General features: G+C 46.8%; 3 protein-coding genes across 6 annotated transcripts; 1 reads left to right on the top strand and 2 right to left on the bottom strand.

Annotated features, from left to right (window-relative positions):
* The first annotated feature begins 84434 nt into the window (after positions 1-84434).
* Positions 84435-193213, top strand: GAS2 (growth arrest specific 2). 3 transcript variants are annotated; one of them, XM_073604019.1, is made up of 8 exons: positions 84435-84546; positions 119382-119542; positions 123800-123927; positions 136014-136155; positions 148991-149054; positions 155904-156051; positions 157851-157958; positions 189420-193213. In XM_073604019.1, the coding sequence occupies exons 2-8, from the start codon at positions 119398-119400 to the stop codon at positions 189636-189638; spliced, it is 954 nt and encodes a 317-aa protein (XP_073460120.1). In that variant the 5' UTR covers positions 84435-84546; positions 119382-119397; the 3' UTR covers positions 189639-193213. The 3 variants fall into 3 exon arrangements, with proteins under 3 accessions (XP_073460120.1, XP_073460121.1, XP_073460119.1); XM_073604020.1 differs by lacking the exon at positions 84435-84546 and adding an exon at positions 108163-108780 and having other exon boundaries at positions 123803-123927; XM_073604018.1 differs by lacking the exon at positions 84435-84546 and adding an exon at positions 108172-108780.
* A 786-nt stretch (positions 193214-193999) lies between these two features.
* SVIP (small VCP interacting protein) lies at positions 194000-215584 on the bottom strand. 2 transcript variants are annotated; one of them, XM_073604016.1, is made up of 5 exons: positions 215414-215584; positions 210665-210724; positions 206914-206964; positions 204573-204695; positions 194000-200199 (listed from the first exon to the last, which is right to left on the bottom strand). In XM_073604016.1, the coding sequence occupies exons 1-5, from the start codon at positions 215474-215476 to the stop codon at positions 200185-200187; spliced, it is 312 nt and encodes a 103-aa protein (XP_073460117.1). In that variant the 5' UTR covers positions 215477-215584; the 3' UTR covers positions 194000-200184. The 2 variants fall into 2 exon arrangements, with proteins under 2 accessions (XP_073460117.1, XP_073460118.1); XM_073604017.1 differs by lacking the exon at positions 210665-210724 and having other exon boundaries at positions 215414-215573.
* An 11494-nt stretch (positions 215585-227078) lies between these two features.
* On the bottom strand, positions 227079-231925 carry NDUFB7 (NADH:ubiquinone oxidoreductase subunit B7). Its single transcript, XM_073604015.1, has 3 exons — positions 231727-231925; positions 229609-229777; positions 227079-227241 (listed from the first exon to the last, which is right to left on the bottom strand). The coding sequence occupies exons 1-3, from the start codon at positions 231821-231823 to the stop codon at positions 227157-227159; spliced, it is 351 nt and encodes a 116-aa protein (XP_073460116.1). The 5' UTR covers positions 231824-231925; the 3' UTR covers positions 227079-227156.
* Between the last annotated feature and the right edge of the window lie 3549 nt (positions 231926-235474).

Here is a 235474-nt window from a genome sequence, read left to right as displayed (position 1 = left end):
TCAGGAGTTTGTTGTACAGAGTGCAAGGTTCAGGAGTGTGTTGTACAGGGTGCAAGGTTCAGGAGTGTGTTGTACAATGTGCAAGGTTCAGGACTGTGTTGCACAGAGTGCAAGGTTCAGGAGTGTGTTGTACAGGGTGCAGGGTTTAGGAGTGTGTTGCACAGAGTGCAAGGTTCAGGAGTGTGTTGTACAGGGTGCAGCGTTTAGGAGTGTGTTGTACAGAGTGCTGTACCCCCCCCAGATTTTAGTTGAGTCACCCAACAGCATAGGCATCTAATTTGTGAACTCTGCTGCCTCTCTGCAAAGAAGCAGCTGCATCCATCTCCATATCGGCTAGTTGCTGCTGTTCTGTCTGGCAATCCTCTCTTTTCTTCAAGCCAAACCCGATTTTTTTTAAAGGGTGAATGCTGTAGACTGTGGTGTAAAGGATAAAGGAGAACTCTGATGTAAGGGTGTTTCTGCTCACCAAAGCTCCCACTTACTTTAGAGTTCCCAGCATTCCCTCTTAAATCAAGGTTCCCAAGGCCCCCCTACATCAGAGTCCACAGGGCACCCCTTACATCTGAGTCCCCCTTACTTTGGTGTACTCACAGACATTGGATGGTGGCTCAGGCATCCACAATGTTTCTGCTGGCTGCTGAGCTTCAAATTTCTAGCCCCCCCCCCATCCCTTTCTTGAGGCACAGAATACCAGGAATTGGAGTGTTGGTGGGCAGACAGAGGGGTAAGGGTGGGAGGAGGAGGAGCAGATTGAGCCATCTCTCCTCTCCTGTCCATTTATGGGGGTGGGGCCCATGCGTACACCTATGTACTTGACAGTTGTGGTACTCGGTTACATGGGGAACTGCAGTCCATTCTGAATAATGTGTCCGGGTTTCAGGCGGACACATTATTCAAAACCTGGACTGTCTGGGTCAATCCTGGACAGGTGGCAACCCTAATCCTCTCCCTGTCACAGCAGTGTGCTCTCCAGCAAGCAGCAGTGAGTATGCCGTGTTCTCACCCGATCTCCTGAGCTGACAGCACATCTACTGGCCTGAGGACCATTGTACTACTGTTCCCCAGACTCTTCACACTCTCCCTGCATAGGCTGCCAACCCACCACTCTCCCTCCCGGTCCTGCCAACCCACCACTCTCCCTCCCAGTCCTGCCAACCCACCACTCTCCCTCCCAGTCCTGCCGACCCGCCACTCCCCCTCCCAGTCCTGCTGACCTGCCACTCCCCCTCCCAGTCCTACTGACCCGCCACTCCCCCTCCCAGTCCTGCTGACCCGCCACTCCCCCTCCTAGTCCTGCTGACCCGCCACTCCCCCTCCCAGTCCTGCTGACCCGCCACTTTCCCTTCTGATCCTGCTGATCCACCATTCTCCCTCCCAGTCCAGCCGACCCGCCACTCTCCCTCCCGTTCCTGCCGACCCGCCACTCTCCCTCCCAGTCCTGCCGACCCGCCACTCCCCCCCCGTTCCTGCTGACCCGCCACTCTCCCTCCCAGTCCTGCCGACCCGCCACTCTCCCTCCCGTTCCTGCCGACCCGCCACTCTCCCTCCCAGTCCTGCCGACCCACCATTCTCCCCCTGTTCCTGCCAACCCACCATTCTCCCTCCCATTCCTGCCAACCCGCCACTCTCCTTCCCGTTCCTGCCGACCCGCCACTCTCCCTCTTTATCCTGCTGACCCGCCACTCTCCCTCCCTGTCCTGTTGATCCGCCATTCTCCCTCCCGGTCCCGCCAATCCACAACTCTCCCTCCTGGTCCTGTCGACCCACCACTCTCCCTCCCATTCCTGCTGACCCACCACTCTCCCTCCCATTCCTGCCGACCCGCCACTCTCCCTCCCATTCCTGCCGACCCGCCACTCTCCCTCCCATTCCTGCCGACCCGCCACTCTCCCTCCCATTCCTGCCGACCCGCCATTCTCCCTCCCGTTCCTGCCGACCCGCCAATCTCCCTCCCGGTCCTGCTGACCCACCACTCTCCCTCCCATTCCTGCCGACCCGCCACTCTCCCTCCTGGTCCTGCCAATCCACCACTCTCCCTCCCGGTCCCGCCAATCCACCACTCTCCCTCTCAGTCCTGGTGACCCACCACTCTCCCTCCCGTTCCTGCCGACCCACCATTCTCCCTCGCGGTCCTGCCGACCCACCATTCTCCCTCGTGGTCCTGCCAACCCACCATTCTCCCTCCAGTTCCTGCCGACCCGCCACTCTCCCTCCCATTCCTGCCGACCCGCCACTCTCCCTCCCGTTCCTGCCGGCCCACCACTCTCCCTCCCGGTCCTGCCGACCCGCCACTCTCCCTCCCGTTCCTGCCGACCCGCCACTCTCCCTCCCGTTCCTGCCGGCCCGCCACTCTCCCTCCCGGTCCTGCCGACCCGCCACTCTCCCTCCCGTTCCTGCCGACCCGCCACTCTCCCTCCCGTTCCTGCCGACTCACCACTCTCCCTCCCGTTCCTGCCGACCCGCCACTCTCCCTCCCGTTCCTGCCGACCCGCCACTCTCCCTCCCGTTCCTGCCGACCCGCCACTCTCCCTCCCGTTCCTGCCGACCCGCCACTCTCCCTCCCGGTCCTGCCGACCCGCCACTCTCCCCCCGTTCCTGCCGACCCGCCACTCTCCCTCCCGTTCCTGCCGACCCACCACTCTCCCTTCCGTTCCTGCCGACCCGCCACTCTCCCTCCCGTTCCTGCCGACCCGCCACTCTCCCTCCCGTTTCTGCCGACCCGCCACTCTCCCTCCCGTTCCTGCCGACCCGCCACTCTCCCCCGTTCCTGCCGACCCACCACTCTCCCTCCCGGTCCTGCCAACCCACCATTCTCCCTCCCGTTCCTGCCGACCCGCCATTCTCCCTCCCGTTCCTGCCGACCCGCCACTCTCCCTTCCGGTCCTGCCGACCCGCCACTCTCCCTCCTGTTCCTGCCAATCTGCCACTCTCCCTTCCGGTCCTGCCGACCCGCCGCTCTCCCTTCCGGTCCTGCCGCCCCTGTTTCGCTACTTCTGAGGTGGCTCTGCCCCACTAAACTGGCAGTCCTCTCCACTTTACTCTGCCATGTTTTTAGAAGCTAAGGACCTGTGCATACCTCTCCTTCATCTCCACTCTCCAGAACTGCTGCTACATCTCCTGGCACAGGAGTCCCTGCACTGTGCTCCTCCACACTCCTCTCACTCCCTCCAGGATTAAAGGATACGTTTACCTCTATGGAAAAATTAATACATGCACAGATTTCTGCAGAAAAATTGGGCATTTATTTTTTCCTGCAGGTGCCTGGAAAGCATTGCACCCATCAGTATATCAACCATGCAATGGGGGCAGCTGCAACATGTCCTCCGACTTTCAGCCCATACCACCGATTGAAAGCCGGAATACCCCAGAAACATGAGACAGGCTAGATCTGGCCCTTCTCCCTCCTTCTGCCACCTGCCATGTAATGGCAGGTGAGGCAAATGTCCATATTGTGCCTGGGAGGAGAGAGGGTGCAGCGTTAGGGTATGAAAGACCGGTACACAACAAGTGGCTGAGGATTTGGATTTTAAAGAAGAAATCCAGGAATTAAAAAAAAACCTTACATACGTGGGTGGATGTGGCATCACTCTGATACTGCATCTGTCCCCTGCTGGCTCCTCACTGAGAACTGAGTGATCAAACACCGGTGATCACTCAGTTCTCCCCTCCGCTCTGAGCAGAGAGCTGTGACTGTCAGTCACTCTGATTGTCAGTCACGCATGGGGAAGCCCCCATGGCTTTAGAGGGGGCGGGGTCACCCATTTATGTCACCGGGTGGCCCCGCCCTCAGCTATATAAGAATTGTCACCCAGAAGCAGGGCCGTCTTTATTATTGATTGGACCCTGGGCAAAACATTTCTTGCCCCCCCATGCAATTTCACTCTCCACCTGCTCTGAGACATACAATAAATAGCAGCTAGACTTAAAATCAGTTTACTGTATCAGATCAGGCAGCAATTGCGATTGGTTGCCAGCAGTTATAGCATATCATTACTGCTTACTGACTGGTTTCTAGAGGTTACAGTGTATCATTACTGCTTACTGACTGGTTTCTAGAGGTTACAGTGTATCATTACTGCTTACTGACTGGTTGCCAGAGGTTACAGCTCACATTACGGCTCACTGATTAGTTGCTAGAGGTTACAGCAAATGATTTCTGCTTGTTAATTGGTTGCAAGAGATTACTGTACAGTAATACTGCTCACTGATTGGTTCCTAGAGGTTACAGCACATCATCTCCTCACTGCAGGGGGGGCATGATATACATGTGAATGCCACCTTTATTTACATATCAATGCCAACGGCCACAGCTATTTACTTATGAATACCACCTCTATTTACATATAAATGCTGGTTATTCACATGAACAATAGGGGAGAGCTGAGCAGCATTAGTACCAGCACTTCACACTGAGATATCGGGACACAGCACGGGACCAAAACTTCAAGGGACAAGGGAATTTAAACTGGGATAGTTGGCAAGTATGGGGCAGCTGCTTTGGGCCCCACAACAATCACAGGGCCCAGGGCAGCTGCCCCTTTTGCCCTGCCTTAAAGATGGCCCTGCCCAGAAGTAGCATCATTCAGCGGGAGCCTCCCATTGAGGCGGAACTGTTGCAGCTTTTTTTTCTTTTTCGTGAGTGGAGCTGTCAAATTGGAGCTCTGATGTCGGAGATGGGCGGGGCCGATATGCAGAACCCTGCCCCCTTTTGTCAAACATCCTGTGTATAGACAAAAAGCTGGCGTTTATAAATTGGTGGGCGAGGAGGAAGGTGGCAGGAGGCGGGACCAATTGTAAGTACTGTATGTGTACAAGTGTATAATTCAGGTTTATTATACACCCACCATTTCACAAAAAAAAGGTAAAAAAGACAAGAGACAGCTTGAACACAGGGCAATCTTAGAAGAAAACATGTTATGCCGTGTACACACGGTCGGACTTTTCAGCTACAAAAGTCCGACAGCCTGTCCGACAGACTTTCAACGGACTTTCTAACGACTGGACTTGCCTACACACGATCACACCAAAGTCTGACGGATTCGTACGTGATGACGCACACCGGACTAAAATAAGGAAGTTGATAGCCAGTAGCCAATAGCTGCCCTAGCGTGGGTTTTTGTCCGTTGGACTAGCATACAGACGAGCGGATTTCTGGGACCGGCGGGGTTACGACGTAAAGATTTGAAGCAAGTTCCAAATCTAAAGTCCGTCAGATTTGCGTCTGGAAAAGTCCGCTGAAGGTCCGGTGAAGCCCACACACGATCGGATTGTCTGCCGGATTTGTTCCGTCGGTGTCCATCGGACAAGTCTGGTCGAAAAATCTGACCGTGTGTACGTCCCAAATGTACCCCCCACACTTTTCACATATTTATTTGTAAAAAAATGTTGAAAAACATTTATCATTTTCCATCCACTTCACAATTATGTCGTAAATCGTAAATGTATTTTATTGGGGATTTTAACATCACAAAATGTGGAAATTTTCACGGGGTATGAATACTTTTTCAGGGCACTGTATTGTCAGTTGATAATATGTAAAACATATAATAATTCTTTCCCTTTATCAGTACTGACTGAAAAGATATAATTTTCCTGTAAATGATTGAGTGATGGTTCTGCGGCGGACGCGGGGGCTTTGGCGATGGATCGCAGTCTCTCGGTCATTGCCACGTTGCTTCTTTGTATCCAGAGATGCTAAAATTCTTTTTTCATGAATCACTTTTTTTTATTATTATTATTTTTTTCTATTTATTTTTTTGTGAAATACTTCACTTCCCGCACAGGTGCATCGGGGGGAGAGAAAGCTTTTTTCTGAAAGAGGATGAAGATAAAGGAACGATTGTAAAGGTGGTGGTGGGGGGGGGGATGTCAAGGCTGAATGACAGGCGGGAGGAAAACACAAAGCGCCAACAAAGGTCCCTGGATACGGAGAGAGATGGGGCTGCGCTCCACATCAAGGCTGCGCGGTGAAGAGCTTCTGCCGATCGCTTTGTTCTCTATTGATTTATCTGAGGGGGCGAGGAAGGACGGGCGTCTGCGGCATTGAAACATTCAGCAATAGATCCTCCATTGCTAATGAAAAAAGTTTTACTTGAAGGTGCAACATTGTATCATAGATAATTAGAAATAACTATTATGTCTCTCCTTATACCTGACCCCATCCAAAATTACACAGCTGTGGCCCAGGATAAGTGTGGCTCTTGACGTTGCATAAGGGCCACACATAATATTCAGGGCTCCTTCACACCGGGAGCGCACTTTTTCCACGCGTCGTGTTTTTTGGTAAGGTTCAGATCTATGCGGCTGCGTGCAGAGCCGGTACCAGACTATTTTGCGTCCTAGGCAAGACCGGCTACTTGCAACCCCCACCCCCAAAAAAAAAAAAAAAAAAACTGAATTTTTAAAGTAAAACAACATGGTTGTTACCAGCATCAGCCCCGGAAGATTTTACCCCCTTCCTGGCCAGAGCACTTTTTGCAATTCGGCACTGCGTCGCTTTAACTGACAATTGCGCGGTCGTGCGGCGCTGCACCCAAACAAAATTGACGTCCTTTTTTTTCCCACAAATAGAGCTTTCTTTTGGTGGTATTTGATCACCTCTGCGGTTTTTATTTTTTGCGCTATAAACATAAAAAGAGCGATAATTTTGGAAAAAAAACGCATTGTTTTTTACTTTTTGCAATAATAATATATATATATATATATATATATATATATATATATATATATATATATATATATATATATATATATATATATATATATATATATATATATATATACATATGTGTATATATATATTGTATATATATATATATATGTATATATGTATATGTATATAGAAGAATACATATCAGCCTAAACTGAGAAAAAAAAAATAGTTTTTTTATATATTTTTGGGGGATATTTTATATATATATATATATATATATATATATATATATATATATATATATATATATATATATATATATATATAAAATATCCCCCAAAAATATATAAAAAAACTATTTTTTTTTCTCAGTTTAGGCTGATATGTATTCCTCTACATATTTTTGGTAAAAAAAAAAATGTCAATAAGCGTATATTGATTGGTTTGCGCAAAAGTTATAGCGTCTGCCAAATAGGGGATAGTTTTGTGGCATTTTCATTATTTATTTATTTTCTTACTAGTAATGGCGGCGATCTGCGATTTTTATCGGGACTGCGACATTAGGGCGGAAACACGTCGGACAGTTTTGACACATTTTTGGGACCATTGGCATTCATACAGCGATCAATGCTATAAAAATGCACTGATTACTGTAAAAATGCCACTGGCAGTGAAGGGGTTAACCACCAGGGGGCGATCAAGGGGGTTAATGTGTTCCCTAGTTTGTGTTCTAACTGAAGGGGGGAGGGGACTGTGTAGGGGAGATGACAGATCGCTGTTCATGCTTTGTATGAACAGACAATCTGTCTGTTCTCCCCTCAGAGAACCGGAAGCTGTGTGTTTACACACACAGATCCCGGTTCTCCATGAGTCAGCGGTGATCGCGGGAGCCCGGTGGTGATCGTGACCGCCGGGCACTCGCATCAGCTCAGGGGGTGAGCAGGGGGCTAGTGGCCACAGGGCGAAGCGACATTATATAACGTCGTTTCGCCCAGCCGTGCTATTCCCAAGTCCCGCTACAAATCGAAGGGAGACCGAAGATTCGCAGTCCAAGGGCTACGGCTATGGAACGCTCTACCAACTAACATCCGCTTGGAAGAAAACCATCGGGCCTTCAGAAAAAAACTTAAGACCTACCTCTTCTAAGGAGGAGGACGACACAGGACGGATAAGCGCCTTGAGGCAATTCAGTTCGCATTTGCAGCGCTATACAAGTCTTTCATTCATTCATTCTGCTGTAGTACAACTGCGGCAGCTGGTCGGCAAGTGGTTAAGGAGCAGGTGGCTGCCGGGTCCTTAATAACTGATGAATCATCAGCTGTCAGCGAGGTTCCCCCGCTGACAGCTAAATGTACAGAAAAGAATTGCCAACATTAAAAAAATCACGGGAAAAAATGGAGTGGGGTCCCCCCATCCATACCAGGCCCTTCAGGTCTGGTATGGATTTTGAGGGGAACCCCCCACTCCAAATTTTTCTTTAAAAATGGCGTGAGATCCCCCCTAAATCAATACCAGACCCTTATCCAAGAATGCAGCCCAGTCAGAGTTGATGGGAAGATGGATGGAGCCAAATACAGGGCAATCTTAGAAGAAAACCTGTGAGAGTCTGCAAAAGACTTGAGACTGGGGCGGAGGTTCACCTTCCAGCAGGACAACGACCCGAAACATACAGCCAGAGCTACAATGGAATGGTTTAGATCAAAGCATATTCATGTGTTAGAATGGCCCAGTCACAGTCCAGACCTAAATCACATTGAGAATCTGTGGCAAGACTTGTAAATTGCTGTTCACAGACGCTCTCCATCCAATCTGACAGAGCTTGAGATATTTTGCGAAGAAGAATGGGCAAAAATGTCCCTCTCTAGATGTGCAAAGCTGGTAGAGACATCCCCAAAAAAACTGGCAGCTGTAATTGCAGAGAAAGGGGGTTCTACAAAGTATTGACTCCGGGGGGCGCCATACAAATGCCCCCTCATACTTTTCACATATTTATTTATATAATTTATCATTTTCCTTCCACTTCACAATTATGTGCCACTTTGTGTTGGTCTATCGCATAAAATCCCAATAAAATGCATTTATGTTTTTGGTCACAAAATGTTGAAAATTTCAAGGGGTATGAATACTTTTTCAAGGCACTGTATTTGCTTTGACATATCATGTTTTCTATTTTACCAGAAAATCCGGTATTATATTGCGTTTCTGTGCGCTAAAATTTATTTTTGTAGTTTTTTTCTGAAAATATGAGTTTGATATACAGCTGTGCAAATATTGCGTAACATAAAAAAAATTGCAACAGCCACCATTTTTTTCTCCAGGGCCTCTGCTTTCAGAAAATATATAATGTTTGGGAGTTCTAAACTTCTAGAAAAAATGCTGATTTTAACTTTTTTTTTTTAAATTGCCTTGGACAGCAAGTGGCTACAAAGGGCCTCTATTGTGCCACTGCAGCTAAGAACAGCCAGGTGCACATAACCTGATATTATAAAAGTTTACCGATCTGTAAAGATAGGCCTTGCTGCAGCTCTTGGTTATTTTTTCCAGCTGCCATGATAAAGATGTGTCGGGTTTTGTGATGGAATATGACTGGGAATGCCTGAGCAGTCTGGGAGGGAGGGGGGGGGAGCGTTGGATGTAATTCGGGTCGCAGATAACCGGGGACCTTTGTGTAGAAGCAGATTGGACAATTGTCTGCCTAAGTGGGATAAATAGCGCTTATCTCTGGGTAATGCCGCCTTCTTTTGTCTGCTAATATATCTTGATTGCGGCTCCACCGTTGTGTCTCCAACAACACAGATTGACTTAATAGCAGAAAATTATAGTCAATGGCTGTTATCCCCGTCACCAGATCACACCACGAGGAGAGAACCTTCCGGATGGATGAGGACTCACCCCGAGGAGAGCCAGACGAAGGACTTCTAGAGACAATGACCATTCACCAACACTAGGGACCCACATTTCCACGGAACATTCCAGAGAAAATACATAAAAAATTAATCTTCTGTAAAGATTTCCACATTCTTCAGACAATGTCCCTCCGATACCGACCCAGAACCAACCAGACATCGCACACAATGGAGTTCTCTCCAACTCTGAATTATTCTATCCATCAATATCTATCTATCTATCTATCTATCTATCTATCTATCTATCTATCTATCTATCTATCTATCTATCTATCTATCTATCTATCTATCTATCTATCTATCTATCTTAGTTCATGTGCAGACACCATTGATATAGTACATAATAACAAGTACAAAGATAAAGGCGTTGTTGCCCTGTGACAGCCAATGATACGTTAGCTTTCGCTTGCACTAGGGGAATGACAGGTGCAGTCTGACTAGTTTATCTAGCTCTAGGACGGTTCCTCTTTCTGTCATATATCAGATGTAGATGTCAGGTGGAGGATGTACTCCGGTGACGCCATTAAAGCCTCCTCCTCCTTGGTGCTCTTAGTCCTCCTCCTTGGTGCTCTTAGTCCTACTTGATGCTCTTAGTCCTCCTCCTTTTGCTCTTAGTCCTCCTTGGTGCTCTTAGTCCTCCTCCTTGGTGCTCTTAGTCCTCCTCGGTGCTCTTAGTCTTCCTCGGTGCTCTTAGTCCTCTTCGGTGCTCTTAGTCCTCCTTGGTGCTCTTAGTCTTCCTTGGTGCTCTTAGTCCTCCTCGTTGCTCTTAGTCCTCCTCGGTGCTCTTAGTCTTCCTCGGTGCTCTTAGTCTTCATCGGTGCTCTTAGTCCTCTTTGGTGCTCTTAGTCCTCCTTGGTGCTCTTAGTCTTCCTTGGTGCTCTTAGTCCTCCTCGGTGCTCTTAGTCTTCCTCGGTGCTCTTAGTCCTCCTTGGTGCTCTTAGTCCTCCTTAGTGCTCTTAGTCCTCCTCGGTGTTCTTAGTCCTCCTTGGTGCTCTTAGTCCTCTTTGGTGCTCTTAGTCCTCCTCAGTGCTCTTAGTCCTCCTCGGTGCTTTTAGTTCTCCTCTGTGCTCTTAGTCCTCCTTGGTGCTCTTAGTCTTCCTCTGTGCTCTTAGTCTTCCTCGGTGCTCTTAGTCCTCTTCGGTGCTCTTAGTCTTCCTCGGTGCTCTTAGTCTTCCTCGGTGCTCTTAGTCCTCTTCGGTGCTCTTAGTCTTCCTTGATGCTCTTAGTCTTCCTTGGTGCTCTTAGTCCTCCTCGGTGCTCTTAGTCCTCCTCGGTGCTCTTAGCCTTCCTCTGTGCTCTTAGTCTTCCTTGGTGTTCTTAGTCTTCATCTGTGCTCTTAGTCCTCTTTGGTGCTCTTAGTCCTTCTTGGTTCTCTTAGTCTTCCTTGGTGCTCTTAGTCTTCCTCGGTGCTCTTAGTCCTCCTCAGTGCTCTTAGTCTTCCTCTGTGCTCTTAGTCCTCCTCGGTGCTCTTAGTCTTCCTCGGTGCTCTTAGTCCTCCTTGATGCTCTTAGTCCTCCTCGGTGCTCTTAGTACTCCTTGGTGTTCTTAGTCCTCCTTGGTGCTCTTGGTCCTCCTTGGTGCTCTTAGTCCTCCTCGGTGCTCTTAGTCCTCCTTGGTGTTCTTAGTCCTCCTTGGTGCTCTTAGTCCTCTTTGGTGCTCTTAGTCCTCCTCAGTGCTCTTAGTCCTCCTCTGTGCTCTTAGTCCTCATCCTTGGTGCTCTTAGTCCTCCTTGGTGTTCTTAGTCCTCCTTGGTGCTCTTAGTCCTCTTTGGTGCTCTTAGTCCTCCTCAGTGCTCTTAGTCCTCCTCGGTGCTTTTAGTTCTCCTCTGTGCTCTTAGTCCTCCTTGGTGCTCTTAGTCTTCCTCGGTGCTCTTAGTCTTCCTCTGTGCTCTTAGTCCTCTTCGGTGCTCTTAGTCCTCCTCGGTGCTCTTAGTCTTCCTTGGTGCTCTTAGTCCTCCTCGGTGCTCTTAGTCTTCCTTGGTGTTCTTAGTCTTCATCTGTGCTCTTAGTCCTCTTTGGTGCTCTTAGTCCTCCTTGGTTCTCTTAGTCTTCCTTGGTGCTCTTAGTCTTTCTCGGTGCTCTTAGTCCTCCTCGGTGCTCTTAGTCTTCCTCGGTGCTCTTAGTCCTCCTCGGTGCTCTTAGTCTTCCTCGGTGCTCTTAGTCCTCCTCGGTGCTCTTAGTCCTCCTCGGTGCTCTTAGTCCTCCTTGGTGTTCTTAGTCCTCCTTGGTGCTCTTAGTCCTCCTTGGTGCTCTTAGTCCTCCTCGGTGCTTTTAGTCCTCCTTGGTGTTCTTAGTCCTCCTTGGTGCTCTTAGTCCTCTTTGGTGCTCTTAGTCCTCCTCAGTGCTCTTAGTCCTCCTCTGTGCTCTTAGTCCTCATCCTTGGTGCTCTTAGTCCTCCTTGGTGCTCCTAGTCCTCCTCCTTGGTGCTCTTAGTCCTCCTCCTCTGTGCTCTTAGTTCTCCTTGGTGCTCTTAGTCCTTCTCTGTGCTCTTAGTCCTCTTTGGTGCTCTTAGTCCCCCTCGGTGCTCTTAGGCCTCCTTGGTGCTCTTAGTCCTCCTCGGTGCTCTTAGTCCTTCTTGATGCTCTTAGTCCTCCTCGGTGCTCTTAGTCCTCCTCTGGGCTCTTAGTCCTCCTTGGTGCTCTTAGTCCTCCTCAGTGCTCTTAGTCCTCCTTGGTGCTCTTAGTCCTCCTCTGTGCTCTTAGTCCTCCTTGGTGCTCTTAGTCTTCCTCGGTGCTCTTAGTCTTCCTCGGTGCTCTTAGTCCTCTTCGGTGCTCTTAGTCCTCCTCGGTGCTCTTAGTCTTCCTTGGTGCTCTTAGTCCTCCTCGGTGCTCTTAGTCTTCCTTGGTGTTCTTAGTCTTCATCTGTGCTCTTAGTCCTCTTTGGTGCTCTTAGTCCTCCTTGGTTCTCTTAGTCTTCCTTGGTGCTCTTAGTCTTTCTCGGTGCTCTTAGTCCTCCTCGGTGCTCTTAGTCTTCCTCGGTGCTCTTAGTCTTCCTCGGTGCTCTTAGTCCTCCTCGGTGCTCTTAGTCCTCCTCGGTGCTCTTAGTCCTCCTTGGTGTTCTTAGTCCTCCTTGGTGCTCTTAGTCCTCCTTGGTGCTCTTAGTCCTCCTCGGTGCTTTTAGTCCTCCTTGGTGTTCTTAGTCCTCCTTGGTGCTCTTAGTCCTCTTTGGTGCTCTTAGTCCTCCTCTGTGCTCTTAGTCCTCATCCTTGGTGCTCTTAGTCCTCCTTGGTGCTCCTAGTCCTCCTCCTTGGTGCTCTTAGTCCTCCTCCTCTGTGCTCTTAGTTCTCCTTGGTGCTCTTAGTCCTTCTCTGTGCTCTTAGTCCTCTTCGGTGCTCTTAGTCCCCCTCGGTGCTCTTAGGCCTCCTTGGTGCTCTTAGTCCTCCTCGGTGCTCTTAGTCCTTCTTGATGCTCTTAGTCCTCCTCGGTGCTCTTAGTCCTCCTCTGGGCTCTTAGTCCTCCTTGGTGCTCTTAGTCCTCCTCAGTGCTCTTAGTCCTCCTTGGTGCTCTTAGTCCTCCTTGGTGCTCTTAGACCTCCTCGGTGGTTTTAGCGCTCCTCGGTGCTCTTATCCCTCCAGTCTATTATGGAGCTTGGCACCTTGAACCAGGATTCAGCGTATTCCTAACAAAAGACGGCGGCTGTTATTGTATCTCTGTTTCTCTGGTAACCATTTCTATGGTATAAGCAGCAGATCTGGTTTTTATAGACTGCCATCCTGCCGGTTAAGTGCCCATCCTTCATTTGCAGGTCAAAGAGAGAAGGGCACTTCATATTCCAAGTCTCTGCAATCCTCCCGCTTCCTGGGGCGCCCATCGCCTCCTTCTCTTTGTTTTTCTAACATTTATTAGAGATATTCTGAGTTAGTGAGACCTGAAGAAAGAAACCTGTGTTTAACCCCTCGCTGACCGCCAATTTCCAAACCATAGCCCAGTTTTCTTACGTACTTCAATGTAAGACCGGATCACTAAAACCTCATCTGTAACAGGATCATTCCAAAAGTCATTTTTTTAATCTTTTTAAATCCTCAGCTTTTTATAATCCCCGGTGATTCTGCCATGGAGATCTTTGTTCAAGAACTTCCCTTTTATAGGGTGACAACGCTCTGTCCCTATTTTTTAATCATGCTTCCTTGTTTTCACCCTCTCAAATGGTTCACGGTTGTCACCTGGGGCATGGATATAGGAAGATAAGGGGTCCCAACTCCACCGGAGCTTCTGTGACATGAGCATTGCTAGTGCTGGGCATCTACCCAGTTTTGTGTATATTGTATACAGTGTGTGTGATTACAGGGTGTGTGCATAGGTGGTACTGCTGTGCCATGTATAAAGGGGTGATGGTGAAATGAATCACAGGGGGCGCTGTGCACTGGGCTGTATATACAGTATCTCACAAAAGTAAGTACACCCCTCTCATTTTTGTAAATATTTTCTTCTATCTTTTCATGTGACAACACTGAAGAAATGACACTTGTCTACAATGTAAAGTAGTGAGTGTACAGCTTGTATAATAGTGTAAATTTGCTGTCCCCTCAAAATAACTCAACACACAGCCATTAATGTCTAAACCGCTGGCAACAAAAGTGAGTACACCCCTAAGTGAAAATGTCCAAATTGGGCCCAAAGTGTCAATATTTTGTGTGGCCACCATTATTTTCCAGCACTGCCTTAACCCTCTTGGGCATGGAGTTCACCAGAGCTTCACAGGTTGTCCCTGGAGTCCTCTTCTACTCCTCCATGATGACATCACGGAGCTGGTGGATGTTAGAGACCTTGCGCTCCTCCACCTTCTGTTTGAGGATGTCCCATAGATGATCAATAGGGTTTAGGTCTGGAGACATGCTTGGCCAGTTCATCACCTTTACCCTCAGCTTCTTTTGCAAGGCAGTGGTCATCTTGGAGGTGTGTTTGGGGTGGTTATCATGTTGGAATACTGCCCTGTGGCCCAGTCTCTGAAGGGAGGGGATCATGCTCTGCTTCAGTATGTCACAGTACATGTTGGCATTCATGATTCCTTCAATGATCTGTAGCTCCCCAGTGCCAGCAGCACTCATGCAGCCCCAGACCATGACACTCCCACCACCATGCTTGACTGTAGACAAGACACACTTGTCTTTGTACTCCTCACCTGGTTGCTGCCACACATGCTTGTCACCATCTGAACCATCAAGTTTATCTTGGTCTCATCAGACCACAGGACATGGTTCCAGTAATCCATGTCCTTAGTCTGCTTGTCTTCAGCAAATTGTTTTCAGGCTTTCTTGTGCATCATCTTTAGAAGAGGCTTCCTTCGGGGACGACAGCCATGCAGACCAATTTGATGCAGTATGCAGCGTATGGTCTGAGCACTGACAGGCTGACCCCCCACCCCTACAACCTCTGCAGCAATGCTGGCAGCACTCATACGTCTATTTCCCAAAGACATGTGCGCTCAACTTATTTGGTGGACCATGGTGAGGTCTGTTCTGAGTGGAACCTGTCCTGTTAAACCGCTGTATGGTCTTGGCCACCATGCTGCAGCTCAGTTTCAGGGTCCTGGCAATCTTCTTATATCGGAGGCCATCTTTATGTAGAGCAACAATTCTTTTTTTCAGATCCTCAGAGAGTTATTTGCCATGAGGTGCCATGTTGAACTTCCAGTGACCAGTATGAGAGAGTGAGAGTGATAACACCAAATTTAACACACCTGCTCCCCATTCACACCTGAGACCTTGTAACTAGACATGTGCATTCATTTTCGTCCGAATGCATTTTCGTCCGAATTTCAGGTATTTTCGTTATCGTTTTAACAAACGATAACGAAAGTGCAGAGTCTGAAAAACGAAAGATCCGACATAAACAAATGCTTAATTTTCGTTTTCGTTGCTACAACAGTTCGATATAGATAGGAGATTCGACATGATGATGACAATAACAATCTGTGTCCATCAAACCTGTGGTCGAATGTGCCTAACCTTAACTCTATTAGTCCAAGATTATTCTACATAGAGAGAAAAGATTCGACTTAGGGGAGAAAAGATTTGACGTAGGGGAGAAAAGATAAATAAAAATAATGATGATTATGAATGTTATTGACTGATTGTAACCAAAGAGGAGGAGCAGTAAAATAGCTAGAACTAAGTACACACGTACTTTGGCTTACGGTGTCTGTTGAAAGTTCTAAGAAGATTCGACGGAGCAGGTAAACTATACGGCGTCGTACAGTTTAGCTGCTCCGTCGAATCTTCTTTGAACATTCGACAGACACCATAAGCCTTCAATGACAGATTCGACCTTAATTTGGATTTTCGGACGAATGCAATTTTTAACGAAAAACAAAATAAATAAAAACGAATTTCGGGATTAACTAAATAACTTTATTTTTAGGACGAAAACAAAATTCCGAAACGAAATATTTCAGTGCGCACATGTCTACTTGTAACACTAACGAGTCACATGACACCAGGGAGGGAAAATAGCTAATTGGGCCCAATTTGGACATTTTCACTTAGGGGTCTTGTGGAAATTTTATTAATTTGTATTCAATATGTATTGTCACAGTGTTATACAAGCTGTACACTCACTACTTTACATTGTAGAAAAGTGTCATTTCTTCAGTGTTGTCACATGACAAAGATAGAACTATTTACGTTACATACTCCTGACCAGTGGTGGCCGGTGGTTTTTTGGGGGCGCAGCAGGCAGCAAACATTTAACCCATCTATGGAGGGCAGCGCTTCACCGGTGACTTCCCTTGCCCAGCGGCGGTGGCGATGGCTTTCCCTTTCCCTGCTCTCTACAAGCATCGTGGCTAGTTCCGTTTCCTCCCTCCTCCTAGGAAGCCAATTGGGACTCTTCTCTTTTCGCCCTCAGACCTACTTCCGATTGGTCGGGTTGAGGATTAGTGTTTCAATATTGAATATTTATTCGCTGTTGTAACACCTGGGTGGGCTCCTAGCGCAATGCTCTGCGCCACGAGCCCACCCAATTTTGAAGCCTATTAGAGCCCCTGGCTCTTATCAGGTTCTTCAAAAAAACACCCCCGCCGCTGTAATTTATGCGCCCGACAACCTGAAAGGGGCTGGACGCATGAATAGGGGTGGATGGTGTTCTGTCAAAATAGCGGCCGTGGATAGAGCATGGGGCCGTGGATAGAGGGGGCGGCGCTGGAGTGCCCCTAATGGACAGGCCACCACTGCTCCCGACCCCTGCATTATGCACATTACATACTCCTGACCCCAGCACTATGTATAATACATGCAACTGACACTATGTACATTACATACTCCTGAACTCTGCCCTCTGCACAAAACATAAACCTAAACCACTACACTCTATACATTACATACACTTGACCCTGCTCTATATACATTACATACTCCTGACCCCTGCCCTATGTACATTACATACTCCTGACCCCTGCTCTATGTACATTACATACTCCTGACCCCTGCCCTATGTACATTACATACTCCTGACCCCTGCTCTATGTACATTACATACTCCTGACCCCTGCTCTATGTACATTACATACTCCTGACCCCTGCTCTATGTACATTACATACTCCTGACCCCTGCTCCATGTACATTACATACTTCTGATCCCTGCTCTATGTACATTACATACTCCTGACCCCTGCTCTATGTACATTACATACTCCTGACCCGTGCTTTGTGTACATTACATACTCCTGACCCGTGCTTTGTGTACATTACATACACCTGATCCCTACACTCTGCACATTACATAAAACTGAACCTTGCACTATGTAAATTAAAGTAAAGTGCAGTCAGTGATTATTTCTCCTGACAATAGACCACAAGCAAAAGCCGACACATTTCGGGGCTTAACACTCCCCTTTATCAGGGCATAGACGCTGTAAGTGAATATGAAATACTGAACAACAAATTGTACAAAAAGGATAAACTGATATTCAGTTGGTTCAGTCAGCTGATAAAGAGCTTCCTCTGACAGATCAATGGACCTTATCCCACCTGTTTTTACGTCCAGCGCTTACACACCTTTAGTCACGCTCCTGTCTATTGTTATCTGTCTCCCCCCTCCCCCCTCGCACAATTTTCAGCAGAATCTGCACTTCTAAAGAGCAGAACGTATCTGACCCATAAATCACGCACTCTGGTATTGATCCCAGTCTGAGTCATTACACCAGCCGGAGAGAAGGCCGAGCTGATTACTAATTATGTTTTTTGGGACTGTAGCACTTTTTTTCTTTGCAATTCGTAAATCAGCGACTCCCAGAAACAAATTTAAAGTCTTGAATAAGAACAACCAAATTTCAATCACTTGAAAAACGTCATCTTTGCTTATTAAACAACAATAAGTCCAACACAAGAGAACACATAGAAACCTACGTGTAGCCCCAAATGAAATCAAATAACATCCATCAATAGAGAAGGTCCATGTATAGGGCTGTGATTGATCCAGGGTGATCAGAACTGGCAGAAAATAAGAGAGAGACAAAGGCGCGGGATCCAAATAATAATAATAATAATAATTATCCTCCTGCTGGTGACCCCTCTACATAGTTACATAGTAGGTGAGGTTGAAAAAAGACACAAGTCCATCAAGTCCAACCTATGTGTGTGATTATGTGTCAGTATTACATTGTATATCCCTGTATGTTGCATTCATTCAGGTGCTTATCTAATAGTTTCTTGAAACTATCGATGCCCCCCGCTGAGACCACCGCCTGTGGAAGGGAATTCCACATCCTTGTCGCTCTTACAGTAAAGAACCCTCTACGTAGTTTAAGGTTAAGCCTCTTTTCTTCTAATTTTAATGAGTGGCCAGGAGTCTTATTAAACTCTCTTCTGCGAAAAAGTTTTATCCCTATTATGGGGTCACCAGTACAGTATTTGTAAATTGAAATCATATCCCCTCTCAAGCGTCTCTTCTCCAGAGAGAATAAGTTCAGTGCTCGCAACCTTTCCTCATAACTAAGATCATCCAGACCCTTTATTAGCTTTGCTGCCCTTCTTTGTACTCGCTCCATTTCCAGTACATCCTTCCTGAGGACTGGTGCCCAGAACTGGACAGCATACTCCAGGTGCGGCCGGACCAGAGTCGGGAGAATTATCGTTTTATCTCTGGAGTTGATCCCCTTTTTAATGCCAATATTCTGTTTGCTTTGTTAGCAGCAGCTTGTCATTGCATGCCATTGCTGAGCCTATCATCTACTAGGACCCCCAGGTCCTTTTTCATCCTAGATTCCCCCAGAGGTTCTCCCCCCAGTGTATAGATTGCATTCATATTTTTGCCACCCAAATGCATTATTTTACATTTTTCTACATTGAACCTCATTTGCCATGTAGTCACCCACCCCATTAATTTGTTCAGATCTTCTTGCAAGGTTTCCACATCCTGCGGAGAAGTTATTGCCCTGCTTAGCTTAGTATCGTCTGCAAATACAGAGATTGAACTGTTTATCCCATCCTCCAGGTCATTTATGAACAAATTAAATAGGATTGGTCCCAGCACAGAACCCTGGGGAACCCCACTACCCACCCCTGACCATTCTGAGTACTCCCCATTTATCACCACCCTCTGAACTCGCATTGTAGCCAGTCTTCAATCCATGTGCTTACCCTATGGTCCATGCCAACGGACCTTATTTTGTACAGTAAACGTTTATGGGGAACTGTGTCAAATGCCTTTGCTAAATCCCGATACTCCCTGTCTACGGCCTTCCTTTATCTAGATGGCAACTCACCTCCTCATAGAAGGTTAGTAGATTGGTTTGGCAAGAACAATTCTTCATGAATCCATGCTGATTACTGCTAATGATACCATTCTCATTACTAAAATCTTGTATATAGTCCCTTATCATCCCCTCCAAGAGTTTACATACTATTGATGTTAGGCTAACTGGTCTGTAATTCCCAGGGATGTATTTTGGGCCCTTTTTAAATATTGGTGCTACATTGGCTTTTTTCCAATCAGCTGGTACCATTCCAGTCAGTAGACTATCTGTAAAAATTAGGAACAACGGTCTGGCAATCACTTGACTGAGTTCCATAAGTACCCTCGGATGCAAGCCATCTGGTCCCGGTGATTTATTAATGTTAAGTTTCTCAAGTTTAATTTTAATTCTGTCCTCTGTTAACCATGTAGGTGCTTCCTGTGTTGTGTCATGAGGATAAACACTGCAATTTTGGTTACTGAAGCCCCCCGATTCACTCGTGAAGACTGAGGAGAAGAATAAATTCAATACCTTCGCCATCTCCCCATCCTTTGTAACCAGATGTCCTTCCTCATTCTTTATGGGGCCAATATGGTCTGTCCTCCCTTTTTTACTGTTTATATACTTAAAGAATTTCTTGGGATTTTTTTTGCTCTCCTCCGCTATGTGTCTTTCATGTTTTATCTTAGCCGTCCTAATTGCACCCTTACGTTTCTTGTTGCATTCTTTATAAAGTCTGAATGCTGAGGATGATCCCTCAACCTTGTATTTTTTGAAGGCCTTCTCCTTTGCTTTTATATGAATTTTTACATTGGAGTTAAGCCAGCCAGGACTTTTGTTCGCTCTTTTAAATTTATTTCCCAATGGGATGCATTGGCTAATGCCCTTATTTAATATGCTCTTAAAGCAAACCCATCTCTCCTCCGTGTTCTTTGTTCCTAATATTTTATCACAATTTATGCCTTTTAGCAAGGTTTGTAGTTTAGGGAAGTTGGCTCTTTTGAAATTAAGTGTCTTTGTATTCCCTTTATGTTTCCTATTTGTGTGATTTATACTGAAACTAATTGACCTGTGATCGCTGTTACCTAAATTGCCCCGTATTTCCACATCCGTGATCAGGTCTCTAGTGATATAAAGATCTATAGAGAGAAATCGGGACCTCCTTCCTCCTGCTGGTGATCCCTCTAGTGATATAAAGATCTGTATAAAGGAATCAGAACCTCCTTCCTCCTGCTGGTGACCTTGCAAATGATAAAAAGATCTATATAGGGGAATCAGGATCTCCATTCACCTGCTGGTGATCCCTCTAGTGATATAAAGATCTATATTGGGGAATCAGGACCTCCTTCCTCCTGCTGGTGACCTCGCTAGTGATATAAAGATCTATATAGAGAAATTAGGACCTCCTTCCTCCTGCTGGTTGCTGATGATCCCTCTAGTGATATAAAGATCTATATAGAGGAATCAGGATCTCCATTCACCTGCTGGTGATCCCTCTAGTGATATAAAGATCTATATAGAGGAATCAGGACCTCCTTTCTCCTGCTGGTGATCCCTCTAGTGATATAAAGATCTATATAGAGGAATCGGGACCTCCTTCCTCCTGTTGGTGACCTCACTAGTGATATAAAGATCTCTATAGAGGAATCAGGACCTCCTTCCTCCTGCTGGTGATCCCTCTAGTGCTATAAAGATCTATATAGAGGAATCAAGACCTCCTTCCTCCTACTGGTGACCCCTCTAGTGATATAAAGATCTATATAGAGGAATCAGGACCTCCTTTCTCCTGCTGGTGATCCCTCTAGTGATATAAAGATCTATATAGAGGAATCAGGACCTCCTTCCTCCTGCTGGTGACCTCACTAGTGATATAAAGATCTATATAGAGGAATCAGGACCTCCTTCCTCCTGCTGGTGACCCCTCTAGTGATATAAAGATCTATATAGAGGAATCAGGACCTCCTTCCTCTTGCTGGTGACCCCTCTAGTGATATAAAGATCTATATAGAGCAATTGGGACCTCCTTCCTCCTGCTGGTGATCCCTCTAGTGATATAGAGATCTATATAGAGAAATCTGGACCTCCTTCCTCCTGTTTTTGACCCCTCTAGTGATATAAAGATCTATATAGAGGAATTAGGACCTCCTTCCTCCTGCTGGCGACCTTGCAAATGATATAAAGATCTATATAGATGAATCAGGATCTCTTTCCTCCTGCTGGTGATCTCTCTAGTGATATAAAGATCTATATAGGGGAATCAGGATCTCCGGGGGGAACCCACATCCAATGCGCCATGGTCTGAACCCAGCCTCAGGCTTCATGCTCATGGCAATAACTGGCTGCAAATTATTGCGAATTCCAGAAAATGAAAATAAAAGCCACAAGGAGTCAGCAGAGGCCGGGACACGTCCGCCCAGCCTCGCTCCTCGCTCCCTCACTCTTTCCCTCTCTCTTTTCCTTTCTTTGCAATTTCATTTCAATAAAAGTGAAAATGCCAAAAACAACCGGTGGAAAAATGAATGAAGTGTGACATGAATTAAGCAGAGGCCATAAAACTCTGTAACATTTGCAGTAAGCCGACCCCAAGTGCTGCGCCATAACCGGCAGATCAGGATTGCAGATTGGAATCCCAGATTTAAAGTAAAACTCCAGATTGATTAAGAAAGAGACCGGCTCCATCAGCTGTAGAAAAACACAATGATTTTATAAGACTTTATTGAAGATTGCTGCCTGCTCTGATTCTGTGCAGACCACGGTGGAGCAGCTGCTGACATTTTTCCAAGTGAGTGCCAAGTGGGAGGGTCTGTAGAAATACGCGCTGAGTTTTGCAGCTCTGTAGATGTGAGGATGCGCTGCATGGATCACCTAAGAGCTTCAGTTGCTCTATTTTAATGAGCTCTGTCTCTTGCAGTAGACATAACAGGGTCAATCTCCAGGTGACTCAGTTTTTATATATAACCAGGAGCAGTACCAGACCATTAGGATCTCTCCCTACCCAAGAACAAAAATGTGATATACTGCAGTTTATCAGTCCTTAGATGTGGTTGCTGCTTTAGTCTTCTTTATTTCCGGCTAAGTTTTTCCATTTATTTTCCTCTGGTACATACATGCCAGCTCTCCTGGAATTTCCAGGACAGTCCTTCACCTTGATGACGCTGTGTCTGGGGTCATATCCTTGGATCACAGCACCACCCTTATTCAAATTATTGCACCAGGATCACAGTGTTACTTTACTGTGCGTGCCTAGTAACTCAATAAGGCAATAAGACATCATTACGCTGATCAAGGTGCTGCAAGTGGGTGGCCCCTGCATAAATAGAGGCAGAGTTTACTCCAGTAAATGGGCAAGGTCTGGGTGGACTGCATGGTCACTAGGTGGGCCTTACGTGGACTGTGATTTGGGTTAACTGTGTCCTGGGGAGCAGGACTGAAATGTGGGTACGTTTTAAGCAACACCCCCTGGAGGGTGACTTGGGCTCACCTGGGGTGCTGATACCAGCCCGCAGCAAAGGACTCCAGGGGTTATTTAGGCTTCTGGTTCATCTCCACCATCACAAGCTCTGGTAAAGACCAGCTGGTGCTTCGACTGGCCTATCTCCACCATCACAAGCTCTGGTGAAGACCAGATGGTGGAGATATGCTAGTCTAAGCACCAGCTGGTCTTCACCTGAAGCAGAGTGAAAATGGGCCAGTCACCCCTTGGTGGACCGATCCTGAGGGCCACAGCCTGATACCACCCTGCAGCAAAGAGCTCCAGAAGCCATTTAGGCTCCTGGCCTATCCCCACCATCACAGGCTCTGGTGGAGACCAGATAGTACTTAAACTGGCCGATCTTCACAATCACAAGCTCTGATGAAGAGCAACTGGTGCTTAGACCGGCACATCTCCAAGGTGCTAATACCAGCCCATAGCAAAGAGCTCCAGGGGCCATCTAGGCTCCTGGCCCATCTTCACCATCACAGGCTCTGGTGAAGACCAGCTGGTGCTTAGACTGGCCCATCTTCACCATCACAAGCTTTGATGAAAAATAACTGGTGCTTAGACTGGCATATCCCCACCATCATAAGCTCTGGTGAACAGCAGCTTGTGCTTAGACTGGCATATCTCCACCATTACACCAGCTGGTGCTTAGACTAGCATATCTTCACCATCACAAGCTCTGATGAAGCCCAACTGCTGCTTAGACAGGCACGTCTCCAAGGTGCTGATACCAGCCTGCAGCAAAGAGCTCCAGGGGCCATTTAGGCTCCTGGCCCATCTTCACTATCACAGGCTCTAGTGAAGACCAGCTGGTGCTTAGACTGGCCCATCTTCACCATCACAAGCTTTAATGAAGTAAAACTAGTGGTTAGATAGGCAGATCTCCACCATCACAAGCTTTGGTGAAGATCAGCTGGTGCTTAGACTGGCATATCTCCACGATCACAAGCTCTGGTGAAGACCAGCAGATGCTTACACTGGCCCACCTAAACCAAAGGAAGCTCTGGTGAAGACCAGCTGGTGCTTGGAATGGCCCATCTCAAGCTCTGGTGAAGACCATCTGAATTTTACCAGAGCTTGTGATGGTGAAGATGGGCCAATCTAAGTACCAGCTGGTCTTCACCAGAGCCTGTGATGGTGCAGATGGGCCAGGAGGGCCCCTGGAGCTCTTTCAAGGCTGGTATCAGGTTGCGGCCCTCAGGATTGCTCCACTAAAGGTTGAGCGAGGACAGGAGGGCTATGGTGTGGAGACTGCACATAGGGGATCGGCAAGAGATTAATTAGGGGTTGAGGCAACAATCAAGGGAGTAGCCAGGTCCAAGCAATAGTCAAGGAAGGCAGCAATCAAGAGAAGGGGCAAACAAAAGAATAATCAGGTCAGTCTGGGTCTGCATTGGTCAGGCAATCTCACTGGTGTGTAATGTAGATCATTGTAGCAAGGGGAGCTGGTTTCCATGGATGATGCTTAAACACTCTTATTAGGATCACAGGACATGCCCAGCGCCGTTAGAGACAATAGATACACATGAACGATAATGATACACGATAGAGATATATAAATAATATTGATACATGATAGAGATATATAAATAATATTAATACACGATAGAGATATATAAATAATATTGATACATAATAGAGATATATAAATAATATTAATACATGATAGAGATATATAAATAATAATGATTACATGATAGAGGAGATAAATGATTACCGTAATATTGATACATGATAGAGATACATGAATAATAATGAAACTTTGGACTCATTCTGGTTTGTTAGCTTTAAGGTTGAATCGTCACCAGAGAGCCGGGCTGTGCTATAATATCTCTGTATATATCTGAAATGTCAATCCTTCTATCTGTCCTGTCATCTTCACCCCCCTCCATCCTTTCTTTATTGTGAATAGTAGAATGTCGGCCTCCTCCATAGAGCTGCAATCAGAAAACCATTCCCCGGATTTCACAAATTCCCCGGAGATGCCGCAGCTCATTCCCCTCCATCCTGAATATATGGAGCCGCTCCGCCGTGATCCTTCATGAATTCTTAATTCCAACTTCTCCCTGTTATTCCACAACCTCTCCATCCATCCGTGACCTGCAGAGCACAGCCCGGAATATCACATCAGACAAACAAAGATCTATCTATCTATCTATCTATCTATCTATCTATCTATCTATCTATCTATCTATCTATCTATCTATCTATCTATCTATCTATCTATCTATCTATCTATCTTCTGTATTTCTATAAACAATCTCTGGTCAGGATGTGTAAATCTCTAACGAGGAGGCTCAGGTGCGCCCAGCTCTATGACACCCCCCCGGTGGCGGATCGGGGGGGAGAAGCAATTGGAATCAATATGGAGTTGTTAGAGTAACAGGCGTGTCGGTTCAGGATGGCTGGCTGGGTGAAGACATGTTTGTTCTATTTAATGTGACTCCGCTCTGTCAAATTAACGCGCACCTGACAGCGTAGGTCCGGTTTAATGAATGGATGACATCTTTACAACCGATTGATAATCAAATGCTTAACTCCTTCCCAGCCGGACAGGTCTGAGTGACTTACGTTCGCCTTCCCTGACCGAACAATAAAAAAAAAAAAAATATCGATCACATTTTATAAAACACGCAGACTCACGTTCACCTTCCCTGACCGAACAATAAAAAAATATATATATATATATCGATCACATTTTATAAAACACACAATAGAAAGTGACGATGAAATGGCGAGAAATGGAAATTGATGATAAAAGCTGTGAAATCCACCTAATCACCTTTACAAGACTCCTTCTCTATCTTTACTGCATGAAAATGGGGCAATATGACCACTTTGGTACCCCAAAAAATCTTGGCACGCCTTTCAGAGGAAGAAAAACATGAGATAAAGTCTTCATATGTGAAGCATTCTACAGAGCATTCTACAGAAGAGAAGATTGCTGCTTTGCTTTTACTGCCACCAAAATAGGACAAAAAAGCTGCAAAAAATTTTAACCATAAAATAAAATAAAAATATTATTTTACAAAAAAAATATATTATTTTACAAACATGTCCCAGGTAAGGTAAATTGTTCATTTCCAGCACTGACATCTCGGCACAGAAACTGAGAGTTTTTGGAACAGATCTTTCCTAGAAACACTTATCCAAACCCTAAAATTTAAAGTAACCCCCAAAATTTATTTTTAACCTTTTCCTAAGAACTAACCTTGAAATTTTACTCTGCAGTAGAGATGGGTGGACCTGCCTCTGGGTTCAAATCGGCAAAGGTTCCCTGAAATTCGGCAAACCCCAACTTAGCGCTAAATCCCATTAAAGCAGGGGTCTCAAACTGGCGGTCCCTCCAGCTGCTAAACGACAAGTCCCATGAGGCATTGCAAGGCTGACAGTTACAAGCATGACTCCCACAGGCAGGGGCATGATGGGACTTGTAGTTTTGCAACAGCTGGAGGGCCGCCAGTTTGAGACCCCTGCATTAAAGTCTTTAGCGGGGCAAATACTGTTAGAAAATGTTGGCCATTTTTCGGGGGCTAATAGGAAGCCTTTGTAGAAAAAATGGCACGGTGAACCTGTGCAAATGCAAGAGTTAAAAAAAAAAAATAATTACTGTGTGGTCCAGTGCATGCCAAGGTGCTCTGCCCATCCTTCAGGACCTAGCAGAGCCCTGTGTATGATCTGCTCATGTGTGGGTGCGCGAACGTGGCGCAATGAGGGAGGTAAAGGAAGTTATGTTTGAGCTGCACGTGCACCGATTCTTCGAGGGTTGTGCGCAGACCGAACACAAACTCCTGTACCTTCCTAATTGCATCATGTTCCTGCACCCGTGTATGCGCAGGTGTGCTGAGGGTCTCTGACATATGGAAGGCGCATGTACGAATGTGTGGGTGCACGAATGCAAAACTAGAAGGCTACAAGAAATTATATAGGATTAAAGAATTGGTGCGTTTGCAGACCAAACACACTGTACATTCTTTTTTTTTTTCATGTATTTATTTATTTTTTATTCAAAACATTTTTTATTGAGACAATGCATGAAGTGACGTTACAACAGTACAAAATATGCATCCAACATCTGCAGGTCACCACTCATGTAAGAGAGTCAACATTGTCCAAACAACTTGTGAACTAGTACTCGGTGCTATATCTGATAGAATAGTAGGAAACACTCTGTTTTAGCTTTCGGATTTAATTAGTCCAAGCACCTTTAAACACACACAAAAAAACAAACAAACAAACAAAAAAAAGCTCTCTTCCCAACTCCTGACTCTAGGTGTTTCAAAAGCTCGGTCACCTATCCATCGCCAACTGCGGTGGGGCCAGGCTAGGATTATCTACACTGTACATTCTTAATCGCTCACCCCCCAAGTTCGCAAGTGTGCTCAAGGTCTCTGCTGGGCATGGAAAGCTGGGCAGAGCCCTTCAGCACATCTGCACACACATGGATTGAGAGCAACGTAATTCCCGCCTAGGCAAATAATAATAAAAAATTTTTTTATAAAAAAAATAAAAAATAGAAACACACAGCCACGCAACTATTTTATTTTAAAGTCATTTATTTTGCACAGCACATTTATTGTCCTATTTGCACAGGGCTAGACCTAATATTTAACTGTTAAAACAAAACAAAAAAAGTAAAAAGATATAAAAAAAATATCCAATTGTGGATAAACAAACAATATGTTTTTGGGGGGTGAAGATTCACTTTAAGAGACAGTAAATAATACAGTAGTGTAAAACTGGCCAGCAGCAGGACATTTTTAATCACAGAGAATAGGCCGAAATGTACTAGGGAAAAAGAAAACAAGCAGACATTTTACTATAAGAATTAAGAGACCACAGATGATACAACAGTGTAAAACTGACCAGGAACAGGATCTTTTTAATGAGGGAGAATAATCCAAAATGTACTAGAGAAAAAGATTACAGGCAGGCGCTTTTATATTGAAATTAATAGACAGCAGTGTAAAACTGGCCTGCAACAAGACAGTTTAAAACCGCAAGGCTAGGCCAAGATTTACTAGAGACAACAAGCAGAGGCTGGGGCTTTACTATAAGATGATACAGCAGTGTAAGGGCTCATGCATGCTGCAGCTCAAAGAAGCGGCTTTTACAGGCTTTTTTCTGCCTGGAAACTCCCCTCCATAATAGCCAATGTGCCCATGCACACTATGGCTTTTTCAGGCTTTTACAGGCATAAAAAACCCCCACCAAACTCTTTGATAGGAGCTTTCGAGCAGAAAAGATGCTTAAGTGCCAAAAAATGTGCAAAAAGTGCAAAAGAGGATGAAAAACACACAAAAAATGGAAAAATAAGCTGAGGGGGGCGTTTGTGAAAGAAAAAACACTAATGCTCAAAGGAGCTCAATAAAAACATGCAAAAGAGCTCAAAAAAGTACAAGCTTCTTCGAGCTGAAATACAAGTTTAAATGCCTATAAAAGCTGCTTTTTTTAGCCCTAAAACTGGCCAGCAGCAGGACATTTTTAATTACGGAGAATAGGCTGAAATGTACCAGAGAAAAGGAATACAGGCAGATGTTTTACTAGGAGAGTTAAGAGACCGCAGATAATACAACAGTGTAAAACTGGCCTGCAATAGGACAGTTTTAACCCACAAGGCTAGGCCAACATTTATTACAGACAATATATGTGTAAAGGATTGTGAATATGGGATTGTATGATTTAAAATAACAAACATTTTGGTTAAACTAGATGGACTTGTGTCGTTTCTCAACCTAACTATGTAACTATGTAACAAAAATCAGAGGCTGGGGCTTTACTACAGCAGCAGGACAATTTTAATGAGGGAGAATAGGCCAAAATGTACTGGAGAAAAAGAACACATGCAGATGTTTTACTGTAAGAAATAACAGACAGCAGATGATACAGCAGTGTAACATTGGCCAGCAACTGGATATTTTTAATGAGGGAGAATTGGCTTTACTACAAGATGATACAGCAGTGTAAAACTGGCCAGCAACAGAACAGTTTTAAATAGCAACGCAAGGACTAAATTTGCTAAAAACAAAAAACACAAGCTGGAGCTCTACTACAAAAATGAAGACACTGCAGAAGATACAGAAGTGTGAAACTGGCCAGCAGCAAGACAATTTTATTCAGGGATAATAGGCCTAACTGGTGTATGCCTAACTTTTATCTATAGGGATAGGGTGAATGCAAGTGATATATTGAGAGATGGTTTAGGTTCACGCTGTTCTTGCACTTGGCTTTTATTTATTAATTTTCAAAGGATGCAGTGGCATGTTTGGAACAAAAAGTAGCCCCAAGAACAAGTAACAAGACTCTACTTTAAGCACCCAAAACCTAAAAAAAGGTCCTATATATAGTAACTAAAAATCGAGAAACCCCCAAAGAAATGTGAAATGCAAAAATAAACAAATACATAAAATAATGGTCCTATAAACATGAAATTAAAATGAATCAATTAATAAAAAAATAATACATAAAAACAGTTTAACCTACAATACAGGTCCTATGAACATGAAATTAAAATCAATACCCTCCCCTAAATAAACAGCGGTGACATTTCAGCACTGATGTGTTGTTGTGAGATCCTCCGTACCGACACGGGCTCTTTGAAGAATTTCATGTTTTCTGACCTTCATCCCACCCTGACCGCCAGCGTTATGATAAACAGCCTGTCGAAGTGAGATGTACTCATTGTAGCTTGTAACGTCCTTCGCCAGGGTCAGATGTGGAGGAAAGTTACCCGTTCTGCGTAATTTACCCGTCTGCCGGAGTTCTGTGTAATTTATAGCTCTGATATGTTTTCTGCTATCATTACCATGGAGCTTCATTTATGGTGGAAGTGAAGATCACAGGTACTCACCTCGGCCCCGCCATGCAATGTCTACAAGCTGTCTTGCCAGAGTCAAAACCTTTTCCGCGGTTTATTTCCAGTTATGATGTCTTCGGCCGTTATGATTGGCTGGCAGGGGATGATATGAATCCTGCACATGGAAGTTAATTCATCTTGGCACCTGGCAGATAAGTGTGGAGGGTATGATAGGGGACAGTATGTGTAAGAAAGGAGTGTGGAGGATATGAGAGGGGGCAGTATATGCTGATGAGGAGCACAAAGGGTATAAGAGTGGGCAGTATGTGTAGGAGAGGAGTGTGGTGGGTATGACAGTGAGCTGTGTGTGTAGGAGATCGCAGCGCTGTGTCTTGGCCTAGGCCGACAGGGCCCAGGCCTAGGGCGGCACTTTCAGGGGGGCGGCAAAAAAAGCACAAAAAAAAAGCCCCAATGGCAGGGGCGGTCTCCAGTCAGCTGGGCTTGGCTGGGCTGTACTCGGCTGTGCTCGGCGGGGGGGCGGGCGGTCTTCATTCACCTCGGCTTGGCTGGGCTCGGGTGGAGGGGACAGTCACAGTGATATAAGTAATGATAACCAGCAAATGTAGAAAGATGGTGATCATGTTAGAGAAGATGCTGATCATGTCCCTAACCTCTGATCATGTCCCCAACCTCTGATCATGTCCCCAGCCTTTGATCTTGTACCCAGCCTCTGACCATGTCCCCAGCCTCTGATCATGTCCGCAGCCTCTGATCATGTCCCCAGCTTCTGACCATGTCCCCAGCCTCTGATCATGTCCCCAGCCTCTGATCATTTCCCCAGCCTCTGATCATTTCCCCAGCTTCTGACCATGTCCCCAGCCTCTGACCATGTCCCCAGCCTCTGATTATTTCCCCAGCCTCTGACCATGTCCCCAGCCTCCCAGCCTCTAATCATGTCCCCAGCCTCTGACCATGTCCCCACCAGCCTCTCATCATGTCCCCAGCCTCTGACCGTGTCCCCAGCTTATGACCGTGTCCCCAGCTTGTGATCGTGTCCCCAGCCTCTGATCATATCCCCAGCCTCTGACCATGTCCTCAGCCTCTGATCATGTCCCCAGCCTCTGACCATGTCCCCAACCTCTGATCATGTCCACGGCCTCTGATCATGTCCCCAGCCTCTGATCATATCCGTAGCCTCTTATCATGTCCCCAGCCTCTGACCATGTCCCCACCCTCTGATGATGTCCCCAGCCTCTGATCATGTCCCCAGCCTCTGACCATATCCCCAACCTCTGATCATGTCCGTGGCCTCTGACCATGTCCCCAGCCTCTGATCATGTCCCCGGCCTCTGATCATGAACCAAGCCTCTGATCATGTCCGTAGCCTCTGATCATGTCCCCAGCCTCTGATCATGTCCCCAGCTTCTGACCATGTCCCCAGTCTCTGATCATGTCCCCAGCCTCTGATTATTTCCCCAGTCTCTGATCATTTCCCCAGCTTCTGACCATGTCCCCAGCCTCTGACCATGTCCCCAACCTCTGATTATTTCCCCAGCCTCTGATCATGTCTCCAGCCTCTGACCATGTGCCCAGCCTCTGATCATGACCCCAGCCTCTGATAATGTCCCCAGCCTCTGATCATGTCCACAGCCTCTGATCATGTCCTCAGGCTCTGATCATGTCCTTAGCCTCTGACCATATCCCCAGCCTCTGATCATTTCCCCAGCCTCTGACCATGTCCCCAGCCTCTGACCATGTCCTCAGCCTCTGACCATGTCCCTGGCCTCTGATCATGAACCAAGCCTCTGATCATGTCCGCAGCCTCTGACCATGTCCGCAGCCTCTGATCATGTCCGCAGCCTCTGATCATGTCTCCAGCCTCTGATCATGTCCCCAGCTTCTGACCATGTCCCCAGTCTCTGATCATGTCCCTAGCCTCTGATCATGTCCTGTATCATGTCCGCAGCCTCTGATCGTGTCCGCAGTCTCTGATCGTCTCCATTATCATGTCCGCAGTCTCTAAACATCTCCTGTATCATCTCCGCAGCCTCTAATCATGTCCGCAGTCTCTAACCATCTCCTGTATCATGTCCGCAGTCTCTGACCGTCTCTTGAATCATGTCCTCAGTCTCTGACCATCTTTTGTATCATGTCTGCAGTCTCTGACCATCTCCTGTATCATGTCCGCAGTCTCTGACCATCTCTTGAATCATGTCCTCAGTCTCTGACCATCTCCTGTATCATGTCCGCAGCCTTTGATCATGTCGGCAGTCTCTGACCAACTCCTGAGGTGGAGCTCTAATAGGACGAGGTGGATCTTAAACAGGAAGGGGTGTTGCAAATTCAGATGGGGGAGCGCCCCCCCCCCCTCCCCCGATTTTAGTCTTGTCTAGGGCAGCACAAAACCAAAATACACTGAGGAGATGATCGTGAAGGGTGTGATGTTGGGCAGTATTTGTAGGAGAGGAGTGTGGAGGGTATGGCAGGGCCAATACATGCAGGAATGGAGTGCGAAGATTATGACAGTGGGCAGTATATGCTGGAGTGGAGTGTGAGGGCATGGCAGAGACAGTATGTACAGGAAAGGAGTGTGGAGGATTGGACAGTGGGCAGTGTGCATAGAGGTGTCTGGAGGGTATGATGGGAGTAGTTAGTGGAGGAGAGGAGCATGGAGCATATGACAGTGGCAAGTGTATGTAAGAGTGTATGTAAGAGAAGGGTATGACAGTGTGCATAGGAGAGGAGGGCAGGGGGTATGATGGGGGTAGTGTGTGTAAGAGAGGAGAATGGAGTGTATGACAGTGGGCAGTGTATGTAGGAGAGGAGTGCAAGGGATATGACAGTGGGCAGTATATACAGGAGCTCATCCATTACATTTATCTTGTTTTACTTAGATTTATTAGACCTTTAATATTATCTGATTTTTAATTTTTTTTCCAGGAGTGCAGAATCCATCTAATTCCTGGAGGTAATACATCAGATGATCACAGTGTGTCTGATCGGGGTGTGAAGGCCGTGTTCAGTCTTCGGCTCTGCGCAGACCAAGTTCTCTAATTGGGAGTGTGAGTGACGGCTGCCTGTGACCCCCCCGACCTCCCAGAGCCTCAGGTGCTAAAACATCAGATTGGATTCATTTCACACAAAGGATTCTGGGACTTTAATCCGCATTCTTTACTGCCGTATGCAAAGAGGAGGAAATCCCATGACAGTCATCTCCCTTCACCACTTCTGTTCTCTTAAAGTGGAACTATCATCTATATATCTTTACATCAATATATACAATATCTATCTATCTATCTATCTATCTATCTATCTATCTATCTATCTATCTATCTATCTATCTATCTATCTATCTATCTATCTATCTATCTATCTATCTATCTATCTATCTATCTAATTGCCTTGAAAAAGTATTCATACCCCTTGAAAACCTCTGAGGGCTTCACAGAACAGCTGTATTTATACTGAGATTAAATGACACACAGGTGGACTCTATTCACTAATTAGGTGACTTCTGAAGGCAATTGGTTCCACTAGATTTTAGTTAGGGGTATCAGAGTAAAGGCGGCTGAATACAAATCCCCCCCCCACACTTTTCACATATTTATTTGTAAACATTTGGAAAGCCATTTATCATTTTCCTTCCACTACACAATTATGTGCCACTTTGCGTTGGTCTATCACATAAAATCCCAATAAAATACATTTACGTTTTTGGTTGTAACATGACAAAATGTGGGAAATGTCAAGGGGTATGAATACTTTTTCAAGGCACTGTACTATGGTCCTGGTGTCATTTTTTTTCTCTGCCAGCAATTCTCTATTTTGTAAAAGTGATCAAGCGGCTGTACAGCCTGCTGATCCCTTTTACAGGGGTGCGGAAGGGGGCTCTTGTTTCTGGGTTCTACCGCCCCACTGTGGACCCCAGTCCATGTGGGAAGACATGCCGGCTGACCTGAAGAAGGAGGAACAACATGCATTCCCTGATCTCCTCAATCGTAACTGAAACCAGTAGCAACCAGGATTTCATCACTTTGGGTTACATAGTTACATTTATTCTGGTTAAAAAAAAAAGACAAAAGTTCATCCAGTTGTGGAGAAAAGAAACCGGCCATCACCGACTAGTAAAGCAGCCAATCAAACCGATCTTGGTTTGATTGGCTGCTTTGGAAGGCATAGGAGAGATCATCAGTCTAATAGACTCCAGATCTCTCAATAAAGAAAACCTGTCACTGCTCATGCCATCACATTGGATACCTTTTTATGCCACGTAACGTACGGGGATGACTACATCTGACACAGTAGCATCAAGTTTTGTATATTTAACCTACCTTTGGAGTCTTAGAGTCACTTATCAATGCCCATCAGTGCCACCTGTCAGTGCCCATCAGTGCCACCTCATCAGCGCACATCAGTGAAAGAGAAAAATGACCTGTTTGCAAAATTTTAAAACAAATGATGAAAACGTTTTTCTTATTTTTCAAAATTCTCGATCTTTATTTGTTTATTCAGCAAAAAATAAAAACCCCAGCGGTGATGAAATACCACTAAAAGAAAGCTCTATCTGTGTGAAAAAAATTATAACAATTTAGTTTGGGTAAAGTGCTGCATAACCGCGTAACTGTCATTCAAAGTGTGACAGCGCTGAAAGCTGAAAATTGGCCTGGGCAGGGAGGGTGTAAAAGTGTCCGGGAGGCAAGTGGTTAAACATGGTTTAAATAAAGTACATTTTCTGTAAACTGTTGTGCTTCAAAAGTCCCATTTCCCACTAGTTGATCAATTAGATTTCTATTCTATATGATGCTTAGTCCATAGCGATGTGGCACTATATCTTTTTTCCCAAAAATTTGACACTATCACAAGGAATGTTGTTCATCCTTAGTGATAGCAATAAAGTTGATCCTCCAAAAAATAAAGAGACAGTGTAAAAAAAAAAAAAAAAAAAAAAGTAAATAAAATAAATTATAAAATTAAAAGAAAAAAAGCCCCCATCCCATCGCATATGTAAACGGCGATCGCACCACACATGTGAGATATCGTCATAAACGTCAGAGTGAGAGCAATAATTCTAGCACCAGATCTCCTATGCAACTCTAAACTTGTAACCTGTAAATGCTTGTAAAGCTTAGCCTGTGAATAATTTAATGTACCTAATTTTGTCACCATTACGCCGGCGTGTCCAATTTTAAAGCGTGACGTGTTTAGTATCTATTTACTCGGCGTAACATATTCTTTTATATTTTAACAAAAGATTTGGTATTATTATTGTTGCTTTAAAATTAATTTTTCGTGTATTTTTCCTGGAATTTTGTATTTGACAAACTGCTGCACAGCTATGGCGTGGCATAAAAATATGCAACAGCCAACATTTTATTCTCCAGGGCCTCTGCTTTCAAAAAAAAATATATAATGTTTGGGGGGGGGGGGGGGGGGATGGGGGGGGGTCCGAGTAATTTTCTAGAAAAATAACAAAATTGCAAAATTGAACATGTATGTGAGAAATGTCAGAATTGGCCTGGGCAGCTAGTGGGTAAAAAAACGGTAGCAGGCTCGAAGCTGTAGCACTTGCCTGCCATGCCGTTTATAAACGCACCTTGGTAAACAAGCGGTTAAGATACTTCATCTCACATCCTGTACTGTCTTCAGGAAAGGTAACTGCGTTTATAGCGTTATCTGTTTTATTTTTTATCTCTTTTATTTTAATTTTATATATATATATATATATATATATATATATATATATATATATATATATATATATAATTATTTTTTATTTTTTTCATTTTTTTGCCTCCCCTTTGCCCTGTAAATGGCTTTTTCCTACATACGGTCCTGAGTATATGAGTGCATGGACTTCTACTGAGCCTCGGAAATCCAACGCGTCTGAACAGAGTAAAGTTAGGAAACTTTCTCTTTTATTTCATCATACGTTAAACTTTTTAATTCCAAGAAGTGCTTGGAAATTGTTGACCTTTTTTTATGGCTGAATTTCGCTCTCTCCCGCAGACGAAATAATGTTCTTTGTTTTCTTCTTCTTGCTGACAAACATTCTCTGCCTTGCGTCCTCCGAGGAGTTCAATTCAGAGAATTTCTGCTCGGCTCCTGCGTTCTGTTTCCACGGCAACAGGCGTCCGCAGCAGAATGGCATATTGTGGTGAGACCTGAACAGCTACTGGATGCATGGCGGTGCGCTAATCACGCAGGTGTCATTCTGCCGCAACTAGGAGACCTGAAGAGAATTAAAAATAATATGTCAGGTTTTTGGTCAACTTTATTTTATATTTTTAAGTTAGCAAGTTCATAAAATGTACATTGTATCTTTCTTTCTCATTATATTTATACAGTACATACTGTGCAAGAAAGCCCAGCATTAACAAGCTTATTAGGAGACCTGCAAAAAGATTAAATAAAAATAAATGTCAGGTTTTTGGTCAATTTTATTTTAACTTTCTAAGTGAACAAATTCATAAATGTACATTGTATCTTTTTTTTTTCATTATTTTTATATAATGTATACCGTACAAGAAAGCCCAGCATTAGCATGATTACTAGGAGACCTGCAAAAAAAAAACCCTTATGTAAGGGGAGGCTTTCTGGGGACCCTAATGTAAGGAAGGGGCTCTCTGGGGATCCTGATGTAATGAGGGGGCTCTGGGGACCCTGATGTAATGAGGGGTTCTGGGGACCCCAATGTAAGTAGGGGGGCTCTCTGGGAACCCTGATTTAAGGGGAGGCTCTCTGGGGACCCTGATGTAAGGGGAGGCTCTCTGAGGACCCTGATGTAAGGGGAGGCTTTCTGGGGACCCTGATGTAAGGAGGGGAGGCTCTCTGGGGACCCTGATGTAAGGGGAAGCTCTCTGGGGACCCTGATGTAAGGGGAAGCTCTCTGGGGACCCTGATGTAAGGGGAGGCTCTCTGGGGACCCTGATGTAAGGGGAGGCTCTCTGGGGACCCTGATGTAAGGGGAGGCTCTCTGGGGACCCTGATGTAAGGGGAAGCTCTCTGGGGACCCTGATGTAAGGGGGGGGGGCTCTCTGGGGACCCTGATGTAAGGGGAAGCTCTCTGGGGACCCTGATGTAAGGGGAGGCTCTCTGGGGACCCTGATGTAAGGAGGAGGCTCTCTGAGGACCCTGATGTAAGGAGGGGCTCTCTGGGGACCCTGATGTCAAGGGAAGGCTCTCTGGGCATCCTGATGTAAGGGGGGCTCTCTGAGGACCCTTATATAAAGGGGAGGCTTTCTGGGGACCCTGATGTAAGGAGGGGCTTTCTGGGGACCATGATGTAATAAGGGGGCTCTGGGGACCCTTATGTAAGTGGGGGATCTCTGGGGACCCTGATGTAAGGGGGTAGGCTCTCTGGGGACCCTGATGTAAGTAGGGAGACTCTCTGGGGACCCTTACCTAAGTGGGGGATCTCTGGGGATCCTGATGTAAGTGGGGGATCTGCACTCAGATATGTAACGATAATTATATATATATATTATATATACACACACACATGTATATTATATACATGTGTATGCCCGCCCAAGTGTATAACTTTCTTTACTTCGCTGCTATGGGATCTGGCCCGAGATCTTTTGTAGACCCAGCAACGCCGCTGGTGGGGGCCCTTCATGGTTTCTTGCACCGGGGCCCTGAAGATTCTAGTTACGCCTCTGATGTATACTGTACAAGAAAGCCCAGCATTAGTATGCTTACTAGGAGACCTGCAAAAAAATGAAAAAAATAAAATAAATGTTTTGATTTTTGGTCAATTTTCTTTTAACTTTTTACGTGAACAAGTTCATAAATGTACATCCTTCCTTTTATTTCTCATTGTATTTATACAAAGTATACCATACAAGAAAGCCCAGCATTATCATGCTTACTGGGAGACCTGCAAAAAATTAAATACAAATAAAATGTCATGTTTTTGTGGAATTTTATTTTAACTTTCTAAGTTAGCAAGTTCATAAATCGTACATTGTATCTTTTTTTTCATTATTTTTATACAACGTATATGGTACAAGAAAGCCCAGCATTAGCATGCTTACTAAGAAACCTGAAAAAAATGTAATAAAATATAGGTCAGGTTTTTGGTCAATTTTATTTTAACTTTCTAAGCTAACAAGTTCATAAATGTACATTATATCTTTTTGTTTTCTCTTATTATATTTATACAATATATACCATACAAGAAAGCCCATCATTAGCATGCCTACCTAGTGCCAGTCTCTTGGGAACTGTCACCACCCACCCGCAGCCCACTTGACATGCCCACCTACTGGGTTGTCCCGCCCAGACTACACCCACTTTCGGGTGCCCCCCCATATTCTGCATTCTCGTCAGCTACTACCCTTTTTAACCTACTGTACATTCTCAGCAACTCAAACAAGAGCAATGACCCCGGGACAGAGCCCGGAACCCAGCATCATCAGGATGTCCAAGATGAGGGACTGACCCAGTAAATCCGGGACTGTTGGCATCTTTTCATTAGCTCTGTACCTGTTACCTGCACATTGAAAATTTGGAGCGGTCCCTTTTAAGTTCACTGAGCTAAAAAGAAAGCCAACAAGACAAATCTAGAGAGACGCGTTTTGTCCTAATTAGCCAACAAATTAGGACACAGCACATTACCAGCCAGAGAATCAATGGCATCAATATTTAACTCTTCAGCGTGTTCAAAGACGGCTGATCGTGAAAGAAGATTGCAGATCTTTAGAGTTTACAGCTGTCTCCAGGAGACAAAGATTCCAATTTACTTCCATAATGTCGGTTTCTGGAAATGCCCTATTAATGTCCCTGTAATTTGTATGGATGGAGGAGCGCCCATTGCTCTATCCTTTCACATTGATGGCAAATTGGCAATGGCCGTACAGAAGAAGCCGCCGGTGCCGTTTAGAAGCCCAAAAGTTGGGTCACCCTCCTGGAAAACAGGGAGCCAAAAGCCAGGAAGGGGCTTGTCCTAAGTCCTGGAAACCAAAGAGCTGGTGGTACCAGTGCGGGGACAAGGTCATCTAGAGCCCAGGACTAACATGCCAAATTGTGCACCCCCCCCAAGATGAATGAGCATTATGTGTCAGGAATCCCCCCCCCCCAAAAATAAAATGTTAGCATGTATCTGCATGCTTACCCTCTAAACATAAATCCCTCCTCCTCCCAAAACAAATCCACCCCCTACTGAAATCCCCTTCCCAGCACGAATCTTCTCATTCCCCATATGACCCAGTACAAATGCACCCCCCTCCCCCAGGACAATTCCCCCCTCCTAGTACAAATCCTCTACCTCTCAAAGTTCCCTCTGATCATAAATCCTCTCCACCCACTGCAAATCCCCCCCCAGAACAAATTCTCCCCAATACCCCATCCTAGCACAAATCCACCCAAATGTCCCCTCCTAGCACAAATACCTCCAATCATCCCTGCTAGCCCAATCCCCCCCCCCCCAAAAAAAAATGCTCCTCCTAGCACACACCCACAATCCCCCACTCCTAGCACAAATACCTCCAATCATCCCTGCTAGCCCAATTCCCCCCCCCCCCCAAAAAAAAATTCCCCTCCTAGCACAAATCCCCCCCCCAAAAAAAATCCCCTCCTAGCACAAATCCCCCCTAAAAAAATCCCCTCCTAGCACAAATCCCCCCCTAAACAAAATCCCCTTCTAGCACAGATCCCCCCTAAAAAAATCCCCTCCTAGCACAATCCCCTGCCTCAAAAAAAAAACTAATTCCCCTCCTAGCACAAATCTCCTTCACCCCACCATATTACATTTTCTAGCACAAACACCCCAAAATTCCCCCCCCACTACAAATCTTCTTCAAGCCCCCCCCCCCAACACAAATCACCACTCCTAGTACAAATCCTCTACCCCTCAAATTTCCCCACTGATCATAAATTCCCTTCACCTACTTCAACCCCCCCAGAACAAATTCTCCCCAATACCCCATCCTAGCACAAATCCCCCCAAATGTCCCCTCCTAGCACAAATACCTCCAATCACCCCTGCTAGCACAACCCCCCCCCCCCAAAAAAAATGCCCCTCCTAGCACAACCCCCCCAAAAAATCCCCTCCTAGCACAAATTGCCCCCCAAAAAAAACCCTCCTAGCACAACCACCCCCCCCCAAAAAAAAACTAATTCCCCTCCTAGCACAAATTTCCTTCACCCCACCATATTACCTTTTCTAGCACACACCCCCAAAATTCCCCCTTCCACCACAAATCTTCTTCAAGCCCCCCCCAATGCAAATCATCACTCCTAGCACCCCCCAAATTTCCCCTCCTAGAACAATGCTTATCCCCGCCATCTCCCAAACCCCCCTCCCCACCCAACACAACTCCCTCCCAACTCTTTTGATACCACAATGCCCAGGGCAGCCCACCCCTCCCAGCGCTGGGTGGCACTATGTTAAAATTCAATTGCTGGCAACTTTATTGATCCATACAAGCAAACAAGGAGTCCCCACTGGGACCTCCTCAGCTGACGCATTTCACCCACAATGCTAGGCTTAATTGTAGAGCTGCAAAGAACCTTTCTAGTTTTCATTAACTTTCATCCAATATTTGGAAAAGTTTTCTTGTGTATGGTAAGGCAAAGATTTGGGGTGTAAGTGTGTTGTTTGAGGGAATATTTGATTTAGCTTAGGAACTCTGACTTCAGTTTAAGTTCACTGGCTGCATGCTTGTTCCAGCTGTTTACAGTTTTTTGGCATTCACAAATGTCTGGCACAAATCAGCCCCTGATGCAGACTCTCACCTTGTGACTTTCTACCCTGGTGCATAGTGAGGAGAGATGGGGGGATCCTGGTGCTTACTGGGGAGAAATAGGGGGTCTTGCTGCTTAGTGATGGGAGATGAGGGATCCTGGTGCTTAGAGGGGGAGATGGGGGGGTCCTAGTGCATAATGGAGATGAGGGGTCCTAGTGCTTAGTGGGGAGAGATGAGGGGTCCTGGTGCTTAGTGGGGAGAGATGGGGGGTCCTGGTGGAGAGAGATGGGGGGTCCTAGTGCTTAGTGGGGAGAGATGAGGGATCCTGGTACTTAGTTGGGTCGATGGGGGTCTTGGTGCTTAGTGGGGGGAGATGGGGGTCTGGTGCTTAGTGGGGGGAGATGGGGGTCTTGGTGCTTAGTGGGGAGAGATGGCGGTCCAGGTGCTTAGTGGGGAGAGATAGGGGGTCTTGGTGCTTAGTGGGGAGAGATAGGGGGTCTTGGTGCTTAGTGGGGATAGATGGGGGTCTTGGTGCTTAGTGGAGGAAGATGGGGGTCTTGGTGCTTAGTCGGGAGTGATGGGGTCCTGGTGCTTAGTGGGGGGGTCCTGGTGCTTAGTGGGGAGAGATGGGGGGTTTTGGTGCTTAGTGGGGATCGATGGGGGGTCCTGTGCTTAGTGGGGAGAGATGGGGTCCTGGTGCTTAGTTGGGATAGAGGTGGGTCCTGGTGTTTAGTGGGGAGAGATGGGGGTCCTGGTGCTTAGTGGGGAGAGATGGGGGGTCTTGGTGCTTAGTGGGGAGAGATGGGGGGTCTTGCTGCTTAGTGGGGATAGATGGGAGGTCCTGGTGTTTAATGGGGAGAGATGGGTATCTTGGCGCTTAGTGGGGATAGATGGGGGTCTTGGTGCTTAGTGGAGGGAGATGGGGGTCTTGGTGCTTAGTCAGGAGAGATGGGGTCCTGGTGCTTAGTGGGGGGGTCTTGGTGCTTAGTGGGGAGAGATGGGGGTCTTGGTGCTTAGTGGGGAGAGATGGGGGCTCTTGGTGCTTAGTGGGGGGAAATGGGGGAGCTTGGTGCTTAGTGGGGATAGGTGGGGGGTCCTGGTGCTTAGTGGGGATAGGTGGGGGTTCCTGGTGCTTAGTGGGGATAGATGGGGGTCTTGGTGCTTTGTGGGCATAGATGGGGGTCTTAGTGGGGATAGATGGGGTCCTGGTGTTTAATGGGGAGAGATGGGGTCTTGGTGCTTAGTGGGGATAGATGGGAGGTCCTGGTGTTTAATGGGGAGAGATGGGTATCTTGGCGCTTAGTGGGGATAGATGGGGGTCTTGGTGCTTAGTGGAGGGAGATGGGGGTCTTGGTGCTTAGTCAGGAGAGATGGGGTCCTGGTGCTTAGTGGGGGGGTCTTGGTGCTTAGTGGGGAGAGATGGGGGTCTTGGTGCTTAGTGGGGAGAGATGGGGGCTCTTGGTGCTTAGTGGGGGGAAATGGGGGAGCTTGGTGCTTAGTGGGGATAGGTGGGGGGTCCTGGTGCTTAGTGGGGATAGGTGGGGGTTCCTGGTGCTTAGTGGGGATAGATGGGGGTCCTGGTGCTTAGTGGGGAGAGATGGGGTCCTGGTGCTTAGTTGGGATAGAGGTGGGTCCTGGTGTTTAGTGGGGAGAGATGGGGGTCCTGGTGCTTAGTGGGGAGAGATGGGGGGTCTTGGTGCTTAGTGGGGAGAGATGGGGGGTCTTGCTGCTTAGTGGGGATAGATGGGAGGTCCTGGTATTTAATGGGGAGAGATGGGTATCTTGGCGCTTAGTGGGGATAGATGGGGGTCTTGGTGCTTAGTGGAGGGAGATGGGGGTCTTGGTGCTTAGTCAGGAGAGATGGGGTCCTGGTGCTTAGTGGGGGGGTCTTGGTGCTTAGTGGGGAGAGATGGGGGTCTTGGTGCTTAGTGGGGAGAGATGGGGGCTCTTGGTGCTTAGTGGGGGGAAATGGGGGAGCTTGGTGCTTAGTGGGGATAGGTGGGGGGTCCTGGTGCTTAGTGGGGATAGGTGGGGGTTCCTGGTGCTTAGTGGGGATAGATGGGGGTCTTGGTGCTTTGTGGGCATAGATGGGGGTCTTAGTGGGGATAGATGGGGTCCTGGTGTTTAATGGGGAGAGATGGGGTCTTGGTGCTTAGTGGGGATAGATGGGGGTCTTGGTGCTTAGTGGAGGGAGAAATGGGGGTCTTGGTGCTTAGTGGGGAGAGATGGGGGTCTTGGTGCTAAGTGGGGAGAGATGGGGGTCCTGGTGCTTAGTGGAGGAGAGATGGTGGTCTTGGTGCTTAGTCGGGGAAATGGGGGGGTCTTGGTGCTTAGTGGGGATAGATGGGGGGTCTTGATGCTTAGTGGGGATAGGTGGGGGGTCCTGGTGCTTAGTGGGGATAGGTGGGGGGTCCTGGTGCTTAGTGGGGATAGATGGGGGTCCCGGTGTTTAGTGGGGATAGATGGGGATCTTGTTGCTTAGTGAGGATAGATGGGGGGTCCTGGTGCTTAGTGGGGATAGATGGGGGTCTTGGTGCTTAGTGGGGATAGATGGGGGTCTTGGTGCTTAGTGGAGATAGATGGGGGTCTTGGTGCTTAGTGGGGATAGAGGGGGGTCCTGGTGCTTAGTGAGGATAGATGGGGGGTCTTGGTGCTCAGTGGGGATAGATGGGGGGTCTTGGTGCTTAGTGGGGATAGAGGGGGGTCTTGGTGCTTAGTGGGGATAGAGGGGGGTCCTGGTGCTTAGTGGGGATAGATGGGGGGTCCTGGTGCTTAGTGGTGATAGATGGGGGGTCTTGGTGCTCAGTGGGGATAGATGGGGGGTCTTGGTGCTTAGTGGGGAGAGATGGGGGTCTTGGTGCTTAGTGGGGATAGATGGGGGTCTTGGTGCTTAGTGAGGGATATAGGGGGTCTTGGTGCTTAGTGGGGAGAGATGGGGGTCTTGGTGCTTAGTGGGTATAGATGGGGGGTCTTGGTGCCTAGTGGGGAGAGATAGGGGGTCTTGGTGCTTAGTGGGTATAGATGGGGAGTCTTGGTGCTCAGTGGGGATAGATGAGGGGTCTTGGTGCTTAGTGGGGAGAGATGGGGTCCTGGTGCTTAGTGAGGATAGATGGGGGGTCTTGGTGCTCAGTGGGGATAGATGGGGGGTCTTGGTGCTTAGTGGGGATAGATGGGGTCTTGGTGCTTAGTGGGGATAGATGGGGGGTCCCGGTGCTTAGTGGGGATAGATGGGGGTCTTGGTGCTTAGTGGGGATAGATGGGAGGTCCCGGTGCTTAGTGGGGATAGATGGGGGTCCCGGTGCTTAGTGGGGATAGATGGGGGTCCCGGTGCTTAGTGGGGATAGATGGGGGTCCCGGTGCTTAGTGGGGATAGATGGGGTCTTGGTGCTTAGTGGGGATATAGGGGGGTCTTGGTGCTTAGTGGGGAGAGATGGGGGTCTTGGTGCTTAGTGGGTATAGATGGGGGGGTCTTGGTGCCTAGTGGGGAGAGATAGGGGGTCTTGGTGCTTAGTGGGTATAGATGGGGGGTCTTGGTGCCTAGTGGGGAGAAATGAGGGGTCTTAGTGCTTAGTGGGGATAGAGGGGGGTCTTGGTGCTTAGTGGGGATAGAGGGGGGTCTTGGTGCTTAGTGGGCATAGATGAGGGGTCTTGGTGCTTAGTGGGGAGAGATGGGGGTCTTGGTGCTTAGTGGGGATAGAGGGGGGTCTTGGTGCTTAGTGGGGATAGATGGGGGGTCTTGGTGCCTAGTGGGTAGAGATAGGGGGTCTTGGTGCTTAGTGGGCATAGATGAGGGGTCTTGGTGCTTAGTGGGGAGAGATGGGGGTCTTGGTGCTTAGTGGGGAGAGATGGGGGTCTTGGTGCCTAGTGGGAAGAGATAGGGGGTCTTGGTGCTTAGTGGGCATAGATGAGGGGTCTTGGTGCTTAGTGGGGAGAGATGGGGGTCTTGGTGCTTAGTGGGGAGAGATAGGGGGTCTTGGTGCTTAGTGGGCATAGATGAGGGGTCTTGGTGCTTAGTGGGGAGAGATGGGGGTCTTGGTGCTTAGTGGGGAGAGATGGGGGTCTTGGTGCCTAGTGGGAAGAGATAGGGGGTCTTGGTGCTTAGTGGGCATAGATGAGGGGTCTTGGTGCTTAGTGGGGAGAGATGGGGGTCTTGGTGCTTAGTGGGGAGAGATGGGGGTCTTGGTGCTTAGTGGGGAGAGATGGGGGGTCTAGGGTAACAATACTGAAGGTGTAGGATTATGGCAGCCCTGGGGTGGTTTTTCTTCGCTCCTCTCCGGTCTGTGTCACCCCGACCATAAATGTCTTTCCTCTCCCACTCGCTAACTAATTCCATAAATTGATGCGGAGTCATGCACAGCTGCTTTGGAGACGGAGCAGGGAAAGACCGGCATGTTAATTGATCTCGGGGCGTCCTGCAGTCTTGCTGCATCCGAACCTGCGACAGGCAGCGGAGGAGAGCGTTGCCTAGCAGCCGGCCACCTGAACCCAGCTAATCCAAGAACAAACCCGGCAACTCTAAATAGCAATCTCCTTCCCGATGTCTCTATGAAAACAATAATTAGTCGGCACAGAAATACGGCACACATCGCCCCTCGTGCCGTAATGGAATAATCGCTAAGCAGATGAATCTGCAGAATCCCCCAGGTCACCGCATCGTCATCGTAGGCAGATTTTCATTCTCACTTTGCTTTCTGCGTACTCCGTCATTTGTCACCGCCATCTGTTCCAATTAAAGGGGAACTCTGGGTGGACAGGCGGAGACTCCGGTCACTCCGTCTCCTCGTCTATCCTTAAAGTGGAATTCCAGCCTAAACTTAACTAGTCCTCAAATGTCCCCCCCCCCCTCCTAACACCTATGGGGACTAACCTATGTAAGAAAGACATGTCTACTTACCTATACTCAGCCCGCTCTGGTCCGGATATGAATTTATTCCAATAAAGATCAGGGGGGACAATTGAAAGGGGAGCCAACGCGTTTCGGAGGTCCAAAAACCCGGATAGAAAAAAAAGGACAACTCCATAAGAATACAATATCAGTACAATCTCCCCTCCTCGGAGTCATAGTTAAAACCTAATGCCTCATAGCAAATAGTATTGGATGTATAAAAATGAATACATCAGATAAGATTGGATATTCGGTATTTATTCAATGGTACCCGATATATTCATTATTATACATCCAATACCATTGGCTTCTGAGTGTTTGGTTTTAACTATGACTCCGAGGAAGGGAGATCGTATTTATATTGTATTGATATAGAGATGTCCCTTTTTCTAGCCATGGTGAAGAGACATTTTTGAAGCACTGAAAAGCATTGGCTACTCTTTCAATTGTCCCCCCGACCTTTACTGATGTTCTACTCCATTAGAACGGATTTTTTTCCTGCATTGAATGGCAACAGGTTACCAGTTTTTGTGGTATGCTGACATCTAGGGGTAGTTTTAGGCCACTGCAACTTGCTTACTAATGTGATGTTGGTATCTTCCTCTGTCCTCACCTCCTGTTTAGTGCTAGTTGGTTTAGTCCTAGCTAAACCACTGTGATTGGTTGTTGCAGACAGGAGATAGAGAAATACAAAGCAACATTGTTTATAAACATATTTCAGATGAAGGGTAAAAGAGATACAAAGTAACATTGTTTATAAAATTTAATCAGACAGGAGACAGAAAATTACAAAGGACATTGTTTACAAACATTGTTCAGGTGGGAGATGAAGAGATACAAAGAACATTGATTATAAACATTGTCCAGACAGGAGATAGAGAGATACAAAATAACATTGTTTATAATCATTGTTTAGGTGGGAGATAGAGAGATACAAAGTAACATTGTTTATAAACATTGATCAAATGAGAAATAGAGAGGTACAAAGTACCATTGTTTATAAACATTGATCAGACAGGAGATAGATACAAAGTAACATTGTTTATAAACATATTTCAGATGGGGATAGAGAGATACAAAGAACATTGATTATAAACATTGTTCAGACAGGAGATAGAGAGATACAAAGTAACATTGTTTATAAACATTGATCAGACAGGAGATAGAGAGATACAAAGTAACATTGTTTACAAACATAGTTCAGGTGGGAGATGAAGAGATACAAAGAACATTGATTATAAACATTGTTCAGACAGGAGATAGCAAGATACAAAGTAACATTGTTTATAAACATTGATCAGACTGGAGATAGGGAGATACAAAGTAACATTATATATAAACATTGACCAGACAGGAGATAGAGTGATACAAAGTAACATTGTTTATAAACATTGATCAGATGGGAGATAGAGAGATACAAAGTAACATTGTTTGTTAGCTTTTGTATTTTGGTGTTGTATTTATATTTACTTATTTTGAATGATTATTACTTGTATTTTCTTTTGTATTTATTTATTGTTTTGCATTTATTTGGGTTGGTCGGTCCTCTCATTGGAGAGCAGACCAGGCCGGAGTCTCCGCACCTGCGCAGCGCGCCATCTAGACTTCGGCCGCCGCTCCCCGACTGAGACGGTTAAATATTTCTCACCTAATTCGGTGCTCCGCTATAAATCCACCACGTTTTAAAAATATCTGGGAAAGTTTCCAGACCCCTCCGAGGTGAGCGCGGTAATGTGATGCCTTCAGCAGAGGAGTGCGGTCTCACAGAGACGGAGAATTACATTTTATTATGCAGCCAACTTAGCATGTGGGATGGACTGCAATATACAGATCTATGATGTGATCAAATCAGTTCATGGGGCACGTTGCTGTTCAGTTGGTGTTGTGATCCTCTGTGTTTATACCGACTGAACAGCTAAGTGATCGATTTTATTTTATTAAGTTGTACAGCTCTATATTGTGGCAGGTAGGGTGGTGACAGGTAGGGTGGTGACAGGTAGGATGGTGACAGGTAGGATGGTGACAGGTAGGATGGTGACAGGTAGGGTGGTGACAGGTAGGATGGTGACAGGTTGGATGGTGACAGGTAGGATGGTGACAGGTAGGATGGTGACAGGTTGGATGGTGACAGGTTGGATGGTGACAGGTAAGATGGTGACAGGTAAGATGGTGACAGGTTGGATGGTGACAGGTAGGGTGGTGACAGGTAAGATGGTGACAGGTAGGATGGTGACAGGTAGGGTGGTGACAGGTAGGATGGTGACAGGTTGGATGGTGACAGGTAGGATGGTGACAGGTAGGATGGTGACAGGTTGGATGGTGACAGGTTGGATGGTGACAGGTAAGATGGTGACAGGTAAGATGGTGACAGGTAGGATGGTGACAGGTAGGATGGTGACAGGTAAGATGGTGACAGGTAGGATGGTGACAGGTAGGATGGTGACAGGTTGGATGGTGACAGGTAGGATGGTGACAGGTAAGATGGTGACAGGTAAGATGGTGACAGGTAGGATGGTGACAGGTAGGATGGTGACAGGTTGGATGGTGACAGGTAGGATGGTGACAGGTAAGATGGTGACAGGTAGGGTGGTGACAGGTTGGATGGTGACAGGTAAGATGGTGACAGGTTGGATGGTGACAGGTTGGATGGTGACAGGTAGGATGGTGACAGGTAGGATGATGACAGGTTGGATGGTGACAGGTAAGATGGTGACAGGTAAGATGGTGACAGGTAGGATGATGACAGGTAGGATGGTGACAGGTAGGATGATGACAGGTTGGATGGTGACAGGTAGGATGGTGACAGGTTGGATGGTGACAGGTAGGATGATGACAGGTTGGATGGTGACAGGTAGAGTGGTGACAGGTAAGATGGTGGCAGGTAGGGTGACAGGTAAGATGGTGACAGGTGGGGTGGTGACAGGTAGAATGGTGACAGGTAAGATGGTGACAGGTAGGGTGGTGACAAGTTTGGATGGTGACAGGTAATATGGTGACAGGTAGGGTGGTGACAGGTAAAATGGTGGCAGGTAGGGTGACAGGTAGGTTGGTGACAGGTAGGGTGGTGACAGGTAGAATGGTGACAGGTAGGGGGGTGACAGGTAAGATGGTGACAGGTAGGGTGGTGACAGGTAAAATGGTGACAGGTAGGGGGGTGACAGGTAAGATGGTGACAGGTAGGGTGGTGACAGGTAAAATGGTGACAGGTTGGATGCTGACAGGTAAGATGGTGACAGGTTGGATGCTGACAGGTAAGATGGTGACAGGTAAGGTGGTGACAGGTAAGGTGGTGACAGGTAAGATGGTGACAGGTAAGATGGTGACAGGTAAGGTGGTGACAGGTAAGGTGGTGACAGGTAAGATGGTGACAGGTAAGGTGGTGACAGGTAAGGTGGTGACAGGTAAGGTGGTGACAGGTAGGGTGGTGACAGGTAGGGTGGTGACAGGTAGGGTGGTGACAGGTAGGGTGTATACAGGTAGGGTGGTGACAAATTGGATGGTGACAGATAGGAAGGGGACAGGACAGAGGTAATGACTAACCAAATTTTTTAGTGGAGTTAGCAAAGGGGGCCATTTTTTGCTATTCAGCTACTTTAACCGCTTGCCGACCAGCTGCCGCAGTTGTACTTTGTTTTGCGTTTTTTTGCGATATACAGAGTTGATAGAATCATCTAAATCCTGGATGCTTGTGCAGTTCTTGTTCTTGTGCTTCTGCCAGTGTTCACAAATGTCTGACACAGATCAGCCCCTGCTGCCGCTTCTCACTTTGTGACTTGCTACAAAGTTACAATGTACAGTCTGGTCACTGGGGGGAGGGGAGACTGAGGAAATGACTTCTCCTCCTTCTACAAAGTTACAATGTATAGTCTGATCACTGAGGGAGGGGAGACTGAGGAAATGACTTCTCCTCCTTCTACAGAGTTACAATGTACAGTCTGATCACTGGGGGAGGGGAGACTGAGGAAATGACTTCTCCTTCTACAAAGTTATGATGTACAGTCTGATCCCTGGGGGTGGGGGAGGGGAGACTATTGTGTATTTTGGTATTTGGTTGTTCCTTATCGCACACATTTTAATAGAGCCTATAAGCACCCTCGATCGCCCTTCACATTGCTTCGAGTCGATGGAACGCGATGATTGATTTCCCATAAAGGAAACATCTTAATATTCGCTCGGAATGGGAATAGCAGAAACGGCATAAAAGAGGGAAGAATAGACGCTGAGCTGTCATTGGTGGAATGACGTTCTGACCGTCTGGCAAATCTCACCGTCGCCGAGACCCACAGATGGACGTCTGGTAGCGCAAAACATTTTATTATATTAGGACCGGCGGCCCGAGCCAAACTCCGAGCCTGAATATTAGTCCGGCCCCTCCCCCCCCACCGCCAAATGCTTCTGTTTGGTTAGAAAAACAGATTGAAATGAATTATTATAATAGAAACAGGAATTTGGCATTGGGACGCTTCCGCCTGTCTTTTTTTCTTCTTTTTTTCTTCTTTTTTTTTCTTTTTGCTCGAGTTGAATATTTGACATCCTAATCCAAGATGATTTGTTTTTGTCCTAGACAGGGACTCTGTGCTTCTCTATGCAATGCAGGCAGATCATGGCGGGTGGGAGGGGCCGGCAGGGGGCTGGACATAACTTCCTGAAACCATCACAGCACCCGGCCTCAGTACTCCTATCAAGAGCCCTCAATGCTAATACAAGCAGTGGGCGGGCACATGGGAGGAGTTATGCAAATATCAAAATGCCTTGATAGGTGGGTGTCAGTCTGGAGGAGTGGGCGTTCCTAGGCAGGCTGTATTTGCATAGGTAACGCCCACATGTGATGGTGAGCCCCTATGATTGGAGGACAGAAATCCAATTACTGAAAGGGGTGGGCCAGGGGCAATCAGGCTGGGTGGGGAAAGGGCTAGATAAGGGGCCTCCAAGCTATGGCCCTTGGGCTAAATCGGACCCCTTGATGTAAGAGGGGGACTCTGTTCAGGGACCCCTATAAGAGGGACTTTGATGGGGACTCTGATGTAATGCGGACCCTGATGTAAAGGGGGGACTCTGATGTAAGGAGGACTCTAATGGGGATTCTGATGGGGACCCTGATGTATGGGGGACTCTGATGTAAGGGGGATTCTGATGGGGACCCTGAAGTAAGGAGGGACTCTGATGTAAGGGAGGACTCTGATGGGGACCCTGAAGTAAGGAGGGACTCTGGTGTAAGGAAGGACTCTAATGGGGACTCTGATGTTAATGGGGACTCTAATGTAAGGAAGGACTCTGATGGGGACCCTGAAGTAAGGAGGGACTCTGATGTAAGGAAGGACTCTGATGTAAGGGGGACTCTGATGTAAGGGGGGACTCTGATTGGGACCCTGAAGTAAGGAGGGACTCTGATGTAAGTTGGATTCTGATTGGGACCCTGATGTAAGGAAGGACTCTGATGTAAGGGGGACTCTGGCGGGAACCCTGAAGTAAGGAGGGACTCTGATGTAAGCAGAATTCTGTTGGGGACTCTGATGTAAGGGGGACTTTGATGGGGACCCTGATGTAAGGAGGGACTCTGATGTAGAGAAGGACTCTGATGTCAGGAGGGACTCTGATGCATGGGGGGACTCTGATGGGGACCCTGAAGTAAGGAGGGACTCTGATGTAAGCAGAATTCCGTTGGGGACTCTGATGTAAGGGGGACTCTGATGTAAGGGGGACTCTGATGTAAGGGGGGACCTCGCTGCTCTAATTCATATCATGGTAATTGAAAAACTCCAAGTGCATTGCAGGTGAATCATTCACTGTTATGTAAAACACATGCTTGGGAAATACACACCTGCGGTGAATGTCAGGTGAATGTCACATTCACTGCTTTATAAATATCCCCCATATGTGATTTCCATGAAATTTCCATGGAGGGCGCAGTAAATCCTCGCTGTCTATTGGCTGCGATCTTCCCACCATTCAGGTACTCACAAGGCTGAGCGCTAAAAATGGCGGCACTCTTGCGATTATGCAAACTGCGCCATCCGCTCTCCCAAAACGTGATTTTGCGGAGTATATTATATAAATAATCGCACACCGAAGACGCCGATCGTTTGGCCTTTGTTTGTTTTTTAGCAGAAATGAGACGCCCTCGAGCTGCGCCGAGCCTGAGATCGCCGCGAATCCCCTCGCCAATCGGCGATGTAATTACTGGGAAATAACGTTCACTTCATCACGTCCAAATTAGATTTTTCTCCATCGCTCGCTTTATTCTCACTTTAATCTCATTAGCGCTGTGCGATCGCCCCCTCCGCTCATAAATTACTGGCTGGATGGGAAGGGAGTCCAGCGCTGCATTAAAGGGGCTCTCCGGTTTTTCACACCCCCCCCCCCGAAAAGAAAAATACCTCCCACAGACCCCCACCTTGTGATTGTAGATGTATTTTTTTCTGTACCTTATTTTAAAGTGTTAGTAAACCCAGGACTCTGCATTCACTATATCTGGTCTCCCCAGGAGCCTGCATTCACTATATCTGGTCTCCCCAGGACCCTGCATTCGCTATATTTGATCTCCCCAGGACCCTGCATTCACTGTATCTGGTCTCCCCAGGACCCTGTATTCACTATATCTGGTCTCCTCAGGACTCTGCATTCACTGTATCTGGTCTCCCCAGGACTCTGCATTCACTATATCTGGTCTCCCCAGGACCCTGTATTCACTATATCTGGTCTCCTCAGGACTCTGCATTCACTGTATCTGGTCTCCCCAGGACTCTGCATTCACTATATCTGGTCTCCCCAGGACCCTGCATTCACTATATCTGGTCTCCCCAGGACTCTGCATTCACTATATCTGGTCTCCCCAGGACTCTGCATTCACTATATCTGATCTCCCCAGGAGCCTGCATTCACTATATCTGGTCTCCCCAGGACTCTGTATTCACTATATCTGGTCTCCTCAGGACTCTGCATTCACTGTATCTGGTCTCCCCAGGACTCTGCATTCACTATATCTGGTCTCCCCAGGACTCTGCATTCACTGTATCTGGTCTCCCCAGGACCCTGCATTCACTATATCTGGTCTCCCCAGGACTCTGCATTCACTATATCTGGTCTCCCCAGGACTCTGCATTCACTATATCTGGTCTCCCCAGGACTCTGCATTCACTATATCTGGTCTGCAGAACCCCCGACCCTCTGTCTGGACGGTGCTGATTGGCCCTGTGCTGATCACATGTACTCTCTTTGGAGCACGACTTTAATGCGACTTTGCTCTGACTTTACACTCAATGGGTCAAAGGCTCCATTCACACTGGTGCGGTTTGTCAGGCAACTTAGGACATCAAAGTCACATGACAAGCCGCACCTCATTCTCTTCCATGCCAGCTGTTCCAATGGGTGTGACTTAGCCCACCCCTTCACACTGGTGCGATTTGCCATGCGATTTGACATTTCCAAATCACACCCCGTTGTTGGCAATGCAACACTTCAAATTGCCACAACTCATTCCGCATCGACTTTGAAAAAGGCTCCTGCGCAACTTTTTGTCAATTTTATTGCGACGTACATAGACTTCTGTTAAATAAAGTCGTCAGCCGCAATGAAACTGAAGGTGCGAATCGCGTTGATCTGCGGCTTTGAAAGCACGCTGAAGTCGAGCGATTTCAAAGCTGCACCGGTGTGAGCCGGGGCTTAAAGTCGCAGCGACTTTGAAAAGGTTGTCTGAGCTGCTTTGGTTGCGACTTTTCACACAAGTGTGAATGGAGCCTAAGAGAGTGAAGGAAACAGAGACAGAGAGGGCATGTGATTTGACAGTTCCAAATCGCATGAAAAGTCGCACCCCATTGGCGGCTTGTGTTTCAGCAATTTTGAAAAATGTTCCTGCACTACTTTTTTGCTGATTTTATTGCGACTTGCATAAACGTCTGTTGTATGACGTTGCAAGCCGCAATCAAACGGCAGTGTAAAACGCACTTATGTGCGACTTTGAAAATCTCGCTGAAGTAGTGCAATTTCAAAGCTGCACCAGTGTGAAGGGGGCTTACATCCATTTGAAGACGGATGTCTTCAAAGTCGCACTCCAAGTCGCACTGAGATGCGGCTTTGAAATTGTGCGATTTCAGATGAAGTTGCACAATTTCAAAGCCGCAATCAATGTAAACAGTGAAAAGTCGCACCAAAGTAATGCAGGCCCCTTCACATCAATTTGAACAGGTGCAATTGAAAAGAGTGGGGGGTGCGACTTGTCATGAGACTTTAATGTCTGAAGTCGCACGTCAAGTCGCACAAGTGTAAATTGAGCTTAGCCCCCGTTCACACTGAGGGTCAGTTTTTCCACCAGTGGGTGTTGTCATGCGACTTTGGACAGATAAAGTTGCATGACAAGTCACAGTCCATTGATTTTAATGGCACCCGTTTCCATCTATGCGACTTAAAGGTGCAGCGTCTTTGAAAAGGTTCCTGCAACTACTTTGATGCGACTTTTGGCACAACTTTGGTCCAGAGACTGAAAAGTTGTATCAAAGCACACACTCTAAATTGGGTCGACTTTGAGGTCGCAATAGTGGAAAGGTAGCCTGAATGAGACTTCAAGTGAAGCGCAGGTCATTGCGACTTGGCTGACATTTGTGCGACTTCATGCACTGATGTCGATGCAAGTCGCACCTGAAATCGCAAAAAATAAAATAAAAAAATAGCGCAGGGACCTTTTTTTTCATTTCAAATCGTCACGGCACCGCAATTGGAGTCGCACCGATTTGACCAGTTCCATTGCCGACAACAGGGTGAGACTTGTCATGCGATTCGGAACTGTCAAATCGCATGACAAGTCAGGAAGACAGGAAGTGAAGGAAACAGAGACAGAGATGGCAAAGAAAATGATAAACATTTGAACCATTTCCTATTATGGGGGGGGGGCTTTAGATATACTCAAACCTTAGCCCCGCCCCCTTCCCCCCCACCCAGGCAGAGCCCCCCCCACCTCCCAGGAACTCTATTGGTGGGATCCGGACACATCCTGACATTATAGACATTCTCCTCCTCCTGGGGTCCTCTAACCTTCATCTCCCCCCCTCCCCCGCCCCATCCATATTACTAATTGTCGTTCGATGGACACGTGATGGCGCTCCCCCCCCCCCCCCGGGCTGCCCATCAATTACCCAGGGAGGAGAAGATCGAGGATTGGAGAACAATTAGCGGGACGATGAATGAGTTTGTCAGATGAATGAAATTCTGAACCCGAATCACACAAAGCGATGGCGATTTCTAGGCATTTCGATGGTTTTGGGGCTTCTAGTATAAAGCCTGTATTATATTATATGATTTATATTACAGTTGCTTGTGTAGAAGGGCTCATGTAGACGCGCAAAGACATTGGAACGCCCATTAATGCACCTAATGCGACTTTAATGCGTTTGCATCACGCTAAAAAAAACGCTTCCCAGGCCCCCCCCACCGACGTGCCTCTACATCTCCCTTTGCCTCTGAAAAACGATCTGCCTTAGGATCGCGCTCCAGAGGCTACGCAAGTGACGTGACGCCTCCTGTTTTAACCGCATTCGTGCCAAAACAATTGCGCGGGGCATTAATGGAGCTTCCCCTGTTGACTTGCATGTGTAGCGTTTGGTGGACTTGCCGCCCAATGAACGACACGCGTTAGGTCAACTCTGCCGCGGGCGTGAAGAATCTCCGCCCTGGAATGAAAATGTCCCTGTCTGTTGTCTATTACAGCTTAAGAAGGGGAGGGGGGCGGGTTAGCGGGCGTCATGAACACGGCTCAGCTGCATATTGTTGCTGCCGTCCAACCGCTCGGCTAAACGAGGCCGAAGAATTTTTGTACTAACACTTTCTAAACGCATCTCAAACGGGCTGAACACGCCATAGAGGCGTTTGAGATGCGCTTGCAGCACATGACTACTGACATCAATGGAAACGTTTGGAGAGTAGCAAAGCCTGGTAAATGGCAACATGATGCGACACGACCTGCCATGATGGAACATTCTGTGACGCAACCTGCCAAGATGCAATGTGCAGTGACGCAATGTAACATGCCAAGACACAATGTGCCATGACATAACCTGCCAAGACGCAATATGCCGTGCTGCAACCTACCAAGATGCAGTGTGCAGTGACGCAACATAATCTACCAAGACGCAATGTGCCGAGACACAATCTGCCAAGACGCAATGTGCCATGACTCAACCTCTGAGATGCAACCTGCCACGACACAACATGCCATGTTGCAATCTACCAAGATGCAATGGGCAGTGACGCAACATAACCTACCAAGACGCAATGTGCTGTGACGCAATCTACCAAGATGCAATGTGCAGTGACATAACGTAACCTGCCAAGATGCAATGGGCAGTGACGCAACATAACCTGCCAAGATGCAATGGGCAGTGACGCAACATAACCTACCAAGACGCAATGTGCAGTGACATAACGTAACCTGCCAAGATGCAATGGGCAGTGACGCAACATAACCTGCCAAGATGCAATGGGCAGTGACGCAACGTAACCTACCAAGACGCAATGTGATGTGATGCAACCTACCAAGATGCAATGTGCAATGATGCAACGTAACCTTCCAAGACGGAATGTGCTGTGATGCAACCTACCAAGATGCAATGTGCAGTGACGCAACATAACCTACCAAGACGCAATGTGCTGTGACGCAACCTGCTGAGACACAATGTTCCATGATGCAACCTGCCGAGACGCAACCTACCAAGACACAACATGCCATGATGCACCCTACCAAAATGCAATGTGCAGTGACGTAATGTAACCTGCCAAGATGCAATGTGCCGTGACGCAACCTGCCATGACGCAACCTGCTGAGACACAATGTGCCATGCCGCAACCTGCCGAGATGCAACCTGCCAAGATGTAATGTGCAGTGACGCAACGTAACCTACCAAGATGTAATGTGCAGTGACGCAACGTAACCTACCAAGATGTAATGTGCAGTGACGCAACATAACCTGCCAAGATGCAACGTGCCATGATGCAACCTACCTAGACACAACCTGCCAAGACGCAAAGTGACACAACCTGCTGAGACACAATGTGTCGTGACGCAACATGCCAAAACACAACAGGCCGTGATGCAACCTGCCAGTTTGCTGAGACGCAATGTGCCGAGACAGAGGAGGGAGCTCCAGCACACAGCCTGTGATTGACAACCTCAGCTTTGTTCCTGTATGCTGTGTGAAAGGGGGTGTGTCCCTTCCCTCCAATCAGCTCTAACTGAGCTCTGCAGAGTGTAATTTTAGCTCACTGCCCCCTGCTTTCTAAAAGCTCAGACAAGCTTTTATAAAATCTGGACTTCGAATGGATATAGAGAAGAGAAGATTTCAGATAAACAGGTACATCTTATGTAGGAGGATTTGTTTCATCTCTGTGTATCACCTGAGGCCGGTTACCTCACTGGGTATATGAAGGGTTTCAAACCACATTAATACCACTTTAAGGTAAACTTGTGATAAAAGACGACCTCTGAACCACTTGACCTCCCTTTACCCCCCTTTCAGGGCCAGGCCATTTTTTGTGATACAGCACTGCGTTACTTTAACTGAGAATTGCGCGGTCGTGTACCCAAAGAAAATTGATGTCCTTTTTTCCCCACAAATAGAGCTTTCTTTTGGTGTTTTTTTTATTTTTTGCGCTATAAACAAAAAAAGACAATTTTGAAAAAATAGTTTTCTTTCTGCTATAAAACATCCAATAAAAAAATTTAAAAAATCGAATTTATTCATCAATTCTGCTACATATTTTTGGTAAAAAAATTCTCAATAAGCGTATATTGATTGGTTTACGCAAAAGTTATCACATCTACAAACTATGGGTTAGATTTATGGAATTTTTATTTTTTCATTTTTATACTGGTAATGGTGGCGATCAGCGACTTATAGTGGGACTGCAACCTTGCAGCGGACACCTAACTGACTTTTAACACTTTTTGGGGACCAGTGACACCAATACAGTAATCATTGCTAAAAAAAAATGCACTGTCACTATACTAATGACACTGGAAAGGGGTTAACATCAGGGGCAATCAAAGGGTTAAATGTGTGCCTAGCCAGTGTTTTTGTGTACTGTGGGGGAGGTGCTTGTACTAGGGGAAGGTGTGGACTCATGTTACTGCTTTGCAGGATCCCCGGATCCACACCTTCCCTACCGACAGAACGGCCATCTGCCTTGTTTACATCGGAGGAGGATGTCGGCGGACATTGAATTCCCACAGATCAGCTCCCGCTATGTATAATCCCAGCAGGAGCGGGCCGCCACGCACCGTGCATGCGCACCCCAGACCCGGAAATGCAGGATCATATATGAGGTATGTGATCCTGCACAGCAGAGACACCTTGCTTCTCTATATGTGAGTTATACAGTCGCCAAGTGGATAAAATACTTGTTGCCTGGCTGTCATGTCCATCCTCTGACTTCAACACTTTCCATTAGACATGTGCGGTTCATTTTGTTCCGAATTAAAATTCGGACAATTTTTTTTTATTCGGAAATTGGGATGTATTCGAATTTCTGAATTAGAAAAGCACCGAATTTAAACGAATCCGAAATAACGAAAAAAACATTTTGGGATGAAATTCGAGTTTGAATAGTTTTCAAATACTTTTCGAATTCGAAATTTTCCAATTTCCAAAGGCAATTAAATAGAATACAAAATAAAGGGAAAGGAAGGGGGTGCAGGGAATGTAGGAAGGGAAGGGGTGCAGGGAATGTAGGAAGGGAAGGGGGTGCAGGGAATGTAGGAAGGGAAGGGGGTGCAGGGAATGTAGGAAGGGAAGGGGGTGCAGGGAATGTAGGAAAGGAAGGGGGTGCAGGGAATGTAGGAAGGGAAGGGGGTGCAGGAAATGTAGGAAGGGAAGGGGGTGCAGGGAATGTAGGAAGGAAAGGGGTGCAGGGAATGTAGGAAGGGAAGGGGGTGCAGGGAATGTAGGAAAGGAAGGGGGTGCAGGGAATGTAGGAAGGGAAGGGGGTGCAGGAAATGTAGGAAGGAAAGGGGTGCAGGGAATGTAGGAAGGGAAGGGGGTGCAGGGAATGTAGGAAAGGAAGGGGGTGCAGGGAATGTAGGAAGGGAAGGGGGTGCAGGGAATGTAGGAAGGGAAGGGGGTGCAGGGAATGTTGGAAAGGAAGGGGGTGCAGGGAATGTAGGAAAGGAAGGGGTGCAGGGAATGTAGGAAGGGAAAGGGGTACAGGGAATGTAGGAAGGGAAGGGGGTGCAGGGAATGTAGGAAGGGAAAGGGGTGCAGGGAATGTTGGAAAGGAAGGGGGTGCAGGGAATGTAGGAAGGGAAGAGGGTGCAGGGAATGTAGGAAGGGAAGGGGGTGCAGGGAATGTTGGAAAGGAAGGGGGTGCAGGGAATGTAGGAAGGGAAGAGGGTGCAGGGAATGTAGGAAGGGAAGGGGGTGCAGGGAATGTAGGAAGGGAAGGGGGTGCAGGGAATGTAGGAAGGGAAGGGGGTGCCGGGAATGTAGGAAGGGAAGGGGGTGCAGGGAATGTAGGAAGGAAAGGGGTGCAGGGAATGTAGGAAGGAAGGGGGTGCAGGGAATGTAGGAAGGGAAAGGGGTGCAGGGAATGTAGGAAGGGAAGGGGGTGCAGGGAATGTAGGAAGGGAAAGGGGTGCAGGGAATGTTGGAAAGGAAGGGGGTGCAGGGAATGTAGGAAGGGAAAGGGGTACAGGGAATGTAGGAAGGGAAGGGGGTGCAGGGAATGTAGGAAGGGAAGGGGGTGCAGGGAATGTAGGAAGGGAAGGGGGTGCCGGGAATGTAGGAAGGGAAGGGGGTGCAGGGAATGTAGGAAGGGAAGGGGGTGCAGGGAATGTAGGAAGGGAAGGGGGTGCCGGGAATGTAGGAAGGGAAGGGGGTGCAGGGAATGTAGGAAGGAAAGGGGTGCAGGGAATGTAGGAAGGAAGGGGGTGCAGGGAATGTAGGAAGGGAAAGGGGTGCAGGGAATGTAGGAAGGGAAAGGGGTGCCGGGAATGTTGGAAAGGAAGGGGTGCAGGGAATGTAGGAAAGGAAGGGGTGCAGGGAATGTAGGAAGGGAAGGGGGTGCAGGGAATGTAGGAAGGGAAAGGGGTACAGGGAATGTAGGAAGGGAAAGGGGTGCAGGGAATGTTGGAAAGGAAGGGGGTGCAGGGAATGTAGGAAGGGAAGGGGGTGCAGGGAATGTAGGAAGGGAAGGGGGTGCAGGGAATGTAGGAAGGGAAGGGGGTGCAGGGAATGTAGGAAGGGAAAGGGGTACAGGGAATGTAGGAAGGGAAGGGGGTGCAGGGAATGTAGGAAGGGAAAGGGGTACAGGGAATGTAGGAAGGGAAAGGGGTGCAGGGAATGTTGGAAAGGAAGGGGGTGCAGGGAATGTAGGAAGGGAAGGGGGTGCAGGGAATGTAGGAAAGGAAGGGGGTGCAGGGAATGTAGGAAGGGAAGGGGGTGCAGGGAATGTAGGAAGGGAAAGGGGTGCAGGGAATGAAGGAAGGGAAAGGGGAGCAGGGAATGTAGGAAAGGAAAGGGGCGCATGGAATGAAGGAAGTGAAAGGGGTGCAGGCAATGCAGGAAGGGAAAGGGGTGCAGGGAATGTAGGGAAGGAAGGGGGAGCAGGGAATGAAGGAAGTGAAAGGGGTGCAGGCAATGCAGGAAGGGAAGGGGGTGCCGGGAATGTAGGAAGGGAAAGGGGTGCAGGGAATGTAGGAAAGGAAGGGGGTGCAGGGAATGTAGGAAGGGAAGGGGGTGCAGGGAATGTAGGAAAGGAAGGGGGTGCAGGGAATGTAGGAAGGGAAGGGGGTGCAGGGAATGTAGGAAGGGAAAGGGGTGCAGGGAATGTAGGAAAGGAAGGGGTGCAGGGAATGTAGGAAGGGAAAGGGGTGCAGGGAATGTAGGAAAGGAAGGGAGTGCAGGGAATGTAGGGAAGGAAGGGGTGCAGGGAATGTAGGAAAGGAAGGGGTGCAGGGAATGTAGGGAAGGAAGGGGTGCAGGGAATGTAGGGAAGGAAGGGGTGCAGGGAATGTAGGAAGGGAAGGGGTGCAGGGAATGTAGGGAAGGAAGGGGTGTAGGGAATGTAGGAAAGGAAAGGGGTGCCGGGAATGTTGGAAAGGAAGGGGGTGCCGGGAATGTAGGAAGGGAAAGGGGTGCAGGGAATGTAGGAAGGGAAGGGGGTGCCGGGAATGTAGGAAGGGAAGGGGGTGCAGGGAATGTAGGAAGGGAAGGGGGTGCAGGGAATGTAGGAAGGGAAGGGGGTGCAGGGAATGTAGGAAGGGAAGGGGGTGCAGGGAATGTAGGAAGGGAAGGGGGTGCCGGGAATGTAGGAAGGGAAAGGGGTGCAGGGAATGTAGGAAAGGAAGGGGGAGCAGCGAATGTATGGAGGGGTCCAGGAGGGAAAGGTGGTGCAGGGAATGTAGGAAGGGAAGGGGGTGCAGGGAATGTAGGAAGGGAAAGGGGTGTAGATGTTGAGAGGAGTCAGAAGACTCTTTAAATCTTATGCAGCAATGTGTATTCTATAAGCCCCACAGAGAATCTTTCAGGTACTTCACCTCCCTCTCTGTCACTCTCCTCATTTGAGGGGCATTGCATTCCTCTCTTCTCCTGGGCCTCTCCAATCCTATGGAACTCCTCACCCCTAATCTGTCCGATAATCTCCTACTCTATTCGATTTTAAACGATCCCTTAAAAATCTCTTCAGAAAAGCCCAACCTACCTCCCCCCACCTAACAACTGGATTTTCATTTTCTCCATCTGATCATCCTCTACAGTTATTACCTATTAAGGGATTTTAATAAGACTCATGGCCACTCATTAAAATGAGAAGAAAAGAGGTTTAACCTTAAACTACGTAGAGGGTTCTTTACTGTAAGAGCGGCAAGGATGTGGAATTCCCTTCCACAGGCGGTGGTCTCAGCGGGGGGCATTGATAGCTTCAAGAAACTATTAGATAATCACCTGAATGACCGCAACATACAGAGATATGTAATGTAATACTGACATATAATCACACAGATAGGTTGGACTTGATGGACTTGTGTCTTTTTTCAACCTCAACTACTATGTAACTTTTTGTTCCACTTGACCCTCCCTTCTAGATTGTAAGCTCCAATGATCAGTGTGCTGATCCCTCCTGTATTGATTTGTGTACTGTCTGCCCTCACATTGTAAAGCGCTGTGCAAACTGTTGGCACCATATAAATCCTGTATAATAATAATAATAATAATAATAATAATAATAATAATATATTAATAATAATAATAATAATAATAATAATAATAATAATGTGTCTCTTTCCCTGTTGATTGGCTCACCTGCGGTGACACTCAGTAATACATTATAATGCCCCAAATGATAAAGCAAATGTTGGTATTTGTGTGCGCAGCGGGTTTGCGCTCCCCCTCCCCCGCACCCTGTACGTTTCATATTGTATATAGGATTGGGGGGGGGGGGGAGATTGGAAAGGCGAGGGCCATTAGTAACTATAACAGATGGTCTCCCTTTCTTCGCTGCAGGCAAAGCGCCAAATGACATGACTAAATAGAAGCCAGCCGTCCCGCCGCTGCGGCCCTTTCTATTCCTCGTGAGCTCGCGGCCTTCGAGACGCCGGACCCCCATTTTTAATAACCTTTCCTCCTGACGGAGCTTAGAGGTATTGTGACCCTGAAGAGTGTCAGGGAGGATTCCCGCCAGGAGCCTGACGCAGCCCGCCGCGCCGTGCCCCCCCCCCCCGAAAATACATTCATCTCCAGCTACTACAAACCCCCCAACTTCACAGATTTACTTCTCTGGGGTCAGAGGATGCAGAAAAGAAATTACAAATCTCTACAAATCCGCCGTCTTCTGTAAACGGACGCAAAGTAGAAAATAGAAAATTGTAACAAAAGAGCAAGAGAGGAAAAGGTCTGCTCCGGTTTAGACATTAATGGCTGTGTGTTGAGTTATTTTGAGGGGACAGCAAATTTACACTGTTATACAAGCTGTACACTCACTACTTTACATTGTAGACAAGTGTCATTTCTTCAGTGTTGTCACATGAAAAGATAGAAGAAAAGATTTACAAAAATGTGAGGGGTGTACTTACTTTTGTGAGATCCAGTATATATGAGAGGGAAGACAGCACCTGCTTAGCCCCGCCCCCCATGACGCGTCTCCATTGTTCTCACACAATAATCTCACATCAGGGCTGCTGTAAACAGTTACAAAGTCCCCATAGACAGAACTGGACAGTCGATGGGTCTCGCTCAGTCCACAGATCTGCATCAGAAGGGAACAGCAAAGCATAACCTTTGTGCAGCACTACTAAGCAGTACCTGTGTATGTGCAGAGGGTGCAGGGGATGGGGTTGTAGGGGGAAGGAAGCGAGGGGAGGTTTAGGGGGGTGCAGGTCATGTGGGTGAAATGGGGTACAGTGGACCAAAGAATGTAGAGAGGGAAGAGGGTGTATAGGATGTAGATGTAAGGGGTGCAAAGGATGCAGGGAGGGAGGGGTGATGGGGGTGCGGGGGATGTGTGGAGGGCAGAGGGGTGAAGAGATAAGGGGTGCAGGAAATTTCAGGAGAGAAGAGGGTGAAAAGGATGCAGGAAGAAAATAATGGGAGGGGGAGGGGGTGTGTAAGGGGATGCAGGGGGTGTAGAGGGACAGGGATGCAGGGGGTGTAGAGGGACAGGGGTGCAGGGGGTGTAGAGGGACAGGGATGCAGGGGGTGTAGAGGGACAGGGATGCAGGGGGCGTAGAGGGACAGGGATGCAGGGGATGTAGAGGGACAGGGATACAGGGGGTGTAGAGGGACAGGGATGCAGGGGATGTAGAGGGACTGGGATGCAGGGGGTGTAGAGGGACAGGGATGAAGGGGGTGTAGGGGGACAGAGATGCAGGGGTGTAGAGGGACAGGGATGCAGGGGGTGTAGAGGGACAGGGATGAAGGGGGTGTAGGGGGACAGAGATGCAGGGGTGTAGAGGGACAGGGATGCAGGGGGTGTAGAGGGACAGAGATGCAGGGGGTGTAGAGGGACAGGGATGCAGGGGGTGTAGAGGGACAGGGATGCAGGGGATGTAGAGGGATTGGGATGCAGGGGGTGTAGAGGGACAGGGATGCAGGGGGTGTAGAGGGACAGGGATGCAGGGGGTGTAGAGGGACAGGGAAGCAGGGGGTGTAGAGGGACAGGGATGCAGGGGGTGTAGAGGGACTGGGATGCAGGGGGTGTAGAGGGACAGGGATGCAGGGGGTGTAGAGGGACTGGGATGCAGGGGGTGTAGAGGGACAGGGGTGCAGGAGGTGTAGAGGGACTGGGATGCAGGGGATGTAGAGGGACAGGGATGCAGGGGGTGTAGAGGGACAGGGATGCAGGGGGTGTAGAGGGACAGGGGTGCAGGGGGTGTAGAGGGACAGGGGTGCAGGGGGTGTAGAGGGACAGGGATGCAGGGGGTGTAGAGGGACAGGGATGCAGGGGGTGTAGAGGGACAGGGGTGCAGGGGGTGTAGAGGGACAGGGGTGCAGGGGGTGTAGAGGGACAGGGGTGCAGGGGGTGTAGAGGGACAGGGGTGCAGGGGGTGTAGAGGGACAGGGAAGCAGGGGGTGTAGAGGGACAGGGATGCAGGGGGTGTAGAGGGACAGGGATGAAGGGGGTGTAGGGGGACAGGAATGCAGGGGGTGTAGAGGGACAGGGATGCAGGGGGTGTAGAGAGACAGGAATGCAGGGGGTGTAGAGGGACAGGGATGCAGGGGGTGTAGAGAGACAGGGATGCAGGGGATGTAGAGGGACAGGGATGCAGGGGGTGTAGAGGGACAGGGATGCAGGGGGTGTAGAGAGACAGGAATGCAGGGGGTGTAGAGGGACAGGGATGCAGGGGGTGTAGAGAGACAGGGATGCAGGGGATGTAGAGGGACAGGGATGCAGGGGGTGTAGAGGGACAGGGATGCAGGGGGTGTAGAGAGACAGGAATGCAGGGGGTTTAGAGGGACAGGGATGCAGGGGGTGTAGAGGGACAGGGATGCAGGGGGTGTAGAGGGACAGGGATGCAGGGGGTGTAGAGGGACAGGGATGCAGGGGGTGTAGAGGGACAGGGATGCAGGGGGTGTAGAGGGACAGGGATGCAGGGGGTGTAGAGAGACAGGAATGCAGGGGGTGTAGAGGGACAGGAATGCAGGGGGTGTAGAGGGACAGGGATGCAGGGGGTGTAGAGGGACAGGGATGCAGGGGGTGTAGAGGGACAGGGATGAAGGGGGTGTAGAGGGACAGGGATGAAGGGGGTGTAGGGGGACAGAGATGCAGGGGTGTAGAGAGACAGGAATGCAGGGGGTGTAGAGGGACAGGGATGCAGGGGGTGTAGAGGGACAGGGATGAAGGGGGTGTAGGGGGACAGAGATGCAGGGGTGTAGAAGGACAGGGATGCAGGGGGTGTAGAGGGACAGGGATGCAGGGGGTGTAGAGGAACAGGGATGCAGGGGGTGTAGAGGGACAGGGATGCAGGGGGTGTAGAGGAACAGGGATGCAGGGGGTGTAGAGAGACAGGGATACAGTGATGTATGGAGGAAGGACAGGAGATCTTCAGAGGAGTCACAAGACTCTTTATCATTCTGAAAACATGAAGTGATCTCTCCGTTCTCTTCTTTCCTTCTCTATACAATTGAAAAAGTATTATTGTATATGAAGTGACAGGGGGGAGTGCCATAAGGTGAGAACAGACACTACTGAGTGCTATAAGGTGAGTACACACAATACTGAGTGCTGTAAGGTGAGTACAGACACTACTGAGTGCTATAAGGTGAGTACAGACACTACTGAGTGCTATAAGGTGAGTACAGACAATACTGAGTGCTATAAGGTGAGTACAGACAATACTGAGTGCTATAAGGTGAGTACAGACAATACTGAGTGCTATAAGGTGAGTACAGACAATACTGAGTGCTATAAGGTGAGTACAGACACTACTGAGTGCTATAAGGTGAGTACAGACAATACTGAGTGCTATAAGGTGAGTACAGACACTACTGAGTGCTATAAGGTGAGTACAGACAATACTGAGTGCTATAAGGTGAGAACAGACACTACTGAGTGCTATAAGGTGAGAACAGACAATACTGAGTGCTATAAGGTGAGAACAGACACTACTGAGTGCTATAAGGTGAGTACAGACACTACTGAGTGCTATAAGGTGAGTACAGACACTACTGAGTGCTATAAGGTGAGTACAGACACTACTGAGTGCTATAAGGTGAGTACAGACACTACTGAGTGCTATAAGGTGAGTACAGACACTACTGAGTGCTATAAGGTGAGTACAGACAATACTGAGTGCTATAAGGTGAGTACAGACACTACTGAGTGCTATAAGGTGAGTACAGACAATACTGAGTGCTATAAGGTGAGTACAGACACTACTGAGTGCTATAAGGTGAGTACAGACAATACTGAGTGCTATAAGGTGAGTACAGACACTACTGAGTGCTATAAGGTGAGTACAGACACTACATAAAGGAAATGACCTCTTATGATTCGGCCATCTGGCTGGGAGTGGTGTCGGTTCCCCGGCTCGTGTCACACAACCTGCTAAACAAAACTCTGCAGCAATGAAATCCCCGATCACAAATATTTGGATGGAGTCGATCTGGACATGAATGGCTGTTTATGTGAAGGTTGGGAGCGGGCAACGCCTCGGTCGAGTGTCAGTCACATGAAGGCGTCTCTCAATGGAGCCTCTGTTCAATGCCTTCAATGCCCTCATAAAATACTGAAGACAGCATTCCACAGAACAGCCGTCTCATCAGAGGCTCATCGGAGGCTCCTCGGAGGCTCATTATCTGGCTGATGAAGAGCTTCATAGTACAAGTTCCCTCCATCACCACAAGGGAGACGTCCACCTCCTGCCCGCTCCTCCATGTACCCAATGTATCCTTCCGTTGTACAATGATGGGTCACCTGTCAAGTACAACCAACCTCTGAGCTGCTAATCAGCAAGTCCTGAAGTTCTGCTAAAGTCAGAAAGTTCTCTCAGATCTATCTTCTACCTGCAGCTTTGTCACATGTCTTGTGTAACCTCCCTCTCAAGCTGCGTTAGATGTGGGCCGACTGTCCAAGATTTGCAGCTGCACCCTGGCCCGCCGTCCCTCAGATGATGCGTCCCAGGCCGTGTCCTGGGATCACAGCAGCAGCATTATCTATTACTGGACATGTACAGGGCAAGGGCATTCATTTTGGGGGCTTCAAGTGGGCAGTCCCTGCTTATTTAGAGGCGGAGTCTGGGCAGTACCAACCTGTAATGTGGGTAAATTTTATGTGAGCCCACCTGGAAAGTGGGCGGGTGAAATGCAGATCATGGGCGGGGTTAACATTGTCCTGAGATCCATAAGTCCCATTAAGTCATTGACCAAATATGGTCATGTCACCGGGAGACCCGCCCCTTTGTTTATATCACCTGTCATCTACTGTCATTCCGGCGTGAGCCATTGGATCCGACATTCAAATGAGTAGGGATACTATGTACCCCTTACTTATTTACATGGGGGGGGGTTAGAATCTGGGTGCCCCCCTATTGTCAAGAGGGGCGTTTTCCAAATTCAGATAAGCCCGCCATCCGCAGACCCCCAAAACCACCAGGTCAGGGTTGTGGGGAAGAGGCCCTTGCCCTCATCAACATGGGGACAAGATGTTTTGGTAAGAGGGTCCCCCCAATGCCCTATAGACACGTGCTATTCGTTTCGTTCGAATTTCCAAAAATTCGTACATTCGGAAGCATCCGAAATACGAATTGCTATGCTTCTGAATTTTATACAAAATACGAAATTTTGTTGACGAATTTCGGATCCAAATTCCGTTACAATGGAAACGTGACTGGTGTTTTGTTGTCCAATCAGAGGTTTTCTTCTGCTGCTGCTGAGTGGGGGTTGGGAAAATGACCTTCTTTAATATGAGAGTGGGAGAGGTACGGGTAGTCTATGGGAGATTCAGAATCGGACAAAATAAGAATGTTCGTTAATATCGTTTCATTATTGTCATAATAATTACGATTATTCGTTATGATGAAGTTAAAAACCCAGAAGTTCCTCCTGGGGCTGTACCCCTACTGTGCTCATTATGAGGGGCTCCCACCATCCCTGTACTGTGCTCATTATGAGGGGCTCCCACCATCCCTGTGCTGTGCTCATTATGAGGGGCTCCTCCCATCCCTGTACTGTGCTCATTATGAGGGGCTCCCACCATCCCTGTGCTCATTATGAGGGGCTCCTCCCATCCCTGTACTGTGCTCATTATGAGGGGCTCCTCCCATCCCTGTGCTGTGCTCATTATGAGGGGCTCCTCCCATCCCTGTGCTGTGCTCATTATGAGGGGCTCCTCCCATCCCTGTACTGTGCTCATTATGAGGGGCTCCTCCCATCCCTGTGCTGTGCTCATTATGAGGGGCTCCCACCATCCCTGTGCTGTGCTCATTATGAGGGGCTCCTCCCATCCCTGTGCTGTGCTGTGCTCATTATGAGGGGCTCCTCCCATCCCTGTGCTGTGCTCATTATGAGGGGCTCCTCCCATCCCTGTGCTGTGCTCATTATGAGGGGCTCCCACCATCCCTGTGCTGTGCTCATTATGAGGGGCTCCTCCCATCCCTGTGCTGTGCTCATTATGAGGGGCTCCCGCTGTGCTCATTATGAGGGGCTCCCCCCATCCCTGTGCTCATTATGAGGGGCTCCCACCATCCCTGTGCTGTGCTCATTATGAGGGGCTCCCCCCATCCCTGTGATGTGGTGAAGTCAGCACAGCACAGGGATGGTGGGAGCCCCTCATAATGAGCATAATGAGTCCGACGATTGCCATATTGAGAAAGGTATTTTATTGCTTTTTAAATTCATCTTAACGAACGTTCGTAATTGTTACAAAAAGTTAACGAACCTAATAAAAAATTGGTATTTCGGACACGAATTACGAAATACGAATTAACGGCTAATACGTAACGTAACGGAACGAAATTAAACAAATTTATTGACGGCACACATGTCCTCTGCCCTACTGACACCATCCACTGCCCTACTGACACCATCCACTGCACTACTGACACCATCCACTGCTCTATTGACACCGTCCACTGCTCTACTGACACCATCCACTGCTCTACTGACACCATCCACTGCTCTACTGACACCATCCACTGCTCTACTGACACCATCCACTGCTCTACTGACACCATCCACTGCTCTACTGACACCGTCCACTGCTCTACTGACTGACACTGTCCACTGCTCTACTGACACCGTCCACTGCTCTACTGACACCGTCCTCTGCTCTACTGACACCGTCCTCTGCTCTACTGACACCGTCCACTGCACTACTGACACCGTCCACTGCTCTACTGACACCGTCCACTGCTCTACTGACACCGTCCACTGCTCTACTGACACCGTCCACTGCTCTACTGACACCGTGCACTGCCCTACTGACAGCGTCCACTGCCCTACTGACACCATCCACTGCTCTACTGACACCATCCACTGCTCTACTGACACTGTCCTCTGCTCTACTGACACCGTCCACTGCTCTACTGACACCGTCCACTGCTCTACTGACACCGTCTACTGCCCTACCAACAACATCCACTGCTCTACTGACACCGTCCACTGCTCTACTGACACCTTCCACTGCTCTACTGACATCGTCCACTGCTCTACTGACACCTTCCACTGCTCTACTGACACCGTCCACTGCTCTACTGACATCGTCCACTGCTCTACTGACACCTTCCACTGCTCTACTGACACCATCCACTGCTCTACTGACATCGTCCACTGCTCTATTGACATCGTCCACTGCTTTACTGACACCGTCCACTGCTCTATTGACATCGTCCACTGCTTTACTGACACCGTCCACTGCTCTATTGACATCGTCCACTGCTTTACTGACACCGTCCACTGCTCTACTGACACCGTCCACTGCTCTATTGACATCGTCCACTGCTTTACTGACACCGTCCACTGCTCTACTGACACTGTCCACTTCTCTACTGACACCGTCCACTGCTCTACTGACACCGTCCTCTGCTCTACTGACACCGTCCACTGCTCTACTGACACTGTCCACTTCTCTACTGACACCGTCCACTGCTCTACTGACACCGTCCTCTGCTCTACTGACACCGTCCACTGCTCTACTGACACCGTCCACTGCCCTACTGACACCATCCACTGCTCTACTGACACCATCCACTGCTCTACTGACACCGTCCACTGCTCTACTGACACCATCCACTGCCCTACCAACAACATCCACTGCTCTACTGACACCATCCACTGCTTTACTGACACCGTCCACTGCCCTACTGACACCGTCCACTGCCCTACTGACACCATCCACTGCTCTACTGACACCATCCACTGCTTTACTGACACCGTCCACTGCTCTACTGACACCATCCACTGCTCTACTGACACCATCCACTGCCCTACTGACACCATCCACTGCTCTACTGACACCATCCACTGCTCTACTGACACCGTCCACTGCTCTACTGACACCGTCCACTGCTCTACTGACACTGTCCACTGCTCTACTGACACCGTCCACTGCTCTACTGACACCGTCCACTGCTCTACTGACACCGTCCACTGCTCTACTGACACCATCCACTGCTTTACTGACACCGTCCACTGCTCTACTGACACCATCCACTGCTCTACTGACACCATCCACTGCCCTACTGACACCATCCACTGCCCTACTGACACCATCCACTGCTCTACTGACACCATCCACTGCTCTACTGACACCGTCCACTGCTCTACTGACACCGTCCTCTGCTCTACTGACACCATCCACTGCTCTATTGACATCGTCCACTGCTTTACTGACACCGTCCACTACTCTATTGACATCGTCCACTGCTTTACTGACACCGTCCACTGCTCTACTGACATCGTCCACTGCTCTACTGACACCGTCCACTGCTCTACTGACACTGTCCACTGCTCTACTGACACCAACTTCTGCCCTACTGATATGTACAGATATATATAGATTGTACTGTATATACACACACACATTGTGTTTGAGCTTTAGGGTTTTATTATTATATTATGTTTTATACAGGATTTATATAGCGCAGAGAGCTCGTGCAGCCCTTTACAATACAAAGTGCAGTTAAAATAAAATACATGAGGGTTAAAAGGGCCCTGCTCGAAAGAGCTTACAATCTAGTTGGGCTCATCCCTATTTGTCAGTCCCCCTCTCTGTATACCGTAGGATGTTACAAGAGACTGATAGGAAGTCAATATGTAATATAAAGTATTAGTAATATACACAGAATGGGATCCATTTATATATATATATATATATATATATATATATATATATACTGTATATATATATATATATATATATATATATATATAAACTTTAAAGAATTTTTATTAACATTTCCATACAAATAACAAAAATAACAAAGACATCTATTTTAAGTATAACGTAATAAAATGTAGCAAATATGAAGGTTACATTTACTTGATCCCTATAGTGGGTCCTACACATGAGAATGGACAAATGTTACAAACGTAACAAACAAAAAGGTGAGCTTTTTTATAATTGGTTTTTAAATATCAGTCTTTGTGCGGTGATCTGTGTCGCGTTGGGAGACCCCGTAGAGAGAAGGGGGGAGGGGGGCGCTGGCTGTGAATGGGAAGAAGAGGCGGATTCCTGGGGGACTAATTAGCGGCGGCGTGGTGACCCTGAGCGGTGTTATTGCGCACTCACACACCAGTCAGTGCCGCCATTTATCTGCTGCCTGCTGGATGGTTTTTTATGTAGCTCCTGTTAGTGACTTGTAAAACATTTCATCGTTCCAGAGGCAGAACAAGTGACAGCTCGCCGAGCACAATTAGCGGGAGGAGGAGCTGCTTGTTTTCTGCCTTCTGCTACCATCGGTGCTACGGAGATCAGAAATAGATGAATGCGCTGCACAAAGCGCAATACATCGATTGGGCCTCATTCACACTACTGCGCTTTGGCGCATTCATTCCTAATGAAAAGGAGAACCAACACTGTACACCCCGGTACTTACCTCTATGGGTGATGACCCGTCAGTGTCTAAACGGTCTGGGGATTAAAAATCCCCACACTTCTCCCTCTTCATCCTCTAGGGCATTCTTCCTCAACCAGGGTTCCATGGAACCCTTGGTTTCCTCCAGAGGTTCCTAGGGGTCCCTTGAGCAATTTCTGCCTTTCAGATAAGTTCCCACTGACACCATTGATCTTTTTAGCTATATGTAAGGGGGTAACACTTCCCAATGACCACAAGTGTAAGGAACATTCTTCCTCAAACAGGGCTCCATGGAACCCTTGGGTTCCTCCAGAGGTTCCTAGGGGGTTCCTTGAGCTATGAGCAATTTCTGCCTCTCAGATAAGTTCCCACTGACACCATTGATCTTTTTAGCTATCTGTAAGGGGGTAAAACTTCCCAATGACCACAAATGTAAGGAACATTCTTCCTCAACCAGGGTTCCATGGGGGTTCCTAGGGGTTCCTTGAGCTATGAGCAATTTCTTCCTCTCAAATAAGTTCCCACTGACACCATTGATCTATCTGTAAGGGGGTAACACTTCACAATGACCATAAGTGTAAGGAACATTCTTCCTCAACCAGGGCTCCATGGAACCCTTGGGTTCCTCCAGGGGTTCCTAGAGCTATGAGCAATTTCTGCCTCTCAGATAAGTTCCCACTGACACAATTGATCTTTTTAGCTATCTGTAAGGGGGTAACACTTCCCAATAACCACAAATGTAAGGAACATTCTTCCTCAACCAGGGTTCCATGGGGGTTCCTAGGGGTTCCTTGAGCTATGAGCAATTTCTTCCTCTCAGATAAGTTCCCACTGACACCATTGATCTTTTTAGCTATCTGTAAGGGGGTAATTCTTCCCAATAACCACAAGTGTAAGGAGAATTCTTCTCACTGACCATCACACTAACGTATCAAGAGTTGTAGATATAATCTTTTTTAGCAGGGGTTCCCTGAAACCGGAATGCTATTACAAGGGTTCCTCCATATTGAAAGGGTTAAGAAAGGCTGCCCTAGGGCTTCTGGGAAGGATCAGAGCCCTTCTGATTGGTCAACACCGGCACATGCTATGACAGAAAATGATGGACTTTTCAGCAAAAATTTTGCTACATGAGCAAAATGTCAATTGAAAAGATTTAAATGGCTACAGAGGACATTTTTTTCTTCTTACTTTTATAAACAGAAAGAATAAATGTGGTTAAAAAGCAAACTAAAAATGTTTACTGTTTCATTAAACATTTTGTTCAGAACGTTTACTATATTTTTTTCTTTCCATGGAAAAAGTAAAATAGCAACAAAATATATATAAAAAAAGAAATAGAATGTGTCTGTCCTTGCACTTTTTTTTCTTTTTTTTCTATGTAATTTCTTTTTACAGACAGAAATAAATATTAAAAAAAATTAAATCAAAAGTAAAAAAAAAACAGCAAACACTTTTTATTTAATTTAGCTTTTTTTAATCTTGTGTGTAAAAGTGTGGAAGAGCCCTGGGGCCATAATCTTATTATTTATTTTTTTTATAGAATTCTGAGTTTAAAAAAAAAAAAAAATCTCAAAATCCAGATTTTTTATCTCAGAATTGTGTTTAATAAATTTTAGCATGGTGCCCAAACTTGTAATCTCAGAATTCTGACTTTCAAACTCAGAATTCTGTTAAAAAAAAAAAAAAAAACTTTGATGACCCCAGGGCTCTTCCATATAATCTTATTAAGTAACAGCACACAAATATGATTGGTTCTCCAATCATGTGTATTGTTCAACTCTTTTTAAGGGCCAGTTCATAGAAATGAAGGGCCAGGTCACACCACATGCAGTCCAGTACGCTTTTTTTTTCCTGCATCAAAAACGCATGGAAAGTAGGTTATATGGTTTCTAATGGCATAGTTCACACCAGTGCTTGCAGTTCCAGAGAAAAAAAGTAGAACATGCTGCATTGTTCCTGTACTGGACGGTACTGGAACGCACCTAAAAGCACCAAAAACGCACTGGAACACACATGTCCTTAATTAAAGCGGAGTTCCGCTTTAAAAAAAAATATATAAAAGTCAGCTACAAATACTGCAGGTTCTGACTTTTAATAATCGGACACTTACCTGTCCCGGGGTCCAGCGATGCGGAGGAACGAAGCCCCACTCGTCTCCCCCTCCTCTCTGCGGTACCGGCATTGTCACTGTGGGCACCCGGCTGTGGCTTCACAGCTGGGCACCCACTGCGCATGTGCGAGCCGCACCATGCGCCGTAACTGGCCGGGCAATCATCTGGAACCTGTGATGTGTCCCAGATGATTGCCAAGAGGGGGGGGAGAGGTGATCTCCCTTCTGGCGCCACGGGTGCACCGGGAGGAAGTGCGAGCTGGGACCCTCTGAAAAGAGGGTATCCGCCCTCCCCTCCAAAAAGAAATGACATGCCAAATGTAGCATGTCAGGGGGGGGTCACCTTCCCTTAAACTGGAAGTTCCATTTTTTGTGGAACTCCACTTTAAGCTTAAGAAAAAAGAGGGGGGGATAAAATGCACTGGACTGCATCAAAAACGCACGAAAAATTATTCAAAAACGCGTCAAAAACGCGTATGCAGAAAAGCATCTGGAACACACCCGGACTGCGTTTCTGTGGTGTGAACTGGCCCTGAATGTCAGAATATTTACTGTGATTGTCATTTTATTACATTGTATCTTAAGGCGAACCCAAAAAAATTATATAAATAAAAAAATTTTTTTTAAAGTGACAGTACATATTATTATCCATTGTCAATTCACAAATACGATTGGTTCTCAAATCACGTGAATTCATCCACTCTTTGAATGTCAGAATATTTACTAATAGAATGAAAAATGAATTGACAATCAATAGTATTTATTCTATTAGTAAATATTCTAACATTCAAAGAGTGGATGAATTCACGTGATTTGAGAACCAATCTTATTTGTGAATTGACTATAGATAATAATGTGTACTGTCACTTTTAATTTTTTTTTTAATTATAAATTTTTTTTTTTGGGTTCGCCTTAAGATACAATGTAATAAAATCACATTAATAGTAAGTACATTGAAAAATGAATTGACAATCAATTAGTATTTAATGTACTTACTATTAATGTGATTTTATTACATTGTATCTTATTATGGTGATCCCAGACAGGCCTGTGTCCTCCTGTTATATTGATTCGATAGTGCTGTAGTGCGCGTGGGCGGGGCTGCGGAGCCAGAAGAAGAGGGGGCGGAGTCAGAACCAGGCTATATTTTCCCCCAGGTGTGACTTTAGAAGATGAGGATACCAGCGATCACAATTAGCGATCTGGTACAACCCGAGCATCAGGGTGGCATTTAGCGCCAATTAGCAGGTAGAAGGTTTCCTCTAAGTAGATGGGAAATGTTTGACTTTGGGTCTATTTTTAGCCGGCGCTGACCCTCGCGGACCCGCAGAGCGCCATCCGCAGGAAGAGTAATGAGACACACAGACAGGCTGAGCGCACATTAATTGTCACCTGTGTAATGATCTCCCCCCTCCCCCCCCTCCCCCGGGGGCGCTCAATCTCTCCCGCGCTGAAAGGCCACGCCGGGCGCGAATGACATTAAGGATCTGATGAACGACCTCGCCGGCACGCTTCTGATGCGGTGATTGATCGCGTCCAATTAATTCCCGGGAGAATCAATGGACTCGACCTCCCTCATTTACATTAATTACACAACACGATCCTCCAGGCAGGGGCCCGGGGGAGACGCGGTAATTAAATCTGGGCGAAGTCATTTTTATTCCACGTCCCGGCCACTTTTCATGAATCTCATTATCGGGGGGCCTTTGTTTTTCTTTTAGAATTCGTTATCCCTTCATAATCAGCTCTATCACGAATCTCGGAAGTGAGAACGCGCTCACAGCCCACGCAACTTTTCCGTTTATATATAACGTTTATTATAACATGGACCCCTCATCAGATATAGGTCTTCATGTCATACGTACTAATGGTTTGGTACGGATTTACTGGGATGGTCCTCCATCTTGGACCTCTGTCTGATGTGTCCCGTGTCCTGTCCTGGAATCACAGTACCAACCCTACTGGAGTTACTGCAAATGCCTTGAAAAGCTGCAATTAATTGTAGGGATTGAGGCTGCAAGTGAGAAGACCACTTTAGAGATGGGGTCTAGGTGGGGGCCAATCCATGTATTGAGTGTGGTAGGTGGTCCTTATTATTAGGAGGTGTGGTCTGGATGGGGCCAGCCTATGTATTGAGTATGATAGGTGGTCCTACGTATTTATAGGTGGCGTCTGGGTGGGGCAAGCCCATATTTTGGGCATGAAGGGCGGTTCCACATATTTAGAGCTGGGGGTCTGGATGGGGCCAGCCCACTTATTGGGCATAATGGCTGGCGGTCATATATATTTAGAGGTCGGGTCTGAGTGAGGCCAGCCCATGTATTGAGTGTGATAGGTGGTCCTACATATTTAGGAGCTGGGGTCCGGGTAGAGCCAGACCATGTGTTGAGTGTGATAGGTGGTCCTACATATTTATGGGTGGGGTCTGGGCAGGGCCAGCCCATGTATTAAGTGTAATAGTTGGTCCTACATATTTAGAGGTGGGGTCTGGGCGGGGCCAGCCCATGTATTGAGTGTGATAGGTGGTCCGACATATTTAGAGTTGGGGTCTGGGTAAGAACACCCCATGTATTTAGTGTGATAGGTGGTTTTACATATTTAAAGGTGGGGTCTGGGCAGGGCCAGCCCATGTATTGAGTTTGAGAGGTGGAGTCTGGGCGGGGCCAGTTATTTATTGAGTGTAAGTGGTGGTCCTACATATTTAGAGGTGGGTTCTGGGTGGGGCCAGCCAATGTATTGAGTGTGATAGCTGGTCCTACATATTTAAAGGGCGGGTCTGGGCGGGGCCAGCCAATGTATTGAGTGCGATAGGTGGTCCTATATATTTGAAGGGGTGGTCCGGGCGTGGCCAGCCAATGTATTGAGTTTGAGAGGTGGGGTCTGGGCGGGGCCAGTCATTTATTGAGTGTAAGTGGTGGTCCTACATATTTAGAGGTGGGTTCTGGGCGCGGCCAGCCCATGTATTGAGTGTGATAGGTGGTCCTACATATTTAGAGGTGGGTTCTGGGCGGGGCCAGCCCATGTTCTGAGTGTGATAGGTGGTTCCACATATTTAGAGATGGGGTCTGGGCGGGGCCAGCCCATGTATTGAGTGTGATAGGTGGTCCTACATATTTAGAGGTGACGTCTGTATGGAGTCAGCCCATGTTTTGGGCATGATGGGCAGTCCTACATATTTTGAGGTGGGGTCTGGATCTGCCTTTTCTCTCCAGAAGGACAGCGCCATCTTTGTTCGGGAGTCACTTAGGGTCACCATCTACAGAATTGAGATGCCGACTCAGAGATCCTTTAAATCCTGGTGCCAGTTCTTGGCCGTGTTCACAAATGTCTGACTCAGGTGAGCCCCCTGCTGCTCCAGGCTCTCATCTTGTGACTTGCTACTAGGTTACAATGTTGCAGTCTGATCGCAAGGGGGGGGGGGGGGGGGGCGAGGAAATGCTTCCTCCTGCCTGCAATGAGGAACAGTATAGCACAGTCACTGGGAATGACGATTTTGCTATTTTGGAAGGAAGCAGATCATTGTGCCCTCTTGTGTAGATACAGTGCCTTGAAAAAGTATTCATACCCCTTGAAATTTCCCACATTTTGTCATGTTACAACCAAAAACGTAAATGTATTTTATTGGGATTTTATGTGATAGACCAACACAAAGTGGCACATAATTGTGAAGTGGAAGGAAAATTATACAATACGACATTTGTATGGCGCCCCCCCTGTGTCAATACTTTGTAGAACCCTCTTTCTCTACAAGACTTTTTGGGGATGTCTCTACCAGCTTTGCACATCTAGAGAGGGACATTTCTGCCCATTCTTCTTTCCAAAATATCTCAAGCTCTGTCAGATTGGATGGAGAGCGTCTGTGAACAGCAATTTTCAAGTCTTGCCACAGATTCTCAATGTGATTTAGGTCTGGACTGTGACTGGGCCATTCTAACACATGAATATGCTTTGATCTAAACCATTCCATTGTAGCTCTGGCTGTATGTTTCGGGTCGTTGTCCTGCTGGAAGGTGAACCTCCGCCCCAGTCTCAAGTCTTTTACAGACTCTCACAGATTTTCTTCTAAGATTGTCCTGTATTTGGCTCCATCCATCTTCCCATCAACTCTGACCAGCTTCCCTGTCCCTGCTGAAGAAAAGCATCCCCACCACATGATGCTGCCACCACCATGTTTCACGGTGGGGATGGTGTGTTCAGGGTGATGTGCAGTGTTAGTTTTCCTCCACACTACACACTAACCCTGCTTTATACTTCTCCACAGCTTTATCCCTGACCTGTCTGGTGTGTTCCTTGGCCTTCATGATGCTATTTGTTCACTAAGGTTCTCTAACAAACCTCTGAGGGCTTCACAGAACAGCTGTATTTATACTGAGAATATATGACACACAGGTGGACAATATTTACTAATTAGGTGACTTCTGAAGGCAATTGGCTCCACTAGATTTTAATTAGGGGTATCAGAGTAAAGGGGGCTGAATACAAATGTCCCCCCCCCACACTTTTCACATATTTATCATTTTCCTTCCACTTCACAATTATGGGCCACTTTGTGTTGGTCTATCACATAAAATCCCAATAAAATACATGTACGTTTTTGGTTGTAACATCACAAAATGTGGGAAATGTCAAGGGGTATGAATACTTTTTCAAGGCACTGTATAAACATATACATAAAGTACACAACAATAAGAACATATCAATATTTAGACGATTACATTTCCTTGGATGTATAAAATGTAAAACAATAGTCCTGTGTTTTATATTCCAGGATTTCTTTTACAGCCCTCTGATGTAAAGGGGGACTCTGAAGGGAATCCTGATTTAAGGGGGGCTTTAATATATACAATGTTGTCCTCCTACTAATAAGTTTGGTGACCCCCAATGTAGTGTACGGCCAGCTTGGGTTTTGTTCTAATCTGCCACATTGAAAGGAACAAACGCAACATTGTATAGAGATCATTCAGGGGGCCATTGCTGAGTAATCAGCAGTGTAAAATCTGCTAATGACTGAGCAATCAAACAAACATGTAATCTATGAGAGCGGAAGAGCCCATCCCCCGAGCCACACGCTTGTTCCAGGACTCCCAGAGTCCCCCCTTACATCAGGATCCCTATCAGAGTCCCCCTTACATCAGGATTCCTATCAGAGTCCCCCCTTACATCAGGATCCCTATCAGAGTCCCCCCTTACATCAGGATCCCTATCAGAGTCCCCCTTACATCAGGATCCCTATCAGAGTCCCCCCTTACATCAGGATCCCTATCAGAATCCCCCCTATACATCCAAGTCTTAATCAGAACCCCCTTACATCAGGGTCCCCATCAGAGTCCCCCCTTACATTAGGATCCCTATTAGAGTCCCCTCTTACATCCAAGTCTTCATTAAAGTCACCTCTTACTTTAGGTTCCCTTTCAGAGTCCCCCTTACATCCAAGTCTTAATCAGAGTCACCTCCTACATCAGAGTCCCTTCTTACAGGCTGCGGGAAAGTGAAGAGTTTGCTGACCTTAATCCTCAATCTGCGCACATTTAGGACACAACACTGACCTTATCTGCAGGTCGGATCGGATCCTGTAGGGGGCCGGAAGTGACCCTAATCTAACGACCTAAATGACCCATCCCTGTATAATAATGGGGGGCCTCCATCCCTGTATAATAATGGGGGGCCTCCATCCCTGTATAATAATGGGGGGCCTCCATCCCTGTATAATAATGGGGGGCCTCCATCCCTGTATAATAATGGGGGCCTCTATCCCTGTATAATAATGGGGGGCCTCCATCCCTGTATAATAATGAGGGGCCTCCATCCCTGTATAATAATGGGGGGCCTCCATCCCTGTATAATAATGGGGGGCCTCCATCCCTGTATAATAATGGCCGGCCTCTATCCCTGTATAATAATGAGGGGCCTCCATCCCTGTATAATAATGGGGGGCCTCCATCCCTGTATAATAATGGGGGGCCTCCGTCCCTGTATAATAATGGGGGCCTCTATCCCTGTATAATAATGGGGGGCCTCCATCCCTGTATAATAATGGGGCCTCCGTCCCTGTATAATAATGGCCGGCCTCTATCCCTGTATAATAATGGGGGGCCTCTATCCCTGTATAATAATGGGGGCCTCTATCCCTGTATAATAATGGGGGGCCTCCGTCCCTGTATAATAATGGGGGGCCTCCGTCCCTGTATAATAATGGGGGCCTCCATCCCTGTATAATAATGGGGGGCCTCCATCCCTGTATAATAATGGGGGGCCTCCATCCCTGTATAATAATGGGGGGCCTCCGTCCCTGTATAATAATGGGGGGCCTCCGTCCCTGTATAATAATGGGGGGCCTCCGTCCCTGTATAATAATGAGGGGCCTCCATCCCTGTATAATAATGGGGGGCCTCCGTCCCTGTATAATAATGAGGGGCCTCCATCCCTGTATAATAATGGGGGGCCTCCGTCCCTGTATAATAATGGCCGGCCTCTATCCCTGTATAATAATGGGGGCCTCCATCCCTGTATAATAATGGGGGGCCTCCGTCCCTGTATAATAATGGGGGACTCTATCTCTGTATAATAATGGGGGGCCTCCATCCCTGTATAATAATGGGGCCTCCGTCCCTGTATAATAATGGCCGGCCTCTATCCCTGTATAATAATGGGGGGCCTCCATCCCTGTATAATAATGGGGGGCCTCCATCCCTGTATAATAATGGGGGCCTCTATCCCTGTATAATAATGGGGGGCCTCCGTCCCTGTATAATAATGGGGGCCTCCATCCCTGTATAATAATGGGGGGCCTCCATCCCTGTATAATAATGTCCGGCCTCCATCCCTGTATAATAATGAGGGGCCTCCATCCCTGTATAATAATGGGGGCCTCCATCCCTGTATAATAATGGGGGCCTCTATCCCTGTATAATAATGGCCGGCCTCCATCCCAGATATACACGCAGAGAAGAAGAGGAAAGGTCGGGACTATAAATGAAGCCGGTCATTATACATTTTTGAAAATAATATATTTTATTGAGATCCTATTTGAGCGTCACAAATCATGAAAACCATCTACAGCGATCCATAATAATATATTTGTAGTCAACAAGACTTACGTACAAAATAACACTTATATTTTACCTTCTCTGGTTCCTCCTCATCAACATGGCATGGCTAAAACCTCTGTGCTTCTCTATGACATCACTGGGTCTCTGTGCTTCTCTATGACATCACTGGGTCTCTGTGCTTCACTATGACATCACTGGGTCTCTGTATTTCTCTATGACATCACTGGGTCTCTGTGCTTCTCTATGACATCACTGGGTCTCTGTACTTCTCTATGACATCACAGGGTCTTTTCGCTTCTCTATGTCATCACTGGGTCTCTGTACTTCTCTATGTCATCACTGGGTCTCTGTACTTCTCTATGACATCACTGGGTCTCTGTGCTTCTCTATGACATCACTGGGTCTCTGTACTTCTCTATGTCATCACTGGGTCTCTGTACTTCTCTATGACATCACTGGGTCTCTGTGCTTCTCTATGACATCACTGGGTCTCTGTACTTCTCTATGACATCACAGGGTCTTTTCGCTTCTCTATGTCATCACTGGGTCTCTGTACTTCTCTATGTCATCACTGGGTCTCTGTACTTCTCTATGACATCACTGGGTCTCTGTGCTTCTCTATGACATCACTGGGTCTCTGTACTTCTCTATGACATCACAGGGTCTTTTCACTTCTCTATGTCATCACTGGGTCTCTGTATTTCTCTATGACATCACTGGGTCTCTGTGCTTCTCTATGACATCATTGGGTCTCTGTGCTTCTCTATGTCATCACTAGGTCTCTGTGCTTCTCTATGACATCACTGGGTCTCTGTGCTTCTCTATGACATCACTGGGTCTCTGTACTTCTCTATGTCATCACTGTGTCTCTGTACTTCTCTATGACATCACTGGGTCTCTGTACTTCTCTATATCATCACTGGGTCTCTGTACTTCTCTATATCATCACTGGGTCTCTGTACTTCTCTATATCATCACTGGGTCTCTGTGCTTCTCTATGTCATCACTGGGTCTCTGTGCTTCTCTATGACATCACTGGGTCTCTGTGCTTCTCTATGACATCACTGGGTCTCTGTGCTTCTCTATGTCATTAATGGGTCTCTGTGCTTCTCTATATCATCACTGGGTTTCTGTGCTTCTCTATGTCATTACTAGGTCTCTGTGCTTCTCTATGACATCACTGGGTCTCTGTGCTTCTCTATGACATCACTGGGTCTCTGTGCTTCTCTATGACATCACTGGGTCTCTGACAGGACAACTGTGCAAGACTGGAGGGAAGGCCAAAGTTCTACTTTAAACGGTCGGCGGTCTCATCGTTTGGTCCGTTGAGGGTCACTCGTTCTCTTTCCTCGCTCTTGGAGTGTTTGCTGTCAGTGGCTCGTGTGATTCTCCCATCACCCAGATAATGGAGGCGATGAGAAGTTCTCTGCCAGGTCCGGGCGGCACATGCCACACAGTAGGCAGAACTCCGACGAGGCGATTCCCCGGACATCAGAGAAGGCGACGCGTTTCGCCTCTGAGTTCTTCCAGTGACATGTCAAGGATCGCTCCGCCCACAAGTGATTTTTTCAGTTTTATGAGGAGTCTGATTGGCTGCTGACCCGGCCTTTTCTTGGCACTTATTGTTTACAAGTTTAAATATATATATATATTTTTTTAGCAGAGACCCTAGGGAATAAAATGGCGATTGTTGCAATTTTTTATGTCACACGGTATTTGCGCAAAAGTTTTGCTAATCCAAATGTTTTGAATTTTAATGCAAAAAAACACAATACGTAATCCAATTTCTTTGTAAAGTATAAAAGATGATGTTACACCGAATAAATAGATACCCAACATGTCATGCTTTCAAATTGCGCACGCTCGTGGAATGGCGACAAACTACAATACTTAAAAATCTCAATAGGCGGCGCTTTAAACATTTTTACAGATTACATGTTTAGAGTTACAGAGGAGTTCTAGGGCTAGAATTATTGTTCTCGCTCTAACGATCGTGGCGATACCTCACATGTGTGGTTTGAACACAGGTTACATATGTGTGCGCGACTTACGTGTGCGATTTCTTCTGTGTGTGAGCACAGAGGGATGGGGGAGCTTTACATTTAAAAAAAAAAAAAAATTATTTTTTATTTTTACACTGTCCCTTTAATTATTTATTTTTTTATCTCTTTTATTCCTATTACAAGGAATGTAAACATCTCTTGTACTATAAATAAGGGGTGACAGGTCCTCTTTATGGGGAGATATGGAGTCTATAAGACCCCCAAATCTCTCCTCTACCTTTAAAAGCAAAACATTAAAAAAAAAAAAATGGATCTTTTGCTTAAAAAATAGGAAAAAATATATATAGTTTACTTCCATCCTAGCCCGGAAGTGAGGTTATGAAGTCCCTCCGATCCTCCTAGATCATAGAGGTGATCGGAGACAATCTGGTCTCTGGCAACCTCTATGACCAGCTGATAAAAATGGTGAGCCCAAGAAACACCAGTAAGCGACGGCGGGAAGGGACAACGTCTCCCACTGCTTCTGAAAGTGATCCAGCAGGTGATTAGACACTTGGATCGCTTTAATGAGAAAGCCAATCAAAAAATACCGGGGTTATGGATGACATCTTCAACTGTAACCCCTGTAAGCCACTTGCCAGCTATATATATATCTCTGGCTGTATGTTTCGGGTCGTTGTCCTGCTGGAAGGTGAACCTCCGCCCCAGTCTCAAGTCTTTTGCAGACTCTCACAGGTTTTCTTCTAAGATTGTCCTGTATTTGTCTCCATCCATCTTCTCATCAACTCTGACCAGCTTCCCTGTCCCTGCTGAAGAAAAGCATCCCCACCACATGATGTTGCCACCACCATGTTTCACGGTGGGGATGGTGTGTTCAGGGTGATGTGCAGTGTTAGTTTTCTGCCACACATAGTGTTTTGCTTTTAGGTCAAAAAGTTGAATTTTGGTCTCATCTGAGCAGATCACCTTCTTCCACATGTTTGCTGTGTCCTCCACATGGCTTCTCACAAACTACAAACAGAACTTTATGACTTTCTTTCACCAATGTCTTTCTTCTTGTCACTCTTCCATAAAGGTCAGATTTGTGGAGAACACGACTAATAGTTGTCCTGTGGACAGATTCTCCCACCTGAGCTGTGGATCTCTGCAGCTCCTCCAGAGTTACCATGGACCTCTTGGCTCTTCTCTGATGAATGCTCTCCTTGCCCGGCCGGTCAGTTTAGGTGGACGGCCATGTCTTGGTAGGTTTGCAGTTGTGCCCATACTCTTTCCATTTTCCGATGATGGATTGAACAGAGCTCCATGAGATGTTCAAAGCTTGGGATATTTTTATAACCTAACCCTGCTTTATACTTCTCCACAACTTTATCCCTGACCTGTCTGGTGTGTTCCTTGGCCTTCATGATGCTGTTTGTTCACTAAGGTTCTCTAACAAACCTCTGAGGGCTTCACAGAACAGCTTTATTTATACTGAGATTAAATTACACACAGGTGGACTCTATTTACTAATTAGGTGACTTCTGAAGGCAATTGGTTCCTCTAGATTTTAGTTAGGGGTATCAGAGTAAAGGGGGCTGAATACAAATGCCCCCCACACTTTTCACATATTTATTTGTATAACATTTTGAAAACCATTTATCATTTTCCTTCCACTTCACAATTATGTGCCACTTTGTGTTGGTCTATCACATAAAATCCCAATAAAATACATTTATGTTTTTGGTTGTCACATAACAAAATGTTGAAAATGTTAAGGGGTATGAATACTTTTTCCAGGCACTGTATTGTGGATGTAAATTGACTAAGGACTAACGTCCGAAACGCGTAGGCTGTTTTACAGCTTTGTACATGTATTTAATAAAGAAATACCATCCTGAGTGCCGACCATCCCTCTCCTCATTCCGGTAGGTTGGGGGTGTCGGCAGCCTCGGGGTCGGCGCAGTGGGCGGGGTTTCTCTATGGGAAGGTCGCGGCTCCTGTACACCTGAATTTCTGTGGATGTAATAATTCCGCCTTCACAATGAGAGACAATAGAAATCAGATGGAGAAGATTCCTCCTTCTCTATAGACACAGAAGGTTGTACAATCTCCTCCATTCACATTGATACATTGTGTCCTCAGGTGGGAGCGGCAGATCTATTGTTCCGCCAGTTGCTTAGCAACGTATCTAACAGACTCCTGTGTACCGTCTGTGATCTCCCCGCCCACTTTGGCGTCGTGGCCGCCGTTGAGTTGTGTTTGCTCAGCCTGTCTCTGTGTAATACAACATGTTCCACTCTCATTACTTTCCCTATTAGAGACATGAGCTGACGGCAAAGTAAGTAATCGATCGAGTGTGTGTGTGTGAGGGCGCCGAGCGATCGGCAAACTGGTGATTTATACCTATCCTTCCATAAACACTGATTATCTGATCACCAGAACATATCAGTCCGGATCTGTTATCTATAGCAGTGATCTCCAAGGGCTTCGCACTAACACCAATGATGGGGCACTATTCACACCACTGACACCAATGATGGGGCACTATTCATACCACTGACACCAATGATGGGGCACTATTCATACCACTGACACCAATGATGGGGCACTATTCATACCACTGACACCAATGATGGGGCATTATTCATACTACTGATACTAATGATGGGGCACTATTCATACTACTGATACTAATGATGGGGCACTATTCCTTCCACTGATACAATGATGGGGCACTATTCCTCCCACTGACACCAATGATGGGGCACTATTCCTCCCACTGACACCAATGATGGGGCACTATTCCTCCCACTGACACCAATGATGGGGCACTATTCCTCTCACTGACACCAATGATGGGGACACTATTCCTCCCACTGATACCAATGATGGGGCACTATTCCTCCCACTGATACCAATGATGGGGCACTATTCCTCCCACTGACACCAATGATGGGGCACTATTCCTCCCACTGACACCAATGATGGGGCACTATTCCTCCCACTGACACCAATGATGGGGCACTATTCCTCCCACTGACACCAATGATGGGCCACTATTCCTCCCACTGACACCAATGATGGGGCACTATTCCTCTCACTGACACCAATGATGGGGCACTATTCCTCCCACTGATACCAATGATGGGGCACTATTCCTCACACTGACACCAATGATGGGGCACTATTCCTTCCACTGATACAATGATGGGGCACTATTCCTCACACTGATACCAATGATGGGGCACTATTCCTCACACTGACACCAATGATGGGGCACTATTCCTTCCACTGATACAATGATGGGGCACTATTCCTCCCACTGACACCAATGATGAGGCATCCCACCCCATCAACATCATATTAAAATTAAAATAAAATGTTTCCATATTCTTTACATATCTTATTTGAGACCCAGTGATGACTGGAGATCCTTAAATAGAATGTGGAGGGGTTTATTTTAAAAAAAAAAATATTCATGGAATTATTAATGTTCAGTAAAAACTATTCATTTACATTTTATTTTATCAATTTAATACAAATAAATATTTCGTATTTACTGCTGTCCCCCAGCTGGTGGCGACTCGACTCTGAAAAAGAATTGCAGCTTTCAAAGATGCTAGAGCTCCAAAAACTGTTACCAGAAAAATCAGTAGAGATCAGATTACACAGACTGCATAGAGAGCCACATAACCTTTGTCTACATTTATTGAAATATAACTGATCAATTCTCCCCCCCCCTCCCCCCCTCTCTTCCTGTGTCCCCCTCTACCTCTTTCTTCTTTCTCTATCTCCCTCTCTCTTTTTCTTTCTTTCTGTCTCCTCTTCACCCTCTCTTTCTTTTTTTCCTCTTTCTTTCTCCCTCCATCCTTCTCTTCTCTTTCCATGATTCTCTTTCTTTCTTTCCTTCCCCCTCTCTAGTTTTCTTTCTTTTATTTTTCCTTCTCTTCTCTTCTCTTCTCTTCTCTTCTCTTCTCTTCTCTTCTCTTCTCTTCTCTTCTCTTCTCTTCTCTTTCTTTCTCTTCTCTTCTCTTCTCTTCCTCCTCTTTCTTTCTCTTCTCTTCTCTTCCTCCTCTTTCTTTCTCTTCTCTTCCTTTATTTCTCCCTTCCACTATGTCTCTGCCCCCCTTTTCTTTTTTCCTTTCTTGCTCTCTCTTTACCCCTCTTTCTCTTGTTTTTCTCTTTTTTACTTCTCTTCTCTTTTCCCCTGATTCTTTTTCTTTTGTATCTCTGCCCCCCCCCCTTTTGTCTTTTCTCCTCTACACTCTCCCTTTCTCTGGTTTCTCTTTCTTTCTCTTCTATTCCTTTCTTTCACCATTCCACGGTGTCTGTGCCCCCCTTTCTTTCTTTCTCCCTCTTTTTATTTTTCTTCTCTTACTTTTTCCTTCTCTTCCCCCCCCCCTCTTTTTCCCTGATTCTTTTTCTTTTTCTGATTCTTTTTCTTTGTATCTCTGCCCCCTCTTTCTTTCTTTCTTTCTTTCTTTCTTTCTTTCTTTCTTTCTTTCTTTCTTTCTTTCTTTCTTTCTTTCTTTCTTTCTCCTCTACACTCTCCCTTTCTCTTGTTTCTCTTTCTCTTCTGTTAATTTCTTTCTCCCTTCCACTGTGTCTCTGACACCCCCCCACTTCCTCCCCCCATTTCTTTCTTTCTCACTCTTTCCCCCTCTTTTTCCTTTTTTTCCCAATTTTTTCCTTTCTCTTCTCTTTCTTCCTGATTATTTTTATTTTGTGTTTCTGCCCCTCCCCTCCCCTTTTTCTTTCTTTCTTCCTCCTCTACACACTCCCTTTCTCTGGTTTCTCCTTCTTTCTCTCCTCTCCTCTTCTCTTCCTTTCTCCCTTCCACTGTGTCTCTGCCCCCCCTCTTTCTTTCTTTTTCTTACTTTCTTTCTATCTCTCTCCCTCCTCTTCACTCTCCCTTTCTCATGTTTCTCTTTCCTTCTCTTCTCTTTTTCCCTGATTCTTTTTTTTTTTGTGTCTCTGCCCCCCCCCCCCTTTTTTCTTTCTTTTTTCTCTACACTCTCTCTTTCTCTTTCTCTTCTCTTCTCTTCTCTTCTCTTCTCTTCTCTTCTCTTCTCTTCTCTTTTCTTTTCTTCTCTTCTCTTCTCTTCATTTCTTTTTTTCTTTCTCACTCTTTCCCCCTCTTTCTCTTTTTTCCCCATGTTTTCCTTCTCTTCTCTTTCTCCCTTGTTCTTTTTATTTTGTATCTCTGCCCCCTCCCCCTTTTTCTTTCTCTCCTCTCCTCTCCTCTCCCCTCCTCTCCTCTTCTCTCCTCTCCTCTCCTCTCCTCTCCTCTCCTCACCTCTCCTCTCCTCTCCTCTCCTCTCCTCTTCTATTCCTTTCTCCCTTCCACTGTGTCTCTGCCCCCTTTCTTTCTTTCTTTCTTTCTTTCTTTCTTTCTTTCTTTCTTTCTTTCTCTCTCCTCTCTTCTTCTTCCCTGATTCTTTTTTTCCCTTTCTTTCCCCCTTCCACCATCTCTCTGCCCCCCCTTTTTCTTCTTTTCCTTCTTTCTCCCCCCTCCTCCTCCATGTCTATCCTCGCTCCCCTCTTTCCACCTGCACTGCCCAGTGATGAGATGACACTGGGAGGATGAGGATGGTATGGATGTGAGGACAGGGATCTCGGTGAGGACGGTTGGTGATGGGTGGGCAGACCACATGTATCCCCATCTGGGCCTTCATTTCCCGGAGTCAGCCGGCATTGGGGGGGTGGGAGGTTGGGGGACACAGAGCCTGTTATGAGATCTGGAATGCTTCTCTTTACAGTTCATTGCGGCTTCGGCCATAAAAAGTCTGAATATTCGGAGCCCCTCGCAGACAGAACAAGCTGAGCCTTTCATCTGCCCCAAATCTCTCTGAACCCACAAATGTTTGTTTTCAGAATTCTCTCTCTCTTTCTGCCCCGTGTAACATTGGTTTCTGTTTTTCACCTTCCTGTTTTTTTATTTTTCAGCCCCAAACAAGGAAGGTCAGCTCAGCGACACCCCGCTAAATCCTATACAGCAAACACTGCAGATGTGCTAAAGGCAGAAAACCCAGCCAGTCTGTCCCTTAATCTGAGCAGTCCGTACCATATACACTGTTTCTGGGTAGGGCTGCAGCCTCTTGTTACATGATTCTGTGCCGTACAACCTCCTTCTCCAGCTGCACTGTGTGTGGGGGGGAGGGGGGGGCTGGAGAGAGGGGGTGGATTCTGTTGTAAGCAACACAATGGCTGCATGACCCTTCTTCCCCCCCCCCCCCTGCCCATACTTATCCCAGTACTAATGAAAGGGTTGGGCCAGGGGCAGTCAGTCCGTGGCACTGAGTCTGGGGCACACGCCCCCTCTGCCCCCCCATCCTTGTCCCAGCTCCAATGAAAGGGGCGGAGCCAGGGACAGCCAAAGATCCTTTTTGGCCTATATGGAATGTCACTCTTCTGGATCTAGCAGGATCTTTGGGGGGGGGGGGGTGGAAAATGGAAGCTTCTCCCCGAGGCTTCCCACAAAGGGATTGCGTTTTGTAAAAAAAGAAAAAAAAATGTCCTTTCAAAAAGTTATTTTCCACATTGAGAAATCTGCAACAATGATTAAACCCATCTCCGGTGATCGTGCTTTGTTCAGGCACTTCCTGTTTTAGGGTGACAACACTACGCCCCCATCTTCCAATCGCACGCTTGCGTTGTCACCTATGTCCTACGCCACACAATGGAGGCTACAAGTGGGCCGTTTCAAAAATATTATTATTCCGACGCGGAGCGCTGTTGCGTCACTATTATTATTATTTATGGTACTTATATAGCGCCGTCAATTTACGCAGTGCTTTACACCATCAGAAGACTCCGACTAAGGCCATGCAGCCGTCACCATTTTCTTTTAGGCTGTACTTATAAAGTCTTTTTTTTATATAAATAATGTCTTTTTTTTATAAAAAAAATGATTTTACATTTTTTATAAAATTTATAAATATTTTCATAGTCTTTTTGTATGAATTTTTAAATTTTAATTTTTTTATAAAATTTGTAAAAAATGTTATAAAGTTTTTCTTATACATAATGTCTTTTTTTATATAAAAAAATTTTTACATTTTTTATAAAATTTATAAATATTTTATAGTCTTTTTGTATAAAATTTTTTTTATTTTAAATTTTTTAGAAAATTTGTGAAAAATTTTATAAAGTTTTTTTCTATAAATAATGTCTTTTTTAAAAAAAATGTACATTTTTAAAAAGTTTATAAATTTTTTTTATTTTAATTCTTTAATAAATTTTGTAAACATTTTTTATAAAGTTTTTTTTTAATAAACAATGTCTTTTTTTATAAAAAAAAATATTTTACATCTTTTATAAAAAAAATTATAAATATTTGTATAGTCTTTTTGTATAAACTATTTTTTTTTTATTTTTTTATAAATTTTGTAAACATTTTCATAAAGTTTTTTTTAATAAACAATGTCTTTTTTTATAAAAAAAAAATATTTTACATCTTTTATAAAAAATTATAAATATTTTTATAGTCTTTTTGTATAAAATTTTTTATTTTCCTTTTTTTTGTACAATTTGTAAAAATTTTTATAGTTTTTTTTTTTTCTTTTTTTTTGGAATGCATATTTTTCCCAGTTATTACAACTCACAACTTTATAAAATTAGTAAAAAAAATTCTTTTTGTATAAAAATTTTTATTTTACTTTTTTTTTTTTTTAATCAAATTTGTAACATTTTTTATTAAGTCTGTTTTCAAAAATCCCTTTAAAGTAATTTATTTTTTGGAATGCATATTTCTCCCGATTATCCCATGTAATCAGCGCGCCGACTGGTTTACAGGAAAACAGAATTGGCAGTTGATTGGCCGGAGCAGGAGCCAGCAGCAGGAATAATGCGGGAAAGCAGCAGAGGCTGATGAATGTCCTCATTGTTTTCACTTATTTTGTTTGTATCTTTTTTTTTTTTTTTTAAAGGGCCGGTACGGTTTCCGGAGCTGAGAGCGTCTACAGTCTGTCTCCAGCTGTGGAATTTGACAGTTTGTCTATGAAATTTTTTCGCCTTTTCAGCAGGGGAAAGGTTAGCGGTCAGGTACACGTGAAAATAAACAAGGCCCCCCCCCCACCCCCTTCCCAAAAAAGATGTCAGGAGAGGGGCTGGGCGGCAGAACTGTCTGAGCGTCACACGGGGGAAAAAAAGACCCAATCACTAAAATTCCATCCAAGTTTTATCTGCAGTTATCATTAAAGATTTACGGGTGATCCCGCCATGGAGGTCCTCGTTCAGGCACTTCCTGCTGTAGGGTGACAACACTCTGTCCTTGTATCCCAATTGTGTTTCTGCGTTGTCACCCTGTCACAGGGGCTTCTGTTGGAGACTAGAAGCCTCCATTTCATCACAGATTACACAGGCATATCACAATGTAGACATGTGCAATTCGCTTCGTTCCGAATTCGCTTTTTTAATGAATTTTGACAAATTTGTTAATTCGGAAATATCCAAATTAACGAAAAACCCCTTTAACCGCTTCCCTACCAGGCCAATTCTGACATTTCTCTCCTACATGTAAAAATCATCATTTTTTTGCTAGAAAATTACATAGAACCCCCAAACATTATATGTGTTTTTTTTAGCAAAGACCCTAGAGAATACAATGGCGGTTGTTGCAACTTTTTATCTCACACAGTATTTGCGCAGGAATTTTTCGAACGGGTTTTTTTTGGGGTAAAAAACAGTTTTGTGTTTTAAAAAAAAAAACAAAACAGTAAAGTTAGCCCAATGTTTTTACATATTGTGAAAGATGAAGTTACGCCGAGTAAATAGATACCTAACATGTCACGCTTCAAAATTGCACACGCTCGTAGAATGGCGCCAATGTTCGGTACTTAAAAATCCCCATAGGCGACGCTTGAAATTTTTTTACTGGTTACATGTTTTGAGGTACAGAGGAGGTCTAGGGACAAAATTATTGCTCTCACTCTAGTGTTCGCGGCGATACCTCACATGTATGGTTTGAACACCGTTTTCATATGTGGGCGGGACTTACGCATGCGTTCGCTTCTGCGTGCGAGCACACGGGGACAGCGGCGCTTTAAATTGTTAATTATATTTTATTTTTTTTATTTTGACACAAAAAAAAAAAAAATTGATCACTTTTATTCCTATTACAAGGAATGTAAACACGTAATAGGAATATAACATGACAGGTCCTCTTAATAGTGAGATATGGGGTCAATAAGACCCCACATCTCACCACTAGGCTGGGAAGCCTGAAATCCAAAAAATAAATAAAACGATCACCGCTTGCCAGCCGAAGCGGCGCCGTTTTTTTGAATGGAGAGGCTGGACGTGACGTCATAACATCGCGCCCGGCCTCCGATGATCATAGAGACTCCGGTGACCATCTGGTCCGCCGGAAATCTCTATGATCTACATCCGGCGCCGGCGGATCTGCTCTCTGCCTCACCAATCGCAACGGTGAGTCGGAATAAGCACCGGAAGGCGGCGGGAGGGGGGACATCCCCTCTCGCCTCCCATAGGAATGATCAAGCGGTGGAACGGCCGCTATGATCGTTCCTATGGTGTAGAGATTCGCTGGCTGAAACCGGCAATATCTGAATGATGTTGGTAACTACAGGCATCATTCAGATATACCCGCTCAAAGCCCAGGACGTCATATGACATGGGCGGGCGGGAAGTGGTTAACAAATTTTTCCGAATATTAGAATTTTCAAAAATTTGTAAATTTGAAAATTCGGAAATTCAGTAATTCGAAAATTCAGAAATCCAAAAATTCGGAAACTCGGAAATTCGAAAAATTCAAAAACCGGAAAATCCGAAAATCTGAAAATAATAAAATAATAATAATAACTAAGTAATAATAACTATTACTAATTATTAAATTATAGGTATTGGAATTTCCTTTCAAATTTGGCTGTCAGTGAACGTGACGAATACGAATTTATCCGAAGTTACGAATTATCCGAAATAACAAATGCCGCATCTAAACAAATGGAACGGAACAAATTAATAATAAATAATAATAATAAAAACTTAATAATAATAAATAATAATAATAATATAAACGTTTTATTATTATTATTATTTATATTAATTTGTTTATTATTAATGGAACGGAACAAATTAATAATAGATAATAATGATAAAAACTTAATAATAATAAATAATAATAATAATATAAACGTTTTATTATTATTATTTGTATTAATTTGTTTATTATTAATGGAACGGAACAAATTAATAATAGATAATAATAATAAAAACTTAATAATAATAAATAATAATAATAATAATATAAACGTTTTATTATTATTATTTATATTAATTTGTTTATTATTAATGGAACGGAACAAATTAATAATAGATAATAATAATAAAAACTTAATAATAATAAATAATAATATAAACGTTTTATTATTATTATTTATATTAATTTGTTTATTATTAATGGAACGGAACAAATTAATAATAAATAATAATAATAAAAACTTAATAATAATAAATAATAATAATAATATAAACGTTTTATTATTTATTATTAATTTGTTCCGTTCCATTTGTTTAGATACGGTATTCGTTATTTCAGATAAATTCGTATTCGTTACGTTCACTAACAGCCAAATTTAAAAGGAAATTCCAATACCTATAATTTGATAGTTAAGTTATTATTAGTTAGTTATTATTTGGAATGTTGGAATTCTCAGATTTTCGTTCTTTAAAATTTCTGGATTTGCTCTCTTATTTTCGGATTTTTCAATTTTCTGAATTTTCGAATTTCCAAATTTTCAGTAGTACTTAAGTTATTAGTTATTATTTCAGATTTTCCAATTTCTACACCTATAATTGAATAGTTAGTTATTCTTTTGAATTTTTGGATTCTCGAATTGACGAATTGTGATCGAATGACCTGAAAAATGAAAAAAAAAAAACAAAAACGAGTGAAACGAAAATGAAAACGAAGAAATTTTCCGGCAGTGCACATGTCTATTACAATGTTGTCACCATCAGGAAACTCCAAACCCCAATCCCGAATTTCAGACGGGATTTTGGGATGTCCTGAGCTGAATCCAAATTGTCAGTTTTTGGATTTTTTGAAAGGTTTCTAGGGACCAAAGACGGCTCCGAAGCCTAGTTATGAACAAGGTCGCCGTGGCTGAAACGCGCTAACATCCGCCGAACCGATTTGTCTTTTATGGATCAATACATTTTGAGATATTGAGGAGCGTGTATGGAGATGCAGATCATCTTCTATTAGTATTTCTGACTTATACACTCCCCCGGCCACTTTATTAGGTACGCCTGTTCAGTTGCTCGGTAACACAAACTGCTAATCAGCCAATCAAACGGCAGCAACTCAATGCATTTGGCCATCTAGACGTGGTGAAGACGACTTGCTGAAGTTCAAACCGAGCATCAGAATGGGGAAGAAAGGGGATTTAGGTGACTTTGAACGTGGCATGGTTGTTGGTGCCAGACGGGCCGGTCTGAGTATTTCTGGGATTTTCACACACAGCCATCTCTCGGGATTACAGAGAATGGTGGGGAAAGAGAAAATATCCAGTGAGCGGCAGTTGTGTGGAGGAAAATGCCTTGTTGATGTCAGAGGAGAATGGGCAGACTGGTTCCAGATGATAGAAAGACAACAGTAACTCAAATAACCACTCGTTATATCCAAGCAGTGGCGGATGGTGCTCAAATTTTTTGGGGGGGGGGGGTGCAAACAAACTGAAAACATTTTGAAAAAAAAAACCATCAATTGCAGCCACTGTGCCCATCAAAGGCAGCTACTGTGCCCATCATATGCTGTCAGTGTGTCCATCAAACGCTGCCAGTATGCCCATTAAATGATGATAGTGTGCCCCCCCCCCCCACCCGCTCGCCATCTGCCCGGCATTTACCCTGTGTCTGTGGGGGAGCGGGTGACGGTGACGAGCGGGGTTCTTCATGCGTTTCCTGCCTCCTGATAGGCGTCCAATAGCGGCGCCTGTCATTTCAGCCAATCAGGTGACAGGTAACAGACCCGAGCACCTAATTTGGCGGAGAGGGGGTTTAGTGTTAGGAAAGCGAATAGTTCCTAACACAGCTCAGTGGACTGCTTGCACCAAGCATGGCACTCGCAGTTCCCCTACTTTGCAGCCTTACTTACCAGCTCCACTAGGGGCATGCGTTCCACGGAGCTTCTGACCTCATTCTGGCACAGGGAAAACGGAAGTAACGTCTTAACCTGAAGAACAATGCACCCGCCCGTAGTATCAGTTGTTCGGCGCTATGGAATGCGCCACAAAGCAGGTAAAAAGTCCCGCAAATGAAGTGCCTTGTCTGCAATCTCGTGATTGCATTGACGTGGCGCTTCCCATAGTGCACTGTGTCTGGCACCCGATCACAGTGCTCTTAAAGGAAATTTTTTTCTATTTTTTTTTAAAGGGCCTTTTTTTTTTTTTTTAATTGCTGGGGGGGGGGGGGGGGGCGCCACCAGTGCGCCCCCTATGGACGGGCCGCCACTGCACCCAAGGTATGCAGAATACCATCTCTGAACGCAAAAACACATCCAACCTTGAAGCAGATGGGCTACAGCAGCAGAAGACCACACCGGGTGCCACTCCTGTCAGCTAAGAACTGGAAACTGAGGCTACAATTGGCACAGGATCACCAAAATTGGACAATAGAAGATTGGAAAAACGTTGCCTGGTCTGATGAGTCTGGATTTCAGCTGCAACATTCAGATGGTGGGGTCAGAATTTGGCGCATGGATCCATCCTGTCTTGTATCACCGGTTCAGGCTGGTGGTGGAGGTGTAATGGTGTGGGGGATGGGATATCACCGGTTCAGGCTGGTGGGGGGGGTGTAATGGTGGGGGGGATATTTTCTTGGCACACTTTGGGCCCCTTAGTACCAATTGATCATGGTTTATACACCACGGCCTACCTGAGTATTGTTGGTGACCATGTCCATCCCTTTATGACTACAGTGTCCCCATCTTCTGATGGCTCCTTCCAGCAGGATAATGCACCATGTCACAAAGCTCCAATCATCTCACCATTGGACAATGAGGTCCCTGTACTCCAATGGCCTCCACACTCACCACATTCCTCTGTGGTGGAAAGGGAGATTGGCATCATGGATGTGCAGCCGACAAACCCGCAGGAACTGTGTGATGTTATCATGTCACTATGGAGCAAAATCTCTGAGGAACGTTTCCAACACCTTGTTGTATCTATGCCAGGGGCATTGCTAGGTGACAAAAAGACCAGGGGCTTCAGCCCAAAATCTAGTGGGACGTCCATCATAGGCGCTGCAGGCTCCAGAAGGCAAGACCTGCTATGTCACTCAACTGCACTTGGCGGCGCTCGGGGTCAGATCAGTCCCCACTCGGCGGCGGCGTTCGGGCTAACAATACAATGGTGAATGCCTGAGACCCAGGCTTTTCGGGGACCCATTCAAGACTCCAGCCCCCCCCCCCCCCCCCCTCCCGACGCCACTGGCCACTAAGAATGAAGGCAAAAGGGGGCCCAACCCAGTACTAGCAAGGGGAACCTAATAAAGAGGCCGGGAAGTGTATATCGGCTTCTGTTGATCCCTCAGCACCCTTAGCTTGGCTGACAGTCCCACCATGCCCTCCCCCCCTTCTGTCTTAGTTTCCCTTTTTTTCATGCTGTAATTCTATTACTATTGGAATTTACAAGTTTTAGCCTAGACTAGACACGAGTATACAAGTATATAATGTTATTCTGGTGTACAGGAGCTCCATAGACAAATAGAAAAGACCAGCAAGGGGCGGATTTAGAAAAAATTTACATAGCTGCTCATCCATCTGCATGTGAATTTGTTCTGTGCAAAGGGGGGGGGGGGGATCAAATGTTCTCCAGCTATATTCTCTGCATGTTGAATATGTTAATGGGGGAAATACTGCAGTACAGCCCCCCCCCCCACAGAGCTCCCCCCAGTACAGAGCTCTCCCCACCCCCATTACAGAGTTCTCCCCCCCCCCTACAGAACTCTCCTCCCACCCCCCAGTACAGAGTTCTCCCTACCCCCCAGTACAGAGCTCCCCCCAGTACAGAGCTCTCCCCACCCCCCAGTACAGAGCTCCCCCCAGTACAGAGCTCTCCCCACCCCCCAGTACAGAGCTCCCCCCAGTACAGAGCTCTCTCCACCCCCCAGTACTGAGCTCCCCCCAGTATAGAGCTCTCCCCACCCCCCTACAGAGCTCTCCTCCCACCACACAGTACAGAGCTCCCCCACCCCCCCCAGTATAGAGCTCAAACCCCCCTACAGAGCTCCCCCCTACAGAACTCTCCTCCCACCCCCCAAACAGAGTTCTCCCCACCCCCCAGTACAGAGCTCCCCCCCAGTACAGAGCTCTCCCCAACCCCCAGTACAGAGCTCCCCCCAGTACAGAGCTCTCCCCAACCCCCAGTACAGAGCTCCCCCCAGTACAGAGCTCTCTCTACCCCCCAGTACAGAGCTCCCCCAAGTACAGAGCTCCCCCCAGTACAGAGCTCTCCCCACCCCCCTACAGAGCTCTCCTCCCACCCCACAGTACAGAGCTCCCCCACCCCCCCAGTATAGAGCTCCAACCCCCCCTACAGAGCTCTTCCCCCCCCGTACAGAGCTCTCCCCATCCCCCTACAGAGCTCCCCCCAGTACAGAGCTCGCCCCACCCCCAGTACAGAGATCCCCCCAGTACAGAGCTCTCCCCACCCCCCAGTACAGAGCTCCCCCCCAGTACAGAGCTCTCCCCGCTCCCCAGTACAGAGCTCTCCTCATCCCCCTACAGAGCTTCCCCCAGTACAGAGCTCTCCCCACCTCCCAGTACAGAGTTCCCCCCAGTACAGAGCTCTCCCCACCCCCCAGTACAGAGCTCTCCCCGCTCCCCAGTACAGAGCACTCCCCACCCCCCCTACAGAGCTTCTCCCAGTACAGAGCTCTCCCCAACCCCCAGTACAGAGCTCCCCCCCAGTACAGAGCTCCCCCCAGTACAGAGCTCTCCCCACCCCCAGTACAGAGCCCCCCAGCACAGAGCTCTCCCCACCCCCTAGTACAGAGCTCCAACCCCCCCTACAGAGCTCCTTCCCCCCCAGTACAGAGCTCTCCCCACCCCCCCTACAGAGCTCCCCCCAGTACAGAGCTCTCCCCACCCCCCAGTACAGAGCTCTCCCCTCCCCCCTCCCCCCTACAGAGCTCTCCCCACCCCCAGTACAGAGCTCTCCCCACCCCCCAGTACAGAGCTTCCCCCCAGTACAGAGCTCTCCCCACCCCCCAGTACAGAGCTCCCCCCAGTACAGAGCTCTCCCCACCCCCAGTACAGAGCTCCCCCCAGTACAGAGCTCCCCCTCCCCCATACAGAGCTCTCCTCCCACCCCACAGTACAGAGCTCCCCCACCCCCCAGTACAGAGCTCCAACTCCCCCCCCCCCCACAGAGCTCCCCCCAGTACAGAGCTCTCCCCACCTCCCAGTAGAGAGCTCCCCCACCCAACCTACAGAGCTCCCCCCAGTACAGAGCTCTCCCCACCCCCCCCACAGAGCTCTCCTCCCACCTAACAGTACAGAGCTCTCCCCACCCCCCCACAGAGCTCTTCAACCCTCCAGTACAGAACTTTCCCCACCCCCTAGTTCTCAGCTCCCCCTCCCTCACAGTACATTGCTCTCCCATCCCCTCAGTAAAGCCCCCCCAATTTAGTCACCCCCTCCCACACACAGTACAGAGTCCCCCTCCCCCAGAACAGAGCTTTCCCCACCCCCTAGTTCTGAGCTCACCCTCTCCCACAGTACATTGCTCTCCCATCTCCTCAGTAAAGCTCCCGCCAGTTTAGTCACCCCCCCCACACACAGTACAGAGCCCCCCCCCCACAGTACAGAGCTCTTCCCCCAGTACAGAGTCCCCCAAGAGCAGTGTATTGCTCCACTAACAGTACAGAGCTCTCCCACCACTCATCTGAACGCTTTTCCCACCCCCCTAGTTCAGAACTCCCCCTCCCCCACAATACAGAGCACTCTCTTCCTCCATTACAAAGCCCCCACACACAGTAAAAAGCCCCCTACAATGCAGAAACCCCTCTCCCATAGTAGAGCTCACCCAACACTTTAAGGAGCATAGTGAAATCAAACAAGGTCAGTCTGTCCCCCAGTACAGCCCCCCCCCCCCAGGTCAGTGTGTACTCCAATATAATCTCTCCTTGGTCAATCTCTCCCCCAGTACAGTCCCCCCCCCCCAGGTCAGTCTGTACCCCAGTTACATAGTAGGCGAGGTTGAAAAAAGACACAAGTCCATCAAGCTCAACCTATGTGTGATTATATGTCAGTATTACATTGTATATCCCTGTATGTTGTGGTGTTATCGTTCAGGTGTTATCTAATAATTTCTTGAAACTATTGATGGCCCCCCCGCTGAGACCACCGCCTGTGGAAGGGAATTCCACATCCTTGCCGCTCTTACAGTAAAGAACCCTCTATGTAGTTTAAGGTTAAACCTCTTTTCTTCTAATTTTAATGAGTGGCCACGAGTCTTATTAAACTCCTTTCCGCTAAAAAGTTTTCTCCCTATTGTGGGGTCACCAGTACAGTATTGAAATCATATCCCCTCTCAAGCGTCTCTTCTCCAGAGAGAATAAGTTCAGCGCTCGCAACCTTTCCTCATAACTAAGATCCTCCAGACCCTTTATTAGCTTTGTTGCCCTTCTTTGTACTCGCTCCATTTCCAGTACATCCTTCCTGAGGACTGGTGCCCAGAACTGGACAGCATACTCCAGGTGCGGCCGGACCAGAGTCTTGTAGAGCGGGAGAATTATCGTTTTATCTCTGGAGTTGATCCCCTTTTTAATGCCAATATTCTGTTTGCTTTGTTAGCAGCAGCTTGGCATTGCATGCCATTGCTGAGCCTATCATCTACTAGGAGCCCCAGGTCCTTTTCCATCCTAGATTCCCCCAGAGGTTCTCCCCCCAGTCTATAGATTGCATTCATATTTTTGCCACCCAAATGCATTATTTTACATTTTTCTACATTAAACCTCATTTGCCATGTAGTTGCCACCCCATTAATTTGATCAGATCTTCTTGCAAGGTTTCCACATCCTGCGGAGAAGTTATTGCCCTGCTTAGCTTAGTATCGTCCGCAAATACAGAGATTGAACTGTTTATCCCATCCTCCAGGTTGTTTATGAACAAATTAAATAGGATTGGTCCCAGCACAGAACCCTGGGGGACCCCACTACCCACCCCTGACCATTCCGAGTACTCCCCATTTATCACCACCCTCTGAACTCGCCCTTGTAGCCAGTTTTCAATCCATGTACTCATCCTATGGTCCATGCCAACGGACCTTATTTTGTACAGTAAATGTTTATGGGAAACGATGTCAAATGCTTTTGCAAAATCCAGATACACCACGTCTACGGGCCTTCCTTTATCTAGATGGCAACTCACCTCCTCATAGACGGTTAATAGATTGGTTTGGCAAGAACAATTCTTCATGAATCCATGCTGATTACTGCTAATGATACCGTTCTCATTACTAAAATCTTGTATATAGTCCCTTATCATCCCCTCCAAGAGTTTACATACTATTGATGTTAGGCTAACTGGTCTGTATTTCCCAGGGATGTATTTTGGGCCCTTTTTAAATATGGTGCTACATTGGCTTTTCTCCAATCAGCTGGTACCATTCCAGTCAGTAGACTGTCAGTAAAAATTAGGAACAATGGTCTGGCAATTACTTGATTGAGTTCCCTAAGTACCCTCGGGTGCAAGCCATTTGGTACCGGTGATTTATTAATGTTAAGTTTCTCAATTCTAATTTTAATTCTGTCCTCTGTTAACCATGGAGGTGCTTTCTGTGATGTGTCAAGAAGATAAACACTGCAGTTCTGGTTACTAAAGCCCCCCGATTCCCTCCTGAAGACTGAGGAGAAGAATAAATTCAATACCTTCGCCATCTCCCCATCCTTTGTAACCAGATGTCCTTCCTCATTCTTTATGGGGCCAATATGGTCTGTCCTCCCTTTTTTACTGTTTACATACTTAAAGAATTTCATGGGATTTTTTTTGCTTTCCTCCGCTATGTGTCTTTCGTGTTCTATCTTATCTTATCCTAATTGCAACCTTCCATTTCTTGTTACATTCTTAGTAAAGTCTGAATGCTGATGATGATCCCTCAACGCTGTATTTTTTTGAAGGCCTTCTCCTTTGCTTTTATATGCATTTTTACATTAAATTGGAGTTAAGCCATCCAGGACTGCATTGGCTAATGCCCTTATTTAATATGCTCTTACAGCAAACCTATCTCTCCTCTGTATTCTTTGTTCCTAATATTTTATCCCAATATATGCCTTCTAGGAAGGTTCGTAGTTTAGGGAAGTTGGCTCTTTTGAAATTCAGTGTCTTTGTATTCCCTTTATGTTTCCTATTTGTGTGATTTATACTGAAGCCAATTCACCTGTGATCGCTGTTTCCTAAAATGCCCCGTGTTTCCACATCCGTGATTAGGTCTGCATTGTTGGTAATCAGTAGGTCTAGTAACGCTTTATCTCTAGTTGGTGCGTCTACCATCTGAACCATGAAATTGTCCTGCAAGACATTTAGGAACTGGCGAGCCTTAGATGAATGTGTGGTTCCCTCCGCCCAGTAAATGTCTGGATAATTAAAATCGCCCCCCCCCACCAATATAATTAAAAGCACTGGAAGCCGACGGGAGGGAGGAGGGGGATAGGAGGACTGGCTTTCCAGGGCTGCCAATGATGTGTTTGTGTTTCAGGTGAACTAAAACCCGAACACAGGATCTAAAACCCGGCCTGTCCAGGTCAATCCCGGATGGGTGGCAACCCTACGCATACCGCATTTCCCAGAGATAACACCACTGAACCAAGACAGAGAAAAAATGCCAGGGGTTCAGGGATTTTGTGGCCGATCGTTTTATCAGGCCAGGCTGCCAGGAGACCATTCTGTGCAATCTTACATTTTCCGCCATGTAATACACACTTCAGGAGCCGGCTTCAGATTCCCATTCAATTCCCAACACGGCTTCCGGCTTACAGATTCAAAATTTGGGAGGTTTCCTTTTTTTATTTTTAAAGTTTGTCTGATCAACAGACCGATCTGACTTTTTAGACGTTCGCTCATCTGTAACTAACAAATGCCATGCGGTAAACTAAAGACCATCCATTCAGGGTTTACATCGACTTTAATGAAAAAGTTCTCCTCCATTCACGTCGATGTGAAAGCCACATGTTCGTGCCGCTCGCGGTATGAAATCTATTTTATACGGGTTTTGGCAATATCCTGAACTGATTTTATTTTTCCACTATATTTCATGCCAGCGAGCCAATGTTTAGAGGGGTTTTCATTTTTTTTTACTGAAAGGAGTTTTTTATTTCGTCTCTCTGTTTATCCAACCCCCTCCCCCGATCTTGTTCAAAATTAAAGTATATGTGAAGAAAAAAATTATTTTTTTTTTTAAGCTAATAATTTAAACAGCTTGATATGATCGTGTATTAAAATTTTTTGGTTTCTTGGCTCTGTAATATTCTGACTCTGCAATGAGAATCCAATGACAGATCCCATGTCCTGACCTCCTTGTCCACGTGTCACGCTGATTGACGGGAGCTCGGTGAAGTCTGGGGGGAGTCTGTGAAATTTGGCACCCTCAGCATCCTCGATTCCAAGATCTGATATTTTTTTTTTTTGTTTTAAATTGATTAAATTTTATTTTAATTTAATTGTTTTAATATAGTTTAATGAATTTAATTTTAATGAATTAATTAATAGTTATTTACATTTTTAAATAATATGTTCATTTGATTTTAATTTAATTTAATGAATGTCATTTTAAATTTCTTATTTTTTTAAATTGTATTTTACATTTTATATTGTTTTATACATTCATGAGCTACTTTATTAGGTTCACCTGCTCATTTGCTTGGTAACACAAAGTGCTAATCAGCCAATCACATTGGCAGCAACTCAATGCATTTAGCCACCTCGTTGTGGTGAAGACGACTTGCTGCCATTCAAACCGAGCATCAGAATGGGGAAGAAAGGGGGATTTAAGTGACTTTGAACGTGGCGTGGTTGTTGGTGCCAGACGGGCCGGTCTGAGTATTTCTGGGATTTTCACACACAACCATCTCTCAGGTTTACAGAGAATGGTACAAAAAAAGGGAAAATATCCAGTGAGCGGCAGTTGTGTGGAGGAAAATGCTTTGTTGAGGTCAGAGGAGAATGGGCAAACTGGTTCCAGATGATAGAAAGACAACAGTAAGTCAAATAACCTCTCGTTATATCCAAGGTATGCAGAATACCATCTCTCAACACACAACACATCCAACCTTGAAGCAGATGGGCTACAGCAGCAGAAGACCACACCGGGTGCCACTCAGAACGGGCAACTGAGGCTACAATTGGCACAGGATCACCAAAATTGGACAATAGAAGATTATAAAAATATTGCCTGGTCTGATGAGTCTCGATTTCAGCTGAGACATTCAGATGGTGGGGTCAGAATTTGGCGCATGGATCCATCCTGCCTTGTATCACCGGTTCAGACTGGTGGTGGGGGGTGTAATGGTGGGGGGGGGATATTTTCTTGGCACACTTTGGGCCCCTTAGTACCAATTGATCATGGTTTATACACCACGACCTACCTGAGTATTGTTGCTGACCATGTCCATCCCTTTATGACTACAGTGTCCCCATCTTCTGATGGCTCCTTCCAGCAGGATAATGCACCATGTCACAAAGCTCCAATCATCTCACCACTGGACAATGAGGTCCCTGTACTCCAATGTCCTCCACATTCACCACATTCCTCTGTGGTGGAACGGGAGATTGGCATCATGGATGTGCAGCCGACAAACCTGCAGCAACTGTGTGATGTTATCATGTCACTATGGAGCAAAATCTCTGAGGAACGTTTCCAACACCTTGTTGTATCTATGCCACCAAGAATGAAGGCAAAAGGGGGTCCAACCTGCTACTAGCAAGGTGGACCTAATAAAGTGGCCGGGGAGTGTATATTTGTGGTTAGGTACACTTTAAAGAGATACATTGTATCCAAGAAGTCAGCTGTCTTTTTTATATCCATACCTCTAAGATGGAAAATTTCCGGCACTCTTCCAGGAAGGTGTGAGCTCCTCCGGCCCTCCTTGTATCAGTGAGTTGTATTCAGCCTAATGCACCCTCTCCCCGATGTACAGTATATAATGGTATATAATGGTATATATGGTCTGTTTATTGGACAGTAGATGGACGGATTGTTGTGATTGGTCAGGTGTCTGGGTAGAATGAATTTTTTATCTGCATTGTCTGAGATACTCTTAGAGGACCACAAATCAGATATAACATTGAGAGAAGGCTCTGAGTGTTTAGTATAGGAGGAATAATAATTCTAGACATGAAGCTGACTTCCCTCCCAGCAAACCTTCTGCAGAATACAGACGACATTCTAAGGGCCTGGTAAGTTAAGACTCGCTGTCTCTAGGGATGAGACGAATGTACCTGGGTTCAGCTAGGGGTAGGTTAGAAGACAGTGACTGAAATTCAGGGGCCAGATGTGAACCCCGTTGAAGTCCACTGGAGGCAAATGTCAACAGTTCTGGCCATTTCCTAGACTAATAGGCAAGAGATTGTCAAGAAATGGGGGTGGGGGGCTGGGCACTGCCCTGGGGGACATGTACCAGAGAGGTAATCCTTTCTTGAGGGATACCTTCCCTCAACAAAGACTACATTTGCTCAACATGGGGGAGAAACTTTGCAGCGGAGACCCTTCTTCAAAAGCACCTTTTTCCCATTCTGATGAGTACAAGGGCCACATCCCCACAACCCAGGGGTGGTGGGTGTGGGGGTCTACATAAACCAGAGGCTCTGGATGGACAGTTGGATAAATGGTTCTATATTTAGGATGTATCTGGACTAAAAACCAGAGGCTCCGGATGGACAGATGGATAAATGGCTCTATATTTAGGATGTATCTGGACTATAAACCAGAGGCTCTGGATGGACAGTTGGATAAATGGTTCTATATTTAGGATGTATCCGGTCTAAATAAACCAGAGGCTCTGGATGAACAGTTGGATAAACGGTTCTATATTTAGGATGTATCCGGTCTATAAACCAAAGGCTCTGGATAGACAGTTGGATAAATGGTTCTATATTTAGGATGTATCTGGTCTATAAACCAAAGGCTCTGGATGGACAGTTGGATAAACGGTTCTATATTTAGGATGTATACAGTCTATAAACCAGGGGCTCTGGATGGACAGTTGGATACATGGTTCAATATTTAAGGTGTATCCGGTCTATAAACCAGAGGCTCTGGTTGGACAGTTGGATAAACGGTTGTATATTTAGGATGTATCCGGTCTATAAACCAGAGGCTCTGGATGGACAGTTGGATAAATGGTTCTATATTTAGAATGTATACGGTCTATAAACCAGAGGCTCTGGATGGACAGTTGGATAAATGGTTCTATATTTAGGATGTATCTGGACTATAAACCAGAGGCTCTGGATGGACAGTTGGATAAATGGTTCTATATTTAGGATGTATCTGGACTATAAACCAGAGGCTCTGGATGGACAGTTGGATAAATGGTTCTATATTTAGGATGCATCCGGTCTATAAACCAGAGGCTCTGGATGGACAGTTGGATAAATGGTTCTATATATAGGATGTATCCGGTCTATAAAACAAAGGCTCTGGATGGACAGTTGGATAAATGGTTCAATATTTAGAATGTATACGGTCTATAAACCAGAGGCTCTGGATGGACAGTTGGCCATAGGAACCTATGGAGATCAATTGCATGACTCTATTGGTCATTGTGCTTATGGGTGTAAGGGGGGGTTGGGAGGGAAGCAGTGTTACAATGTTGCCATCTCTACTCCATAGTATTTTATTGGGATATTCCTGTTCCCCGCCCCCTCCCCCCCTCACTATGCTCTGTGTATCTGTACCGTCTCTCTGCATAGTGTAGAATCGGGAGTGGGGGGGTTCACATTTTCTAGGTAAATTAGAGAGGCAGATTGATTACGAATGCAGAAATCCACTTTCTGGACAATTTCCATGAAAATTTGTTTTCTCCCCTTAAATGTTCTAATTTTGTTTTCTTGCTGAGCCGTTCTCAGTGTATTTGCTGGCAATGAAGTATTGATTTCTGCTCTAACCTGCATGGTAATGCAATCAAGGGAAAGTGTCCTCCGACGCAGACTCTCAATTATCAGTCCTTTATATAGGAAGTCTGGCCAATCTGCATCTCATCCTGATCCAGGAGAACCCCGAAGGATTCTGGGAATGGAGCTACAGTACTACAAAGCCAAGAGGACTACTGTAGTACAGAGCATGTGGCACCCGTGCTTAATCTAGAGGGGGGGGGGGCAACTGTCAGGTATTTATTCTTTCTCAAGAGATCACAGTACTCCCCCTGATAATGGCATCATCTGCTTTTCTGTCCAGAAGGACGGAGTCAGGCATCATCCAAAGTCACCATCTACTTCCTGGACTAAAGTGTAGGCTCTGAGATGACACAATCAATCCTTGGATGTGTTCACAAATGTCTGACACAGATTAACCCCCTCCTGCAGTCTGAAGGCTTGGGGGGGGGGGGCAGTGTGGGAATCTGGGCGGCATTGTGGTGGAGATGGAGGTTATGGACTGGGATAGGAGACTCTGCAGCAGACTTAGTGGCCCTGTAGAGGATGAGGGTTCTAGAGAAAGTTGTAAGGGGCACTGTTGGAGTTTGGGGAGCTATGGAGGGTTGGAGGCTCTGCAACAGGATTAGGGGGCGGTGAGGGGGGGGAGGCAGCTGGAGGGCACTGTGGGCGCTGTTGGAGTTTGGAGGTATTATGGAGGTCTGGAGGCTCTACAGCAGGATTGGGGTGGATGGGGGGGCGGGGGCAGTGTGGTGGAGATGGAGGTTATGGACTGGGATAGGAGACTCTGCAGCAGACTTAGTGGCCCTGTAGAGGATGAGGGTTCTGGAGAAAGCTGTCAGGGGCATTGTTGGAGTTTGGGGAGCTATGGAGGGTTGGAGGCTCTGCAACAGGATTAGGGGGCGGCGAGGGGGGGAGGCAGCTGGAGGGCACTGTGGGCGCTGTTGGAGTTTGGAGGTATTATGGAGGTCTGGAGGCTCTACAGCAGGATTGGGGTGGATGGGGGGGGCGGGGGCAGTGTGAGAGGCGGGTTGGCACTGTGGTGGACATGGAGGTTACAGACTGGGATAGGAGACTCTGCAGCAAACCTGGTGGTCCTGTAAAGGATGAGGTTTCTGGAGGAAGCTGGAGGGCACTGTGGGACACTGTTGAAGTTTGGGGGCACTATAGAGGCCTTGAGGCTCTGCTGCTTTGGGCAGGGAACAGTGTGAGAAGCGGGTCAGCACTGTGGTGGACATGGAGGTTGTGGACTTGAATAGGAGAGTGGTCCTGTAGAGGATGAGATTTCTGGAGAATGCTGGGGGCCCTGTGGGAGGCTAGGTGGCACCGATGGGTGAGAATGATGGTTGTGGACTGGGTTAGGAGATTCTGCAGCAGACTTGGTGGCTCTGTAAGGAATGAGGTTTCTGGAGGAAGCCAGGGAGCACTGTGGGGCACTGTTGGAGTATGGGAGCACTATAAAAGGCTGGAGGCTCTGCAGCAGGCTTGGAGGGTGGCAGTGTGTTAAGCTAGGTGGTACTGTGGTGGAGATAGAAGTTGTGGACTGGGATAGGTGAACCTGCAGCAGACTTGATGGTCCTTTAGAGGATGAGGATGCTAGGGGCACAGTGGGAGGCTAGGTGTCACTGTTGGGGGGAATGGTGGTTGTGGACTGTTCGGAGATTCTGTAGCAGACTTGGTGGCTCGGAAAGGGATGAGGTATCTGCAGGAAGATGGGGGGGAGCACTATTGAAGATTGGGAGCATTATGGAGGGCTGGAGGCTCTGAAGCAGGCTTGGGTGGAGGGTGGGGTGAAAGTGTGGGAGGCTGGGTGGCACGGTGGTGAGGATGGAGGTTCTGACCTGGGATAGGGGACTCTGCAGCAGACGTGATTCTGCAGCCGACTTGGTGGCCCTGTAGGGGATGAAGGTTTTGGAGGAAGTTGAGGGGCTCTATGAGGCACTGTGGAGTTTGGGGGCACTATGGAGGGCTGGAGGGCTCTACAGCAGGCTAAAGGGCACTGTGGGAAGTTGGAAAACACTGTGGGTGGTGGAGGACTCTCACGGGATGTGGGGGCACTGTGGGCCACTATAGGAGTTTTTAGGGGCACTATGGGAACTGGGAGGCACTGCGTTTTTAGAGGTTTTAGGATCTGCAGTTGGCTTGAGGCCTGGGAGAAGGAAGGTTGCGAAGTGTGAGCCCCTGCTTTAACATAACCTCAATAACCCAATGGCTCAAACAGTCATGTGAAATAATTAAAAATTAGGATCCGTTTGTGGCCCCACCCGTGGCAGCTATGGAGCTCTGTAGACTCCCCATTTCTGATTGATCTTGGGCAAAACCAATGGGCTGCCATTGATTTTCTTGTGACCCAAAAGACCTGTACCGTGTGCTGTTCAGGATCTCTGGAGGGGGTACTAGTCCTTAATGTCCACCGCTGAGAATGCAGGTCGGGAGGGAGCCCATCCCGCCTCCAGTGATCACTCAGCATGAAGGAAGGTATCCCTATGACCGCACATCCGTATCATCCCAGGTGCAATGGTGAGTGGCAACCTCAGCCTGGACTCCGACTAGGCCATGGCCCCATCGTGTTTCTCTCCGCCCCTCAGAGCTTAGTCATGGGGATGGGGATCTTCTGATTTTCCTGTAATGGCTGTTGTTTTCCCAAGGCCGGTCAGGACCCCTCAGCTCGCTCATATCAAGTGGGCCTTCAGGCTTATAGAAAGATCTTTAGCAATTAAAGTTCCCTGCCTTCCAACCTCCATTTCACGTGTATGGTTCATCTTCTTCAAGATAACAAAAAGAAAGCCAAAAAAGAAGAAGAAGATTTATTTGGACTCATATTACCATGTGGGAACTCACCCGAAAAAAAAAATCTCTTAATCTCCCCTAAGCTCATAATGACGGCGTTTCATGTAGCTAACGAACGCGGACAAAACAAAAAAAAAAGCTTGGATTCCTCCGATGTCTCCCTTTTCCCTTTTCACACAAAGGGCGCCCTGAAACAGAATCGCCTTCAGCGGATGACCCAGTTTCTACGATATTGTCTGACGGGAGGGGGGGGGGGGGGGGGCGATTATTTGGAAATATCAGCGGATGGTTTAAATGACTTTGCTGGCAAAATACAAGCGCTGTCCTTTTCTGCAAAGAAGAGCTTCCAAAAAAAAAAAAAAAAAGAAAAAAAAAGTTTTGTGTGCAGTCATATAAGAAGCTCAGTGTTCGCAGCGTGGAGGGGGAGGCAGGCAGCCCTGCAGTTTGTTGAAAGTGTTACATGCCATTAGGTGCAGTGTAAACCATCCCGGGCTCTGCTCCTGACAATGGCGCTCTCAATCCGAGATGACTTTTTACTTTTATAGACTGGGGAGGAAAAAAAAAAAAAACCTGGGTCCTAATACCGATAGCAGCATTTGCGAGAAGTTACAAAACGTTCATGTCCTGCCTGGGAGTTGGAGGCTAGACGGTCTTCCTGAAAGGGACGAGGTAAGGGGGCTCTGCGTTCGGAATTCTGGAAAGAAATTTCAGTTTCCTGAGGACGTTCTCTGCGACTAATTTACTATATTCCAATCTATTGCTAACCAACACAATCTATTGGATAGAAGCGATCAGACTGGATATTCTGGATGGCACTTCAGGTTCCTGAAAGCTTCCTGAGCTGATATGTAACAAATATTTTAAACTATTGGTAACCTACACAATCTATAGGTAAAGACTTATAGGATTTGAGCTTTCTGAACCTTTACTGTGCTAAAAAAATATTTGGATCTCTTGCTAACCAAACGCAGTCTGTAGAATCTATCAAGTTGGTCATTTTGGATGGCATTTGTGGTTCCTGAAGCTTTCCTACCTCAATATGTATCAATATATTATTATAATATTGATAACCTATGCAATCTATAGATAAAGGTTTATGGGATTTGAGCTTTTTCAAACCTTTATGGTGCTAAAAAAGTAACAATATTTTCATCTATTGCTTACCAACTCAACCTATAGGATAAGGTCCAACAGATTGGACGTTCTGGGTGGCACTTCAGGTTCCTGAAACCTTCCTGAGCTGATATGTAACAATATTTTAAACTATTGGTAACCTACACAATCCATAGGTAAAGACTTATAGGATTTGTGCTTTCTGAACCTTTACTGTGCTAAAAAAATATTTGGATCTCTTGCTAACCAAACGCAGTCTGTAGAATCTATCAAGTTGGTCATTTTGGATGGCATTTGTGGTTCCTGAAGCTTTCCTGCCTCAATATGTATCAATATATTATTAAATATTGATAACCTATGCAATCCATAGATAAAGGTTTATGGGATTTGAGCTTTTTCAAACCTTTATGGGGCTAAAAAAGTAAAAGTATTTTGATCTATTGCTTACCAACTCAACCTATAGGATAAGGTCTACCAGATTGGACATTCTGGATGGCACTTCAGGTTCCTGAAACCTTCCTGAGCTGATATGTAACAATATTTTAAACTATTGGTAACCTACACAATCCATAGGTAAAGGCTTATAGGATTTGTGCTTTCTGAACCTTTACTGTGCTAAAAAAATATTTGGATCTCTTGCTAACCAACGCAGTCTGTAGAATCTATCAAGTTGGACATTTTGGATGGCATTTGTGGTTCCTGAAGCTTGCCTGCCTCAATATATATCAATATATTATTAAAATATTGATAACCTATGCAATCTATACATAAAGGTTTATGGGATTTGAGCTTTTTCAAACCTTTATGGTGCTAAAAAAGTAACAATATTTTGATCTATTGCTTACCAACTCAACCTATAGGATAAGGTCTACCAGACTGGACGTTCTGGATGGCACTTCAGATTCCTGAAACCTGCCTAGACTGAAATATAACAATATTAAAAACTACTGATAACCTACACAACCTACAGGATAAGGTTTATGGGATTTGAGCTTTCTGAACCTTTAAGAAGCTAAAAAGTAACAATATTTTGCTCTATTGCTAAACAACTCAACCTATAGGATAAGATCTATCAGATTGAACATTCTGGATGGCATTTCAGGTTCCTGGAAGCCTGGTTATGCTGATATATAACAATATTTTAAACTATTGAAAATCTGCACAATCTTTAGGTTAAGACTTATAGGATTTGAGCTTTCTAAACCTTTACTGTCCTAAAAAGTAATATTTCAACCTATTGCTAACCACAGCAATCTGTAGAATAAGATCTATCAAGTTGGTCAATTTGGATGGCATTTGTGGTTCCTGAAGCCTGCCTGTCCTAATATGTAACAATATATTCTTAAAAATTAATAACCTATGCAATCTATGGGTAAAGGTTTATGGGATTTGAGCTTTGTGAACTTTTACAGTGCTAAAAAGCAACAATATTTCAATCTATTCTTAACCAACTCAACCTGTAGGATAAGGTCTACCAGATTGGACATTCTGGATGGCACTTTAGGTTCCAGAAGCCTGCCTAGGCTGATATATAACAACATTTAAAACTATTGATAGCCTACACAACCTATAGGATATATTTTATGGAATTTAAACTTGATGAACCTTTACGGTGCTAAAAAGTAACAATATTTTGATCTATAACAATATTTTAAAGTATTGAACACCTATACAACCTATAGGTAAAAATGTATAGGTTTTGAGCTTTCTGAACCTATACTGTGCTAAAACATAATATTTTGATCTTTTGCTAACCAACGCAATCTGTAGGATAAGATCTATCAGGTTGGTCATTTTGCATGGCATTTGTGGTTCCTGAAGCTTTCCTGTCCTAATATGTAACAATATATTATTAAATATTGATAACCTATGCAATCTATAGGTAAAGGTTTATGGGATTTGAGCTTTCTGAACCTTTACAGTGCTAAAAAGTAACAATATTTTGATCTATTCCTAACCAACTCTACCAAAAGGATAAGATCTATCAGATTGGACATTCTGGAAGGCATTTCAGGTTCCTGGAAGTCTACCTAGGCTGATATATAACAATATTTGAAACTATTGATAACCTACGCAATCTATAGGATAAGGTTTCTAGGATTTGAGCTTTCTGAATGTTTACTGCGCTAAATTGTAACAATAATGCTAAGCAACACAATCTATATGATATGATATTGGATTGGTCAATCTGGATGGCATTTCAGATTCCTGAAGCTTTTCTGTCCTACTATGTAACAATAAAAAAAAAAGTGTTAACCTATGTATTCTATAGGATAAGATTTATGGAATTTGAGATATTTTATTGTGCTAAAAGTAACAATATTTTAATCTATTGATAATATACACAATCTACAGGATTAGATCTACACTATATTGTCAAAAGTCTCAGTCCGTAGGGTTCAATATTTAGTTGGCCCACCCTTTGCAGCTATAACAGCTTCAGATCTTCTGGGAAGTCTGTCCACAAGGTTTAGGAGTGTGCCTATGGGAATTGTTTGGCCATTCTTCCAGAAGCACATTTGTGAGGTCGGGCACTGATGTTGGATGAGACGGCCTGGCTCGCAGTCTCCACTCTAATTCACCCCAAAGGTGTTCTATCGGGTTGAGGTCACGACTGTGCAGACCAGTCAAGTTTCTCCAACTCAAACTCGCTCATCCATGTCTTGGACCTTGCTTTGTGCACTGGTGCGCAGTCATGCTGGAACAGGAAGGGGCCATCCCCAAACTGTTCCCACAAAGTTGGGAGCATGAAATTGTCCAAAATGTCTTGGTATGCTGACGCCTTAAGAGTTCTCTTCACTGGAACTAAGGGTGCCAAGCCCAACCCCTGAAAAACAACCCCACACCATAATCCCTCCTCCACCAAATGGTTTGGACTAGTGCACAAAGCAAGGTCCATAAAGACATGGATGAGCGAGTTTGTGGTGGAGGAACTTGACTGGCCTGCACAGAGTCCTGCCCTCAACCCGATAGAACACCTTTGGGATGAATTAGCGCGGGGACTGTGAGGCCAGGCCTTCTCCTCCAACATCAGTGCCTGACCTCACAAATGCGCTTCTGGAAGAATGGTCAAACATTCCCATAGACACACTCCTAAACCTTGTGGACGGCCTTCCCAGAAGAGTTGAAGCTGTTATGACGGCAAAGGGTGGGCCAACTCAATATTGAACCCTACGGACTAAGACTGGGATGCCATTAAAGTTCATGTGCGTGTAAAGGCAGGCGTCCCAATACTTTTGACAATATAGTGTATATATTTCTAGAGATTGGTAGCGAAGCACTTTACAATTTTTATTTTATATTCGCTATGAATCGTGTGAACACAATTTTGTGCATGCAGAAACCTTTAGATTATTATTTGTTTAATTGGTCACATTATTGTACTGGTTTTGTCGGAGAGTCATTATTTTTTAACTGGTAGCCCAGGAGTTATTCACCAACTGACCAACACATTCTTATGCCCTTTAAAACACGGGCGGACTTTTCGGCATCAAAGGTCCGGCAGTCTTTCCGACAGACTTTTGACGGAATTTTGACGGACTTCCAATGGACTTTCGAACGAATGGACTTGCCTACACACGATCACACCAAAGCCCGATGGATTTGTACGTGATGACGTACGACCGGACTAAAATAAGGAAGTTCATAGCCAGTAGCCAATAGCTGCCCTAGCGTCAGTTTTCGTCCGTCGGATTAGCATACAGACGATCGGATTTCTCGAAAGGAACTGGGTCCGGCCGAGTTCCGATGTAAAGATTTGAAACATGTTCCAAATCTAAAGTCCATCAGATTTTCGACAGAAACAGTCCGCTGAAGGTCCGATGAAGCCCACACACGGACCGATTGTCTGCCGGATTCGGTCCATTGGACCAGTCCGGTCGAAAAGTCCGCTCGTGGGTACAGAGCGTTAGTCAGGATAAGGAGATTTGGATTTTGGAAGGGATTTCAGCTTCCTGACGGGGGTTATTTATCAATATTCTGCACTATTTGTTAACCTGCATAACCTATAGCATGAGATTTGTCAGGTTGGACATTCTGGGTGGCGTTTCATGCTCTTGAAGCCTTCCCGTGCCAATACATAGCAATATTTTGATTCATTGGTAACCTATATAATTTATTTTATAGCATTGGATTGATGAGATTTGAACTTTTGGAACCTGTTCTGTGCTAAAATGTAACAATATTCAGACCTTTTCTGATCTACACAATCTACAGGATAAGATATAGTAGAGTGGTTTTGTTCACCTTCTTGATTTTGGCACAATATTCTTGGATAAGGTAAAGGGGTGTTTAAGGGTGGAGTTTCAACCTCCAGAAGGGGTTCTGTGTTATCAGCTAGTGATGTTCCAATCCAAGGCTGACCTAGACAGTCTATATTATCAGTCTACAAGCGTTTCAGAGGTCTTCTTACATCAAAGTTCCCATCTGAGTCCCTCTTTACATCAGAGGCCCCCCTAAGATCAGGATCCCCATCAGAATTCCCCCTTCATCAGGGTCCCCATCAGAGTTCCCCCAAAATCAGAGCCTCCATCAGAGTCACCCTTACATCAGGACTGAGGGCTCTAGAGAAGAGTACTGAGACAGGGTGCTGTGATGTTTTCAGGAAGCCATGTACAGCACCCCCACCAGCCCTTCCCCCCAGCCATCATCTGCTTCAGTGGCCGAACTACCAGGGTCGCAAAGGTCGTACTTACGACTGGGCCCCAGGGTTCTGCCACTGCCAGGGGGCATTAATCATTCAGCTTCTGGGCTTCACACTTCCCACGGTGCACACAGGAGAGGGGTGGGAGGAGGAGGAGCAGATCGGCTCGCTCCTCATCCATCTATGTGAGGGAGGGGGGAGGAGAACTGTCAGTGCAGGCTCTGGGCTGTATGAGAGAGATGCTCTCAGCTCAGAGTCCTACTGAGGAGGCATTGATAGGCTGCACTGATGGGCACTGATAGGCGGCATTGATGAGCACTGATAGGTGGCACTGATAGGCTGCGTTAATGAGCACTGATAGGCTGCACTGATGGGCACTGATAGGCAGCATTGATGAGCACTGATAGGCTGCACTGATGAGCACTGATAGGCGGCATTGATGAGCACTGATAGGCGGCATTGATGAGCACTGATAGGCGGCATTGATGAGCACTGATGGGCACTGATAGGTGACATTGATGAGCACTGATAGTAAGCATTGATGAGCACTGATAGGCAGCATTGATGAGCACTGATAGGCACTGATAGGTGACATTGATGAGCACTGATAGTAAGCATTGATGAGCACTGATAGGCGGCACTGATGGACACTGATAGGCGGCACTGATGGGCACTATTAGGCGGCACTGATGAGCACTGATAGGCACTGATAGGTGACATTGATGAGCACTGATAGTAAGCATTGATGAGCACTGATAGGCGGCATTGATGAGCACTGATAGGCGGCACTGAGGGGCACTGTTAGGCGGCACTGATGAGCACTGATAGGCTGTTGTCACGTACCATGTGGCAGAGCCTTAAGTGTAAAGGGAGACCTCTCATACAACCCCAGCTCAAGGACCACTGATGTTGCGGCAAGGTAAGGTAAGTGTGCCTGTAAGATCTTCCATTGGTTGCTGAGGTGCATGGCAGGTGCGTCACCAGGGTTGGGCTGGATAGCTGAAGCAGCGGATGGCAGCAGGAACAGCAGACCCCAGGCTGGGTAGGCAGCAGCTGGTAGAAGATGAAGTAAGACCGGCAGCACACAGCAGATGGAGGACCAGCGTAACCGGGCGCAATGCAGAGCAGGACAGGCGGATAACTGGACGCAGGGTCAGACAAGCCAGGTCAGCAACGGATGGTCAGGTACAGGCATAAACGGCAGGCAGAGAATGGTCAGGATACAGGGAGAGGTTGGCAACACAAGATCAGGCAGATGGGCAAGAGGTAAACGAAGTCTAGAAACAAACCAAGGTCAGGGCAAGGTAGCGTTGAAGCGTGGTCAGGATAATACGGGTCAATCACAGAGAACAGGAACACGGGTAACAGATGCAGATTATACAGCGACCTCCTGGGGGGGGGGGGGCAGGAGCAGGGGGGACCGGTCTTGCGCTCAAAGGATGGGCGGATTAGGTAAGTATATTTCTGCTCTGCAATCCTCTAGACAAAAACGAGCAGTTAACCCATGCGGTGCGGGCACAGCCCCACTGCATGGGAGAAAAATATATTTTCCCGGAGTTCTTCTTTAAGTATCTGTTTTGCCCTTTATACATTATTTTAATGAATTTACAAACAGAACGTTTTTTTTATATCGGCCTTTTTTTTTTTTTTTACAATTCTAATTATCTACATTTTTATTTTGTGGTGTGATAATTAATTGTAGCGATGCGGTGATGAGATACACTGATGGTCTGCGCTCATTGCTGGGACTTGGGGATCCTGTGGAGGAGTAATTGGTGGTGATGACGAGCGGCGCTGATAGGAAATCCGAGATTTTTCTTCCTTTTATGATTCTGCTGATTCATTGTGTCCGCGTTCCCTCATTGGTATAGAAAGAGTAGACTTTGGGTCTTTCTTATATAACGTTATTTCATTGGATAGAATTCAGGGGCGGCCAGTGCTGCCAGGGAATACCAGTCGCCTGGCTGTCTCTGGATCTATCTATCTATCTATCTATCTATCTATCTATCTATCTATCTATCTATCTATCTATCTATCTATCTATCTGAGTGCCGAACACCCCCTCCTGGTTCTGTTCACACCAGAACTCTCGAACATCACAAGTTCGGACCAGAGCTGCAAACTCTATTAAAGTCTAGTGGACCCGAATGTAAAAAATCCTAAATGACCATTTTGAAGGCTTATATGCAAATGATTTGGCATGCAAAGGATCACGGGGGTCCGAGTACTGCCCTGGAGGACATGTATCAATGCAAACATTTTTTTTTAAAAAAAAGATCGATTTTAAATGAGCAGTGATTTAATGATGCTTAAAGTGAAACAATAAGAATGAAAAATTAAATATAGTGCCTGGGGGGTCCCCTTAGTTTGCCTGTAAAGTGGCGCATCTGTACTGTGTATAGAACCTGCTGCAGCAAAATTGACATATATAAAGGAACACAAATTTACATTTAAATTGCCCCCAATACAAAAATGTTTAAAAACGTTAAAAAAATACCTGGCCCTTATCCGAGCATGCAGCTCGGCAGGTCGGAAAGGGGGGGGTGAGCAGGTGCCCTCAACATAGGGGGGTGCTTTGGGGGGTTCTGCCCCCCCCACCCCAAAGCCCCTTGTCCCCATGTTGATGGGGACAAGGGCCTCTTCCCGACAACCCTGGCCTGTGGTTATGGGGGTCTGCTTATCGGAATCTGGAAGACCCCCTTTAACACCTTCAATGCTGCAGAAATGTTTCTGTACCCTTCCCCCGATCTGTGCCTCCATACAATCCTGTCTCGGAGGTCTACAGACAATTCCTTGGACTTCATGGCTTGGTTTGTGCTCTGACATGCACTGTTACCTGTGGGACCTTCTATAGACAGGTGTGTGCCTTTCCAAATCATGTCCAATCAACTGAATTGACCACAGGTGGACTCCAATCAAGTTGTAGAAACATCTCAAGGATGATCAGTGGAAACAGGAGGCACCTGAGCTCAATTCTGAGTGTCATGGCAAAGGCTGTGATACTTATGTACATGGGAGGAGTCTGTGATACTTATGTACATGGGAGGAGTCTGTGATACTTATGTACATGGGAGGAGCCTGTGATACTTATGTACATGGGAGGAGCCTGTGATACTTATGTACGTGGGAGGAGCCTGTGATACTTATGTACATGGGAGGAGCCTGTGATACTTATGTACATGGGAGGAGCCTGTGATACTTATGTACATGGGAGGAGCCTGTGATACTTATGTACATGGGAGGAGCCTGTGATACCTATGTACATGGGAGGAGCCTGTGATACCTATGTACATGGGAGGAGCCTGTGATACCTATGTACATGGGAGGAGCCTGTGATACCTATGTAAATGGGAGGAGTCTGTGATAATTATGTACATGGGAGGAGTCTGTGATACTTATGTACATGGGAGGAGCCTGTGATACCTATGTACATGGGAGGAGCCTGTGATACGTATGTACATGGGAGGAGCCTGTGATACTTATGTACATGGGAGGAGCCTGTGATACTTATGTACATGGGAGGAGCCTGTGATACTTATGTACATGGGAGGAGCCTGTGATACTTATGTACGTGGGAGGAGCCTGTGATACTTATGTACATGGGAGGAGCCTGTGATACTTATGTACATGGGAGGAGCCTGTGATACTTATGTACATGGGAGGAGCCTGTGATACTTATGTACATGGGAGGAGCCTGTGATACTTATGTACGTGGGAGGAGCCTGTGATACTTATGTACATGGGAGGAGCCTGTGATACTTATGTACATGGGAGGAGCCTGTGATACTTATGTACATGGGAGGAGCCTGTGATACTTATGTACATGGGAGGAGCCTGTGATACCTATGTACATGGGAGGAGCCTGTGATACCTATGTACATGGGAGGAGCCTGTGATACCTATGTACATGGGAGGAGCCTGTGATACCTATGTACATGGGAGGAGTCTGTGATAATTATGTACATGGGAGGAGTCTGTGATACTTATGTACATGGGAGGAGCCTGTGATACCTATGTACATGGGAGGAGCCTGTGATACGTATGTACATGGGAGGAGCCTGTGATACTTATGTACATGGGAGGAGCCTGTGATACTTATGTACATGGGAGGAGCCTGTGATATCTATGTACATGGGAGGAGCCTGTGATACCTATGTACATGGGAGGAGTCTGTGATACCTATGTACATGGGTGGAGCCTGTGATACCTATGTACATGGGAGGAGCCTGTGATACCTATGTACATGGGAGGAGCCTGTGATACTTATGTACATGGGAGGAGTCTGTGATACTTATGTACATGGGAGGAGCCTGTGATACTTATGTACATGGGAGGAGCCTGTGATACTTATGTACATGGGAGGAGCCTGTGATACCTATGTACATGGGAGGAGCCTGTGATACTTATGTACATGGGAGGAGCCTGTGATACCTATGTACATGGGAGGAGTCTGTGATACTTATGTACATGGGAGGAGCCTGTGATACCTATGTACATGGGAGGAGTCTGTGATACCTATGTACATGGGAGGAGCCTGTGATACCTATGTACATGGGAGGAGCCTGTGATACCTATGTATATGGGAGGAGCCTGTGATACTTATGTACATGGGAGGAGTCTGTGATACTTATGTACATGGGAGGAGCCTGTGATACTTATGTACATGGGAGGAGTCTGTGATACTTATGTAATGGGAGGAGCCTGTGATACTTATGTACATGGGAGGAGCGTGTGATACTTATGTACATGGGAGGAGCCTGTGATACTTATGTACATAGGAGGAGTCTGTGATACTTATGTACATGGGAGGAGTCTGTGAAACTTATGTACATGGGAGGAGCCTGTGATACTTATGTACCTGGGAGGAGTCTGTGATACTTATGTACATGGGAGGAGTCTGTGATACTTATGTACATGGGAGGAGTCTGTGATACTTATGTACATGGGAGGAGCCTGTGATACTTATGTACATGGGAGGAGCCTGTGATACTTATGTACATGGGAGGAGCCTGTGATACTTATGTACATGGGGGGAGCCTGTGACACTTATGTACATGGGAGGAGCCTGTGATGCTTATGTACATGGGAGGAGCCTGTGATACTTATGTACATGGGAGGAGACTTTGATACTTATGTACATGGGAGGAGTTTGTGATACTTAAGTACATGGGAGGAGCCTGTGATACTTATGTACATGGGAGGAGCCTGTGATACTTATGTACATGGGAGGAGCCCATCACGTTCTCATTATGGGGTATTGTTTGTAGAATTTTGGGGAAAATAATAAATTTAATCCATTTTGGAATAAGGCAGTAATATAACAAAATGTGGAGAAAGTGAAGCACTGTGAATGTTATTACCGTATGTACAGCACCATGACGGCTCCTCCCACCAGCCATGATCTGCTTGCATTATATAGAGAAGAAGAGATCCAATGATGACGTCATCATCAGTATGTAATGAAAATGTGTGATGTGAGATTTTGGGCTCATTGCGGTGTTTCTTGTCCCCTCAGACTCTCCTCTTTGGTCATGATGTGCCCCACGTTAAGTCCAGCAGGACGTAGTCCGGGCCTCTCCGACATGCACCAATACAGTCAGTGGCTTTCCATCCGGCATGAAGCCAACCTGCTGCCCATGAAGGAGGACCTGGCCCTATGGCTGACCATCATGCTGGGTAAGAACATTCATCACACGGGTTACGTTGCCCAAATGTGACATTTCAGTTGTAGATGGAGTCTGCTGGGCTGGCTGTATATATATATATCTGCTGGAGATTGTTGGCTCTGCTCCCCCTCCCCCCCTTCTCTAGAGTTGGGGTAACTCCACCAAACACCTCAATGTGCTCCATATTCTCCTTCTACATTCTCCATTAATCCAGCAGGGATGGTGAAAACCCCTCATAATGGGCACAGCGGGGGTACAGACCCTCCTATATCAGTTATCAGCCCTCATATATCAGTTATCAGCCCTCATATATTGTGCCCTTGTATATCAGTTATCAGCCCTCATATATCAGTTATCAGCCCTCATATATTGTGCCCTTGCATATCAGTTATCAGCCCTCATATATCAGTTATCAGCCCCCATAGATCAGTTATCAGCCCTCGTATATCAGTTATCAGCCCTCGTATATCAGTTATCGGCCCTGTATATCAGTTATCAGCCCTCATATATCAGTTATCAGCCCTTGTATATCAGTTATCAGCCCTCATATATCAGTTATCAGCCCTCATATATCAGTTATCAGCCCTCGTATATCAGTTATCAGCCCTCGTATATCAGTTATCAGCCCTCGTATATCAGTTATCAGCCCTCTTATATCAGTTATCAGCCCTTATATATCAGTTATCACCCCTCATATATCAGTTATCAGCCCTTGTATATCAGTTATCAGCCCTTGTATATCAGTTATCAGCCCTCATATATCAGTTATCGGCCCCATATATCAGTTATCAGCCCTCGTATATCAGTTATCAGCCCTTATATATCAGTTATCACCCCTCATATATCAGTTATCGGCCCCATATATCAGTTATCAGCCCTTGTATATCAGTTATCAGCCCTCGTATATCAGTTATCAGCCCTCGTATATCAGTTATCAGCCCTTGTATATCAGTTATCAGCCCTCATATATCAGTTATCAGCCTCATATATCAGTTATCAGCCCTCATATATCACAGTTATCAGCCCTCATATATTGTGCCCTCATACACGGCTGAGCGTACTGTGAGAACCATTTCAGGATTATAATGGATTTTCCATAGAAATGAATGAAGTTTTTTTTCCCGCAGATCGCTGGTTCCAGTTAATACGGCGCGCTGTAAAATATGTCGGGGGCCGTGTTTCAGAAATGAAGTACAACCTCTCGCCGGTATAAAGCACGGCAAATTGAAAGCTGACACCTAATATATTTTTCATTGGATACAGATGTTCCCGGCCAATGTAATTGTGCTGCCAGAGCTTAGCTGGACTAAAAAAAAAAAAAACGAAATGTTGAAAAGGGTCCTGCGGCGTGCAGAGAGAGGAGCGCGTCCAAAACCTGGAGGAAAAACTAGAAGAAAAAGAAGGTCCAATCCGAAGTGGTCACATGACACCACCATTGTCACCGCGTTACAGCTCCTTCTCCAAGGCTCCGTTCACATACATGCCAACTGGAGGCGTTTTGAACCACATCCGATTCGCATGACATGTGAACCAGACCGGCTTTCTATAGAGCCGGTTCACATATCTGCGGTGCAGCGGCAGGGCGATTTCAATGCAAATTTGAGTCCTGTGCGTTTTCTGAGCCCTGCAGTGCGGCTCACATGCAAATTCCAGGCTCATTGCCTTCTATGGGAACGCTTCTGAATCGCACATGTCATCAGCTTTGAACATGACCACTTAGGTCAGGTATGGATTTTGAGGGGAACCTCCATGCCAAAAAAAAAAAATGCCCCCCCCCAATCCATAGTAGACCCTTAGATCTGGTATGTATTTTGAGGGGAACCCAATGGCAAAAAAAACCCCGCACTCTCCTCCCGTCCCCACAAATCCATACCAGGCCCTAAGATCTGGTATGGATTTTGAAGGGAACCCCATGCCAACATTTAGTAATTCAAAAAAAGCGCCCCCCCCCCCCCCGTATGGATTTTGAGCGGAACCCCACGCCAAACCCCCCCAAAAAAAACACATTTCCAACCCCCAATCTATACCAGACCCTAAGGTCTGGTATGGATTTTGAGGGAAACCCCACACCAAAATTTAAAAAATAAATGCGTGGGGTACCCCCCAAATCCATACCAGATCTTGTATGGATTTTGAAGGGAACCCCATGCCAAAATTTAGGAATTAAAAAAAATGCGTGTTCCCCCCCCAGTATGGATTTTGAGGGGAACCCCACTCCAAAATTAAAAAAAAAATGCGTGGGGTCCCCCCCCAAATCCATACCAGAACATTAGATCTGGTATGGACTTTGAGGGGAACCCCACGCCAAAAAAACCCCCCAAAAAAGTGTTTCCAACACCCAATCTATACCAGACCCTTAGGTCTGGTATGGATTTTGAGGGGAACCCCACACCAAAATTCAAGAAATAAATGCGTGGGGTCCCCCCCAAATCCGTACCAGAGCTTGTATGGAATTTGAGGGGAACCCTATGCCAAAAAAAAAAAAAAAAACACTCACCCCCTCCCCACAAATCCATACCAGACCTTGTATGGATTTTGAAGGGAACCCCATGCCAAAATTTAGGAATTTAAAAAACGCCTCTCCCCCCTGGTACGTATTTTGAGGGGAACCCCATGCCAAAATTTAGGAATAAAAAAAATGCGTTCCCCCCAAATCCATACCAGACCCTTAGGTCTGGTATGGATTAAATAGGAACCCCACGCAAAATGTAAAAAAAAAATGCGTGGGATCCCCCCCAAATCCATACCAGACCGTTAGATCTGGCATGGATTTTGAGGGGAACCCCATGCCAAAAGACCCAAAAAAAACGCATTTCCAACCCTTAATCTATACCAGACCCTTAGGTATGGATTTTGAGGAGAACCCCACACCAAAATTCAAAAAATAAACGTGTGGGGTCCCCCCAAATACATACAAGATCTTGTATGGATTTTAAAGGGGAACCCCATGCCAAAACAAAAAACAAAAAAACAAACCCACTCACCCCCTCCCCACAAATTCATACCAGACCTTGTATGGATTTTGAAGGGAACCCCATGCCAAAATTTAGGAATTTAAAAAACGCGTCTCCCTCCTGGTATGGGTTTTGAGGGGAACCCCATGCCAAAAGTTGGGAATAAAAAAAACACGTCCCCCCCCCAAATCCATACCAGACCTAGGGTCTGGTATGGATTTTGAGGGGAACCTCACACCAAAATTACAAAAAAAAAAAATTTGTGGGATCCCCCCCCAAATCCATACCAGAACGTTGGTATGGATTTTGAGGAGAACCCCATGCCAAAGAAAACACATTTCTAACACGTTTCTAACCCCCAATCTATATGGATTTTGAGGGGAACCCCACACCAAAATTAAAAAAAGAAAAAAACGCGTGGGTCCCCTCCAAATCCATACCAGACCCTTAGATCTGGTATGGATTTCAAGGGGAAACCCATGATAATATTTTAAAATAATGTGGACCCCCACCCACATCGGTATGATTTTAAGGGGAACCCCAGGCCAAAATGTTTTTCAAAATGGCATGGGGGTCCCCCCAAAAATCCATACTAGACCCTTATCAGAGCATGGAGGCTGGCAGACCAGGAAAGGGGGGAGGGGTGGACAAGTGACCCCCCTCCTCCTGAATGAACCATACAAGGCCACATCCCCCCATAGGGACAAGGGCCTCTTCCCCACAACCTTAACCGGTAACAAGAAGGGCCCCAGATCCCGGCTTCCCCCATGTGAATGAGTAGGGGAGTACATTGTACACCCTACTCATTCACCAAAAAAAGTGTTAAAAATAAATACACAGACAGTTTTTGACAATTTCTTTATTAAAAAAACAAAAGCAATGTCCCCCGATGTAAATCCATTGTCAATCACGATGAATGCCGGGCCCATCCCCGTCGCTGGACAGTTCTTAAAAAACTAAAGGGCAGGACCACCTGATGATGTAACCAGGTGACCCCACCCCTTATGACATCATCAACCCAGAGATTCCTATCCCTCTGTTTGCCCTCCAACTTTTAGGAACAGGTGTACAGATTCCGGCTTGTTTATGCCCACACCTCTGCTTTAGCATGTCAGAGCTCAGTTGGTCTGCACCAGGAAAAAAAAATGGGGAATCCAGCGTCATCTAGCTCTTTTCGTCCCCAGCCTGACAGTCCCTGGCCCCGCCTCTTTCATTTATTGGATTTCAGTTCATACAAAGGCTTAACGTCACACGATGGTTGGTAAAAGACGATAAAGTCATTTTCTAACACCGATATCTTTATGTCTGCTCAGCAGGGAAGGAGGTGACGGCGGAGACCTTCATGGAGAAGCTGGATAACGGAGCCCTGCTGTGCCAGCTGGCGGGAACTCTACAGGACAAGTTCAGGGAGAAGCTGAAGGAGGCGGGAAAGTCAGACAAGGTGAGCGGAGCGCTGCTCCTTGCTTTCAACTCATATCCATAGTGAACCGGTCATCAGACATACTGTGCCTGGAAAAAGTATTCATACCCCTTGAAATTTCCCACATTTTTCATGTTATAGCCCAAAACGTAAATGTATTTTATTGGGATTTTATGTGATAGACCAACACAAAGTGGCTCATAATTGTGAAGTGGAAGGAAAATAATAAATGATACAAATAAATATGTGAAAAGTTTGGGGTCTTTTTTGCAAAATATCTCAAGCTCTGTCAGATTGGATGGAGAGCGTCTTGCCACAGATTCTCAATGGGATTTAGGTCTGGGCTGTGACTGGGCCATTCTAACACATGAATATGCTTTGATCTAAACCATTCCATTGTAGCTCTGGCTGGATGTTTCGGGTCGTTGTCCTGCTGGAAGGTGAACCTCCACCCCAGTCTCAAGTCTTTTGCAGACTAACAGGTTTTCTTCTAAGATTGCCCTGTATTTGTCTCCATCCATCTTCCCATCAACTCTGACCAGCTTCCCTGTCCCTGCTGAAGAAAATCATCCCCACCACATGATGCTGCCACCACCATGTTTCACGGTGGGGATGGTGTGTTCAGGGTGATGTGCAGTGTTAGTTTTCCCCACACATAGCGTTTTGCTTTTAGACCAAAAAGTTGAATTTTGTTCTCATCTGACCAGATCACCTTCTTCCACATGTTTGCTGTGTCCTCCACATGGCTTCTCACAAACTACAAACAGGACTTCTTATGACTTTCTTTCACCAATGTCTTTCTTCTTGTCACTCTTCCATAAAGGTCAGATTTGTGGAGAACACGACTAATAGTTGTCCTGTGGACAGATTCTCCCACCTGAGCTGTGGATCTCTGCAGCTCCTCCAGAGTTACCATGGACCTCTTGGCTCTTCTCTGATGAATGCTCTCCTTGCCCGGCCGGTCAGTTTAGGTGGACGGCCATGTCTTGGTAGGTTTGCAGTTGTGCCATACTCTTTCCATTTTCCGATGATGGATTGAACAGAGTTCTGTGAGATGTTCAAAGCTTGGGATATTTATTTATAACCTAACCCTGCTTTATACTTCTCCACAACTTTATCCCTGACCTGCCTGGTGTGCTCCTTGGCCTTCATGATGCTGTTTGTTCACTAAGGTTTTCTAACAAACCTCTAAGGGCTTCACAGAACAGCTGTATTTATACTGAGATTAAATTACACACAGGTGGACTCTATTTACTAATTAGGTGACTTCTGAAGTCAATTGGTTCCAGTAGATTTTAGTTGTGGGTATCAGAGTAAAGGGGGCTGAATACAAATGCCCCCCCCCCCCACACTTTTCACATATTTATTTGTATCATTTATCATTTTCCTTCCACTTCACAATTATGTGTCACTTTGTGTTGGTCTATCACATAAAATCCCAATAAAATACATTTATGTTTTTGGTTGTAACATAACAAAATGTGGAAAATTTCAAGAGGGTATGAATACTTTTTCAAGGCACTGTATATTTCATGTTAAGTATTTGCATGCTCAGTAATGTGCAGTCCATTTTTTCCATATATACGGAGCCATATTTGTTTTAGACATCATCAAGGGTCACTTAGATGCCCAATCAGAGATGACACAATCATTTAAATCCCGGTGTCTGAGCAGTGCTTGGGTGTGCCCACAAATGTCTGACATCGATCAGCCCCTACTGCAGCCTCCCACCTTGTGACTTCTAATAAAGTTACATCGCTGGAGTCTGATCACTAAAAAGAAAGTAGGAACAAATAGAACAAACCAAAAAAACATTTTTTTTTCTAATTTGGCTGGTTGCTTTAACTGACATCATAAGCAGATGGAATCTCATGCCCCTGATCTGCAGAAAAATTAAACAGAGTATTTACAAAAGTAATAATGTTACTTTGTATCTCTCTATCTCCTGTCTGATCAATGTTAAAAAAAGTGTTACTTTGTGTCTTTCCATCACCTGTATGAACAATTTTTATAAACAATGTTGCTTTGTATCTCTCTATCTCCCGTCTGAACAATGTTTATAAACAATGTTGCTTTGTATCTCTCTATCTTCCGTCTGATCAATGTTTATAAACAATGCTGCTTTGTATCTATCTCCTGTTGAAACAATGTTTATAAACAATGTAACTTTGTACCTCTCCATCTCCCATCTGATCAATGTTTATAAACAATGTAACTTTGCATCTCTCCATCTCCCATCTGAACGATGTTTATAAACAATGTAACTTTGTATCTTTCTCCTGGCTAAACAATGTTTAAAAACAACATAACTTTGTATCTCTCCATCTTCCAGCTGATCAATGTTTATAAACAATGTAACTTTGTACCTCTCCATCTCCCATCTTATCAATGTTTATAAACAATGTAACTTTGTACCTCTCCATCTCCCATCTTATCAATGTTTATAAACAATGTAACTTTGTATCTTTCTTCTGGCTAAACAATGTTTATAAACAATGTAACTTTGTACCTCTCCATCTCGCATCTGGTCATTGTTTATAAACAATGTAACTTTGTATCTCTCCATCTCCCATCTGATCAATGTTTATAAACAATGTTACTTTGTTCCTTTCTCCTGGCTAAACAATGTTTATAAAAAATGTAACTTTGTATCTCTCCTTCTCCCATCTGATAAATGTTTATAAACAATGTAACTTTGTATCTCTTCATCTCCCATCTGATAAACATTTATAAACAATGTTTCTTTGTATCTTTCTCCTGGCTAAACAATGTTTATAAACAATGCAACTTTGTATCTCTCCATCTCCCATCTGAACAATGTTTATAAACAATGTTACTTTGTATCTCTCTATCTCCTACCTGTCTGTACAATGTTGCTGTATTTTCACAGCAACCTTGCAACTTCCGGCTGTCATTTTGACAGTTGGGAATTGCCAGTCAGTACAAGGAGGCAGAAGGACAGGGTGTCCTACATATTCTCTGTGTATTTCAATGAGTTTTTTTGGGTCGTGTCGCATTCTCAGGGTCCACAGCTGGTAAATGATAAAATGTGGAAAGTTCTGATAACAATGTTTCTGTATATTGTCACATATCAGGAATGTATCTATGAAAACTTGTGAAGTTATTGAAAGTTTCCCGCAATCAGCAACAGTACAGATAATAATTGGGACTTCTGCAGGAGCCGATGACTGGCTGTGATGGGTCATGTGATCACAGTGAATGATGCCAGGAATTCAGGGTGGTGATCCCAGTAATGAACTGGGAATTCAGGTCAACTGAACTGTTATAGGGAGGAACAATGCCTTCAAACATGGACTGCATCAGGCGGTGTCAGGATGAGGTCCTTCAGCAGCCAAGTAACACATTCCACAGAGCGCCCCCTATGGGGGGGATTATTATCCCCGAACTGCCGGGTACAGGTGCAGATATCTGCAGATTGGTGCGCATGGATTCCTCCACTCCCGGGCATGTTGTAGCTGAGTTGGGTAGTTCAGTTTTGCAAGTTGGCCTCATATTATCTTCTCAGGTGCTCTAGATGTGAGATCCCACCTCAAGAATTCCAAGTTTCAGCCAAGTCCTGTGCTCATTACAGTGCTAGGTGATGGTCTCATGACCCCCCCCCCACCCCCCATGGGTCCTCCTAATGCAGAATAAATTCCTAGGCAGTGTAGCTATGAGAGATCTCTTGATGGAGGGGCAAAGACACAACTACGACACCAGGAGATATTAAAGGGGACCTGTCAGGAGTCAGGATGTTGTTGTCTGGTCAAAGCACCTATCCAGCAGGCCAACCGTTTTCAGGAACCTTCAGAAGTGTGATCTGCCCTGGAACTAGCATGGCTCCTGCCGGTCAGGCACTTCATGGGAGCCTGTGAGATAACCACCGTTGTGACCAGATACTAATAAAAGCCGACACTCCAGACACAAGAACTCTGATAGAACAATATTCATTAATAGCCACAGATTATATAAATTCACTTTGTGTGCACCAAACGCCTTTGCAAACCCTGTAGTTTTCTGTAGTGGATGGAGCTTGCTGTGGGAGGGGCCCCAGCAGGCTCCACCCACTAAAGAAAACTACAGGAGGGGCAGGGACAAGACCAGTCCCTCTGCACAAGGAGAGAGAGCAGAGTGGTGGGAGGAGCCCCAGCAAGGTCCACCCACTACAGAAAACTACAGGAGGGGCGGAGACAAGACCAGTCCCCCTGCACAAGGAGAAAGAGCAGAGTGGTGGGAGGAGCCCCAGCAAGGTCCACCCACTACAGAAAACTACAGAAGGGGCGGAGACAAGACCAGTCCCCCTGCACAAGGAGAGAGAGCTGTGGGAGGAGCCCCAGCAGGCTCCACCCACTACAGAAAACTACAGGAGGGGGCGGAGACAAGACCAGTCCCCCTGCACAAGGAGAGAGAGCTGTGGGAGGAGCCCCAGCAGGCTCCACCCACTACAGAAAACTACAGGAGGGGGCGGAGACAAGACCAGTCCCCTGCACAAAGAGAGAGCAGAGCTGTGGGAGGAGCCCCAGCAGGCTCCACCCACTACAGAAAACTACAGGAGGGGGCGGAGACAAGACCAGTCCCTCTGCACAAGGAGAGAGAGCAGAGCTGTGGGAGGAGCCCCAGCAAGCTCCACCCACTACACAAAACTACAGGAGGGGGCGGAGACAAGACCAGTCCCCCTGCACAAGGAGAGAGAGCAGAGCTGTGGGAGGAGCCCCAACAAACTCCACCCACTACAGAAAACTACAGGAGGGGCAGAGACAAGACCAGTCCCCCTGCACAAGAAGAGAGAGAGCAGAGCTGTGGGAGGAGCCCGGCAGGCTCCACCCACTACAGAAAACTACAGGAGGGGGTGGAGACAAGACTATTGTGTTTTCAGCCTTTAGGGCCCATTCAGTCTGGTTCGCTGGGGTTCATTACCCACTTTCACCCCCTTCCTGCCTAGGCCAATTTTTTAGCTTTAAGCACTTTCGCACTTTGAATGACAATTGCGCGGTCATGCAACATTGTACCCATATGACATTTTCAGGGTTTCAGTGGAAAAATAAAAATGTAAATAAAAAAGAATAAAATGTTAAAAAAAAAAAAGTATCAAAATGAACGAGTAATTGTTACAATAGAAGCTAAAAAAAACCTCCTGAATGACTCTGTTCTGCGCAGCGAGCAAAGTGTTAAAATTCCACTTAATCCCCTCCAGCCAATTCATTTGGAAAAAGGCGAGCTATAAAAGTCCGGGGCTCTCGGATTTCACAACACCGGTGCAGCGCCGGGACCCCAAGAGCCTACCAAGAACTCAACTCCCTGGAATGGTTGCAGGATGACATCATTGGCTTCTCACATCCTGCCTTAAACCACATGCCTCGCCACCAGCAAGATGGGGCAGCCCCGGGCAGCTGGGGAACCATCAGACGGATACTTGAGAAGCGGGGCTGCGGGCATCTCCCATGAACGGCCGAGTTGGAAATATTAGACGGTGTCGACCAGATTCATTCTCACCACCTGGAAAGCTAATTATTTCTCTGGAATCTGCAGATCGCAACTCGCCAGAGAGAGAGAGAGAGAGAGAAAATTGGGCTATTTCATTGAAAAAATGAAAAATTGAATCTGGTGTTTGCTTTATTCAGAGATCCTGTTTGGGGTTCAGGGGGCGGCCATACACGGGTCAGCCATGTTTGGAGGAGGACAGCTGGCACATATGGCTTGGCGTGTTCAGGCACCGGCACTTTTGTCCCTGACATACAGTTGGCGTATAAGTCATATTATTTAGACATATGCAATTTGCTTAGTTCTGAATTCGTTTTTTAACGAATTTAGTCAAATTCGTTTATTCGGAAATATCCGAATTTTTGAATTTCTGAATTTTTCTGAATATTCTGAAATTCGAAATTTCGTAGATTTGTAAATTCGAAATGAAAAAAATCTGAAAATCCAAAAATTCGTAAATTCGTAAATCCAAAAATAAGACTGAAAATCCAAAAAATTCAAAAGAACGAATATCCGAAAATAAGTTCCGAATTCGTTTTTTAACAAATTCAGACAAATTTGTTTATTCGGAAATATCCGAATTTTTGAATTTCTGAATTTTTCTGAATATTCTGAAATTCGAAATTTCGTAGATTTGTAAATTCGAAATGAAAAAAATCTGAAAATCCAAAAATTCGTAAATTCGTAAATCCAAAAATAAGACTGAAAATCCAAAAAATTCAAAAGAACGAATATCCGAAAATAAGTTCCGAATTCGTTTTTTAACAAATTCAGACAAATTCGTTAATTCGGAAATATCCGAATTTCCGAATTTTTGAATTTCCGAATTTTTCAGAATATTCTGAAATTCGAAATTTTGTAAATTCGAAATGAAAAAAATCTGAAAATCCAAAAATTCGTAAATCCAAAAAGAAGAATGAAAATCCGAAAATTCAAAATAACGAAAATCCGAAAACAAGTTCAGAATGAGTTATTTTAACGAATTTAGACAAATTCGTTAATTCGTAAATATCCGAATTTCCAAATTTTTGAATTCCCGAATTTTTCAAAATATTCAGAAATTCAAAACTTCTGAAATTTGGAAATTCGGAATTCAAAGATCCGAAAATCTAAAAAATCGTAAATTCATAAATCCAAAAATAAGAATGAAAATCCGAAAATTCAAAAGAACGAAAATCCAAAAATACATTCCAAATTAGTTTTTTAACAAATTTAGTCAAATTCGTTAATTCGGAAATATCTGAATTTTCTGAATTTTTGAATTTCTGGATTCTTCAGAATATTATGAAATTTGAAATTTCGTAAATTTCGTAAATTCTAAATTCAAAAATGCGAAAATCCAAAAATTCGTAAGTCCAAAAATAAGAATGAAAACATTCTAAAGAACGAAAATCCGAAAATAACAACGAAGATTCGAAAATTCAAAAACCCAAAAATTAAAAAATCGGAAATAATAACTAACTAATGATAACTTAACTATCACTAACTATTAAATTATAGGTATTGGAATTTCCTTTCAAATTTGACTGTTAGTTAAAGTAATGAATACGAATTTATCCGAAGTTATAAATTATCCGTAATAACGGATGCCGCATCTAAACGAATGGAGCGTAACAAATTAATAATAATAATAGTAAAAACATATTATTATTATTTATTATTATTTTGTTCCATTCCATTTGTTTAGATGCGGCATTCGTTATTACGGATAATTTGTAACTTCGGATAAATTTGTATTCGTTACATTCACTAACAGACAAATTTGAAAGGAATATTCCAATACCTATAATTTACTAGTTAGTTATTATTATTTAGTTATTGTTTCGAATTTTCGGATTTTCCTTTTTTATTTTCGGATTTTCGAATTTTTGGATTTTCGAATTTTTGGATTTTCAAATTTCCGAATTTAAAAATTCTGAATCTTCGATTTTACAAATTTTGGAATTTCCCAAAAAAACCCGAAAAACGAATGAAACGAAAACAAAAATGAACAAATTTTTCAGCAGTGCACATGTCTAATATTGATAATTGGGGTACGACTTTTTCTTGGTCCGAGGGTCTGAGTCAGGGCCCATTCACATTGTGCTAATGTGTGTGTTATGCTCGCTTTGCAGCAATGCATAGCAACACACGTTGCATGCAGGGCCGTCTTTGATATTGATTGGAACCTGGGCATTTCTTGGGCTCTTCCTAATCCACTTATCAACTATTTGCAGGCAGTGTGGGCTCAAGGGAAAGCTGCCTTGGGCCCCACAACAAGGACTTGGCTTGAGGTGTCAGGGCTGGGCTCAGCCCTTCCTTCTCTGAGCTGGCCGCTCAGCTGTCGGCTAATTGCCAGCTCCTATCTCTCCACAGTTACTCAGCTGTTGATGATATCCTGCTCAACAGTTCTACCTACTTAAGCCATCCAGTCCAGAAGATCTCTGCCTTCGCCTTGGTCAACATCACAGAGATCTTGTTTAAAGACTGGCTTTTCTGACATCCCTTCTGGCTCCAGATCCTGCTTGCTGTTCCACTACATTGATCCCTGACTTCTGGCTTGGCTGACTATTCGTTCCGGTTACCGAACTTTGACTATGTTTTGAGTATGTTTGTTCCATTTACTTTTATTATTAAACAAGTGTGATTTAACTTTACTTCTGTCTCGGGTCTGATTTCATCATTTCTGACATCGGGGCAGCTGCCCCTTTTGCCCCGTGTTAAAGACGGCCCTGGTTACATGTGTTGGCAGGAAGTGGAGCCATTCAATCCGAAAACTGCAATTTGCCAATGAACATGCATTGCAGCACAGTGTAGCTCGTGGCAATGCTCTAACGTGTTGGCCTTGCACTACCAAACAATGGTGCATTCCCCGCATCCTGTTCACTAAAAAGGGATGTGAGGGGGGGTCTTTGTGGGAAGGGGGAGCTTACAGGTATCCCAAAACAAAGCCGTGTCGGGACAGCTCTTTAAAAATCCGTCACTGTCCCGGCCAATTCGGGACAGTTGGCCACTATTGTATTTAGAAGTCCTCTTTGAAATAAGGGAGCCCCCAAATATCCTCCCACCAGCCAGATAAATGGGCAAAACTTGTTACACATTCATAAAAAAAGGGTGAAATATAAAAACACCTACATCGTTCTTTATTAGCTATAAAGAAATACATTTTTATTATATAATTATTAATTCAATAATAAACCAAGGCCACTGCTGTAAATCCAACATCAATAACATCATTTAGCCATGTAGATCAATGTCAATCACGATGACCCACCACACCCAATGATGTTGACTCCTTTCCCAAATGACCAACCCCCATATGGCTCCTAAGCAGTGGCGGCTGGTGGTCGGTCCATCAGTCAAACCCCCCCACCCCCCGTTGCTCGCCTGTCCATCCATTCGCCCACCAGCCCCGCACTTACCCCTTCTAGGTCACGGGCAGCTTCAGGGGCTTCACCTGTGCCTCCTCCTCGCCTCCTCGCCGACTTCCCCCCTGCTTCTCCTCGGCTGGCCAATACGGTCACGTCACCTTTTGGCCAATCGGGTCTTAAGACCCACTTCTTGATTGGCCGGGAGGAGAAGCAAAAGACAACAGTGAATGTTAATTGTCAAACAAATGGGTTGGCTCAGGGCGTAACAACAACTCCTGAACGCGATGTTACGGCGTTCAGAAAACAGCCCATAAACTCCACTGCTGATAAACATCCAAAAACATCCATGTGTGCATCCATGTGTGCATGGACACATAGGATAACATAGAGGGGAGTTTATGGGCTGTTAAAAAAAAAAAACGCACAAACGCCCAAAAACGGCCGTTTATCAGCTTCAGTGTGCATGGAGCCTTAATAAAAAAAAAAAGTTTACAAGTTCTCCTTAAAAAAAAGCAAGAAAAAAAATAACATAGGTTTTGGGAGTTGAATGTTTGGAGCTAGCAGATTTGCTGGATTTTGGAACCTCCTGAGATCTAAAATTTGTCCAGTTCACTCATCCCTTAATTTTAACAAACTTTTGTTTGCATCTTTTAATGGTCTATTTATTTTTGTCTTGTTATTTGTTTAGTCTGGAGTTCTGTTTAAAAGGCTAGGTTAATGGAAATATTTAGGGCTGGCCGAGGGTAAGAGAGAAGGAGGTGAGTATTGAGGTTAGGGAAAGCTTAGGACTGAGGTTGAGATTGGAGATCAGAATGAGGTTTAGGTGTTGGGTTGAGGATTAGGGATTAGGTTGAATTTTGATATTAGGGTGAGTGATATAGAATAGGTTGAAAGGATGAAAGTTGCATTGAGAATTAACTTTAGGCTTAGGGTTAGAGGTTAGGTTTAAGGTAATGGGTATGTTTGAGGATCTAATTCAGGGATTAGGCTGAGAGTGTTGGTTTGGGGTTGGGTCGGGAATTGTGGTTGGCATTACAGGCTGAGAAAATTTAGTTTAGATTGGGATTAGTGGTTGGTTTTAGAATTGGGTTTAGGGAGTTTAAAATAGTGGTTGGTTTGAAAGTATTGTTAGGGGTTACTGTGGTTGGAGTTAGGTTCAAAATTAGGGTAGGGGGTTTGGAATGTAGGGGGATGGCCCGTACACATGATCCGAAAATCGGACGACAGATCGTCCAACTTTTTTCGCTTAATAGTCGCAAGTAGAAATTGAATAGGTTACTAAAGTCATGGAAATTCTCGTACGGAAGTGATGTCATGTGTTGTAATGTATTTGTATTGTATTTTCGGATGACAACTGTACTAACTAAACGAAAATCGCACAAATCTGGTATCGTACAAAGACAATTTTTGTGCTTGTCCGATCGAATAATATCGGATGAATTGCCGTGATCGGCTCTCGAAAGCTCTATTCTAACGATCCGATTATCGTACGATCGCGTCAAAAGCGTTTTTTTTCGTCTGATTTTCGGATCGTGTGTACGGGCCATTAGGGTGTAGAGTAAGAGAGAGTGTGAAGGTTGTGGGTTAAGGTGAAGATTGAGGATAGAGGAGGAGTTCAGGCTGAAGGTTAATGTAAGGGCAATTAGACTGGGGATAAGGGCTGGTGTTAGGTTGAGGATTGATGTTGTGATTAGGTTAAATCTAAGGGTTAAAGATGAGGCTAATGGTTGGAAATTGGGTTAAAGATTGAGATTTGGGTTAGATTAAGTTTAAACTGTAAATGTGGGGCTAAAAGTGTTAGGTTCAGGATAAAGACTGGGTTAGGATAGGTGTAAGGAGTAAAGTTGATGTAAAGGGTTGGGGGTTAGATTAAAAGTTGAAGTTGGGGTTAGTTTGAGTGTAATTGGTAAATATGAGGCTAAGGGTTGAGGGTTAAGTTGAGATTAGGGTTAGGTTTTTCTGTAAGGGTAAAAAGTTAGGCTGAGGTTAAGGGTTGGAGTTAGTTTGAGGATTGAGGTTGGGGTTAGGTTAAGTGTAAGAGGTAAAGTTGAGGCTAAAGCTTGGGGGTTAGGTCCAAGACAGGGGTTAGGTTAAGTGTAATGGGAAAGGTTGAGAATAAGTGTTGGGGGTTTGGTTCAAGACAGAGGCCTGGGGTAGGTGATGTGTAATGGGAAAGGTTGAGAATAAGTGTTGGGGGTTAGGTTCAAGACAGAGGCTGGGGTTAGGTGATGTGTAATGGGAAAGGTTGAGAATAAGTGTTGGGGGTTAGGTTCAAGACAGAGGCCGGGGTTAGGTGATGTGTAATGGGAAAAGTTGAGAATAAGTGTTGGGGGTTAGGTTGAAGCATAAGGTTGGGTTTGATTAATTGAAAGGGTTATAGTTGAAGTAAAGGATTGGGGATTGGGTTAAGGATTGAGGATGAGGTTAGGCTAAGTGTAAAGGCTAAAGTAGAGGCTAAGGGTTGAGAGTTAGGTTGAGATTAGGGCTAGGTTTAGGGTAAGGGTAAAGGTTTAGGTTGAGGGTAAAGTTAATGGGTTAGATTGTAAGTGAAGAGTTTGGTTGAGATTAAAATTACGGTAAATGGTTAGGTTGAGGATTGAGGCTGGGGTTAGGTAAAGTTTAAGGGGTAAAGTTGAGGTAAAGGGTTGGGGGTTAGGTTGAAAAATGAGGCTGGGGTTAGGTTAAGTGTAAGGGGTAAGGCTGAGGCTAAGGGTTGTGCGTTAGGTTGAGGATTGAGGCTGGAGTTAGGTTAAGTGTAAACAGTAAAGTTGAGATAAAGGTTTTGGGATTAGGTTCAGGATTGAGGCAGGGGGTTAGGTGAAGTGTAATGGGTGAAATTGAGGATAAGTTTTGGAGGTTAGGTTGAAGTTTAAGGTTGGGGTTAGGTTAAGTTTAAGGGGTAAATTTGAGGTAAAGCGTTGGGAATTAGGTCAAGGATTGAGGCCGGGGTTAGGTTAAGTGTAAGAGGCAAGATTAAGGCTAAGGATTGGGGGTTAGGTTGAATTTAAGGTTAGGTTTAGGATAAGGGTTCTCATCCTGCTAAATATTAATAATTGCAGTAGGACTGTGATGGGAAGATGATCATTTTTGTCTTCTTTTTTATTTTATCCATAACCCTTCAGAGTGGTTGCTCATTGGATGTGCCAGGCAAGGTGTCTTTTGAGAACACATTTTTGATGTAAATCAGACTGTGTTTGACCAAAAAAAGAAAAAAAAAGGGTTCCTATAGTATAGATGGACCTTCACGGCTGTAACAAGCTTTGTGTGTTTCTACAGGGTCTTCCATCCAAGAGGATTCCATGCCGAGCCAACGCCCCATCTGGGTCCTTCTTCGCACGAGACAACACGGCCAACTTCCTGTCCTGGTGTAGAAGTATAGGTGTTGGGGAGACCTGCTTGTTTGAGTCTGAAGGACTCGGTAAGTCACCAGCTTTACTTATAGTTCTGCTCAGGTAACTTTTCTTATACTCATTGAAGTGTCTGAATAACTGAAGTATCTGTACAGCTGCTGGATCACTTCTACGCACCCCTGGAACATCTGCACCCCATCTCCGCCCCGCTCACCCTGCAAACTGCCACTTCTGTGCTACAGGGCTCCACCTTCCCACCAGTGAACCTGGGACTGGCATGGCAAACGGCCAGCTAGAGGGAAGAGAGACCAGCAGTAAGAGCCCGGAAGTGAAATGCATTACATCACTTCCAGGTTCTGCTGTCACTTTCCTGGCCTCTGTGGCTGTGAAAGAAGCTAATGAAGCACGATCTGCTCTCCATTAGGTTTAGTGGAGGGCAGTTAATGCATCTAATCTAATAGATCAATGATCTCCAAACTATGCTGCCCTTTGCTTGCTTTTATCTGGCCCTTTGGCACTATTCCATTCACTCACTCAAGCAAGGAGACATAATTCCTCTCACTGATACCAATGATGGGGCACAATTCCTCCCAATGACACCAATCATGGGGCACTATTCCTCCCACTGATACCAATGATGGGGCACTATTCCTCCCACTGATACCAATGATGGGGCACTATTCCTATCAATGATGGGGCACTATTCCTCCCACTGATACCAATGATGGGGCACTATTTCTCCCACTGACACCGTTGATGGGGCACAATTCCTCCCAATGACACCAATGATGGGACACTATTCCTCCCAATGATGGGGCACAATTCCTCCCAATGACACCAATGATGGGGCACAATTCCTCCCAATGACACCAATGATGGGGCACTATTCCTCCCAATGATGGGGCACAATTCCTCCCAATGATACCAATGATGGGGCACAATTCCTCCCAATGACACCAATGATGGGGCACAATTCCTCCCAATGACACAAATGATGGGGCACTATTCCTCCCAATGACACCAATGATGGGGCACAATTCCTCCCAATGACACCAATGATGGGGCATTATTCCTCCCAATGATGGGGCACAATTCCTCCCAATGATACCAATGATGGGGCACAATTCCTCCCAATGACACCAATGATGGGGCACAATTCCTCCCACTGACACCAATGATGGGCCACTATTCCTCCCACTGACACCAATGATGGGGCACTATTCCTCCCAATGACACCAATGATGGGGCACAATTCCTCCCAATGATACCAATGATGGGGCACTATTCCTCCCAATGATGGGGCACAATTCCTCCCACTGACACCAATGATGGGGCACTATTCCTCCCAATGATACCAATGATGGGGCACAATTTCTCCCAATGACACCAATGATGGGGCACAATTCCTCCCAATGACACCAATGATGGGGCACAATTCCTCCCAATGATACCAATGATGGGGCACTATTCCTCCCAATGATGGGGCACAATTCCTCCCAATGATACCAATGATGGGGCACTATTCCTCCCAATGATGGGGCACAATTCCTCCCACTGACACCAATGATGGGGCACTATTCCTCCCAATGATACCAATGATGGGGCACAATTTCTCCCAATGACACCAATGATGGGGCACAATTCCTCCCACTGACACCAATGATGGGACACTATTCCTCCCAATGATACCAATGATGGGGCACAATTCCTCCCAATGATACCAGCCTTGGTGCACTCTTCTTTCCACTGACTCCAATTAGACATGTGCAATTTGTTTTGTTCTGAATTCGTTTTTTACCGAATTTCGACAAATTCGTTAATTCGGAAATATCCGAATTTTTAGCTTTAGTTAATCTTTTACTGAAAACTTGCGCTTGAAAGAAAAATCATTCCATAAACATCCTGTGATATAGAAAAAAAATTGCAACAACTATTTTGTTCTCCAGGGCTTCTGCTTTTCAGAAAATTTATGTTTAGGGGTTTTAACTAATCTTCAAGCCTAAAATGATTTTTTTTTTAAACATGTTTGTAACAAAACGCAAAAACGTCTGTCAATAAAAGAGTTAAGAATGTAGGGAATAAAAAAAAATAAAAAAAAAGTAAAGTGCGCGGCTCGGCGCCGTACGATCTTTTGACTTGGGGAAAGAAATGATTTGCTGGAAAAATGTCAACTATGTGCTGGGAGTGAAGAAGACGGCCTTTATATGTCATATCAGGGAAGAGTCTATTTTAGGTTTGAGTTTTTCCTTTTCATATCAAAGCGTCTTTATCAGAGGCGATCGCACGGCGCCAAACACATGACTGCCAGTCAGCCCCGAACGAATAAAGAGCTGAGATAGATAACGGGGACGGCGGAGCGCGGTGGTGAATGGCGGCTCTGTGCGCGGGGCTATAAAAAAGCCTTCTGTCGGATGACACCAGATCCTCGGGGGGCCCCCCTCCCCTCCCCTCCCCCCCCGGGGTCCTCTGTGTAGAGATGACTCCCCATATCTCCATCTCCATCTCTGCTGTTGTAATAGAGACACCAGGATGGAGCGACTCCCCGCGGAATGCGATCGATTGCCATCGCTCGCCGAGGATGAGCCGCTCACCGCTTCTCCTGCTCCCTGAATATACGGTTTACTGGCTTGTAGATCTTAAAAAATAGAAAACGGAATATTATTTAAAAGTGTATTTAGATTTTTATTTAAATACTGAGCTAGCGCTAAACCCTCCCCCCCCCCCCCGGCCTTCCCTCCAGTTTGGCACAGTTGTACCGGCTCCTCTCCAGGACTGAAATGGCTTCCTCTGATTTCACCGCACACTGTGAGCTTCTCAAACTGTGCATTAGAAGCTGCAGCAAGTCAGACAGAGCCCCGCCTCGTATCCTGGCTGGAGGACGTCAAACATCATTGAGCTCTTTCCTCTCCCAGTCTGACTGTCCCTGGCCCCACCCCTTTCACCCATTGGACGTCAGTTCTTTCATTCAAAAAAGGCTCAAAATCACATGTGGGCGTTGCCTAGGGTGGTCTGCATGCAAATACGGCCTGTCTAGGAACGCCCACTCCTCCAGACTCAAACCCACCCATTAAAGGTATTTTGATATTTGCATAACTCCTCCCACAGCGTACATCAGTGCTTATAGCTGTTGAGAGGAGTACTGAGGGGGGGGGGAGCTGTGAGGTTTTCAGGAAGCTCTGCACAGCCCGCCGCTAACCCCTCCCATCAACTATGATCTGTCTGCATTGCATAGAAAAGTACAGAGACTTGGCGATTACCTAAAATACAAAGTGACTTGTGATTTGAGCCCCCCGGCTGCAGTACCAGGCAGTGCACCCCAGAGCATCAAATCACCCCGTGTCTTCTTGTCACCTCCATGTACCCCTGTGTGGTCTTGGACTCCAGTACACTCCAGAGCAACCTGTGTCTTCTTGTGACCTCAGTGCATCCTTGTGTGCCCCCTCATGCAAGTCCCCTGGGTCCCCAGGGGTCCAAGTGTACCCCTTGACTCCCTTGCACCCTTCTGCACCCCATTACTCCCATGCCCCCCTCTGCACCCCATGACTCCCATGCACCCCTCTGCACTCTACGCCCCCCACTGCACCCCATGACTCCCATGCACCCTTCTGCACCCAATGACTCCCATGCCCCCCTCTGCACCCCATGACTCCCATGCACCCTTCTGCACCCAATGACTCCCATGCCCCCCTCTGCACCCCATGCCCCCCACTGCACCCCATGACTCCCATGCCCCCCTCTGCACCCCATGACTCCCATGCCCCTCTCTGCACCCCATTACTCCCATGCCCCCCTCTGCACCCCATGACTCCCATGCACCCCTCTGCACTCTACGCCCCCCACTGCACCCCATGACTCCCATGCACCCTTCTGCACCCAATGACTCCCATGCCCCCCTCTGCACCCCATGACTCCCATGCACCCTTCTGCACCCAATGACTCCCATGCCCCCCTCTGCACCCCATGCCCCCCACTGCACCCCATGACTCCCATGCCCCCCTCTGCACCCCATGACTCCCATGCCCCTCTCTGCACCCCATGACTCCCATGCCCCCCTCTGCACCCCTTGACTCCCGTGCCCCCTTCTGCACCACATGACTCCTATGTCCCCCTCTGCACCCCATGACTCCCATGCCCCCCTGTGTGCCCCAAGAATTTCATGCATCTTCTGTCTGCCCCACGACTCCTATGCATCCCTGTGCATCCTATGACTCCAGTGCACCCCTCTGCCCCCCAAGACGTCCATGCACACTTGTGTGCCCTATGACTCTTGTGCACCCCCCCTGTGCCTCATGACTCCCATGCACCCCTGTGTGCCCCAAGAATTTCATGCAACCCCTGTGTGCCCTAGGACTCCTATGCACACCTGTATACCCTATAACTCTTGTGAACCCCCGTGTGCCCCATGACTCCTATGCACCCCTGTGTGCCCCAAGAATTTAATGCACCCCTGTGTTCCCCAGAAATTGAATGAACCCCTGTGCGCCCCAGGAATTTCATGCACCCCTGTGTGCCCCAAGAATTTCATGCACCCCTGTGTGCCCCAGAAATTTATTGCACCCCTGTGTGCCCCAAGAATTTCATGCACTCCTTTGTGCCCCAAGACCTCTATGCACCCCTGTATGCCCTATGACTCCTGTGCACCCCTCTGCACCCCATTACTCCCATGCACTCCTGTGTGCCCCAAGAATTTCATGCATCCCCTGTGTGCCTCATGAATCCTATGCATCCCATGTGCACTCTATGATTCCAGTGCACCCCTGTGTGCCCCAAGACTCCTGTGCACCCCTGTGACTCTAGAGCAGTGTTTCTCAATTCCAGTCCTCAAGGCGCCCCAACAGGTCATGTTTTCAGGATTTCCCTCAGATGGAACGGCTGTGGTAATTACTAAGGCAGTGAAACTGATCAAATCACCTGTGCAAAATAATGGGAAGCCTGAAAACATGACCTGTTGGGGTGCCTTGAGCACTGGAGTTGAGAAACACTGTTCTAGTGTACCCCACAGCATCCCGTGTCATCTAGCGACTCCTAGTGCACTCTATGTGTCTCCATGACACTTGTGTCTATGTTCAGTCTCTGGCACACTCTGCACTTGTATGGCCTACTACATTTCACCAGGGCCACCAATAGAAATCATAGGGCCCCATAGAACCTCCCTGACTCCACCTGGGACTGCTCTGCACAGCCTGGAACCTTCACCCAAGGGCAACTCCACCTGTCCCTCTCCGACCCTCTTCTGAACTGATAGCACCCGGGGAACTTTACCTTTCATGCTGGGAGCTGTGACCCGTAGGGAATACTCCGTCAAAGCCCAGTGGAAGATAAAGAGTCCCCTCTTCTCCCCAGGCCCCCTGTTGAACCAATAGATCCTGGGTCCAGTGCAACAGGATTGGCTCTACCCCCTATCAGTAAAACCCCTCTCCAGCAGAGGTCCTTCAAGGACCACCGACAGACTCTCCTCAGCGCGGATTCTTCATCTTCCTCCCGACTCCCCTTCCTTTTTTTGGACTTCTCAGTCCCCTGCAGACCTACTCCTGGGGATTGGCTGAGGGCCCACAAAAATCCCAGGCAGCCCCTCTTAGCCCCCCCCCCCCCCGCCCACTATCTTCTAGAATGTTCTCCAACATTCTAGAAACAGGAGGGGCACCAGAGAGCTGCCAGGGTGAGTCATCCAGCCCTGAACTCTAGTAACCCTGACCCAGACTTAATGAGGTTTATCCCGGAGCCAGACTATGTCTTACCTGCACTTCACACTAGAGGGCGCTACACTTCTCTCACTGGATATCCATGTCCATGACACGTCCTATGCATCATTTATCCAGATGGTCCCATCTAGGCTAGTGGAGTGGGAGGGATTGTGTCCCTATTCTGACCCACCCTGTGCAATCTGATCCCTCCTACCTATTAGGGCTATTCACAGTATAGAAGTAAATTAGCCTAGAAAATTCAGCTGGCTGCAAGTACAGAAGATACGATATTCAAACGCAATAAAAAGAAGTAAAAAAAAAATGTTTTAGCTTCATATATCTAATAATAAACAAAAAAACAAACATTCAGACCTCAAGACCGCCATAAGATAAATCATCTTCTTTGAAAAGGAATTTTTTGCTCCTTTATGAGAGGAGAAAGGTCAGAGTATGGACAGTGAGTGCTGCGCACTGACAATGCTCTGTCTGTTCCTCATTTTATGCTTCACGTGTCGTAGACAGTCGGCCAGCTGACGGTTTGGACAGCGTCTGCCAAACTTTCGATTCCTCCTCCCCCTCCCCCCCCCAAAAAAAAAAATTGCTGCGTAACCTTTCAAGAAGCAATACCAGTAACTGTGTGATGGACGGAGCCAGAGATCAGTGATTCCTCTTCCAGGAATGCTTTATGATGATTTTTGTATAGCTACTAGGAAAAAAACTGCAGCCAGACAGTTGCATCCAATCACCATTAAATATATATATATATATAGAGAGAACGCCTCCTACTGCAGGAAAATCATATTGTATTTTATGCTTGATGGTCCCTGGAAGATTACCGCCTTAGGCAGCAGCCACTATTGCCTTTCCAGGTGCTGTGCAGTAATAAAGATATTAGAAATTTCTCTTTAAATTATAATGTGCCCTGCATGTAGTTATGTCATTTTTTAAATAATTCAATTATATAGAGAGAGAGAGAGAGAGAGAGAGAGAGAGAGAGAGAGAGAGAAAAAGAGAGAGAGAGAGAGAAAAAGAGTATGTTTATATTATAATATTGATATTTATGTATGTTTTTAGTATTTTTTAAAATACATATAATATTAGAATTGTATATATAATATCACTTTATATTACAATACTAATAATTATGAAAGTTTTTAGTTTTTATATATACATACTGTGAATATATATATATATATATATAGATAGATAGATAAATATAAATAAATAAATAATAATAATAAAAATAATAAATATACTGTGTATATATATCTATATAAATATATAGATATATATATCTATATATATATATATAGATATATATACACAGTATATTTATTCTATAATTTTATATATATATTTATTCTATCATATCAATATATTAGTATATTTATTCTATAATATCAATATTATAATATTGATAGTTATGTATGTTTTTAGTATTTTTTTTAAACGTTTTTATATATACATACTGTATTATATATTTATAATATTATAATATTGACAGTTATGCATGTTTTAAGTTTTCTTTTTAGTATGTATCATATTAGAATTTTATATATAATATAATTTTACTCTATAATATTATAATACTAATAGCTATGTATGTGTTTAGTTTTTTTTAATATGTATTATATTAGAAATGTATATATAATATCATTTTATATTATCATATTATTAATTCTGAAAGTTTTTAGTTTATTTTAATACTTTTAATATTATAATGTTATATATAATATTATATTAAAATATTATATATTATTAATAGTTATGTATGTTTTTAGTTTTTTTTTAAATACTTTATATTATTATACGTTTCTATATAATATAAGTTTATATTATAATATTATATATTTATAGTATTATAATATTAATAGTTATGTATGTTTGTAGTTTTTTATTAATACTTATAATATTATTATTTTATGTTTTTGATTTATATAATATAATTTTATATTATAATATTTTATACTTATAATATTAATAGTATTAATATTATTAATGTTATAATATTATAATATATTATAGTAATAATAGTAATAATATTATCTTTATTTTCTCCTTTGTTGTAAGCTAATGTCTTCTAGATGCCACCCCAGCTGTATATTGGTAGGACGCAGATTTTTAATCATTGCTCGTCCATCACCATTTCACATATCGCCATCCTTGTATTCCTGGTGTCCTCTGTACACATCACCTCCGCTCTGCTCTGCGCACCGAACATTCACATTTAATTTAAAATGTATCTAAACCCCAGAACAAAAACATAATCTATTGCAGCTTACAGGCCCATCAGATGTGATGTCTGCATTCGTTTTCTTTTTTAGACTTTTTTCCCTTATTGTCACCTGGTGATCCTGCCAGTAACTCACTTGCTGTTCTAGAGTGACACTACTATCATCTCTGTATCTATGTAACTCATAACTTTCTATGCTACACTCTTATCTGTTACACAGTTATTTCTACAGAACACCTCCCCTTTTCTTCATCCCCCATAACATAGGTGGAGGTGGTTTGTAGTCTAGAAATAAATGGGAACAATATAACTGATAACTGTGCTGCACAGGAGGTTATCGGCTCACAAGCTTTCTGGCAGGATCAATAGGTCCTCTTTGCATTTATTGAACAGATAGAACAAATCACTTTCATAGGATTTTTAAAGTGACACTAAATTCTGGTTTAGAAAATAAAATTCTATTTCAGTCTGACTTCCTGTTAGAGGGTTGGCTACAGACATTGATCAGAACACAGCCACCCTTTCTTCTCCCCCCTGAGATGGACTATAGACAATGGACTATGTATAATGTATTATGGACTATACACTACAGACTGGACTATAGACTATAATAGAGAAAAATCCCCCTTAACAGGACTGTAGTGGCCCAAATAATTAAATCTCTAACACTCAGAACCCCCCCAAAAAAAAAAAAAAAAAAAAAAAAAAAAAGGGTATATAAAATTTGAACACATTTTGTTCAAATTTTATATACATTTTTTATTTGTCTGATTCTGTATGTTAGAGATTTGATTATTTGGGCCACTAAAATCCCGTTAAGGGGGAATTTTCTCCATTATCTCTACTATTTGGGATGTGGGCCCACTTCATTGCTCAACCATACCACAAGTCTTTTGGAACTATAGACTATGCACTATGGACTGTACACTATGTATTATGTATTATGGACTATACACTACAGACTGTACTATAGACTATGGACTATGCACTATACACTTGACTATAGACTATGAACTATGGACTATGCACTATACACTTGACTATAGACTATGAACTATGGAGTATGCACTATAGACTTGACTATAGACTATGAACTATGGACTATGCACTATAGACTTGACTATAGACTATGAACTATGGACTATGCACTATAGACTTGACTATAGACTATGAACTATGGAGTATGCACTATACACTTGACTATAGACTATGGACTATGGAGTATGCACTATACACTTGACTATAGACTATGGACTATGGAGTATGCACTATACACTTGACTATAGACTATGGACTAAAGACTGGACTATAAAATATGGAATTGTGTACTATGTACTATGGACTATACACTATAGACTGTAGTATAGACAATGTATTATGTACTATAGACTATACACTATAGACTATGGAGTATAGACTATGTACTATGGAAAATGCCCAGTAGACTAGACTATAGACTGTAGATGATGGACTATGTCCTATGCCCTATAGACTGGACTATAGACTATGCACCATAGATTGGACTATAGACTGTGGACTATGTACTATGGACTGTGTCCTATAGACTGGACTATAGACTATGCCCAATAGACTGGATTATAGACAATGCCCAATAGACTTGACTATAGACTATGGAATATGTACTATGGGCTATGCCCTAAAGACTGGACTATAGACCATTGACTATGTACAATGGATTATGGACCATGCGCAATAGACTGGACTAGGCTATGGACTATAGACTATGCCCAATAGACTGGACTATAGGCTATGGACTGTAGACTATGGACTATGTCCTATAGACTAGACTATGGATTATAAACTATGCCCAAATGGACAGGTCTATAGACTATGGACTATGTCCGCCCTATAGACTATACCCAATAGACTGGACTATAGACTATGGACTATGCATAATAGACTGGACTATAGACAATGTACGCCCTATAGACTATGGACTATGAACTATGGACTATAGACTATTGACTGTAGACTACTGACTGTGGACTACGGACTATTGATCATGGACTATAGATTGGACTATGGATTATAGATTAGTGTACATAGAGCGGTGTACATGACCACACACAGTGTGCTCTGCTCATTCCAAACAAAGGGAAGTGAGGTGGGAAAAGGACAGGATCGGGAGCTCACAGAGGACAATACAAGGGGACAATTTCATGGAAAATAGATTACAGGACTGTTAAGTAGTGGATGTGTATGGCTATTATTTGGAGAATAAGGATATCATTTAGTGTCACTTTAACAGGCCAAAATGGAGCCAATCAGAGTGGTTCATTGTTGGGGGTGTACATACACTTTAGCACAATGCAGAGGTCTCTGAACACCATTCTGAGTTCTCTGTGTTTTTCCATTACTAATCATACATTGGAGTGATTGTATGCGCACCATTCACACAGATCTCCATCCGACCACAACGGTTATAACTCATGGTTTGTGCTCACAAGAGGATAACTCTTCCAATGTCTCAGGTTGTGTGTGTGTAGATGGGGGGGTGTAGATGGGGGGTGTGTAGATGGGGTGTGTGTAGATGGGGTGTGTAGATGGGTTGTGTAGATGGGGTGTGTGTAGATGGGGTGTGTAGATGGGGTGTGTGTAGATGGGGTGTGTGTGTAGATGGGGTGTGTGTAGATGGGGTCTGTAGATGGGGGGGTGCAGATGGGGTGTGTGTTGATAAGGTTTGTAGATGGGGTGTGTGTAGATGGGGTGTGTGTAGATGGGGTGTGTGTAGATGGGGTGTGTAGATGGGGTGTGTGTAGATGGGGTGTGTGTAGATGGGGGTGTGTAGATGGGGTGTGTGTAGATGGGGTGTGTGTGGATGGGGTGTGTGTAGATAAGGTCTGTAGATGGGGTGTGTAGATGGGGGGTGTGTAGATGGGGGGTGTGTGCCTGGGGTGTGTAGATGGGGTGTGTGTAGATGGGGTGTGTAGATGTGGGGGTGTAGATAGGGGGTGTAGATGGGGGGGTGTAGATGGGGGGGTGTAGATGGGGTGTGTAGATGGGGGGGTGTAGACGGTGGGGGTGTAGATGGGGGGTGTAGATGGGGGTGTAGATGGGGGAGTGTAGATGGTGGGGGTGTAGCTGGGGTGTGTAGATGGGGTGTGTGTAGATGGGGTGTGTGTAGATAAGGTCTGTAGATGGGGGGGGGTGTAGATGGGGTGTGTGTAGATGGGGGTGTAGATGGGGTGTGTAGATGGGGGGTGTAGACGGTGGGGGTGTAGATAGGGGTGTAGATGGGGGGTGTAGATAGGGGGTGTAGATGGGGGGTGTAGATGGGGGGTGTAGATAGGGAGTGTAGATGGGGGGTGTAGATGGGGGGTGTAGACGGTGGGGGTTTAGATGGGGGGTGTAGATAGGGTGTGTAGATGGGGGGTGTAGATGGGGGGTGTAGACGGTGGGGGTGTAGATGGGGTGTGTAGATGGGGGGTGTAGACGGTGGGGGTGTAGATAGGGGTTGTAGATAGGGCGGTGTAGATGGGGTGTGTAGATGGTGGGGGTGTAGATGGGGGGTGTAGATGGGGTGTGTAGATGGGGGGTGTAGATGGGGGGTGTAGATGGGGTGTGTAGATGGGGGGTGTAGATGGGGGTGTAGATGGTGAGGGTGTAGATGGGGTGTGTGTAGATGGGGTGTGTAGATGGTGGGGGTGTAGATGGGGGGTGTAGATGGGGTGTGTAGATGGTGGGGGTGTAGATGGGGTGTGTAGATGGGGGGTGTAGACAGTGAGGGTGTAGAGGGGGGTGTAGATGGGGTGTGTAGATGGTGGGGGTGTAGATGGGGAGTGTAGATGGGGGGTGTAGATGGGGGTGTAGATGGTGGGGGTGTAGATGGGGTGTGTAGATGGGGGGTGTAGACGGTGGGGGTGTAGACGGTGAGGGTGTAGATGGGGTGTGTAGATGGAGGGTGTGTGTAGATGGGGGGTGTAGATGGGGGGGTGTAGATGGGGGTGTAGACGGTGGGGGTGTAGATGGGGTGTGTAGATGGGGTGGTGTAGAGTGGGGTGCAGATGGGGGGGTGTAGATGGTGGGGGTGTAGATGGGGTGTGTAGATGGGGTGTGTAGAGTGGGGTGTAGATGGGGGGGTGTAGATGGTGGGGGTGTAGATGGGGTGTGTAGATGGGGTGTGTAGAGTGGGGTGTAGATGGGGGGGTGTAGATGGTGGGGGTGTAGATGGGGGGGTGTAGATGGTGGGGGTGTAGATGGGGTGTGTAGATGGGGTGTGTAGATAGGGGGGTGTAGAGTGGGGTGTAGATAGGGGGGTGTAGATGGGGGGGTGTAGATGGGGGGGTGTAGATGGGGGGGTGTAGACCGTGGGGGTGTAGATGGGGTGTGTAGATGGGGTGTGTAGATAGGGGGGTGTAGAGTGGGGTGTAGACGGGGGGGTGTAGATGGTGGGGGTGTAGATGGGGTGTGTAGATAGGGGGGTGTAGATGGGGTGTGTGTAGATGGGGGTGTAGACGGTGGGGGTGAAGATGGGGTGTGTAGATGGGGGGTGTGTAGATGGGGGGGTGTAGATGGGGGGGGTGTAGATGGGGTGTGTAGATGGGGTGTGTGTAGATGGGGGGTGTAGATAGGGGGTGTGTAGATGGGGTGTGTGTAGATGGGGGTGTAGACGGTGGGGGTGAAGATGGGGTGTGTAGATGGGGGGTGTGTAGATGGGGGGTGTAGATGGGGTGTGTAGATGGGGGGTGTAGAAAGGGGGGTGTGTATATGGGGAATTTATGCCTAAAGGGGTGGGCGTGCAGGTTAATGCTGGATGCTGCGGGGGGGGGGGGGTTGCTGACACATGATGTCTACAGTTTGGCATCTTCTCCCTGGGCGCTGGGTGACCAAGTCCCACCACTGTCTACTAGTACGGGACATTTTAGCCTCCTGGCCCAATCAACACAAAAGAACAAAGCTTTGTGTATTTTATTATTATTTTTATTATTAACAATATAACTTTTTTTCCTCTCTTTTGTCTTCTAGTTCTTCACAAGCAGCCCCGGGAAGTGTGTCTCTGCCTCTTGGAGTTGGGCAGGATAGCGGCAAGGTAGGAGAACTCCGCATGGAGCAGATTCACATTTTCTACATATTTTACGTCTCAGACTTTTTTTCTCCCTTAAAATAACATTTGTCTTGAAATAATAAACCTTTTTTTTTTCTCTTGTAATAATATACCCCGTAGAACTGGAGCGTTCAGTGTGACCGATAATGAACATCTTGTGAGCAAATGTGAGAGGGAAAGACGGAGGGCTCAGAACTCCACTGTGGTGTTTTAAAGGAGAAGTCCTAAGCAAAAAGATCAGGGAATGTTTATATATTATTATTATTGTACAGGATTTAGCACCAACAGATTGCATAGTGCTCTACGTTATAAAGGGAGACCATGAGAACTTGCAATCTAATAGGGAGGGTCAAGTTATACCAAAGGTAATAACTGTCAGGGATTAACTGTTGAAGAAAGTAGTAGTACAGTTGTTAGGTGGAGGTGGGATAGGCTTCCTGGAAGGGATGAGTTTTCAAGGACAGAGAGTGTAAAAGATAGCAGGATAGACTGAGGTAGGGAGTTCCAGAGGATAGGAGAGTCTCTGAAGAAGTCCTGGAGAGCAGGAGGACTGTTTGGGTGATATTTTGAGATAGAGTTGATGATGTAGCCTGGGGAAGAGTTGTGGATGACTTTGTATGTCGCTGTTAGTATTTTGATGTGTTAGGTGATCAGAAGTCAGTGGAGGGACTGGCAGAGAGGGGTGGTTGACAATGAATGGTCTGGATATGTAGCCTGGAGCAGAGGTGAAGGGGAGCTAGTGGAGGGATTGGTAGAGAGGAGTGGTAGACACTGAGCGGTTGGTGATGGAGTTCGAAGAAGAGGTGAAGGGAAGCCAGTGGAGATATTGGTAGAGAGGGATAGTGGACACTGAGAGGTTGGTGATAGAGCTCAGAGCAGAGGTGAAGGGAAGCCAGTGGAGATATTGGTAGAGAAGGGTGGTGGACCTTGAGTGGTTGGTGATGTAGCCTGGAGCAGAGGTGAAGAGAAGCTAGTGGAGGAATTGGTAGAGAGGAGTGGTGGACACTGAGCGGATGGTGATGGAGTTCGAAGCAGAGGTAAAGGGAAGCCATTGGAGATATTAGCAGGCGGGATTGGTGGATCTTGAGCGGTTGGTAAAGGAGCTCAAAGCAGAGGTGAAGAGAAGCCATTGGAGATATTGGCAGAGGGGGTTGAAGGACCTTGAGTGGTTGGTGATGGAGCTCGGAGCAGAGGTGAAGGGAAGCTAGTGGAGGGATTAGCAGAGAGGGATGGTGGACAATGAGTGGTCTGGATATGTAGCCAAGAGCAGAGGGGAAGCAGAATTGAAGGGAAGCCAATGGAGATATTGGTAGAGAAGGGTGGTGGACCTTGAGTGGTTGGTGATGTAGCCCCGAGAAGTAAAGGAAAGCCAGTGGAGGGATTGGTAGAGAAGGATGGTGGAAACTTAGCAGTGGTGATGGAGTTCGAAGCAGAGGTGAAGGGAAGTCATTGGAGATATTGGTAGAGGAGATTGGTGGACTTAGAGTGGTTGGTAATGTTGCTTAGTGCAGAGGTGAAGGGTAGCCAGTGGAGGGATTTGGGTGGTTGACAATGGTTTGGATATGTAGCCCCTAGCAAAGGCGAAGGGAAGCTAGTGGAGATATTGGTACAGAGGAGTGGTGGACACTGAGCTGTTGGTGATGGAGTTCTAAGCAGAGGTGAAGGGAAGCCAGTGGAGAAATTGGCAGAGGGGGTTGGTGGACCTTGAGTGGTTGGTAATGTAGCTGAGAGCAGAGGTGAAGGGTAGCCAGTGGAGGGGTTAGCAGAGAGGGGTGGTATACAATGAGTGGTCTGGATATGTAGCCCAGAGCAGAGGTGAAGAGAAGCTAGTGGGGGGATTGGTAGAGAGAGATGGTGGACAGCGAGCTGTTGGTGGTGGAGTTCGAAGCAGAGGTGAAGTAAAGCCAATGGAGATATTTGTAGAGAGAGTTGGGGGACACTGAGCGGTTGGTGATGTAGCCCAGAGCAGAGGTGAAGGGAAGCCAATGGAGATATTTGTAGAGAGAGATGGGGGACACTGAGCGGTTGGTGATGTAGCCCAGAGCAGAGGTGAAGGGAAGCTTTTGGGTGGAGCTTTGCTTTAATATTAAAACCTTCACAACAATAACCCCCCCCCCAAAAAAAAAAACTGTTTGTAGTAGAAAAATCCACACCACCCTGAAATCATGGACCAGGTTTTTTTGCTTGACAATTGCGTGAGCGTTGTGTGGGTGGCATTAGGAAATGTGGGAGGGGCGTCTGGCAAATGGAATTACAATATCTGCAAAGTTATTTTCATGTAAAAAATGGATATCGGGGAGAGAATTGAAAGGAACGTTTTTCTTTTTCATGGCTTTCCAGGTTAATCCAGGACCGCTGGCTGCTCCGTCTCCTGCAGAGATTTTTTAGATCTGAGAACGTCTCGTTTTTCCGTTTTTATTTTTCCCGTCATTCTATAAATAGCCAAATGCGTTTTCCTGCCATCTTCCAGCGGGCTGTGTAATATCGCTGCGATTTGGGCAGACGCGAGAGCCCTGGCTCCTCCAGCAGGTTCTGTTTTTATGTGCAGGTGTCGGCCCGCAGCCCAGAGGGAATTCCAAGATTTACGGCCAGAGGCCAGGCAGACAGGAAGCCGATGGAATTTTTGTAGCCGTTCCCTCTCGGCTCCACCGAAACGCTTCATTCCGACGGCTGCAATAACAGGCGAGACCGCTGCTTCTAATAAAGCCTGACGTTGGCACCCCATTCCCGACCACACACATTGCAATCCGGTGGGATCGTCCTTCTATCTCACGTTTAGTTCCAGAGCCTCCATCCAATACCAGACGATAGGCGAGAAGGATGGGATGTCTTCGTTTGAACTGTCGCATTGCAACGTCTTTGTGATGGTGGCAATTGGCATTACCCCCCCCCCCCAACCTCCACCCCCTTTAGCTGACAGCTGAATGTAATGGCAATTAAATCTTGAGAAATAAACAGCCCCCCCCCCCCACTTCGGGTCTGGTATGGATTTTAAAGGGAATCCCATGCCAAAATGTAAGAGAAAAATGGCATGGGAGTCCCCCCCCCAAATCCATACCAGAACCTTGTCTGAGCATGCAGTAAAAGGGGGGGGCGAGCAAGCCCCCCCTAAACCATACCAGGCCACATGCCCTCATTATGGGGGGGTGCTTTGGCGTAAGAGGAGCACACCCCCAAAAACACCTCATGTTAATGAGGACAAGGGCCTCTGCCCTACAACCCTGGCCTGGTGGTTGTGGGGGTCTGTGGGCAAAGGGGCTTATCGGAATCTGGAAGCCCCCAGATCCTGCCCCCCCCCCCCCCCATGTGAATGAGTAGAATGTTTGTTATTTCAATGGAAATGAATTTAGCTGATTTAAACTGAAAGTTCAATCTGGCCTTAATAAGTCATAAAAATTGTGACCCCCCCCAGATAATTCAGGATATATTGATCATTTTATCAAGGGGATATTTTAGCACTTACCTTATTCCTCAGCAAACAACTTAGGCTTTGTTCACACTGATCCAACGTGGGCAGTTCCTTTGGCTCTGGAATGGATGAAACCTCAAGCCAAATTTATACAAAAAAAATGGCGCCCCCCCCCCCCCCAATCCATACCAGGCCCTTCTGGGATCTTGAGGGGGAACCCCATGACATTTTTTCAAAAAAATTGCTTGGGGTCCCCCCCAAGACCATACCAGACACTTATCCGAGCATGCAGCCCAGCATGTCAGGAAAGGGTGGGGAACGAGCAAGCCCCCCCCTCCTAAACCATACCAGACCACATGCCCTCAAATGGGGGGGGGGGTGCTTTGGCCCCCCTGCCCCAAAGCACCGTGTTCGCATGTTGATGGGGACAAGGGCCTCTTCCCCAAAACCCTGGCTGGTGGTTGTGGGGGTCCGCGGGCAGGGGGGTTATTGGAATCTGGAAGAAAGGCCCCCCGGATCCCGCCCCCCCCTTATGTGAATGAGTATGGGATGCATTGTACCCCTACACGTGCACCAAAAAAAAAAAAAAAAAAGTGTAGAGTTAAAAAAACAAGAGACGGTTTTTGACAGGTCCTGTATTAAAAATGAAAAATGTCCCCCCGTCGCAGCTCCGTCTTCTTTCTCTGCTTCCTCTGCCAATGTCTTCTTCCTCCTCCTACGCTTCCGAGCGCACCTCCTCAGATGCTGGCTCCCGCCGTTCTGACAGCTCCCGCCGTTCTGACAGCTCCCTGTCCTGCCTGACAGTTACATAATTACATAGTTACATAGTAGGTGAGGTTGAAAAAAGACACAAGTCCATCAAGTCCAACCTATGTGTGTGATTATATGTCAGTATATGTATATCCCTGTATGTTGTGGTCGTTCAGGTGCTTATCTAATAGTTTTTTTGAAACTATCGATGCTCCTCGCTGAGACCACCGCCTGTGGAAGGGAATTCCACATCCGCTCTGATAGTAAAGACCCCTCTACACAGTTAAACCTCTTTTCTTCGAATTTTAATGAGTGGCCACGAGTCTTGTTAAACTCCCTACTGCGAAAAAGTTTATCCCTATTGTGAGGTCACCAGTACAGTATTTGTATATTGAAATCATATCCCCTCTCAAGCGTCTCTTCTCCAGAGAGAATAAGTTCAGTGCTCGCAACCTCTCCTCATAACTAAGATCCTCCAGACCCTTTATTAGCTTTGTTGCCCTTCTTTGTACTCGCTCCATTTCCAGTACATCCTTCCTGAGGACTGGTGCCCAGAACTGGACAGCATACTCCAGGTACGGCCGGACCAGAGTCTTGTAGAGCGGGAGAATTATCGTTTTATCTCTGGAGTTGATCCCCTTTTTAATGCCAATATTCTGTTTGCCTTGTTAGCAGCAGCTTGGCATTGCATGCCATTGCTGAGCCTATCATCTACTAGGACCCCCAGGTCCTTTTCCATCCTAGATTCCCCCAGAGGTTCTCCCCCCAGTGTATAGATTGCATTCAGATTTTTGCCACCCAAATGCATTATTTTACATTTTTCTACATTGAACCTCATTTGCCATGTAGTCGCCCACCCCATTAATTTGTTCAGATCTTCTTGCAAGGTATCCACATCCTGCGGAGAAGTTATTGCCCTGCTTAGCTTAGTATCGTCTGCAAATACAGAGATTGAACTGTTTATCCCATCCTCCAGGTTGTTTATATAGCTATGGGGCGTAGCCATCAGATGACGTCACCCTGAGACCCCGTCCTCTTGTGACATCACGGACAGAGTCCCCCCTGCTCCCAAGCACCCACCCCCCAATGTTGAGGGCACGTGGCCTGGTATGGTTCAGGAGGGGGAGGAGGGCGCTCGCTCGTCCCCCCCCCCGTTTCCTGATTTGCCAGGCTGCATGCTTGGATAAGGGTCTGGCATGGTTTTGGGGGGGGGGGCAGCACCATTTATTTTGGCGTGCGGTTCCCCTCAAGATCCATACCATACCAGACTCTAAGGGCTTGGTATGGATTTGGTATGGAAGTGAGGGATGCTCGCTTGTCCCCTCCCCCCTTTCCTGACTTGCTAGGCTGCATGCTTGGGTAAGGGTCTGGTATGGTCTTGGGGGGACTCAACATCATTTTTTTTATTTTGGCGTGGGGTTCCCCTCAAGATCCATACCATACCCGACTCAAAGGGCCTGGTATATATTTGGTATGGAAGGGGGGGGGCGCTCGCTCGTCCCCCCATTTCCTGATTTTCCAGGCTGCATGCTTGGATAAGGGTCTGGCATGGTTTTAGGGGGGGCCAACACCATTTTTTTTTGGCGTGCGGTTCCCCTCAAGGTCCATACCATACCAGACTCAAAGGGCTTGGTATGGATTTGGTATTGAAGGGCGGGGGGGCGCTCGCTTGTCCCCTCCCCCCTTTCCTGACTTGCTAGGCTGCATGCTTGGGTAAGGGTCTGGTATGGTCTTGGGGGGGACCCAACACCTTTTTTTTTTTTTTTTGGCGTGGAGTTCATCTCAAGATCCATACCCTACCAGACTCAAAGTGCTTGGTATGGATTTGTTATGGAAGGGGGACAGTGGCGCTCGCTCGTCCCCCCATTTCCTGATTTGCCAGGCTGCATGCTTGGATAAGGGTCTGGTATGGTCTTGGGGGGGACCCAATACCATATTTTTTATTTTATTTTTTTGGCGTGGGGTTCTCCTCAAGATTCATACCCTACCAGACTCAAAGGGCCTGGCATGGATTTGGTGGTGGAGGGGGGGGGGGCACACCGTTTTTTCAGGGGATTTTACATTGCTAACATTGCATACACTTGAGATTTGTCTCATTGCCACAAGTCGGATCTGTTAAGAGGATGATCCCACTTGGAATGCGACTTCCATTCAAATCAATGGGCGAAAATCGTGCCCAAGTCGGACCAAGGTAGTGCAGGGAGCATTTTCAAAGTCGGACCAGTTAAGACGGCTCTCATAGGGTGCCGTTGATTTTGACATATCATGCGACTTGTGCTCTCGAAGTCGGAAGCGCACGTCGGACAAATCTGAACCCTTACTATGATTAGCGAATTGCTGCATTTTCAAGGTATGTTTACAGGTGACAGGTGCTGCTTAATTATGGCTGCTCTACATCACCACCTGTTGGCCATAAGTGGTACTGTCACAATTCTTTAAAAAATATATATTTTTGATAAATGTTCTTGATTTGGGTCCTGCAGCTTCTGTTTTTGCACCTGCTTTGAGGACAGATGAAGCCCCAGAGGTGTGTGTGTGAGTCTCTCGGCCTCTTCTTGAAGTCCTTGGTGACACCCCCCCCCCCCCCGGTCACATGTCTATGTGGTACGACCTGGCAGTAGTTGTGCTTGTCTATAGGCTGTCACTGTAAGCTAACCACCCTTTCTGATTGGCAGGTTTGGCGTGGAGCCGCCTGGTTTGATAAAACTGGAGAAGGAGATTGAACAGGAAGAAACGCTCTCGACCCCGACGCCGTCACCGTCCCCTTCCCCGACAAAGTCGGCGTCTGGAAAAAAGAGCGCCGGGAAGCTATTAGATGACGCGGTAAGCATATATTAATGTGATGGTTAGAAACATCAAATAAAAAATAATCATCAGGAAAATAATAGTTTAAAGTTATTGTAAAGCCTCGTTTTTTTTTTCTATAAAAAGAACAAACATGTTATACTTCCCTGTTCTGTGCAGGTGGTTTTGCCCTGATTGTCCTCTTCTTCTCGGGTCCCCCTTTGGCTCTCCTGGCCCCTCCCTCCTGTTGAGTGCTCCCACAACAAGCAGCGTGCTATGGGGGGCACCCGGGCCGAGTCACAGCTCCCTGTGTCCATTCTGACACAGAGCCCAGACCTGGCCCCGCTCCCTCTCTCCCCTGATTGTCTAGCTGACTTTGACTGACAGCAGCGGGAGCCAATGGTGAGACGCTGATGTGTCTCAGCCAATCAGGAAGGAGAATCTGAATGGCAGAGATACTCGTCGACATCTCTGGACAGAGGGGGACCTCAGGTAAGTATTAGGGGGGGGGCTGCACACAGAAGGCTTTCTATCGTAATGCATAGAATGCACCTTCTGTCTTTACAACCACATTAAGAGGAGAAGGGGAAGAAGGAGTTAATTGGAGCCGATCGGGGTAAACTGAGCTTTAAATAGGAACAGGTGGAACAAACAAACAAAAACTTTTTTTTTTTAACTTGTCGGGTTCTTTAACTGACATCATATACAGATAAAATCTCATCCTTCTGATATTTGTAGATATAATAGTGAATAGAGTAAACACAAAAGTAACAATGTTACTTTGTATCTCTCTATCTCCTGTCTGATCAATGTTTATAAACAATGTTACTTTGTATCTCTCTATGTCCTGTCTGATCAATGTTTATAAACAATGTTAATTTGTATCTCTCTATGTCCTGTCTGATCAATGTTACTTTGTATCTCTCTATGGCCCCTTTCACACGATCGGACCGTTCAGGTCCGCCTGTCAGTTTTGACGGCGGACCTGAACGGGCTCTCCATGTTAGCCTATGGAGCGACGGATGTCAGCGGAGACATGTCCGCTGACATCCGACCCCGTCCGATCTGCAAAAAGCAGACGGATGGCCCTACGTCCAGATCCGTCGCTGGCGGATCGGATCGGGTGAGATCTGATGAAAACGGACACGCTGTCCCTCCATAGGCAGCAGCGGCGCCTGACAAGCCCCTCCCAGCTCAGTGAGCAGAGAGGGACCTGTCATCTGCCGGCTCAGCGGAGATCAATGGAGAGATCTCCCGCTCAGCCGGCGGACCGAGGCGGGCTCCGTGGGAACGGAGTGTGCCTTGTGTGAATGAGGCCTATCTCCTGTCTGATCAATGTTTATAAACAATGTTACTTTGTATCTCTCTATCTCCTGTATGATCAATGTTTATAAACAATGTTGCTTTGTATCTCTCTATCTCCTGTATGATCAATGTTTATAAACAATACTACTTTGTATCTCTTCATCTCCAGTTTGAGCAATGTTTATAAACAATGTTACTTTATATCTATCTCCAGTCTGATCAATATTTATAAACAATGTTACTTTGTATCTCTGCATCTGTTGTCTAATCATTTATTTTGTAACCCCTGGCTGTCATTTTGACAGCCAGGACTTTGATTAGCACACAGTGGAGTGAATAGATTGTATGAAGGCCTGCACTGAGGCATACAGATGTGAGTCCAGTGACGGACCGGTGTGCTGAGCTGCATACAAGGTGTAGAAATAGACACTGAGGGCTCTGGCTGTATTGTTATCCTTTTAGAGGCAAGTTTTCATATTTTGTCAGCAGAACCGCAGTCTAACCCCTCTCCCCCCCCCCCCCCTGTGTTTCAGGTGCAGCACATTTCTCAGGACCCTCCATGTAAATGCCCCAACAAATTCTGTGTGGAGCGCCTCTCTCAGGGGAGGTATAAAGTGGGAGAGAAGATCCTCTTCATCAGGGTAAGTGATATGAGAACTGTCATGGCTGACTCGCTCTTAAAGGAACAGACCTCGGGGCTGACATTATACTTCGGCTTTTCATTATCTGGCGAGTTACTGACTTAAAGCAAGCATGTAGCCAGTGAAGTCTAAAATGCCAGTCAAAAAACTGTCCTGGAGCTCCAGTCAGTGGTTTTGCCTAGGCTGAGATGATGTCATCAGTCTGCTGCGGGTAGGAGGAAGCATTTCCCCAGTCTCCCCTCCCTCTGTGATCAGGCTGCAACACTGTAGCAAGTCACAAGGTGAGAGGCTGAAGCGGGGGTTGGGGGTACCAAAGTTTGTTGCTGTTGTATGCAATTTGAAGGTTTGACATGTTTGGTATCTATTTACTTGACGCAGCCTCTTCTTTTATATTGTACCCAAAAAAAATGGGTAATATATTTGTGTGTCCTGAAAATTTACTTTAGTGCATTTAAAAAAAAAAATGATAGACTGTTACACTAATATTGTGTGACATAAAAATCTGGTACTACCACTATTATATTCGTCAGGGTCTCTGCTTTCTGAAAAAAATATATAATATTTTAAATATTTTTTTTTATTTATAATAATTTTATTTTAAATTGCATTTTCTGATTAAAATTTTATTTTATTTTTTATATTTTTATTTTATTTTAAATTCTATTTTAAACATTTTAATTTTAATAACTTTTTTTCAGGGTCTCTGCTTTCTGAAAAAATATCATATTTTAAATATTTTCTTTTACTTATAATATTTTTATTTTAAATTTATTTTATTTTAAAAATGTTAATTTTTTTATATATTTATTTTATTTTAAATTATATTTTAAATATTCTAGTTATAATAATGTTTTTTTCAGGGTCTCTGCTTTCTGAAAAAAAATATCATACAGTATTTTAAACATTATAAAAATAAATATTTTCTTTTCTTTTAATTTTTGTTTTATTGTTTTAAATTGCATTACATTTTTTTACATTTTTATTTTATTTTAAATTACATTTTAAACATTTCAGTTATAATAATTTTAAAGTGATATTAAAGGTTTGTTTGTTTTTTTTAAAAATAACAAACGTTGACAGTAGTGGGAGACAATGGCTCCCACTGCTGTCTCAGCCAATGAGGAGGGAGAGACCTGGATTGCTGGATCAAGCGGGGGGCTCAGGTAAGTATTATGGGGGGGAAGGTTTTTGACCTTCATACATAGAATGCACCTTCAGACTTTACAATCCCTTTAAATAATCTTCAGACCTAAAATTATTTTTAAAATTTGTTAAAAAAAACTGTTCTGTTAATGAATAGAAAATGCTGCGATGATCGGCTGCTCAGGCTTTGTCAGCTGTTTCGTGTTGTGAAGAGTTCCTGTCCTGGAGACACAACAGGAAGTGAGAGGGTGAATGTCCCCGATGGGGACCCAGACAGCAATAAAAGCCTGACAGATGTTCTATTCCTTCCCTACGCCTTCCAAGGCAAAAAGAAAGCTGTTGCTATAGTAACGCCTGTAAAAGACCCTTTCATTATTATTATTATTATTATACGAGATTTATATAGCGCCAACAGTTTACGCAGCGCTTTACAATGTATAAGGGGGACAACACAATTACAGTACAATACAAAAGGTACAGGAGGGCCCATTTCCTCCAAGCTACATCCCACTGCAAGATTGTACCTCACCCTATGATAGTCTCTAAGGAATGACTCTGACATAAGGGGGGGCTCTGATGGGGATCCTGATGTATGGGGGGGACTCTGATGGAGACCCTGATGTAAGGGGGACACTGATGGAGACCCTGATGTAAGGGGGACACTGATGGAGACCCTGATGTAAAAGGGGGCATTAATGGGAACACTGGATGTAAGGGGGACACTGACGGGGACCCTGATGTATGGGGGGGACTCTGATGGGGACCCTGATGTAAGGGGCATTGATGGGGACATCGAATGTAAGAGGATTCTGATGGGACCCTGATGAGAGGGGGGCTCTGATGGGGACTCTGATGTAAGGGGGACCCTTATGTGGACTCTGATTTAACATATTTCCGGTCCCCCAGTGAGGAAGTGGTGAATGGTAAAGCTTCTAATGATGAATACAGGAACATCCCACCCATAAATTGGCGGCCGGACACGTATCGGGGACACATATCGGGGACAGGTATCGGGGACAGGTATCGGGGACAGGTATGGGGGACACATATCGGGGACACGTATCGGGGACACATATCGGGGACAGGTATCGGGGACAGGTATGGGGGACACATATCGGGGACAGGTATGGGGGACACATATCGGGGACAGGTATCGGGGACAGGTATGGGGGACACATATCGGGGACAGGTATCGGAGACAGGTATGGGGGACACATATTGGGGAAACGTATCGGGGACACGTATCGGGGACACATATCGGGGACACGTATCGGGGACACATATCGGGAACAGGTATCGGGGACACTTATCGGGGACACGTATCGGGGACACATATCAGGGGCACATATCGGGGACACATATCGGGAACAGGTATCGGGGACACTTATCGGGGACACGTATCGGGGACACGTATCAGGGACAGGTGTCGGGGACAGGTATCTGGGACACATATCTTGGACAGGTATCGAGGATGCGTATTGGGGACAGGTAACAAGGACAGGTATCGGGGACAGGTATCGGGGTCACGTATCAGGGACACATATCGGGGACAGGTATCGGGGACAGGTATCGGGGACACATATTGGGAAAACGTATCGGGGACACGTATCACGGACAAGTATCGGGGACACATATCGGGGATACATATCGGGGACACATATCGGGGACAGGTATCGGGGGACACATATCGGGGACAGGTATCGGGGACACTTATTGGGGACACGTATTGGGGACATGTATCAGGGACAGGTAACAGGGACAGGTGTCGGGGACAGGTATTGGGGACACGTATCGGGGACAGGTATCGGGGACAGGTATCGGGGACACAAAAATGGGGGACAGGTATCGGGGACAGATATCGGGGACACATATCGGGGACACGTATCGGGGCCAGGTATTGGGGACAGGTATTGGGGACACAAATCGGGGACAGGTATCCGGGACATGTATCCGGGACATGTATCGGGGACACGTATCGGGGACACATATGGGGGACACGTATCAGGGACACATATCGGGGACACATATCGGGGACACATATGGGGGACACGTATCGGGGACACATATCGGGGACACATATCGGGGACACGTATGGGGGACACGTATGGGGGACACGTATGGGGGACACGTATCGGGGACACTTATTGGGGACACGTATCGGGGACACTTATTGGGGACACATATCGGGACACATATCGGGGATACATATGGGGGACACGTATCGGGGACACGTATGGGGGACACGTAGGGGGACACTTATCGGGGACACTTATCAGGGACACATATCGGGGACACATATGGGGGACACATATGGGGGACACGTATCAGGGACACATTAGGGGGACACATATCGGGGGCACATATCGGCGACACGTATCGGGGACACATATCGGGGACACATATCGGGGACAGGTATCGGGGACACTTATCGGGGACAGGTATCGGGGACACTTATCAGGGACACGTATCGGGGACACGTATGAGGGACAGGTGTCGGGGATGCGTATTGGGGACAGGTAACGGAGACAGGTATCGGGGACAGGTATCGGGGACAGGTATCGGGGACACGTATCGGGGTCACATATTGGGGAAAGGTATCAGGGACAGGTATTGGGGACAGGTATCGGGGACAGGTATCGGGGACAGGTATCGGGGACACATATCGGGGACAAATATCGGGGACAGGTATCGGCGACACTTATCGGGGACACGTATCGGGGACACGTATCAGGGACAGATAACGGAGACAGCTGTCGGGGACAGGTATTGGGGACAGGTATCGGGGACAGGTATCGGGGACACGTATCGGGGACACGTATCAGGGACAGATAACGGAGACAGCTGTCGGAGACAGGTATTGGGGACAGGTATCGGGGACACGTATCGCGGACAGGTATCGGCGACACTTATCGGGGACACATATCGGGGACACGTATCAGGGACAGATAACGGAGACAGGTGTCGGGGACAGGTATTGGGGACAGGTATCGGGGACAGGTATCAGGGACAGGTATCGGGGACACGTATCGCGGACAGGTATCGGGAACAGGTTTTGGGGACACATATTGGGGACACGTATTGGGGACATGTATCAGGGACAGATGTCGGGGACACGTATCGGGGACAGGTATCGGGGACACATATCGGGAACAGATATGGAGGACAGGTATCCGTGACAGGTATCGGGGATAGGTATCGGGGATAGGTATCGGGGACACGAATCGGGGACACATATGGGGTACACGTATTGGGGACACGTATCGGGGACACGTATTGGGGACACGTATCGGGGACACGTATGGGGAACACATATCGGGGACACATATCGGGGACACGTATGGGGGACACATATGGGGTACACGTATTGGGGACACGTATCGGGGACACGTATTGGGGACACGTATCGGGGACACGTATGGGGGACACATATCGGGGACACGTATGGGGGACACGTATGGGGGACACGTATCGGGGACAATTATCGGGGACACATATCGGAGACACATATCGGGGACACTTATTGGGGACACATATGGGGGACACGTATGGGGGACACGTATGGGGGACACTTATTGGGGACACTTATCGGGGACACATATGGGGGACACATATCGGGGACACATATGGGGGACACGTATCAGGGACACATATGGGGGACACATATCGGGGACACTTTTTGGGGACACATATGGGGGACACGTATTAGGGACACATATGGGGGACACGTATCAGGGACACATATGGGGGACACATATGGGAGACACGTATCGGGGACACATATCGGGGACACATATCGGGGACACATATCAGGGACACATATCAGGACGGGTTTCCTTGGATACAATGAATTCCTCCTTCGATGTGAGATCGAATGTCCCCGGAGATTCTTCCTCCTATTGAATTATTCAGTAGTAAAATCAGCGTTTGTATTTTATCCGGAGCTGAGCGGACGGCGTTGGGCATCGATCTTGGTTGGGGGCGCGCAGCGAGGACGCGCCGGGTTCCTCAAGAGCGACTTCCAACCGCGAACCCAACTTGAGGGGTGGGACGTAATCCGGTCGCCTTGGTAACAGAGCGGGGACGTCTCTTGGGGGATTCGCAGGCAGCATTAGCAGTGAGTGATGTGCGCGGCTCGGCCGCTGAGCGGGATTGATGTCTGTTTAGTACATTAGCACATTATAAATCGCCCCGATGCTTTGCCCGCAGCCGCCCTGTGAAAATTAAACACGCACCTCATTTATGATATAAGTTTGTATGATTGGAGCCGGCCATCTCCTCCATCACACTCCCCCCTCCCCTCCCCCATCATTCATTTAGAGCGCCCGCCGCAATTTCTCATTGCTATTCCGTTCCCTGCATCCATCCGGCCATACCTCTTAAAGTTGAAGTTTATTCTGTTTATATTTCCCTTTTCTGTTTTCATTAAATAACGTATTTAGGACATCATCACCCGGTCTCTGTACTTCCCTCTGCAATGTAGGCAGATCATGGCTGGTGGGAGGGGCTGTACACAGCTTCCTGATAACAACACAGCACCTTGCCTCCTCTTAGCAGCCCTCATGCAAGCAATGGGCTGACCCTTTAGAGAAGTTATGCAAATGCCTAGATGAATATGAACTTGAACGTGAACATGTTGTCCCTGAAGTTGATGTGTTGAAAGCAGAAAAAAATGGACAAGTGTAAGGATTGGAGCGACTTTGACAAGGACCACATTGTAATGGGTAGACGACTGGGTCAGAGCAACTCCAATACTGCATATCTTGTGGGATGTTTCTGGTCTGCAGTGGTCAGGAATGACCAAAAGTTGTCCAAGGAGGGAGAACCAGCCAACTGGTGACAGGGTCATGGGAAGCCAGGGTCATTGATGGAAGGGGGGGGCACATTAATGGAGGAGGGGAGGGAAGGCTCATTGATGGAGGAGGGAGGGAAGGCTCATTGATGGAGGTGGGGAGCGAAGGCTCATTGATGGAGGTGGGGAGGGAAGGCTCATTGATGGAGGTGGGGAGGGAAGGCTCATTGATGGAGGTGTGGAGGGAAGGCTTATTGATGGAGGTGGGAAGGGAAGGCTCATTGATGGAGGTGGGGAGGGAAGGCTTATTAATGGAAGTGGGGAGGGAAGGCTCATTGATGGAGGTGGGGAGGGAAGACTCATTGATGGAGGTGGGGAGGGAAGGCTTATTGATGGAAGTGGGGAGGGAAGGCTCATTGATGGAGGTGGGGAGGGAAGGCTCGTTGATGGAGGTGGGGAGGGAAGGCTCATTGATGGAGGTGGGGAGGGAAGGCTCATTGATGGAGGTGGGGAGGGAAGGCTCATTAATGGAGGCGGGGAGGGAAGGCTCATTGATGGAGGTGGGGAGAGAAGGCTCATTGATGGAGGTGCGGAGGGAAGGCTTATTGATGGAGGTGGGGGAGGACTCATTGGTGGAGGGGAGGTTCATTAATGGAGGTGGGGATGGAAGGCACATTGATGGAGGTGGGGAGGGAAGGCTCATTGATGGAGGTGGGGAGCGAAGGCTCATTGATGGAGGTGGGGAGGGAAGGCTCATTGATGGAGGTGGGGAGGGAAGGCTCATTGATGGAGGTGTGGAGGGAAGGCTTATTGATGGAGGTGGGAAGGGAAGGCTCATTGATGGAGGTGGGGAGGGAAGGCTTATTAATGGAAGTGGGGAGGGAAGGCTCATTGATGGAGGTGGGGAGGGAAGACTCATTGATGGAGGTGGGGAGGGAAGGCTTATTGATGGAAGTGGGGAGGGAAGGCTCATTGATGGAGGTGGGGAGGGAAGGCTCGTTGATGGAGGTGGGGAGGGAAGGCTCATTGATGGAGGTGGGGAGGGAAGGCTCATTGATGGAGGTGGGGAGGGAAGGCTCATTAATGGAGGCGGGGAGGGAAGGCTCATTGATGGAGGTGGGGAGAGAAGGCTCATTGATGGAGGTGCGGAGGGAAGGCTTATTGATGGAGGTGGGGGAGGACTCATTGGTGGAGGGGAGGTTCATTAATGGAGGTGGGGATGGAAGGCACATTGATGGAGGTGGGGAGGGAAGGCTCATTGATGGAGGTGCAGAGGGAAGGCTCATTGATGAAGGTGGGGAGGGAAGGCTTATTGATGGAGGTGGGGAGGGAAGGCTCATTGATGGAGGTGGGGAGGGAAGGCTCATTGATGGAGGTGGGGAAGGAAGGCTTATTGATGGAGGTGGAGAGTGAAGGCTCATTGATGGAGGTGGGGAGGGAAGGCTTATTGATGGAGGTGGAGAGTGAAGGCTCATTGATGGAGGTGGGGAGGGAAGGCTTATTGATGGAGGTGGAGAGTGAAGGCTCATTGATGGAGGTGGGGAGGGAAGGCTCATTGATGGAGGTGGGGAGGGAAGGCTCTTTGATGGAGGTGGGGAGAGAAGGCTCATTGATGGAGGTGCGGAGGGAAGGCTTATTGATGGAGGTGGGGGGGGACACATTGGTGGAGGGGAGGTTCATTAATGGAGGTGGGGATGGAAGGCTCATTAATGGAGGCGGGGAGGGAAGGCTCATTGATGGAGGTGGGGGGAGAAGGCTCATTGATGGAGGTGGGGAGGGAAGGCTCATTGATGGAGGTGAGGAGGGGAAGGCTCATTGATGGAGGTGGAAAGAGAAGGCTCATTGATGGAGGTGGGGAGGGAAGGCTCATTGATGGAGGTGGGGAGGGAAGGCTCTTTGATGGAGGTGGGGAGAGAAGGCTCATTGATGGAGGTGCGGAGGGAAGGCTTATTGATGGAGGTGGGGGGGACTCATTGGTGCAGGGGAGGTTCATTAATGGAGGTGGGGAGGGAAGGCACATTGATGGAGGTGGGGAGGGAAGGCTCATTGATGGAGGTGCAGAGGGAAGGCTCATTGATGGAGGTGGGGAGGGAAGGCTCATTGATGGAGGTGAGGAGGGGAAGGCTCATTGATGGAGGTGGAAAGAGAAGGCTCATTGATGGAGGTGGGGAGGGAAGGCTTATTGATGGAAGTGGGGAGGGAAGACTCATTGATGGAGGTGGGGAGGGAAGACTCATTGATGGAGGTGGGGAGGGAAGGCTTATTGATGGAAGTGGGGAGGGAAGGCTCATTGATGGAGGTGGGGAGGGAAGGCTCATTGATGGAGGTGGGGAGGGAAGGCTCATTGATGGAGGTGGGGAGGGAAGGCTCATTAATGGAGGCGGGGAGGGAAGGCTCTTTGATGGAGGTGGGGAGGGAAGGCTCGTTGGTGGAGGTTGGGGGGGGGCTCATTGATGGAGGTGGGGAGGGAAGGCTCATTGATGGAGGTGGGGAGGGAAGGCTCATTGATGGAGGTGGGGAGGGAAGGCTCATTGATGGAGGAGGGAGGGAAGGCTCATTGATGGAGGTGGGGAGCGAAGGCTCATTGATGGAGGTGGGGAGGGAAGGCTCATTGATGGAGGTGGGGAGGGAAGGCTCATTGATGGAGGTGTGGAGGGAAGGCTTATTGATGGAGGTGGGAAGGGAAGGCTCATTGATGGAGGTGGGGAGGGAAGGCTTATTAATGGAAGTGGGGAGGGAAAACTCATTGATGGAGGTGGGGAGGGAAGACTCATTGATGGAGGTGGGGAGGGAAGGCTTATTGATGGAAGTGGGGAGGGAAGGCTCATTGATGGAGGTGGGGAGGGAAGGGTCGTTGATGGAGGTGGGGAGGGAAGGCTCATTGATGGAGGTGGGGAGGGAAAGCTCATTGATGGAGGTGGGGAGGGAAGGCTCATTAATGGAGGCGGGGAGGGAAGGCTCATTGATGGAGGTGGGGAGAGAAGGCTCATTGATGGAGGTGCGGAGGGAAGGCTTATTGATGGAGGTGGGGGAGGACTCATTGGTGGAGGGGAGGTTCATTAATGGAGGTGGGGATGGAAGGCACATTGATGGAGGTGGGGAGGGAAGGCTCATTGATGGAGGTGCAGAGGGAAGGCTCATTGATGGAGGTGGGGAGGGAAGGCTCTTTGATGGAGGTGGGGAGAGAAGGCTCATTGATGGAGGTGCGGAGGGAAGGCTTATTGATGGAGGTGGGGGGGGACTCATTGGTGGAGGGGAGGTTCATTAATGGAGGTGGGGATGGAAGGCACATTGATGGAGGTGGGGAGGGAAGGCTCATTGATGGAGGTGCAGAGGGAAGGCTCATTGATGGAGGTGGGGAGGGAAGGCTCATTGATGGAGGTGAGGAGGGGAAGGCTCATTGATGGAGGTGGAAAGAGAAGGCTCATTGATGGAGGTGGGGAGGGAAGGCTTATTGATGGAAGTGGGGAGGGAAGACTCATTGATGGAGGTGGGGAGGGAAGACTCATTGATGGAGGTGGGGAGGGAAGGCTTATTGATGGAAGTGGGGAGGGAAGGCTCGTTGATGGAGGTGGGGAGGGAAGGCTCATTGATGGAGGTGGGGAGGGAAGGCTCATTGATGGAGGTGGGGAGGGAAGGCTCATTAATGGAGGCGGGGAGGGAAGGCTCTTTGATGGAGGTGGGGAGGAAAGGCTCGTTGGTGGAGGTTGGGGGGGGCTCATTGATGGAGGTGGGGAGGGAAGGCTCATTAATGGAGGCGGGGAGGGAAGGCTCATTGATGGAGGTGGGGAGAGAAGGCTCATTGATGGAGGTGCGGAGGGAAGGCTTATTGATGGAGGTGGGGGGGGGACTCATTGGTGGAGGGGAGGTTCATTAATGGAGGTGGGGATGGAAGGCACATTGATGGAGGTGGGGATGGAAGGCTCATTGATGGAGGTGCAGAGGGAAGGCTCATTGATGGAGGTGGGGAGGGAAGGCTCATTAATGGAGATGTGAGGTGAAGGCTCATAGATGGAGGTGGGGAGGGAAGGCTCGTTGATGGAGATGGGGAGGGAAGACTCATTGATGGAGGTGGGGGAGGGAAGGCTCATTGATGGTGGTGGAGAGAGAAGGCTCATTGATGGAGGTGGGTATGGAAGGCTCATTGGTAGGGGGGAGGGTTGGCTCGTTGATGGAGATGGGGAGGGAAGACTCATTGATGGAGGTGGGGGAGGGAAGGCTCATTGATGGAGGTGGGGAGAAAAGGCTCATTGATGGAGGAGGGGAGGGAAGGCTCATTGATGGAGGTGGGGGAGGGAAGGCTCATTGATGGAGGTGGGGGGAGGCTCATTGATGGAGGTGGGGGGAGGCTCATTGATGGAGGTGGGAGGAGGCTCATTGATGGAGGTGGGGAAGGAAGGCTCATTGATGGAGGTGGAGAGATATGGCTCATTGATGGAGGTAGGGATGGAAGGATCATTGATGGAGGTGGGGTGGGCTCATTAATGGAGGTTGGGGGGAGGAAGGCTGATTTATGGAGGTGGGGAGGAAAGCCTCATTGGTGGATGTGGGGAGGAAATGCTCATTGATGGAGGCGGAGTAGGAAGGTTTATTGATGGAGGTGGAAGGCTCTTTGATGGAGGTGGGGTTCTCATTGATGGAGGTGGGGAGGGGAGGAAAGGCAAGGCTTATTGATGGAGGTGGTGGAGGGAAGGCTTATTGATGGAGGTGGGGGGGCTCATTAATGGAGGTGGGGGAGGGAAGGCTCATTGATGGAGGAGGGGAGGGAAGACTCATTTATGGAGGTGGGGAGGGAAGACTTATTTATGGAGGTGGGGAGGGAAGACTCATTTATGGAGGTGGGGAGGGAAGTGCTGACCCATGTCCACAGCTAAAAGAGCCTTCAATGGGCACATGAGCATCTGAACTGGACAAGGAGCAATGGAAGGAAGTGGCCTAGTCAAGAATGGTTTGGGGAACCTCTAAATTCTCCAGATCTCAATGCAATCGAGCATCTTTGGGATGTGCTGGAAAAACAAGTCTGATCCATGGAAGCCCCACGTCGCGATCTACTGGAATTAAAAGACCTGCTACTGACGGCTTGGTGCCAGATACCACAGCATACTTTCAGAGGTCTATTGGGATCCGTGCCTCAATGGGTTATGGTGGGTGGTCATAATGATATGGCGTATGGTGGACTCTGGAATCCCTGTTTTATAAATAGGTAGCAACCAGATAACTGCTCCCTCCCAGGGGAATGAGTACAGGGTACCCCTTACCTATTCCCACAAAGAGTTAAATAGTAGAGCCCACCTCAGTTTGCCCACCATAGACTTCAGTGGTGTTCGAATTCGGGTTTGACTGAATTGCTGGTGAATTGGACATGTTTAAGCAATGCTCGTCATTGCAACCTTAGGGCAGGAATACCTTTATACAGGTCACGATCTCCATTGGCCAGAAATCGACGCTCACTTCCTGTGCGTTCTGGGAAAAGAACCTTCAAAATAACAAAGTAACAGTTTTCCATAAAACCCGATGTTTCTCGGAATCTGCCAATAGCGGTGTGCGCGGCTCTTGAGACCTCCTCTCAGCCATCCTGGCAGTCTGATCCCCTGGCTCTGACCTGGAACTCTGAGATTTAATTAAAACTCGCGGACAGCTCACTGTCAAAAATTGTCCTCTGTCGGAGAACGATGGGGGGAGGGGGGGCCTGAATACATCACCTTAATGGTCTCTGCTGACCTTTGCAGGTATTAAACCTCTGTTTTGTTTTCTTAAACCGCAATTATCACCCAGTGGGCTCATGTACAAAAAAAAAAGATTGTCATTGACCTGTTGTGTATAGATGTATCCAGGAAGAGCTCTGCCATGTATGAGGTAAAAAGCCAAAAAAACCTGAGAAAAATCCTCAAAATGTCCAAGAATAAAATAACAAAATCTAAGAAAATTCCTATTTTCTTCTCTTTTATGTTACAATCTTAAAGCTGAACTCATGACACAAAAACCTTTGTTTAAATATTTTCCTTAAAAGCCACAAAGGATATAAATCCACTTTGTGTGCACCAAATGCCTTTGCAATCCCAGATATTACCTTGTAAAAGTATCGGTGACATCATCACTGTGCTGTGCATAGCCCGTGCAGACAACAGAGCTGTAGGAGGGGCTCAGTAGGCCACACCCTCTAGAGGCTGCCTAAAGAGAACTACAAGAGAGGGCGGAGACAAGACCAGTCACCCTACACAAAAAGAGAGAGCAGAGCTGTGGGAGGGGCAATCAGGCACCGCCCACTAGAGGCTGCCTAAAGAAAACTACAGGAAGGGGTGGAGACAAGACCAGTCACCCTGCACAAGGAGAGAGAGCAGCAGTGACCGGTCTTACAAGAAGTCTCACACTGGATTACTGCACAGATCTGGAAAAAATACACAAAGCTTACCAAGATTCAAGAAGAAGACCCATGGCCAATGGATTTACTTGCAATGTGCCTCTGAATTTGCTAGAAAATGTGACTACCCCGGCAAAGCCCCCTCCCTCCTTTCACATCATTGCTTGTATATAGTAGCTTTCCATATAAAGCAGACTCCACATCTTTTCCAAAAATGCTTTCCAGCATCAATTTTTACCATAATATGACAAAATTGCAGCATTTCCCCCCCCCTCCCCCAGGCCATTTGTTTGACAATCCCTTGCCTACTGGCCTAAAGAATGGCCAGAACTGTTTAACATTTGGCTCCCATTGAGTTATTTTGGGTTCGGATTTGGCACCTGAACTCCAGTAATGTTCTATGAACCCATCATTAACCCAGTTATATTCAGCTCATCATCATCGTGGTACTTGGCCAACCTCCAAGCTACCATTGACCATCGTGATGGGAGGTTATGGTTGGCTTCCACCTCTACAGATGATGACGCAGAGTCTAAGTGTAGTCTAGGTCGACCTTTTCGCAACCTTTTACCCCAGATGAACCCTTGAAATAAATATCAGGTATTGAAGGAACCTCTGCTAAAAGTATTTATTTGGGGGTCAGTGGGAAAAATGTCCACTACGCTGGTGGCCAGGGGGAAAAAATGTCACCTACATTTGTGGTTAGAATACCACCCTTAAAAAAAGAGATATAAAGATCATTGGTGTCATGCCAAAGACTCTGCCAAGTGGCGATGGTCCCAGAACTATTTAGGCACCAGTAGAAGAAGGTCAATCAGTCACAGCTCAAGGAAACCCTGGAGGGACCACATACCATCATGATAGAAGCGTATAGTTGGCTTCTACCTCTACAGATGATGGCGCAGAGTCTACGTTCAGTTTATGCCGGCCTTTCTCAACCTGTTATCCCAGAGGAACCCTTGAAATACATTTCGGGTCTTGAGGGAACCCCAGCTAAAACTAGTTTATTGAGGGTCAGTGGGAAAAATGTCCCCTACATAGGTGGTCAGTGGGAAAAATGTCCCTTACTTTGGTGGTCAGAATACCATCCTTAACAAGAGATAAAAAAATCATTGGTGTCATGCCGATGGCTCTGTCGAGTGGTGTTGGCCCCAGAACTATGCAGGCACCAGTAAAGGAAGGTCAATCAGCCACTGCTTAAGGAACCTCTGAGGAACCATTGACCATCGTGATTGGAGCTTATAGTTGGCTTCTACCTCTATAGATGATGATGCCAAATCTTAGTTCAGTCTATGTTGGCCTTTCTCAACGCTTTACCCCAGAGGAACCCTGGAAATAAATTTCAGGTCTTGAGGGGAACTCCTACTAAAAGTAATTTATTGAGGGTCAGTGGTAAAAACGCCCCGTACATTGTTGGTCAATGGGAAAATGCCCCCTACATTGGTAGCAAGAACAAGATTGGTAACATTGGTAACAAGAGATAAAAAGATCATTGGTGTCCTGTTGATGACTCTGCCAAGTTGTGTTGGCCCCAGAACTATGTAGGCACCAGTAAAGGAAGGTCAATCAGTTCAAGGAGCCCCTAGCCAACTCTGAAGGAACCCTGGTTGAGAATGGGTGGTCTATGCAGAGAGTAGAGATACGGTAGAGTGTGCGGTGTTCGATGGCACAGTAATAAGATAATGACAGCTCGGTCCTGAAGCTGCACTGAATTACGGTGTAATCGCCTCAGAGTGTTCTCCAATACGTCTGTATCATCTCCTCAATGTGACACGGTCTTATTAAGTGTCGGCAGCTCCCAATCTGTAATATCGCGCCCCCATTCATCATGACGGCTTCAGGAAGGCAGATTGGTGTCTGCGGCCTCTGAGGGATAAGTGATTACATGGATAAGACGATTGAGGCGGAGAGGACACCGGGCTGATCAGGGAGATAGGAACACAGCCGGGGCTATTATCTGGTCTTATGTTTGTTCAATGGGAAGATGGTGAGACAAAGAGGAACTCACAGCATACCATCCTCTGACTGGGGACAGTGATGTCTACATTACCCACAATGCTCAGGGCACAGGGGGCTCCCACATACAGGGCTTTATTTCTATATGTATCATATAAAGTGTACCTTAGCTACATGATGTGTGATATACCCACCATCACCCATAACAGACTTTTCTGTGCCCCTCTCTGATTTTGTTTCAATTTGATACTCGGTCTTGACTTTCTCTGACTTCAAGGCTAAACTTCACAGAGTGAGAGCATCCTTACAGATCAATGAGACTCCCTCTGCAGAATGGAATGGTAGAAGTTATAGGGGGTACAGGAGGTGTTAAGGAAATGGGATGCAGGGAATGTTGAGGGAAGCAGGTGCAGGGGATGTAGAGGAAAGGGGGTGCAGGGGATGTGGAGGGAAGGAGGTACAGGGGATGTGGAGGAAATTAGGTGCAGGTGATGTAGAGTAAAGGAGGTGCAGGGGATGCAGAGGAAAGGAGGTGCAGGGGATGTAGAGGAAAGGGCGTGTGGGAGATGTAGAGGAAAGGGGGTCAGGGGATGTAGAGAAAAGGTGGTGCAGGGGATGCAGAAGAAAGGAGGTGCAGGGGATGTAGAGGAAAGAGAGTGGGGGTGTAGAGGAAAGGGGCTGCAGGGGATGTAGAGGGAAATAGGGTACAGGGGATGTAGAGGCAATGGGGTGCTGGGGATGTAAAGGGAAGGGGTTGCTGGGGATGTAGAGGGAAGGAGGTGTCAGGGATGTAGAGAAAAGGTGGTGCAGGGGATGCAGAAGAAAGGAGGTGCAGGGGATGTAGAGGAAAGAGAGTGGGGGTGTAGAGGAAAGGGGCTGCAGGGGATGTAGAGGGAAATAGGGTACAGGGGATGTAGAGGCAATGGGGTGCTGGGGATGTAAAGGGAAGGGGTTGCTGGGGATGTAGAGGGAAGGAGGTGTCAGGGATGTAGAGAACATAGGGTACAGGGGATGTAGCATAAAAGGGATGCAGGGAACATAGAGAAAATAGGGTGCAGGGGATGTAGAGGGAAGGGGGTGCAGGGGATGTAGAGGGAAGGGGGTGCAGGGGATGTAGAGGGAAGGGGGTGCAGGGGATGTAGAGGGAAGGGGGTGCAGGGGTGTAGAGGGAAGAGGATGCAGAGGATGTAGAGGGAAGGAGATGCAGGGGATGTAGAGGGAAGGGGATGCAGAGGATGTAGATGAAAGGAGGTGCAGGGGATGTAGAGGGAAGGGGATGCAGAGGATGTAGAGGAAAGGAGGTGCAGAGGATGTAGAGGGAAGGGGGTGCAGGGGGTGTAGAGGGAAGAGGATGCAGAGGATGTAGAGGGAAGGAGATGCAGGGGATGTAGAGGGAAGGGGATGCAGAGGATGTAGAGGAAAGGAGGTGCAGAGGATGTAGAGGGAAGGGGGTGCAGGGGATGTAGAGGGAAGGGGGTGCAGAGGATGTAGAGTAAAGGGGGCGCAGGGGATGTAAAGAAAAATGGGTTCAAGGTGTGTAGTGGGAAGGGGGTGCAGGGGATGTAGGGGTAAAGGGATTCAGGGGAGGTAGAGGGGAAGGGGTGTAGGAGATGTAGGGGGAAGGAGGAGCAGAGAATTTAAAGAAAAGAGGCTGCATTTGATGTAGGGAGAAGGGGATGCAGGACATGTAGGGAAGGGGGGTGCAGGGTGTATAAGGTGTATAGGGGTGACCTCTCTGGGATAAGAGAAATGGGTGCAGGGTATGTGGAGAGAACGGGGTGCATGAGATGAAAGGGGGAAATGGGTGCAGAGGGTGTAGGAAGGGAAGGGAGTGCATGAGATGTAAAGATAAGGAGGTACTGCAGGAGATGAGAAGGTGGGGGGGGAGGAGAGGGAAGGGGTGCAGGGGATGTAGAAATAAAGGGGTGCAGGGGATGTAGGAGGGGAAAGGGGTACATGAGTGTAGGGGAAGATGGTGCAGGGAGTGCTTAGAGGAGTCAGAAAACATGAAACCATCCCCCTTTCCCCCCTTTCCCTTCTTTGATGCTCTGTACATGGTCGCCCTCCATATAACGCAGACCCCAATGCCAGCCCTGCCCCACACCACTTCCAGTAATATATTCTATATAGAAAGGGGGTGCAGGGGATGTTGAGGGAAGCAGGTGCAGGGGATGTAGAGGAAAGGCGGTGCAGGGGATGTGGAGGGAAGGAGGTACAGGGGATGTGGAGGAAATTAGGTGCAGGTGATGTAGAGTAAAGGAGGTGCAGGGGATGCAGAGGAAAGGAGGTGCAGGGGATGTAGAGGAAAGGGCGTGTGGGAGATGTAGAGGAAAGGGGGTCAGGGGATGTAGAGAAAAGGTGGTGCAGGGGATGCAGAAGAAAGGAGGTGCAGGGGATGTAGAGGAAAGAGAGTGTTGGTGTAGAGGAAAGGGGGTGCAGGGGATGTAGAGGGAAATAGGGTACAGGGGATGTAGAGGCAATGGGGTGCTGGGGATGTAAAGGGAAGGGGTTGCTGGGGATGTAGAGGGAAGGAGGTGCCAGGGATGTAGAGAACATAGGGTACAGGGGATGTAGCATAAAAGGGATGCAGGGAACATAGAGAAAATAGGGTGCAGGGGATGTAGAGGGAAGGGGGTGCAGGGGATGTAGAGGGAAGGGGGTGCAGGGGATGTAGAGGGAAGGGGGTGCAGGGGTGTAGAGGGAAGAGGATGCAGAGGATGTAGAGGGAAGGAGATGCAGGGGATGTAGAGGGAAGGGGATGCAGAGGATGTAGAGGAAAGGAGGTGCAGAGGATGTAGAGGGAAGGGGGTGCAGGGGGTGTAGAGGGAAGAGGATGCAGAGGATGTAGAGGGAAGGGGATGCAGAGGATGTAGAGGAAAGGAGGTGCAGAGGATGTAGAGGGAAGGGGATGTAGGGGATGTAGAGGGAAGGGGGTGCAGGGGATGTAGAGGGAAGGGGGTGCAGGGGATGTAGAGGAAAGGAGGTGCAGGGGATGTAGAGGGAAGGGGATGTAGGGGATGTAGAGGAAAGGAGATGCAGGGGATGTAGAGGGAAGGGGATGCAGAGGATGTAGAGGAAAGGAGGTGCAGAGGATGTAGAGCGAAGGGGGTGCAGGGGATGTAGAGCGAAGGGGGTGCAGAGGATGTAGAGTAAAGGGGGCGCAGGGGATTTAAAGAAAAATGGGTTCAAGGTGTGTAGTGGGAAGGGGGTGCAGGGGATGTAGGGGTAAGGGGATTCAGGGGAGGTAGAGGGGAAGGGGTGTAGGAGATGTAGGGGGAAGGAGGAGCAGAGAATTTAAAGAAAAGAGGCTGCATTTGATGTAGGGAGAAGGGGATGCAGGACATGTAGGGAAGGGGGGTGCAGGGTGTATAAGGTGTATAGGGGGGGGGGCCTCTCTGGGATAAGAGAAATAGGTGCAGGGTATGTGGAGAGAACGGGGTGCATGAGATGAAAGGGGGAAATGGGTGCAGAGGGTGTAGGAAGGGAAGGGAGTGCATGAGATGTAAAGATAAGGAGGTACTGCAGGAGATGAGAAGGTGGGGGGGGAGGAGAGGGAAGGGGTGCAGGGGATGTAGAAATAAAGGGGTGCAGGGGATGTAGGAGGGGAAAGGGGTACATGAGTGTAGGGGAAGATGGTGCAGGGAGTGCTTAGAGGAGTCAGAAGACCCCCTATAGCTCAGAAAACATGAAACCATCCCTCCTTTCCCTTCTTTGATGCTCTGTACATGGTCACCCTCCATATAACGCAGACTCCAATGCCAGCCCTGCCCCACACCACTTCCAGTAATATATTCTACCATTAACTTTTACTATAATATGACGCAAGAGTCGGAGCCTGTACAAAATGACATCATCATTCAGGTGAGCCATGGATGATTTCTACATTTGCATTGTATAATAAGAGGAACCTCTCAGGCTGGCTGCTACCTGACAAGGAAGAACTCTCACATACAAACCGAGGAGAGTGGAGCTGAGGGATTTGGGTGGCCCAGGGGCCTCATTTAACATTTCTAATCATTCATGCAAAAGTGAAAAAATAAAATAAAAAAGTGCTAGCCCTTTATCCAAAATCTATACCTTGTCTATGAAATGGATGTGTGAGATCTTAGAGCAAACCCGCCATCTACTGGATGATTGGGGGATTGCTGCTCAGAGCCTTTGATGTGGAAAGACATGAGATGGAAAAGATAGTAAAATGATTGATGGTTTCATATACAATACAAGACTCCTGATTTCCTGAAAACAAAAAAACAACTTTGTTTAATCATTCTTACCTGCTTGTGTTTTGTAAATATGTACCGTCAGGTCCATATGTATTTGGACACAGGCACAATTTTAGTTTTTTTCAGGTATTTTACCAAAATGTATTCAAGCTATAGTTCTATAATGGATATGGGCTGAAAGTGCTCACTCTCAGGTTTAATTTGAAGGTATGTACATCCAAATTAGAGGAAGGGTTTAGGAATTGAAGCTCTTAAGAATAGCCCCCCTTTTTTCAAGGGACCAAAAGTAATTGGACAATTGAATCAAAACCTGTTTCATGGCCAGGTGTGGACTACTCCTTCATTATTTCTTCATCAATTAAGAAGGTAGAAGGTCTGGAGTTGATTCTAAGTGTGGTATTTGCATTTGAAATTTGTTGCTGTGAACCTACATCATGCGTTCAAACGAGCTGTCCATGCAAGTGAAACAGGACATTGTAAGGCTTCAAAAACTAAACAAATCCATCAGAGAGATAGCAGCAACATTAGGAGTGGCAAAATCAACAGTTTGGTACATTCTGAGGAAAGAAGAACGCACTGGTGAGCTCAGGAACACAAAAAGGCCTGGATGTCCACAGAAGACAACACTGGTGGATGATCGCAGGATCCTCTCTATGGTAAAGAAAAACCATAGAAGACTTCATAAGAGCAAATACAGAGGGTTCACCGCAAGGTGCAAACCATTCATAAGCCTGAAGAATAGAAAAGCCAGATTAGACTTTCCCAAAAAACATCTAAAAAAAAGCCAGACCAGTTCTGGAAAAGCATTCTTTGGATGGATGAAACTAAGATTATTCTGTAGCAGAATGACGGGAAGAAAACAGTGTGGAGAAGGCTTGGAACAGCTCATGATCCAAAGCACACAACGTCATCTGTGGTCACATGGTGGAGCTTGCAGTGTGATGGCATGGACATGCATGGCTTCCAGTGGCACTGGGTCATTGGTGGTTATTGATGATGTGACAGAAGACAGAAGCAGCTGGATGAATTCTGAAGTGATATACGGTCAGCCCAGATTCAGCCAAATAGAGCAAAGCTGATTGGACGGCGCTTCACAGTACAGATGGACAATGATCCAAACACACTGCAACTAGTAACCCAGGAGCTTTTGAAGGAAAAGAAGTGGAATATTCTGCAATGGCCGAGTCAATCACCTGATCTCAACTCAATTGAGCATTTCACTTGCTGAAGGCAAAACTAAAGGAAGAAAGAGCCACAAACAAAGAAAAACTGAAGACAGCTGCAGTTAGAGCCTGGCAAAGCATCAGAAAGGAGGAAAGCCAGTCTTTGGTAATGTCCATGGGTTCCAGACTTCAGGCAGTCATTGCCAGTAAAGGATTCTCTACAAAATATTAAAAATGAACATTTTATTTATGATTATATTCAATTGTCCAATTACATTTGAGTCTCTGAAAATGGGGGGGGGGACTGTATATAAAAAGTGGTTGCAGTTCCTAATATTTGTACTTTTGAATTAAAGCTGAAAGTCTGCACTTCAAATTCATTTGGATGGTTTCGTTTTAATTTTATTCTGGTGGCATAGAGAGCCAAAAGTATGAAAAGTGTGCCTGTGTCCAAATATATATGGACCTAACTGTATATCAGACCAGTACTGAGAGGAATACAGAGGCCATCTTTGGTGACATCCTCAGACTTCCCAAGTCTCCCACCCGCATGTGCTGCCCGATATCCCGGCTGCGGGGCTGATCCTGGATGGTCCCCTGGTTCACAGTTGGGGATGATCGGTGCAGCAGGAGGGACAGCTGTGAACACCGATCTCCCTGTATAGCCGACATCCGCTTCTCCTTCTCTCCCTCCCGCGGCTGATGGCTAAAAAGCTATACAGGGAGATCGGTGATCACAGCTGTCCCTTCTGCTGCACCGATCTTCTCCGACTGTTCCCTGTATCCTCCTCCTCCAGCCCCTCTCCGTGTCCTTCTATCCCCCTGTCCTTCTCAACCTCATTCTTCTACAGCTCCCCTCCGTGTCCTTCACCCCCCCCCCTGTTCTTCTCCCCCCATTCTTCCACAGCTCCCCTACGTGTCCTTCACACCCCTCTCTGTTTTTGTCCCCCTGTTCTTCTATGGCTTCCTTCCGTGTCCTTCCCCCCCCCTCTGTTCTTCTCCCCCCATTCTTCTATGGCTCCCCCGTGTCCTTCAGCCCCCCTCTGTTCTTCTCCCCCTGTTCTTCTATGGCTCCCCTCCGTGTCCTTCACCCCCCCTCTGTTCTTCTCCCCCCGTTCTTCTATGGCTCCCCTCCGTGTCCTTCACCCCCCCTCTGTTCTTCTCCCCCTGTTCTTCTATGGCTCTCCTCCATGTCCTTCACCCCCCCCCCCCCCCGTTCTTCTCTGGCTCCCTGTCCCCCTTCTCTGACTTTGGGTTCTGGTCTCCAGAGTTTTCATTCCAGGCCTGGATGAGGATGCAGCATCTATTTTGGAACCATTTGTGATGTTTCCAATACTTTTGAAGATCTCCCGAAGAAGCTAGGATGAGAGATCATGCGGGTCCCAATGCACTTTGTGATATGTTGCTTCTTCAGGAGACCTTCAAAAGTCTATAGTTCTAATATAGATGGTGCTGCATCCTCATCCAGGCCAGGAATGAAAACTCTGGAGACTGGGACTAAAAATCAACACCAAAATAGGAGGAGTGGGGAGCCCAAGAAACAGGAGCCACTAAGGATGATAGGAGGTGCCTCTCAAAAATGGGTAATATCTAAAAGCAATCCAACAATTTTCTTCTCTCCTTCTGAGGGCATACTTCTCTCTGGTATTCATATGCCATTTGCTGATGCTGCTGATTTGGAGGGATATTTTGTTTGGACCCAGAGAGAAGTGTACCCTCAGGGGGGAAGAATATTGTTGGGTTGCTTTTAGATATTATTCACTTTTTAGGGACATCTCCTATCATCCTTGATTGTTCCTGTTTCTTGGGCTCCATTACCTCCCACTCCTCTTTTTTGATCTTGACTTTGGGTCCCAATCTCCAGAGTGATCATTCCTGGCCTGGATGTGGATGCAGCACTATCTATAGTAGAACTATTTGTTATGTTTCCAATACTTTTAAAGTTCTCATGAAGAAGCTAGGACCGAAAATCCCACTGGTCTCAATGCATTTTGCTATATGGTGCTTCAGGAGACCTTCAAAAGTAGTGGAAACATAACAAATAGTTCTAATATAGATGGTGCTGCATCCTCATCCAGGCCAAGAATGAAAACTCTGTAGACTGGGACCCAAAGTCCAGATCAAAAAAGGAGGAGTTGGTAGCAATGGAACCCAAAAAACAAGAGCCATCAAGGGTGATAGGAAATGTCTCTCAAAAATGGGTAATATCTAAAAGCAACCCAACAATTTTCCTCTCCCTCTCTGAGGGCACACTTCTCTCTGGTATTCATATGCCATTTGCTGATGCTGCTGATTTGGAGGGATATTTTGTTTGAACCCAGACGGAAGTGTACCCTCAGGGTGGGAGAAGAATGTTGAGCTGCCTTTTAGATATTACCTATTTTGGAGAGATATCCCCTATCATCCTTGATGGAAATAGGTAATGATTAAGTGGACCTGAAGTGTGTGAAATGCGTCTACCAGGAATTCTGTTCCCGTAGTGTCTTTTGGGATGTCCTAATAAAGGATCTTGGATCATTATAGTGGTGTGCGGCCATTTCTTCTATTTCTGTTGCATACAGAGGTGAGTCGGGGCAGGCACCCACTGGATGCATCAGGCTTCTCCTTCTCACCTGGAGCAGCAAGTTCTCCTTGTTCAGTCCTTTATCATCCTTGATGGCTCCAGTTTCTTGGGCTCTATTGCTACCCACTCCTCTTTTTTGGTCTTGACTTGGGTCTCAGTCTCCAGAGTGATTATTCCTGGCCTGGATGAGGATGCAGCACCAAAGAAGCAACATATCACGAAATGCATTGAGACCAGCAAGCTCTCTTGTCCTAGTTACTTCAGTAGACTTTCAAAAGTATCAGAAACATAACAAATAGTTCTAATATAGATGGTGCTGCATCCTCATCCAGGCCAAGAATGATCACTCTGGAAACTGGGACCCAAAGTCAAGACCAAAAAAGAGGAAAGGGTAGCAATGGAGCCTAAGAAACAGGAGCCATTCACTGCATCCCCAATATAGACCACAATGTACAAAAAAGAAGGAAGATGGTGCCATTGCCTCTCTGGAATAATTTCACACCAATACAGTTTAAAATCTTACATAACAAATAGTTCTAATATAGATAGTGCTGCATCCTCATCCAGGCCAGGAATGAAAACTCTGGAGACTGGAACCCAAAGTCAAGACCAAAAAATTTGTGGGTATCAATGGAGCCCAAGAAAATGGTTGGGTTGCTTTTTAGATATTAACCATTTTTGAGAGACAATTCCTATCATCCTTGATGGCTCTTGTTTCCTGAGCTTCATTGCTACCCACTCCTCTTTTTTGGTCTTGACTTTGGGTCCCATTCTCCAGAGTGATCATTCCTGGCCTAGATGAGGATGCAGCACCATCTATGTCAGAACTATTTGTTATGTTTCCACTACTTTTGAAGGTCTACTGAAGAAGCGACGTATTGCGAAACGCATTGGAATCAACGGGATCTCTTGTCCTATCTTTTACAAACACTGTAGTTCCCATTACTGACACAAAAAACTCTCTATTATCGTATATACGCGAGTATAAGCTGACTTTTCAGCACATTTTTTTTACTGAAAAAGCGCCCCTCGGCTTATACTCGAGTGAGGGTCTCCCACTGTGTCATGTAGTCTTAACTGTTCGGTGGCCGTCTATTGTAACAAAGCCCCGCCTCCTCCTCGTCCATGATGGAAGACTGAACACTGATACAATGCTGGGAAACTGAACCAGTGTTCCATCTATCACGGACGAGGAGGAGGCGGGGCTTTGTTACAGTGGATGGCCGCCAAACAGTTAAGACTGAAGTTGCATGACACAGCGGGAGACACCCACTGTTTGTAATCAAATGTACAGATGGGCACAGTGAGGCTGCAGATGGGCACAGTGAGGCTGCAGATGGGCACAGTGAGGCTGCAAAAGGGCACAGTGAGGCTGCAGATGGGCACTGATGATACTGGTGGGCACAGTGAGACTGCAGATGGGCACTGATGATACTGGTGGGCACAGTGAGACTGCAGATGGGCACTGATGATACTGGTGGGCACAGTGAGGCTGCAGATGGGCACTGATGATACTGGTGGGCACAGTGAGGCTGCAGATGGGCACTGATGATACTGGTGGGCACAGTGAGGCTGCAGATGAACATTGTTTACCAGTAGCTGTTGCATTTCCCGCCTTAGGCTTATACTCGAGTCAATACAGTTTTTTGTGGTAAAATTAGGTGCCTCAGCTTATATTCGGGTCGGCTTATACTCGAGTATATACGATATATGTAATGTGGGGGAAGCCAATGGATTATGGTATATGGGATTTGTCTGTTAGGCCTTGAGACCCAGCACAGGGAAACAATGAAGTACAGTAAAACCTTGGTTTGCGAGTGACGCGGTTTTGCAATACAAGCTCTTTTTTTTAAAAAAAAAAAAGCAGGATTCAAGCCTCTGGGGTGTGCAGTACCGCATTTGGCTAGAGGTTCAGGGGCGCCGGTGATGCTCGGAGACACTCGGAGACGTTTGGAGACACTCAGAAACACTCCATTCCTGTGTGTCTCTGAGTGTCTCTGAGCTTCTCCGAGTGGCTCCAGCGCCCCCACACCTCTGGCCACATGCGGTACTGCATACACTATCATTGACACTGGAATAAATTATCTGAGTTTCCAGTGATTCCTATGGGGAAACTCGCTTTGATATACGAGTGCTTTGGATTACAAGCATTCTTCTGGAACGGATTATGCTCGTAATCCAAGGTACTACTGTACATTCTATGTTTTTTTTTATATTATAAAATGTAAGATATTTACAGTGCCAAAGCCCGAGAGGCTTTGGCACTGTAAATATCCCTTTTGAGACAACGTTCCTACGCGTTTCGTACAATCTGACTTTCTTAAGGGATTGTTACATTACAAGGATCTGCTGGATGGTAAACGGATGTACATTCTATGTTTTGTTTTTTTTTTATTCGATTTTAACACTTTGTATTCAATAAAATGTAAGATTTTTTAACTTATCGATGTGAAAGTTATTCCTGAGAGGCTATGGCACCGTAAAAGGTTTTTTTTTTCTTGGTTTTTGTTCATTTTTCTTCAGACCAGATACAGTTCAGAGGAATGGCCTTTTAGCGTGCCATCAATGCTGTATTTTTAACCTGTTGAAGTCTGTGTGTTCTGAATATAGGATGTGTAAACTGATATCCTGCTACTTATAAACCTCACCCTGTAATGTGAAGTTCCAGGTTTCTGGCCATTGTTGGTGTCTTTAGGAGGAATCTCTCTCCCGCCCCGCCGCCCCTCCTCCTCCATCGCAGTCCTGTTTGTTCTGCTCTGTACATTAAATATTTACAATGTCAGCTCAGCCCTAGGCTGCGGCGCTCAGTCTATTGGTCCTCCGATGACACCGGGGTTAATGTGTATTTATTGTAGGAGTGCGATGCCTCCCCGGCGCTCTCACTGCATGAATTCTTCTTCATTTACACCGCCGGCGCCCTTGAAAACGACTTGACACCCTTTCCTGGCACCTACAGCCGCCATTAACTGCTTCTCGCCACCAGGGGGCGCTGGGATAACTCCGGAAACCCGAATCCTTCCTTTTCAAATCTCTGTTCTCCCGACATTTGATGTATCAATCTGTACAAATATATTGGAACATGATCCATTCACACAGCTTCATCCCAAGCCTGAAGCTGGGCCACACACTTTACAATCTGATTGTACAACTTCTCTAAAATATCCTTTAGGTTCATCAATACTACATCACACGAGGACAAGCCCAAACTATTCTTTGAATTTACATCCAATCAGGCAAGCCTTCAAACTACATAGACATAGTTGATGGCGATTGTACAATCAGATTGTATGGTCACTTGAAAACACTCTAGTTTCGGCTGTCATTCTTAAACCTCATTGGCCCTAGCTGAAAAAGGCTGACAATTTCAAACCTCATTGGACCTAGCTGATAGTAACTGCCATTTCCAGATCTCATTGGACCTAGCTGATAATAACTGTCATTTCCAAACCTCATTTGACCTAGCTGAAAATAGCTGACATTTTCAATCCTCATTGGCTCTAGCTGAAAGTAACTGCCATTTTCAAACCTCATTGGGCCTAGTTGATAATAACTGCCATTTACAAACCTCATTGGACCTAGCTGAAATTAGCTGACATTTTCAATCCTCATGGGACAATAACTGTCATTTTTAAACTTCACTGGACTTAGCTGAAAATAGCTGACATTGGACCTACTGTAGGTGACAATAACTGTCACTTTTTGGAAAATAGAGATACTTATTCTGGTGTGTTAGCTGAACTGAACTCTGGGGGGGTGGGGGGGGGGGGTGGACGTAAAGCCGACACATTAATCCTGTGAAAACCTTCTTGGGCTTAGCTGAAAATAGATAACATTTTCAGACCTCATTGGACTTCTCTAACAATAACTGACATTTTCAAACCTCTTTGGTCCTAGCTGATAATAACTGTCACTTTTTTGAAAGTAGAGGTACTTATCCTGGACTGTGGGGGGGGGGGGGGGGGGGGCGGGGGTGGTAATTCCGACACATCAATCCTGTGCAGAATGACCCATCTTGGGGTGTTCAGTCATATGGAGAATAGGGGAAGATAATTCCACCTTCAGAGATCTGACTGAATCATATTATTATTGCAGAGATTGTCAATTGATTCTTAGAGGAGATAGGCCCCTCCCCCGTCATATCCCTTTGCGGATTTAGAATATATATTCCAATCAGGTGTTTAATTATCGGCGATTCTCCGTCCTCACCACAGACATCAGCTTTGTAGCGGGATGATCCGAGCGAGGAGGACCTCCTCGCTCTGCATGCACGTAGCCTCGAGGACGCAGCCGTCTCCATGGCAACCCAGCCCGGGCCCCAGACTTGTGGATTATTTATAAAAAAAAAAAAAAAAAAAAAGAAAGAAAAGGAAAATTCTCCGAGAAGAAATCTGACTTCTGAGGCTTTCCTCTCATTGGCTTTGGGGCTGAGATCCAAAAAAACCCCAAAAACCCAACAAATACCATCAATGGATCCCCCAATGTAACATTATTTGGGTTTCATAATAATAATAATAGGGAATACGGCCAATTCTTATTATATATATATATATATATATATATATATATATATATATATATATATATACCCTGTTTCTAGCGTGATTGTAGGTGATGGCTGCAATATAAGCCCTACCCCCCAAATAAGCCCTACCTTGTTTCCCCGAAAATAAGCCCTACCCTGAAAATAAGACCTACAAGGACTTTAACTAGGGCTTATTTGGGGGGGTAGGGCTTATATTGCAGCCATCACCGACAATCACGCTAGGTCTTATTTTCGGGGAAACAGGGTATATACAGTGCCTTGAAAAAGTATTCATACCCCTTGGAATTTTCCACATTTTGTCATGTTACAACCAAAAACGTAAATGTATTTTATTGGGGTTTTATGTGATAGACCAACACAACATAATTGTGAAGTGGAAGGAAAACGATACAAATAAATATGTGAAAAGTGTGTGGGGTACATTTGTATGGTGCCCCCCGGAGTCAATATTTTGTAGAACCCCCTTTCTCTACAATTACAGCTGCAAGTCTTTTTGGGGATGTCTCTACCAGCTTTGCACATCTAGAGAGGGACATTTCTGCCCATTCTTCTTCGCAAAATATCTCAAGCTCTGTCAGATTGAATGGAGAGCATCTGTGAACAGCAATTTTCAAGTCTTGCCACAGTCTCTCAATGGGATTTAGGTCTGGACTGTGACTGGGCCATTCTAACACATGAATATGCTTTGATCTAAACCATTCCATTGTAGCTCTGGCTGTATGTTTCGGGTCGTTGTCTTGCTGGAAGGTGAACCTCCGCCCCAGTCTCAAGTCTTTTGCAGACTCTAACAGGTTTTCTTCTAAGATTGTCCTGTATTTGTCTCCATCCATATTCCCATCAACTCTGACCAGCTTCCCTGTCCCTGCTGAAGAAAAGCATCCCCACAACATGATGCTGCCACCACCACCATGTTTCACAGTGGGGATGGTGTGTTCAGGGTGATGTGTAGTGTTAGTTTCCCCCACACATAGCGTTTTGCTTTTAGGCCATAAAGTTGAATTTTGGTCTCATCTGATCAGAGCACCTTCTTCCACATGTTTGCTGTGTCCTCCACATGGCTTCTCACAAACTGCAAACAGGACTTCTTATGGCTTTCTTTCACCAATGTCTTTCTTCTTGTCACTCTTCCATAAAGGTCAGATTTGTGGAGAACACGACTAATAGTTGTCCTGTGGACAGATTCTCCCACCTGAGCTGTGGATCTCTGCAGCTCCTCCAGAGTTACCATGGACCTCTTGGCTCTTCTCTGATGAATGCTCTCCTTGCCCGGCCGGTCAGTTTAGGTGGACGGCCATGTCTTGGTAGATTTGCAGTTGTGCCCATACTCTTTCCATTTTCTGATGATGGATTGAACAGCTCTGTTCAAAGCTTGGGATTATTTTTTTATACCCTAACCCTGCTTTATACTTCTCCACAACTTTATCCCTGACCTGTCTGGTGTGTTCCTTGACCTTCATAATGCTGTTTGTTCACTAAGGTTCTCTAACATACCTCTGAGGGCTTCACAGAACAGCTGTATTTATACTGAGATTAAATTACACACAGGTGGACTCTATTAAATAATTAGGTGACTTCTGAAGGCAATTGGCTCCACTAGATTTTAGTTAGGGGTATCAGAGTAAAGGGGGCTGAATACAAATGTCCCCTCCCACACTTTTCACATATTTATTTGTAAACTATTGAAACCCATTTATCATTTTCCTTCCACGTAACAACCAATGATGCTACGTTGTGCAGATGCCAGTGTCCTAGCAACTGATGATGGTGTGTAGCTGTGCGTCATTGGTTGCTAGGACAGAGGCCACTGGGCTGCACGGGATCACTGGTTGCTAGGATGCTGGCAGCTGAACTAAGGAGCATCACTGGTTGCTAAGATGCAGGCAGCTGGACTGTACAGCAGTCACCTGCACCATAACAAACAAGGACTCAGTCTTGTGCAGATGCCAGTGCCCTAGCAACCAGTGATGGTGTGCTACTGTGCATCACTGGTTGCTAGGACACAGGCTGCTGGGTTGCCCAGCATCATTGGTTGGAAGGACGCTGGACTGAAGAGCATCACTGGTTGCTGGGATGCAGGTACATAGCGTCTGCACATTAACAGCCAATGATGCTGTGTTGTGCAGACACCAATCACCTAGCAACCAATGATTCTGTACAGGCCAGCGTCCTAGCAACCAGCTAAGTAACACTGCCCTGTGTATACAGGGCAATTTTAATGAGCTGCAGTGAGGTTGAAGTGTCCAGTGTGGACACTCTGGTCTCAGTGCTGCTCCCCAAGGAGTGCTGTTTATGTAAGATCGCATGTTAATACATTCCAATGGTCATTCTGGCCAATAGAATGCATTAATGCCAGACACGTGAACGCAGATGCAAAAACGCTGCTTTTTACTGCGTTTTTCTGCTGCTAAAACTCCTATAGGAGAAAGGCATCATGGAGAATACAGTGTGCATGTGGCCTTAATGCAAACCCATGCACCGCCGCATTACCGCAATGCGATAATGTACATGGAGATTCCAGAATCCCGCCTTAAGCCCACCACTTCCATCCTAATGTCATTTTATAGCTCGATATGAAACAAATCCATATCGCGCCTTCACAATTGACAGGAGGCGTATGAAGGCCCCGGGGCGCTGGGACGGGATTCCGCTGGGAACTTAAGAACAATTACTGAGAGTGAGAACCGGTCTCCAGGAATCTCATCACATCCCATCTGACCTTTCACAGCGCACAATCTGATTATCCCGTGTCTCACGTGGCCCGTCACCCGCCGTGAGGGACCTTCATAGAGGTGACAATAATAACGCACAGATCATCGGCGCAAATCATTCCAAATTTTATAAAACTTCAGCGGGTGGAAAAGTGCGAAATGCTCCAAGCCCCCGGCATCAACAATACAAGGAAACATAGAAGGCTCATCTATCTTGGAGAAGTCTATCTCTCAGCCAGAGTTCTGTGGAACGTTGGGGTTCCTCCAGAGGTCACTAGGGGTTCCTCAAACAATAAGTGGTGGATTAATCTCCACTCTACACTGAGCATTAATATAAGGAGACAATGTTATATCCAATGTGAGGGGTCACTTCTACAATAACCTCCAATGGAAGGGGCCCTATTCCATTGAGCAGCCATGTAAGGGAGCACTTCTCTTCTGAACACCAAATTGAAGGGGCCATTTTCCATTGACCACTTATCCACTGACCACCAATGTAAGGGGGGGGTCCTTCTCTACTGGCCACCAATGTAAGGGGGGGGGGGGTCCTTCTCTACTGGCCACCAATGTAAGGGGGGGAAGTCCTTCTCTACTGACCACCAATGTAAGGGGGGGGGGGGGTCCTTCTCTACTGACCACCAATGTAAGGGGGGGAGTCCTTCTCTACTGACCACCAATGTAAGGGGGGGGAGTCCTTCTCTACTGACCACCAATGTAAGGTCGGAGTCATCTACTGCAGAGTCATCTACTGACCACCAATGTAAAGGAGCCCTTCTCCCTTGACCAGCAGTGCACAGTGTTCTTTCTCTAATGGCCACCAATAAAGTGGCCCTTTTATCCTGACCACTAAAGTAAAGGGGCACCTCTCTACTGAATACCAATGTAAAGGGGACACTTTTCCACGAACCACCAATGTAAGGGGGGTCCTTCTCTCCTGCCCAACAATGTAAGGGGGTGGTGTCCTTCTCTACTGGCCACCAATCTAAAGTGGCCCTTTTACCCTGACCACTAATCAAAGGGGGCATCTCTCTACTGAATACCAATGCAAAGAGCACACTTTTCCACTGACCAACCAATGTAAGTGTGTGTGTGTGTGTGGGGGTGTCTTTCTCTACTAACCACCAATGTAAAGGGGAGGTCCTTCTCTACTGCCTACCAATGTAAAGAAGCCCTTCTTCCTTGACCACCTGTGTAAGGTGTTCCTTCTCTTCTGGCCACCAATGTAAAGTGGCCCTTTTATCCTGACCACTAATGTAAAGGGGCACCTCTCTACTGAATACCAGTGTAAAGAGGACACTTTTCCACTGACCAATCAATGTGAGGGGTGTCCTTCTCTACTGACGACCAATGTAAAGAAACCCTTCTTCCTTACTCACCAATGTAAGGTGTTACTTCTCTAATGGCCACCATTGTAAAGTAGCTCTTTGTAAAAAATGTTAAAAACCACTTATGTGTGTGTGTATATGAATATATAATGTACTATATATAGTATATTTTATATAATATATATTTTTTTAAATTTATTAATAATAATAATAATAATAATAATAATAATAATAATAATAATAATGAGAAGAATAGTAATACAGTTGTTAGTTTTAAATATACATGTTATATATATATATATATATAGTATATTTTATATAAATACATTTTATATAATATTAATAATATATATATATATATATATATATATATATATATATATATATATACATATATATATATATATATATATATATATATATATATATATATTATAGTTTTTTTTTGTTATTTAATAATAATAATAATTGTTTGTTTTATTTATTTTTTGAATACATAATTCATTATCAATATTAAAAATTAAATATTTATTGAATTAAAAAATATGCAAAACTGTCCGCCTCCGATAATCCGTTAATTAAAAAATGTATATATAATTTATAGACTGTATATAGTACATTTTTGTATTTAATAACAATAATTTTCGAATTTTAAGATATTAATTTGATTCATATTTCCTATTCCAGATGCTTCACAACAAACACGTGATGGTCCGCGTCGGAGGTGGCTGGGAAACGTTCGCCGGTTATCTGCTGAAACACGACCCGTGCCGGATGCTGCAGATTTCCCGCGTAGACGGCAAGACCTCCCCAGTCCAGAACAAATCGCCGACCATCAAAGACATGAGTCCCGACACCTACCTGGTGGTGTCGGCTCACTACAAGTCCAAGAGGGAGGTGAAGTGAGACGCCGCTGTTGGCGCCGGGAATCGCCAATAAAACGCCTAACGCTGCCGACCTGGGCGAGCGATTGTTAGAAGTGTAACTTGCATATTGAGTATGTTTAGCGTGTAAAGAAAACATACCGAGTATTATTGTGTTATAATGAACTCTGACCCCCCAATCACAGAAAGGGATCCCACTCACACATTCCTCTGATTGGTGGGAGCCATTGTCACCTTTCTCTGGCTATAGAAAGCTCCAGTCGTCTTTTTTACTGTCGTTTTATGTTTATTGCTGGAAACAATTGTTGTCTCTGCGGTGTATTGGTCATATCGTTTATTTTCTCAGACATGGGAAGAATAGGGATCATCAGAAATAAAGGGGAACATTTCCCCCCATATACAGAATGACACATTGAATACAGCTCTATATACACACTCAGAAATACTTCCTTTTTTAAAGGTTCTTCCCCTTCTGCATGTCTGCAGGCACTGGTGACTTAACCAGAGCCTCCTACATGCCTCCTGGGAAGACTCCATCACCAGGATCTCCCTGCTGCCTCCTGGGAAGGCTACATCACCAGTGCCTTCCCAATGCCTCCTGGGAAAGCTCCATCACCAGTGCCTTCCCAATACCTCCTGGGAAAGCTCCATCACCAGTGCCTTCCTAATGCCTCCTGGGAAAGCTCCATCACCAGTGCCTTCCCAATACCTCCTGGGAAAGCTCCATCACCAGTGCCTTCCCAATGCCTCCTGGGAAAGCTCCATCACCAGTGCCGTCCTAATGCCTCCTGGGAAAGCTCCATCACCAGTGCCTTCCCAATGCCTCCTGGGAAAGCTAGATGATCTGTCCCTCCCCACAAGCCTATGTCACCAGTGCCTGCCCTTGCTGTTGCCTCTTGGGAACTCTATGACACCAGAGCCTCCATGCTCCCTCCTGGGAAGGCTACATCACCAGTACCTCCCTGCTGCCTCCTGGGAAGGCTACTGTACATCCCCAGTGCCTTCTGCTGCCTCTTGGGAGGGTTACCTTACCAGTACCTCCTTGTTGCCTCCTGGGAAGGCTATGGCACCAGTGCCTTCCTGTTGTCTTCAGGGAAGGCTACATCACCAGTACTTCCCTGTTGTCTCCAGGGAAGGCTACATCACCAGTACCTCCCTGCTGCCTCCTGGGAAAGCTCCATCACCAGTGCCTTCCCAAAGCCTCCTGGGAAAGCTAGATGATCTGTCCCTCCACAGAAGCCTATGTCACCAGTGCCTGCCCTTTTTGTTGCCTCTTGGGAAGTCTATGACGCCAGCGCCTCCCTACTCCCTCCTGGGAAGACTTCATCACCAGTGCCCTGCTGTTGTCTTCTGGGAAAGCTAAATCATCAGGGCCTCCCTGCTGTCTCCTAGGAGGTCACCTCACCAGTACCTCCCTGCTGCCTCCTGGGAAGGCTATGGCACCAGTGCCTTCCTGTTGTCTTCAGGGAAGGCTACATCACCAGTACCTCCCTGCTGCCTCCTGGGAAGACTATGGCACCACCAGTACCTCCCTTCTGCCTCCTGGGAAGGCTATGGCACCAGTGCCTTCCTGTTGTCTTCAGGGAAGGCTACATCACAGTACCTCCCTGCTGCCTCCTGGGTAGGCTATGGCATCAGTGCCTTCCTGTTGTCTTCAGGAAAGTCTACTGTACATCACCAGTGCCTCCCTGCTCCTTCCCGAGAAAGCTATGGCAACAGTGCATTCCCAATACCTCCTGGGAAAGCTAGATGACCTGTGCCTCCCCAGAAGCCTTCGTCACCAGTGCCTCCCTGCTCCCTTCTGGGAAGGCTATGGCACAAGTGTTTTCCTGCTGACTCCTGGGAAGGCTACAGCCACAGCGCCTTCCTGATGCCTCTTTGGAAAGCTACACCATCAGTGCTTCCCAACAGCCTCCTAGGAAGGCTGTGTCACCAGAGCCTCCCTGCTCCCTCCTGGGAAGGCTACATCACCAGAGCCTCCCTGCTCCATCCTGGGAAGGCTACATCACTAGAGCCTCCCTGCTCCCTCCTGGGGAAGAACGTCACTGATGCTTTTCTGGAAACTCTTCCAGCTAAATAGCGAGATCTTGCGAAAATTTGTGAAAATAATTTTCTTTAAAAAAAAAAATGAATGATTTTTTTCCTAAACAGGCAACAGCTCCTGGCTCTTCGTATGCAGCAGTGTGGTCTGTGAATGTGTATACATTGTGGTGGCTCCCCCCGGGGGCCAGGTGGTGTAATGACGCTAAAGTCACGTCAATGGTGAAAGAAATGCAGACGGTGTTAGATGGTGCACTGCGCATGTCCCCTGCGAGAGGATCCCCAATCATTTCCTTCTTTATTCCAAACTACTAGAGAGACACTTTAAGACTGAACTCCATACACATAAATACACAGACTATATAATAACAATGACCTTTCCTTATTGGCTCCCTTCTGGTCTGTTTGCTATCCAATTAAAATAATTTTGTCGTATCTGTTCAATAAATCCCATATAGATTTAATAAAATAAATTCAATAAATAAATTCCATAAAAGAAATTCAAAAAAATAAATTCAATAATTAAATTCGAAAAAATAAATTCAATAAATAAATTCGAAAAAATAAATTCCATAAAAGAAATTCAATAAATAAATTCAATAAAAGAAATTCAATAAAAGAAATTCAATAAATAAATTCCATAAAAGAAATTCAACACATAAATGTATTATATAAATGAAAGGAAATTCCATCACATAAATTCACTTTTAGGTGATCCCTGAAAACTCATCTCTTCAGCTGCGTTCAGGTAATCTTCAATTCATTTTAAGTGATACTAAAGTCTCTTTTTTTTCATTTTAAAATAACAAATATGTTATACTTACCTGCTCGGGTTTTGTACAGAGCAGCCCCGATCCTCCTCTTCTCGGGTCCCTCTTCGGTGCTCCTGGCTCCTCCCTCTTGCCGGGTGCCCTCACAGCCAGCAGCTTGCTATGCGGGGGCACCCGTGACCCGAGCCAAGTCACAGCTCTGTGTGTCCATTCAGACACGGAGCTGTGGCTCGGCCCCCCCCCCCCCCTCACCTCATTGGCTCACTGACTTTGCTCTCTTTCCCTCTCTGTGAACTACAAAACTCCTCCCCTCTGTTATATAGAATGGTGGGTGGGGTTTCTGGCAGGATCAACAAGGTTTTTTTTTTGCACTTCTCAAACAGATAACAAGGGGACAAATATATGACATTTCTGTTGAATTTAGATCCACTCTGATCATTTCCGTTGGGGTCCCCCGTCATTTAGCAGAAGCCTCCGTCGGAAGCTGACGCTCTCGGACCTGCGGGCGGCACACTGGATCTCAGCGGGTCACAGGTCTGGAAATGACAACTTCCATCGGAAGCTTCTCACACAGGTGTTCTGCTTTATTCTTTTTTTTTTTTTTTGAGTGGCTCCGGATCACATTTTGTATTTTATATGTTCTGATAACTGGAATGAAGATGAAGCATTGTGACGATGGATTTGTGTTTTCTGTTCATTGGTAGATTGTAGATCTCGGCTCTGTACGCCCGGCTTTCTGTAGGTAGAAAAGTTTCCTGATTTTGATAAAGTTTGTTTTTTTAAAACAGATTGTTGTGTGCGGAGTGTTCATTGTTACTTCTGAGGTCTCGGGACCGCCAAGGCTCCTCCCCCTGGACTGAAATGACTTCCTCTGATATCACTGCACACTGTGAGCTTTAGAGGTGGTGGGAACCCCTCATAATGGGCACAGCAGGTGTACAGACCTGGGAACTCAGCACAGGGATGGTGGGAACCCCTCATAATGGGCACAGCAGGTGTACAGACCTGGGAACTCAGCACAGGGATGGTGGGAACCTCTCATAATGGGCACAGCAGGTGTACAGACCCGGGAACTCAGCACAGGGATGGTGGGAACCCCTCATAATGGGCACAGCGGGTGTACAGACCCAGGAACTCAGCACAGGGATGGTGGGAACCCCTCATAATGGGCACAGCAGGTGTACAGACCCGGGAACTCAGCACAGGGATGGTGGGAACCCCTCATAATGGGCACAGCAGGTGTACAGACCCGGGAACTCAGCACAGGGATGGTGGGAACCCCTCATAATGGGCACAGCGGGTGTACAGACCCGGGAACTCAGCACAGGGATGGTGGGAACCCCTCATAATGGGCACAGCAGGTGTACAGACCCGGGAACTCAGCACAGGGATGGTGGGAACCCCTCATAATGGGCACAGCGGGTGTACAGACCCGGGAACTCAGCACAGGGATGGTGGGAACTCCTCATAATGGGCACAGGGATGGTGGGAACCCTTTGCACCCTGAATTATGCGGCACAGTGATACATGTGGAAGATTGTGAGCTTCAGGAAAGAAGACAAGGACACGGGTGTCAGTGAAAGGATAATTTTATAGAATTAAATAAACAGGTTAATATAATATAACATTTTATATAAATATCACAGCTTATACTTCAAACCTGACCAAACACTGAACAGAATTCCTCCACAGGTGTGACCAGCGAGTGTCGCTTCACGCAAGGAATGCATTTAAAGTGTACCTGTCAAACCGGTATCAGCGAAAGTGGCCCCCATTCTGGGGGGCCAATGGGGATGCCCCCCCCCCTCTCAGCAACATCACGAGGCACTATGCACATTGGCAGTGTGAACATTGGCGGATTCCGATCGCACCTTAACGGGTCGCCAGCGAGCGGATCGGCTGAAAATAACAGGCAGCAGCATGGCGGTGGTATTGGGTGGATCGCCGTCTGCAAGCATATTGATTGGCTGAAAGTGTCCTCAGTCGGCCACGTCGGAAATGATTGGGGGCCCCCCCCCCCCCGCACAGTTATTAATCCAACCGTAGCCGTCACTTTGCGCACAATACCGGTACACTCTACAGAGGACCTGTACACTTTGGAAATCGCTTATTCAACAATCAGACGGATAAAAGTTATAAATATTTCTTTGATGTACTGGTAATATAGGCCAGAGCTTCAGCCTACAAGGGCAATGACAGGTACTCTTCATAGGGAACCCCCCCAACCCTACTTGCAGCTCCATAAATGTAAGCTGTATAAGATCGGCATTGGTCTGTGTATTGGCTTACACGGGGTTCCTGACCATCTCCTCTCCATCAGGTGACCACGATCAGACCTGGTCTGACAAGTGCATTCTGGGAGAATAAGGAGAGGGCCTCGCATCCAATAACAAGTATTTCTGAAGGCTCAGAGGTGTATTAAGCAGGGATTGCTAGCAAGAGAACCCCTCACTTTGCCTTGGATGAGTTTGAATTGGACTTATCTAATCATAGCTTCAGTCATTGGACATGTCGGTTTTTATCGCCACCTGCAGGACATGAGATGCAACAACAAAGCAACTTAAGGGGACTGGTGCCACCTAGTGTCTTCAGCTAGTAGTAGCACAAGGGGGAACAATCCTACAGGCAACAGGCTGAACAAACCAGAGCAGCGCAGCTGTAGCGGTCTCCAAAAATGAAGAGAAAAAAAAAACATTTGGTTAAGAGCAAAAAACAAAAAAAACTTTATTTGTTGAGGGACACAGCTTTACTAAGATGTGTTAGAGGGGCCACAAGCAGTTTCCATGAGGGGAGGGCAGAAAATACTAAGTAAACACCAGGTGAGCCTAAGGCAGTGGTCTCCAAACTGCAGTCCTTTGCTTGTCTTTATCTGGCCCTTGGAGCACTATTCCTCCCATTGACACCAACAATGGGGCACTATTCGCCCCACAATGGGGCACTATTCCTCCCACTGACACCAACAATGGGGCACTATTCACCCCACAATGGGGCACTATTCCTCCCACTGACACCAACAATGGGGCACTATTCCTCCCACTGACACCAACAATCAGATAACGGTTACTTTCATTGACGACAGGGTATTTTCTACTCCCACCAGCCACAGTCCGCCCCCCCTAAAGCCTGAAGGACAGTAAACTGGCCCTTTCAAAGCAAAAAAAAAAAAAAAAAAGCCAACCACTCGGTATACTCTTCTTGTCGATCTTTATTGACTGCTACATAAAATCAGTACAGTACACAGAATTCGAATGCGTTTCGGCCAATACAGGCTGCCTCATATGAGGCTGAAACACATTCTATGTAGTCAATAAAGATTGGCGAAGAGTATACCGAGTGGCCAGTTTACTGTCCTTCGGGCTTTAGTGGGGCCGGACTGAATTTTTGCTTTGAATAGACTGTATTGGGGACTAAACATCCCAGCCTGAGCACCGGTCTTCAGAACTTTATCTAAGGAATAAAGCAGTTGAGCTTGGGTACGATTTCCGTTTTCCTAAACTGGCCCTTTGTTTAGAAAGTTTGGAGACCCCTGCCCTTAAGGGATGGCCAATCCGCTACTGGCACAAACTTGCACCCAAAACCTGGACAGGTCACTGTCTTGCAATGGAAGGTTTTTTTTTATTGTCCCAAAAGTTGAAGATGGGGGAATAAGACCAGTTGAGGTGCCCATTAAAAACAGAACTGAAAAAGCATGATGCTTATTGATTATAAACCTTCATGGTGGTATATAGGGGCCAATTCTTCAGGCGGGGTGTATAGGACATATAAGACAGCAATGGAGGACAAATGACAAACCTCAGGGAGGAAGTTCTCTCCATTTGTTGTATTGAAGTGTTCTAAACACCCGTCCTGAAGAAGAGGACCTTGAAGACCCAAAACATGCATTGACTGAGCTTTATGTCAACTTTACGACCAAAAAACATCAACCTTTGATGTCCTGTCTACAGGGATGGCTCTGCTGATCTTATCTCATCTCCAACCATTGGGGCAAAAACCTTTTATTGCCTATTACAGTGGGTTCCGGCACCAACGGCATAGGATTATTCGGAACACCCCTGACGATGACGACCAAGGGCAACCAGAGAAACTCCATTTGCCGCTTCCTCCATATTTTGTAGGTCACCATTGAGCGAGTCTTAGAGACTAAGGCTTGATGGGAGGGGGAGGGCAAAGTACTACTCGCCCTAAAAAAACTCAAGGAGAAACTGAAAACAGTAGAACACCCAAGACTGGAACCAAGGAGCAGGGAGCGTGAGGGGTCCTTCATCCTTGGATTCTAGGATAAAAGAGATGATCTCTATGCAAGTATGGGTTTGGGTGGTGCTGGCCCCCTCAGGTAGCTTTTATTATTGCACCTAGTATCCTCCTCCTGCAGGCAGCAATATAAACCCACACATCGAACGACTGAAGCGGTGTGTCTCAGTGAATGATAGAGTAAATAGAACATTCCCATCTATCTCTTGTATTAGAATTAATGAGGAAATGTTGAGGAGCAGGTTTCTAGGTCCTCATCCTGGGCGAGTGATGCAGACGTTGACCGCATAGTCTCTAGCTGGACTCTCCTTCGGTAGAAATCAAAGCCAGGGACAGGGAGATAAGCTACCAACTGGCCTGTCCCATGTTCCTGTCAGGTTCTCTTTAAGAACTGTAAGAAGCAGGTGGCTTCAATAGGAGGGATTAGACACCATAGGCTGATTTTCAGGAACAGTCTAGGTGCAGGGTTTTGGGCTGTCATCCTCACCCTTGGTGAGACAAGGGTCTGCACTGTCACTGGCTGGCCCCCTATTCCTATTCAGTAATTACAGCCAGGGATAAGATACGCTAGCTCCCATGTTCCTGTCCTGACAGGTTCTCTTTAAGAGCTGTAGGGAGAAGGTTGCTGTGATAGGAGGAATTAAGAGACATCATAGGCCTGACTCTCAGCTATGGGTCACTCCAAGAATGTAAAATTCCAAAATAATATAAAGAAAAGGTCATACCTACTATCCGACTGATCAATACTTCCAAAGTGACAGGTCCTCTTTAAAAAAAAAAATTAAAAAATGAGCCACTCTTATCGCACAGCTTGACACAGGAGGAACTGTCTGTGTTGCTTCAGAGTAACCAATCAGACTCAGACCTGTACTATAAAACAACTGAAGGGCGGAAATGCGGCAATGGGGGAGCGGTCAGTATTGCCAAAGTCGACCAATGAGATTCCAGCTGCCGGTGTCCCAAGGCAGAATCTGATTGGTTGTCATACCTCTGGAATACCATTCACACATAGAGCCAATAGTCCTTCATTTGGGGGCCACATGTATAAAGAGTGTGAGCATCGTCAGAAGCAGCCGGGTTCCCGTCATTCTTGTTGGGGAATGGACACAAAGGGCACTTCTCTAAGCAACCTCAACCTTTCCAGGATCTGCCTCTTCTCTGAAGGATATATAAACAATGAAGCTGCACTCTGCTTTACTTTTTATTTTTTTAGCTGAATTACAAGTTCAGTCAGATTGCTCCTCTCCCTCCAGACATGACCTCCACCTCCGACATGTTTCGCCCACAACAAAGGCTTCATAGGAGTCTTAATCTATGACCAAGCCCATATTATTATGGGGAGCAGATGTCTGACATGACCCCCACCTCCCAGGCATTTCACCTACAACAAAGGCTTCATCATAGGGGTCAGTCTATGACTAGGGCCCATATTATGGGCAAAATGCATCAGTTATGGGGATCAGATATCAAGTTGACCTTGTCTGACATGACCCCACCTCCCAGGCGTTTTGCCCACAACAAAGGCTTCATCATAGGGGTCTTAGTCTACGACTAGGCCCATATTATGGGTGAAATGCATTAGTTATGGGAAGCAGATGTCGGATTGACCTTGTATGACAAGACAACACCCCGCACATGCTTCAGCCACAACAAAGGCTTCATCATAGGGGTCTTAGTCGGACTAGGCTCATATTATGGGCGAAATGAGTCAGTTACAGGAAGCAGATGTCGGAATGACCTGGTATGACAGGACCACGCTGCTGACACATTTCATCCACAACAAAGGCTTCATTCTAGGGGTCTTAGTCTATGACCAGGCCCATATCGGCGAAATGCGTTAGATATGAGGAGCAGATGTCGGATAAATCTTGTTTGATGTCACTAAGCTCGCAGAAGTTCAGCAAAGCAGAATGCAGCTTGAATGGCTACATATCTGGTGCGGGATGGACAATGGTTATTGGTTGCGATGAGCAACACAGACGAGTTCTCTGTCAGACACATCGGTTTATAATCTATTTTTATGTATATATCTATATATAATCAGGTTTCCTCAACAACACGAGAACAATCTCAAGAGTGTATGTCACCAACTTAAAGCCCAAAATCAAACAAAATTTTTTCATCTTTAAAGCAGAACTCCAATTCCAGTCCCCCCCCCCTTTTTTTTTTTAAATCAAACAATAGAAGGTTATTCTGGTCGGTCTGATTATATCGCAGATCTCTCTGCTTTTCCTAGGTCGGTGAGCGGTCCTTGCTCCAGCCTGGTGTAATGACATGTGAACACCATTCAGCACAATAATACTCTGGGCCCAGCCTGGTGTAATGACATCCCACTAGGGGGCGGGTCAATGACAGCCTAGGCTTAGGGGAAAGCAGGATGTACGATGCTGGCTGTCACTCAAGCCAGAAGACTGGGGACATCTAGTGGCGGGAAGGAATTACTGCATGGGCACAGCTCTAAACTGTTGAAGCAAAAGCTGCTTTTATAACTTTGGAGTGGAGTTCTGCTTTAAACGCTGGAGAGCGTAGGGAAGGAATAGAACGGAGATTTCTCTTCTTGTTCAGTTACTTATTATCTGGACAGGAAGTGAGGGGAAAAAAAAAATCACCCTCATGGGGACACAGTAATAAGATTCTGACAGAGGCTCACCATTTTCCCCTCTATACTGGAAAATAAGTTTTTACTTCTGTCTGTAGCCCTGTGGGAGGGGTTCCCCCCACTTCCTGTTCTATGCCCCTATTAAGGGGGGTTACCCTCACTTCCTGTTCTATGCCCCTATTAAGGGGGGTTCCCCTCACTTCCTGTTCTATGCCCCTATGGGTGGGGAATCCCCTCACTTTTTGTATGGTGTCCCTCTTGGTGGTGAAGGGGGGGGGGGGGATCTGCCCACTTTCTGTTCTATGCCCTTATGGGTGGGGAATCCCCTCAAGTTATTTATGGTGTCCCTGTTGGAGGGGAAGGGCTTCCCCTCACTTCCTGTACAATATCTATGTTGGAGGGTGGGGGACTGGGAAGGGTTTCCCTCACTTCTTGTTTTGTATAATACATGTAAAAGAAGTAGGGAGATTTCTTCCCACTTCCTGCTGTGTGACTGCGACAGGAAATAAGGAGAGATCTCCCAAATGGGGACACCAACAGCAAAAAAACTTGCCTTTACAGCTTTCCTGCTCTATCCAAAAGAAAAAAAAAAGTTTTGGTGATAATTGGGCTTTTAATTGGAGACAACTGTCAGTCCTAAATCCCTCAGTCTGGTCAGCTTATATAAAGTTTTGCACGGCAGGTCACTAACAGACGAAGTCTCTGGTGGGATGATGGGCAGTGGAGATCCGTGTTAGCAGCTTGGATTTAAGAAAAACGGACTGCGAAGCGATAGACTGCAGAGGTCAGGCCGCCACCCGCAGCGTCACCGACTGTCTCCAGGAACCACAATATGCAAACAGCAAAAGCCAGACAATTGTTCCATGAACGAAATTCTGCAACATCATCTTCCGGATCCGCCAAAATCGCTAGCCAACCTGCCACTGGAAGACAAAACATTAAAGTCGTATTAAAACCTCGCCATATTATTATTTTTCTTTAATATTCAAATCCACAAATTACATTTTTTTCTTCTAATATCTGTGAGAAAAATAAAAAAAGGAGGGAGTGAGAGTGGGTACGACCCCCAACTCCACCCAGGGGAACCCATCAATATCAACCCAAAGTGAAGAGGCTAAAAGAGTAAGAGCACAAAGTGGACATCGGTGGTTGGAAAGCGAAGACCTTATGATCATCTGTAAAGAAAGCTGTGAGCATATAGCCAAGCCTGGTCCTGACTTTCCTGAAATGAAGTGATGGAATCCTTCACACTTTAGCTTATGTTGCATTGATGATGTATAAAATTTGTCTGGATGCTAATTCAGGGACATGGGATCTTCCAATTCATCCCAAAGGTGATCAGTAGGGTCGAGGTCAGGGCTCTGTGCAGGACACTAAAGTTCCTTCACAACAACAGGTCAAACCATGTCTTTATGGAGAGGTTGGATGAGAAGACATGGCTTATTCCAGTTCATCCCAAAAGGTGTTTAGTAGGGTTGAGGTCAGGTCCTTGAAGGCCACCCGAGTTCCTCCACCCTGAACTCAAACCATGTCTTTATGGAGATGTCGGATGAGAAGACCTGACTCATTCCAATTCATTCCAAAGGGGTTCATAATGGGTTGAGTTCAGGGCCTTGAACGCTACTCAAGTTCCTCCACCTTAAACTTATCAAGCCATGTCAATATGGAGATGTTGGATGAGAAGAAGAAGCTTGCTTTAATTCATCTCAAAAGGTGAGCATATAGCCAAGTCTGGTCCTGACTTTCCTGAAATGAAGTGATGGAATCCTTCACACTTTAGCTTATGTTGCATTGATGATGTATAAAACTTGTCTGGATGCTAATTCAGGGACATGGGATCTTCCAATTCATCCCAAAGGTGATCAGTAGGGTCAAGGTCAGCGCTTTGTGCAGGACGCTAAAGTACCTTCACAATAACTGGTCAAAGCATGTCTTTATGGAGATGTTGGATGAGAAAACCTGGCTCATGCCAATTCATCCCAAAAGATGTTCAGTAGGGTTGAGGTCAGGTCCTTGAAGGCCATCCAAGTTTCTCCACCCTGAACTCATCAAGCCATGTCTTTATGCAGATGTCGGATGAGAAGACCTGACTCATTTTAATTCATCCCAAAGGTGTTCAGTAGGGTTGAGGTCAGAGCTTTGTGCAGGACACTCAAGCTCCCCCATACCAGACTGGTCAAACCATATCATTATGGAGATGTTGGATGAGAAGATCTGACTTGTACCAATTCATCCCAAATAGGTTCAGTAGGGTTGAGGTCAGGGCTCTGTGCAGGACATTCAATTTACTCCATACCAGGCTGGCTTTGTGCACAGGGGCACAGTCATGCTGGAACAGAAAAGGGTCTTCCCCAAACGTACAACAATGTTGGAAAATAGTTAATTAGTGCGGATGCTGGTTTAGGAACATAGGGTCTTCCAATTCATCCCAAAAGTGTTCAGTAGGGTTGAGTTCAGGGCCTTGAAGGCCACTCGAATTCCTCCACCCTGAACTTATCAAGCCATGTCAATATGGAGATGTTGGATGAGAAGAAGCTTGCTCCAATTCATCTCAAAAGGTGTATAGAAGGGTTGAGGTCAGGGCTCTGTGCAGGACACTCGAGTTCCTCCACACCAAACCATGTATTTATGGAGCTGGTTTTGTATACAGGGGCACAGTCCTGCTGGAACAAAAAGGGTCTTACCCAAACTTACCACAATATTGGAAGAGCTCTATAACCAACATCACTAAATGGCAGACAGCGGTCCGCATCAGGAGTGAAAGTCCCATCCAGACCACCACAGTCCCTCTCTTGCCCAGCATCCTTTATATCCCCTTTCCGTTCCGTTCCCACCCCCCGGGGCTGTTTGCACAGCAGGGTGGAAGGTGGGAGACACGGCGGTTCTGGACGGAGGGGAGGAGCTGCCCAAGCTAACAAGTGGGTGGTTGGTTGCTAGGATGCAGGGCAGTCCTAACAACCAACCACTACCTTTCTAACAGAACAAGTTGGGCAACTCCCAACCTCCATCCAGAACTGCGGCGCCTCTCGCCCTCTGCAAGGTAGGACTGTGAAGATGGTAGGACACGGCTGTAAAGGGATGCAGGGGAAATGCTACGAAAGGGGGGGGCTGAGGACATTGCTGTGAAGAAAGGATGTGATATAAAGGGGGGGCGGGGGGCACTGAATCCAAATGGATTATTTCCTGAGCTCATTTGGATGAGGCTTACAAAGGTTGGGGGTTCTCTCCCAGTACATGTGAATAAGTGAAGACTAGAAACACTCCCTAAAGCCTCCACAGAGTACTACAACTCCCGATCTCCATGGGCTGTACATGGCGGGTGCAGAGACTGGGGAGAATCGGGATGACGGAGGATCCGTGTGAAATGTCTGCCTAATAACATTCCAACAAGGAAGCCGACTGCGCTGTGTGGGTGAAGGTGAGCAGAGCCGCATTAAGGTAATGGCCTGCGTCCCTGAAGAACGCGGCCTGTTAAATCCATCCTACAAGCTCCTCTCTGGCAGACAGAAGGCGTAGGAAAGGTCATTCATCTCAGCGAACGTGTCACAGCTTTCCTGCTGCCTGTCTGCTTCACCCGAGGCTTCGGGAAAGTAATCCTATCAATCTAGACAGGAGGATCTCCTCCGCCACCTTGTGTCTGCAGCAGGAAATGCAGGATTAAAAAAAGAAAAAAAAAAAAAAAGTAACAGAGCCATAGGGAGCCATTTATAAATAAGGGAAATCCTGAAATGTGAGAACCTGAGTGCCAGCGGCTTTCCACCAGCAGTGCAGAGTATTTCAGGAGAGGAGAGTTCTAGAGGAAGGAGGACAGTCCTCCAGCAGAGCAGAGTATTTCAGGAGAGGAGAGTTATGGAGGAAGGAGGACAGTCCTCCAGCAGACCAGAGTATTTCAGGAGAGGAGAGTTATGGAGGAAGGAGCAGAGCAGAGTATTTTGGGGAGGAGAGCAGAGTTCTATAGAAAGGAGCAGATTATTTTGGGAGAGCAGAGTTCTAGAGGAAGGGGGGGAGTTCTAGAGGATGGTGGGGAGTTCTAGAGGAAGGTGGGGAGTTCTAGAGGAAGGTGGGGAGTTCTAGAGGAAGGTGGGGAGTTCTAGAGGAAGGTGCGGAGTTCTAGAGGAAGGTGGGGAGTTCTAGAGGAAGGTGCGGAGTTCTAGAGGAAGGTGCGGAGTTCTAGAGGAAGGTGCGGAGTTCTAGAGGAAGGTGCGGAGTTCTAGAGGAAGGTGCGGAGTTCTAGAGGAAGGTGCGGAGTTCTAGAGGAAGGTGCGGAGTTCTCCAGCAGAGCAGAGCATTTCAGGAGAGGAGAGTTATGGAGGAAAGAGCAGAGTATTTTGGGGAGGAGAGTATTTCAGGAGAGGAGGGTTCTAGAGGAGGGAGGAGAGTTCTCCAGCAGTAGAAGACTATAAAACAAACCCCCAATCCTCATGCAGACCCTATGATGCAGTCCCAAGGACGTAACGCGTAGGGTGCAGCTGCAAATGTGAGGTCCTCACGCTGGGAGCGTTCCCAATATTTTAGGAGAGGAAAGTTAGATAGGTGGAAGGAGCAGAGTCCTCCAGCAGTGCAGAGTATTTGACATATAAAATCTCCCATTCCTTAGGTCAGCAGTGTTCAGCCAATATAAATACAGCTGTAATTATTCCATACCCTGCAGGCGATCAGAGCCGGTTTTACAGGAATTAGAAGCACATACAAATACAGAGTGTTTACACCACACACAAGGCATGTATACGATACAAACAATCTCTGGGGATGGATCCCCCCCTCAGTGTAATGTTATACCTCCAGCTGACATACAACACATTCCAGCCAGACTAGAAATGGACGGAAGGGCCCGGCGTTGCCTGTTGGAGAACCTCCCCTCCTATCCTGACAGCTCAGCCCCCTGTTTTTTGTATCAGGACTGAGCGGTCTGGAGAGGAGTACTAAGGCGACGGGGGGGAGGGGGCTGCGATGTTTTCAGGGAGCTATGTACAGCCCGCTGCCAGCCCGTCCCACCAACCATGCAATGCATAGAAAAGTACAGAGACCCAGTGATGACATCACTGGGTCTAATATAAGGGATGAAATTGGACTGCAATCTACAGGAATCATTCGATCTGTAGGGAAGGAGGATCCCCCATACTACAACATGGGAAAGGCTCCAGTCCCCCCGGGACCCGCTATAAAAGTCCCTGCAGTGGGATCGGGAGAATTTATAGAACGTTCCGACTTCTGGATACATTCTATATTTCACATAAAGGTTTTTAGCTGCTGGCTGGGAGTTCTTTACCCGTCCGGCCTCCATTGTTCCACCTACCCGCAATCCGCCTCCTCCCCCACCACCGGCGGGCGCGGCCTCACTCGTCATCTTCTCCACTTCCTCTTTCTTCTTCTTCTTCTGCTCCACAGAGATCGGGTTCTTAATGCCCCGATTAACAGTCTGAAATCACACAGAGGAGAAAAGTCATCCATAAATCCTCACAGTGGCCACAGATGTCCCAATCTGACTGTACAATCGTCTGCAGATCTCCCACAACTACACAATGCTGGAGGAGACCCAACCGGATAGAAATGACAGATCCGGGGTCCCCCAACTTTACAGATCATTTACCAATATCTGAGGGCTAAAACAAATTCAAATCAGTCCCCCCCTTACATCAGGGTCTCCATCCGAGTCGTCCCCCCCCACCTTACATCAGGGTCTCCATCCGAGTCCCCCCCACCTTACATCAGGGTCTCCATCCGAGTTCCCCCCCCACCTTACATCAGGGTCTCCATCCGAGTTCCCCCCCACCTTACATCAGGGTCTCCATCCGAGTCCCCCCCCCCTTACATCAGGGTCTCCATCCGAGTCCCCCCCCCCCCCTTACATCAGGGTCTCCATCCGAGTCCCCCCCACCTTACATCAGGGTCTCCATCCGAGTCCCCCCCACCTTACATCAGGGTCTCCATCCGAGTCCCCCCCACCTTACATCAGGGTCTCCATCCGAGTCCCCCCCACCTTACATCAGGGTCTCCATCCGAGTCCCCCCCACCTTACATCAGGGTCTCCATCCGAGTCCCCCCCACCTTACATCAGGGTCTCCATCCGAGTCCCCCCCACCTTACATCAGGGTCTCCATCCGAGTCCCCCCCACCTTACATCAGGGTCTCCATCCGAGTCCCCCCCACCTTACATCAGGGTCTCCATCCGAGTCCCCCCCCTTACATCAGGGTCTCCATCCGAGTCCCCCCCCCTTACATCAGGGTCTCCATCCGAGTCCCCCCCCCTTACATCAGGGTCTCCATCCGAGTCCCCCCCCTTACATCAGGGTCTCCATCCGAGTCCCCCCCCCCTTACATCAGGGTCTCCATCCGAGTCCCCCCCCCTTACATCAGGGTCTCCATCCGAGGCCCCCCCCCCCCTTACATCAGGGTCTCCATCCGAGTCCCCCCCCTTACATCAGGGTCTCCATCCGAGTCCCCCCCCCTTACATCAGGGTCTCCATCCGAGGCCCCCCCCCTTACATCAGGGTCTCCATCCGAGGCCCCCCCCCCCTTACATCAGGGTCTCCATCCGAGTCGTCCCCCCCCACCCCTTACATCAGGGTCTCCATCCGAGTCGTCCCCCCCACCCCTTACATCAGGGTCTCCATCCGAGTCCCCCCCCCCACCCCTTACATCAGGGTCTCCATCCGAGTCCCCCCCCTTACATCAGGGTCTCCATCCGAGTCCCCCCCCCTTAAATCAGGGTCTCCATCCGAGTCCCCCCCCCTTAAATCAGGGTCTCCATCCGAGTCCCCCCCCCTTAAATCAGGGTCTCCATCCGAGTCCCCCCCCTTACATCAGGGTCTCCATCCGAGTCCCCCCCCTTACATCAGGGTCTCTATCCGAGTCCCCCCCCCCCCCCCCTTACTGTACAATCAGATTGTACTGGGTGTGGCCACATTAACAGCTCAAGTTAAAGGAAATAAACTGAATCTCCTGATTGAAAAACTTTAATGACATCAGGTAGCAAACAGAGAAAATTCCTATAGCAACCAGAGAGGAGAGCCGCCATTGGTTTATACCTCGTTACCGTCTCTGGTTATGCCCCCTAAGCCCTGTTCAGGATTATCAGGCCTTGCCCCTGTACTTGGCTGGCTGTGGAAGCAGTGATCTCTCTGCAGCTGTACCACACACCCACTAATGGGTCAGAGACAGAGCTCTCCACTCACAGAAAGTATGAGCTTGACCTCTGAGTGCAGAGAGACCACTGCTTCCACACACACACAGCAAAACTCCTTCTCTGCAGCATGCTGGCAGGGGACAGGCTTCTCTACTCAGGCTGTGGCTGCTCTAGAAAGAAAACCATCTTGTAGGATATTGTGGTCCTTTAGGTTTGATGCACCCGGAATGCATTTAGATGACAGAAATGGTGGGGACTCCTGGGCTGGGACCCGGATGCTGAACGCTGGCGGGGGGCTCATCCTATACCACACATTGGCTGCACTCCAGGAAACTTCAAAACAATGGCAACTTTATTATCAGAGACAACCAAGCAAAGCGCTCCGCCCTGGGAGATTCTCCTTGCTTGTTTGTCAATAAAGTTGCCATCATTTGAATGTTCCTGGACAGCCTGGGGAAGGCCGATGGGAATCTCTGGATTGGGGTAAAATAATGGAGAGACCAAATCTTACCTCCATCTGCCTTTTCTCTGCCGCCTCCGCCAGCTGTCTCCTCTTCAACTCCTGGCGAGAAAAAAAAAATACCATCAGAGGCCGCCTCCCACAACAACCTGACCCCTCCCCCCACATCCGCCATATACAACATCCTGACCCCCACCCCCCCACATCCGCCATATACAACATCCTGACCCCTCCCCCCACATCCGCCATATACAACAACCTGACCCCTCCCCCCACATCCGCCATATACAACATCCTGACCCCTCCCCCCACATCCGCCATATACAACATCCTGACCCCTCCCCCCACATCCGCCATATACAACATCCTGACCCCTCCCCCCACATCTGCCATATAACAACCTGACCCCTCCCCCCACATCCGCCATATACAACATCCTGACCCCTCCCCCCACATCCGCCATATACAACATCCTGACCCCTCCCCCCACATCTGCCATATAACAACCTGACCCCTCCCCCCACATCCGCCATATACAACATCCTGACCCCTCCCCCCACATCCGCCATATACAACATCCTGACCCCTCCCCCCACATCTGCCATATAACAACCTGACCCCTCCCCCCACATCCGCCATATTTAACCACCTGACCCCCCCCCCCCCATCTGCCATATTTAAACCACTTGACCCCTCCCCCCACATCCACCATATTTAACCACCTCAATACTGGGCACTTCCAGCCTCTTCCTGTCCAGGCCAATTTGGTGTTATTTAATCACTACTGGGGTGTTCTTTTTTGCTAAGAGAAAAAAAAAAAAAAAACACAACCCAAAACTAAAAACACATTTCTGTAGTAGGAGTCAGAAGAGGAAATGGGACGGCGAGGCTGGGACGGAAATTCACCTTTTTAGTAAGGTAATAAAATATTGAATATCCAAAAACGAGGGGAGGTCTTTCGTTTAAGACCAAGTGCTGAAGTTGGGTGGAACTCGGCTTTAAGATCCGCCCTACAGCACATAGACTGCTACAGGACGGCCCCCCTGTGCAGAATCACATATAAATAAGAGATTCTGCATTTCCACACAGGGGGGCGCACTGCTTCGATCTGCGGGTGCCGGACAATGGATGTCCACCAACACCCGCCAATCGTCAGGCAGACACACAGAACAGAGCTCCGCCCTGTCGGCGGGGATGTGGTGGATTTTCTTTCCCTGCAAAGCACATCCCTTAGTAAAAGCAGCACAGAGTACACAAACACTGGCTAGGCACAAATTTAACCCTAGATGTTTAACCCCATTCTCAGTGTCATGAGTTCATTAGTACAGTGACAGTGCATATTTTTAGCCGGGGACACACCCTATGGTTGACCCGGATTTTTTTTTTTATATATATATATATATATATATATATATATATATATATATATATATATATATATATATATATATATATATATATATATATATAAATAACTTTATTAAAGAAGCCAAAAAAGTGCTAAAAAGCTACTATCCAGTGAAAGTAAACCCAATTCTGATTGGCTGTTATGTGTTTCTAGACGCCATCAATGCTCTCTACAGAGCCAACAGTCCGGATCAGGTGACACACCTCTCAGTGCATGCTGGGATTTGTAGTTCTCCAGTAGCAGAGTAGATCCTCCTCTATATCCTATCGGCTCACACACTATAATCCTCTCTAATCACACAGCAGCTCTTCTCAGTAATACAATGGAGGGTGTCAGTGACTCCGATGGACAGGCCTCTCGCAGCTTAGCAACAGGAGCTGGCGGCTCAGCGAGGGACTTTCTTATCGGCTGACTCTGGCTGTGCAGCACCCAGTGAGCCCGGAGGTGACACCGTACATACGGGGCCAGAGGTGTAACTTCCAGGGCCCTAGTGCAAGAAACCATGAAGGGCCCCCAACCAAGGCCCTTCCCTCCCATCGTGGGACCCTTTATTACGGTCCGGCAGTGGGCCACCATCCTGCTGTCTTGGGGTTCCCCCACCGTGGCGAAACATCAGGGCCCAGACCTTTGCAACCCTGGTGGTTCCGCAACTGGTGTCAGTATTTTTACATTTTTTTGGAACACCGTAGGGGAGGGGGGCTTTGGTGAAATATCAGGGGTCTAAACAGACCACTGATGTCTCACTTTGAGACAGAAAGGGACTAAGGACAGATTCATCAGTCCCATTCTCTACAGCAATGGTCTCCAAACTGCGGCCCTTTGCCTGCCTTTATCTAGATTGGGACACCAATCGTCCCAGTGATACAAGACACTATTCTGCCAAATGACACCAAACGACGGGGCACTATTCCTCCCACAGACACCAAACGAAGGGGCACTATTCCTCCCACAGACATCAACGACGGGGCACTATTCCTCCCACAGACACCAAACGACGGGGCACTATTCCTCCCACAGACACCAAACGAAGGGGCACTATTCCTCCCACAGACACCAAACAACGTGGGCACTATTCCTCCCACATACATCAACGACGGGGCACTATTCCTCCCACAGACATCAACGACGGGGCACTATTCCTCCCACAGACACCAACGACGGGGCACTATTCCTCCCACAGACACCAACGACGGGGCACTATTCCTCCCACAGACACCAACGACGGGGCACTATTCCTCCCACAGACACCAAACGAAGGGGCACTATTCCTCCCACAGACACCAAACGAAGGGGCACTATTCCTCCCACAGACACCAACGACGGGGCACTATTCCTCCCAGACACCAAACGAAGGGGCACTATTCCTCCCACAGACACCAACGACGGGGCACTATTCCTCCCACAGACACCAAACGAAGGGGCACTATTCCTCCCACAGACATCAACGACGGGGCACTATTCCTCCCACAGACACCAAACGACGGGGCACTATTCCTCCCACAGACACCAAACGACGGGGCACTATTCCTCCCACAGACACCAAACGACGGGGCACTATTCCTCCCACAGACACCAAACGACGGGGCACTATTCCTCCCACAGACACCAAACGACGGGGCACTATTCCTCCCACAGACACCAAACGACGGGGCACTATTCCTCCCACAGACACCAAACGACGGGGCACTATTCCTCCCACAGACACCAAACGACGGGGCACTATTCCTCCCACAGACACCAAACGAAGGGGCACTATTCCTCCCACAGACACCAAACGAAGGGGCACTATTCCTCCCACAGACACCAAACGAAGGGGCACTATTCCTCCCACAGACACCGACGGGGCACCATTCCTCCCACAGACACCAAACGACGGGGCACTATTCCTCCCACAGACACCAAACGACGGGGCACTATTCCTCCCACAGACACCAAACGACGGGGCACTATTCCTCCCACAGATACCAACGACGGGGCACTATTCCTCCCACAGATACCAACGACGGGGCACTATTCCTCCCACAGATACCAACGACGGGGCACTATTCCTCCCACAGATACCAACGACGGGGCACTATTCCTCCCACAGATACCAAACGAAGGGGCACTATTCCTCCCACAGATACCAAACGAAGGGGCACTATTCCTCCCACAGACACCAAACGAAGGGGCACTATTCCTCCCACTGATGCCAAGAAGATTTCCACTACCACTGGCCACAGTCCGGCCCCTCTAAAGTCTGAAGGACACTAAACTGGCCCTTTGTTTAGAAAGTTTGGAGACTCCTGCCCTATAGCATCATTGCCTGTTTGGTGCATTTCCATTATATTACATTATAGTCAACAGTCACACATTAAAAACACACCAAGAAAAAACGACCAGTTACACTTATACCGGTATAGGCGTTTCTGGGAAGTCTTCCAGGACGGTACCCTGAGAGAGGATTGGTCCCACCTAACAGGAAACACAATCAAGAAAGAGGTCAAAAAACCCGCCCCCTCCTTGTGCTCCTCAGTTGTGAAAAGTATTGACCCAAACCAGTGCACACAACCTCAATGTTCATACACCTCGAAACAAAAGACGGGTGGGAAGTAGGCCTGCCGTCCTGGAAGTCTTCCCAGAAACACCGTTACCGGTAAGTGTAACTGGTCTTTTTCTCAAGTCGTCTTCCAGGACGGCACCCTGAGAGAAGAAGAGCAAGTAGCTCAGGCCTACCTTAGGGCAGGACAACAGCATGTAGGACTTTTCTACCGAATGCCAGATACTGAGGCGACAGCAGTTCCACCCTGTAGTGCCTCAGGAAAGTGTTTTGGCTTGCCCACGTTGCTGCTCTACAGATCTGCTCTACCAATGCTATGGCCCAAGAGGTCACCAGAGACCGTGTAGAGTGTGCCTTAAGGTTAGCGGGGACTGTTCTACCTGCTTGTTCATAGGCTACGGTAAAGGTCTGCCTAATCCACCCTTGCTATGTTTTTTTTTCAAAGCCTGCTCACCTCTCTTCTGCCCTAACAGGTGATTGGACTTTCTAAATTCCCCCATTCTGTCTAAATAAAGCAACAGACACTGTCTGACATCTAATGAAAAGATCTTTCCTTCTGTGTTAACCCTCAGACCGAGAAGGATGGAAGGACAATCTCCCGTGACCTGTGAAAACGTGAGGCCACATCAGGGGATCCAAAGCTAGTCTCCTGTCCAAAAAGCTGGACAGGGCTGCCACTTGGACCTCGGGTGTCTCAGTTGCCAGGCCTTGATCCGCGCCTTCCTGGAGGAAGTCCAGGATTGCAGGGATATCTTGTTGGGAAGCCCCTTTTGCCAGACACCAGCACAAAAAGACTCCCCGGACCCTGGTGTAAATTTATCTGGTAACCAGCTTCCAACCCAGCAAAAGGGTCACGATTACTCTCTCTGAGCATCCTCTCTGCCGCAGGATCTCCCTTTTCAAGAGCTAAACCGTCAGTTTGAAGAATGCGGGGTTTGGGTGGCAAACTGGACTCTGTAGGAGAAGGTCCTGCCGTTTCGGTAAGTGCTGCGGGGGAGAACACCGACCAATTTCCCAGGGTAGGGAACCAGGTCCTCTTGGGCCACCAGGGAGCGACCAGAATCAGTCTGCTGACTGATTCAGCTCTGATCCTAACAATAACACAGAAGCTAAGGGGGGGGGGGACCCCCTCAGATCCCTTTTCTCTGGACAGGGAAAAGAATCTCCTCACCCTTCCATTTCCTCTGCGAGAAAAGAGGTCCAATCTCTGGCTGGCCGACACACAAGAGAGAACACCTCTGGATTTTGCACCCACTCCCCCTGGTGAATCGGCTGCTGACTGAGGTAGTGCGCTTCCATGTTGTAGATCCCCCTTATATGAACTGCAGGGATTGAGGGGATTCACTGTTCCGCCACTGTAGGAGCTCCTGAGTTAAGCTCACGAGTGTACGAGACCTGGTTCCTGAGTTAAGCTCACGAGTGTACGAGACCTGGTTCCTGAGTTAAGCTCACGAGTGTACGAGACCTGGTTCCTGAGTTAAGCTCACGAGTGTACGAGACCTGGTTCCTGAGTTAAGCTCACGAGTGTACGAGACCTGGTTCCTGAGTTAAGCTCACGAGTGTACGAGACCTGGTTCCTGAGTTAAGCTCACGAGTGTACGAGACCTGGTTCCTGAGTTAAGCTCACGAGTGTACGAGACCTGGTTCCTGAGTTAAGCTCACGAGTGTACGAGACCTGGTTACTCCCTGGCGATTCAAGAAAGCCACCGTCGTTGGATCTGGATCTCTCTTCCGGATCTTTTTTTTAATGCTCTTAGGGCTTCCCTGACCACCAAGAGTTCCCTGAAGATGGAGGAAGAGCCCTTCTGAACCTGGTCCCAAACTCCATGGGCCCCCCCAAGAGGAAAGTAGGAATCGCTGGAGAGTCTTGGTGTGGAGCTGGGCAAAGGGTACTGCAGGAATGCAAGATGTTATTACCCCAAATACCCTCAATGTTCCTGCGGGAGACCTCTCTGGGCTCTAGGAGGTTCCACACTGCTCCCATTAGGCATCCAACTTCTATGTCACCGAATCAACCAGGAACCCTAGGTAAACCTTGGTCTGTGATGAAACCACCCCCAGAAGCTTCCCAAGCCTGCGGTCCGGCTCCCAGGGGGGGGTGGGGGGACGACCTCCAACCCTCGGGCCTCGGCTCTAAGAAAAAAAGTAGCAAAAACTGTTTTGCTGTGGGGGAAACAAATCAAAAACTGGGAGGAGCACAGGGAGGGGGCGGGGTTTATTGACCTCTTTCTTGATTGCGTTTCCTGTCCGGTGGGACCAATCATCTCTCAGGGTGCCGTCCTGGAAGACGACTTGAGAAAAAGCAATATGTGTGTTTTTAGTCACACGCAATTCCAGGAGGAGGAAAATGAAAACAAAAATAAAATAAAAAGTAATATGAGCAATAAAAATCAGCAATGAATATTAAATAATGGCAAAATTAAATATTAGGAGTGAGGGTTGGTGCTGCGCTGATCACAGATAATTCAAAGACAGATCGGAGCTGCAACACAAACCCTACAAGTTTCGGGAAAACACAAAAAGATTTTTTTTTTTGTGTTTTCTGAAACATGTAGGGTTTGTGTTGCGGCTCCGATCTGTCTTTGACCGTTCGGTCGGCCGGAATTTGTGGTTGCTGCAGCACTCAGCAGTTGTATTTCGACAACACCGTTCCCATCCTACTGATGTTTTTAGATGTTAGTATATAATTTTTTTGTACATTGAATAACTTTTCTATTTTTATACATTTTTTTTCTTTATTTGTATTCACAATCTATTGACCCTTTGGGGGTTCCCTGCCAGTAATATCCAACTTGGGGCATTTCTGTTTCTTCACATTTTTTTGGGGGGGATGTGGCAGAGACCCTCAGGATCAGCCCCTCCATAGTTCCTTTATTAATCATTATTCTATTATCTCTGTATTAAGGACGCTGAAAACTGATCCGGAGTGGTCAGACGATCACCGACTTCTATCCACTTTATGGATGACTTTTGTATCAATATTTATATTGGATGAAATGTGTTTATATTCACACTATAGGATGTTGTGAGCCGGATGATGACATTAGTAGCTTATATATTATTATTTCAGCCTTGGATTTGATTTTATAAGCACATCACTTTTGTTAACAATTTTTGTTTTTTTTAGATTTTTGCTGCAGATTCATCAGATGATTAAGGGGATTGAGCAGAATGTGATTTATCTCTGAATCTCACACGTTAGTCTGGGATGTGATCAGTGATGGACGTTCTCATCATACTATATGAAGAAAGGGGAACTTTGATTTGGTAGATCGCAAGACACCATTTAAAATTATTATTATGATTGGTGACAATAATAATAATACTAAAATGTACGGATTTTATTGTTGATGGATAACTAATCATTTGTATTGCTCAGATGAACATTGTTTTAATAAATTATTGTCAATATTGATATTTAAATTTTGCTACAGCTGTGTACCCCTCCCCCAATCCATCTATGGGCGGCATTGGGACATCCTGGACACCAGGGGGGGGTGTGTGTGTCTATGGAGGCACACAGCCCGGCTCGGAGCCACACAGGGGGGCTTGCTGAGGAGGCACCTGAAGGAAGGGGGAGCAGAGAGCACGGGGGGGGGGGGGGCACCATATAAGAGGAGGAAAGGGGGGGGGGGGGGGGGAACGCTCTGTGCAGTATGATTAGTATCTCTATACAGGGCGGGTCACATGATCACTACATCCCGTACTGTGTGAGATCTGGTCAGTTGCTACGGGTTACCATGATAATAGGAGGATACCAATGGTGACCAATTCCTGACTGATCAGTACAACCCCCCACCCCATCACCTCACACCCCTGCACCCCCCTCCCCCACATCTCACTGAACACTCCAACCCCCCCCTTATCACCCCTCCCCCTGACACCCCCTGCACCCTCCCTCCCCCATCCCGTGCAACCTCCCCCTTCCCCTGACACCCACCCCCATCCCCCTCCCTCGACACCCCTTGCACCCCCTTCCCCGACACCCCCTGTATCCTCCCTCCCCCTTGCCCTGACACCCCCTGCACTCTCCCCCATCCCTTGACACCCCTTGCACCCCCCTTCCCCTCAACCCCCGATACCCCCTGCACCCTCCCTCTTCCCCCGACACCCTCCCTCCCCGATCTTGTGCAACCTCCCCCTCAGCACCCCCTGCACCTCCTTCCCCTGACACCCCCTGCAACCTCCCTCCCCCATCCCGTGCACCCTCCCGCATCCCCCTCGACACCCCCTGCACCTCCTTCCCCTGACACCCCCTGCAACCTCCCTCCCCCATCCCGTGCACCCTCCCGCATCCCCCTCGACACCCCCTGCACCTCCTTCCCCTGACACCCCCTGCAACCTCCCTCGACACCCCTTTCCCCCCTCCCCTGCACCCTCCCTCCCCCATCCTCCTCCCTCGACACCCCTTGCCCCGACACCCTCCCCCCCAACCCCCTCTGCCCCCTCCCTCGACACCCCTCTCCCTCCCTGCATCCTCCCTCCCCCATCCTGACACCCCCTGCACCTCCTTCCCCTGACACTCCCTCGACACCCCTTTCCCCCCTCCCTCTTCCCCTGACACCCCCTCCCCCCCCCCATCCTGACACCCCCTGCCGTCTCACCGGGTCCGGAGTCTCTATCACATCCTCGGCGGCTCCCCCCAGACATGGCAGACACATCCCCATCTTCCTCCTCCTCCTCCTTCCACCACACAGATCAGGGCAGGACAGTGCGGGGGGAGGGGCTCTACGGCCAGCCACAACAACACGTGTTCTTATAACCGGAGGGGGCGGAGACCTTCCCCGACACGTCTCCTCTTTCCCGACTATAAGAAACAGGAGAAGCGGCCATTTTCCCGGAGACCAAACTACAGGGAGCTCTATGGGGGAGACCAACACAACATGGATCGGGAAGAGGAGACGGAAATGGGAAACGGCTCCGTCATCAGAGTGGAGAGAGACTGATAGAAATGTGTATAATAAGAGCTGAGACTGGAGATTGTAATGAGGGAGGGGGAGAACCTGAGAGGACTACAAGTCCCAGCATGCCAATATCACCCAATAGAGATCCAGATCACCCCCTCCCCCCATAGACCATTATTATTATTATTATTATTATTATTATTAGAGGGGCACCAAAATTAAAATTCCCGTCACCAAAAATTCAGGATGTGTTTGGCTGAAACTGATATTGATGTTTAAATGTAAATACATTGAAATAAAGTCCGAAAAAGTGTTAGATTGAAAACAATATATACAGTATCTCACAAAAGTAAGTACACCCCTCAGTCACATTTTTGTAAATCTTTTCTTCTATCTTTTCATGTGACAACACTGAAGAAATGACACTTGTCTACAATGTAAAGTAGTGAGTGTACAGCTTGTATAACAGTGTAAATTTGCTGTCCCCTCAAAATAACTCAACACACAGCCATTAATGTCTAAACCGCTGGCAACAAAAGTCAGTACACCCCTAAGTGAAAATGTCCAAATTGGGCCCAATTAGCCATTTTCCCTCCCCGGTGTCATGTGACTCGTTAGTGTTACAAGGTCTCAGGTGTGAATGAGGAGCAGGTGTGTTAAATTTGGTGTTATCGCTCTCACTCTCTCATACTGGTCACTGGAAGTTCAACATGACACCTCATGGCAAAGAACTCTCTGGGGATCTGAAAAAAATAATTGTTGCTCTACATAAAGATGTCCTAGGCTATAAGAAGATTACCAAGACCCTAAAACTGAGCTGCAGCACGGTGGCCAAGACCATACAGCGGTATAACAGGACAGTTTCCACTCAGAACAGGCCTCGCCATGGTCCACCAAAGAAGTTGAGGTCACGTGCTCAGCGTCATATCCAGAGGTTGTCTTTGGGAAATAGATGTATGAGTGTTGCCAGCATTGCTGCAGAGGTTGTAGGGGTGGGGGGTCAGCCTGTCAGCGCTCAGACCATACGCCGCACACTGCATCAAATTGGTCTGCATGGCTGTCGTCCCAGAAGGAAGCCTCTTCTAAAGATTATGCACAAGAAAACCCGCAAACAGTTTGCTGAAGACAAGCAGACTAAGGACATGGAATACCGGAACCATGTCCTGTGGTCTGATGAGACCAAGATAAACTTATTTGGTTCAGATGGTGACAATCGTGTGTGGGGGCAACCAGGTGAGGAGTACAAAGACAAGTGTGTCTTGTCTACAGTCAAGCATGGTGGTGGGAGTGTCATGGTCTGGGGCTGCATGAGTGCTGCCGGCACTGGGGAGCTACAGATCATTGAGGGAACCATGAATGCCAACATGTACTGTGACATACTGAAGCAGAGCATGATCTCCTCCCTTCGGAGACTGGGCCGCAGGGCAGTATTCCAACATGATAACCACCCCAAACACACCTCCAAGATGACCACTGGCTTGTTAAAGAAGCTGAGGGTAAAGGTGATGGACTGGCCAAGCATGTCTCCAGACCTAAACCCTATTGATCATCTGTGGGACATCCTCAAACGGAAGGTGGAGGAGCGCAAGGTCTCTAACATCCACCAGCTCTGTGATGTCCTCATGGAGGAGGGGAAGAGGACTCCAGTGACAACCTGTGAAGCTCTGGTGACCTCCATGCCCAAGAGGGTTAAGGCAGTGCTGGAAAATAATGGTGACCACACAACATATTGACACTTTGGGCCCAATTTGGACATTTTCACTTAGGGGTGTACTCACTTTTGTTGCCAGCGGTTTAGACATTAATGGCTGTGTGTTGAGTTATTTTGAGTGGACAGCAAATTTACACTGTTATACAAGCTGTACACTCACTACTTTACATTGTAGACAAGTGTCATTTCTTCAGTGTTGTCACATGAAAAGATAGAAGAAAATATTTACAAAAATGTGAGGGGTGTACTTACTTTTGTCAGATCCTGTATAGTGGAGTTTTTATTTATTTATTTTTTTATACTACCCTGTTTCCCCAAAAATAAGATCTAGTGTGATTGTCGGTGATGGCTGCAATATAAGCCCTACTCCCCAAATAAGTCCTAGTTAAAGTCCCTGTAGGTCTTATTTTCAGGGTAGGGCTTATTTTCGGGGAAACAGGGTAGTAATAGTGGTGATCAGCGACTTATAATGGGACTGCGGCGGGAAATCTGACACTAACTGACGCCGGGACGGAACTGTCTAACTGCCACTGACATCGCCAGTGACAGTAATGCAGTGATAATACTATACACTGTCACTGTACTAATGACACTGGCTAGGAAGGGGTTACATAGTTAGTCAGGTTTGAAAAAAAGACACAAGTCCAACAAGTTTAACTATAAAAAAAATAAAAAAATAAAAAATATCATACAATCCCATATACCCAATCCTCTACCCACAGTTGACATCTCGGGCGATCAAAGGGTTAACTGTGTATCTAACTATGTGTACAGTGTGCTGCCTTTTACTACAAATCTCTTTGTTCCTTCTCTCTGCCTTGCAGGGATAAGAAACAGAGGGATTGTTCCCACTGATTGTACAGAGCTCTGTGTTGTTTATCAACACGGGGCTTCTGGGCTGTGATTGGACACAGCTGAACAGCAGGTCCCTGCAACGAATAAGCCATTGGCTGGGACCTGCTGACCGACTCCCGCTGTGTACAAGGGGGTGTCCTGGGGGGGGTAGGGGGTGTGAATGTGCGCACCCTAAACATGGAAAAGGGGAGCGACGTAGCAGTACATTGCTTTGCCTGCAGTGGTCCTGCTCTGTATGTAAGGACTCCGCTCAGTACAACTTCCTCCGTCCTGCCTCAGTCTGCCTTACATACACTTGAGGGGGACCGCAACCTGTGACGTCATAGTGAAAAGTGGGTGTGGCTAAAGGTGGGTGTGGTTCAATTATGATGAGGTTACAATCTGGGTGACTCATCCGCTACCCCCTTTAGCTGCGGAGGCAGTACTAGGGTGGGAGTGTGGGGGGGGGGTGTACACATGTGACTGCTGCAATGCTTTGCCTTACAGCTTCGGCATCAATTATAACCCCCCCCCCATTATCAACGTGACCCATTCAAGGGAATTGCACTGCTCTGCTAGCGCCCTGCAACTGCTGCATGCTAGTGCGAGGCTGGGGGGCTTAAAGGAGGCGATACCATACGGCCTTATCACCTGTCAAATGCTCTCTGAAGAGTACTCTGAATGCCGATCACTCTTCAGAGACCAAAGCAAGCGTTAACAAACCCTTCATTATTATTATTTTTTAATCTTTACTTTTTACAATTTTTTTTTAAAGTTTTTATAATTTTATCTATTCATTTTTTTTACATATACAATAGCCCTGTTTGGGGAGGGGGGGGGGGGGGGGGGCTTTGGTCAAATATCAGGGATCTAAACAGGAGGATCAAAGCTGCAGAGTGGGGGTCAGAAAGTGAAATGAGGGGGGGTGCCGGGAAGGGGGGGATAGCACAACTCCTGTGTGGCTCTACCTGCAGCTGGCAGGAGGGAGAAGAGGAAATGCCGGAGGGGGGGGGGTCATAGAGGGAAAGGGGGGGCACTGGATGAACATACCGGAACGGATCCCCCTGCAGTGCAGCCAGGGGGAGGGAGAGGAGGAGATCCAGCTGGTGGCTGCACTGCAGGGGGCTCAGGGTCAGACGGGGGGGGGGGTTAGTGGAGTGCCGGAATGTCACCTAAAATGTTGATTGGCTCTGCCAAGTGACATGGGATCTGGAATTATGCAGCGTCATAAAATGGGAGGTCAATCAGCTACAGCTCAAGGAACCCCTGGGAATCTTTATTCCTCCCACTGACACCAATGATGGGGCACTATTCCTCCCACTGATACTAATGATGGGGCACTATTCCTCCCACTGACACCAATGATGGGACACTATTCCTCCCACTGACACCAATGATGGGACACTATTCCCCCCACTGATACCAATGATGGGGCACAATTCCTCCCAATGACACCAATCATGGGGCACTATTCCTCCCACTGACACCAATGATGGGGCACTATTCCTCCCACTGATACCAATAATGGGGCACTATTCCTCCCACTGACACCAATAATGGGGCACTATTCCTCCCACTGACACCAATGATGGGACACTATTCCCCCCACTGATACCAATGATGGGGCACTATTCCTCCCACTGACACCAATGATGGGGCACTATTCCTCCCACTGATACCAATGATGGGGCACTATTCCTCCCACTGACACCAATGATGGGGCACTATTCCTCCCACTGATACCAATGATGGGGCACTATTCCTCCCACTGATACCAATGATGGGGCACTATTCCTCCCACTGACACCAATAATGGGGCACTATTCCTCCCACTGACACCAATAATGGGGCACTATTCCTCCCACTGATACCAGGACATTTTCTACTCTCGCTGGCCACAGTCCGGTGCTCCTAAAGTTTAAAGAACAGTAAGGCTCGGTTCACACTGGGGCGACTTGGGATCCGACTTGTACGTCCTCAAGTCGCCCCAAGTCGCTCCAGAAATAGTTTCAATGGGAGTTAACGCTAGCGTCTTAATAGACACTACTGAAGTCGCTCCGACTTCAGAGCGTACTCCCTGTACTACTTTGATCCGACTTTGATCCGACTTCAGCCTATTGACTATCATTGAAGTCGGATCAAAGTGCCGGTTTACACAGGAGCGACTTGTCAGGCGACCTAGCCGCCTGACAAGTCGCCTCCTGTTCTGTACAACGCAAGTCGCTCCGACTTAGAAAAAGGTTCCTGTACTACTTTTGGGGCGACTTCAGGCGACTTGCATAGACTTCTATACAGAAGTCATTTTGCAAGTCGCCGTGGGAGTCGTGTGCAGGTCGCCTCAGTGAGGCGACCTGCAAGTCGTGCCGCCCCTGTGTGAACCGGGCCTAAACTGGCCCTTTGTGTATAAAGTTTGGAGACCCCCGGCTCTAGAGGAACCCTGGATGAGAATGGTTGCTATACACAATATGCTCTGAGCTTTGTTGAGGATCTTGTAGTATTCACATTGAGTCACAAGATGGCGCCATCGCTCAACCTTTAGAAAACAACCTAAAGCATTCTGTTCTGTTCTGTTGCAAAAGCAAACAATAAATACAATGTATTAATAAATAGAAATCGTATTGTATCAGTCATTTATGTCATATCGGCTTGTCAGGCTAAATTGATAAAGTGTGGAAAATATAAATGATGACACGCTATCCAGCAACTAACAGGAACCTCATTTTTTTCTTTATAAACAAAAAGCAGAGAGAGAAGCGCCACAGTGTGAATTGAATACTGTAGTACAATGAATAAAAACACTGACATGGAGGTAAGTGATGGTCGGCATAGGGAAGAAGTCCTACAACGTCTCCTGTCACGCTGGCCCAGGCGGGCCGTGCCGCATATCAGTGCCCATCAGTGCAGCCTCATCAGCGTACATCAATGAAGGAGAAATATTACCTGTTTGCAAAATTTTATAACAAAATATAAAACTGTTTTGTTTTCCAAATTGTTGTCCTTTTTTCATTTTTTTAACAAAAAATAAAAAATCCCAGAGATGATCAAATACCACCAAAAGAAAGCTCTATTTGTGGGGGGAAAAAAAAAATGATAAAAATGTCCTATGTGTACAGCGTTGCATGACCGCGCAATTGTCATTCAAAGTGTGACAGCGCTGAAAAGCTGATAATTGGCCTGGGCAGGAAGGGGGGTAGAAGTGCCCGGTAAGCAAGTGGTTAAAGAATTCCAGCTCATCGGTTTAGTGTTATGCTGTAAATATCGGCCCCGTAGAATTATTCCTCCCGCTCACACCCTCTAGGCCAGGGATATGCAATCAGCGGACCTCCAGCTGTTGCAGAACTACAAGTCCCATGAGGCATAGCAAGACTCTGACAGACACAAGGATGACACCCAGAGGCAGAGGCATGATGGGACTTGTAGTTTTGCAACAGCTGGAGGTTCGCTAATTGCATATTCCTGATCTATATGGTTTAACCCAATCATCAGCTATGAGTAAGCGTCTATGGGTGTGAAACGCGTTAGCTACTGCTATGCACTGTTCCTGCGAGGTGGCTGTTTTTGGATGTGAACTATTTATAAATAAAGATGTCTTTCTTCGGAGTGCGGCAGTCCAGGATTTCTTCATTTCCATCGACCGACGATAGCCGCCACCTTTAGGTTTTAACCCCCCGCCGACCGCTCACAGAGAATATACCGCCAGCGGGGGCGGCAGGTACAAGCACAGTCACATACGTGTACGTGACCGGCCTTTCTTCCAGGTTTGGGGTGCACACGAGCGCCCCGCCCCCCCCCCTCCCGACCCATGCTGTGGTTGGACACAGTGTGAGTTTGGCAGCAGATTTCAGCCAACGCTTTTGGCTGAAACCTGCTAATCGGCTGTGTACAAACACACACAGGAACAGCGATCTGGCTGCTTCTTCTCCCTGAAAAGCAGGGAGAAAAAAAAAAACAAAACAGCCAGATTAGTAAAAAGCAGCACATAAACACTGGTTTGGCACACAGTTAACCTCTTGATTGCCCTCAGATGTTTAACCCCTTCCCAGCCATTGTATATTACCCTGTTTCCCGAAAATAAGACCTAGCGTGATTGTCAGTGATGGCTGCAATATAAGCCCTACCCCCCAAATAAGGGACTTTAACTAGGGCTTATCACGCTAGGTCTTATTTTCGGGGAAACAGGGTATTAGCACTGATCACTGTATTAGTGTCACTGGCGATGTCATTGTCAGTTAGTGTCAGATTGTCCGCCACATTATCCCAGTCCCACTATAGGTTGGTGATCACCACCATTACCAGTACGGCGTCTATAGCTGTGTAAATTCCAGTATACGGGGGGGTTCTTCAAAAAGTTTCCACACTTTTTTAAACCCTATGAAAGTGAAGTTCCAGTCCTCCAATTATAATTTAAGACTCCACTGTAACTCGGTCCTCTTTATTTGCACTCTTTAGATATGTTATGAATGTTCTCCTTTTTACTTTTGTTTAAATGTAATAGAAGTACCCGGATCTCGGAAGCTGGCGGGGTCCATCTCCACTGTGGGCACCTGAAGCCCTCTTGTATTTATTTCCGGGGAATCGGTGCAGCCGGCTACCCAGCATGCACCTCCCGATCTCGCTCCCTGCGCGGTAATGCCTCGGTGCGGCTCCCCTTCTTCCCGACAGGTCGCCAGAGCAACGCCGCCGGAAGTTTTCCCGCCCCATTGCTATAGCAACCTGTCAATCGGACACGCTCCAGTCATTTCCTCGTCTGCAGATAACGCGAGATTTCGTCAGTAGGCGATTCGCCAGGAATCCTGGGATACGTGACGCCGCTGTCCCAGGAGACCTCGCAAATCGCCTAGTGTGACGTGATCGCCTAGGCGGGGGGGAGGGGGGGCTACTGGTGTTGCAGCTTAAAGAAGACTATTAACCTCTTTGCGGCCGGCCTATAGCAGAATGACGGCCGGGAAGTGGTGCAGTTATCCTGACTGGGCGTCATATGAGGTCCAGCGGGATAACAAGGCGGCACGCGGGGGGCGATCGGTGGTGTAAGTCTGACCAACCGCATCTCCGATCTTGGTAAAGAGCCTCTGATGCAGGCTCTATACCATGTGATCAGCCGTGTCCAATCACAGTGTAAATAGGAAGAGCCGTTTATCGTTTTTTTCCTCCACTCACACTGACAGGCGTGAGAGTAGAGGAGAGATGATCAGCGGCTCTCCTGACGGGGGGGGGGGGTGGTGGTCTGCGCTGATTGATTATCAGTGCAGCCTCCCCCCCCCCCGAGGATGCCTACCCAGGACCACCAGGGATGCCAATCAATGCCCAATAGGGATGCCACTCAGTGCCCATCAGTGATGCCTGCCAGTGCCTCCTGGTCAGTGCTGCCTAACAGTGCCATCTATCAGTGCCACCTATGCGTGCTGCATGTAAGTGCCCCATCATCAGTTGCTGCCCATCAGTGCCCGTCAGTGTTGATCATAACTGCCGCCTATCAGTGCTGCATATAAGTGCCACCTCATCAGTGCCAATCAGTACTGCCTCATCAGTGCCGCCTATCAGTGCCTGTCGGTGCTAATTATCAGTGCCGCCTATCAGTACTACCTATAAGTGCTGCCTATCAGTGCCAATCAGTACTGCCTCATCAGTGCCTCCTATCAGTGCCCGTCAGTGCCGATCATCAGTGCCGCCTATCAGTGTCCGTCAGTGCTGATCATCCGCTTATCAGTGCCCGTCAGTGCTGATCAGTGCCGCCTATCAGTGCCCGTTAGTGCTGATCATCAGTGCCCGTCAGTGCTGATCATCAGTGCCCGTCAGTGCTGATCATCAGTGCCGCCTATCAGTGCCCGTCAGTGCCGCCTATCATTACTACCTATCAGTGCTGCATATAAGTGCCGCCTATCAGTGCCCGTCAGTGCTGATCATCAGTGCCCGTCATTGCTGATCATCAGTGCCACCTATCAGTGCCCGTCAGTGCTGATTATCAGTGCCGCCTATCAGTGCCCGTCAGTGCTGATTATCAGTGCCGCCTATCAGTACTACCTATCAGTGCCCGTCAGTGCTGCATATAAGTGTCGCCTCATCAGTGGAGGAGAAAACTTACTTATTTACAAAGTTTTGTAACAGAAACAAAAAAAAATTTATTTTTTTTTTTTCAAAATTTTTGCTCTTTTTTTATTTGTTGCACAAAAAAATAAAAACCACAGAAGTGATCAAATACCACCAAAAGAAATCTCTATTTGTGGGGAAAAAAATGATAAAAATGTCCTATGAGTACGGTGTAGCATGACCGCGCAATTGTCAAAGTGTGAGAGCGCTGAAAATTGGCCTGGGCAGGAGGGGGGGTAAGTGCTCCGGTATTGAAGGCGCAAAAAAATGTATGCTATAAGGGGATACTATAGACAGCGATTCTATTAAATGGGCGGAGCTCCGCTTTAAATATAAAAAACAAAAACAATGTGCAGAAACTTTTTGCAGGCCCCTCCTACATATCATAGTTTGTGGACTTTATCACTTTCATGCAAACCAATCAATATACACTTACTGGGATTTTCTTTTTTTTTGACATGCAGCAGAATACATTTTGGCCTAAATTCATGAAGAAATGAGATTTTATTGGATTTGTTTTATAACAGAAAAGCAGAACATTTCTTTTTTGTTTATATAATAAAAAAATAAAAACCGCAGAGGTGATCAAATACCACCAAATGAGTCCTCTATTTGTGGGGAAATAAATGATATAAATTCCATTTGGATACGACGTTGCATGACCGCTCAATTACCAGTTAAAATAGCGCAGAATGGCCTGGCCATGAAGGGGGGTAAAACGTTCCAGAGATGAAATGGTTAACCCAATCATTAAAAGCGGAACGTTACCCATGACAACCTGATATAAAAAAATAACGTTCTTTAGCAAGAAACATACATGAATTATTCTGCTATCAGAACGAGTGTGCGATGTAACCTCACCTCCAGCATTGCTCCCGTCTCTTCTTTGCTGGAGGCGGCCATTTTGCTGAAGCCCAAAGCCCCGCAGCATTAAGACCCCTTTCACATTGGGGGCCACGTCAGCGTTGCTTGTTTTAGGGGCGCTTTTTCCGTCCGCTTTTAACCCCAAGAGAAGGGGGTTATAACCACCCGTGTTGCTTCCGAAGCGCCGCCCGTTCATTTCAATGGGCAGGACGCATTTTGGGAGCGTTGTATACAGCGCTCCTCCACCGCCCCAAAGATGCGGCTTGCAGGACTTTACCGAACGCCCCGCCAGCGCGTCACACTGAAGTGAATGGGAAGCGGTTTTCAGGCGCTGTTTCTAGTGCTAAACACCTGAAAACTGTGTGAAAGGAGTCCGAATCAAAGCGGAACTAAACCCATCGAATTACCAATTTCCAAAAAAAGTTACATTCCTGTAATGTTGGAAATGAAAACTGTCCCATTTGCCGCCTGCGTCCTCAACCAAACCATCACATTTCTGGTGTTATAACTCATCACATGTGTTACACCATGTCAGTTACAGATCAAACAGAAGCAGCTTCCTTGGCTGTTAGGGCACCTTCACACTGAGACGCGGGGGGGGGGGGGGGGGGACCGACACAAAGTGCCGCTTTTTTTTTGCGGCGCACTTTTCACCCCGGTAGCGGCCGAAAGAGCGTTAAAAGCGCCGCTGCCCATTGATTTCAATGGGCAGGGACGGTGGAGGAGCGGCGTATACACATCGCTCCTAAAGCGCCTCAAAGAAGAGACTTTTTTTTCCCGTCCTGCCAGCGCACCGCTCCGGTGTGAAAGCACCCGGGGCTTTCACATTGGAGTGACAGGAGAGGCTCTTTACAGGCGCTATCGCGCCTAAGCGTGGAAGTAGCTTTAAGGAAGAGGGGGGGGGATTTAATTCCACTTTAAAGCTTCTTTCACACTGGGGTGGGGGGGGGGCATTAGTGGTAAAGCACCGTTTATTTTAGCAGCGCTTTACCGATATTATAACAGCGCTTTTTGGCTGCTATCCCCTCGCTAGCGGCCGAATAAAGGATTAAAAAGCGCCCGCAAAGCGCTTTGCAGTCGCTTCAGCAGCGATGCCCATTGATTTCAATGGGAAGGGGCGGTGGGGGGGAGGGGTGTAATACAGCGCTCCCTCACCGCCCCGAAGATGCGGCTTGCAGGACTTTTTCTAACGTCCCGCCAGCGCACCGCCCCGGGTGTAAAATGCCCTCGGGCTTTCACACTGGGGCTGCAGTGGAGGCATTTTTTCAGGCGCTATTTTTTAGCCCAAAAGCGCCTGAAGAAAAAGCCTCCAGTGTGAAGGGGGGTCCAAGGCGGTCAGCACATCGGGCTTTACAAATTCAGCGCAGTGCCTAAAAATGGGAGATCAACTGAGCATGTGCAGAACGGGGCGAGAGTATTACTGTTTTTTTCTATCGCTTTACCTGCAAAGAAAAGAACCAGCCTGAAGTCATCTAACAGGACTTCATTTTCTGACTAACGTTCCACTTTAACCTACGATATCCGCCATCTTTGTGAGTTATAAAAAAAACTAAACAAAAACAAACAAAAAAAACAGAAAACAAAACAAAACAAAACAAAAAAAACACAAAATAAAAAACACACACCACAAGCCCACAAGTGCTGAACAAATAATACAGAAGATCCATCCAGACCTTCCTCACTCTGTCCAGTGCCCCTCCCCCACGGGGCTGTGTTCTTTGTCTCTGGGACAATAAAGTTTAATTCATGTCACAATTTTTTTTTTCTTCCCACACTTTGGCTGCCCGTCTTTTGTCCAGCTTTGGTTAGGATACGAATGATGTAACGAATGATGTAACGATCGCACAAAACACACACAGACAATCGGCGTCACCATAAGAGAAATCTTTATTATAAAGTAATTGAACGATTTATTCCTCCACTCAGAGAGGAGAAAACGGACGGACGTCACTCGGCTTCCATTTGCTCTCGGCGCGCTTTTCTCACTAGGAGGCGCCGTTCCCGCTCGTACTGCTTCATTCGCTGGACGTAACTGGAGGAGGAAGAAGAGGAGGAGGAGGAAGAAGAGGAGGAGGAGGAAGAAGAGGAGGAGGAGGAAGAAGAGGAGGAGGAGGAAGAAGAGGAGGAGGAGGAAGAAGAGGAGGAGGAGGAAGAGGAAGAGGAAGAAGAGGAAGAGGAAGAAGAGGAAGAGGAAGAAGAGGAAGAAGAAGAGGAAGAAGAAGAGGAAGAGGAAGAGGAAGAAGAAGAGGAAGAAGAAGAGGAAGAAGAAGAGGAAGAAGAGGAGGAAGAAGAGGAGGAAGAAGAGGAAGAAGAAGAGGAAGAAGAAGAGGAAGAGGAGGAAGAGGAAGAGGAAGAAGAGGAGGAGGAGGGGGGAACAGAAAACAGATAGACGGTCAATGTGCAGAAAAACAAAAAACAGAAAACACAACAAAGGGTAAATAAAAGGGGCAGATAAAAGCGTTTAACCACTTCCAGCCTGTAAAAAGATGGTGTCTGTGGGGGGAGGGGGGCGGGCCTCTTGTTGATTCGGGTGGACATTATGTGACGTCTAACCGGATCGCATGCTGCGCCCACCAGACACGGCCAATGAATGATCAGTGTACCGGCTCGCTGCGGGTACCTTGTGACCAATCACAGTACATTACATGACAGTCATAAACAATGGAGGGTTTCCTTTGACTCCATCCATGGGGTACAATCGTGTTGCTAGCTGTGATTGGTCAGTATGATCAGTATGATTGGGCCAATCACAATCCATCTGTACCATGTGATTAGCTTTGGCCAACAGCTAATGAAAAAAGTCAGCATGGGGTCAGAAAAGGGGGGGGGTGTTGGGGTTTGGGGGGGGGGGGGGGGGGACGAACGGCCCCTCCCCCTCCTGAACCAGACCTGGCAACAAGCTCTCAACATGGGGTTGTGAGTGCTTTGGGACCCCCCAACTCTACCCTAAAGCTCCTTGTCCCCATGGCCGGTGGTTGTCGGGATCTGCAGGTAGGGGCTTATCGGAAACTGGAAGCCCCCTTTAATATCCCGCTCCCCCCCCATGTGAAGGAGTATGAGGTACATAGCACCCCTAGTCATTCACCAAAAAGAGTGTCAAAAAGTCATGACGTCACTTCCTGTTTACTCGGCTGCCAATGGCGCCAGTTTTAAAAAAAAAAAAAATACAGTATTCAGAATCGCCGTTTTCGGTGATCTGAATACTTTGAAGTGCAAAGGAGGGATATGGAGTCTTTTAGAGCCCTTCATAAAGAGGACCTGTCACCACCTATTACTGTCACATGGGATGTTTACATTTCTTGTGACAGCAATAAAAGTCATCAATAATTAAAAAATAAAAAAAAAACAACACAATGTGGAAGTCGCGCCCGCATATGTAAACGGTGTCCAAACCACACGTGTGAGATATCGCCGCGATCGCCAGAGTGAGAGGGAAACTTCTAGCACTACAACTCCTCTGTAACTCAAACCTGGTAACCGTTATTTATTTATTTATTTTTTAAAAGTCCCCTATGGAGATTTTTTTTTTTTTTTTTTTTTTTTTTAGGTACTGTAGTTTGTCGCCATTCCACGAGTGTGCGCAATTTTAAATCCTGACATGTTAAGTATCTATTTACTCGGCGTAACATCATCTTTCACATTATACAGAAAAAAAAAAAAAATTGGGCTAACTTTACTGTTCCGTTTATTTTAAAATTGATGAAAGTGTCTTTTCCCCCAAAAAAAGTTGCGTTTAAAACACCACTGCACAAATACCGTGTGATATAAAATCATGCAACAACCGCCATTTTATTCTCTAGATTCTCTGATAAAAAAAAATATATATATATACATAATGTTTGGGGGCTCTAAGTAATTTTCTAGCAAAAAAATACGAATTTTAACTTGTAAACACCAAATGTCAGAAACAGGCTTAGTCATGAAAGGGTTAAAAATTTTAAAAAGCAATGTCTCCCCTCCCCCCCCATTACCTGTAAAAAAAAAAAATGTTTAAAGCGTCGCCTATGGAGATTTTTAAGTACCGTAGTCGGTCGCCATTCCCACGAGTGTGACATGTTGGGTATCTATTTACTCGGCGTAACATCATCTTTCACATTATACAAAAAAATGCATTTGAAAGACAAATGCGCAAATACTGAGTGACATAACCACAACCGCCATTTTATTCTCCAGGGTCTCTGCTAAAAAATAAAATAAATATATATATAATGTTTGGGGGTTCTGAGTAATTTCGTAGCAGAAAATATAGATTTTTTTACTTGTGAAAAAACAAAATGTCGGAAAAACTCCTGGGGGAGGGGGAGGGGGGGGGTTTGGTCAGCAAGTGGTTAAAGGTCAGCACAGTTCCGGAGTCCCCGGAGGGGGGAGGGTAATCCCCGGAGTCCCCCTTTATACTCACTCCAGGTGCTGGCAGTACTCCCACTCGTGTCGCTCGTCCGTACAGGCGAAGATATTGGGCCACATGTCCCTCTTACACTTCATGAGTTTGATGAGATGATGGGCGCAGTAGTCCCGCTGAGCCAACGGCAGCTTCGCCATGTTCATCTGTTCTGGGGTGGCCACCATCACTGCCAGAGAGAGGAGAGACAACGTTATATACTGAGGGGGGGGGGTGCATCCAATCCTACATCCAGGGAGACACTCCCCCAGGAAACAGGAAGTGCGGGGAAACCCTACAGCGGGGACACCAGACTAGGAAGGGATTTCTCTCACTTTCTGTTATGTCTCCGAGACAGGAAATGAGGAGAAATCCCCCCAATGGGGACACAGAGGGCAATAAGAATAAAATCCAACCCCCCCCTCATCCAGAATAAAATAAAACCGCTCCGTCTGGAGTTGGACTCCCACAAGCAGATCATCCTGAACTACCACCTCCCCACAGAGTATCCTGGGAGTAGTAGTCCCTCCATATAGTGCACCCCCAACACACCTCCGAGAGAACATGCTGGGAGTAGTACTTCCTCTATAGTTCTCTATGGGACTGATAACTCCACCCCCTTCCCCCTCCAGACAGGACATGCTGGGAGTAATAGTCTGTCTATAGTCCCCAATGGGACTAAAAGACCAAGCCGAGGCCACCCCCCCCCTTCTACAGAACATGCTGGGAGTAGTACTTATTCTATAATACCCGACAGAAATGTAATAGATCCCCCACCTCCCCTAAAAATGACATGCTGGGAGCAGTAGTCCATCTATTGTGCCCTTAGGAACTGACACCTCCAGACAGGACATGCTTGGAGTCCTTCTACAGTGCACAAGGGGGCTGACAGACCCCCCCCTCCCCCCAATATGGGACATGCTGAGAGTAGTAGTCCCTATAGTGTATACTATGAGTGTCATTTCCCCCTCCTCCACACCTCAGGCATGAAATGCTGGGAGCAGTAGTCCATCTATAATGCCCTTAGAGACTGACAGTACCCCCCCCTCCCGACAGGTGTGATGCTGAGAGTAGTAGTCCTTTTATAGTGCCCTATAGGACTAACACCACCACCCTAAGAGCCCTTGCACACTGGGGCGGCGTCGGTGGTAAAACGCCGCTATTATTAGTGGCGTTTTACCGTCGGTATGCGGCCGCTAGCGGGGCGGTTTTACCCCCCGCTAGTGGCCGAGAAATGGTTAAATACCACCGCAAAGCGCCTCTGCAGAGGCGCTTTGCCGGCGGTATAGCCGCGCCGTCCCATTGATTTCAATGGGCAGGAGCAGTAAAGGAGCGCTATACACACCGCTCCTTCACCGCTCCGAAGATGCTGCTAGCAGGACTTTTTTTACCGTCCTGCCAGCGCACCGCTCCAGTGTGCAAGCCCTCGGGGCAGCGGCACTTTCGGGGCGGTTTGCAGGTGCTATTATTAGCGCAATAGCGCCTGCAAACCGCCCCAGTGTGCAAGGGCTCTTAATCTCAGGCAGATAATGCTGGGAGTAGTAGACCCTTTATAGTGTCCAATTTGACTCCTGACAGAACATGCTGGGAGTAGTAGTCCTTCTATAGTACCCAATTCTACTGGCAACCCCCGTCCCAGATAGGACATGCTGGGAGTAGTAGTCCCTCACAGATAGGACATGCTGGGAGTAGTAGTCCCTCACAGATAGGACATGCTGGGAGTAGTAGTCCCTCACAGATAGGACATGCTGGGAGTAGTAGTCCCTCACAGACAGGACATGCTGGGAGTAGTAGTCCCTTTATATTGCACATTGAGACCGACAAACCCGCTCCCCCCAAGACAGGGGATGCTGGGAGTAGTGGTCCTTTTACAGTGCCCAGTGGGACTGCCAATTCTCCTCCTCCACCTCCCCAATCTCAGGCAGGACATGTTGAGAGTAGTAGTCCCTCTATATAGGACAATGAGACTGGCAGACCCTCCCCACCCCCCCAGACAGGACATGATGGGAGTAGTGGTCCCTCATAGACAGGACATGCTGGGAGTAGTAGTCCCTCACAGACAGGACATGCTGGGAGTAGTGGTCCCTCACAGACAGGAATGATGGGAGTAGTAGTCCCTCCCCCACACAGATCACACACCCCTCTCCTGGAATTGTTCTCCGGTAGGACTGGCCGGCATGGTGATGGGGTCCGGCTCGGGCTCCCCCCAGTATCTCCGCACCAGATGAGCGCCCATCTTCCCCCGAACACCCGAGGGTCACCTCCACCGCCTGGCTATGACACCCAGACACACAGGCTTCCTAGCTGTCTGAACCGCTGCTAAGATCTGTCTCCGCAACAGGCGCCATTTTTAAGAAGCCGATGTCATTGGAGAGAGTTGCGATCGGTCTACAAGGAAATGGCCGCCGCGGGGAGACTGAAGCGGGCGACAGGAGACAATGTCAGGTTTACTTGGACGACCATAGAGGAAAAGAAAAACAAGCCTGATGCAAGTGGCGGGGCTTATTAAAAAGCTTTAACAGCGACCCCCTGCGGCCGGAGGCGCTCACTGCGGTAATCACTGATTACTGTGACTTGAGCTGCTGGGAAGCTCATAGCTCCCAACTGTTCCTGATTTCCCTGTCCCTCTGTCCCTCTTTCCTCCTCATTTGTCCCTCATTTTGGTCTGATCTATATAGTTGTATATAAAATGCACTTTTTTTTCTATCAAAAAGTGTCTCCCGACGCTAAACCTTTCATCCGATTTCTAAATTGCTGCATTTGTAAATTTTAAAAGCCGATATAAAGAAATATTGGTGGTAAAAAAAAAGTCCTTGTGGATTTAATTAACCATTTTTTTGTTAATTCTCCTTTAAGCGCTTCCTGGACCGCCCACCGCCTTTATACGCCGGTACTTTGAAGAGGAATATCGTTGTCATGGCAGCAGCTACCATCACCCCGGTATCCTCGTCTTCAGCAGGCGGTCCGCTTCAAGATAAAATAGGTCTCTGCGGCGGATTCGCTGCAAGATCACTTTTATCGGCGGAGGAAGAGGGCCGCCCCTCCCGCCGCGCTCCGGTGCCCTCCGCCGCTTACCAGAGCCATCGGCAACGGCGATCGGATGTTTCCCCTTTGTGTGACATGGAGATGAGCGAGGGGAAGATGGGGACCCCCCCCCCCCCCGTCTTCACATAGCTCTGAAAGGGCCATTTTTTTTTTTTGTATTTTTTTAAATGACAATTTTTTTTATTGCATTTTAGTGTAAATATGAGATCTGATGTCTTTTTGACCCCCCCAGATCTCATATTTACGAGGACCCGTTATGTTTTTTTTTCTATTACAAGGGATGTTTACATTCCTTGTAATAGGAATAAAAGTGACCCAATTTGTATTTATTTTTTAAAACTGTGTAAAAATAAAAGGTAAAATAAATAAGAAAAAAAAAAAATGTAAACGCGCCCCGTCCCGCCGAGCTCGCGGGCAGAAGTGAATGCACACGTGAGCAGTGCCGCATATGAAAATGGTGTTCAAATCACACATGTGAGGTATCGCCGCGATCGGCAGAGCGAGAGCAATAATTCTAGCCCTAGACCTCCTCTGTAACTCAAAACATGCAACCTGTAGAATTTTTAATGGAGATTTTTAAGGGTAAAGGTTTGTCGCCATTTCACAAGCGGGCGCAATTTTGAAACGCGACGTGTTGGGTATCAAACAAGATATTTGGGGGGCACACCCTAAAAGATGCATTAAAAATGGTGCAGCCTAGTTTTCCCATATAGAGGAGTGTATGTCTCCCATGGTTCAGGGAAGCAGGATCCCCCAGTCTATGGACAGTGTAGGACCCACTGATATTGGGGTACTTTGTCGCAGTAAGTGGGCTTAGCACCGTATAGCATTATTGTGTGACCAAATCCCCATATTTTTTGAAAATGTTTAGGTGTTTTAAACTAACCTTGCTAGAGGTAAATGTCTTTTTTTGCATGTGTGCGCTGTAATATTTTGTTATGTTGGGTATTAATTTACTCGGCGTAACGTTATTTTTCACAATATAAAAAAAAAAATAATTGGGCCAACGTTACCGTTGTCTTATTTTTAATTCAAAAAGCGTATTTTTTTTCAAAAGAGTGCACTTGTAAGACCGCTGCGCAAATACGGTGTGACAGAAAGTATTGCAACCACCGCCATTTTATTCTCTAGGGTGTTAGAAAAAAAATATATACAATGTTTGGGGGTTCTAAGTAATTTTCTAGCAAAAAAAAACAGTTTTAACTTGTAAACAACAAATCTCCGAAAGAGGCTCGGTCCTTAAGTGGTTAATGGGGCGTGTCCTATGCCTACATAGGTTTGAAAGTAGGTGTCCCTCATTCCTATCTCAAAATGTTGAGAGGTGTGCAACACGGTGTATGGGGGTCCTGACACAACACAGTGTATGGGGGTCCTGACACAACACAGTTTATGGGGGGTCCTGACACAACACAGTGTATGGGGGTCCTGACACAACACAGTGTATGGGGGGTCCTGACACAACACAGTGTATGGGGGGTCCTGACACAACACAGTGTATGGGGGGTCCTGACACAACACAGTGTATGGGGGGTCCTGACACAACACGGTGTATGGGGGTCCTGACACAACACAGTGTATGGGGGCCCCTGACACAACACGGTGTATAGGGGGCCGTGACACAACACAGTTTATGGGGGGTCCTGACACAACACAGTGTATGGGGGGTCCTGACACAACACAGTGTATGGGGGCCCCTGACACAACACGGTGTATAGGGGGCCCGTGACACAACACAGTGTATGGGGGGTCCTGACACAACACAGTTTATGGGGGCCCCTGACACAACACGGTGTATGGGGGTCCCTGACACAACACGGTGTATAGGGGGTCCTGACACAACACAGTGTATGGGTGTATGGGGCCCTTGACACAACAAGGTGTATAAGGGCCCCTGACACAACACAGTATATGGGGGGCCCCTGACAAAACACAGTGTATGGGGCCCCTGACACAACACAGTGTATGAGGGGTCCTGACACAACACAGTGTATGAGGGGTCCTGACACAACACAGTGTATGGGGGGTCCTGACACAACACAGTGTATGAGGGGTCCTGACACAACACAGTGTATGAGGGGTCCTGACACAACACAGTGTATGGGGGTCCTGACACAACACAGTGTATGAGGGGTCCTGACACAACACAGTGTATGGGGGTCCTGACACAACACAGTGTATGGGGGGTCCTGACACAACACAGTGTATGAGGGGTCCTGACACAACACAGTGTATGAGGGGTCCTGACACAACACAGTGTATGAGGGGTCCTGACACAACACAGTGTATGGGGGTCCTGACACAACACAGTGTATGAGGGGTCCTGACACAACACAGTGTATGGGGGTCCTGACACAACACAGTGTATGGGGGGTCCTGACACAACACAGTGTATGAGGGGTCCTGACACAACACAGTGTATGGGTGTATGGGGCCCCTGACACAACACAGTGTATGAGGGCCCCTGATACAACACAGTGTATGGGGGCCCCTGACACAACAAGGTGTATGGGGGGTCCTGACACAACACAGAATATGGAGGCCCCTGACACAACACAGTGTATGAGGGCCCCTGACACAACACAGTGTATGGGGGCCCCTGACACAACACAGTGTATGGGGGCCCCTGACACAACACAGTGTATGGGTGTATGGGGGGTCCTGACACAACACAGTGTATGGGGGCCCCTGACACAACACAGTGTATGGGGCCCCTGACACAACACAGTGTATTGGGGGCCCCTGACACAACACAGTGTATGGGGGGTCCTGACACAACACAGTGTATGTGGGCCCTTATAGTACCTAACAAATAGTGTATAGGGGCCCTTATAGTACAAAATGC

This window comes from Aquarana catesbeiana, linkage group LG11 (assembly GCF_042186555.1).
Source record: "Aquarana catesbeiana isolate 2022-GZ linkage group LG11, ASM4218655v1, whole genome shotgun sequence".
NCBI classification, from domain to species: Eukaryota; Metazoa; Chordata; class Amphibia; order Anura; family Ranidae; genus Aquarana; species Aquarana catesbeiana.
Note: the sequence above shows the minus strand (reverse complement) of the source record. Positions and strands in the feature narration are given on the sequence as shown.

Bases quoted from the DNA above. Each gene is read 5' to 3' on its own strand.
- GAS2 (XM_073604019.1), top strand. From the start codon at position 119,398: ATGATGTGCCCCACGTTAAGTCCAGCAGGACGTAGTCCGGGCCTCTCC. The intron at 123,928-136,013 runs GTGAGCGGAGCG...GTGTTTCTACAG, and splicing joins AGGCGGGAAAGTCAGACAAG to GGTCTTCCATCCAAGAGGAT. The intron at 136,156-148,990 runs GTAAGTCACCAG...TTTGTCTTCTAG, and splicing joins GTTTGAGTCTGAAGGACTCG to TTCTTCACAAGCAGCCCCGG.
- SVIP (XM_073604016.1), bottom strand. From the start codon at position 215,476: ATGGGGATGTGTCTGCCATGTCTGGGGGGAGCCGCCGAGGATGTGATA. The intron at 210,725-215,413 runs GTGAGACGGCAG...GTTTCCTGTTAG, and splicing joins TGATAGAGACTCCGGACCCG to GTGGGACCAATCCTCTCTCA. The intron at 204,696-206,913 runs GTAAGATTTGGT...GTGTGATTTCAG, and splicing joins CAGAGAAAAGGCAGATGGAG to ACTGTTAATCGGGGCATTAA.
- NDUFB7 (XM_073604015.1), bottom strand. From the start codon at position 231,823: ATGGGCGCTCATCTGGTGCGGAGATACTGGGGGGAGCCCGAGCCGGAC. The intron at 229,778-231,726 runs GTGTGTGATCTG...TCTCTCTGGCAG, and splicing joins AGAACAATTCCAGGAGAGGG to TGATGGTGGCCACCCCAGAA. The intron at 227,242-229,608 runs GTGAGTATAAAG...TTCCTCCTCCAG, and splicing joins GAGTACTGCCAGCACCTGGA to TTACGTCCAGCGAATGAAGC.